Genomic DNA, 274,921 nt, shown 5'->3' on the forward strand with positions numbered 1-274,921 from the left:
CCACATAAATTCCCTTACACTTACTCTTAATTTTTTTTTATTAAATTATACCTGTGTACATTAATGCAATTATGGGGACTCTTATTTTAAATAATAATCTACACAACTCTATGACAATCTATTACAACATTTCCAATTCAAAAGTTAATTTCCTGGCTCAGCGCCTGTGGCTCAAGTGGCTAAGGCGCCAGCCACATACACCTGAGCTGGCAGGTTCGAATCCAGCCCGGGCCTGCCAAACAACAGTGATGGCTGCAACCAAGAAATAGCCGGGCGTTGTGGCGGGCGCCTGTAGTCCCAGCTACTTGGGAGGCAGAGGCAGAAGAATCGCTTGAGCCCAGGAGTTGGAGGTTGCTGTGAGCTGTGATGCCATAGCACTCTACCCAGGGTGACAGCTTGAGCCTCTGTCTCAAAAAAAAAAAAAAAAAGTTAATTTCCTAAATCAATCTTCCTAAACTATTCAAGATAGGCATCTATAGGGTGGGAACTAAATTTATAAAACAGTAAGAATGGGTGAAGGGCCTAGAAGGACCAGGCCAGCTGTGTGCTGTCCACCTGGCCTGCCTGACCTGCCTTATTCTCTCTTATTCTCACTGCGTGTGGCTTTCAGCCCTGCTCTCCTGAAAGCACTGAACTCCCACCAGCTGTCGTGTGGTGAGATACGTTACTTACCAGTCATACACCTGGTTTTCCTATCTGTGGGCTGCAGTTGAGCAGATAGTAAAAGATCATTGTCCTTTCCAAATTTAAGATTAGTGAGAGAAGGCAGCGCCTGTGGCTCAGTGTGGAGGGGGCTGGCCCCATATACTGAGAGTGGCAGGTTCAAACCCGGCCCCAGCCAAACTGCAACAAAAAAATAGCCCAGCCTGTGGCTCAAGCGGCTAAGGCACCAACCACATACACCTGAGCTGGCGGGTTCGAATCCAGCTCAGGCCCACCAAACAACAATGACAGCTACAACCAAAAAATAGCCAGGCATTGTGGTGGGTGCCTGTAGTCCCAGCTACTTGAGAGGTTGAGGCAGGAGAATCGCTTAAGCCCAGGAGTTGGAGGTTGCTGTGGATGTGCTGCCACGGCACTCTACCCAGGGCAACAGCTTGAGGCTCTGTCTCCAAAAAAAAAAAAAGCTGGGCATTGTGGCGAGTGCATGTAGTCCCATCTACCATCTATTCAGGAGGCTGAGGCAAGAGAATTGTGTAAGCCCAAGAGCTGGAGGTTGCTGTGAGCTGTGATGTGACAGCACTCTACCAAGGGCGACAAAATAAGTAAAATAAAATAAGATTAGTGAGAAAAAGGTTTTTGTTTTTTTTGGTAGAGACAGTCTCACTGTACCACCCTTGGGTAGAGTGCCATGATGTCACACGGCTCACAGCAACCTCTAACTCTTGGGCTTACACAATTCTCTTGCCTCAGCCTCCCAAGCAGCTGGGACTACAGGTGCCCACCACAACGTCCGGCTATTTTTTTGTTGCAAGTTTGGCCGGGGCTGGGTTTGAACCCACCACCCTGGGCATATGGGGCCGACGCCATACTCACTGAGCCACAGGTGCCGCCCGAGAAAAAGGTTTTTATAGGTGACTAGGTCACTAGTCTTGTGAGTGACTCTGGTATTAATATATTTTTTGGTACAGTGTGGTGTATGAACATTAATATTGTTTGATTCCATCTCTTCTCGGAAATGTCTTTTTTCTTTTTTTTTTTTGAGACAGAGTCTCAGTATGTCACTCTCGGTAGAGTACCTAGGCGTCACTGCTCACAGCAATCTCAAATTCTTGGGCTTAAGTGATTCTCTTGACTCAGCCTCCTAAGTAGCTGGGACTACAGGCACCTGCCACAATGCCAGGCTAGTTTTTGTTGTTGTTGCAGTTGTCATTGTTTTAGCTGGCCTGGGCCCAGTTTGAATCAGCCAGCCTTGGTGTATGTGGCCAGCGCCCTACTTACTGAGCTATGGGTGCCCCAGAAATGGCGTTTTTCTGTTTGTTGTTCTTTCTTTTGTCAATTGTCTTTCTGTGTGGTTGTCCTCATAAAGAGGTTACCAGGGGGAGGAACTAGCACTCCCTAAAACTGACATTCCAGCAGGCCTTGCAGACCTAACCAGTTATGTGGTTCTTTTTGGCTCAGTGCCTGTTAAAGACAAACGCTGCTGCATGTCCCTGAAAAAAGCCATATAGGGGCGGCACCTGTGGCTCAAAGGAGTAGGGCACCGGCCCCATATGCTAACCCTGGCCAAAAACCGCAAAAACTGCAAGAAAAAACAAAAAAAGAAAGAAAGAAAGCCATAGAAGGTCTTCCTCTCACCCTGTTTTTATGTCTTTGAGCTTGCCTGATGACTGAGTGAGGCTGAAAGGCTCTCCACAGGCTCTGCCATCACAGGGCAGGTTTTGTCCAGAACAGGTCAGGTAGCCAATTTGGAAAGATGGGGAATCTGAGACACGTAAGATGCTGGGCAGCACATGATGTGCCAGATGTGATGAGCTCTAAGGAAGTCTTCGTCATACAGTGTTCTGGCTTGTTCTTTGTTTCTTTGTTTCTTTTTTTTTTTTTGTAGAGACAGAGTCTCACTTTATTGCCCTCGGTAGAGTGCCGTGGCCTCACACAGCTCACAGCAACCTCCAACTCCTGGGCTTAAGCGATTCTCTTGCCTCAGCCTCCCAAGTAGCTGGGACTACAGGCGCCCGCCACAACGCCCAGCTGTTTTTTTTGGTTGCAGTTTGGCCGGGGCCAGGCCTGAACCCTCCACCCTCGGTATATGGGGCCGGCGCCCTACCAACTGAGCCACAGGCACCGCCCTACTTTCTTTTTTTCTTTTTTTAGAGACAGAGTCTCACTTTGTCACCCTTGGTAGAGTGCCATGGCATCACACTGCTCACAGCAACCTCCAACTCCTGGGCTTAGGCAATTCTCTTGCCTCAGCCTTTCGAGTAGCTGGGACTACAGGTGCCCGCCACAATGCCTAGCTATTTTTTTATTGTTGTAATTCGGCCGGGGACGGGCTTGAACCCACCACCCTCTATATATAGGGCTGGCGCCCTACCCACTGAGCCACAGGTTTGTCTATTTCTGAGAGTGAATTGTGGGGAATCTCAGAAACTGCCTTCTCTATAAAGAGGCATTGGATTGAGTCACTTCTGGAATAAAATATGCCATTGAGATTAATGATCAAAGAATGGATCCTTTAAATTAAAAAAAAGTTCCTTTTAGAGATCCCTTATTCAAAACAATTGCTTTATTTGCATTAATAGAGAAATTAGAATTTTAAAAAAGACATATAATCAAAAGGCACCTGTGGCTCAAAGGAGTCGGGCACCGGCCCCATATGCCGGAGGTGGTAGGTTCAAACCCAGCCCCAGCCAAAGAAAAGAAAAAGACATATAATCTTGTGACTAGCTTTTAAAATTCTCTTGATAAAATTGAATGAATATCTGATCTAAAACAAAGATAAAAATCCTTTGAACACTGCCTTTGTGGGTATGATGGCGGAGGCCAATTACCCCGTGGCCCCTGTTGAAGCTCTTCCATCTCAGCAGTCAGGTTTAACTCTCCTGCAGGGAATGGGTTTGTTCTGGTTTGGTGTTTATGCAGCTTGTGCAGCTTTGTTGATTCTCTCTCTTTAAGTGAACAATTTTTGGTTTCTTATACTTATGGGGGACATATGGGGCTTTCAGATATTTCTGTATAAATGTTAATTCCCTTTTTTTTTTTTGAGACAGAGCCTCAAGCCGTCGCCCTGGGTAGAGTGCTATGGCATCACAGCTCACAGCAATCTCCAACTCCTGGGCTCAAGCGATTCTCCTGCCTCCTCCTCCTAAGTAGCTGGGACTACAGGCACCCACCACAATGCCTGTCTATTTTTTGGTTGCAGCCGTCATTGTTGTTTGGTGGGCCTGGGCTGGATTCAAACCCGCCAGCTCGGATGTATGTGGCTGGCGCCTTAGCCGCTTGAGGCACAGGCACAGAGCCTCTTATTTTTATTTATTATTTTTTGAGACAGACTCTCAAACTGTCACCCGGATAGAGTGTTGTCACATCATAGCTGACAGCAACCCCCAACCCTTGGGCTCAAGCAATCCTCTTGCCTCCATTTTTCTATTTTTAGTAGAGACGGGGTCTTGCTCTTGCTCAGGCTGGACCCACCTTAATTCTTATTATTTTTTTATTTTTTTTGTAGAGACAGAGTCTCACTGTACCGCCCTTGGTAGAGTGCCGTGGCGTCACATGGCTCACAGCAACCTCTAACTATTGGGCTTACGCGATTCTCTTGCCTCAGCCTCCCGAGCAGCTGGGACTACAGGCACCCTCCGCAATGCCTGGCTATTTTTTTGTTGCAGTTTGGCCGGGGCTGGGTTTGAACCTGCTACCCTCAGCGTATGGGGCCGGCGCCCTACTCACTGAGCCACAGGCGCCGCCCCCTCTTTTTTTTTTTTTTTTTTCCTGTAGAGACAGAGTTTCACTTTATGGCCCTCGGTAGAGTGCCATGGCATCACACGGCTCACAGCAACCTCCAACTCTTGGGCTTAAGCGATTCTCTTGCCTCAGCTTCCCGAGTAGCTGGGACTATAGGCGCCCGCCACAACGCCCAGATATTTTTTTGGTTGCGGTTCAGCCGGGGCTGGGTTTGAACCCGCCACCCTCGGTATATGGAGCCAGCGCCTTACCGACTGAGCCACAGGCACCGCCCTCCCACCTTAATTCTCGAAAGGTCATTGGGGAGTACACAGAGACAAGACCAGAAAATGGAGAGGTTTATGCCAGGTTCAATGAAAACAAAAGAAACCCACTTGGGCAGAGCTAAAGACAGCATCTGCACTGAGCACAATTTGAGACAGCTTTTATGTTGGCCACAGGGAGTGGGAAACTCCACTGCTGGCCTGAGGATTCTGGTGGGCTGTGTCGCCCTCGGTAGAGTGCTGTGGTGTCATAACTCTCAGCAATCTCAAACTCTTGGGCTTAGGCGATTCTCTTGCCTCTGCCTCCCAAGTACCTGGGACTACAGGTGCCCACCATAAAACACAGCTATTTGTTGTTGTCATTGTTGTTTGCCAGGCCAGGGCTGGATTCAAACCTGCCAGCTCTGGTGTATGTGGCTGGCACGCTAGCCGCTGAGATATAGGTGCTAGCCAGCACTGTTTTTTGTTTGTTTGTTTGTTTTTTGCAGTTTTTGGCCAGGGCTGGGTTTGAACCCGCCACCTCCAGCATATGGGGCCAGCGCCTTACTCTGTTGAGCCACAGGCGCCACCCTGTTTGTTTTTTAGAGACACAGTCTCACTTTGTCACCCTTGATAGAGTGCCATGGCATTACAGCTCATAGCAACCTCCAGCTCTCGGGCTTAGCCGTTTTCTTGCCTCAGCCTCCCGAGTAGCTGGGACTACAGGCGCCTGCCACAACGCCCGGCTATTTTTTGTTGCAGTTTGTCTGGGGCCAGGTTCGAACCCTCCACCCTCACTATATGGGACCTGCGCCCTACTCACTGAGCCACAGGCACCGCCCAGCCAGCACTGGCTTTAATAATGTGCTTTTCTTCCTGATTTGATGGGATGCTGCTTCCTGCCCATGCTGGGCTAATCCATGTCTCCCCCGCAGTCTTTGTTGCCAGGTTGCTCCCATGTGGGGCACAGTGAGTGCAGCAGAGCCTTGGTGGTGACCACCTCTGAATCTTGATCAGCTTGTTGTAGTGCCTTGGGTGGTCAGCTTTCAGAGGCCACTGCACTTGGAGCCATGGCTTTACTGGGTCTGGACCTTTCTCCTCCACCTGTAAGCTGGTTTTTTGCTCCATTTCAGGAAGTGCCTCCTTACTGTGGCCGCCAACTGCTGGTGCTGGGGCCAGTGCTGATACAGACCACCAGGTGCTAATACTGGTGACACCCTTGTCCTCGTGCTGCCTTAGAAAACACACACACACAAACAAAATAAACCCAAGAGGTTCTCAGATTTGAGGGGTTATGCACAACCTCTCTTCCCTGAATTGGAAAGGACATGTTTGGACCAATCAGTCCTTCCTTTCCTCACAACCCAGTTTTGCTGAGTGTCGGAAGCCATATAAGGTACAGCTCGGCCTTACTTCCTTTTTAAGTAAAAAACAGTTTTACCTTTTCCCGGTAACTTTACCTGGCAACTAGCCAACCAATCACCTTATGCCCCATCTTACTTACTCTAGCCAATCCCCAGTTAAAAACTCCTCTGAACCTCCCAACAAGACCCACCCACCTTCCCCGTAATGCTTATAAGGTACAAGTTTTTTCAATAAAATTTGAGACTTGATCAGAAAACTGTCTTGTCTCCCTTTCTCGCGCCCCTTGTTTGTTTTTCTCCTTTAGGTGGTTCCTGCGCCCCCCCCCCCCCATTGCTGTCCCGCGGGTCGGGACAGCTGAGGACGTTGACCACAGGAGACCAGTCCCCTGGTGGACTAAAGAAACAAGTGGCCCCACTCTGGGCACAGTGAGACAGCATCAGGCATCAGCCAGGGGCAGCTGTTAGCCTAGAAAGACCAGTTCTTCACTTCCTCACCCCTTGATCCACTTTCTACTTGGAGCGTTTAGCACGGACGTCCTCAAACTGTTTTTTTTTTTTTTTTGTAGAGACAGAGTCTCACTTTATGGCCCTCAGTAGAGTGCCGTGGCCTCACACAGCTCACAGCAATCTCCAACTCCTGGGCTTAAGGGATTCTCTTGCCTCAGCCTCCCGAGTAGCTGGGACTTACAGGCGCCCGCCACAACGCCTGGCTATGTCCTCAAACTTTTTAAACAGGGGGCCAAATCACTGTCCCTCAGATCATTGGAGGGCCGGACTATAGTAAAAAAAAAAACAAAAAATATGAACAAATTCTTAATTCTAATTTTTTTTTTTTTTTTGGCCGGGGCTAGGTTTGAACCCGCCACCTCCGGCATATGGGACCGGCGCCCTACTCCTTGAGCCACAGGCACCGCCCAACAAATTCTTATGCACACTGCACATATCTTATTTTGAAGTAAAAAACAAAATGGGAACAAATACAATTCACACCGCTGCATGTGGCCCGTGGGCTGTAGTTTGAGGACCCCTGATTTAGCAGCCCGGAGAGCTGAATACATGGCACGAAATTCCAGAGACAAGATCGTCATGCCATGGTGAATCAGCCCCTGTCCTACCAGCCAACGTCGAGTTTACCCAACTTCCTCCAGAGCGAGGATGTGCGGGGTGTGGCCCTGGGTGCACAGATGCTGTGCCTTGTGCATCCAGACATCTAAACTGCCCAGGATCAAGCTGCCTGGCCCTTCCCATTGGACAGCTGGGGCTACCCACACACACGGGCACATCCCCTAGCCCGCTTTTTGGCCCCGCTCCCTTTTTTTGAGACAGAGTCTCACTATGTTGCCCTTGGTAGAGTGCCATGGCAACATAGTTCACAGCAACCTCAAACTCTTGGGCTTAAGCAATTCTCTTGCCTCAGCCTCCCAACTAGCTGGGACTACAGTCGCCCACCACAACACCCAGCTATTTTTGGTTGGAGTTGTCATTGTTGTTTAGCTGGCTTGGACTGGGTTCAAACCCACCAGCCTCAGTGCATGTGGCCAGTGCCACAACCACTGTGCTACGGGTGCTGAGCCTTTATTTATTTATTTATTTATTTATTTGAGACTGAGTCTCAAGCTATTGCCCTGAGTAGAGTGCCATGGCATCATACCTCACAGCAACCTCCAACTCAGGCTCAAGCGATTCTCTTGCCTCAGTTTTTCTATTTTTAGTAGAGACGGGATCTCACTCTTGCTCAGGCTGATCTCAAAACCGTGAGCTCAGGCAATCCACCTGCTTTGGCCTCCCTGAGTGCTGGGATCACAGGTGTGAGCCACGGCACCTGGCTGCTTTTTGCCTTTATAGGAACAGCCAGCTGCTGCTTAATAGCCACCGGGGGCACCACCCTGGCCCAAGTAGACAGATTCCCTGGCCTGCTGGGAGATCAAGGGTTGCCTTACAGAACGGCCTGAGGCCCCGATCTTCCAGTTGCAGCAGAAGGGGCAGCTGTGTCTGTGTCACAGGACGGAACAGGTTGGGACAGCAGCAGTGCCATCCTGAAGTCTGTCTCCAACCTCCAGTTGAGAGATCGCTAGGCCTTGCGGATGTCTGTAGTAATTCCTTTGGTCACCCCATTACTTTGCATCCTGGCAATCCTTATATTGGGACTGATCTTCATAAATTCTCTAACCAAATCATTTATTTTAACAAAAAACATACCATCATACTTCATACCTGATCTTTTGTTAACCAACAATATACCTTATTTTTTTTTTGTATACTTTACATATAGAGTTATTTCTCTTATATCTCTAGTGATTTCAATTATCAGTATAGGGATGAGGGGAAACTTGCCCTTTCCTCCAAAAGATCACTTAAAGATCAACTTGCAATTAAGACAGATTAATAAGAGAAAGCATTTATGCACAGGGAGAAATCAGAGTAATAGTCCAATTTTCCAGTGAAGTTCAGATGTTTTATACACACCTTTCAGAAAGGAGAGGGAACTCAGGAGTACAGGGTGACAAGTGGTTGCTAAGGAGGACAAAATGCAAAGTAGTTTCTGGTACCCCCCACCCCCCAAAGCCAAAGAGATCAAGCAACACAATACAAAAGATAAAAGTTTTAGATCTGTGAGGACTTCTCTACACATAACTCTTGGGGTTCTAGGAGGCAAAACAGAAGTTTCTCCCAGAAGAAAGGCATCTGTAGAATTTTTCTGTTTTCCTTAAGGGACACCAGACTGTAGGTTAATGTAACCATATTTAAACTTAGGCTGTCATAACTTTATACTTGGTGGGAAGCTGTCTTACGGTCTACAGGAAGGGATATTCCTTTGAAGACCCTCCAAAGTAATTAGCAAACTAGTCTTATAGGAAGCAGGCAATGCAAACAGGGCCTGCTTTGGTCTGGAATTTCCTAGAAGGGACCTGAGGAGTGGAAAATCAAGTTAAGGTTAATGTAAAGCTAAGTTAAATGTTACATTTGTTTTTTAGATGAATGCTTTGTTCTTTGTGGCTATAGTTAGCTTAGATTTATGATTTCTTTGAATTGTAATCTTTAGAACCATCTGGGCTAGGTGATGCCAGCTGGTTTAGGCATGAGTTGGTGATGTATGTGCAGAATGTTAAATTGTTAAGAGTATGTAAGTGAGTAGAAAATAAAGTGAGGCTGCTACATGCCTGAGAGAGCGGTGGCCCTCCGATCCTTTGAAACATTCTGACTGCTGGGCTTCTCTCTGTGACACCGATCAAAGAACTTCATGTAACACCAGGCTATTTTTTTGTTGTTGTTGTTATTTGCTCACCACTATACAAATCAAGACCAGGCTGTTTCAAATATACCTCTCAAGAATCACTTAAGCTCGGGCAGCACCTGTGGCTGAAAGGGGTAGGGTGCCAGCCCCATATGCCGGAGGTGGCGGGTTCAAACCCAGCCCCACCCCCCCAACCCCCCAAAAAAGAATCACTTAAGCCCAAGAGCTGGAGGTTGCTGTGAGCTGTGATGCCACAGCACTCTACCGAGGGCAACAAAGTAAGACTGTCTCGAAAAAAAAAATCCATCTTAACATCATCTGGCCATTGAAGAATAGGATTTTTAATGGTGTCTTTCATTCTAACTACTATCAAGTTCCAAAGCAAAACCAGCTCCCTACCTGGAGATGGGGCCCAAACTGAAGACCGTTATCAAAACAACAGGAAACTTGCCTTCCTTATCAGAAGCACTAGCCTCTTTTAGGACAGACCTCGGGTCTCCAACCAAAAATTTGGGGAGATCTAGGAGCCTTGGGAGACAGCTCCTGTTTAGCCTTAGTAAACCACATGCTTAGTTAGAGTAAATCTCCAGCCTGGATCTTAGTGCCAAAAGTGAAAGACTTGGGGCAGGACCCCCCACTCTGCCCTGAGCTCTGACGATCCCAATCAACGGCAAGAGACGGCGCTTGATGCAAATAGCAAGAGGATTTTATTCCAGCATGCTGGGGCTTGACTCACAACTCTTCTAGGAGCCGAGGAGTCAAGCCCTGAACAGCAGGTTTTACAAGTTTATACAGGCAAAAACCATAAAGTAGGGAGGGGCAGCAGACATAGCAGGGGCTTTAGGGAGGGGTAGCAGACATAGGGGCTTTTCCAGATAAGAAGAACTCTGGTTCATTACTCATCTGTCTTAAGACAAGATCAGCAGTTAAACATTTGCTTAGCTTTTTTCTTTCAGAACCAGTTACCGGTTATCTGCTTCAGCTCGGGGCTATTTCCTAGGACAGTTACAAAAGGTCACATTCTTATGGTAGGGGGCGAGGGGTGCTGCTACATATCTGGTCCCCCCCCCCTTTTTGGATTTGGTAGTACTTTCCTTCAAAAGCAGAGACAAAGCAAGTCAAAGGGCTCTACCCTGATGTGTCCCTTTGTGGTCCCCAATATGACCACCCAAAGTAAGCACTAGGCAAAGACCTTAGCAAAGGCTCGTGTTCAGGGGTTAGGGCTCTGGACACATACACTGGGGCTGGCGGATTAGAACCCAGCCCAGGCCTGCTAAACAACAATGACAACAACAATAACAAAAAGTACCTGGGCATTGTGGGGGGCACCTATAGTCCCAGCTACTTGGGAGGCTGAGGCAAGAGAATCACTTAAGCCTAAGAGTTTGAGGTTGCTGTGAGCTGTGACGTCACAACACTCTACCAAGGGCGACATAGTGGGGACCTCAGCTAGTGCAGGGTTGTCAAGCAAAAGGTTGAGGACATGGCCAGGAAAAACACGAAGTCACAGACCCATCTGTGATTATTTTTTGGAGAGGGATTTGGGGACTTCAGTATTTTATTATTATTATTTTTTTTTTTTTGTAGAGACAGAGTCTCAATTTACTGCCCTTGGTAGAGTGCCGTGGCGTCACACGGCTCACAGCAACCTCCAGCTCTTGGGCTTACGTGATTCTCTTGCCTCAGCCTCCCAAGCAGCTGGGACTACAGGCACCTGCCACAACGCCCAGCTATTTTTTTTGTTGCAGTTTGGCCGGGGCTGGGTTTGAACCCGCCACCCTCGGTATATGGGGCCGGCACCCTACTCACTGAGCCACAGGTGCTGCCCCGGGACTTCAGTATTTAAAGGGAGAAACAGAAATAAAGAAGAGGAGGTAGAAAGTGAGATAAATGGCTACATTCCTGGCAAGGCCCAGGACATCTACATTTGATTTGAGATAAGGTGACTGTTTGGAGAGGAAAAGGGAGTGAAGGAAGCATCAGGAGGCCCGGGGAGTGGTGGCTCATGCCTGTAGTCCCAGCACTTGGGAGGCCAAGGCGGGCAGATCTCCTGAGCTCACAAGTTTGAGACCAGGTTGAGCAAAAGCGAGACCCTTGTCTCTAAAAATAGCCAGGCGTTGTGGCAGAAACCTGTACTTGGGAGGCTGAGGGAAGAGAATCACTTAAGCCCAAGAATCTGAGGTTGCTGTGAGCTATGACTCTACCAGAAGTAACAAAGTGAGATTCTGTTTAAAAACAAAAACAAACAAAAAACAAAGAATGGTTCCATAGGAATGATCTGTGAAGCAGTGCTTTGCAGACGCTTTAAGGCCTTTTATCTTTCTGGATATTTTAATAGCTGTTGATTTGGCAGGACATGTTGCATGGTTTACATAGGAGGGGAGGTGTCCTGGGATTTTTATTTTTCTTTAAATGACATGGAGGAATCCCAGACTTCTTGGATTTGGCTAAGTTTCAAATTGCTGAGTTCTGACACCACTGCACTCTATGGAGTGCAAGGTGATTCCCCTACCTCGGCCTCCCAGAGTGCTGGAATTATAGGCAGGAACCATGTTGCCTAGGCTGGTCTCAAACTCCTGGGCTCAAGCAATCCACCTGTCTCAGCCTCCTGGTTGCTGGGACGACAGGCACCCGCCACAATGCCCAGCTAGTTTTTCTGTTTTTAGTAGAGACAGCGTGGGTCTCATTCTGGATCAGGTTGGTCTTAAATTTCTGAGCTCAAGTGATTCTCCAGTCTTGGCCTCCCAAAGGGCTGAGACTACAGGCTTGAAGCACTGCATCTGGCCTTGATGATTCTGATGGTCCAACATGTGCACCAGCAGGCTCTGGCCTCCAGCCTATGTCCCGAAGGGCAAAGAACAAACAACACTCCCTGCTCCTTACAGACCACCACCCAAGTAGGGATGCAGATTTCACTTTCCAAAAAGAGGGAAGTTTCAAAGAGATGAAAAGTCAGATCATTTCCTCTGTGAGAGAGGATACCCAAGAAGGGTAAGGTCCAGGAGAACAGGTCTTCTCAAGGAGACTACAAGGATGCACCTGCAGGGTCCTCTCCATGGTGACTCAGCTCTTGGGAATTTGTATACTTAACTTCCTGAAACTTGGAAATTTCCACTTCTGTGAAATCCTATAGTTCTGTAGGGGCTGGAATAGCATCTCCCTTTTGATTCAAACTGGCCAATGAGCAAGGTACCTATGGGCCGAATGCGGTGGTGTGCCTGTAGTCCCAGCTACTCGGGAGGCTGAGGCAGGAGGATCACTTGAGTCCAGGAGTTCTGGGCTGTAGTGTGCTATGCCTCCCCATCTGTCTGTCTGTCTCCCTTCTGCCCTCACTAAGCCCCAGTGCTTCTAGTGCTCTCACCTGGAGGCGAGAGGACAGGCCCTGCCATATCCGCTGCCTCCTGCATCTCTAGAGCTGCTGAGACACGGGGGAGCTTGTGGGGGATCATCCCTCCTGCAGGGAGGCCACATCCCACCCCACCTCTTGTTTCTGGATCCCTGCTCCCCTTTGGGGGTGCGTGTGTGTTTTAACTTTCTTTATGGAAAAATGGACACAAAAAATTAGAGAGGTATTTAACTGCAATAAACTGGCTCCATGTGACCCCCGCAAAAAAAAAAAAAAATGTGCCAATCAGGTGTCCGCACTAAGTTTGGCTTCAATAGGGTAACCTCCTGGGAGTGGGGGGCCACCAGGTTGCCTAAGGAGGGGTGAACTGGCCCAGGTTGAAAACAGAGCAGGTGAAAACTCCCATGCTGATCAGTAGTGGGATCGCACCTGTGAATAGCCACTGCATTCCAGCCTGGGCAACATAGCAAGACGGGTCTCAAAAAAAAAAAAAAAAAAAAAGGCTTGGTGCCTTATACCTCAAGCACCTAAGGCACCAGCCACATACACAGAGATGGCGGGTTCAAATCCAGCTCATTCCCACTAAACAACGACAACTCCAACCAAAAAATAGCCGGGCGATTGTGGCGGGCACCTGTAGTCCCAGCTACTTTGGAGGCTGAGGCAAGAGAATCGCTTAAGCCCGGAGTTGGAAGTTGCTGTGAGCTATGATGCCATGCGGCACTCTACCCAGGGCGAAAGCTTGAGGCTCTTTCTCAAAGAAAAAGAGAAAAGAAGGGGTGGCACCTGTGGCTCAAAAGAAAAGGGTGCCAGCCCCATATACCAGAGGTTGTGGGTTCAAACCTGGCCCCAGCCAAAAACTGCAAAAAAAAAAGAAAAAGAAAAGATACCTATGGGTTGGAACTTTCTGACTGGAGATAAAAAGGGAAAGACCAACTCAGTCGGGGAGTGCAGCCATTTGGAATTCTTCTAGCCGTAAGCTCCCAGCTGGTGAAAGCCCTTCCTCTTATAAAGATGGTGTTTGGGTGCGCTTCCTCTCCATTGGGCTTTGTCTTCCTGCAGTAACAGTAAGAAGCACTGTCCTGCTGTCTGTGACCCCCTTCCCCATGGGACAGAACAACAGACAATTGGGAGTCCCAGGAACTTCCCTCCGCATCTGCTAGATGGAATCTCCTCCCCAACACAAGCTCTGCACCTTCTGACCCTCAGATCCCCAGCTGTCTGCCCTGCCCAGTTATGGGCCCTATTCTTTCCTTTTTTTTTGTAGAGAGTGTCTCATTGTACTGCCCGTGGGTAGTACAGAGGTGGTGGGTTTGACTCTAGCCTGGGGCCTGCCAAACAATGACGGCTACAACCCAAACACAGTCGGGCGTTGTGGTGGGCGCCTGTAGTCCTAGCTACTTGGGAGGCAGAGGCAGGAGAATCGCTCGAGTCCAGGAGGTGAAGGTTGCTGTGAGTTATGATGCCATAGCACTCTACCCAGGGTGACAGCTTGAGGCTCTGTTTCAAAAAAAAAAAGAAAAAGAAAAAGGCTCGGCACCTGTGGCTCAAGCAGCTAAGGCACCAGCCACATACACCTGAGCTGGCAGGTTCGAATCCAGCCCGGGCCCACTGAACAACAATGACGGCTGCAACCAAAAAATAGCCGGGCGTTGTGGCAGGCGCCTGTAGTCCCAGCTACTTGGGAGGCTGAGGCAGGAGAATCTCTTGAGCCCAGGAGTTGGAGGTTGCTGTGAGCTGTAAAGCCGCTGCATGGCACTCTACCCAGGGTGACAGCTTGAGGCTGTGTCTCCAAAAAAAAAAAAAGAAAGGAAGAAAAAGAAAACTGGCTGGAAGGGAACTTCCTAGGCCAACCTTCACATCCGCTGGTTCTCTAGCAGTAAATCTGAGGTAAAACTTGGGTACCTACTCACAGTCTGACACTTTAAAAAGCCTTAACATTTTTTTATAACGTGGGTTTTTGTTTTGTGAACTAAAATAAAAACCTTTTTTTTTTTTTTTTTTTTTGCAGTTTTTGACAGGGGCCAGGTTTGAACCTGCCACCTCCAGTATATGGGACCGGCGCCCTACTCAATAAGCCACAGGTGCCGAGCCCTTTTTTTTTTGGCTGGGGCTGGGTTTGAACCTGCCACCTCCGGTATATGGGAACGGCACCCTACTCCTTTGAGCCACAGGCACAGCCCCAAAATAAAATCTTAAAGCCCTCCTCTCATCACCAGTGCTGACTGAATGGATCCCCTCTTGGCCAAGGGGATCCCTGAAACTGAGTTGCTGGCTTTGAAAAGGAGACAGGACATCCCTCATTGTGCCCATTCCCTTCTTGGAGACATCAGTTATAACTCATCACCAGGCCCAAGGCTCTGCAAGACACACCTGCGGTCCTCAGTATATACAGAAAGTCACACAGGTCTGGGTGTGTGGCTGGAGGCTGGTCTGATTAACAGACCCTACTCCCATCTATTTTAACTAAGCATTCCTTTGACTTAAACCTTTTGGACCAACTCTTCCATCCAGTTGTCAGCTAAAGAATCCCTAAACTCATCTATAACTGGGGGCCCCTGCTTTGAAATGGCATGCCTTTTCTGGCCAAACCAACATTATTTTTTTCCACGTATTGATTTACGACTTTATCTGTAATTCCTGTTTCCCTGAAATGTATAACACCAAATTCTTTGATAACCCTACCATTTTTACTCCACCTGTTTAAGGCTTCTGAGCACAGCTCTGGGGCCATGTCATGGTCTTCAAGTTTGGCTCAGAATAAACCTCTTCAAATTATTCTACAGTGTGTAGCTTCTTTTCCATTGACAGTTTTTTGTTTGTTTTTGAGACAGAGTCTCAAGCTGTGGCACTCTGGCATCACAGCTCACAGCAACCTCAAACTCCTGGGCTTAAGCGATTCTCTGGCCTCAGTCTCCCAAGTAGCTGAGCGCCCACCACAACGCCCGACTATTTCTTGGTTGTAGTTGTCATTGTTGTTTGGCAGGTCCCGGCTGGATTCAATGTGGCTGGCGCTCTAGCCACTTGAGCTACAGACATGGAGCCTCCATTGACAAGTTTAAAAAGAATCTTCCTCATAGTCTTGTGCTTGTGGGGAGGCGCCTGTGGTGGCCTATGGGGGAGGGTGTAGCCCATCCTGCTGGGTGGGCACTTGGGCCGGCACTTCCAGAGTTAAAGTAACTCTCCATAGTCTCCCTCCTTTAATAAGGTCAAAGAGTGACTGGGATGAATAAGATTTCCTTATCACGGGCGGTGCCTGTGGCTCAAGGAGTAGGGCGCAGGTCCCATATGCTGGAGGTGGTGGGTTCAAACCCAGCCCAGGCCAAAAATTACAAAAAAAAAAAAAAAAAAAAAAAAGATTTCCTTATCACTAGGCAGGGAAAATCCCTGGGGCGGGGCAGAGAGCCGCTGCAGGAGGGACAGTGCAGAGGCAGAGAAGAGAATGTCATTCCTGGGTGTGAAGCAGCACAGGCTGTCCCTCCCTCTGCCTGGGACTCGCCCTCTGCCCTGCCGCAGGCTGTGAGGTGGTAGAAAGAGGCCCTGGGTATGGCTGCTGAAGGAGGCCTGTGGGGAAGGGCCCTGCGTGTGCTCTGGTTCCTCTGCAGGGCTTTGGGACTGTCGCTGCCACTGCCTTGTGGAAGAAATGCAGCTGTTTGCCTGGCAGGCTCCGTCCGGGTACCTGTAGTCCCAGCTACTTGGGAGGCTGAGGCAAGAGAATCACCTGAGCCCAAGACTTTGAGGTTGTTGTGAGCAAGGACATCACAGCACTCTACCAAGGGGACAAAGTAAGACTATCTCAAAATAAAATATGGGAGATAGCCTCACCTAACGTGCATGATGCAATGATACATTTCAAAACTATTAAGAAAAGAGTATAGGGCGGTGCCTATGGCTCAGTTGGTAGGGCGCCGGCCCCATATACCGAGGGTGACAGGTTCAAACCCGGCCCCGGCCAAACTGCAACCAAAAAATAGCCGGGCGTTGTGGCAGGCGCCTGTAGTCCCAGCTACTTGGGAGGCTGAGGCAAGAGAATCGCTTAAGGCCAGGAGTTGGAGGTTGCTGTGAGCTGTGTGAGGCCACCGCACTCTACCGAGGGCCAAAGTGAAACTCTGTCTCTACAAAAAAAAAAAAAAAGAAAAGAGTATAATTGTGATGGATGTGTTACTCAGTTCAATGTAAGCATTTCACATTGTATACCAAATCAGTACATCGAACCCCATAAATGCATCAATGTACAAAGTTATGATTTTTTTTTGCAGTTTTTTTTTTTTTTTTTTTGGCTGGGGCTGGGTTTGAACCCACCATCTCCAGTATATGGGGCCAGCGCCCTACTCCTTGAGCCACAGGTGCCACCCACAAAGTTATGACTTAATAAAAACAAATAAAAAATGTTATGAGGCGAGATAAAGACCCCCGACTCAAATCAGAATTTCAAAAAGAAGTCTTTTATTAACCACGGGGCTGGTCTCAGCAAAGGCTAAAGCAGACTAAGTGAGAGAGCATTGAGGGGTCTGAAGTTGGGATTTTTCTAGTCTGAAAGTTGGCAAATGGTCAAACAAGTGGCCTGAAAGCAATTAGAAGCAAAAAAAAAGTTCACAAAAGAAGCTAAAAGCAAGCGCAGGAATACTATTACCCCTTTTACAGAAGGGAACCTTGCCATTTACTGGTTTAGTCATAAGGTAACATAAAGAGCAGTCAGATAATAAGGTAACCTAATGCAGATCTAGCAACTAATGGATAAGTAAAACAATCTGTCACAGCACTTAGCTTGTTATCTCTTATTATGACAGTACTTGGCCCATTAGTTGTTTTTTTTTGAGACAGCGCCTCAAGCTGTCGCCCTGGGTAGAGTGCTATGGCATCACAACTCACAGCAACCTCTAACTCCTGGGCTCAAGTGATTCTCTTGCCTCAGCCTCCCAAGTAGCTGGGACTACAGGTGCCCACAACACCCAGCTATTTTTCGGTTGCAGCCATCATTGTTGTTTGGAAGGCTGGGCTGGATTCGAACCTGCCAGCTTAGGTCTATGTGTGTGGCTGGTGCCTTAGCCGCTTGAGCCACAGGCGCCGAGCTAGAAGGGTAGAATTTAATTGTTAACCAGACCAAGAAATATATTAGCCTAGGTGTCTGGAGGATTTGTGCTCCTCTTCATATACATTTCCGTGTATTTGACTTGGGGCCTATAGTTCAGCGATGAGGGCGCCAGCCATATACACTGGAGCTGGCAGGTTCGAATCCAGTTCAGGCCTGGCAAACAATAATGACAACTACAGGCTCAGCGCCTGTAGCTCAGGCGGCTGGGGCACCAGCCACATACAGCAGAGCTGGTGGGTTTGAGCCCAGCCCAGGCCTACCAAACAACAACTACAACCAAAAAATAGCCGGGCGTTGTGGTGGGCACCTGTGGTCCCAGCTACTTGGGAGATTGAGGCAGGAGAATTGCTTGAGCCCAGGAGTTGGAGGTTGCTGTGGGCTGTGATACCACAGCACTCTACCCAGGGTGACAGCTTGAGGCTCTGTCTCAAAAAAAAAAATAAATAAATAAAAATAAATAAATAAATAATAATGGCAACTACAACCAAAAAATAGCCGGTTGGTGGTGGTGGGCACCTATAGTCTCATCTACTTGGGAAACTGAGGCAAGAGAATAGCTTGAGCCCAAGAGTTTGAGGTTGCTGTGAGCTATGACGCCACAGCACTCTACCCGGGGCAATAGCTTGAAACTCTGTCTCAAAAAAATAAAATAAAATAGGCTCAGCACCTGTAGCTCAAGTGGCTAAGGTGCCAGCCACATACACCAGAGCTGGCGGTTTCGAATCCAGTTGGGGCCTGCCAAACAACAACAACTACAACCGAAAAAAAAAAAAAATTAAAAAGTAGCCAGGCGTTGTGGCAGGTGCCTGCAGTCCCAGCTACTTGGGAGGCTGAGGTAAGAGAATTGCTTAAGCCCAGGAGTTTGAGGTTGCTGTGAGCTGTGATGCCACAGCACTCTATCCAGGGCAACAACTTGAGGCTCTGTCTCAAAAAAAAAAAAAATAATAATAATACATTTCCCTGTATTTCAAATATATGTGTGTGGGTATGAAATTATGTATGTAGTAAAAAATTGTTGTTTTTGAGAGTCTCTCCCTATCACCCAGATTAGAGTGTTATGTTATCAGCCTAGCTCATAACTACCTCAAACTATTTTCTTTTTTAGAGACACAGTCTCACTTTGTTGGCCTCAGTAGATATGGCATCACAGCTCACAGCAACCTCCAGCTCTAGGGCTTAGGCGATTCTCTTGCCTCAGCCTCCTTAGTAGCTGGGACTACAGGCGCCTGCCACAACGCCCAGCTATTTTTTGTTGCAGTTTGGCTGGGTCTGGTTCAAACCAGCTAACCTCGGTATATGGGGCCAGCGCCCTACTCACTAAGCCACAGGCACCACCTCAAACTCTTAAGCTCAAGTGATCCTCCTGCCTCAGCCTCCTGAGTAGCTGGGACTCCAGGAGCCTACCACAAGGTCCAGCTAGTTTTACTATTTTTAGTAATGATGGGGTCTCACTTTTGAACTCCTGAGCTCAAGTGATCCACCCACCTCTGCCTCCGAGAGTGCTAAGACCAATGCTCCTGGCCTAATAAATTGGTTTTTAATCACAAGGAGCAAAAATAAGTGCATTCCTGGCTGGCTGCAGTGGTTTCCACCTGTGATTCTAACACTTTAGAAGGCTAAGGTAGGAGGATTGCTTGAGCCCAGGAGTTTGAGACCAGCCTGAGCAAGAGTAAGACCCCTTCTTTTTTTTTTTTTAGACAGAGTCTCACTTTGTCACCCGCTGTAGAGTGCCCTGGTGTCTTTGTAGCTCACAGTAATCTCAAACTCCTGGGCTCAAACAATCTTCTTGCCTCAGCCTCCCCAGTAGCTGGAACTACAGGCGCCCACCACAACTCCTGGCTAGTTTTTCTATTTTTTTTTTTTTTGTAGAGACAGAGTCTCACTGTACCACCCTCGGGTAGAGTGCCGTGGCGTCACACGGCTCACAGCAACCTCTTAACTCTTGGGCTTACGCGATTCTCTTGCCTCAGCCTCCCGAGCAGCTGGGACTACAGGCGCCCGCCACAACGCCCGGCTATTTTTTTTTTTTTTGGTTGCAGTTTGGCCGGGGCTGGGTTTGAACCCGCCACCCTCGGCATATGGGGCTGGTGCCCTACTCACTGAGCCACAGGCGCCGCCCTAGTTTTTCTATTTTTAATAGAGATGGGGTCTCAGGCTTTTGCTCTTGCTCAGGCTGGTCTCAAACTCCTGAGCTAAAGCAGACTCCCACCTCAGCGTCCCAGAGAGCTGGGATTACAGGTGTGAGTCCCTGTGCCTGGTCAGACTTTTTTTTTTTTTTCTGGAGACAAAATCGCACTGTGTACTCCAGGCTGGAGTGCTGTGGCATGATCATAGGTCACAGCAGCTTCAAACTCTTGGGCTCAGGCAATCCCCCTGCCTTAGGCTCCTGAGTAGCTAATTTTCATTTCTGTACAGATGGGTCTCACTAAGTTCCCCCACTATGTTGGTCTTGAACACCTGGCCTCAAGTGATGCTCCTGCCTCAACTTCCCAAAGTGCTGAAATTGGTGCTGGGATTACAGGTGAAGGAGCTAAGGAAATTTCACCCCAAAATATGACTGCTTGGTATAAGGAATATTTTGAATTAAAGGCCATTCGTGATCAGAAAGCACTGGAAGAGGCCTTTCCTCCATCTACAAAACCCACCACTAACCTCATTGGGGATCAAAAGGGGCTGCTGACTTCCTTTCCTAAACGCTAGCAGACCTGGCCCCAAATCATTTGAAACACAACGCAATCGCTTGCTGCACCTATTATATCCACATTCTCCCGGCTCCCTTCAAAAAGGCATCTATAAAGCTCTCTGACCATCACTGAGACATTGGATAATCATTCTTGTGGTTCCCCCCATGCTCATGGCATTTGGAAACAAGCTTTTCTCTTATTAATCTAACGTAATTGTGAGCTGACCTTTCAGCGAACCCACGAAGGGAAAAGGGCAGGTTTCCCGGTGATCCTTCGAGGGGTGTGAGCCCCTGTCCCGAGCTTTTTTTTTTTTTTTTTCTTTTCTGAGACAGTCTCACTATGTTGCCCTGAGTAGAGTGCTGTAGCATCATAGCTCACAGCAACCTCAGTCTCTTTGGCTCAAGCTACCCTCTTGCCTCAGCCTCCCGAGTAGCTGGGACTGTAAGTGCTGCCATAACAACCTGCTAGTTTTTATATTTTTAGTAGAGACGGGTCTCCTTTTTGCTCAGTCTGGTCTCCAGCTCCTGAGTTCAGGCGATCCATCCGCCTGAGTGTGGAATTACAGGGTAAGCCACCGCGCCCGGCCTAACAGACCCCTTCTATTAAAAACAAACACACACCTGTAGTCCCAGCCAACTCGGGAGGCTGAGGCAAGAGAATCGCCTAAGCCCAAGAGCTGGAGTTTGCTGTGAGATGTGACGCCACGGCACTCTACCCAGGGCGACAAAGCGAGACTCTGTCTCTAAAAACAAAGAAACAAACAAACATGGCTCAACGCCTGTAGCACAGCGGCTAGGGCGCCAGCCACATACACCAGAGCTGGCGGGTTTGAATCCACCGCTGGCCTAATCCTAACCCTAACCGAGGGCCATATAGTGAGACTGTCTCGCCCCCTCCCCCCAAAAAAACATTAACTATAGTCAAATGACAAAAGTAGGCCGTCTCTTTGTGTGCATACTTACGTCCAGGAAAGATGGGCATTTTGAGACGGACAGTCTGCCATTTTTCCACCTTTGCCCGCAAAGCGATAAACTGCCCTTTCCTTCTTCTGCAAAACTTCTTGATTCTTCTTTTTGCTCCGGCCTCCAGAACAAGTACCAAGCTGAACTTTCGGTGACGCTGTTTGTGCCTGACCGCTCTTCTTCAGCAGGGCCAGAGCTCAGAAGGGCCCTAGCCCGGACACAGCTCAGCCGCCCTCGGGAAACGAAGGAAATACCTGAGGCCGGAGGTGGCGGCGGAGTCAGGACGCCGCCCGCGCGCGCGCGCGCGCGCCCACAGCCCGGGTCCCACGACACGCGAGGCTCCCGGGACCCGCTTACGGCTAGCAGCCCGGGCCTCGGAAAACGCGCAACACACCTCGGGAGCTCAGAACCCTCCTCCCGGCAGCTAGGCAAGCGCCGACCGCCTCCGGGGAGGCCCACCCTCTCCCTTCCTCACCCCGCCCCCATCCCAACCCCCACCACCCGCACCACCTTCCGCCCCCACCATCCCCACTCCCCCACCACCTCCACGCTTACTCCCACCTCAACCCCCGTCCCCACCCCACCCGGCGCGTAGGCCGGAGAGCTGCGTGGCTTTGCGAGCGGACCCCTCTGGCCCCTCGTGGGGCTGCGCCGCCCCCTGGTGGTTGTCCGGGAGAAGTGCGGCTGTAGGGGCGGGGCAAAGAGCAGCGCCGCGGGGCCTTCCGGAGTCGTTACCGCCTCCCGGGTCCCATCTGGCCTGTGGAACCCAGACGCTGATGGGGACCGTACCCCGCCTGGCCTGCGGGGTGCAGAGACCCAGGTGGGCGCGTGCTTTCACCAGGGTCGGGGCTGCAATCCTGTCCTCCTGCAGCTGACCATGAGCCCCGGGGGGCGGGGGCGGGTTCAGGGTCAGGACTACAGTTTGGGCGGCGGCCCTCAGCCCAGCCCTGGGAACAGGAGGTGGGGTAAGTGCCCCCGCAGGGTTGCGGTCCCCCTGTCAAGGAGACCAGACGTCGCCCTTGAGGAGTTTAAGGTGCAGCAGGGAAAACACAGAGACGTAAGTTAGCTACTAAGAGGACGACTGTGAGACTTCAGAGCAGAGAGGCCAGGAAGGCCACCCAGAGTGTGCAGGGGGGTGGAGGGCGCTGGGGAACCCACTGTGGGGGCGAAGAGAACTGAGCGGGAGCCAAAGGGGAGCTGCTCAGGACAACCCTGGGCCAGAGGCCTTCAAGGACGGAGCCCTGGGGCTTGGCGCCTGTAGCTCAACCGCCTAGGGCGCCAGCCACATACTCCAGAACTGGCGGGTGTGAATCCAGCCTGTTCCGGCCAAACAACGACAACTACAACCAAAATGTGGCGGACACCTGTAGTCCCAGCTACTTGGGAGGCTGAGGGAAGAGAATCGCTTAAGCCCAAGAGTTGGAGGTTGCTGTGAGCTGTGACTCCACTGCATTCTACCCTGGGTGACAGCTTGAGGCTCTTTCTAAAAAAAAAAATAGGACAGAGCCCCAGCTGTGGCAACTCAGGCGGAAGTCACTGGGCAGAGTATGGTCTACCTCATGCTGGCTGGATACCCCTGCAGGGGGCCAACTGCCTAGAATGAACCATGCCACTCCACAGGAGCAGAGAGAACCCAGCAAATGAGGCTCAGAGGACCACTGCCCATGAGGCCCAGCACCAGAGTGACGTTCACAGTGGGTTACACCACAGTGGAGAGACGGTGCTTTGGAGCATGCAGCAAGCCCACCAGTGCCTCCTCAGCAGTGGGCAGTTGACAGTGATCACTCCTGTGCCACTTGACCTGTTTAGCTGCCTACATGGGCGCTATAGAAACTGCTCGGCCTTGGCATGGTAGCCTTGTGGCCCAGCCACTCTGCAAGGACATGCAAGACTCACAGGGCTAGCCCACAGCCAACAGCCTCTCCAGACAACACCAGCCTCAGCTGAATTCAAATTGTCACAGCTCAGACATGCTGACAGGCTGGGATCAAACCCACTTATTTTGTCCCACACATGCTCAATTATTCCACTCTGCAGGGTGTAATGACCCAAGACACTGACCCAGTGATGCTCCCAGGAACCCTCTGTCAGTCCTGTAGAGGGCCACGCAGGCTGCATCTTCCTTTCTGAGATCCTGAGGGTGGCCTTTGCCCAAACGTTGCAGAAGGCGCTTGTCCCCTTGCCCAGAATGCTGAGGCCGCCTGTTATCTGCTTTACCCTGGAACTACTAACCTAAGGCTATCACACCTTGCAGGGCTGACCATGGTCCCATTGCAAGGGGGGCAGTCTTAATCTTGCTCTCAGGAGCCAAGAGTCTGTCCCTTGCCCAGAACTCTTTTTCCTGTGGGGGTCCAACAAGAGGACATGGGGAAGATCTGTGATGATAATTACAGGCAATGATGGCCAGAAGACAGCCCCCATCCCCAAGGAAGAGGCACCTGAAGCCCACCCCTACACATACCATCACATAACTCCAAGGGCATGTGATCCAGTGGGGATTTATGGGTGGGCATGCTCTAGATGCAGGAGCAGTGTCACACTGAGCATTCACAGCCTCAGTTGGCAGCTTGACTCAGGGCCACTTGGGCATGAGTCCATATTAAGTCCCAAGAGAAAAAACAATATATATATATTTTTTGAGACAGCCTCAAGCTGTCACCCTGGGTAGAGTGCTATAGCATCACAGCTCAAAGCAACCTCCAACTCCTGGGGCTCAAGTGATTTTCCTGCCTCAGCCTCCCAAGTAGCTGGGACTACAGGCATGCCGCTATTTTTTTGTTGTTGTTGCAGCCGTCGTTGTTTGGTGGGCCCAGGCTGGATTCGAATCCGCCAGCTCAGGTGTATGTGACTGGTGCCTTAGCCACTTGAGCCACAAGTACCCAGCCAAAACAAAATAATTTGAACTAAAAGAAAATGAAGGTTGGGCATAGTGCCTCGTGTCTGGAATCTCAGCACTCTGGGTGGATAGCTTGAGCTCAGCAGTTCCAGACCAGCCTGAGCAAAAGAGAGACCCTGTCTCTACTAAAAATAGAAAAATTAGCTGGGTGTGGTTGTGGGTGCCTATAGTCCCAGCTACTCCGAGGCTGAGGCAGGAGGACCATTTGAGCCTAGGAGTTTGAGGTTGCTGTGAGTTGTGATGTTCCCATAGCACTCTACCCAGGGCAACAGAGTGAGACTCTTGTCTAAGAAAAACAATAGAAAATGGAAATGGAAACACAATTTACCAAACTTCATGGAATACAGTGAAAGCAGTGCTTAGATAGAAATCTATGGCACTGGGGGCGGTACCTGTTGCTCAAGGAGTAGGGCACCGGCCCCATATGCCATGGGTAGTGGGTTCAAGGGGGGCCCTGGCCAAAACTGAAAAAAAAAAAAAAGAAATCTATGGCACTGATAGAGGTTTACTGAAAAATAAGAAAGATCTAGAATAAATAATCTAAACTTCCACCTTAGAAAACCAGAGAAAGGGTGGGCGCTGGTAGGTCAATTGTTAGGGCACTGCCATATGCTCCAGGGCTGGTGGGTTTGAACCTGGTGAGGGCCTGCTAAATAAAAAAAATAACCAGGCATTGTGGCAGGCGCCTGTTGTCCCAACTACTTGGGAGGCTGAGGCAAGAGAATTGTTTAAGCCCAGGAATTTGAGGTTGCTGTGAGCTGTGATGCCACAGCACTCTACTGAGGGTGACAAAGTGAGACTCTGTCTCAATTAAAAAAAAAAAAAAGAAAACTAGAGAAAAATTAGTCTAAAGCAAACAGAAGATGAGAAAAAATAAAAATTAGAGCAAAAATCAAATTGAAAATCAAGAGGAAAAGATCATTAAACGAAAGCTTGTTCTTTAGAAAAAATTCAATAAAATTGATAAACCTCTAGCCAACCTAACCAGAAATAGAGAAAACAAAATTTTTTGAAAACTTTTTTTTGTTTTGTTTTGTTTAGCAAGCCCTGGACAGGTTTGAATCCGTCACCCCGGATGCACTGGGCCGGCGCTCTAACCATTCAGCTATATGTGCCCAGCCAAGGTTTTTTGTTTGTTTGTTTGTTTGTTTTTAATTTTTTTTTTGAGATCATTATGTCACCCCCTGTAGAGTGCTGTGGTGTCACAGCTCACAGCAACCTCCAACTCTGGGCTTAAGTGATTCTTGCCTCCGTCTCCCAAGTAGCTGGGATTACAGGCACCCACCACAATGCCTGACTATTTTTTTGTTGCAGCTGTCATTGTTTTAGCTGGTCTGGTCCGGGCTCAAACCTGCCAGCCTGGGTGTATGTGGCCAGTACCCTACCCACTGAGCTACGGGTGATATCTTTTTGAAATTTTATTTTATTTTATTTTTTGAGACAGAGTCTCACTATGTCGCCCTGGGTAGAGTGTTGCGGCGTCACAGCTCACAGCAACCTCAAATGCCTGGGCTCAAGCAATTCTCTTGCCTCAGCCTCCTGAGTAGCTGGAATTACAGGTGCCCGCCACAACACCCAGCTATTTTTTTGTTGTAGTTGTCATTATTGTTTAGCAGGCCCAGGCCGGGTTCAAACTGGCCAGCCCCTGTGTATGTGGCTGGCACCTTAACCATTGAGCTACAGGTGCCAAGCCAGTGCAATGAAATATTATTCTGTGGTAGGTGGCGCCTGTGGCTCAGTGAGTAGGGCGCAGGCCCCATATACCCAGGGTGGCGGGTTCAAACCCAGACCTGGCTGAACTGCAACCAAAAAATAGCCAGGCGTTGTGGCGGGCGCCTGTAGTCCCAGCTGCTTGGGAGGCTGAGGCAGGAGAATCGCGGAAGCCCAAGAGCTGGAGGTTGCTGTGAGTCCTGTGACGTCATGGCACTCTACCGATGGCGGTAAAGTGAGACTCTGTCTCTACAAAAAAAAAAAAAAGAAATATTATTCTGTGGCAAAAAAGAAGAGGTATCACTGTGTCTCTAAAAATAGTCTGGCACTGTTGTGGGCACCTGTAGTCCCAGCTACTTGGGAGGCTGAGGCAAGATAATCACTTGAGCCCAAGAGTTTGAGGTTGCTGTGAGCTGTGACACTACAGCACTCTACCCAGGGTGCAGGGTGACAGAGTGAGACTTTTTCTCAAAAAAGAAAAGAAAAGAAAGAAAGACATGTGGTAGCAGATTAAGGTTACAGATAAGAAGTCATGCTTAACATAATATGGATACATGGTAAGTACCCACACACGTTTAGTCTCCTGAGAGAACTTAAAGGCAACCAACACTCCAATAGGAATGAACACACCTAGCCCCAGACCTTGGTCTCTGATATTATTTTCAACTAAAAGAAGGCATACTCCTGGGCTGTGCCTGTGGCTCAGTGAGTAGGGCGCTGGCTCCATATACCAAGGGTGGTGGGTTCAAACCCAGCCCCAGCCAAACTGCAACAACAACAACAAAAAATAATAGCTGGGCGTTGTGGTGGGCACCTGTAGTCCCAGCTACTTGGGAGGCTGAGGCAAGAGAATTGCCTAAGCCCAGGAACTGGAGGTTGCTGTGAGCTGTGACACCACAGCACTCTACCGAGGGTGATAGAGTGAGACTCTGTCTTTAAAAAAAAAAAAAAAAGAAAAGAAAAAGGAAGGTAGACTCCTTGGGAAAAGGGCTGATCCCAGGGCTGGAACAGGAGATATACAGAGGAGGCTGGAGCTTCCTCCAGCCCCAGTAAGTGAGGAAGTGCTCAGGAAAAACAACAGAAGTCCATGTACGCACTGAGGTGAGCACAGCTGACCAGGCCACTGAAAGAACTCCCAAGGGCCAAAGCTGGAACAATCTGAGCAAGAAAATAAATAAAACAGCATCATACTATAACCCAAAGCATACTATAAATATCCATGAATCTGGCTCGGCATCTGTGGCTCAAGCGGCTAAGCCAGCCACATACACCTGAGCTGGCGGGTTCAAATCCAGCCCGGGCCCGCCAAACAACAATGACGCTGCAACCAAAAAAATAGCCGAGTGTTGTGGCAGGCGCTTGTAATCCCAGCTACTTGGGAGGTGGAGGCAGGAGAATTGCTTAAGCCCTGGAGTTGAAGGTTGCTGTGAGCTGTGATGCCATTGCACTCTACCCAGGGTGACAGCTTGAGGCTCTCAAATAAATAAATAAATATCCATGAATCTATAGTTATATCAGTAAATGATCAAATAAGTTGATAATAGGGGGAGAAGAGACAAATCTCCCTCCCAGAAGAATTCTAAGGAAATTATTCAGGTACTTCACCCTCAGGGAGGAGGCACATACCTCCCAGGTGTGGGAGAGGTCGCAGTGGTAATGTCACAGCCAATAACTTCAGCCAGGTGTGCAAAGCCAACAGTCCTAACTCCCACTGATCCCACACTCCCCATACAGGACGGCTTAAAAATGGTGCTTCACCTCTGCAATTTTTCTTCAACCCTAGTCTAAACATGAGGAAAAGAGCAGAGCATCCTACAAAACACCCAACCACCCCCCAAAACCATCTAAGTCCTCAAAAAACAAAGTCTGAGAAACCATCACAGCAGAGAGGAACTTGGGGACAGGAAAGACTCCATGTTGTGTGGGGTCCTGGACCGGGTCCTGGGACAGAAACAGGACATTAGGGAGGAACGGAGGAAATCTGAATGAAGTGTGGACTTCATTTAATTAATAATAGTTTATCAATATTAGTTCATTAATTATAAGAAATGTACACTATTAATGCAAGATGTTAATAATGGGAAAACTGCTAGTGGGGTTGGGGACACAGTGTATTATCTGCTCAGTGTTTCTGTAAATCTAAACCTATTCTAAGCTGGGCATGGTGGCTCACGCCTGGGAGGCCAAGGCAGGTGGATCCCTTGAGGTAAGGAGTTAGAGACCAGCTTGAGCTCTGTGTCTAGTAAGAATAGCAAAACTAGGTGGGTGTGTGTGGGGGGCACCTGTAGTCCCAGCTACTGGGGAGGCTGAGGCAGGAAGGTGGCTTGAGCCCAGAAGTTTAAGGCTGCAGAGAGCTAGACAGATACCACAGCACCGTACTGAGGACAACAAAGTAAGACTCTCTCTAAATAAGTAAAAAAACTGGGAGGCACCTGTGGCTCAGTGGGTAGGGTGCTGGCCCCATATATCAAGGGTGGCGGGTTCAAACCCAGCCCTGGCCAAACTGCAACAAAAAAATAGCCAGGTGTTGTGGGGGATGCCTGTAGTCCCAGTTACTCAGGAGGCTGAGGCAAGAGAATCGCCTAAGCTCCAGAGTTGGAGGTTGCTGTGAGCTGTGTGATGCCATAGCACTCTACCGAGGGCCATAAAGTGAGACTCTGCCTCTACAAATAAATAAATAAACTTATTTAAAAAATAAGGCACATTCATTTGTAAGATGGTACACTGGCTGTATTTTGATGTGTGCCCCTCCTCCCTTTTGTCTCTGGGAAGATTCTGAGAAACACGGGTGGGGAGGCTCAACACCCTCTGGGAGCTCTGGGAGCCCTCTTCTGGCACTCCCTGCCCCCCTTCCCCAGCAAGGCAGGACGGAGGGGTGTGGTTACTGTGACTGACAGTGCAGCAAGGCATGACCACAACACAGAGATCCCTGGTGGTGGCTGGTTTAATTGCCATTAGGGGCAGCCTGTTATGGTTTCACTGATCTGCATGCTCAGAAAAACTCCAGGGGGCGGTGCCGGTAGCTCAGTGAGCAGGGCGCTGGCCACATACATGGAGGCTGGCTGGTTCAAACCCAGCCTGGGCCAGCTAAAACGATGACAACTGCAACAACAACAACAAAAAATCCGGGCGTAATGGCGGGTGCCTATAGTCCCAGCTACTTGGGAGGCTAAGGCAAGAGAATCGCTTCAACTCAAGAGTTGGAGGTTGCTGTGACGCCACGGCACTCTACCCAGGACACCAGCTTGAGACTCTGTCTCAAAAAAAAAAAAAAAAGTGGCACCTGTAGCTCAAGGAGTAGGGCGCCGGCCCCATATACCAAGGGTGGTGGGTTCGAACCCCAGCCTGGCCAAAACTGCAATAAAAAAAAAAAAAAGAAAAACTCTAGGTTTGGTGGGTGTTTCAGCTCAGACTGCCAGAACAAAATAATGTGAACAGAAACTTATTTCCTCACAGTGCTGGGGGCTGGAAGCCTGTCCTCACAGGGCCTTCCCTCAGTACATGCCTATAGTTGGAGGAGACAGAGAACTCCCTGTGGGGGCCCTACTCCGGACTTCACCTCACCGTAATCACTTCCCAGGGGCCACCTCCAAATACCATGGCACTGGGGGTCAGGGCCCCAACACATGGGTTTGTGGAGCAGTTCAGTCCATAACAAGACTCTGACTTGAATCACCACAATCAAGAGCTGTGACCCCTCAACCCCACCCATGGGCCCTAGGTCCCTTGAGGAAGGACCTGCCCACACCTCCAAGTTTTACTATAGATCTTCCTCCCAGACACCCACAAGGCCCTGCCACGTGCAAACACTTTTTTCCCCACGCCAGTTAGGAAAGACCATGAGAAGATTCTGCTTCCAGCAGGCAAGGCCATAAGCTCACCTTCATTTCCCTCCATCTGAGGACATCACCTCTGCAGTCCAAGGTCACCCTGCAGCCAACGGGACCCTCCATCTTCTCCCCAGTGGATGACACATGGGCCCAACCCATTGATGACACTACATTGCCTGCACTGGGTGAGTAGAAAGTAACAACTACCCTCAACCCCCTTCGGAGAACATATGTATGCCAACAAGTGGTGAATAAATTCCACAAAAGCCCAGGGCTGCCCTCTGAGACACCTGCAGACCCAGTGATCCAGAGGTGTCTGCATAACCCTTCCCAAGTGTAGGCAAGTAGTCCTTTCTACCAACAAGAGAGAGACACCAGGCATTGCACACCGGTCCTTCAACTGAGTAACCCAAACAATAAGGGCCCTGACTGGGTCCAGGCACCACACAAGTTGCTCTGCCATTTGGGCCTCGTGACCTGGCAGTTCCAACATACTTGAGTCAGGGCACAGACCTTCAGCAGTGTCTTCACTGCTATCATCTGAAGACAATTGTCCCGGTTTACTATCAGGGTCTGGAAACTGAACACTTGGCTCAGGGCCACCATCGGAACTCAGCCTGGTTGCCATTGTGAAACCACGAAGACACAGGGCTGGGTGTGCACACCAGCACACTGTCATCAAGCAAGTGGCCTATGAGTGGTCAGCTCAAGCAGGTGCTGGAGGCCCAAGAAAGAGGACCATGAATAGGCAGCTGCAGCACACTGCCTTGCCCTCCACACCTGCACCGGTGGCTTTGTAAGGACTCCCTCCGACCAGATGACTGAGAAAGAACAGACACAGCCCTGGTCAGAGGGCTCTGTGTAACATGGTACCACCACCCAGAAGTAGATGGCCAAGGCAGCAAGGGCAAGGCTTGCATAGCAGAGGCGAAGGCCACCTATGCAGGGGCAGAACAGCTGCGGTGCTCATGGGGGTGGTTTTGCCTACAGGAGACACAGATCTGCACAGATTCATGGCCAGGCCCTTGGAAGGAACATCACCAGAAAATCAGTCACAAGGAGGTCTGGGCATGCAGAGAGGACAGTGTGTCCCATGAGAATACAGACCAAAGATCTGCCTCTGCAGAGGAGCGGACAAAATTACTGATTTGTGGACATCAAACAGCCTCTTTGCCCAGCACCCCTTGTCCTCAGCAGTGGGGATGGAGGTTATGCAGAACCTGCAACCTGGGCATCCACCCTCCAGGGCAACCTGGCCTCAGCTATTACTAAGTGTCCAGCTGCCAACAGCACAGACTGACTCCAACCCTTCCCCGTGGACAGGGAAGTGCCATGTTTCTGTGAGGACAGTCAAGTACTCTGGATGAAAGTACGCCTCCTGCCCACAGACATCTCCAGAATGGCCACCTATGGGCTTACAAAAGACCTTGCCATCCTCATGGAATTCCACTCAGCATTGCTGTCCAAGGAACAGTGACAGGTCCATGCTCAGGGGTCTTGCTGGCCTTACCACATTCCTGACCGATGGTGGAATGGCCTTCTGGTGACGTGGTGTTGGTCCCAGCTACGCAGCAGCACCGAAGGGGGTAGTGTCCATTAGGGCAGAGGCTCCCAAGCAGCATCTAATCTTGGGCTTCCCTCAAGCCAGGGTTCAGGATGCAGGTGTCAGGGGTAGAGAAGGCAGTGTCTCTTGCATAGTCCTCACAATTAGCCACAACTGAAATCTGTTTCCCCTCCCTGCAACCTTGGACCCTGCTGGTCTAGAGGGCTTAGATTCCAAGCATCCAACTGGTTCCAGTTTGCTTGGGACTTTCCCAGGCTTAAAACTAAAAGTCCCATTAGGAATCCCCTCAGTCCTGGACAAACTCTAGGGTGTCTCCACCAGGGCACAGGCCACACTGGAAGTTGAGACTACCTCCTGGCCACCTGCTTGTTCACACCAAAGGATCAACAGGGTCACTGTGCAGGCTGGGGTGTAAGTTCCTACCAGGGGAACCCAGGATCTTTTTTTTTTTTTTTTGTAGAGACAGAGTCTCACTTTTATGGCCCTCGGTAGAGTGCCATGGCATCACACAGCTCACAGCAACCTCCAACTCCTGGGCTTAAGCGATTCTCTTGCCTCAGCCTCCCAAGTAGCTGGGACCACAGGCGCCCATCACAACGCCCGGCTATGAACCCAGGATCTTATACACCATGGGGTAAGGAGGGAGCCTTGGAAGGCGGACCCTCCAGGGGTCTCTTCACCCTGAGTTCTACAGAAAACTCCAGAAGAAGACTAGAAACACCCCATATAGGCTGAAGTGCTAATGGCACTGACCTCACAGGCATGAAGGTTTAAGTCACCCAACTAGGCAAAGAGCCATAGCCAGTTGAAGTACTTGCTGAGGACAAGGGGAACCAGAATAACAGGGCAGGTGTAAGGACTATAGTATGACGGATGCTTCTCATCTCATCTGGGCTACGTTTGTGCTTAATTTGTTTTCTTCCTTTCCCTTCTCCAATTCCTCTAACGCAAAATGTTACTGACCTTACATCACAGTGTTTGTGTCACTTGACTCTCTCTCTCTGGGAGTGTCTGCTTGCTCAGGGAGAGCACATAGCTGGAAAAATGAGGGTCACCCATGTGGATAAAATGATGTGAAACTCATTCAGTTTCTTCTTTTTCTTTTTTTTTGTAGAGACAGAGTTTCACTTTACGGCCCTCGGTAGAGTGCCATGGCATCACACAGCTCACAGCAACCTCCAACTCCTGGGCTTAAGCGATTCTCTTGCCCCAGCCTCCCGAGTAGCTGGGACTACAGGCGCCCGCCACAACACCCGGCTATTTTTTGGTTGCAGTTTGGCCAGGGCGGGCTTGAACCCACCACCCTCGGCATATAGGGCTGGCGCCTTACCAACTGAGCCACAGGCACCGCCCCATTCAGTTTCTTTTGAAGAGACAGCCTGGTTTTGGTTGGGATAGTTGCATCATTTTAAGCAGAAGTATGATTTTGCTTTTGCTTTTATTTGTAAGCTAAATATGGTTTGATTGTTTTATCTTTTTTTGAGAGACAGTCTTACTTTTTGCCCTGGGTAGAGTGCTGTGGTGTCATAGCTCACAGCAACCTCAAACTCTTGGGCTCAAGTGATCCTCCTGCCTCACCCTGAGACTACAGGGACCCGCCACACACCCAGCTAGAGATGGGGTCTCGCTCTTGCTCAGGCTCATTTCAAACTCCTGAGCCCAACCAATCCACATGTCTTGGCCTCCCAGAGAGCTAGGGTTACATGCATAGGCCACCCCACCCAGCCTAGCTCATATGGTTTAAAAAAGAAGTATGCATGCAAGCTGAGTTGTTAAGAAGGGCACTGCCGGGTTGTTCTAATGTCCACTTGGGAAAGCTGGGGACCCACCTCCCAGAATCGCTTTCCCTCTATGGTTGGGGTTGGATGTCACTCTCTGAAGGGTGGTTAAGTAGGTGTGAAAGGTTAGATGAACTCAGATGCTACCTAACAATGTAACCCAATAGTATGTACCCTTATATTAATCTGAAATTAAAAATAAAAAAGTAGGGCAGCGCCTGTGGCTCAAAGGGTTAGGCGCTGACCCCATATGCCGGAGGTAGTGGGTTCAAGCCCGGCCCTGGCCAAAAACTGAAAAAAAAAAAAAAAAAAAAAAAAAAAAGTAAAAAATGACAGGCTAGATTACTGGTAGGTGGAACAGAAGTACCTGGCAGGTTCCAGCTTGTCGCTCAGCCACTCTCACTGCCCTTCCAGTTGCTGGTGTCCAGATCAACAGAGACATTACCTGGCCACAGACCCATGAAGGTGACAGTGTCCCAGATGTGTCTCTCCTGATATCCTCCACATTTGCTTTCTAAAGATTCTGTTTATGTGTCAGACAGACATTACCTCCCCAGAGTTCCCACTCCAGCTGGAGGAAGCTCCCCAATCTCCCTGTCCCATCACTCCATTTGTTTTCCTCATAGACAAACCACTATCCAAATTATTCTATGTTCACATGTTTATCTCTGCCTGGTAGAACATAGCCCATGAGAGGAAGAGACCTTATCTATCCTGCTCATTGCTGTGCCCTTAAGTCCAGGGCTCTTCAGGACACCAGGCCGTGGAAACAGAGGGGGGAGGAGCGTTAGGGCACACAGACATATGTAAGAAATACAGGGTTTGGAGAAAACATGTATAAGAAACAGAACAAGGTACATAGAACAGAACTCTTACTAGAATGTTAAAAATACATAAAATTTGATATACATTTTAGTGAATATATAACACAAATGTGGAAAGTGGATTGGAAGAGGAGGGGATGAGAACAGGAGTTGATGGGTATGGTTTGCAGGACAGATATAAACAGTAAAAGGGGTGTGTGACCAACTTGATTCTATGCTTATGGTTAAAATAAAAGAGGGGACCAAGACAGGGTGTGACAGACCTGGTGGCCTGTGACAGCGGTGTGGCAGACCTGGAGTGGGGTGACTCCAGGTGCTGTGCCCTATTCACTCAGGCACAGGGCAGGCACCCTGGGTGACCGTCCCTGCTGAGCCCAGCCATTGCACAGAGAGTGCACATCCCCAGATGACTCCAGCCCAGCCACCAGTCACCTGGGCCATGTCTTCCCACGTCGTGGAGCAGAGAAAAGCTGTGCCCTGTACGCAGGATCCCGGAGCATCTGGACAGCCATTGGCTGACACTCCCGAGGCTGGGGTGGTTTGTTACTACTGTAAATAACTGTAGATAACTGACCAGGTTGAGGGAGAAAGGAAGGTTCAGGCTGGCAGATGGTCTGGGGAGGGGCTGGAGGAGAAAAAGGGAGGGCAGGGAGGGGGCTGATGTGGACCAGACAGGAATGAGAACCAAGCGCGGCCAGGTGAACAAACACATCAACCCACATCCCCGCCGCCACACAGCTCAAGTGCGAACCAGCAGCCGAGCCGGGCGCCCCCGCCTCTTCCTTCGCAACCTCTGCGCGTCGTCCTCTGGGGGCCCCGAACTCCGACCTCGCCCTCCTCAGCCGACCCAGCCCTCCAGGCCAAGGTGACTGCCCACAGCCTAAGAGCGAAGTCTTGTGCCTCCCACATCACCTCCCCTGTCCCCGGCCCTCGGGTGTCCCTGGTTCCACGCGTCCCTTCGCTTTCCTCCATTTTGTCCGAGCCTCCTCCTCCTGCTAGCCGGGATTCCAAAAGGCGTCCTCAGACCTAAGAGCAGACTGCCCGCACGCCCCGTCCTTCCTTCCCGGAGCCCTGAGCATCCCGGCCCCCGTCCAGCTCCCCCGGCCCCGCGTCCTTCGCGGGCCGATCCGCGCCCCCGCGCGCCTGCCGCGCGGCCCAGGTGGATGCGCGCGCGTCAGTGGCGCGAGAGCCCGGAGCCGGCACAGCCGGGCACGCCGCGCGCCCCGCCCCGCCCCGCGCCGCGGATTGGCTCCCCGCAGGCTGGCCCGGCCCGATTGGCGCGGCCGCGCGGCCGTCGGTCCGTTTCGCGGTGGGCAGCACCGCAGCGCGGATGCCGCTTGTCCCACCGCAGCCCCGAGGAGCGAGGAGCCGCGAGCGCCCGGGCGGGGCGAGCGGGGACACCGCGAGTAGCCGCTCCCGCCGCCCACCCTGGGCCCGCGCCCAGGGCAGCGGACAAAGGGCCATGCGGGGCCGCAGGCGCTGAGCGCGGCGGGCGGGCCGGGGATGCGGCGCGGCTGAGCGCGGCCGGGGGCGGGGGCGGCCGCGATGCCGTGGTTCCCGGTGAAGAAGGTCCGCAAACAGATGAAGCTGCTGCTGCTGCTGCTGCTGCTCACCTGCGCCGCGTGGCTCACGTACGTGCACCTGAGCCTGGCGCGCCAGGGCCGCGCGCTGCGCCAGCGGCTGGGCTACGGGCGAGGTAGGGGAGGGCGCGCGCCCGGGGGCGGGGGGCAGCGAGGGCCAGACCCGCCCGAATACCCCGCACGCCCCTCCCAGCTGGGCGATATTGGGGGAGGGGGCGCGGCAAGGCCAGGACGCCCGATGGCGTCATCAGTGACGTGCACGCCCCTCTTGGGGAGCGTCCCTGACCCTTGAGGTCTGTAGGACCTGGCCTGGATCCAGTAGTGATGGGGTTAACCGTGGGCTCTTGGGGAGATTAACTTCCCTAGTCTCTGCTGGGGTTTCCTAGTGGCCCAATGTGGCCTCGCCTAACCACTTGCCCACTTAGCAGGGCCTCAGTTTCCCCATCTGCTGGCGGGGGAGCGGGGTTGTCGCCCAGGGATCCAGCTTTGACCCAGCCCGGTCGGGGGAGTGATGGGGGGCAATTAGAAGCCTCCTAGAGGGATGCCCTAGCAAACAGCCATCAGGTTCTCAGGTGTCTGTGTGCTGAGGGGGCCTGTGCCCAACCTGGGGGCCCAAAGCTGCCTGGAGTAAACTCTTCCAGGGTCCTGGCACCACAGTGCAAAGGGGGTGGACGATTAACGCACAAAGCAGATCAAGTCCTGGTGAGCCAAGGGAGGACCTCTTGGGAACAGTGATCTTTGACACATAACTGTGGGGAACGGGCACTCTGACAGAGGAAGGCACTGGTGAAAGCATGGTGGGAGGGGGAGGGCAGAGTGCCCCTGACTTGGGGGTGCAAAGGAAAGAGGTAAACAGCAAGGCAGGAGCAGAAGCCCCACCTAGGGGAGGCAGTATCCCCCCCACCCCCCGGGCTGCCTCTGATTCATGTCAAGGAAGCCAGGATTCCAGAGGATGGGACCTGGCATGGGGACGTGTCTCTTGCAGACTAAGAAAGTCACAGGACTGAGGACCTCCACCTGAGGGCCTCACCCCTGCCTCCTATTGCTGAAGCCCCCTGTCCCCTGCACACCTGGCTCCACAGAGTGTTCACCAGACCCCAACCAAGTTTCTGGGGCTTGTCTTGACTCCCACAAGAGTCTCTGGGTTACCCCAAACTATGTGCCTCACAGCTTCCACATCCTTATGAGCTTCCCAGCACTTCTCAATCCCTAAGAGAAGACCCACCTCCAGTCCAGGTATCAGCAGACAGGGCAGGACCCAGAGCTACCCAATGACATGTGATAAAACCAGTCCCTCCTTGGCCACCTGGCTTTTTGAAGCCCCATTCTGGTTTCCTGAGCAGCTAGAAGGAAGGGGTGGAGGTAGAGAAAGCCCACTTCTGAGGAGCACTCTGTTGTCATTTGGACCAGCTTGGAGGCTAGAAGACCAGTGAGCAGCCCTGGTTACTCCCGAATGGGCCACAGCTGTTCTGAGTCCTGGACGAGCAGCCCACAGCTATTCTGGCTCCTGGTAGAGAGTGGTTCCTATCCAGCCACCCCGACCCCCACAAGCCAGGGCTTGTGAGAAGCTGAGCAGCTGAACATGCGTGAAGCTGTCCTGACTACTTTGTCTGTACTGTTCCACCTCCACCTAGAGACCAGCACTGGAGTGGTGTGCAACAGCCCATGTAGAGGTCCCCATGGATGTGTGGAGTGAGCGGCACTCTGCCTCTGTAGGACAGTGGTGGCAGCCCAGGAAGGGGCCCCACCGCAAAAGGCTCCAAATGCTTCTGGGCATCTGGACTTAGTTTGGTGGGGTGTAGGGATTTGGTGAGGACCCTGTTAGGAGCTCCCTTCCACTTGAGCAGAGGAGAGTGAAGGGGCAGGAACCTGGAAGGGGAGCAGGCCCTGCAGGGACTTGGCAGGCAGAGACAGGGGCCTCTACCCACTCAGTGTATCTCAGCCTTGCCTGCTCAGGATTTTCACTCTGAGGTCTGGCCTGGGGGACAGGTGTGGGTGTTAAGAGCCTGGGGTTGGCCCTGAAGCAGAGACTGCTCATGGCCTGAATATCCTTGGGTGAGCACCAGGAGGGGCAGAATTGGGGTAAAGTGAAGCCTCCCCACCCCATTCGTGGACCCCAGAGCATGGCAGGGATGTTCGATTCCACAGCACAGGGGAGTAGTCTAGGAGACTGGGGAGGCTTGGGGGGCAGGTGGACCTGAGAAGAGTTCCCCTGGGGACAGTCTCCTTCCAGGGCCACCTTGGCCCCAGGTTCTGTGGCAGATAGGACCGTATGCTGTCTCCCCTCTGCCCAGGTGGTGACAGGATTCCGTTGGTCCCCCATCCTGGCCTCACAGGCAGCAGGTGGTTTAGGTGCTGTGGACCAGAGCAGCACTGGGGTCTTCCTGGAGGCAGAGCCGCTCGGCGAATGTGCATACCTGTACACACCAGCATGTGTGCACACCACTCCCTCACACCAGCTGGGGGCTTGGGAAAAGGCTGGTGGAGGGCTGTGCCCTGGCTGCCCACAGAGGTGGGGTGCAGAAGGGTGGGCACCTGGTGACATGGGGGTTTCTGCTGCTGACTGACCGCAGCAGCTGACTGACCTGGGCCCCAGACATGCCTCTTATGCTGCTTGTAGACGGTGAGAAGCTGACTGGCGTGACAGACGGCCGGGGTGTCCAGGCTGCGCCATCTACCCAGAGGGTGAAGGACTCTAGCGAGAGTCGTGAGGAGGAGCAGGTGGTGAGCGGGTGTAGGAAGAGCACGTGTACACAAGCACACGAGGCTCTGCAGCCACTGTGGCCTTTGGAGCCTGTCTGCATGTGGTGGAAGGGGCACCTGCATGTGGGCCCAGCACCAGGTGCATACAGATGGGCTGGCCTGGAGTTCCGGGTCTGCAGGGCATGATCGTTCTAGCATGTCAGTGTGTGTGGTAGCTGAGCATCCGCTTGGGGAGGTATAATGAGGGGTGTCTGAGTGTGTGCCATATGCTAGGATGTATTGGGGGTGATATGAGGGTGTTGAGAGGGTTCTTTGTGAAATTGTATCCTGGTGTATTTGTGGTTGACTCCTCCTTGGCCTGTGAGCCCTAACCCTGATGCCATTTCTCTTCTGCAGTCCGAAGGGCAGGACCCAAACATGGTGTTTCCTGGGAGGGCTGGGAGGCTGCCCCCACTGAACCTCACCCATCAGCCACCCCCATGGCGGGAGGAGGTGAGCTCTGCTGGTCTTGTGGTGAGCTGGGAGGCGGGGTGGAGGCAGGGCAGGGACAGAGTCGGGAGGCATGGGGTGGGGAAATGGGCCTTTCAGCAGCTAAGGCCCCCCTCACTCCCCAGTACAAGGGACAGGTGAACCTGCATGTATTTGAGGACTGGTGTGGTGGTGCCGTGGGCCACCTGAGGAGGAACCTACACTTCCCGCTCTTTCCTCATGTGAGTGCCAGGAAGAGGGGGGTCACAGGGTGTTTGTGACCTACAGCTGGTTTTGACCCTGCTGTCACTGTCCCCCAGACTCGCACCACTGTGAAGAAGTTGGCTGTATCCCCCAAGTGGAAGAACTATGGACTCCGGATTTTTGGCTTCATCCACCCAGCACGAGATGGTGCGGAGGTGGGAGTGTTCTGGGTGAGGGTGTTCCTGAAGAGCCCTGCCCACCTGAGCCCTGTCTTGTGGACTAGGTGATGTCCAGTTCTCAGTGGCTTCGGATGACAACTCTGAGTTCTGGCTGAGCCCGGATGAGAGCCCAGTGGCTGCCCAGCTTGTGGCCTTTGTGGGCAAGGTAGCCCCCACCCTCCAGCCCCATCCCTGCAAATCTTCACCTGGCCTCCCATAGCTCAGTTACCTGTCCCCTCTAGCTTCTTGGGAATGGGGACCAGGGGGGTCTGGTGCCCCCAAGGAGAAGATGGCCCACCCTTGCTGTATCCCCCAGACTGGCTCTGAGTGGACAGCTCCTGGAGAATTCACCAAGTTCAGCTCTCAGGTGTCCAAGCCCAGGAGGTGAGTGACCTGGGTGTGTGTGCCCGCAGCATATCTGTGCGTGCATGTGGGAGAGGGAGACTGCATGATGGCGCCTCACCCTGTGCACACTTGCCCATGGTGCACACATGCCATCCCAGCAAAACCCCTGTCCTTCTGAGGGACAGTCCTTCAGGGTAAAGGCACACCCACCCCTTTCTTTGGGCTCCCCAGAGGTTTGTTTGAGGTTCCTGGGCATGGTGGGGGCACAGCCCCAACTTCTCTGTCCCCAGGCTCATGGCCTCCCGGAGGTACTACTTTGAGTTGCTACACAAGCAAGATGACCGAGGCTCAGACCACGTGGAAGTGGGTGTGAGTGTGGCTGCCCTCCTAGAAGCTTCCAGAGACTCCACCGCTGCCACCCTCCCGTGGGTCATTGCAGCATGGGCCCCCCCAGGAGCTTCCCCCCAGCTGACAAAACAGATGCCCAGGGCTGTGGGCCTGAGGTCAGGGGGCTCTGCTCTGCTTTCTCGGGGCTCGAACTTGACTGACCACTGACCCCTCAGCAGAGTCTTAAGAGAAGATATGTCCAGTGGGGAAACGTGGAGGGAGAGAACTTGGGGGATTCCAGACCAGAAGAGCAAAGGAATGTATCAGCATCTTCTGAGACCCTCAAGGGGCCTGGTGGCCAGACCAGGCGGGGCCTGAGGCCACTCTGGGCAGCTGGGGCTCTATCCTGAGAACAAAGTGGTCAGTGTTGCATTCCTGGAAGGACTAGCTGGCCACTGCAGAAAGAGACTGGGGGAAGAACTTTTATGTGTGACCATTAGTCCCTGAACCAGGGAGATGGCCCTCAGGGTGGTAGCTGGAGATGGGATGGGGGGGGTGAACCCAGCCAAAGGGCCTGGTGTCTGCTGGGGTGGGGCAACTGGACAGTCACCAAGGCTGGGTAGGGCTCTCAGTCCAGTGCTGTGGAGTGCTCCAGGTGTCTAGTATGTGCCAAGTGCTCACCTTGGCAGAGGGCCTTGGCTGGACACACAAGCTTGAAGTGGCCCTGAGGCCCGGGTGAGTTGGGAGCAAAAGGGCCCAGGGCAGCCCCCAAAGCCCAAATTTGAGAGGGATGGAAGGGGTACAAGGAAGCCTGCAGAAGGGGTACTGGATCTGGCCCTCGGAGGGTCAGCAGTGACCTCAGGAGAAAACGGGTGAGGTTGGAATCCGTGCCCAACAGGCCAGGAAGATCTTGGGAAGAGTGGGAGGCCGGTGAATGCGGAGTCTGGACCTGCCCCCAGGATCCTCAGCTTTCTGGACTACCTTCTCAGGATTAAGACCCTAGGCCCCCTCTCCACAGAACCTCCAAGCTCCCTGAATCCTTTAAGGCAGCAGTTCTCAACCTGTGGGTCGCGACCCACAGGAACTGTATTAAAGGGTTGCGGAATTAGGAAGGTTGAGAACCACTGCTTTAAGGGAATGTGCCCATGGGTCCCCCACCCACAGTCAGAGAAGACCCCCTTCCTTCCTGGACTCAGCTATGGTCCTGTTCCCAATTCCTACCCTCTCTGCCCCCTAGTGGCGAGCTTTCCTGCCTGGCCTGAAGTTTGAGGTCATCGGCTCTGCTCACATCTCCCTGTACACAGGTGTGGGCAGACACTTCTTTGGGAATGTGAGACTCTTTGGGGTAGCTTCTGGGTGTGGGTGGACAGGGTTCAGAGGGGTTCTGAGCCCTCCTGGGAACCCAGCATCCCTCTGCCCCAGACGAGTCTGCCCTGAAGATGGACCACGTGGCTCACGTCCCCCAGTCTCCGGCCAGCCACATAGGCAGGCATTTGCCGCAGGAGGAGCCCAGCGCAGACATGCTGCGGCCCGACCCCAGGGATACCTTCTTCCTCAGTGAGAGGGGGCCGTAGGGGTTGAGGGTGGGGGAGCTGTGCCCCGGGCATTCTGTGACCACCCCTCTTGTAGCTCCTCGGATGGAGCCCTCCAGCCTGGAGAATGTGCTGGAGCCCTGCACCTACGCTCCCACCTATGTCGTCAAGGATTTCCCCATTGCCAGATACCAGGGACTGCAATTCGTAAGACAGGGGTCTGGGACTCCCATCAACGCCTCCCCTGAGCCTCCCCCAGCTTCTGGGCACAACGGGACTGCCGCCCACCACAGCCCTCTGCCCTGCCCCCAGGTGTACCTTTCCTTCGTTTACCCCAATGACCACACTCGCCTTACTCACATGGAAACAGACAACAAATGTTTCTACCGGGAGTCTCCACTGTACTTGGAAAGGTAGGTGGATGAGTGGCCCAGGAACTGGTGGGGGAGGGGTGGTGGCAGGTGGGTTCTTGATACCATATCCCGCCCAGGTTTGGGTTCTATAAATACATGAAGATGGACAAAGAGGACGGAGAGGAAGATGAGGAGGAAGAGGTGCAGCGCCGAGCCTTCCTCTTCCTCAACCCTGATGGTGAGTACCCCTAGATGATCAATGCCCCCAGATGGTCAGTACCCCCAGTCCTTACCTAGTTGGGCATGGCTGTGTCAACCTGTGCTCTCTGCAGACTTTCTGGATGAGGGGGAGCTGCCTGACAGTCTGGAGCCCACCGAGCTGTCCCCACCACAGAGCAGCCACCGGTCCCCCACCCCCATGGCCCCCACTGAGGGCAGAGCCATGCCAGCACGGCCAGCACCTCCTAGCCCCCGGGATGAGCAGAATCTTCGGCACTCCCGGGCCCTGAGCTGGGCTGCCCGGGCTGCCCACACCTTGCCCCTCTTCTTGGGAAGAGCTCCACCTCCCCGTCCCGTAGCCCAGCAGCTGCCCCCTAAGGTGTATGTGACCAGGGTGCGGCCAAGACAGCAGGCATCACCCCAGGCCCCAGCCCCACGTAGCCAGCCCTGGTCACCCTTCCCTGGTGCCTTCCTGCGCCGCAGGCTTCTGCCCAGAGTACAGCTGCGGATGCCCCCACACCCACCCCGGCCCATCAGCCGCAGGACCAGTGGACCCCAGGCCAAACGGCCACGGCCCCCAGCCTGGGTACAGGTCTCCCAGGAGGGCCAGGAGGGTCAGGTGCGCACATCGGGACCCATGGCACCCACAGTGGACTTGAACTCCTCGTCTGAAGCTCAGTCTGTGACCTCCTTCCTGACCTTGTCCCAGGTGTCCAGGCCACAGCTGCCCGGGGAGGGGGAGGACGAGGAGGAAGGGGAGGACAATGGGGCCCCGGGCCAGGAAGCTGCATCTGAGGAAAGTGAGGAGGCCGCTGGCCGGCCCCTCAGCCGCTGGCGGGAGGACGCCATCAACTGGCAGCGCACGTTCAGCGTGGGTGCCATGGACTTTGAGTTGTTGCGCTCGGACTGGAACGACCTGCGCTGCAACGTGTCCGGGAATCTGCAGCTGCCGGAGGCGGAGGCTGTGGACGTGGTGGCTCAGTACATGGAGCGGCTCAATGCTCGCCATGGAGGGTATGGGGGTGCATCTGGGGAGATGAGACCCTGCCCGCCACAGAACCCTCAGACCTCCCCAGGCTCAACAGTGTACTGGGCTACTGTAGCCCCTTGGAAGCCCCAGGCCTCCTCCACTCCCAGTCTCCTTACTGCCCAGTGTCTTGTCCACCCTTGGGAACCTCCCTGGAGCCCTTCCCAGGGCTGGCTACCCCATCCCTCACCTGCAGACCCTGCTCTGCCATCCTGGACCTGGGCCCAAGGATGGAGCCAAGCCACAGAAGCCAATGTCAGTCCCATTCGGGGGCCAGACAGGGAAAGCCAAGGTGAAGCCTAGGACCCCTTGGTTATCACAGAGGGATCTGGGCCTGATTCCATGGAGGTGGAGAGCTCTTGCCCCCTGGGCTCCTCTGATCTCCCACAGGCCCTGGAATGCAGTCCTATCTCTGCCTCATGCAGATGGAGCCCATGAAGGGTGAATTTGGTGTCCCAGGAGGCCCCATAGCATCCTCTTAAGAGGCCGTATCTTGTTAGGCACCGCCTTGAAAATGGTAGCGTCTGTAGGGAGACTGATGACTTGTGACACCACCACCCTCCACCCCCCACTTGGCGGGCAGCAGACAGAGCCAGAGCCATGCTCAGGATTAAATTTCCCCGTGCATGATGGAAGCTTTTGAGCAGGGCAGGAGTTTGGCCTGTCTGGGTTGCAGACACGTGTGCTGCTTGTTCCCTTGGGGGAGAGGCCCCAGGGACAGGGGGTGCTGGCTTCTGGGTGGCTTGAGGTTACACCTGCCCTTGGCTTTAAGCTTCCTGGGAGTGAGTGGCTCATTGTCCCATGGGCATGACAGGGCCTGTCCAGCCATTGTGGTCACGGTCCACATGGGTACCAGGGTGTATACATGTGGCCCCAAGGAGCCAAGAGCAGAGAGCACTAGCAGGGTGGGGATGGGTGGGAGTTTGGGCTCCTCAGCAGCCATTCTGGGATGCCCTAGGTGAGGGGCACTGGCTACCCAGGGAGTGTAAGACAGACCTTAGCCTAGGGCAGGTTTTATCAAGATGAGGAGAGGCCTCTGCTTGGGAGCAGAGAGAAGGGAAAGTGAGGTGTTGGTCTGGGCAGGAAAAAGAGAAAGGGAGAGCTGGCCAGCCTCCACTCAGGATCGGGATGGCCCTGCTGGTGCCTGGGGACAAAGGGAGGCTACTCACACCCCAGCAGTGGACACTGCAGGGTGGGGGTTGGGGGGAGGAAAGGAGCTTCACTGGGGAAAGGGGATCTGGCACCATCATGTGAGGGAGAGGGGTAAGGCCACAGTGAGGAGCTGCTTAGGTCCTGGGATGCCCCACTAAGGACCTGGAGCCTTGTCCTGTGAGTGGTGAACTCCTGAAGTTCTCCAGGCAGGGGAATGACGCTACTGGCCAGCATGTCATAACCATCACTTCCGATGTGAGTGGTGGCCAGAGGCAAGGCCTGGGCTGGGGGATGCCTCCCAGGTCTTGTTATTGGCAGACCACACTGCCCTAAGTAGCACCGGGAGAGTGAGTGCCCTACTTAGGGTAGTGTGGTCTGCCATACTTCCTGTGCTGCCTGGGGAAGGGAGGTGAAAACTCGGATGGAGGTGTGGGGACCCAGGCATGAAGGCATCCTACCCACCTCCAGTCTGCCGAGTTTCAGGGGCTGGTGGGGGCGACTTGCAAGGAGAACCAGGGGGGAGGAGGGTGCAGGTGCTAAGCCCAGAGCCCTAGGCCAGGCCTGACTACACCACCCTGCAGGCGCTTTGCGCTTCTGCGCATCGTGAACGTGGAGAAGCGCCGGGACTCCGCACGCGGGAGCCGCTTCCTCCTGGAGCTGGAGCTGCAGGAACGCGGGGGCGGTCGCCTGCGCCTGTCCGAGTACGTCTTCCTGCGACTGCCTGGGGCCCGCGTTGGGGACGCGGACGCAGAAAGTCCAGAGCCGGTGCCTGCAGCCTCCGCGCGCCCAGACGGCCGCCCGGAGCTCTGTCGGCCGCTGCGCCTGGTGTGGCGCCAGGACGTGATGGTGCACTTCATTGTGCCAGGTGAGTGGGAGGCCCACCTGGGGGCGCTCCTGGAGTAATGGAGACTTAATGCGAGGAGAGAGCATGGGGTGGCTGGAATGAGTTTCTCTTGGCCTGCAAGGGTGGGTTGGGGTCGGCTCAGCACCTGCCGCCTTCCAGTGAAGAACCAGGCGCGCTGGGTGGCACAGTTCCTGGCGGACATGGCTGCGCTGCACACGCGCACCGGGGACTCGCACTTCAGCGTGGTCCTGGTGGATTTCGAGAGTGAGGACATGGATGTGGAGCGGGCCCTGCGCGCGGCACGGCTGCCTCGGTAACGCCATACCACCTGGGAGCATGCAGCAGTCTTTCCTCCCCTGGGAGGTGGGTTTTCCTGACCCCACCCCAATGATCAGTGCCTGTGACTCCCTCCCAGGTACCAATATCTGAGGCGAACTGGGAACTTCGAGCGCTCTGCTGGGCTGCAAGCTGGAGTAGACGCAGTGGAGGTTGGTGGGCTAGGTGGGGGTGTCAGGGAGCAAGGGGATGCTTAGGGAGAGAAGGTGGGACTCAGTCCTCCCTCCTGGCAGGACGCCAGCAGCATCGTTTTCCTCTGCGACCTGCACATCCACTTTCCACCCAACATCTTGGATGGCATCCGCAAGCACTGTGTGGAAGGCAGGCTGGCCTTTGCACCTGTGGTCATGCGCCTGGGCTGTGGGAGCTCACCCGTAGACCCCCACGGTAATGCCCTGAGAGCCCCCGCCCTATAGGACTGCTGGGGGTCCTTCCAGCCACAAGAGTAGAGTCCAGGGTCCCTTACCAATGTCTCTGTAGTGCCCAGGACACCTGCCTCCCACCAGCCCCATAGTCCTGAGGCACCCCTGGGTGGTGGCCTAGCCCTGAGCGAGATGCTGAAAGCCCAGGAGTCACAGGCCCTGCACCTGGCCCCCTCTGCAGGCCTTTTGGGGAGGAAGCCTTGCAGGACCTGGCATCTGAAGGTCACCCCATCTCCGCCCCAGGTTACTGGGAGGTGAATGGCTTCGGCCTCTTCGGGATTTACAAGTCGGACTTTGACCGGGTCGGAGGCATGAACACGGAGGAGTTCCGAGACCAGTGGGGGGGCGAGGACTGGGAGCTGCTGGACAGGTGACTGCCGCCCCTAATGGACATGGAGGAGACTCATGATGTCCTCTGAATGGGAAGAGTAGAATTACAGGCCCCTCCTGTGCTGAGGGGGCCTCTGTTCCCCCCACCTCCCCAGGATCCTGTGGGCTCAGAGAAGCCCTCCCCACCCTCAGGGGCCTACAGACGTGCAGACAGCCTAGGCCCACTTGTGCCCCATCCTACAAGCCCTGCATCCCTACCCTGACACCCCAAGCCCTGGACCAGGGTCCTAATGTGCCTTTGCTCCTGCCCCAGGGTCCTGCAGGCAGGGCTGGAGGTAGAGCGGCTCCGACTACGGAACTTCTATCACCACTACCACTCACGGAGAGGCATGTGGGGCACACGCAGCAGGGAGGGTCCCCGTGCAGCTGGGTCCTGAAGACGGGCAACCTCTCCTGACCAGCTAGATCCCTGTGGCGGCTGCTGTGGGGCTCACCAGTGGGGTACAGCCACTGCCTGTGCCTGCCCCTCTCTGGCATCTGGAGCCCTGCTCTATACCCCTCCCCAGAGAGGCAGCCTTCACAGCAAATGGGGACCTGGCATTGGTCCCCACACTCTGCGATGATTTCTGTGAAATTTTGCTGTAGCGATGACATTGTTTTCAGGATTTCCGAGAGTTCTGTCTGTTCCGTTTTTTATTCAGAATGAAATTAAATATTTTTTTTAGTTCTGACTTGTCTTTTTTTTTTTTTTGTAGAGACACAGTCTCACTTTATGGCCCTCGGTAGAGTGCCGTGGCATCACACAGCTCACAGCAACCTCCAACTCCTGGGCTTAAGCGATTCTCTTGCCTCAACCTCCCGAGTAGCTGGGACTACAGGCGCCCGCCACAACGCCCAGCTATTTTTTGGTTGCAGTTTGGCCGGGGCTGGGTTTGAACCTGCCACCCTCGGTATATGGGGCCGGCGCCTTACCGACTGAGCCACAGGCGCCGCCCCTGACTTGTCTTCTTGCCTGTTCTCTGGAACCCTGGGTGCTGCCTGGCTACTCTGGACACTCTCCTCCGGGCTGAAGACCACTCACCCCTTCCTGCCCATGGGCTTCTTCACTGGGCCCTGGGGATGGGGTTTCTTCCTCTCATCCTGTGCCGGTAGAGTCTTTGGTCCCTGGTAACACACAGCGCAGAACCTGCCCACACTGCAGCAGAGAGCAGGGGTTGCTTCCCAGTCCCCTTTGCTCTGAAAACATCTGGCCATCAGTCCCACCTCATCAGCTGGATCCACTGGGGTCCTGTGTGGGGCTGGGGGTAATCAATTACCAGAAACAGAAAACCCAACTCACACTGGTTAAACCATAATGGGGGTGGGGGCTATTTGGTTTTTGCTCACATAACTGGAAGTCCAAGGCCAGGAGGACACCAGGGAGTATTGACCCAGAGGCCGGACAGTGCACCAGGACTGTGCTGCCATTGGCTTTCCGCTTGTTAGCTGGGAAGGGAGGCCAGTACTCTGAGCTTATACGAGTCCCTTATGGCCACTGTAGCAAATTACCACACACACAGTGGCTTGAACAACACAGACTTGTTATCTTACACTTCTGGAGATCAGATGTCCTAAAATCAAGGTGTCAGCAGGGCTGTGCTCCTTCGGAGGCCTCTCCTGCTTCTCTGCCTTTCCAGCTTCTGGAGGCCCCTTGGGCAGTCCCTGGCTCAGGCCCCTTCACCCTCAAAGCCGGCAGCTGCGCTGCCTCCTCTCTCTCCCTCCTCTCTGCTTCCATCAGCACATCTCCCACCCCTCTTGTAAGGAGCCTGATGATTACTGTGGGCCACCCAGAGGATCAATCACAGCTTCCTTCACTGGATGGGTCATGTCTACAAAGCCCTTTCTCCAGATGAGGCAATAGCCACAGGTGCTGGGATTAGGGTGTGTTATGTGTCTGGGGTCATCTACCTCCCTCCTCATTCACATGCCTGGCAACCCAAGCTGTCTCAAGATTCACCTGAACAGCAGCCTTAGGTCATGCCTCATCATGGACACAGGACAGCAGAAAAGGTAGACTAGAAGGAGCCAGGTGGGCACTCTGATTTGTCCCCAAGAAAACTGGAGATAGCAACACTGGAAGGGCTGGGAAGGAGCATTTGGTTCTGTGGTTGCTGACCGGTGTGGCCAGCTGACGTCAGTAGACATTTAGTCACCTGAGTCATATGGGCTTCACAAGTTCTATCCCAGGCAACAGGTGCCCCCCAGGGTGACACCCTGCCTGGACACTGCCAGGTGCCCAGCTGGCACTGCTTGTTCTTCCTTAAGTATCTAGTTCAGGTGGAATTGTTTCCACTCACATGTGCTTCACAACAAGAAAAGAACTAGCATTGCATTTAATAATACCACCCCCAAGAAACTGAGGAACAGAGACAAGAGATAAAGATGACATTCAGAAGAAGAACCTTGGGAAGCAGGGAAAACTTCACACAAAATTTCATATAATCTGCACTTCGCTCACATTGTAATTTATTAATATGTGTTAATGACTGTTCATTGAGCATCCACTGTGTCAAGCACTGAGGGAAAGCAGTGGAGAGAACAGACAAAACCCCTGCCCTTGTAGACTGTACATTCCAGTGCAGGGTGGAGAGGGTAGGGGTCAGTGGTGATGTTTAAGGAAATTTAAAAAAAAATTTGGTGGGGGGAGGGGATACAGTCTCACTTTGTTGCCCAGGCTAGAGCGTTGTGGCATCATTGTAGCTCACTACAACCTGAAGGGCTCAAGTGATCTTCCTGCCTCAGCCTCCCAAGTAACTGGGACTACAGGTACCCGCCACAATGCCCAGCTAATTTTTCTACTTTCAGTAGAGATTGGGTCTCGCTTTTGCTCAGGCTGGTCTTGAACTCCTGAGTTCAAGCAATCCTCCCTCCTCGGCCTCTCAGAGTCCTGAGATTACAGGTGTGAGCCACCAGGCCTGGCCAGAATTATTTTTTTTAATCAATGATATAAACAAAGGAAATAAAAATTATCTGACAACACTTGGAAAAGAAATGGAAGAGAAAAATAAAATGTTTATAGAAATAAAAGCCACTTTAGCAATTTCTTTCCTTGTCTTTATTTATTTTTGAGACAGAGTCTCTCTAGGTAAAGTGCCATGGCATCATCATAGCTCACAGCAACCTCAAACTCTTGGGCTCAAGTAATCTTCTTGCCTCAGCCTCCTGAGTAGCTGGAACTATGGGCTCCCACCACAATGCCTGGCTAGTTTTTCTAATTTTAGTAGAGACGGGGTCTCGCTTTTGCTCAGGCTGGTCTTGAACTCCTGAGTTCAAGCAATCCTCCCTCCTCGGCCTCTCAGAGTCCTGGGATTACAGGTGTGAGCCACCAGGCCTGGCCAGAATTATTTTTTTTAATCAATGATATAAACAAAGGAAATAAAAATTATCTGACAACACTTGGAAAAGAAATGGAAGAGAAAAATAAAATGTTTATAGAAATAAAAGCCACTTTAGCAATTTCTTTCCTTGTCTTTATTTATTTTTGAGACAGAGTCTCTCTAGGTAAAGTGCCATGGCATCATCATAGCTCACAGCAACCTCAAACTCTTGGGCTCAAGTAATCTTCTTGCCTCAGCCTCCTGAGTAGCTGGAACTATGGGCTCCCACCACAATGCCTGGCTAGTTTTTCTAATTTTAGTAGAGACGGGGTCTCGCTCTTGCTCAGGCTGGTCTTGAACTCCTAAACTCAGGTGATCCTTGGCCTCCCAGAGTGCTGGGATAATAGGTGTGAGCCACTGCACCCAGCCTCAATTTAGCAATTTCAAAAAATAAAAATAATGGGAGTTGAAAACCCAGTGAGAAGCACAGAAGTCAAGGTTGGGAGAAAGAACTGGAATAGAGCAAGGACAAAAGCTGCTCCTGAGAAAGTATGATGTAATGTGCAGGTGACACAGCAGAAGAAGTATTTTCTGGACTACACACAAGTTAGAATCTAAGACTGAAGTGTTGATGCAAAAAAAACCATCACTGGGTTTCTGGAGAAAGACCCCCGTGGGCATCAGATGGTGGGAGTGGGTCACCTGTCTGCCTGGGAGGGCTGGGTGGCACCAGCCACTCTGCTCCTGGCTGGGTCCTTGTTCCTTTTGGGGGCTTCTATAGAGCAGCCACAATATCCCTGTAGCCCAGAGGCTTCTATTCTATCTGCCCTGACAGGCAGCATGGCAAGGAGTAGCTGAGGTTTGTCACTGTCTCTGACACCATACTCCAAGGGAGCTCCTGTAGACCCTGTCCTAGAGGAGCGCTAGGAAGAGCCCCAGACACAGCTGCTGAACTAGCAACCCATGGGTGGATGAGACAGACTGGCCAGCCGGCAGGAGGGCATGGGTGGTGTGTGGGCAGATGGAAGGCTCTGTCCCGCCCCGCCCCTCAGCTACTTCCACACCACGAGCACAGGTTGGGGGTTCAGGGGTCAGAGCCACCCAACCCAAACCCAGAGTTGCAGGATCATAGGAGCCATACGGCTGGAGCCAGGTGCAGTGCTCACAGGGGACTCCATGGAGGGCCAGGCCCTGGGCTGGACTTGGCTGGAGCCCAGAAGGGTCTCCAGCTGCCCTCACTACTGAAGGTAACATGAACACCTCCCCACCCCAGCCTTGTGGGCTCCACCACACCTCCCTCCACCCCAGGGGTCCTTCCAAGTGCACCTCAGTGGGGATGGCCCCTCCACCAGTGCTGCCCCAGGCTGCCAAGTTGCCTCATCCCAGCTCCTTTTGGGAAGGGAGCTGTTCACTCATTCTTGGAGGCCCTCAATGCGACAGCTCCCACAGGGGCTCCAGTCCCTCCCTCTCAGACAGAGTACTCCCTTCTTGGCTTCTGAAGCTCCCTGGGTGAAGCTTCATCGCTGGCCACCTCCTCCAGGAAGCCCAGTATCAAGCCCTTCTCCTGTGCTCCCTGCCTCACGGAGGGAGACACTCAGATCACAGAGCAGAAGGCCAGTCACAGGGCTGGGAGAGGCAGGGGGCCCAGCAGGCATGGCCACCTCAAGCCCCACAGTGGTTAGAGAAAGCGAGACCAGATTCCAGGCTTTCCTGGGACTTTGAGACACAGAGGCCACACAGTGTGGCTCAGGGGCCACCTGTCCTCAGAGTGGCTGCCATAGCTCTGTGCCACTCACAGCCCCCTACCAAGGGAAGGACAAAGGTCTATAGAACTTGACTCACAGGCTGCTGGGCATCTGGCGACCCCATCGTGGCTCCAGCTCAACAAAAGTCCCCCTATCCAGGGCCCCACAGATGCCCTCTCACAAGCCCCTCCAGGCTGGCTGACCCATCATGCTGCCCGGCTGGGCCTCAATAGGGCTCAGGGGAGCCCTGGAGGACCCAAGGCTGGGCGGGCCCTGGCCGGTTCCAGGCACCCGCCTCCAGGCCTGCTCTGTGCCGCACAAACTTGTCTCCCGGGATTTTTCCACACGAAACACATCTCCCAAGGAAGCAACCGGTCTGATGAGCTGGGTGTTCCCATCCTGCCCTGCGGGGTCCCCACAATTCTGTCCAGAGGACGCCCCGCACAGCCAGGTCCAGGATGCAGCCCAGGATAACTCGGCCAGCAGCAGTGGCCTCTGGGGTGAGCCAGGGGCCTAGCGGGATCCAGACCTCTTGCAGGGTAGGCTCCTGTTCCTGCCCTACCACCCACCACCTGGAGGCCCCATCCTAACCCTCCCTATGCAGGGAACCCTTCCCTTCCCCTCTAACCTGCAACACTGACCTCTGACCCCTATCCTCCAGCTCCTCCTCCTCAGCACTGACCTCAATGCTGCCTCCTGGCCCTGACCCCTTCCTATCCCCACTTCTGCCCCCATCAATTAAGACCCTGTCTTCAGGAGACCAAGGCTGGGGCAAGGGTCTGAAGGGGAGAGACCCAAGACCAGGGTCAGGGCCCAGGAAGAGGCAGAGAGAAGCCTGGGTGACTTAGTCCCTCACCCTGGCCCTCCTAGCCTGTCCCCAGCACTCCCAACCTACCAGGAGCTGGTCATGGTCACCGGGCCTCAGTGAGAAATCTCAGAGCCTGCTGTCCAGGTGGCTGGGGCTGCTTGAGGGTCATCTCGTGGAGACCCTGCTTGGCCTGGGCCTCCCCTCCATACCCCTAGACTCCTGGGCCCCAATCCCAGCCCCTGCCCCCCCAGACTCCTGGGTTCCCCATCCCAGCCCCTGCCCCCAAGACTCCTGGGTTCCCCATCTTGCCTCCTGAGCTCTGTATCCCAGCCCCCCAAATTCCTGGGCTCCCCATCCCAGCCCCAAGCCCCCAAGACTCCTGGGTTCCCCATCCAAGCCCCAAGCCCCGCAGACTCCTAAGTTCCCCATCCAAGCCCCTGGCCCCTCAGACTGATGGGCTCCCTATCCCAGACCCCCATACTTCTGGGCTCCTCACCCCAGCCCCTGGTCCCCCAAACTCCGGGGTTCCTCATCTCAGCCCCTGCCCCCCCAGACTCCTGGGTCCCTACCCCAGCTCCTGCCCCTCAAACTCCTGGGCTCCCCACCCCAGCCCCTGCCCCTCAACACTCCTGGGTCCCACCATCCCAGCCCCTGGCCCCCCAGACTCCTGGGTACCTCCCCCACACATCCTCCCCACAGCCTGGCAGGCACTGACATGAGTTGGGCCCCTCTGAGTCAACCCCCTAGGGCCGCCCCGCCTGTCGCCCTGACTCATGTGCTGGGAACGCCTCCCACCCCAAGGCCTGTGGGCAGAAGCCAGAGTGCTGGGGTCCCAGAAGCCAGGAAGGTCCAGCTGGCCTTGCCCTGGTCTCCTGGTTGGGCTACCTTGAGGGCTGCCTGGACCTTGGGCTACCTAGAGCCCTAGACCCCCAGGGAGTAAGCTACCTTCCCCTTCAAACTGGGGGATAGCAAAACTCAGGCTTCCCCAAAAGTATGCTGGGCCTTCCCTAACACTTAGGACATGGGGGCTGGTCAGCCCACTGGCACCCCAGTGAGTCCATTTGACCCACCCCACCCCACCCGACTTGGCCAGGTCTGACCTTTACAGGCTGAGAGCAAGAAGGTCCCACAGCCCTGTGGTCCTGCCTGGGATTGGAAAAAGGAGACAGGAGGCCAGGCTGGCACTTGGGGCCATGCAGGGCCTGTTCTTCCGCCCAAACTCCACCTTAAGCAGGCGCAGCCCCTCCCTCCCACCTGGCCCAGGTATCCCCGCCCCCAGCTGAGCTCAGGGCTAGGCCGGCGTCTGTCTCCAGGCTGGCTCTGGGTGCGGCTAGCAGGGAGGGGACTTTGGGAACAGGGCCTCAAGGGACAAGACTGTGAAGATAGTTTAGGTTGGAGGTGGCCGCTGAGGGCCAGGCCAGCTGGACCAGCCAGGCACCCCTGCTGCCATGCAGGACGGTAACTTCCTGCTGTCGGCCCTAAAGCCCGAGGCCGGTGTTTGCTCCTTGGCGCTGCCCTCTGACCTGCAGCTGGACCGCAGGGGCACAGAGGGGCCAGAGGCGGAGCGACTACGGATAGCTCGTGTCCAGGAGCAGGTCCGTGCCCGCCTTCTGCAGCTGGGCCAGCAGCCGCGCCACAATGGAGCCACTGAGATGGACACGGAGGTAGCCAGAGGTAGGCCAATGAAACAAGGGGCTGGGTAGAAGGGACAGCAGTAGCAGGCAGAGGTGGCCACAGCAGGATCGTGGTACAAGGGGCAGAGGCCGCAGCGGGCGGCTCCGGCTTCAGTTCCTGACTCACCTAGGCCTCGCTCTGAGTCACCTGCCCCGCCCCAAGAGGCAGGGAGAACCCATGGGTGGAGCTATCCCCCCAGGCAGGGACCCCTGGGCCGTCTGGGGACCAAGCCTTGTTGAGCCCCACCTGTTCCCTAAGCCTCAAGCCTTCCCTGTGGGGAGGACAGGGGATCAGCACATGGGCACATGGCGGGCAGGCCAGGCCTGTCTGCAAACCTGGAACATGTACACACCTAGCCCTGTGTAGCATGGCCTCATACAGTGCTGGGGACAAAACACAGACCCTCAGACACCACCCCCTGACCCCCAAATCGGGCCTCCTACTCCCTACAGGAATGAGCAGACCAGGAAGGGCAGTGGAGGGGCGGGGATGGGGGGTTTCTGGGAAATCCTGGAGGAGTGCCCAGGCCTGTCTGGATCAGGGGCTCCCTGCGGAATTGTAGGGGGAGGGCCTGGCTGGAGTGACACAGATATTCCCTCTGAGAACAGTAGATGGGGGAGTGCTCCTCAGAGCCAGCTAGATCCTCCTGAGCAGGAACCCTGGCCCCACGGGGTACTGGGTGGGTGTTTGTCCCTGGGTGTTTTGAGGGATTACATAGGCAGTTGAGTTCAGGGCAGTTCTAGAAATGTCATTTCCTCCCTTGTCAGGCTACAGCAACAGGAACTAAGGTTAGACACCAAGATGAACCTCCCAGAATGATGGGGGCCCAGACAGTTTAACATGGTCCATGTGACATTTGGGGGACCTGCCCAGGACTGGCTGTAGCCACTGGTCAAAGGGAAGAGGGGCAGGGTGGTCTGGATTGTGGGACTTCCTCCCTGGGTCTTAGCCTTGCTGGTAACTAGATCAAGTGCCCAGGGGTCATGAGGTGGAGCAGGGTGAAGGAAGGGGTTAATTACTACCCTGGCCACCCTGCCAATTAGGGGGAGGTGGATTATAATTTGGGGGTGGGGGTAAGGTCCCTAGGTGGGGGCGTGTCCCCTAGGCTGGGCCTCACTAGCGTCAGAAGCCTCATTAACCAGGGTGGGTCTGGGGAAAGCCAGGGCCCCCACTTCTATGCACACCCCTGGAACCCCTGGGGAAGGTTGCTGGTCTGTGTCTAGCTCTCCTGATACACCTGCCTGTCTGTCCATCAGTCAGCCACACCCCTCTGTCCACTCCACCTATTCATCTAGTTGTCCACTGGCCATCACCCATGTGACCCTCACTCACCACCCACTGTCCTGTCTCTCCATCCTTCCACCTTCCACCCACCTGCCTGTCTGTCTACTGCCCATGGAGAGGGGCCAGGATAGCTGCACTTGTGCTTCACAGGGTGGGTGAGTGAGGCCTCTGCCTCGGTCCCTGCCATCAGGGCAGACTGGTCCAAGGAGACAGTGTGTCCTTGGCCATCACCATGTGGCTCCCCTGTGTCTGTGGCACAGAGGGGCCTACACACAAGAGGAACTCAAAGGAGGTCAGTGTAGGCTGAGGTAGGCCAGGCTAACTTTCTGGAAGAAGGGGAAGGGTGCTGTTCCCTGGCAGGGATTGGAACACTGATGGAAGAATCTCTGACATATTCCCCAGGCAGCCCGAATCCCTAGGTCCACCTGACCTTCCTGCCCTCGATCCACGGCTGCTCCCAGGGTCGGGAGCAGAGACATCTGGTGAGAGGCAGGAGGCCAGTGCTTTGCTGTCTGGCCCAGATAGTCTATCACTGTCCCTGTTCACAGGCACGTCGAGGGGTCAGTACCACACCCTGCAGTCTGGCTTCAGCTCACGCTCTCAGGGCCTGAGTGGGGATAAGACCTCGGTGAGTGATGGACCTGGCCAGAGTGGGCGCAGTCTGTGCTCTGCCGCCCATAGAGTGGGAGGCTCTATTGGTGAGGCTGGGGGCTCCGGGAATGCTGTGGGTGAGCCCCGGGATCCTCCTCACTGTTGCTTCCTGCCCACAGACCTTCCGGCCCATCGCCAAACCAACCTATGGCCCGGCCTCCTGGTCCTCCCGCTCGGCGGTTGACTTGAGCTGCAGTCAGAGGCTGAGCTCTGCACACAACGGGGGCAGTGCCTTTGGGACTGCAGGGTACCGGGGTACCCAGCCTACCCAACCCATGCCCACCAGGCCTGCGTCCTTCCATGAGCGTGGTGGGGTTGGGAGCCGGGTTGACTATGATACCTTGTCACTGCGCTCACTGAGGCTGGGGGCCGGGGGCCTGGATGACCGCTACAGTGTGGTGTCCGAGCAACTAGAGCCTGCAGCCACTTCTACCTACAGGGCTTTTGCTTATGAGCGCCAGGCCAGCTCCGGCTCAGGTCGGGCAGGGGGGCTAGACTGGCCAGAGGCCACTGAGGGCCCACCAAGCCGGACCATCCGTGCCCCTGCCATGCGGACCTTACAGCGATTCCAGAGCAGCCATCGAAGCCGTGGCGGGGCTGGGGCAGTGCTACCAGGGACATCCCTGGAGCCTGTGGCCCGAGCACCATCTGTGCGTAGCCTCAGCCTGGCTGATTCGGGCCCCCTACCTGATGTGCGTGGGCTGGACAGCTACTGTGGCCACCGCACCCTGCAAAGGCTTAGCAGCGGGTGAGCAGCTAGGGCTAGCACAGGGAGGGGGCTTCTGCCACAGCTGTGACCTGAGCCTGTGTACCCTGACCCCTGGCTCTGCAGTTTTGATGACATCGACCTGCCCTCAGCAGTCAAGTACCTCATGGCCTCAGACCCCAACCTGCAGGTGCTAGGAGCAGCCTACATCCAGCACAAGTGCTACAGTGATGCGATGGCCAAGAAGCAGGTGACTAGCCCCTGACCACCCACTCACCACCCCTTGGTGGCCACCCTGCTGGCCCCACCACCGTTCACTGACCTCTGGCTCCTGACCACCCCTCTCTGGTCTCTGGGCAGACCCCACCCTTCTCAGCAGATGGGTAGGGGTAGAATTTGCATACACCTGCACGTGCCTGTATACATTTACACATATCTGTATACGTCTGTGCATAGCTGCATATACCTGCATGCTACTGTATGTGACTATACACATCTACGTACATGTCTCCACACACCTGGACATGTTTGCATACACCTTGGGCAGACTGGTCCAAGGAGACAGTGTGTTCTTGGCCATCACCATGTGGCTCCCCTGTGTCTGTGGCACAGAGGGGCCTACACACAAGAGGAGCTCAAAGGAGGTCAGTGTAGGCTGGGGCAGGCCAGGCTAACTTTCTGGAAGAAGGGGAGTGCCAGGCCAGCTCTGCAGTTCATAGTCCGCATCAATTCACATGTGTCTTCATACGTGTGTACATGCCCACATGCCTGTGCCCACAGGCCCGCAGCCTTCACGCCATTCCCAGGCTGGTGAAGCTCTTCAACCATGCCAACCAGGAGGTGCAGCGCCATGCTACAGGCGCTATGCGCAACCTCATCTATGACAATGCAGACAACAAATTGGCCCTGGTGGAGGAGAATGGGATATTTGAGCTACTTCGGACACTGCGGGAGCAGGACGATGAGCTGCGCAAGAACGTCACAGGTGCCACTGTCCCCCCCACCTGGACCCACTGTTCTACCCGTCATCCCTCCTCTACCTGGCCCCCTGCCCCCCCATCCCCACTGGGCCTTCCCTCCTCTGCCTATCCCTCTCTCCAGCTGTCTTCCTCCTCCTCCTCCTCCACTTGGCCTTCTCTGCCGGTCTCCTTCCACCTGCCCCTCTTTCTGGCCTTCTGCCTCCCTCACCTGTTCGTCTCCACCTGTCCTCCCCACCAACCCCATCTCCCACCTTTACCTGTCTCCTCTTCACCTGTCTCTCCCTCTGGCTGTGTCCCTCCTCCGCCTGCCTCCTCTACCCCACGGTGTTTCCTTCCTTCCCTTTGCCTTGCTGTTCCTTTCTCTGTTGGCTGTCCTCACTCTTGCTCTCCTCGGAACTTTGTCTCTGTTACAGGTCCCCAACAACTCTATTCTTGGCTGTGTCTCTTTGGAGCCACCGCCACCCCAGGGCCTCTCGTCCCCAAGTGTTGTTCTCTCTTGCTTGGGCCCATCCTGTAACTCTAGAAGTCACTCAGTGTCTCCCCAGAGGGGTTTCTGGATAAAGCATAAAACCCCAGGGAAGCCCTGGTGGGCGTAAGGATCCTCTACCACACCATCCCCAGAAAACCAAAGGGCACAGGGTGGCAGAGTCTGACAGCAGCCCCGGCCCCATCTGCCCAGGGATTCTGTGGAACCTTTCATCCAGTGACAACTTGAAGGACCGCCTGGCCCGTGACACTCTGGAGCAACTCACGGACCTGGTACTGAGCCCATTGTCAGGGGCTGGTGGTCCCCCCCTCATCCAGCAGAGTGCCTCTGAGGCTGAGATCTTCTACAACGCCACTGGCTTCCTCAGGTGCCAGAGGACAAGGTGGACCTAGCCAGAAGGGGTGGGAGAAGCCCACACAGTCAGAAGAATGCAGGGGCTGAGGAAAGACTCGGAACAGGCCAGATGTGGCCACAAGGTGTGGCTGTGTTAGGTGTCAGCGGGCACAGGTCCATGAAACCTAGGACCTGATCTGGCTTCTCAGCTGACCACACACCACAAAGAGTGCGTTGGGGAGGGGTAGGCAGCAGGACCAGGACAGGGAGGGACCTGGCCAGCTCAGGTAGGGAATGGATGGTTCAGCACCCAAGTGTGGTTGACCTGGGGCTCTGACCTGCCCTGGTCCCTAGGAACCTCAGCTCAGCCTCTCAGGCCACTCGCCAGAAGATGCGCGAGTGTCACGGGTTGGTGGATGCCCTGGTCACCTACATCAACCATGCCCTGGACGTGGGCAAGTGCGAGGACAAGGTGAGGGCTGCTGGTTGAGGGGGACTGGGCACACTCAGGGTTCCTTCTGACCTCCTGCCCCCACCCCACAGAGCGTGGAGAACTCAGTGTGTGTGCTGCGGAACCTGTCCTACCGCCTGTATGATGAGATGCCACCATCTGCCCTGCAGAGGCTTGAGGGCAGGGGCCGCAGGGACCTGGCAGGGGTGCCACCAGGCGAGGTGGTAGGCTGCTTCACACCACAGAGCCGGAGGCTGCAGGAGGTGGGCCTGGGCCTGAGTAGATGGGCATGGGTGGCTGGTCCCCAACCTGCTGACCCTCGGTGCCTCCTCACCAGCTGCCACTGACAGCCGACGCGCTCACCTTCGCGGAGGTGTCCAAGGACCCCAAGGGCCTGGAATGGCTGTGGAGCCCCCAGATTGTGGGGCTGTACAACCGGCTGCTGCAGCGCTGTGAGCTCAACCGCCACACGACAGAGGCAGCGGCAGGAGCACTGCAGAACATCACAGCGGGCGATCGTAGGGTGGGCCTCAGATGGGGTGGAGGATATGGGCAGAGCTTGCCCAGGATCACTGTCTGTGAGGAAGGGGCAGCAGGTCACAGAGCAGGGGCCTGAAGCCTGGGCGGGAGGCATCCCCTGACGTCAGTACTGGGAATGGGCCCTGTGAGGTTGGGTCCCCACTTGGAGGGGGCTCCTGAGCTGGGTCAAGTCCTCTGGGGGCCTGGCTGGGGGCAGCAGAAGTCAGAGAAGCCATTGTGCCCCAAGACCTCTGGTTGGGCACAGGGGTCAGAGGGCCTTCCCCTCACAGCCTGTCCCCACAGTGGGCCGGTGTGCTGAGCCGCTTGGCCCTGGAGCAGGAACGCATCCTGAACCCCCTGCTGGACCGTGTCCGAACTGCAGATCACCACCAGCTGCGCTCGCTGACTGGCCTCATCCGGAACCTGTCTCGCAATGCCAGAAACAAGGATGAGATGTGTGAGTCAGGCTATCGCCCCAGCTAGGCTCGCCTTTGGCCCGTGGGAGTTCCTCAGGGGAAGTAGCAGGAGTGGGGGTGAGGACTGACCCCCTGACCTCCCTGCAGCCACGAAGGTGGTGAGCCATCTGATTGAGAAGCTCCCTGGCAGTGTGGGTGAGAAATCGCCCCCAGCTGAAGTGTTGGTCAACATCATAGCTGTGCTCAACAACCTGGTGGTGGCCAGTCCCATCGCTGCCCGAGACCTGCTCTACTTTGACGGGCTCCGGAAACTCATCTTCATCAAGAAGAAGCGAGACAGGTGAGGCAACTCGACCTTGCTCTCTGTGCCATGCAACTACAGCAGCCTGGTGGGGTTTTCTAGCCCACCTAGCCTTCTGGCCCTGCATCACCTGCTGCCCCCACCCTCAGCCCCGACAGTGAGAAGTCTTCCCGGGCGGCCTCAAGCCTCTTGGCCAACCTGTGGCAGTACAACAAGCTCCACCGTGACTTCCGGGCGGTATGTTCTTCCAGCCCAGAGCGAGCAATGTGTGGGTCCTGGGTGGCCGGTATGGGACAACAGGGTGGGACATGGAAACTCATGTGGAACAAGAGACCTGAGAAGAGGACAGTGGGAGGGTGGAGACCAAAGATCCAGGAACAAAGGGTCTATGCTACGCCCAGCAGACCATGTAGGAAAATGGGCGTAGGGAGGACAGGACTGTACGGACAGGCATGTACCCTGACTCCCAGCCCCTCTCCACCACAGAAGGGCTATCGCAAGGAGGACTTCCTGGGCCCATAGGCAAGACCTCATGGAGGAGGAGAAGTGATGTGGCCCAATCTCCGAGGGACAGGCTTAGCTGTGGTCACTTGCCAGCCTGGCCTGGAAGAGAAGGCTGCTACCCAAAGGGCCTCTTATTGGGGCCCTGTGCAATTTGCAAGGCCTATGCCCCTGGGAGGAGGGCCTCACAGCTGGGGACTTGGCTTTTGCAGGGCAGGGGGTGGGGCAGAGCTTGTGGCAGCTTGGGTGCATGGGGTGGTGACCTGGGGATGTTGGCAAAGGTGGGGCTAGCTGTGGCCTGGCAATGCCCCAGGACAGCCAGCACTGGGAATAAAGATGGCAATGAACACGGCCACTGTCCCACACACTTCCACAGTTGGCCCAACCTGGGTGGCCAATCCTGGGACTTGCAGTGTCCCCAACCACACCCGCCTGCCCATAGGACACTCACTCCTGAGCTCACACACAAGCCTCCAAAGGTCTGAGGACCCAAGACAGAAAGAGAATGTCTAGCAGAGGGAGAGCTGGCACTGCAGGGCACAGGGGACAGATGGACAGCAGAGATAGCCTCAGTGCACCCCAGGCACGGATGCAGTAAAGGAACTGAGGAGGGCTGGAGGCAGGGCTGCCCTGTGCACTGTACTCATGTGGTAAAGGCACAAATACCCTCTCTGCCCACCTGGGCCTGGAGAGGCCTTGGCCAGCAACTCTCACACTGGCCACTGAGCCTTGGGGGCCAGTAGGCTTTGGGACACCTATACCCATGACACCCAGAGTCAGGCCATGTGATTATGAAGTTACTATTTTTATCTTTATAACAAAAAGCTTCTGTGAGGCTCAGAACCTGAGGTCTCTAAGGGGCCTTGTCACCCTCCAGGACGTGTCCAAACCAGAGAAGAACTGGGGATGCCACACACCCAATAAGGGGCCAGGCAAGGAGACTGCAAGAGGCTGCTGCAAGGGCCTGAGCTGGCTCAGGATGGAGGAGGTTGAGAGGGTAGATTTGAATGGATAGGCGGAAGGTGACTAGGTGGCAGAGGAGATGCGAAAGGTGTGAACAGAGGCTGGTGAGCCCAGAGGCAGGCCAAGAGGAGGCTGAGGATGCTCTGCAGAGCTGTGCAGGCCTGTCCCACCCAGGAGAGGATAACAGGGTCCAGGCAGAATCCAAGACAACTTTATTTTCTGGCACTGAGAGGCACCTCGGGCCACGCCCCTTCCTGAGAGGCCTGGCTACAGGCTGGGGTCCTGGTCCTCCCCGTCACAGACACGACCCACTTGCCTCAGCCCCCATATGTCCCTGGTGATGCTGCGCCCCAGGTGGGATGAGGGCTACACATCCTCCTCAGACACCAGGCAGTAGAAGTCTGTGCGAGCACTGTAGTTTCGGGAGCCCAGGTCTGAGACGTCCACTTCGCTGCCCCGGCCCTCTCCCAATGAGACCCCACTTGCATGTGATGGAACTGATGGCTCCCCAAAGACAGGCCCTCGGACACCTGGGGAGGGGATACGGGGACACCTGAGGCTGTGCTGTCCACAGTCTTCCTTTTCCAGGAGCCACTGGCCTGGGGGTCAGTCCCTGCTCACCCCCCTGCTGTGGGGCCAGATGAGGTTCAGAAAGCTTGCAGGCAGGCCTGTCCACCAGCCTCAAGGGTGCTCCATGCAGGAATGTGTCCCTTTCTGAGCCCTCTGACCTGTGCCTGCCCCATCCACCCCAGGCTGAGCTGCTCAGGTCAGGGGTGGGCTGGGTGGACATACCCAGGTCTCCTTCAGGGTCAGGGTCCAGTTCCGGGTCCAAGGCCCGGCCTTCCCGGACACGGCCCCGAACAATCAGCATGGGATCCTTGTCGTCCTGCAGCCGAGTCTGGGGGTCTCCCTCTACTGGCCTGTACCGCACCTTTCGCGGCAGCGCTAGTTGCAACTCTTTCCAAAAATCGGAGGAAGGCGTCTGGGGGCCAGGTTGAGCCATTTGCATGTGAACACACGGCAGGAGGTGCAAATGGAAGCCCCGAGCCACCCTGGCCCCAAAGAGCACTCTGTGCAGCGGCCCGCAGGTTCCCACACCCTCCACCACCCGCTTCCTCCCCTGGGGACAGGCCACGGGACCCCACTCGAGGCACCACTCACAAAGCCCCCATCCCCAGGGCTACCACCGCCCCCAGGCCCCCAGACTCTGAGCCTCCGCACCACGGAGCCGGGCCTCCAGAGCAGCAAAGTCACGAGGTGGCGGTGCTGGCGCAGCAGGCGGAGCGCGGGGTGCGCGGGGTCGCGCCTCTGCCCCTCGAAGGTGATGAAGATGGGTCTGCGCGTGAGCTCCAGCAGCCGGCACAGGCCCTCCCTGAGGGGCGGGACCGTCAGGAGGGGCGCGGCTGGGGGCCCCCCCGACCCCGCGCGGGACCCACCGGAAACTGTGGCTACACCAGGCCCGGCCAAGGAAGGCGTCCGACAGCACCACAATGAGGCGCCGGCAGCGGCTCAGGTTCACCAGCAGGTCAGCGGAAGGCTCTGCAGGAACCCGGGTGTCAGATGGGCGGGGCGCGCACGGAAGGGCTCGGTCCGGGCCCTGGGCGGGGCCTGCGGGAGCTGGGGCGGGGCCGAGGCCTGCAGGGAGCTGGGGCGGGGTCTGGAGGGCGGGGCCTGCGGGGAGCCGGGCGGGGCCGTACCCGCGCGCGGTAGCAGGTCGCGGTCGTCCAGGAAGAGCTTGTAGCCCCGACGCCGCTCCAGTTGCGGCTTCAGGATGAAGTTCACGAACTTGCGGTCCTCCGGGCAGTCGCTATAGGAGACGTAGGCGTCGTAGAGCTTCCCGTCTGTGGGCAGCGACCGGTCAGCGCCCCCGTTTCGGCTCCCCGCCCCAACACAGGTCCTTCTGCCGTCCCCAGTTCTGCATCCTCCTGGGCCGCACCGAGCCCCCCAGGCATGAAGCCTTCCCGCCCCCAGCCTCACACACAGACCGGAGCCCGCCCGACCCCGCCCGCCCGCGTGTGCCCTGCGCACCGTTCATTTCCACCTCCCCGTGCGTGTCCTGGTACCAGAGCAGCACGTTGAGGCGGCACTTGACATAGAGCAACGTGGCCAGCAGCAAAGTCAGCAGGACCAGGACAGAGGCCAGCACCGCTGCTACGTGGCCTGCTGGGTCTATGGGGGCCGGGAGATCGCCTGAGCCATTGCCCCTAGCACCATCCAGCATCAGATCCCTGGACCCCTAGACCCCCACCCCGCCTCCGGCACCCCCATCACCAGTTCTCCGCAGAGTAAAGGAGGCAGAGCTGACGTTCAGGATGGAACAGGCAAACGTTCCGTAGTCCTCTGTACTGGTCAAGTTGACCTCCAGAACACTGGACACGAGCGTCTCAGACAAGTTAGGCTTGACCCTGGGGATACCAAGCCCTGCTCTGTCACCTGGAGCCTGAGAACATCAGTGGACGCCCCAGAGCCCCACCTGTATGGACTCTCCCAGGGAGGCCACAGATGAGACTTCCCCAGTGGTTCTTGGGCCATAAGCTAATAGAAGTGACCAGAACCTGGAGGAAATGTGGATCTGCTTCAAAACAGTCACCCCAATCCTGGGCCTGGGGCCTGAAGGTCTCTTGATCGCTGTCTTGGCTGCTGGTCGGTGCTCAAGCTCTAGAGCTGGGCTGACACCCACAGCTCTGGGGAGTCTCTAAGGGCCATGTGAACCCCAAGATCTGTCTCTGGAGTCACCAACCCTTTGCCTGTGTCCATGGCAACAGCCCATCCATGGCATGTCTGGCCAATCACTACCTTGTCCATGCCCAGAGTATATACATCAGAGAGGCTGCTGGCCCTGGGTCTGTGCAAGGGGTCCCACTAACCCTAGGCACCTCAGTCTCTTACCAGGAGTCCCTGTGAAGGCTATAGTGGCTTCCATTGCCCAGTGGAAGCCTGTCTTTCAGCCACTGCACTGAGGGCAGGGGGCAGGGGGGTCCAGAGACCACCAAAGCCGTACAGTTCAGAACAACAGCACTGCCCAGGGCAGTCCTCAGGACTTGGTCTTCAGAGGGGGAGAGGAAGTCGGGGGCCCTGTCACAGACACCTGAAGAGAGAGGACACAGCAGGTGAGCATGCCAGGATGCCAGCCCCCACTGGTCCCAGAAGGGCTGTGGTGCAGGAAGAAGGTAGCAATTCTTGAGTGGCCTAATGGTCAGACCACGTCTGTCATGCGTCCATGGGAAGGGGCCTGCACTTGGCCCGTCTTCCCCTTCTGCTTTCCCTGCCTGTGACTGCCCTATGCTCAGAGGGTAGGCTCATGGCGGGGGGAGGACAATAGCCAGTGTCACAGTTAAGCCAACCCAGCTCCATTGTGTGGGGCCCATCTGGATGCTGGTCCACTCAAGACATGCATCCAGCTCCCCATTTCTCAAATACACCTGCTGTCCACCCCAGTGATACCATGATGTCCTGTTTACAGGAGGACCAGACCCAGCACCCTCAGCCTGCCTGCCTCTGCTGCAAGGGGTGTGGGCATGGCGGGGTTTGGGGGTTCAGGTGCTGAGTGTGCCAGCACCTTCCACTGGGGGAGAGCTGGGAGCCTGGGGCTCAGGACCCCTCTTCACCTCCCTAAAGCCAGAACACTCTCATCTTTGAATCCAGGTGGGAGCCCTGGTGGAGTAGAGTGCCCGTTTCTTCGTAGACCGTGGTCTCCTACCAGCCCCCATCCATGCCCCAGCCCCACAGTACCCACTCCTCCCCTTCCTGGGCCTTACTGACCTCCATGAACTTGGTCTGGAGACCCTGAGTAGTAGAGGGCCCACCCACACCACCAGCCCTTTGGTTCAGGACCAAAGGCCAGGAGGGAGGGCTGAGCAAAGGCTACAGTGCCCAGCACACAGCCAAGCAGAGAGCCTAGGGTAAGAGCAGGAAGTGTGATGTGAAGTGGCCTCAGGGGCAGAGGTGGGAGTGGGAACTCACACCTGTCCCCCTCTGACCTGCCTACCTGCCATGGCTCTGACCAGGGCCTCCTTCAGAAGGCTGGGCACTGGTGCCACCCCAGCTCCACAGGGCTCTTTAGCAGAGCAGACTGGTTCACCAAGGGCTGGCAGGACACCTCTCTGTCCTTGTGGTCAGTTGGACAGAGCACAGCACCTGGATGGGTCAGAGGCTGCCGCCATCCGCAGGGAACAAGTTAAACAGGAACAGGATGAGTTAACCAGTAACTGTTGGCCTCAGAGAGCACTGGCCCTTCACCAGATGCCACCCTACCAGCCTCACGGCCACCAGTGGAACTTCTAGGAACTGGCTGGGTGTTGTCTCGAGTCCCTTACACAAGATCAGAATGGGGATCACCTCATGTGGCCCAGGGGTGCAGGACAACCCTCTGTCTCAGCCTGGCCCTGTTTACCCCTCCTGCCTCCAGGACCTCAGGGCACCATGATGCCCAGGGTGCAGTGGACATGTACCAGGGGGACCCATCTCACAAGGTGGCCATTGGTCTCATTCCTTACTGTCTCCTGCAGTGGGGCTGTCACATGAGGGTGGGTGCTGCAGTGCCCACGACAGCCCCCCCCAGCAGGGCAGGTGCCTAGTTGCCTGGCTCTGGCCCACACTTGCTCCCAACTGTGGGGTTTTGTTCCCGGTTCGGTCACGAGTCCACAAATGCATGCAGATTGGGGACACCTACAGACACCCTGAGCTCAACTGTGCCCTGAGGTCCTGGAGGCTGGAGGGGTAAACAGGGCCAAACTGAGACAGAAGCCACTCTGAAGGGCCTAACAGCCATCCCTTCTTCTGGATCCCAGAGCCGTGCCCTCTTTGTGACCTGACTTGTCACTTTCAAACCCAAAGACTTTTGTCTACATTGTTTTGTCCAGTTCTTCATGGGAAGTCCATACCCCACCAAGGGGCAATGCTTCTACACAGGGCCCAGGATGATTCCCAGCCCTGATGTCTCTTGTGACGCATTGAACTCTGCAGTGATGAGGCTGCAAAAGGAGGTGCCTGAGGCCCTGGGGGTTCCTCTCCTTCCTAGGTACCCCAGGTTCACCCTGCTTCTTCTATGGGAACTTCTTATTGTCCCTGCTGGGTGGACACATTGGGAAGGGACCTCGGGGATTTGGCCCCAGGGGCTTTGGTAGGGAGTTAACCAGTAACTGTTCCTTCTGCACAGGGGGAGGCACAGTGACCTTGGCTGGGCTGACATTTCCTGGGGAACTGATAGAGCCTCAGGCATGCTCCCTGGGGCACTGATAAGGGGTCCTTCCAGAAACCCTTTGGGGAAGAAGATAGCCCCGGGAAAGTTTTTGAAGCAGGAGAACTGCCCATTGAGGGACTGTAAGAGACACTCCCCTGTGCAATGTACCCTCCCTGCAGTGGCCTCTCAAATCCCCCCACCGCCCAGCTCAGACCTGGAACCCTGCAAGAGCAGCCTCAGACTCTTCTGAAAGTTGAGGCCACAGTGTCAGGATATAAACACAGCAAGCATCAGGTACACTCCCTTGTACATGTCCCCCTGCACCTCCCCCCCACCTTCCTCTGCACCCTCTTCCCCTGCAGCCTTCCTCTGTACACCCTTCTTGCATTCTCTCCTCTGCACACACTCCCCTGAGCCCTTTTTTCACCCCTTCTCTGTACACCCTTCCTACACCCTCTCCCCTGCACCCTCCCTTGCACCCTTCCTCTGCATACCCTGGTATAAGCAACCCTGTCTCTGGCCCATGCACACCTGCACTGAGCCCCAGGCTCAGCCTGTGCGCACACTAGCAGACCCCACACAGCACACTTCCTACCACACACCCTTTTTGCCTCCTCAGCACACAGGACACTTTGAACTTCTCTCAAAAAGCATAGGGGCACAAGCATCCTGAAGCCTCCACACTGTACCTCACACCTATCCTGAGACCCCTGCCAGTGTGGCACTGGCAGCCTCCTGCTGCCCTCATTCTCACATATGTGTGCACACACATGCAGGTGTGTTCACTGTGTGCTGTAGGCCTCCTGTCACCAGGCCCAGTTGCAAGGACAGGTGCTGACGCAGGGAGGGCATCATCACCAGGTTTCAACTCTTTCCTGGTGAGGGGGAGTGATCATGGATGTGCATTTGGAAGCAAACTCTCTACTGGGCCCCAAGCAGTGTCCACAGCACCACACCTGCCAGGGATCCGCTACCAAGCACAGTGAGGACTTGGCTTTTGTTTATGTATATTTTAATCAGAACTTTCCCCTGTAGCTTCCTGGCCTTGCAGTCACATCCTCTCCTAAACTTAAACCCCACCCAGGCACCCACCCCTTCCCCTGCAGTTGGTGGTTTTCACCACGCCTGCCCCTGTTCTTCCTGTAGCTGAGTCAGGCAGCTCCTTCCTTTGGGGCCCGCCCAGCCCACCCAGGCACTGCACTTCCCTCTGTTCAGTATGTGTGGGGGTTCTGGCAAAGAGACCCCCAGAAGGACTGTCCTGCACACACAAGGACAGGGCAGTGCAACCTGCCTCCTGGACACCCCATGAGGCTAGTCAAAACTCAACTGGGGAGGAGTCATCCATGTTGCTCTACAGGTCTGTAGGGGGTGGGGAGGCCAGGTTCAGAAGTTCCCAGTCAATAGTGGGGCCTCCAGCAGGGCTCTTCTGCCCTCTGTTCATCTCCCAGGCATAGCTGTCCTTCTCTATCGGTCATTGATTACCTAGGTTGCCTCATGCCTACACTCCAAAATGAGTGAGTAGCCACAAGGAGCTACGGTATCCTATGGACCTTAGCTTCAGGCTGGGTGGGCTGGGCTGAGGGGGCAGGGTCCTTTCTAGATAAGGAAGCAAATGCAGGCAGCCATGGCCGAGGCTCTTGCCTCTGAGCAAGGCAAGGGGTAGCTGGCTTCTCCTGGCACCCCCACTGACCTGGGAGTCAGGTCCCAGGGACAAGGGGTTGGTATTACCCACTGTATAAGACAGGGGTCCCCTCCAGTCTCCCTGCCCCAGCAGAGGAGGAGCCTGGAGCAGCAACTTCTGAGCATCCTCAGCCCTGCTTAGACCCTCCTGTGGCCTGGTGCTCAACCCTCAGGTCAAGGTGCACCTTGGGCTCAGGTTGGGAAAGAGCTGAGGAGGCAGCACCCCAACCCCACAGGCCTCAGCTCCCTCTACACACTTTGGAGGTGTACCTGCCCTCCTTAAAGGTGCATGGTGGGCCCTCCTGAGTAGCAATACCCCTTCCCAAGAAGGGAGGCTGTATCCCCCACACTTCAGGCTAGGAAACTTAAGGAACATGGAGGCAGGAAGTGCAGAGGCCTGGAGGTCTGCCAGACTCTCCAGTTTGTGCCCTAGACTGTGTGACCATCTCCCAGGTCTGGCCTGACATGGCTTGATGCCTCCTCCTCCCCTCCCTTTGTTAATGTCCACTGCTCTGTCCTACTCTGCTCCCTGCCCCTAAGTCCACTCCCCAGGACGACCAGAATCGAAGTACGAGCCTGGCCCCTCGGTCACCCTGCACTGCACCCCACACTCTGTCATTCCTAGAAAGCGTCAGCTCCTCCTGCCCTCGGGCCCTGCACGCGCGGGGAAGGCCTCCCTGACCGCCTGGCGCTTCAGACCAGCGCTCGCTGCGCCATCCCCCACCCCGGCTGGCTCGCTGCTCAGCACCCGCAATCTCCGCGCGTCTCCCTCCTATCTTCGACGCGCCACCCCTGCGTCTCTCCTGAGGGATGGAACATGCGTAAAAGGCTGCAGCCCCGCGGACCAAGGGCTCGGTCTCGCTCCCCCGGCCCCCGATGACCAGCTCTCCTGCTCTCATGCTCCACCTCCCGCGCTCCGCTCCACTGGTAGGAGAGGGACCGCCTTGGTACCCCACACCCTCCGGGTGCGGCGAGCAGGCGGGTCGGGAACGCGCACGGAGGGCGGGAGTGCGCGAATCGCGCGTGGGGGCGCGCACCGAGGCGGGGACGCGGATGGCTGGTCGCAGCGCTCCGAGCGCAGCAGCGCGGATGGCGGAAGCTCCGCTGGCGTCCGGCGAGCCCTGGTCCCAGCCTGTTTCTCTGTCCGGCGCCGGCGCCTCAGGAAGCCTCGGGCCTGGGGTCCAGGCCTGCGGGGAGGAGATGGGGTCCCCGCGGGCCTCGCGGCTCCTCGCCCCTCCGCTTTTCTGCGCTGAGAGTTCACCAGGAAGCCGCGGACCAAGTCGGGCAGAGCGGAAAGGAGGCCCCCCGCCCCCTTCCCGCGAGGCCTCGAAGGGGCCGGGTCGCGGGCAAGCTCGGGCTTCCGGGCTACGGAGGAGCCTGTCTGGCTCGGAGCCGCTTCCTGCGGGACCGCGCCCGGGCCCCCCGCTAGGCCTAAAGCAGCTCCGGAACTTCCACTCACCTCCGTGGGTCTGAGTCACGACTGCCAGTCACCTGCTCCCGGGACCTGGGGGCTCGCGCGGCCGCGAGGGTGGGGTAGCTCACCTGAGCCAGGTGCGCAGCGGCGACAGCCGGGCGGCTGCAGGTGCGGCTCCGCCCCGCAGCCAGGGTGAGGGAGGCCCCAAGTGTCCGGCTTGCGCCTGAGGCTGGCGCTGGAGCCTGTCCAGCGCTTAGCCCCAGGAACCACGGCCGCCCGGGCCTGGGGCAGTGGCCAATCCGGCTCAACCAGCCCAGGAGAGTCCGCCGTCCCCAGGGGCGCCTTTGCGGTCCTGCCGCTCCTCTCCCAGCTCTTCCTCGTCCTCCAGGAAGCCTGTCTTGGCCCCCACTCGGCGCAACCAACCCTGACGCGTCTTCTTTTGCCATCTCAAACTCCAGGCGCAGAAAGGGTCGGATCTCAGTAAGGCACACCTCAGGGTGGAACCCCAAGGAAAACCAGTGGAGGGACAGGGGCCTGAGGTTACCTACCACATTTCAGGCTGGCCTCAGTTTCCCACCTAGCCCTAAGGGCAAACTAAGTCCAGTGGGGCCGGAAATCTACACAAACAAGTTTGATTTTATTACAGAAACTTCTGCTGGCCAAGGGTGTCCAGCCTCCCCACCCTACCCCACCAGGAGGGGGCCAGGGCAACTACTGGGGCTTAGAAGTCAGAGGGAGGCCCAAGAATCTTTTGCAGCGTTTCTGCATAGGGACAGCATGAGAAGCCCCCTAAGTTCTGTGGGTGATGGGACACCCCAGGGTTCAAGTCAGGCCTGAGCCCTCAGATGGAACAAGGCCCATAGACTTGCTGTGTACAGATGCCCCAAACACACATGGCACTTCTGTGATCCCTCATCCACACAGCATCCCCTCCACACCCTTCAGCATGCACACAGTCCTGAGTGGTGTGGGAGGCTCAGCTGTGGCTCTAAGTGTCAGCTCCCAGTGGCTGGTGCCTCTGGTCCCTCACACCTCTGTGCTCCTGGTGCTGCCACAGGAGGGGGGGGCCTGGCCTACCCCCACCCAGCCCATCCTCTCATTCCACATCTTTTCCCGGAGTCTCCAGTACTTCTGCTCCAAAACATCATACTTCTGCTGCAGAACCTTGTTCTTCACTGACTGGGGGACGTCAGGCACGAACCAGGCGGCAATGAGCTTGATGCACAAGGCAATGTGCTGGGGGCAGGGCAGAAGGGGCCCAGAATGGTCAGTACAGGCCTGGGATTGAGGCCAGGGAGGAGGATGGAAAGAGAGCCACCTCTCACCCCGGCTCAGGGGCCCCAGCTCTGGCTCACCTCAAAGAGGATGACAAAGGCTAGTCGGATGGCCAGGAGGAACCAGAACTTTTCAGAAAAGTTGTAGTCAGGGGGGCCATTTCGATAGTCGCGGTACCTTTGGTAGGGAAGTGCTGGAGGTCAGGGGTCGGGAGTTCAGAGGCCATTCATGGGGGATTCCAGATTCCATACCTGCACTTGGTCACATTTTCTGAGCCCTCTATCCCAACAGGGTCCTGGAAGTGCTTGGTGTCAAAGGTGGACAGGCTGTGGTTGACGTAGTCTGTGAGGCAGCTGGGGAGAGGGGAGGGCAGAGGGATGAGCATAGGCTGCAGGGTGTGGCCCCCTCAGGCCTCTGGGTGCTTTCTTGGAGCTAACTGGCCTTAGTGTAGGGATGTTTCCCCACACAAGAGAGAGCCTGTTGGCTAAGGACATTGTCACCCCAGGTGGGCCTCTGAGATACTCCTAGTCACCTTTCCAGCCACTATTCTGAAGAGCTGACTCTCTGGATACTTGTGGTAGACCCTGGCCCAGAGGAGTTGGATAAGACTGCCCTGCCCTCCCAAGCCAGAAGCAGGACACGCAGGCTGGACTTGGAAGTGGACTATTTTGGCAGTGCCAGCTCAGAAAACAGCTGGAGCTGGGACCTTCACCCCTGGCTAGGGACCCCTATCCCTTATCCCTGAACTCCAGCCAGGGTCTGCAGGTCAGTGTGGGCAGGAGGAGCAGAGCCAGCAGGGCAGGGCCACCCCCAAGCCCCAGCCTCACTTCAGCCCCAAGTGATACTGGCGGATCTAGTTTCTCCCCGACAGCTCGAGGGCTTACTCCACTGCAGGCTGGGTCCCCTGGCTGCATGGGCCATAGTGGTACTTGTAGACCACTCGGGGGATGAACTCAGATGTGAAGGCGATGACCATTCCATTGGCAATGACGGCTAACACACCGATGGTCTCCAGCACCTGCAGCCAGGTCCCTGTGCCAGAGTAGGGGGTGAGCCAGTATGACTCCTCAAGCCCCCACCTCCAAAGCTGGGAGGCTGGCTGGCCAAAGGACCTTGTCATGTGTGTCCCTAACACCCTACTGCAGCCATGGCTCAAGGCATGCGTTATTAGGACAGACAAGCACAGACAGAATATAGCCTCAGCTCTCCTGTACTCCCTTGCCCTGATGTGGACAGAGGGGATTCAGGTATCCCTGCTTCTGCCTGAACTTTTCAGCCGCTGCCTCCAAACCCATTCCATCTCCTGTGTCCCCACCCCAGGGCAGCTGAACCCCTTAACCTGGGCTCAAGATTGGGGGCCTCCCTCATACTGCTCCTCCTCTCCCCACATGCAGCAGGGGTCAGAAGCTGCCCAGCCTCAGCTGCTGGCCCTCCCAGCCTCCCATCCGTGTTGGGCTCTGACCTATGTCCTTGGCCTTTCGAGGCACCAGACGCCGCTGCAGCTGCACCATCTTGATGGCATCCAGGCGGATCTCTACAAGGTTGCTGAAGAGCGCTAGCAGTGGGGCCAGAGGGAAGGCAGCTACGAAGATGGTGGTGAAGCCGTACTGGATCACTAGAGGGTGGGGAGACCCACTCTAGGGCAGGGCAGGGCATCCTACTCTTGGACACTCCCCACCCCACCCCCGGCACCTGCTCCCTGCACCCCCAGATCCCAGCCCCTTGGCCCCTGTCCCCCCTACTCCCCACACTCAGGTCCCCACGTCCCTGTCTCCCACCCCTGAACCCTGTGCTCCCTGCCGCCGGTGCCCCATCCGGTCCCCTTCCCAGGGTGACCCCAGAACCCCAGTGCCCCCCACACCCACAGCCCCTGAGCCCCACGCACTCATCTCCATGAACTCATCGAACAAGCTGAAAGTGTTGACAGGGTTCAGGCGGTAGTTGCGCTGCCAGTTCCTGAGCTCGGGATCCTGGGTCACTCTCCCAGAGGCCAAGGAGGGCAGGGAGCGCCATCTGTGGGCCAGCCATCTGGGGAGGAGGAGGACAACTGGTGGGCGCTGAGGGGCGCGGGCAGAGGGAGATGGAGGGGAGTGGGGCAGGGCAGGCTGGCACTCACGGGCCCAGGTACTCCATGCAGTTGCTGAGCGTCTGCTTGAGACCCATGATGATGGCCATCTGCACAAACAGGTCCATCATGCAGCCGCTGACGTGGCACTGCGTGGGCGGGAGGGCAAGGCACTGAAGGGGTGCTGGGGGTTCAGGGCAGGGGCATGAGGGGAGGGTAGCTCAGGGACAGGGTAGTAAGGCCTCAGCCACTGACCTCCTCCAGCTTCCAAACACCTGCCAAGCGTGTGGACTTCCCAGGGTGACCGTTGATCCTAGGGAGAAAAGTGAGGCCTGAAGGAGGGAGGCCAGCAGGCCTCTGTCAGGGTGGGGGTAGAGCAGGACCAAAGGGGTGGGAGAGAGCCCATCACCACAAGCAGGCAAATACATGCTCAGCTATGCAGAGGGCTCGCAGGCCACACACATTCTAGGCTTGGTCTATTAGCACTGCCTGGATTTCTTTCCATAGAAACTGCACAGGGGGGTTATTTTGCATTTAAAAGTATCTGCTTTCCTTACTATGATAAAAAATATGAACTATCGGGTGGCGCCTGTGGCTCAAGGAGTAGGGCGCTGGTCCCATATGCCGGAGGTGGCGGGTTCAAACCCAGCCCCGGCCAAAAACCACAAAAAAAAAAAAAAAATATGAACTATCTTAGCTCAAAGGTCAGACTCATATTCGACGGTGAAATCCTGGAATCATTCCTATTCTGGTTCATGACAACTATCATTTAATACAGCAAATAGGCAAGAGAAATATAAATAGTATAAATTTCCAAAGAGAAAAGTTAATATTTTGGAAAACCAAAATAAAACAACTGAGAGATTTGGAGAATAAGTCAACTAATGTAACACTCAAATGGATACAAAATTTGCATCTCCCTGGACTGGCTTTTCTCTACCCAAGAAAGCCACAGTGAAAGATGGATAGAGAACATTTCAGTCACAGACAGTTATAAAGTAACTAGAATGAAATTCAGAAGAAATCTGTTAGACCTGTTTGAATAAACTACAAAAGTACCAAAGAACATAAAAGATTTGAATAGAACGTTGTTCTTCCACAGGAAAACTCATGATTGTATCTGTGGCAAGCAGAACAATGGCCCCCAAAGATGTCCATATCCCAATTCCTGGAGGCTGTGGACATGTTCTCTTACTCAGCACAGGAACTTCATCAGACACGGCAGGTGGTTATCAGGGTTGCTAATTAGCCAACTTTAATATGGAGACATGTCCTGGATCATTTGGGTGTGTCTGTGACCTGTGATCACAAGAGCCCTGAGAGGGGAAAAGGGAGGATGAGAGAGATGGCTGGATGGGAAGGAAGGGGCCACAAACCAGGGAATTCAGGTGACCTCTAACCTGAAAAAGGCAAGAAAACTATTCTTAGGCTAGGCATAGTGGCTCCTGCTTATAATCCTAGCACTCTGGCAAGCTGAGGTGGGCAGATCACTTGAGCTCAGAAGTTCAAGACCAGCCTGAGCAAAAGTGAGACCTCTTCTCTACTAAAAATAAAATTAGCTGGGTGCTGTGGAAGTTGCCTATAATCCCAGCTACTTGGGAGGGTGAAGCATGTGGATCGCCTAAGCACAAGAGTTTGAGGTTGCTGTAAGCTATGATGCCTGGGCACTCTGCATAGGGCGACAGAGTGAGACTCTGTCCCTAGAGCCTCAGAAAGGAACATGACCCTGCTACCACATTGATTTTAGCACAGTGATTCCTACTGAGACTCTTACAGAACTATAAGATTAAGTTTTTTGTTTTTTTTTTGAGACAGAGTCTCATTTTGTCACCCTCAGTAGAGTGCCATGGCGTTACAGCTCACAGCAACCTCCAGCACTTTGGGCTTAGGCGATTCTCTTGCCTCAGCCTCCTGAGTAGCTGGGACTACAGGTGCCAGCCACAATGCCCTACTATTTTTTGCAATTTGGCTGGGGCCAGGTTTGAGAACCCACCACCCTCGGTATATGAGGCTGGCACCCTACTCACTGAGCCACAGGCGCCGCCCTGTAAGACTAAGTTTGTGTTATTTGAAGCCACTAAGCTGTGGCCACTTATTATGGCAGCACTAGAAAACTAATGCAGCATCCATTCCAATTCTCTAGAAAATAATGGATAATTTTACTGCAATCTTAACCTAAATCCCACAGAATTTTGAGATTCTAAAATTCACGTAGAATAAACATATGTAAATAGCCATCTTTTTTTTTTTTTTTTGGTAGAGACAGAGTTTCACTTTATGGCCCTCGGTAGAGTGCCGTAGCATCACACAGCTCACAGCAATGTCCAACTCCTGGGCTTAGGCGATTCTCCTGCCTCAGCCTCCCGAGCAGCTGGGACTACAGGCGCCCGCCACAACGCCCAGCTATTTTTTTGTTGAAGTTTTGGCCGGGGCTGGGTTTGAACCCACCACCCTCGGTATATGGGGCCGATGCCCTGCTCACTGAGCCACAGGCGCCACCCCCATCTTTTTTTTTTTTTTTTTTTTAGAGACAAGAGTCTCACTGTATCGCCCTCGGGTAGAGTGCCGACGTCACATGGCTCACAGCAACCTCTAACTCTTGTACTTTAGCGATTCTCTTGCCTCAGCCTCCCGAGCAGCTGGGACTACAGGTGCTCGCCACAACGCCCAGCTATTTTTTTGTTGCAGTTTGGCCGGGTCTGGGTTTGAACCCGCCACCCTCGGCATATGGGGCCGGCGCCCTACTCACTGAGCCACAGGTGCTGCCCAATAACCATCTTTTAAAAAGAAGAATAACGGGTGGTGCCTGTGGCTCAAAGGAGTAGGTCACCGGCCCCATATGCTGGAGGTGGCAGGTTCAAACTCAGCCCCGGCCAAAAACTGCAAAAAATAAAAAATAAAATAAAAATAAATAAATCTTCCTAAAAAAAAAAAAAAAAAAACAGAAGAAGAATAACGAGCAGTGGCCAGCCCTATTCTGCAGGAAGGAATAATGCACTGGCACCGTGAGGCACTAACCCTAGAGTCATCAGAACCCATGAAAAGACCCAAGTGTATAAACAAATACTGGAAGGCGGTGTGTGGCAAAGAAAACATTTCAAATTAAGGATGATGGTGGTGCTGAGAGGCAATTCAATAAATGGTTTGGGGACCACTGGCTGCCATTCAGAAAACAAACAGGCTTGCCTCCTTTTTGCAGCAAAAAAAATTTCTATGAAACAAAGATTTGAATGTTTAATTTTTTTTTTGACAGAGTTTCACTCTGAACCCTGGATAGGGTGCCGTGGCATCATAGCTCACAGCAACCTCAAACTGCTGGGCTCATGTGATCCACCTGCCTCGGGCTCGCAGAGTGGGGGATTATAGGTGTGAGCCACTACACACAGCTTTGAATGAATACTTCGAAACCACAAGCATCTCACCAAAAGGAAATCACAGCTGAACACATATTTAATCTTGGGGAAAGGAAGACCTTTTTGAGCAGGGCATGAAAAACAGAAATGAAATAGAAACATATATTTTTTTCTTTTTTGAGACAGAGTCTCACTATGTTGCCCTGGGTAGAGGGCCATGGTGTTACAGCTCACAGCAACCTCAAACTCTTAGGCTTAAGCGATTCTCTTGCCTCAGCCTCCCAAGTAGCTGGGACTGCAGGCGCCTGTCACAATGCCCAGCTATATTTTTGTTGCAGTTTGGCCGGGGCCGAGTTCCAACCTGCCACACTTAGTATATGTGGCCGGTGCCTTACTCACTGAGTCACAGGCCCTGCCCTGAAATACTGAGCCACAGGCGCTGCCCTGAAATACAAATATATGACAAAAAAGACACTTTGTGTCTAATGTAACAGGGCCAACCAACTGGGTGCACCTTCACTCTCATTTTTTTTTTTTTTTGGCCAGGGCTGGGTTTGAATCCGCACCTCCGGCATATGGGGCCGGCGCCCTACCCCTTTGAGCCACAGGCACCGCACCTTCTCCCTCCTGTTTTAAGAGACCTCCCCACCTCCACACACAAAAAGGCACTGAGCAGAATAGAGGAGTTCGTTGGGGTCTGGACCTAGAGGCCTGGCTTTCATCTGTTCCACACCTACTGGCTGTGTGACCTGAAGACTGATTCTTAGCCTCTCTGGTCCTCAGACACCTCATGTGTGCCCTGTGGGGCTGTTTTGTGGACTAAATGAATTGATGAACATTGATAATTATAATTTAGGACAGGCTGTGCTATGGATGTAAACACATCTGCTAAGGAAACTCAATTCAATCCTTTGTTCTCCAATATGAGTGGATAGCTGAAAATACTCAGTCCCAAGAAGGAAATCAGCTATGTAAGAGAGAGGGATGATGGTAAATAAACAGAAAAATGGACCCTTTAGGAAACAAGAGACAATTAGGGAACAGATGAGAATGTAAGGAGAGGAAAAAACCCAATTGACATCCTCAAGAAAATACTGCATCTATAAACACAACAGAGAGATGCCGCAAACAAAAATTAGGGAACAAGAAAAGAACTTGTGGCTGGGTACAGTGGCTCATACCTGTAATCCCAGCACTCTGGGAGGCCAAGGCAAGAGGATGGCTTGAACACAGGAGTTTGAGGTTGCTATGAGCTATGATGACACCAGTGCACTATAATCTGGGTGACAGAGTGAGAATGTCTCAAAACAAACAAATAAACAAACAAAAAAAAGGCTCAGCGGTTAGGGTGCCAGCCATATACACCGGAGCTGGCGGGTTGGAAACCAGCCCAGGCCTTCCAAACAACAATGACAACTACAACCAAAAAATAGCCAGGCATTGTGGCAGGCATCTGTAGCCCCACCTACTTGGGAGGCTGAGGCAAGAGAATCACTTAAGCCCAAGAGTTTGAGGTTGCTGTGAGCTGTGACACCACACCATGGCACTCTACGGAGGGCAACAAAGTGACACTCTATCTCAAAAAAAAAAAAAAAGGGCAGAAGGAAAATATTAAAAATCAAAACTTGAGAAAAGTTGTTTTAAAAAGAACTTTAAAAAGTTGTTTTAATGAGCCTAGGCAGGATATAGGCTTTTAAATTGGAAGGGCTAGGGTGGCGCCTGCGGCTCAAAAGAGTAGAGCACCGGCCTCATATGCCAGAGGTGGTGGGTTCAAACCCAGCCCCGGCCAAAAACTGCAAAAAAAAAAAAAAAAAGGCCAACTTAAATTGGGAAGGGCTCGCCAATGGGTACACTATATAACCCAAGAACCCCACCCCCAGTTTAAAGTGAAAGTCCTAAAATTTCCAGAGGGGCTTGACACCCATTGTGCAGAGATTAGGGCATTGGCCAAATACAGCCAGGCTGGCGGGTTTGAGCCTGGCCCGGGCCTGCTAAAATAATAATGACTACAAAAACAAAAAAAATAGCCAGGTGTTGTGGCAGGAGCCTGTAGTCCCAGCTACTTAGGAGGCTGAGGCAAGACAATCACTTAAGCCCAAGAGTTTGAGGTTGCTGTGAGCTGTGATGCCATGTACTCTACCCAAGGCAACACAGTGGGACGCTGTCTCAAAAAATAATAATAGAATAAAATTTTGAGAGGGAAAAAACGTAGGTGGCCTAGGAAGGAACAAAAATCAGATTTTTGGGCAGCACCTGTGGCTCAACAGAGTAGGGGACCAGCCCCACATGCTGGAGGTGGCGGGTTCAAACCCAGCCCCGGCCAAAAAAAATGCAAAAAAAAAAAAAATCAGATTTTCCACACACTTCTTTTTTTTTGAGACAGAGTCTCACTATGTTGCCCTCAGTAAGAGTGCCATGGCGTCACAGCTCACAGCAACCTCCAACTCTTGGCCTTAAGCGATTCTCTTGCCTCAGCCTCCCAAGTAGCTGGAACTATAGGTGCCCACCGCATCGCTTATTTTTTTGTTGTAGTTGTCATTGTTTAGCAGGCCTGGGCTGAACCCCAACCCGCTAGCCTGGGTGTATGTGGCCAGCACCCTACTGTCTGAGCTACAGCACTGAGCCTTTCCACACACTTCTAAGTAGCCACTTTGCACATTAGAAGCAATAGAGGAACGTCTCTCAAGTTCTAGAAGGAAAAACTATTGTGGACCTACATTGCTATACCTAGAGATGTCCGTCCACATAGGGGCAAAATAATGACATTGTTAGACAATAAGAATTCAGAAAGTTTATGCTCAGCACTTATAGCACAGTAGTTACAGCATCAGCCACATGCACCAAACATAGAGGGTTTGAGCCCAGCCCAGGCCAGCTAACACAATGACAACTGCAAGAAGAAAATAGCCAGGTGTTGTGGTGGGTACCTGTAGTCCCAGCTACTTGGGAGGCTGAGGCAAGAGAATCACTTAAGCCCAAGAGTTTGAAGTTGCTGTGATCTGTGACATCACTGCACTCTACCCAAGGCCGACATAGTAAGACTTTGTCTCAAAGAAAAAAAAAAAAAGAATTCAGGAAGTTCACTTCCCAAATATACTTCCTTTGGTAAATGAAAACCTTCTTTAAAAAAAGAAGAAGGTGGGCAGTGCCTGTGGCTCAGTGAGTAGGCTGGTATATGCTACCCATATACCAAGGGTAGCGGGTTTGAACCCGGCCCTGGCCAAACTACAACCAAAAAATAGCCAGGCACTGTGGCAGGCACCTGTAGTCCTAGCTACTCAGGAGGCTGAGGCAAAAGAATTGCCTAAGTCCAAGAGCTGGAGGTTGCTATGTGCTATGACGCCATGGCACTCTACAGAGGGCGACAAAGTAAGACTTTGTCTCTAAAAAAAAAAAAGAAAAAGAAGAAGGCTTGACTCAGAGCCTGTAGCACAGTGGTTACAGTGCCAGCCACCTACACGGAGGCGGGTGGGTTCCAACCCAGCCCCAGCCAGCTAAGCAACAATCACATCTGCAACAAAAAATAGTCAGGTGTTGTGATGGGCACCTGTAGTCTCAGGTACTTGGGAGGTTGAGGCAAGAGAATGGCTTGAGCCCAAGAGTTTGAGGTTGCTGTGAGCTGTGATGCCCCTGCACTCTACCGAGGGTGACAGCTTGAGACTCTGTCTCAAAAAAAAAAAAAAAAAAGGTTTGAGAATCCTGCAAATGGTGGACCCAACCCAGGAAAGCAGTTGAAGCCCCAAGAAGACAGCTATGCAAGAAGCCCAGACAGCAGCTAGCCCAGTGGGGTCTCTGGGGGAACAGGGACTCTGCGCAATACATAGTATACTGTAGAGAAGCTGGAAAAATTTAAGGAAGTGGTAAAGACATGCAAGAAAAAAAGGCAATCAGAAACTCTAGGAAAAACAAAGAGCTAGACCAGGCATCCTCAAACTTTTTAAACAGGCGGCCAATTCACTGTCCCTCAGACTGTTGGAGGGCCGGACTATAGTTTAAAAAAAAAAAAAACTATGAACAAATTCCTATGCACACTGCACATATCTTATTTTGAAGTAAAAAAACAAAATGGAAACAAATGCAATCACACCTCTTCATGTGGCCTGCGGGCCACAGTTTGAGGACCCCTGAGCTAGACAATTAAGCAATGGTCCAAATACAAAGCAAAGCAAAATACGACATAATTTGAAGAAACTGACAGAGTCCAATAAAAGAGAATCCACTTGGCTTTGGTGCTACAATAATCTGACAAAAAATACTCAGATGATATGAACAATTTATAGGAAGAGAAATCTAAGGGCCAGTAAATAAATGCAAAGACACTAGACCTCAGTAATAGTTTTTTTTAAAGGATCCTTTAAGAAGTGAAAAGACAGGGCTGGGCTCGGTGGCTCATGCCTGTAATCCTAGCACTCTGGGTGGCCAAGGCAGGTGGATTGCCTGAGTTCACGGGTTCAAGATGGGTTCAAGATCAGCCTGAGCAAGAGCAAGATCCTCAACTCTAAAAATATCTGGGTGTTGTGGTTGGCACCTGTAGTCACAGATACTTGGGAGGTTGAGGCAAGAGAATCACTTAAGCCCAAGAGTTTGAGGTTGCTGTGAGGTATGATGCCACGGCACTCGACTGAGGATGAGTGAGACTCTATCTCAAAAAAAAAAAAAAAAAAGCGAAAAGACTTTGTCTATCTGCTTGACATGGAGTGGGCCATGCTCACACACTGCAGGCATCTTTGTCAGTGAGCACAATTTTTTTGGAGGTCGCTTTGGCAATATCTATATTAATTTAAATTTTCATTCCCAACTTGCAATTAAAATGGCTGGCTGTTGACCCCCACCACCAGAATCACCTTGCAGGGAAGGGAATTGGGGAGATCTGCAAACCCAAACAAGATGCCAAGCTGAACTGAACATGCAAGGGGAGGTCCAGGAAGCCTGCAGTGGCTTGGGGGCACCTGCTGGGGAATGCACACCCAGCTGAAAGGACCCTAGGCCTCCTACCTGACCCTCAAACCTTCCCCAGAGAACCAGAGCTCACTGGGGGTGTTGAACAACCAAAGACTCCGGCTGCAGAGCAGGGCTGGTGGACACTGTGGTCCCACACTGGGCAAGACTTCCAGAGCAGGAGAGATCATGGCCCAGAGCAAAGCTGTCAGCATGTGCCCTTCTCAGTCATGGACAGGTGGCCAAGAATCCAGGCCATCAAAGTCAGACCAATCGGAGAGCATAAAAGAAGCTCAGAAGAGGGCGGCACCTGTGGCTCAGTGAGCAGGGCGCCGGTCCCACATACCGCCATGGGTGGTGAGTTCGATCCTGGCCCCAGCCAAACTGCAAAACAAAAAATTAGCTGGGCGTTGTGGCGGGCGCCTGTAGTCCCAGCTCCTGGGGAGGCTGAGGCAAAAGAATCGCCTAAGCCCAAGAGCTGGAGGTTGCTGTGAGCTGTGATGCCACAGCACACTACCGAGGGCGGCAAAGTGAGACTCTGTCTCTAAAAAAAAAAAAAAAAAGAAGAAGCTCAGAAGAAACAGAGCAATGCCAGAGGAAGGGAAAAGAGAGACACCACCCTTGGACAAGGAAGCCGTGGCGTCCAGCTGGCAGAGAGGAGGCTGGGCCAGGTCTGCAAGGCCAAGGTGGCCCTTAAATTAGGGCCATTGGGGGGGGCAAGGGAGACTCCCTGAAGCTTTGAACAAAACCACAAAGGAATAGAAAATGAGAGGAAAACCACAGGAAATTTGATATCAATTCAGAAGACCTAATTTCTTTCTTTCTTTTTTTTTTTAATATAATGATGTTTTAATGCACTTTGGTCACAATGACCCAGATTTCTGTACAGAACTGGTAATTGCACAATAACCTAGGTATTTTGTGTGGTCTACTTAGGTATTTAGCTTATTAATTATATACATATTTCAATAGTAAACAGGAAAACTTATATACTACTTTAAAATGAGTATCTTCAAATTTAAAAAATGGTAATAAAATATTAATTTGGTCTTTAATATTGAACGTGGGTAAACACCCACGGTGCATCTTACAAGGGTACAGGTAAAATTTACTAGGTGTAGAATATAAATGTCTTAACACAATAAGAAAATGCTGAGAAGACTATGTTAACCAGTTTGATGAGAACATTTCAAATTGTTTATAAAGCCAGCACATTGTACCCCATGACTGCATTAATGTACACAGCTGTGATTTAATTTTAAAAAGGTAATGAAAATATTAATTCAGCTTTAATATGGGTAAACATGGGTAAACACAGAAATAACACAGATTTCTAAATTTTTTTTATTGTTAAATCATAAATTTTTTTTTATTGTTAAATCATCAGGGGGAACAATGTGCTGGTTTCATATACAATCTGAAATATTCTCATCAAACTGTTCAACGTAACCTTCATGGCATTTTCTTAGTTATTGTATGTAGACATTTGTATTCTGCCCTTAGTAAGTTCTGCCTGTACCCATTCTAAGATGCACCGCACCACCCATTACCCTCCCTCCACCCTATCCTCCCCTCTCCCTTCCCCTTCCTTGGCCCTTTCCTTATAGAGAAGACCTAATTTCTTTTCTTTCTTTCTTTTTGAGACAGAGCCTCAAGCTGTTGCCCTTGGTAGAGTACTATGGCATCACAGCTCACAGCAACCTCCAACTCCTGGGCTCAAGCGATTCTCCTGCCTTTGCCTCCCAAGTAGCTGGGAATGCAGGCACCTGCCACATGCCCAGCTATTTTTTGGTTGCAGCCATCATTGTTGTTTGGTGGGCCCAGGCTGGATTTGAACCTGTTAGCTTATGTGGCTGGCACCTTAGCTGCTTGAGCCACAGGTGCTGAACCAAGATCTAATTTCTAAACAAAATAGTGCTAGAAAAGGAAGCAGAGGAACTGAGGCAGATCACAAACCCATGATCTAGGAGAACCCAAGAACCTCAGGACCCAGGCCCAACAAATGCCCAGGAATTTCTTTGACAGATATCTGCTCCAGTTGCTGAGAACTCAGTATCACTAGATGAGCACCCGCCTTCCCTGGGAGCTGACATTCTCACATTCCCATGAGAGACAAACCAGCTGCATCTGCAAGAGGTGCAGAGAAAAATAGAGGGGGAGGCAGCGTTTGTAGCTCAGTGAGTAGGGCACCAGCCCCATATACTGAGGGTGGCAAGTCCGACCCTGGCCCCGGCCAAACTGCAACAACAACAACAACAAATAGCTGGGCATTGTGGCGGGCGCCTGTAGTCCCAGCTACTCAGGAGGCTGAGGCAAGAAAATTGCCTAAGCCCAAGAGCTGGAGGTTGCTGTAAGCTGTGAAGCCACAGCACTCTGAGGGCAACAAAGTGAGACTCGGTCTCTAAAAAAAAAAAATAGAATGGGAGGTGTCAATAGGGCCAGGCTCTGGGTCAAGCAACTTGGGTGTGGGGGCAAGGTTGGGGGGCCCAGGAATGTGGAAGAGGCAGCCAGATAACTCCAGAGAGAGGTGTGGGCTGGGGCTGGGAACCTGGGTGTTGCAGGTGTATCCAGATGGCCTTTCTGAGTGCCTGTACAGAGGTCTGGGAGAGAGGGGGAAAGACGGGCCTAGGGAAGGGCAGCACCTGGAGGGGGACAGCCAGAAACCACATGCGGAGGAGAGAGGGGAATTTTTGAGAAGGAGGTGTTGGAGCACGTTTGTGCGATGGTGAGGCAGGGGAGAGAAGCAGGATGACGGAAGCTCAGGGAAGGGGAGCTGTCAACAAAGCAGCCACCTTCAGAACCATAGTCCCTCCGGAAGCCCTGTCATCCTCTCTGGGTCTCAGGGAAAACACAGCCAAGTTAAAGTGTCATTTCCAGCAAGTGAGACCTTGGTAGGAGATGCTACGAGGAGGAATGGATGTGCTGAGCTCAAGACTCTGACTCCTGTGTAGCTTCTCAGGAAGCTGCTAGAAAACACACTCTGATAAAATAGGGGACAGATTGAGGAAGAGATAGACGTGGGGCTCAGAGACCAGCGTCCTATGTGGAGAGGATGAGGTGCTTCCAGGAGGACAGAGCCAGGCACAGCCCAACCAGGGCAGGTGTGGGAGGTCCCGAGCCTGATGGTACCAAGAGGGTCTCCAGGGACAAACCAGGTGGAGGACCCCCAGATCTGAACACACTGAGGGAATTTTTTTTTTTATTTTTAGTGCTGGTTGAGAGAGAGTTTGAGATTAACTGGCAATATGTATCTACCTTACAAAATTTAAGCAAACACACAAAATGGAGCAATGATTTTCTTTGGTGAAAACAAAAAGGCATGTTATCGATTGAGCCACAAAGACCCACTTGAAGCTGAATGGATAGCTTGAGCTCAGGAGTTTGAGACCAGCCTGAGCAAGAGGGAGACCCTGTCTCTACTAAAAATAGAAAAACTAGCCGGGCGTTGTGGCAGACACCTGTAGTCCCAGCTACTCAGGAGGCTGAGGTAAGAGGATTACTTGAGCCCAGGAGTGTGAGGTTGCTGTGAGTTATGATGCCACGGTGAATCATAGCTCACCCAGGGCAAAGTGATCCACCCAGGGCAAAAGAATGAGACTCTGTCTCAAAGAAATAATAATAATAAAATAAAAAAAAAATAAAGACAGAAAGACTCACTTCACTAATTAGGAAGGTGAGGTGAGCAGAAGTGTGTGTTACACTCACTGCAGCACAGAACTGGAAATGGCCGATGTCCACCAGCTGAAGTGGTTAAATAAATCCAAGCATATCCCACACAGGATATAGAACCATGCAGAAAACATCCATAGTACATTTTCAGGGTAAAAGTGGGTACAATTATTCACAGGATAAAATCACTTTTCTCAGTGGATACGTGTGTGCACGTAATTTGTGATTGCTGAGAAAGCCCACTGGACTGGGGTGGGATCGAGGGGCTGGGGTCACTCCAGGCTTCACTCACACATTTCTATATTCAGTTTCTACTTGTTCTGAGCATGAATTATTTAAAAAATTATAAGAATAGGTATTGCTACTTCTAAAGGCGGGGGAACACACCCACGCAGGTTGAGTCAGAGGAAGGCTGGTGCAGCACCTACCTGCCCAGGATGAAGGCGATGTATATGAGGGAGGAGAAGTGTGCGAAGAACTGCAGGGTGAAGAACCGGATGGTGAATCTGCTCTCCCGCTCAGAGAAGGTCCTGGGCTTCTCTGGAATGAGACGTGGCCTGTCCCTTGCCATCCTGTCCCCAGGCCCTCAGTTCTCTCTTGGTCTGAGCAGCCAGCCTGCTTGAGGGTGAGGTCCCAGGGATAGCAGGAAAGACCCCTCCCCAGGTCTCTGATCGTGGTTCCAAAACTCCTAGCCCAGGCAGGGCATGGTGGCTCACACCTGTAATCTCAGCACTTGGGAGGCCGAGTCTAGTAGATTGCCTGAGCTCACAGGTTTGAGACCAGCCTGAGCCAGAGTGAGACACCGGACGCTAAAAAATAGCTGGGTGTTGTGGCAGGCACCTGTAATCCCAGCTACTCAGGAGGCTGAGTCATGAGAATCACTTGAGCCCAAAAATTTGAGGTTGCTGTGAGCTGTGACACTATGGCCACTCTACTGAGGGTGACGAAGTGAGACTCTGTCTCGAGAAAAAAAAAACCCTCCCAGTCCCAGATCCTCCCACTGTGTCCCCATGGAGGGCTGAGGTCCTTCCTCTCACCGAAGTCACAGAGCTTCAGCGCCACGAACTTGTTGATCTGCAGGAGGGGAGTACTGACTGGGGCTCACCTCAGCAGATCCCCGGCCTGCCCCCACAGTCCCATCCCCAACCCCACCTTGGTCATGAAGACGATGGTCACATAGTGTACCAGGGCCCCGGTCACCACCACGGCTGTGGTCACCTGCTCCTCCAGGAAGGGCAAGGCCCAGCTGCTGAACAGGGCAGCAGCCAGCACGCGGTAGACCACCAGGACATGGGCCATGCCAATCATGAGGCAAATCTGCAGCAGGGCAGCAGCAAGGGTGAGGCTGGGGAAGGGCTGACCAGCGGGGTCCCCAGCCCCCACATGGGTCCCCCAGCAGTACCATGAGCAGAGACAAGGCAAGGATGACGCCGCTGCGCAGGTAGGAGTGCTGGTGCAACTTCAGCTTGTAGTTCTTGCAGTTAATGAGCTCGAGGGCCATTTCCTCCTAGGGAGGGCCAGGTAAACCTTAGAGGTAAGGGCACATGCCTCCTCGGAGACAGGGACACACCTCGGTCATGGGTATACATGCCTCAGACATGCAGTCATACCTCAGATGTAGGGACATGCTTCAGTGACAGGCACATACACCTCAGTCACAGGCACACACACCTCAGATATGGGACACACACCTAAGTTATGGCACACACACCTCAGTCACAGGCACAGACGCCTCAGTCACCAGCACACACACTTCAGACGTGGAACACTGACTTCAGTCACAGGCACACACACCTCAGATATGGGACACACACCTAAGTTATGGCACACACACCTCAGTCACAGGCACAGACGCCTCAGTCACAGGCACAGACGCCTCAGTCACAGGCACACACACTTCAGACGTGGAACACTGACTTCAGTCACAGGCACACACACCTCAGATATGGGACACACACCTCAGTCACAGGCACACACACCTCAAACATGGGACACACACCTCAGCCATGGCACACACACCTCAGACATGGGACACACACCTCAGCCATGGCACACACACCTCAGATATGGGACACACACCTAAGTTATGGCACACACACCTCAGTCACAGGCACACACACCTCAGTCACAGGCACAGACGCCTCAGTCACAGGCACACACACCTCAGTCACCAGCACACACACTTCAGACGTGGAACACTGACTTCAGTCACAGGCACACACACCTCAGATATGGGACACACACCTCAGTCACAGGCACACACACCTCAGACATGGGACACACACAGTCACAGGCACACACACCTCAGCCATGGCACACACACCTCAGACATGGGACACACACCTCAGCCATGGCACACACACCTCAGATATGGGACACACACCTCAGTCACAGGCACACACACCTCAGACATGGGACACACACCTCAGTCAAAGGCACACACACCTCAGTCATCAGCACACACATTTCAGATGTGGAACACACACCTCAGTCACAGGCACACATACCTCAGACATGGGACACACACCTCAGTCAAAGGCACACACACCTCAGTCATCAGCACACACACTTCAGATGTGGAACACACACCTCAGTCACAGATATACACACTTCAGATGTGGAACACACACCTCAGTCATGGAACACACACCTCAGTCATGGGCACACACACCTCAGTCACAGGTACACACATCTCAGACGTGGAACATGTGCCTCAGTCATGGACATACACGCCTCAGATGTGGGATACTGGCAGGTTGCATGGGGAGTGGAGTACACAGCCTTGCTCAGAAGGCTGTAGCTGCCCCTCACCTGGTCCTCGTCCCACCCGTACAAGTCCCAGTGCAGCACCACTCGGGCTCTCTGCCGCTTCCAGATCTCTAGGAACACTGTGGCTGCATGAACAGGTAGGGATTCAGGTGTGGTCCTTGGGGTGCTGGGGAGACTGAAGAGGTCTGGAGGAGCCCGGAGTAGACTGGGGGTTCTGGGGGGTTCTTGGCACTCAAGCCTCAACCCTGCCCAATAGAGGCGCCAGGTGACCACTCACCCCATAGAGCCATGAAGATGGCAAACAGAACTGTGCCGTCATTGTCAAAAAGATGGGTGAGCTAGAAAGAGGGGTGGGTGAGCTGGGGAGAGAAGGATGGGTGCCCTGGGTGGGCTGTCAGTCCCCATGCAGAGTGAGCCCAATTCTGGGGTCCTGGGCCTCAGCTCATCTCCAGTGGTCACACCTGCCCACCCTTCCAGATCTGGGGTGGGCCCCAGGGGTAATGAACCTTGGCAAAGGTGCAGGTGTCCGAAAGCCGCTGGAACTTGCGGCCGTGGTCGCCGAGAGGACACATGAAGATGTCATGGGCCTCACAGATCTCCTTGCTGGGGTGCGGGGTTGGGCTGTGGTCTACTTTGCAGGAGCAGGGGAACCCCCTCCCCCTCCCGCCGCCCCCAGCCCGCCCAACCCCACCCACCCCGGCTCCGCCCACGGGCCAGCTTGGCCCCGCCCACCTGATCTGGCTGGCCTCGAAGAGCGAGAACCCGCTCAGAAAGACAACGATGCCCACGAGGGCCGCGGGCACCAGCATATAGGTGTACCAGCCAAGCCAGGCGAAGTAGAGCGCCACCTTCTCACCAAAGTAGTTCCTGTGGGCACAGCTGCCCCGTCAGGGCCATCCTTCCCCCCGGGTGAGGGCCCGGGAGCATCGTAGCCACACGTGGGGGCTGAGTGTCTGGCTGCATCAGCGTCTTAACTGGGGCAGGTGTGGGGCGCAGACATGTTGGGCAGTGTACCTGATCTGGTCGATGGGCTGCTTGTGGAACATGCTTCTCCACCGGGCCCATTTCTCCAGCTCTGCCTCCCCCTGGCACAGGGGATGGACAGTGAGCGCTCCGCCCCTGGCCCTGCCCACAGGCCTCCACTCACCTTGGGCCGGCCACTCACCTTGTGCAGGGGGAACCTGGCCTCAAACACTCCCTCCTTCACCAGATCCTCAAATGTCACTGGGGATCACAGGGCGACTCCAATCAGAAGGGAGTGAAGGCAGGGGTCAGGGTTCCTCCCAGCCAGCTGCCAACCCTGCCCTTACCGCCAGCTACCACTGTTTTCCTCAGGACGAAGTCCAGGATTCGGATTCTGGAACCCAAGAGCCATGTCAGGAGGGCCCGAGTGAGCTCTGTGGCCTGGCCCTCCAGGTCCTGACCTGCCCTCTGCCCTGGCCAGGCCCAGGACACTCCCTATCCTAGAAGAACCCCCAGTCCCCCAGCCCTGTCCAGCGTCTAGAAAGTAGGACTCGCCTGGAAGTCCACTGCCCACCCTCTTTAAAGTCCTGCCAGTCTGGCCTGACCCACAGCCTCTAGGTTGGGCTCTGTCAGAGTCCCCTCAACCTGCACAACCCTCCTGGACACCAGGCCATACCCCACTCCAGTTGCACCCCTACCTGCTAGCCCTACATGTCCATGGCACACCTGAGCTCTGTGTATATGAACCCCTTCTCCCTGGTGAGGCTATGCAGAGATGGAGCCCAGGGCAGTCACATGGCCACAGCCACACAGCCACAGCCCCCAGATGCCCCAGCCACCCTCAGGAACTCACCCCATGCCTGCTACTGCTCAGACTACCTCTCACTCCCCCAGACTGCAGTGTTCAGAGGTGCCCCTGCTGCCCCCCTGCTGAGCCTAAGGGGCTGAGTGGGCTCAGTGGGGGAGGGGCTGCGAGGTGGGCAAGGGTGGAACAGAGGGGTTCCCCCCACTGGGCCTTTGGGTCTGTCCCTGCGAGGCCAGAGAGAGATGTCCAGGGAGGGGCACTTGACCTGGAGAGGAGGGGTCTTTGATGGCCTCAGAATCCAGGAGGCATGCTGGGAGGCCCTCTGGGCTTCTCCAAATCCTGCCTACCCTTCAAGGTTAGCTTGACACTGGACCTTCAGAATACTCCAGAGGTCAGAACAGTCATGGAAACTGAGGCACAGTGCTGTGAGCACATAGCCAGTGGTCTGAGCCCCTGCGGCTCCACCCTGAGACCCCAAAGGGCTGGTTGTTCTGCCTTAGGGGACACCCAGAGCCTTGGCCCAGACTGTGGGTGGGTGAGGAGCCTCCTGGTCGTGGCTCTGGTAGGGGCCACTACCAGGCATCTCACCTGGTAGTGGCTGGGATGAGGATGGGCATGGCTGGCTCCACATTGAAGCCAGGGCCCTCGGGCTCCATGAGGAGGGTGCCGTACAGGTCAAAGATGTGGTTGCCAGCTCGGATCCCAAAGAACACCTGTTTCTGGTCTTTTATCACCTGGGGCAGGAGATACATGGTACCCCTATTTCCCCTTCCTCTGCATGCACAGCCACTGGCCTGTCCCTGGCACCTGGGCATGAGGCCAAAGCGCATCCCCACCCCTCCCCTGGGTCCCTGCCCACCTTGGAATGCAAGCCCTTTTCCTTGAGCTTGTCCAGGAACTGCTGCTGCCAGTACACCTGTGTGGGGTTTCTCTGGGTGCGACAGTCAGCCACGAGGACGTAGTCCCATTGCTCAGAGGCTTCGGTCTGCAGGAAGGAGGTGCATAGCTGAGGGCTGGGTGCAGGCAGGGAGGGCACAACTAACCCTGGAGGGGCCCCCCCCACACCCACCTCACAAGCATGGATCTCCATCAGTGGGAAGCTGTCCTCTTCTGTTCCCACCAGGATCTGCAGGTTTTCCTCACCCTGAGGGTTGGGGGACAGAGAGATGGGGATACACAGGGTGGGTGAGCTGGCCCTCCCTGGATGGGCCACCCTTTGGGCCAGGTGCTTAGGTCCCAAGCGGTCAAGACATGCCACCTCTCCCTGTCTCTTCCAGGCAGCCAAAAACAAGTAAGAGGTCACTCCAGGGAAGGCAGGTCCAAATGGTAGGCAGCAGGGCTGGGGCCAGAGGGCCAGGGCTGCAGCCAACAGCCTGCAGAGGTCTGTGTGGGGCTTTACAGAGAGCTCCCACAGACCCCTGGGGAGACAGAGCCCCAAGAGCGGCCCATGGGTGAGGAGTCAGGAGAACACAGGCAGGAGACCTGGATGTGCACTGTGGCCTGCCAGAAGCCTGCACACAGCACGTGGCTGTGAGAGACACTACACCATCTTCAGAGCTGAACAACCAAGCTGGTGCCCACGGCCTGGCCATGACCCTTGGAGATGGGCACAAGAGGTGTGCATAGTGCACCATTTCATATCCCCGTGGGGCACGTGCAAAGAGACACTGAGGGTCCCGACAGGCACCATGAAGGCCACAGCTGCTTGCATTGGAGGAGCAACTGTGGGGCATACCCTGACAGGCGGGGGCTGAGTCAGGAGGGAATGGCTTCCAGGGCCTCCTAATGTCTCCCTGACCATCTGACAATGACTGGGCAGCTCGTCCCTCCTTAAGCGTGGGCTGGACCTAGACTTAGTGACTCATGAAGACAGTGTGGGAAAGGAGGATCAGTGCCTTTGCACACCTGGCAGACACCCCTCATTCACTGAGGAGGGTTAGGGTCGCCTGCAATGTCATCTGTCAGAGACCCTATGGGACAATGAGGGGACAGGACATATCCTCCCTGAGTCATTTCCTCCTGCCTTCCCAAGAGGAAACAATGGAAAGGACATCCACAGGAGCCTGGCCAGACTCTCAGATGGCAGAGCACCAAGGATAGGGAGCGACGGGAAAACCAAACGCCACATGGGATCCTGGACCAGCCAGGGACAAGAGTGTGGTGGACAGTGGACACATGCCTGCAGCTGGACGTGCCGCTTTGGCAGATGCCCAGCTGACGAGAGATGTTCTTCTTCAACAAAGCTGGTGAGGGTGCACAGGAGCCCTGTGTTACCTTCAAAACTCTTCTGCCAATCTGAAACTATTTCAAATAACAATTTTTTTGTTTTGTTTTTTGAGACAGACTCTCACTTTGTTACCCTTGGTAGAGTGCCATGGCATCACAGCTCACAGTAACCTCCAACTCTTGAGCTCAAGCGATTGTCTTGCCTCAGCCTCCCTGGTAGCTGGGACTACAGGCGCCCACCACAATGCCTGGCTATTTTTGTTGTTGTTGTTGTTGCTTGTTTAGCAGGCCCCGGGCTGGGTTTGAACCCACCAGCTAGCGTACACAACTAGCGCCCTAACCACTGAACTATGGATGCCAAGCCATAACACGTTTTTAAAAAAAGTATAAGCCCCAGATGTTTACTTGCAGCATAATCTACTTTTTATAAAAAATAAAGATGTACATTTTAGAAGACTCACAGATGGGGGGAAACTGCTTCAGGAAGGAGGAGCCGGGTGGTGGCAGCTGTGGTCACCTCCAGGGGGGCCGAGGACCCTCCTCAAGGACAAAGAAGGTACCAGAAGGACGAAACTGACTGACTGAGAGCTCCTTCCCTTGGGGGCAAGAGCTAGGCGGGTCAAAGTGGGTCATTGGGATGTGAGGAAGGAGCCCTCAGGCCTTCTTGGGTAGTGGGAAGAGGGCACTGGCTTTGGAGTCAAGAGCCCGGCCAGACACCAAGGACCTTCCTTATAAATGGTGCATGGGGCATCCTGTGTGTTGTGCCAAGCTCCTCACAGTGAGTGAGACCCCAGCTTGGCTTATGTTCCAGCTGGCAGCACCTGGTGAGGCACAGGGACCCCAGACAGAAAGGACACTGCAGCACACAGGGGTTATGTCCACTCAAGCCCCCTGCCCCGCCCCTCTCCTGAGCCCTGCAACCAAGTCAAGCTGCTGCCCCCACCGCACCATCCCGGAGACAAGAACAGGAGGGGGGTGTTGGTTCTGCCCCTGCAGGCCTCCCACTGCAATCCCTGCCCAACTCTAGATCTGCCTCCTCCAGAAAGTCTCACTGGACTGCTCTAGACAGCTGGCCCTTGAGGGCTGCCAGATAAAATAGGCCACGCAGCCATATCTGAATTTCAGATCAACAACAGATACTTTTCAGCATAAGCATATGCCAATGATTGCATGGGACATACTTACACTAAGAGAATTGTCGTTGGTCTGAAATTCCATTAACTGGGTGTCTGCTTTTCATTTTGTTGGCTAAGTCTGCAGCTCATTCTGATCCCACACATACGCCCCAGGAGCTGCTAGTCCCAGGACAGGGTCTGGTCTGCCTGCTCTCTCCCCTCTGCTTCCATGGCAGAACTCATCAAAATGCATCAAAGCCAATCAAGGAATGGCAGGTTCTCAGTCACATGGGGATGGGGTTGACATCCATGGGCTGTTCCATCTAACCCAGTCTGCCCTTCCTCAGACAATGCTCTCTTGAGTACTCCCTGACCTGCCACCAACTGCCCACAGACAGACACCTGCGCTAAGGTGTGGCATGCAGCACCTGAAACTTCTCCCCCATCTTGGGTCAGAAGAGAAACCTGCCATCCACAGACAGGTATGTAGGGAGGGGCAGGGCACTGCATCTGACTGGAAGAGGCACCTGTGTCTCAGGTCAAGGTTCCAGCAGATGGGACACTAGTGTCACCAGCACCCAGTTCTGCAGCTTGCCCAGCCATGGAATGGCAGGCTCTCAGTCACATGGGGACGGAGTTGACAGTGCCCTGTTGGAGGAACCAGTGAGTGGATGGCTCCTTGTGTGCTGATCTCAGGCCCAGGAGGAGGGCCCTCTCCACCCCTATGTCCAGTACTTCAGCTCCTCTGTCAGAAGCTGAAACTAGACACCCCCTCACATCAGCATGGGCCAAAGCTGAGAGCAGACAGGGGCAGGGGACTTGGCAGGAAGGGGCAGGAAGGGGCCCATGCTGGGCAGGACTTTGGAATGATCCAGACAGAGGAGCCTGTTGAGGGGGACTGTCCATGGGAACTCTCAAAGTGGGAGGTGGGAGGCCACCATTAGCCCCAGAAATGGGGCACAGAAAGCCCCCTCCCCACCAAAGACATAGTTCAGTGTGTGTGCTGTTACCCTAAGCCTCTCAGAACCATCTTCCCTGGGGGCTGGGGTATGATCTGGACCTGTGGACAGTGATGACACCCAAGGTATCTGGCAGAGACCCTCCACAGCACTGACATGGGCTGCTGGACAGAGAGACCCAGGCAACGCTACACACTCTTGGGGGCTGCAGGGGTCCCTGGCTGCCCTCAGCTGCCCCTGGTCTGGGCCAGAGCCACTCAAGCAGGCAGGTCAGAGGGCCTGAGCCCAGCCGCCCCCCACCCCCCAAGCCAGACAGACCAAGCTTGGAGACTCTGCTGCCCTTAAACTCTGGGCTGGGCAGCCCAGCCCCTTGGATGAGCCCCTGGCCTCAGGTTCAGACTGTCCATCTGTCCATCCAGGCCAGTGTGTGCAGAGCTATTTCCTGGCCTGACAGCCACAGTACCCCCAGCTACTCTGAATAAATGATGGGGTCCTCACAGCTCAGGGCGCACCTAAAGTCTTCCCTTTAGCCAAGTGAGATGTCCAGGACTGCTGTGTCCCCAGTCTGGGGGCCTCTCCTCCAGGAAGCCATGTGTGGGCCCACCAGGCTCCCAGATCCCCAGGGCAGGGTCAGTCTTGCTATGTGTCAACAGCTGGCCAGGCCCTGGCTCTGACATCATTAAACCTTATCTGTAGAATGGGGTGACCCTCACCCCTGTGTCAATCACCCCAGCGATGTACACATGCAGGAAAAGGGTGGATAATACCACACCCCTGGCCACTGCCCTCCCTCCTGTCCTTCCTGCCCCCACCCCAACAGGCCACAAACCTGAAGCCCCCATTGTGGGCATAGATAAGGTACCCTGGGCGAGCCCACTGGCTTCAGATGAAGAAATTTCTGGAGATCCTGCAGCTTTTGGGAGACCCTATCCCCAGGGCTGAAAGCAGAAGGGCTCAGAGCTGGGGTCCTGTCTCCTGCCTATCTGTCTTCTTCCCTATCCAGTTCCAGGTTGTGGGTGGGCAGAGAAACAGCTATGCAGATGTGACCCACCCAGCTCTGGAGCAGGGGTCCGTGGCCACACAGGTGATGCACCACCTCCTGCAAGGCCTTACCTGGTCCTTAGAGCATAAAGATCTCTGGCCCTGCGGTTTAGGGTTAGGTTTAGGCACTGAGGGGTGCTCTCCTGCCCCTACCACAGTGTACAAGCCCCAAGAGGCCCTTGTGTAAGACTGACCCTGCCCTGGGGATCTGGGAGCTGAGCCAGGGCTCCTCACTGCTACCCAGCCTGAATGCCTTCTGACCACCCTCCTCACCACCTGGCTCTGCTCCCTGAGCTCCCAAAACCTTAGTCTTACCCTCCCCCTAGCTATCCATCATCTGTCATCTGTCAGCTCATCCTTTCATGTGTCCATCCACCCATCCACCCCAGGCACTGATGAAGTGGCCGGCTCCAAGTGCAGCCCTTGTAGGCAGTGCACAGTGAGGTGGCAGGGAGGTGGTCTGGATCTGGGCCTTGTAGGGAAAATGGTTGGTAGAAGGCAAAAAAGTGGAGCAGCATTCCTGGGAGAGAGAGCATGTGTGGAAGGGCCTGAGCGGAAGGGTGCAATTGGTGCCCAGGACTCAGCACTCAGTACCTCCAGGGACTCAGCACTCAATAGCTCCAGGGACTCAATACTCAGTGCCTGTTAGGAACTCAGCACTAAACACCTCCAAGGACTTGGTAGCTACTCCTTGTGACTTGGCACTTAGCACCTCCCAGAGACTTAGCACTCTGCATCCCCAAGGACTTAGTAGCTACAACTCCACAGGACTCAGTGCCTAGCACTACGATAACTGAATCTTAATCCTCCAAGGAACTCGGTCCTTGGTGCTCTGGCTTTGCAGAAACATAAAGGGCAAGAAGGGAACTGCCAGGAGGAGGGGCTGGAGGTTGGCACAAGCCAGATTGGGAGATCTGCTCAGGCAGCTGGGGGGCTCAGACTTCAGCAAGGGAGAAGTGGGGAACCATGAAAGCATCAGAGCAGAGGAAGGGTTTGCCCAGACCACCAAGTCCTTCCAATGTCCTGCCCTTCTGAAGAACTGATGCTTTCACCTCAGACCAACCAGCTCCCAAATCACCCCCTCAACACTGAGCCTCTTCTCCACCCCCAACTTGGGGCTGGCACAGGGGAGCTGGGGTGCCAGAGCTGCATCTGGAAGAGCCAAGAGCCCTGGGCATGGGTGAAGAGAGAGGGCCACCTGCTTAGCCCACCCCTGGAAGCCCTGGGAGGTCAGAGAGAGGTTGGTCTCCCTCTGTGCCACTCTGTCCACCTCCTCTCTGGGCCATCCAGGCACTGGCCTGAGCCCCATCTGCCCTCTTCACTGGTAGAGGGGAGAAAGGACATCTTCCTAGGTGTTCCCTGCCCCCTGCCCTGAGCCCCACAAGCCTCTGTTCAGTTCCTAAAATAAGCATCCAGCACCCCCGGTGGGGGTAGGACCTCAGCTGGCCACCCCCTGCCTCCCAACCCCAGGTCTGCCCGCCTCCCAGCCCACAGCCACTCCCACTCCAGTGCCAGTGTCTTGGGTCTTCTGCGGCAGCTAAGGCCTCAGGTGGGCATGCCCTCTCACCTTGCATTGAGGACTCTGGGAGAGGACCAAGGCTCCACAGGCTTGCTAAGAGCCCAGCCAGACCCGGGGTCCCAGAACCCAGGTTGGGTGTGAGGAAAACTGCCCTCCTTACCCTGTCCCAGGGCCAGCCACCCTCACAGCCCTGGCTGGCTACAGGGAGCCCCCAGAGGTGCTCTCAGATGAGGCTGGCAGGTGGCCGGGGCCAGGGGATGAAGGGTAGATGTGGGGGGAGGGTTCAGCTGTGGACCCTGTGGGCTCTGCCTTACCTGCATGCCTGCGGCTGCTGCGTCTGGGAAACTGCCAGGGGCTGGAGGGTGGTGACCAAGTACGGGCCGCCAGTAGGCTACATATCTACCTGACTTCCGTGTGGGACTCGCCCCTCCTCCGTAGTCCCTCCTGCCTCCCTGCCTGGGCAGCCGGGGAGGAGCCAACCCAGGCAGGAAAGCCCCAACCCCAGGGGCCTCTGACAGGAGTGGTGATGGTGGGGTGGGGTTAGGGAGTCTCAAGGGGGGTACCCTGTTGTTCCCCCACAGGCCATCACCTGCCCCTGAGGAGGTAGCTTTGCTGTGAAATGGGGTGAATGGCTCCACCCACATCCTCTTTGGGGGAGCAGGTTGAGCAGGGGGCTTCAATGGGTGGGCTCTGGCCAGTACCCCCAGCTGAGGCTTTCTCTGACCCGCAGCGTGGCCCCCACACTCTCTCCGAGTACCCAACCCTTCACCCTCATCCAGGGCTTATACCCTCCGAGAGGAAATGGAGCAGGGGATTAAGGAGAGACAGGCCCCCAATCCCAGCACTCTGGGAGGCTGAGGCGGGTGGATTGCCTCAGCTCAGGAGTCCAAGACCATCTTGAGTAAGAGCGAGACCCTGTCACTAAAAAATAGCCAGGCATTGTGGTGAGAGCCTGTAGTTCCAGCTACTTGGGAGGCTGAGGCAAGAGGATTGCTTGAGCCTAAGTGTTTGAGGTTGCTGTGAGCTACGACAATACAGCACTCTACAAGGGGGTGGGAGTGGGGGAGACTATGCCTCCAAAAAAGAAACTCATCCCACTCTTGAGTCCCTACTGTGGATCCCAGCTGGGGGAACTTTGGTATCTTGGGGGTATATGGCTGGCCTGAGATGCATGGACGCTGGCCCCCACATCTCCAGGTCCCAAGGAGTTCTAGGCAGTCAGGGTGGAGGGAAACATGGGCTCGCTGGGGTGGCCTGAGAGTGACCCTCATGTAAGAGTACTCTGAGGATACTGAGCCCAGGAGAGAGCAGACTGTGCCCAACAGGGAGCTCCCCAGGCAGAGCAGCTGAATGGCAGGTGCTCCCCCATGTCATGGGGGAGTAGGGAGCACCCTGGTGTCACAGGAGAGTAGGGAACACCCCTGGTTTCATGGGGGATTAGGGAGCTCCTATAGTGTCATGAGGGATAGGGAGGATCCCTGGTGTCTCGGGGAATAGGGAGCACTCCTGGTGTCATGGGGGGAGTAGGGAACACTCCCAGTGTCATGGGGGAGTAGGGAGCATCCTGGTGTCACAGGGGAGTAGGGAACACCCCTGGTTTCATGGGGGATTAGGGAGCTCCTATAGTGTCATGAGGGATAGGAAGGATCCCTGGTGTCTCAGGGGAGTAGGGAGCACTCCCGGTGTCATGGGGGAGTAGGGAGCACCCCTGTGTCATGGGGAGTAAGGAGCAAGTAGGGAGCACCCCGGTATCATGGGGAGTAGGGTGCACCCCTGGCATCATGGGGAGTAGGGAGCACCAGCAGTGTCACGGGGGTGGGGAGCACTCATCGTGCCACTGGGTGGGAGCAGCATCACCCAGCCCAGCAGCATTCTCTTACCACTTAGGCCCAGGGTAAGGTCTGTTTGCTCCGGTTTCCCCAAGGGATAACATGGCTCCACCCACAGTTCTTGGGGGACTCACGGTGTGATAGCAGCAGGGACCAGGACTAAATAGTGAGGTGGTGAAGGCAAGGGATGAACTGGCAGCTTTGTGGGAACAAGTCCAGGTGGAAAGCATTATGATTTGGGTGACAGAAAACTCTCCATGGTGCTGGCTTCAACTATTAACTTTCTCCTATCAATGAAGTGTGGAGTTACCTAGTCCCATACTACTATTGCCCACTCATAGTCATCAAAGACCCAGAATCCCTTTAACTTGCTGCCCTTAGACACAAGGTCCTGCTACAATGTTCCCAGATAGCCACTCAAGCTCCAGGCATCACATCCACATTCCAGCCTGCTGGAAGAAGAAGGGGTGAGGGAGGGCACCCCACCCTTCACATGGTTAGTCAAAACACCTTGCTGCAAGGAAGCCTGGGAAGGGTGTACTCTTTTCCTAGGAAGAAAGTAGGGCAATGGGGAGCCCCGCAGTCTGCCAAATTGGAAGCCAGAAACAGAAGGAGCGAGGGCAGTGGAGCCTGGAGCAACCCCTGCTCAAGATCTATCTGTGTCACAGGCCAGGTGTGGGGGCTCACCCTGTAACCCCAGCACTCTGGGAGGCCGAGGTGGATGGATTGTCTGAACTCAGGAGTTCAAGTCCAGCGGGAGCAAGAGTGAGACCCCATCTCTAAAAATAGCCAGGTATTATGGGTGGCACCTGTAGTCCGAGCTAGTAGGGAGACTGAGGCAATAGAATCACTTGAGCCCAAGAGTTTGAGGTTGCTGTGAGCTTTAACACCATGGCACTCTACCGGGAGTGACAAAGTGAGACTCTGTCTCAAAAAGAAAGAAAAAGAAAAAGATTTGCATCACAGCCACTCCTGGACCCCCACAGATGTCTCCGTCCAACCCCCAATGCAACCTGCCCAGGATACTTTGTGTGGACATTTGCATTGTGTTTAAAACAATCTGTTAGCAGGTCATAGATTTTCCCAACACTTCAGCTGTCTACATGGCTGCGCTTGTCTCAATTTTGTCATTCCCTATTTTATTGCTGCTGAAGCACTGTCCTTTTTCATTCCACCTTCCATGGATGTGTGTCAGTGAGGGAACCTCAGCCGTATCCAGACCTCTTGCTGCAGGTGGACCAAAGGCAGCCTCTCCAGCCTGGGGAGAGAGCACCCAGAGGTGGCTGCCTGGACTTGGGCTTCACTCTACAGGGGAAGGGCACTCAATGGGGGTGCAGAGAAAGGGTAGTTTCTCTCTCTCTTTGGAGAGAAAACAGGTACCACCCTTTCAGAAAGCAATTCAGCAACAAATATTAAACACCTTTAAATTGTTCATACTTTGGCCCATTAGTTTAAATTTGTAAACTGTTCTAAGGAAGAAAATTCAAAATAATGAATATATGTATGAATATGTCCTTTGCAGCAAAAACTATAAATGACTTAATGTTCAACAATGAGAAAAATGAGCAAACATGCCATATTCATATTCTGATTAAGCAGCTGATAAAATTTATGCTTTTAAAGAGTTCATGAGAACACAGGAAAATGCTTAAGTGATATCGTTAAATGGGAAAAAAGACTATAAACATGTATAAAAATTTAAATTTCGACTTACCGAAAATACATTCAAATACTGAAGAATAGGTTGATATTTGATATTTATATTTGCTTAACAATGTGAGCTGAGGGTGGGGGAATTATTCTTTTCTTCCCATGTTAGCTTTCCAATTTTCTTTTCTTTTTTTTTTTTGTAGAGACAGAATCTCACTGTACCGCCCTCGGGTAGAGTGCTGTGGTGTCACACGGCTCACAGCAACCTCTAACTCTTGGGCTTACACGATTCTCCTGCCTCAGCCTCCTGAGCAGCTGGGACTACAGGCGCCCGCCACAACGCCCGGCTATTTTTTGTTGTTGTTGCAGTTTGGCCGGGGCTGGGTTTGAACCCGCCACCCTCGGCATAAGAGGCTGGCGCCCTACTCACTGAGCCACAGGCGCCACACCAGCTTTCCAATTTTCTACCACAAACACCTATCAGTTTTATAAACTTTATTACCCACATTTACTTTATTATTACACTAAAGTCTATTGTTATAAACTTCATTTCCTCAGATTCAGCTGTGACAACTGCTGGCCCTCTCTGTCTTGGCAAAGAACTTTGTTCGTAGGCCTACCCTTCCCCTGTGACCTTTGGACCCTGCTGTTCTTTCCTCCCACCTCAGACTCCAGAAGACCCTGCCCAGCAGCCCTTCTCCCCCGAAAGCCAAATGCAGCAGGAGGCAGGCCCCCCCATTAGCATCGGATGGCAAAGCCCACCAGGGCTAACAAGTGCCTGGGTGCTCCCCAGCAGGCAGAAAACGGCTGCACCCACTGCCTACACCTGCTTTCTGCCCCTCAGGACAGGGCCTCCCACTCCCTGCCCCCTGCATCCTGGGTGTGGCACTTCTCAGAGGCAGCACCCAGGGTTGGCTGGGGTTGGGCCTCTGAGAACCCGCCTCCTGTCTTTTCTAGGCCTTAAATTAACAACAGTTCCTGTTTCCTGTCTTAGGCAGCAGTCTTGCCAGCCAAGCTCCCTCCAATCCTGAGAAAACTACCCTGCACAGGAGCAGGTGGTGGGGTGAGTTTTCTGCCAAACACCAGTGGGAATAGCAGTCATTGTTTCTTTACCAATTCATAGGCTTTCCTCTCCCTTCCCTGCAAGAACATTTTAAGAAAGCATTTCTGCCTCTATTTTCACTATTTACCACCATGAGTGTGACTCCTGCAGGCCTAAGGAAATCTTGGCTCTACCGGCCACGCCCACGTGAGCTTGGGCCAGTTCTGTCCTTGGGTAAGACTGGAATTGGCCACTTCCTTTAAAGTCTCTGCCTGCCTCCCTCCAGAGCCTGGGGTTCCTGGCAAGCGTCTCGCAGCTGAGGAAGGCTTGTCCCGCGCATGGTTTTCCTGGACAGCAATGGACCACATCCTCCAAGATGCTAGGGAGCCTGCTCTTACCTGCCATGCTGCCCCTGAGCCATACCGCCCGCCTTCTGAGACGCCCACGTCCTGACGACAGACTTCACCAGTCCATGAGTGCCTGAGGAGGAGGGGGAGACGTGGGTACTTCGGCAGAAGGTGTGACGCAGGGGCAGGATGGAGGTGAGACGCAGACATCCGGCCCGGGATGCAAAGCTGCAGGTGAACTCCCTGCAGGTGCGCGGGTTCAGGGTAGAGAGGTTCTGGGGCGCGCGGGAGAGGGTCACCAACCCTTCTGTGCCTCAATTTCTCCGTCTCTAAGTGAGAGACAAAAACAGAACCAAAGGTGGTGTGAAGAGCACAATAGTTAACATTTGCATTTTGTTTTGTTTTCTTTTTTTGTTTGTTTTTTCTTTTTCTTTTTTTCACTTTATCGCCCTCAGTAGTGTGCCTTGACATCACAGCTCACAGCAACCTCCAGCTCTTGGGCCTAGGCAATTCTCTTGCCTCAGCCTCACGAGTAGCTGGGACTACAACGCCCGGCTATTTTCTATTTCCCCCCCCCCCTTTGGCCGGGGCCGGGTTTGAACCGGCCACCCTCGGTATATGGGGCCAGTGAGCCACAGGTGCCCCCAATAGTTAACATTTGTAAAGCGTTGGGAATTCTTGCCAGCAAGTGGTCAGGTCTGGGTAGTGACTGCTAAAGTGTGCTTTGCGCCCCGGAGCCCCGTCGCGGGGCAGCAAGGTGGGGTGGGGTGGTTTGGGGAGCCCTTTCAGACCACACCTCGCCACCTGTCCCGAGCCACCCCGCGCCTCCTAAAGCCACAAACCTTGCCAGGGGGGCCGGCGCGTCTCTCCGCCCCGCAGAAGTGCCACGCTGTGCTAGGGGAGAGGGGATCTCTGAGCAGTTTGGGAGAAACACCTAAACCCAGGAAATGATCCCAACAGCACCGAGGGCCCCTGTAGGAGGGCTCGCAGGGAGCCGGCCCGCGGACCTGGTCTGAGTCCAGCATCACTTCTTCCAGCACTACAAGACCTATATTAAACTGTGCAGGTCAGTGCCCTGGGGCGCCAACCTCATCATGGCACTCTCTTGCCTCAGAGACTCTCAGCAGCTCCCCATTGCCTTCAGATGGAGACCAGGGTCCAGCCCCGGCGTGCCCTGCTCATTAGCACCCTTACTCGCATGCTCGGAGGACCGCCACCGCGAGGCTGGCTGCCCCACCCAGGCGACTTCACGTGGATAAAGCCAGGGCCTGGGGGTAGGGTAATACCACGGGGCAAGGAAAGGGCAGAAGTCTGGCCTGGGGAAGCCCCAGAATGCCTCTGCCCTGCCTGCGTGTCCCTGGTGGGTTGGGAGGCTCCACGGAGCAGGCAAGGGCTGAGATGCAAGGTCCCCTCACAGTAAGCCTCCAGGGCAGACACGAGCGTCAGCTTATTGTGCTGCACTGCACGTGCCATGCAACTCGCTCGTTTTTGTGCACTCACGGGTCTGCGCAGCCAACGCTGCACCCATTCAGAGCATCCGCAGCCCGGGAACAAACCTCTCACCCTCTAGCTAGCAGTTCTCAGCCTTGGCACCGCTCATCTCATTGCTATGACCTTGGACTTTCATTCTCCGGACGTTTCACAAGTGGGTCATACGACGCGTGGCCTTTGCGGCCGGCCTCCTCCGCTGCGCAGCGCTCTCCGGGCCGCTCGCCACAGGGTCAGCGCGCCCCAGCCCTCCTGAGCTCCCCGGCACGTGTGCGGCTCGCACAGCTGTGCTGCCGAGGGGCGGGGCGGGGATCGGCTGGGTCTGGGCACACGGTTCAGGCTGGCGGCTCCGGAGGCCCGGTCTGTACCAGCGGGTTGTCAGCCAAGCCTGCCATGTTCTCACCATCTGGCTGCCCAATTCCACGCGCCCCCGGGAAAGAGCTACCCAACCAGCACGGGGGCGCCGGACGTGAGACGCGGCCGGTCCTCGCGGCCTGTCTGGCTCCGGGTTCCCACTGCCGCGGGGCGGACCCCGCTACCTAGCAACTGAGGGCGTCCTTCCCAGCAAGCACTGCAAAAATACGCTACGCAGGAACTACGAGGCCCAGCGTGCCCCGCGCGGACTACAAGGCCCACAACACACCGACCACCCGTTCCTTGCCAGCCGCAGCGCTGTCCTCCTGAGACCCCGCCGGGCGAGCGCACGACCCCTTCCCGGCGCTCCTCGCGCGGGTGACCTGGGTGTGCGTGGGGTCAAGGCGCCAGGCAGAGCGGCTCGGGCCTAAGCGCCATGCGGAGGAGCGAGCGCAGGGCCGCCGAGGGTCCGCGGTCGGGGTCCCCGGTGCCGGCGGGCAAGGCCTCGCTGGAAGAATCGCTCGATGGCCGGGCGGAGGGGCCGGCCGCTGGCCGCCGCAGCACCGAGTCCGAGGTCTACGACGACGGCACCAACACCTTTTTCTGGTGAGGGTCTGCGGCGCCCGGTCGCGCCTGGCCTGGGTCTCCTGCGGAGCTCGCCCGGGCTCGGGGCCAGGGACGGCGCCGGGCTGCGCCGGGCTGCGGGGGGCGTGGCGGACATTCACATCCGCAGGCCGCGGTGGGGTGGGGGCGGCATCGCCTCCTGCCCGCCCTCCCGCCACCCCCCTCTTTGAAGGGTCTGGCTCCAGGCACCTCGGAAATGCTCTCTGGCCTCCGTCTGAAGCCCGCCTGCCCCTCCATCGTGTTTCCTCTCCGGCTGTTTCAAGATGCATGAAACCGTCTTGATTATTTTTTCCTTGCCCCTCGCGTGACGGTCACGTCCACTAGCATGAGTGTGGCACTGTGCTTCGGAATTTTGTGTTTGCTGAAGAAAAGCTCTGCTTCTCACTTGAGTGGCCCCTCACTGGGCCAGCACTAACTCCCTGCTGCCGCTCAGCCGGGTACCCAACTCTGCCTTGGGCTGGGGGCCCCTCAGAGCCCCTTGGAGGCTGTGTCACCAGCCTGGCACCTCCTCTCAAGGCTGACCTTGGGCTGGACCTTGGTTTCCTCATTTGTGAGAGGAATAAAGCCCAGACTCCAGAAAGCTTCTTGAGAAGAAGGGCGAGCTTTTCTTTCCAGCGGTGCTCAGTTTGCCTCCTGACCCACAGCCTTGCAGTCCCATGCTGGGCCCAGGGCCCAGGTGGACAGTGGGAGACAGACAGCAGAGCCAACTGCAGGCAGAAGCTACGTGCATGCAGATTCCAAGCTCTGTGGTCAGCAAACAGCAATTTGGGGTGGGCAAGGAGAGCCTGCCAGGGGAGAGCCGGCTTCTCCAGGGAAGGCTTCATCACACAAGGGGAGACCCCAGAGGGGCCCTGACCTACCCTGGCTCACACCATTGGCTTGCAAGCTGTAGTGGCACCTGATGCTCTGCAGACAGCTCAGTGTCGGACCCTATGCCAGAGTCTTGCCTGGGGGCATAGGCAGCTGCTGCAGGGGAGGGGGCCGCTGAGCCCCCCTCTGGGGAGGTGATGGCACTCTGGTAGTTGTGTACACACTGAGAGGGAGAGGGTAGGTACCCTGCATCACTGGATGCACAGCTCCAGACCTTGTGCCACCAGACTGCTAAACCCCTGGGGCCTGCTGTCTGCAGGTGTCTTGTCCTACACCCTTCAGATAGGAGGGAGGGCATTGTTCTCTCACCACACCATCAGTGTCCAGTGGAGTCCCTGAGGTCCTGAAGTGAGGTGGCTGGACTGACTTTCCTTGTTCCTTACGCAGTCATCTGACACATTTTAGTTGCCGGTTTAGAAGATACAATAGAGAACACTACATAAGAAGCTTAGGTTCTGGTACTGTTAGAACTTCAGAAGCTCAGTGTGTGCTGGTTGAAGGGCGCTGAGTGTGACAGAACTGTCAGGAGCCCTCCCAGCTCACCCCATGCTGCTCAAAGGAAGATAGGCATCAGTGCTGACTTATTTTTTTTTTTTAGAGACGGAGTCTCACTTTGTCACCCTTGGTAGAGTGCTGTGGCACCACAGCTCACAGCATCCTCCAGCTCTTGGGCTTATGTGATTCTTTTGCCTCAACCTCCTGAGTGACTAGGACTACAGGTGCCCTCCACAACACCTGGCTATTTTTTGGTTGTTGCAATTTGGCTGGGACTGGGTTCGAACCCACCACCCTCGGTATATGGGGTTGGCGACCTACTCACTGAGCCACAGGCGCCACCCCAGTGCTGGCTTCTTTAGAAGCCAAGATCTGGGCCCCAGGTTCCTGCGCACAGGGGTGTTTGGGACACATGCCTGTCAGTAGGGCAGCCTACCTGTCAGGAGGCTGAGGGGATGAGACTGGGCTGGCCAGTTTCAGGCACTCTCTGGGTGGGTGGGTCTGGTTCCCCACAACCCGTAGTGCAGAGGAACATGACCAGGCCCTCACTGCACTTCCCTTACCTGTGCTGGGAAAGGAGCTTTGAGTTTCCTCATGGCCGGTAAACAGGTACATGCCTGCTGACCTGTGGGGCCTTGCCCTGGCCACGTGTGTCTCCCCTACTGACTTGCTGTGTTAGGATTTTAAAACTCTTATTTTGTGTTTTAGAGAATTTTAATAATTTTCAAAAAGCTGACATACATTAAAGATTAACATAAAAAGTTTATATTTGTGGAAATGACTTTAGTTCCAAAATTACCAAAAGGAAATTTTGTATGATGTAAAACCTTGTTTTTAGGGTTTTCAATTTTTTTTTTTTCCGAACTCCTGGGCTCAAGCCTTAGCCTCCCAAGTAGGTGGGACTACAGGTACCTGCCACAACACCTGGCTAGTTTTTTTTTTTTTTTTTTTATACGAAAGGTTTTTATTGGTGAGGGAGGGATGCTGCAGAGCAGCACCAAGGAGGAGAGAAAAGAAGGGGGGGGAGGAAAGAGTGGGGACGGGGAAAGAGGGGGAGAGAGAGAAGTTTTTCTTATTTATTTATTTATTTTTAGTAGAGCTGGGGTCAAGTTCTTGCTCAGGCTGGTCTGAAGCTCTGGAGGTCAAGCAGTCCACCCACTTGGCCTCCCAGAGTGCTGGGATTACAGGTGTGAGCCACTGCATCTGGCTCAGGGCTGTCATCGAAGATGGTTGGGTTCTCAGATCATGTGTGTAGATTTTGTTTCTTTGTGATTGCTTTTTTGCAGCAGGGCAAGTTGTTGGTGTTCAGAGTCTGCCAGCCTCAGAGCCTGACAGCTGCCCTCTCAGAGTAGTAAGGACATTGCCTCTTTTGCTGGTTATGGGGAACATCCAGGGGAAAATGTTTGGGGACACAGACTCAGAAGCACTGTGTGAAGACGCATCAGCAAGTGTCTAAAAATTGGGAGACCTGAAAGTCTACCCTGCAGAGGTGCCTAACTCTAAACCTAACCCTAATCCTGACTGCCATCAGGTTCCCAGACTTACTGCCTCCTGAGTAGGGAGCTGGTTGTCTGAGGATTCTCCAGGGCTTATTCCTCATGATGCTGTGCCTCTCCTGAGTCTTCTTAGTGACTCAGCCTGTTGTAGAGTACTTCTTTAACTCAGGTTTCTGAGATGCATCCTCAGTCATTGTAGGTTTGCCCAGGTCAGGATGTATGAGGGTCCTTTTGGTCATGCTGGTAGCAGGCCAGTATCATAGCCCCAGGGCCTCTCGTAGGCCGTGGATAGGCCCTCTGGTCTTGGCCTCCCCTTGGTCCTTCCTCAGTGATGCATGTGTGTTTTTCTCTAGCTGATCTGGACTTGCCTGGCTCCTGCCCACTCAGCCTTAGCTTGGCCATCTCTGGAGAGGGATTGGCAACCAGATGTCTTCCACTTGTGGTGGCAGGAAGCCCACTGTCCTCATGCCCTCATCCTTGTTGAGTGACTAAGTCCTGGGGTTTACTGCAGCTCTAGTCCTGGACCTGGCCACAGGACCCAAGCCTTCCCCAGGGTCTGCCCAGGCCCAGGGAGGTGGAGGAAGGGGCCATGCTACACAGGTCTGGTGTCCTGCGAGGGACAAGGACGTCTGCCTTTGGAGGATTTTTGTGCTGTCTGAGTGCACCTGCCACTGCTGTGCACATGTCCACATCATGCTGGTGTAAGATGGGCTGTGACTGAGTAAGGCAGCTCTTACTTCCCAGTAGAGTATTTGGTCTCAGAGGTTCTGAACTTGGTCTTGCCAGGTCACTGCTATGCCTGGTGCCTTGCTCTGGGTCCTTAGCCCTCTACCTGCCTTGGACAGGACACAGCTGGGTCCTCTTATTTCTAATTCTGCTTCCCCATGGCCAGGGTGGGGGCAGGTGCTTGGTGGCACCTGAATGACAGTACTCCCGGGAGCAGTGCTGGGTTAGGCCCGGCAGCTTCCTCTCATTGGTCTGTGTGTGGCATGGTGGCATTTTGGGTGTCCGCAAGGCCTCCTTGTTTCTGCCCTTGGCCCCCATGGAAACAAGGTGTCCCCTCTTTGTCCTGCTGGTTACCTGCAGAACATGAGATCTGCTGTGTTCTCATGCTGACTTAGCTGCTGAGCCCCTCTGCACCTGATCCGGTTGGCTGTTATCCAGGTCATTGCTGCCCCTCCCTAGGCTGAGGCACCTTCCTGTCTGTTTTCCCACAGACTCTACTGCCCCAGAGCAAGGGCCCTTCATGGGATGGCTGTTTGTTCTATGCTGGGTTCCACCAAGGGCCTGTTGACCTCCTCGGTGACAGGCTCCCATGCATACCACTTACTGTCAGCGTGAACGTTGGAGCCTGTTGACCCTGTCCCTCGTGATTGGCCTGTCATGATGAGGCTCTTCCCAGCTCCCAGCACTGCTGTCTCCAGAACATCTGGGCTTTTGAGAGGTTCCCTGCTGCTTCTCAGAACTGCTGGGGACTGAGTGGGGCCCAGAGAGTGCTTGCACCTCCTGCCCTGTCCTCTTCTGGGCTCTGGGTGGTGTGTCCAGCATGGGGTGGGGTGTCCTACCTGGAGCTCTGCAGCCCTTCAGGTCCAGCTCTTTTGAGTCCCGATCTTTTGCAGACCAGAGAGAAGAGTAAACAAATTAGAGGGTGGGAATGGTGGGAAATCGAGAAAATAAATTACAGAAGAAACGTCAATTACATGAAAGACAAAGAGATGAGATGGGCTTGGTAGGTCTGAGGCAGCTGATGACAGGAGCCTGCATGGAACTGTGTGAACAGCTTTGTTTATATATAGTACCTAAACAAGGTTGCTTATGTTAACAAAGTTGCAAATCAGCAAGGAAAGCGAGTGGGAATATTTTCATCTTTCAAGATTGAGGGGAACTAAACTGGATAAGGAACAGGAGTTTTATCATAAGCAATCTATCCCTCCCCTGCCCCCCGCTCTGGGTAGAGTGCCGTGAGGTCACAGCTCACAGCAACCTCAAACTCTTGGGCTTAAGCAATTCTCTTGTCTCAGCCTCCCAAGTAGCTGGGACTACAGGCCACAATGCCTGGCTATTTTTTGTTGCAGTTGTCATTGTTGTTCAGCTGACCTGGGCTGGGTTCAAACCACCAGACTTGGGTGCATGTGGCTGGCACCATAACCACTGTGCTATGGGCACCGAGCCGATAAGCAATATTCTTAATGACATGAATCTTAGTACATGAGGTAAAGATTAACTTTAGGGAGAGAAGGCTGTGTGCTTTTCAGCAAAAGATAGTACATATTCAGAAGCTACATGACTGTGGCAGAAGGAGCAAGGAGAAAGGACCTTTGCTGTTTTAGGAAGGGAGGAGAAGCAGTTGGGGGCCCTTCCCTGAATGCACCTCCTGGGCTGTGAGGGGTCTGCCATCTCACAGTCCGCACTCCACACCTCCTCCCTTTTTATTTCTTAGGGCCAAATAGTGCCAATTTATGAACAAATGATTTTAATTGGAGGAGTTGCTTGACTCCAACTCTGCAGAAGAAAAACAAGAAACAGTGGCTATCACAGCTGTGAAAAGCTTTTCCGGATGACTGGCTTGCCACAACGTTGCACAAGATCCATTCTTCCATGGGTCAGCTTCTTCAGTTGTCCCCATGTTGGGGGGCTTCGTCTTCTGGATGTCTTGGCTCAGTGGTAGATCACTTGGAGTGCCAATCTCAGCTTCCTCATTGGTGGCATAGAAAGGTCTTCGGGGCCCATGTCTGATCAACCATTCAGGGAGCGAACGAGGGCTGTCAGCTGCTCTAAGAAAAACACAGACATGTTCTCTCCCCCATGTTAGGACAGGGTCAGGCCCTTGCCAAATACCAGTCAGAGGGTCCTTCCATAGCACCTCAGGATGTTTAGAATTGGGTGCATTCCAAAATCACTCTGCTGCCATGTGTCCCTGGATATCAACATTTAAAATATTAGAAGTAAAGAAGACGTGAGAGAGAAGCTATAAGGTGTATTGGGGTATATCTCTCCCTTCTTTAACTTATCAAGTTGAAGTTTAAGAGTTCAGTGAGTGCATTTGACAATTCCTTGGCCTCGGTTCAGTTCCGAAGTCCCAGTGGAATTCCTTGTAGCAGCTTGTCAGCTGATGCTAGGGTTAATGTGGACGGGTGGATGTGAAGAGCAATCAGGCCCAAGACGTGGGGGCAGGTGCTAGCCCCTGGAGGCCCTCCCACTTGTGCAGGCCCTGCACCTTAGCCTCCGTGCGGCAGTGAGCAGTTCATCCTGTGGTATGGGTGGACCATGGTTTTGTCATCCGCTGAGGTTTTTGGTCTCTTTCCAATTGTAGGTTTTTTAGGTTATTATAAATAAATGTTCACATGCAGGTCTTTGCATGGACTTGTGTTTTTATTTATCTTGAGTAAATATTTTTCAGTAAATGGCCAGTTTGGATGGTAGGTGTATTTTTTTGTTGTTTTTGAGCCAGTCTCACTTTGTCACCCTTGGTACAGTGCCGTGGCATCTTAGCTCACAGTAACCTCACACAGTCTCTTGCCTCAGCCTCCCAAGTGGTTGGGACTACAGGCGCACTCAATGCCCAGCTATCTTTGGAGATGGGATTTCGCTCTTGCTCAGACTGGTCTCAAACTCCTGAGCTCAGGCAATCTACTCACCTTGGCCTCCCAGAGTGTTAGGATTACAGGTGTGAGCCACCTGGCCAGGCCAGGTATGTTTAACTTTTTAAGAAATTGCCAGACTGGTCTTCAAAGTGGCCTTCAAGGGATGTGCATTCTGGTGCTCTGTCCCCCAGATGTGCTGTAGCCCCTGCTGTGATTTTGGCGTCCAGTGGATGTGTGCCGGTGTCTCGGTGTGGTTTTCATTTGCTCTCACAGTGACCAGTGAGGCCCTACATCTCTTTCAATGCTTATTGGCCATTTGTGTACTTTCTTTGTGAAGTGTCTTGTTCAGTTTTTTGACTTTTTTCATTAGCTTGTGTATCTTCTTTGAGTTTAAAAGTTTTTCATATGTCTAGATGCGTGCGTTGTGAGTGTTCACTCCTAGTGTGTGGTTGTCCTTTTCATGTCTTTGGAGTGCAATGGAGTTCGTGACAATCTGTGTCTCCTGGAGGTGAGCCCCAGGCTGCCAGCTGTGTTGCACACTCAAATCCACGATGCTCTTGGAGGCCACAAGTGCCCCCATCTAGAGAGGAGACCAAGGTGCAAAGAGATTAACTGGCTTCTCCAAGCTCACACCACTTGTCTGGATGTCAGAGCTGGGTCTCTGGCTATTTGTAGGCAGTTAACAAGCAGAAGGGTCTCAGGTGCCGGGAATGGGGGTGTCAGGGATGGAGGCCTCAGATGTGGGGGTCAGGTCTGTGGCCTGCGGTTCTGGTGCCTGACTGCTGTGGGTTATTGCCAAGTGAGGCATCTTCGTTGGCACTGGGGTGGGACAAGCTGCAGTTGCCCCCTGCTGAGAGCCCTTTCCTCCCACCTGGGGCTCTGAAGGCCCTCTAAAGGCCCAGCTAGAGTCAGACTTGAGCCCACCCCTGCCGCCAGGCTCCAGGGAGTAAGTAGCCCCGGTAGGGCTACTCCCTTCATGCTCAGGGCAGTGTGCTCTCTGCTGTTGTTCCTCGAACTGTCATCTTGTGAGTCTCAGATGTGGTGGTTTCCCAGACCCAAAGCCTGGCCATCTCAGTGCATCTTGTAGAGTGGAAGATGCCATGTTTACTGGTGTTTGGTGGCCCTGATGACAAACACCTGCTCTGGACGCCAGCAGCACTGTAAACTGTGGCCTCTGAGCACCCCAGCTCCCTGAGAGCAGGCAGAATCGTCCTGAAGCTGCCTGCAGGGCAGCTTGCCTTCTGGGAAGTAGAAAGAGCAGTTTAGCTCTCACTTGGGCACAGAAGTGCCCAACAGGTAACGTGTGTATTTGACAGACTGTCTGACTTCAACGTGATGACTGTGTGTTTTGGATTTCAGGCGAGCCCACACCTTGACTGTGCTCTTCATCCTCACCTGTGCGCTTGGCTACGTGACACTGCTGGAAGAAACACCTCAGGACACAGCCTACAACACCAAGAGGTAACTGCAGCTGCTCTCCCCCACACCGGGTGCACTGGCCCCTGACAAGGGGCTGTGGTGTCTGTGCTGTGCCAGGCTGGTCAGGGCTCGGAGGCTCTCTCTGGCACACCTCCCCTGGGCCTGACACACCCCTTTCCTAGGCCTCCCCTCTGGTGCTATGTGGCCTTTCTTGCCCATGGATTGGTCAGCCCAAGTCCTACCTGTCACTGGGCCCCTGGAGCCTGTGTCACCTCCTGTGCACTCTGCAACTTGTGCTATACCCCGCTGCATAGGTGTGCTGGGGGACAGGAGGAACCTCACAGCCTCCAGGGCTAGAGCCTGGTGTTTGGGCTCTCGAGGTGTTGGGGTTACATGGGGCAGTGACAGGTCACCCAGTTAGCTAGCATGGTTCCTATACGCTGGGGTGTTGTGTTTTTTGCTTTTTGTTCTTTAGAGATGTGGTCTTGCACTGTGTCCCAGGCTGGAGTGAAGTAGTGTCATCATGGCTCATGGCAGCCTCACACCCCTGGGCTCAGGCAGTCTTTCTGCCTCAGCCTTCGAGTTGATGGGACTGCTAGTGTGTGCCACCACTGCTAATTTTTTTGTTTTAATTTTTTATAAAAATAGGATGCTGCTGTGTTATTCAAGCCGGTGTTGAACTTCTGACCTCAGCCTCCCAAAGTGCTGGGATTATAGGCGTGAGCCATTGTGCCCACCCAATGCTGGTGTTAATTCTAACAACTTTTAAAAAATTTAAAGCAAACCCCATAAATGCGTCAATGTACAAAGTTATGATTTAATAAAAAATAATTTTAAAAAACAAACAAAAAGAAAAATTTAATGCACTCTCTGCTCCTCTTCTCTCCCCCCATCAACTCCTTTCTCTTTTTCTCATCTCCCCTAACTCTCTTCCCTCTCTAATAAAAAATAGATTTATATTCTAAAAATAAGTGAAGCACTTGTAGCTGCCGGATGGCTGTCTGGTAAGGGGTTGTCTGGTGGGTAGCCTGTGGACCACACTTCTGCAGTCCAGAGGTGGTTGTCTCCGAAGGCAAGACCAGTCACTGTATTGGTCCTCTGCCTGAGTTCTGTGGATTCTGAGGTTAGTGTGTGGAAGAGAAGCTGGGAGTAGAGCTTGTTGCTTATCTTGAGTCCTTGCCTGACTGACTCACCTGTTGTTCTCCCAGTCCAGGCACCTATGTGTCGGTCAGGGCTGCTTTCTGCCCGGCAAGTTGTTGCCGCTGCCAGGCCCTGGGCCCCACCTGCTCTGGTAGCACAGCTGGGGAAAGCCAGAGGGGTTGGGGTCCAGCCTGGAGTAGTTGGAGGTGGAGGGAGCTCCGGGAGCCTGTCAGTGGCGGTACCCGGGCCTTGTATAACTTCCCTATTGTGACCCACTCCCTGTTGTGACATCTCTGGGTCAGCACTTGGCTTTTTGTTAGTATATGATGATTAGATTATAGGTGGGTATGGTGTGAACACCATTATCCTCTTCACAGTTGTCAGCCAGGCCTAATGTGTCCACTGTCACGGTGCCAGACGGCTTATCATCAGCACTGGTGAGGCCACCATCACAGTGCCAGGTGGCCAGGCCTGGTGGGGCCATCATCACAGTGCCAGGCGGCCACCACTGGTGGGGCCATCATCACAGTGCCAGGTGGCCAGGCCTGGTGGGGCCACCATCACAGTGCCAGGCAGCTTATCAGCACTGGTGGGGGGCTCCTGGCTGCACTGTCACAGTGCAGGTGGCTCACCATCAGCAGTGGTGGTTCCTGGCTGCGTGGGATATGTTAGAGCCACCTTGTAATAAGCTTGTCCCCTTGGGTACAGCTGGGCACTTCTGATTAGGAATTGCTGTTGGGAATACCAGGGCCCAGGGCTCTGCAGACCACTCCCCTGAGGGGCTCACACTCTGTCCTCAGCTGGACAGCACAGGTGGCCACCCCCTTGTCTCCCTACCCTGCTCCACGCTATGTGGCTTTTCCTCCCCACTTTGTTCTGAGTCATGCGTGCCAGCTTGCTCCTAGTTCTCAATGCCTCTGGCCACTGTTCTCAGCTTCAAGCCAGTGCAGTCTGCCTCTCGGCCTGAGTCATATGTGGAGTCTGCAGCATATATGTGCACGTGTGTGAGCTCCTGTGTGTGTGTGTGCTGGTGTGAGCATGTGTGTGCTTATATGAGCGTGTGTGAGCTCCTGTGTGTGTGTGTGTGTGAGCGCGTGTGTGCTGGTGTGAGTGTGAGCTTGTGTGAGTGTGTGTAATCGTGTGTGAGCTTGCGTGAGTGTGTGTAATCGTGTGTGAGCTCATGTGAGCATGTGTGTGCTCATGGGGGCTCATGCACTTGGGCACCAGGGTCAGAGTAGCAGAGGGCATCTGCTGCATCTTGGGCCCTTGCAGCAGGTCACTGGGCCTGTGGATGTGGAGATGGTGAGACTGTTAGCAGGAATCCCATGTTTGCCTAGAGCAGTGATTCTCAGCCTTCCTAATGCCGCAACCCAGTTCCCGTGGGTCACGACCCACAGGTTGAGAACTGCTGGCCTAGATGGAGCTTCCAAGTAGGATTTGGTCTTTTCTGTGAAGAATGAGCAAGGTCTGCATCGTCTCTGAGACACAGTGGGCCAGGGAGTACCTTGGAGCAGGGCGTGGTCACACCTCAAGAGTGAAATTAGGGTAGAGATGAGCAGTCCTATCGTCACTGGGCAAGAGCTGTCACAGGAAGAACCTGTTCTCCAAGCCCCTGGAGGAGCAGGCCCCAAGCCTAAGGGGAGGACGGCTGGGGCCTGAGAGGGCAGGCCCTGCTGATGGATCGCTAGTCTCCTTGAGCCACCCTCTTGCCGTGCTGCCCCTGTGTGGACATCGAGATGGAAGACAGAAATTCAGGGCTCTTGGCACTTTGTTCCTCTGAGGACCCATGTTTCAGGGACACTGGACATCTTCCTAGCTCACATTCTTTACCCCCTGCCCCCATGCTCCCTCCCCGGCCTCACTGTCTTTAAGAGCAGAAAGGAGCCACCACCGCCTCTGGGCCCCATGTCAGCACAATGCTAGAGCTCTGACCTGCCCCGGCCTTGCAGGTCTTAGGGCGGCTGCTAGGGCCAGTTTACTTACTTATTTAATTTTTCTTGAAACAGAGTCTCACTCTGTCATGGCTAGAGGGCCATGGTGTTATAGCTTACAGCAACCTCAAATTCCTGTACTCCAGCAATCCTCCTGCCTCAGTGTCCTAAGTAGCTGGGACTACAGATGTCAACCACGCCACCTGGCTAATTTTTCTGTTTTTACTAGGGACAGAGTCTTGCTCTTGGTCAGGCTGGTCTCAAACTCCTGAGCTTAAGCAGGGGTCCTCAAACTTTTTAAACAGGAGGCCAGTTCACTGTCCCTCAGACCGTTGGAGGGCCGGACTATAGTTAAAAAAAAACAAAAAACTATGAACAAATTCCTATGCACACTGCACATATCTTATTTTATTTTTTTATTTTTAGAGACAGAGTCTCACTTTACCACCCTCGGTAGAATGCCGTGGCATCACAGCTCACAGCAATCACCAACTCCTGGGCTCAGGTGATTCTCTTACCTCAGCCTCCTGAGTAGCTGAGGCTACAGGCGCCCGCCACAATGCCCGGCCATTTTTTTGTTGCAGTTTGCCTGGGGCTGGGCTTGAACCCACCACAATCGGTATAGGGGGCTGGCACCCTACCCACTGAGCTACAGGCACCGCCCCCACATATCTTATTTTGAAGTAAAAAAACAAAACAGGAACAAATACAATCACACCACTACATGTGGCCCGTGGGCCGTAGTTTGAGGACCCCTGCTTTAGAGGGTTGGTTTTGCTTTTCTTACTAAATCAACCTTATTGGCTCGGCGCCTGTAGCTCAAGTGGCTAAGGCACCAGCCGCATATATCAGAGCTGGTGGATTCGAATCCAGCCCGGACCTGCCAAACAAAAATGACAGCTATAACCAAAAAAATAGCCGGGCATTGTGGTGAGCACCTGTAGCCCCAACTACTTGGGAGGCTGAGGCAAGAGAATTGCTTGACCCCAGGAGTTGGAGGTTGCTTCTGTGTCTCAAAAAAAAAAAAAAAACCTCAACCTTATTGACATATAATTTTGTAACTAATTATAGCACACAGCCTGATGAGGTTTTTTTTTTTTTTAGACTGTCTCACTTTGTCACCCTTGGTAGAGTGCTCTGGCGTCATAGCTCACAGCAATCTCAAACTTTTGGGCTCAAGTGAGCCTCTTGCTTCAGCTTCCTAGTAGCTGGGACTATAGGCACCTGCCGAAATGCCCAACTATTTTTAGAGAGGGGTTCTCACTCTGGTCTGGAACTCATGAGCTCAGGCCAGTCCACCCACCTTGGTCTCCCAGGTTGGATTATAGGCGTGAACCACCACACTTGGCCCCTGATGAATTTTTTTTTTTTTTTTTTGAGACAGAGTTCTACCCTATGCCCTGAGCAGAGTGCAGTGGCGTCGTAGCTCACTGCATCCTCAGACACCAGCTGGGGACATCCTGCTGCCTCAGCCTTCAAAGCCACTAGGATTAGAGGCGCTTGCTACTAAGGCGCTGAGTTTTTCCTTTTTTTTTTTTTTTTGCTTGCAGTTTTTGGCTGGGGCTGGGTTTGAGCCTGCCACCTCCAGCAAATGGGACCAGCGCCCTACTCCTTTGAGCCACTGGCACTGCCCGGGTTTTTCCATTTTTTTCGTGAGTTGGGTCTCACTCTCACTCAGACAAGCCACAAACTCTTGAGTTCAAACAATCCTCCAGCCTCAGCCTCCCATAGTGCTGGGATTATAGGCCTGAGCCACTGCACCCGGCCCCTGATGATTTTTGACAAGTACTTACACCTGTGTGGCTACTGCTGCATGGAGATGTAGGAAATCTCCATTGTCTAAGTTCCTCTGAGCCGTCAGACAACCACACCCTGGGCACTAGGCAGCCACCCATCTGTCAGCACAGATTAGTTTTGTCTGTTTTGGTTTTGTGTAAACAGTGTCGCTCAGCATAAACTTCTCTGCCTGGCTTCATCCACCTGGAATGAGGGCTCGTGGCATCCTCATATCACGTCTGCTTTGGTGTTCACTCATGGCTGGGAGGGTTCTGCTGTGTGTATCTGCCGCAGCCTGTCGATCCACTTATCAGTAAGTGACCCTGGGGGAGATTCTAGTTTTTCTTGCCAACACATTTAAGGGGTCTTTAATTAATTTTTTATTCTATTTCCAAGTTTAGTAAATACAATTTTTAGTCGTATAAAATACTTATAGTACATATGAAAGTAAGTAAATACATATGATTCATTTAAAATATAAATATACTTTACATATATAATACATAAAATATATTACATACAAATATATTCACAGTACCAAGGAAGAACACAGAGAAGTGACAGTTCCCCAACTCACTCTGAAACTGCGGTCATCCCGACAAGGTGATGTCAACAGAACAGCGGCCGGACAAGAGCCCAGAACAGGCACACACAAGGGTGGGCGCCTGGGTCTGACTGTGGGACAACAGGACGCCACATGTAAAGTGAACCTGGATTTCACAACTCACACAAATTGATTCAAGGTGGGCTACAGATGAACCTAAATGTGGAGGGCAGAGCTGTAAAACCTCGCAGAGCAAGATACCTGGTGCCTCAGGTCTGGAGATGACTTCGGCAGTGTCAAGAGCACAGGCCTAAAAGAAAACCAATAGGTTGGACCGTGGCTATGTAAAAGACACTGTGACAGAATGAGAAAGGGAGCCCCAGGTTGTTCGAAAGTATTTGTAAGACTTGTGCCTGGCCAAGGACTTGTATGCAAAATGTGCAAAGAACTCTTCAAGCTCAATGGTAAAAAAAAACAAAACATATGCTTAAAAGCAGGGTGAGAGGTCTGACAGATGTGCACCAAAGAAAGGAGGCAGATGGCAGACAGCACACGGGAAGGGCCTCAGCATCCTCCATTGGCAGAAAATCAAAAAGCGAAAAGCATGAGGTAGCACAATACACCCCCTGGAATGGCTAAAATTTTTTTTTTTTTTTTCTTGTAGAGACAGAGTCTCACCCTATGGCCGTCGGTAGAGTGCCGTGGCCTCACATAGCTCACAGCAACCTCCAAATCCTGGGCTTAAGCGATTCTCTTGCCTCAGCCTCCTGAGTAGCTGGGACTACAGGCGCCCACCACAATGCCCGGCTATTTTTTTTTTTTTTTTGGTTGCAGTTTGGCCGGGGCCGGGTTTGAACCCGCCACCCTCGGTATATGGGGCCGGCGCCTCACCGACTGAGCCACGGCGCCGCCCAGGAATGGCTAAAATTTTAAAGTCAGCAGCACCAAATGCTGGCAAGGATTCCCAGCACCAGGAACTCTTGTGGCTGGAGGGAGCACAGTGGTGTAGCCACTCGGGAATGTTGTGGCAGCTTCATAGCTAAACACTCTTCACCCACTAGCCAGCTGTCCTGCTTCTAAGTGCTAATGCAGTTGAATTGAAAAGTTACCTTCAGGCTAGGCGCCTGAGGGTGGCTGGTTTGAACCTGGCCCTGGCCAGCTAAACAGCAACTGCAACAAAAAATAGCCAGGCATTGCAGCAGGCACCTATAGTCCCAGCTACTTGCGAGGCTGAGGCAAAAGAATCACCTAAGCCCAGGAGTTGGAAGTTGCTGTGAGCTGTGACACTATGGCACTATACTGAGAGCTGTGACACTATGGCACTATACTGAGGGCGATAAAGTGAGATTCTGTCTCCAAAAAAACCCTAACTAATTTGGAAGGCAGGGATGCCAGGAAGGAAGGCAGACTGTGACAAGACGCAGTTCACTGTTCCAGAAGGGGCTGAGGAGAAGGTCCTAAGGCTCCTAAGGTGCTGAGGGGTGGAGGGGAGTCTGTGAGACCAAAGGTGAGGTAGCTACACAGGGCGCTGTGGTCTGCTGATGAAGCCGTGTCTGAGCTGCACAGGACACCGTGGTCTGCTTATGAAGCTGTGTCCGAGCTACACAGGACACCGTGGTCTGCTTATGAAGCCGTGTCCGAGCTACACAGGACACCGTGGTCTGCTTATGAAGTTGTATCCCAGCTGCACAGGACACCGTGGTCTGCTTATGAAGTTGTATCCCAGCTGCACAGGACACCGTGGTCTGCTTATGAAGCTGTGTCTGAGCTGCACAGGGTGCCGTGGTCTGCTTATGAAGCCGTGTCTGAGCTGCACAGGACACCGTGGTCTGCTTATGAAGCCATGTCTGAGCTGCACAGGGTGCCGTGGTCTGCTTATGAAGCCGTGTCCGAGCTACACAGGACACCGTGGTCTGCTTATGAAGCTGTGTCCCAGCTGCACAGAACACCGTGGTCTGCTTATGAAGCCGTGTCCGAGCTGCACAGGACACCGTGGTCTGCTTATGAAGCCGTGTCTGAGCTACACAGGACACTGTGGTCTGCTTATGAAGCCGTGTCTGAGCTGCACAGGACACCGTGGTCTGCTTATGAAGCCATGTCTGAGCTGCACAGGGTGCCGTGTCTGAGCTGCACAGGGTGCCTTGGTCTGCTTATGAAGCCGTGTCTGAGCTGCACAGGACACCTTGGTCTGCTTATGAAGCCATGTCTGAGCTGCACAGGGTGCCGTGGTCTGCTTATGAAGCCATGTCTGAGCTGCACAGGACGCCGTGGTCTGCTTATGAAGCCGTGTCTGAGCTGCACAGGGTGCCGTGGTCTGCTTATGAAGCTGTGTCCCAGCTGCACAGGACGCCATGGTCTGCTTATGAAGTTGTATCCCAGCTGCACAGGACACCGTGGTCTGCTAATGAAGCTATGTCTGAGCTGCACAGGGTGCCGTGGTCTGCTTATGAAGCCGTGTCCGAGCTACACAGGACACCGTGGTCTGCTTATGAGGCTGTGTCCCAGCTGCACAGGACATCGTGGTCTGCTTATGAAGCCGTGTCCAAGCTGCACAGGACACTGTGGTCTGCTTATGAAGCCGTGTCTGAGCTGTACAGAATGCCGTGGTCTGCTTATGAAGCCGTGTCTGAGCTGCACAGGGTGCCGTGGTCTGCTTATGAAGCCGTGTCTGAGCTGCACAGGGTGCCATCATCTGCTTATGAAGCCCTGTCTGAGCTACACAGGGTGCCGTGGTCTGCTTATAAAGCCGTGTCCGAGCTACACAGGACACCGTGGTCTGCTTATGAAGCCGTGTCTGAGCTGCACAGGACGCCGTGGTCTGCTTATGAAGCTGTGTCTGAGCTGCACAGGACGCTGTGGTCTGCTTATGAAGCCGTGTCTGAGCTGCACAGGGTGCCGTGGTCTGCTTATGAAGCCGTGTCTGAGCTGCACAGGACGCCGTGGTCTGCTTATGAAGCTGTGTCTGAGCTGCACAGGGTGCCGTGGTCTGCTTATGAAGCTGTGTCCCAGCTGCACAGGACACCGTGGTCTGCTTATGAAGCTGTGTCTGAGCTGCACAGGGTGCCGTGGTCTGCTTATGAAGCCGTGTCTGAGCTGCACAGGACACCGTGGTCTGCTTATGAAGCTGTGTCTGAGCTGCACAGGACGCTGTGGTCTGCTTATGAAGCCGTGTCCGAGCTACACAGGACACCGTGGTCTGCTTATGAGGCTGTGTCCCAGCTGCACAGGACACCGTGGTCTGCTTATGAAGCCGTGTCTGAGCTACACAGGACACCGTGGTCTGCTTATGAAGCCGTGTCTGAGCTGCACAGGACACCAGGGTCTGCTTATGAAGCCCTGTCTGAGCTGCACAGGGTACTGTGGTCTGCTTATGAAGCTGTGTCCCAGCTGCACAGAACACCGTGGTCTGCTTATGAAGCCGTGTCTGAGCTGCACAGGACACCGTGGTCTGCTTATGAAGCCGTGTCTGAGCTGCACAGGGCACCGTGGTCTGCTTATGAAGTCGTGTCCCAGCTGCACAGGGCACCGTGGTCTGCTTATGAAGCTGTGTCCCAGCTGCACAGGACACCGTGGTCTGCTTATGAAGCTGTGTCCCAGCTGTACAGGCCGCCGCGGTCTGCTTATAAAGCTGTGTCCCAGCTGTACAGGCTGCTGTGGTCTGCTTATGAAGCTGTGTCCCAGCTGTACAGGCCGCCGCGGTCTGCTTATAAAGCTGTGTCCCTGCTGTACAGGCCGCCGCGGTCTGCTTATAAAGCTGTGTCCCAGCTGTACAGGCTGCCGCGGTCTGCTTATAAAGCTGTGTCCCAGCTGTACAGGCTGCTGTGGTCTGCTTATGAAGCCATGTCCCAGAAGGTTCAGGCTGACAGCTCTGTTGCTATTGCACACGTAATCATGTGGCGGAAGATGGGGGCAGGCTTTCACTGTTCGAGTAGGAATTTACAGGTAATCGGGGGAGGAGACTGGCATGATTCATGTGGTAATAGGTCATACTTGGTGGGATTAAGGACTCAGTTTAGCTCAGTAAAGATACACATGTTTAAAACATATTTAGAGTAGATGTGTATATGTGCTGGTCAATGCATACACAGGCAGTTCACTGCTTGTGAGCTGAGAGGACCTGGGACCTGCATACTAGGCCAGTCTCAGGGTCTCGTGTTCTCCACTGTGAGGACCCAGGGCTCCCAGGGCGGGGCAGAGTGCCCAGATGAGCCCGGAGCACCAGAAAGTCAGAATAAAACTCCACAGGGACGCAATTACCTCAGCAATGCCGGAGCAAGTGGCTTTCTTTTTTTTTTTCTTTTTTTTTAGAGACAGAGTCTCACTTTATGGCCCTCGGTAGAGTGCCGTGGCCTCACATAGCTCACAGCAACCTCCAACTCCTGGGCTTAAGCAATTCTCTTGCCTCAGCCTCCCGAGTAGCTGGGACTACAGGCGCCCGCCACAACGCCCAGCTATTTTTTTGGTTGCAGTTTGGCCGGGCCGGGTTTGAACCCGCCACCCTCGGTATATGGGGCCGGCGCCTTACCGACTGAGCCACAGGCGCCGCCCGCAAGTGGCTTTCAGTGGCCACAGCTGGGTCAGTGTGAGCCACAGAGTCAGTACAGTTATTAGAATAAAACTGAAGTGTGAAAATGTGACATAAGCAATTGAATGAACTAGTGAAGGAAGGAAAACGAATCTCCCTGCAGTCCCAAGTGATTGTGTAGCTGCTCTGCCCTCCAAGAGGTAGGAAGGGCTGGGCCTCCCCTGTGGCTGCTCACAGGGACTTCCTTCCAGAGGACGTGTTAGGAAGGGACAGCAGGAAGTTCAGGGTGCAGTAGAGGTGCCTGACAGATGCCCTCAGCCAGGGGCAGGGTGATGGGGTGCCCCGGTGGCGTTGACGGAAGGGGTGGTGTGCTGCTATGGTCTTCCCCCAAATCTGCAGCCCTGTTCCAGTCATGAAACAACAGACAGCCTTAGTGAGGGACCTTCTGTAAAGTTCCTGACCAGTCCTCAGCATTTCTCAGGTCCTCAGCAACAAGGAGGTCTGGGCAGCTGTCACGGCTGAGAGGAGCCTGGGGAGACGGGAGGACTGGATGTCATGTGGGGTCCCAGATGGGATCATGGGGCAGGAAGGGACATTAGGGGAAAGTTGAGGAGACCAGAGCCAAGTGTGGACAGGTGCCCTGCCCTGTACTGCTGGCAGCGTATACAGTGGGAGACGGGTGTGTGGCACCTGGGCCTCTACTATTTCTATAGTGATTCTGCAAATCTAAGATCAAAAGCGTATTTTAGAAATGTAATATATTTTCCTTTCAAAGTAATTCCTTTACCCAAATGACACATCTTTCCAAGTACTGAAGCAGTTCTTAGAAACAAGTTCAGGGGGCCACACAAAGCCACCACAAACACACATGATGCACAGCCAGGCCTGTCTGAGCTGGCCCCTGCGCCCCATGTCAAGTGCAGAAGCCACGAGGCTGACCCAGCAGCTGGGCCCCAGCACTGCACCACACAGCTGAGGGCACTGACAGCCTGGGGTGATGGCACAGGTCAGCCCTTGGATGATGCTGGCAGTGGCCTCCTTAGCCAGTGCCCGTATCTATCCTTCCTGGGGGGCAGGAGAGCACTTGCTATCTGTCTCCCTAAAGTAAAGTTACAACTCTCTTCTGTACACCATGGAAGAGCAGCTGCACTGGGGCCTGCGTCTTTTTTCCAGTGACCCCCGAGGCACTTTTGTCATGTCCCACGCTGAGTATGTGAGACCTGGAGCAGGGGCACCTGTGATGGGATGTGGGACCCACCCTACTGAGCCAAGGCACCCCACTGTCTGTCTCTGTTCCCATCCCGGGGGGCTTGGTCACACGTACCACAGGGGGCTCCATGAATGTCCTCCTAAGGGTGAGACCCTCAGAGCTCTGGGAAGAGAGCAGCTCTGCTCTCTATGGCTAGCCCTGGCCCCACTGCATGAGGGTGGCCTTCAGCCTTGTGTGGCACCTGGGTCCTGGGAGTCTCTTGCAGGCCCAGGGGCTGTGCCTCACCTGTGTCTGCTGGGGCTTCAGAACCCAGGTGCTCTGGGCAGGCAGAGAGAAAAATTTTTCTTTTTTTTTTCCTTTTTTTATTTTTATTAAATCATAGCTGTGTACATTAAAGAAAAATTTTTCATACTCAAAGTTGTTGCTAGATATTTTTCTTTTTTTTTTTTTTTTTTTTTTTTTTTGGCGGGGGCTGGGTTTGAACCCGCCACCTCTGGCATATGGGACCGGCGCCCTACTCCTTGAGCCACAGGCGCTACCCTGTTGCTAGATATTTTTCAAGAGTGCTGTTGACAGCTCTGTGACCCCATCTGTTCTTGAGGCGGGATGAATGTGCTTTTATGTGGAGTGTAGCATAAATGTGTGAATATCTAGGGTGTGACAGGGCAAGGAGGGTTGGTTGCTTGTAGCAGCCAGTGTGCATAGGACCTCCACTGAGCGAGATGGGCTGCTCTGTGCACTTGCAGAGAGGGGAACACAGGGCTGCAGCAGGTGCCTGTATGCCCAGTGGGGCTGGTATGGACACAGAGTGGGCTCCACCTGAGACTTGCCTGGCAATGTCGCCCAGCACGGGGCAGGCTCCTTCCCCCATCTCTGCCTGTTCTGTTTGGGTGGAGTTACAGCACTTACACTTCCCTCTTCTGTGGACTGCGGAAGTCCCATTAGTACTGGATGAGGTGACCCCAGAGGGACAAAGGAGCTCTAGAAAACACAGGGGTCCCCACTGTGTTGGAGCAAGAAGCCCCCAGCTCTTCATATCCTTAGAGAGTGAGCCCTGATTGCTGTGTCCAGAATGTTAGGAGGTTTTTCTCAATGTGAAGCATGGACCCCCGTGGTCCAACATGACCCTGCAGATAACCAGTGTGCTGCTGCTGCTGGGCCTCTGGCCCCAGATGAGGCCGTGGGGCTGGGGTGGTGGAGCCCTCCCTGCTGTGTGGCCTCCAGCTCTGGCCTGAGGCTGGGTCTTTCCCACACTGGGTTTCCCGGGGTCCCTGCTGCCTCCTGCCTCCCTCATGGGAGAAGCTTACACACACTGAGGGGCTGTTTGTTCTTTATTTGCAGAGGTATTGTGGCCAGTATTTTGGTTTTCTTATGTTTTGGAGTCACACAAGCTAAAGACGGGCCATTTTCCAGACCTCATCCAGGTAACTTGCCGTTTCTCCCTCTGTGTGTGGCACTTCTGTTCTGAGCAGTCCCTCTGTGTCTGTGCTGGGTGTGAGTGTCCTCCCCTTGCCTGGCCCCAGGTTGCCATGGCCACGTCCCACAGCAGGAACAGAGGGTGTAGGGCACTTCCTCTTTGGGGTCCTTTTACTGTCCCTGTCCTGGGCTCTTCCTGCAGACAGAGCATGTGGGCTCCAGCAGGCCCCCGCCTCTCACAATTACCCCCAGTCATGGTGAGGTCTAACAAACCCAGGGGCCTTGGGCAGTGCTTGTGGCTCAGTGAGTAGGGCACTGCCCCATATACTGAGGGTGGCAGGTTTGAACCTGGCCCCAGCCAAACTGAACAACAAAAAAATAGCTGGACATTGTGGTGGGCGCCTATAGTCCCAGCTACTCATATAACCCCAAGAGCTGGAGGTTGCTGTGAGCTGCGATGTCACGGCACTCTACTGAGGATGACAAAGTGAGACTCTGTCTCTGAGAAAAAAAATCCAGGGGCCTGGGGAAGAGGCCTCTGTAAGGTTGGTTGGTTTCTCTGAAGGGTCTCAAGTAGTAACTAGAAACATTTATTTTCTGTTTCAATAGGGGTATGTACTGATGAAAATTTGGAAAATACTAAAGATATTTTAACATAAAAAATCCACAAAAAATAACACTGAAATTTTGATGTGTTGTGTATGTATACATAAACATGGTGTTAAAAATATTGGACGAATAGTGTGTGTGGTTTTATATCATGCATTTAATAATTTCCTTCTTACTGGTTTTTGACTGACAGCTGAACTGTCCGTGGCTGTGTATTTAGCTGTCATTTGGACGTGCTGGGATTGGTGCATCAGTTTGCTTTAGTTCTTATGTCACGCAGGGAATTCCAGCTCTGCTGTAATAAACTATAGGCTATGGTGAATTTTGCACATTCTCCCTGGAAGCATTGGGTTAAAGGGAGTAAACACTTTAGGCTTGTGACATGGTTCACAAATCGCCCTCCAGAAGGAAGGGTTGGTAGTATGGCCAAGAGGCTGCCTGCAGGAGGCTCCCGAGCACGCTGGCCTTGTGGACCCCTTGTTTGTGCAGGGTCTCCAGAAAGGGCCCCTCAAGGTGTCTGGTGGGGCATGGGCTGAGTCTTGCCCACTCGCACAGCTGGCTGAGCGCAGCTGGACTTCACCAGAGCAGGAGTGAGGTCATATCCAACCCCCAGATCACACCATGAGGGATCCGGTTGACTGGGCAGGAGGAGGAATTGCGTGAAGCTCAGCCTGTGTCCTCCTCCTGCCACAGCCTGTGTCCTCCTCCGCACCTTGGGCCAGATTGGTCAGAGGGCAGCAGCTTGCCCTGGTGCTGGGCCTGGCCCAGGGAGAGGCCAGTCTAGAAGCTCCAAGGCCGGAAAGGTTCCAAAGCTTCTGAAAGCTCTCTCTGCGGTTCAGGTTGCTGTGTGAGGTCAGATCAGTCCCACCATGGGTTGGCTTTTCTTCTCTCTCTTGGGGTAGCGTGGGGGTCTTGTGTCTAAGCTTCTATTCAGAGCTCAGCTCCACCTTCAAATTCAGTTTGCTTTGTATAAATGCACATTTCTTTGCCAGTCTTTGGTTTGTTAAGAGGCCTAGAGCCACCTCTGTGTGTTAGCTTCATGCTCTGCAGGAACACAGACTGTCCAAGCAGAATGCACTGCAAGTGGGTCCGGGCCAGCTGTGAAGCTCTGTGTTCTGAGGGTTGGGCACAAAGGGGATCCCACTCTAGAAAGGCGGCCCAGTGGGTTCGGCCTACTGCCTCCCTCCTGCTGCACCTGGGCCCACTGCAGCACTCTCCTTACGAGGGGCAAAAATGAGACTCCAGCTGAGCTTTCCTGGGGAGCTGCTTGATTTGGAAAAATGAAGTGGCCACAGTTCCAAGTGAAACTATGTTCAAAACACGTCCTGATCCCAGGAGAAGGCCCCTCCCTGCATAGTTTTTGTTACCGTCTGTGGCTCCCTCTGGAAGCTGTGTGTGTCAGAAGAGCTAGGTACAGTGGCACTTTCCACCTGCTCCCCCATGGGCACTGTTTGGGGTGTGGCTGTCGGAATCAGGGGAACCAGCTTCAGGAGCAGCTGGAGTGGTGGATGTGGTGGGAGGCCTGCTGGGTGTGAGGTGGGCAGGCCTGGGCTCAGGGGTGAGAGATGAGTCTGGGTTGACCCACCTGCCTGTGTGTGTAATAGGAAAGACAGGGATTGTTGGCAGGGGACGAGAAGAGTTCAGGTTCAGATGTGGTGTCCAAGGGGCCCTGTCAGATATGTGCGTCTGTGGTTTTTCCGCGTGGGAAGTGGTGCTCCCAGAACCTTAACCCTAACCCTGGGACCTGCCTGGAGAGCCTCCTGTGGGTGCTGGGCGTGGGCCTAAAACCTCCAGTGCAGACACCTTGTACTGAGCTGCTCTGAGCTGAGATGGGCAGTCAGGAGTACAGGGCTTAACAGGCCCCCTGATGCGACTTCCACAGGGAAAATCTTAAATGCAGAAAAATGAAAGTCCATAGTTGTTACCTACTAGAAAAACTTAGCATACTAGAATTGAAAGATTTTCTGAACATAAAGAGGATCTGCCAGAAACCTGCAGCAGACTCACCAGTAATTGAGGGTTGGCAGCATTTCTGGTGAGCCGGAGAGCAGGGTGTTTGCATCCCTGCTTCTGTCCAGCACGTGTGGCCCTTCTGTGCCCCTGCAGCAGGACAAGAAGGAAGAAAGTTTATGTTTCAGCACATGTTTATGTTTCAGAGAGAAACTTTCCCTAATTCTGAGTTCGACCTTGCTTTACACATGGGAGGCCCAGGACAGCACTGTGTCCCAGAGCCCTGTGGGAAGCCCATGAGCCCCTCTGCTGGGAGCCAGCTTGGGGCTGGGGTGGGGCCTTGGGCAACCAGGGACGGGGGTGCGCTAACGCTACGTCTTCTTTGTCTCCGTAGCTTACTGGAGGTTTTGGCTGTGCGTTAGTGTGGTCTACGAACTGTTTCTCATCTTTATACTCTTCCAGGTAAGCAGTTCTTGGTTGGATAAACTGTGGGAACTTAGGAGACAAGGTGGCCTCAGCCAGAGTCACAGGTGACAGGAGCATTGCACACTCTGCCCTGCAGAGTGCTTGTAGGAGAGGGCCAACTCCAGCAATAGTGGGCTGAGCCTGTGTGGGAACCTCCAGAGACATCTGCTTGTGGGAGACTGACCGTCTGGATGGGTGGCTCAGATGGGGGCAGGCACGGTGATGTGTGCACCTGGGGGGTCGCTGCTTTCGGCAGGCGTGTCCTCACCTGTACAGGGACCAGACACTGCAGAGAAGATAGCACCACTGGGTCCCATCTGGGCCAGTGATCACTTGCCCTTGGGTTTGTGTGGGGTGCATGTATGTCCTACCCAGTGCACATTTTGAATCTGGAAACTCATCTCCCCTGTAAATCCTGGGTCAGGATGTTGTCTGTTGTATTAACGCATGCTCTGCTGAAATAAGAGGTACACATTTTGGTGGCTGGCTGTGGCATACACAGGACTCTACTGCTCACAGCCTCAGAGCTCCATCAATGAACAGCCAGGTTGTTTGTCATTGAGGCAGACTTGACTTTTTTGGGGGGTGGGGTACAGTCCTATGGAAACAGCCCCGCCCCTAACTGTGCAGCCCACAAGTGACCTGCCCCCATCGCTCCAGTCTTGTCTCTTCGAGATGTGGTGTGGGTGGATGTGGGCGGCAGCCTGGGCTCCCATGGTGCCCTTGAGCTTGGTCCAGCAGTGTTCTTTGTGCCCTCTGTGCTCATGGCCTTGCGTTGCCTGATGGGCCATAGCTGTCTGTCCACGACACGTGGGGAAGCATTTGGTGGTCTCCAGTGTGGACGCCCAGCAGTGGCATCTCTGGTCACCAGAGTGCCCTCTCCCAGCGGCCTCGCCCCTGTCTGTACTCAGAATTGCTGGAGTGAGGGGGAGGGGCGGTCTCCTGGTTTGGGGCACTGTTTCTGACCAACTTTGCATTTGAACATTCTCGTGTGTGAAGTGTTCAGGTGTTTCCCCTTTTTGCAAGTTGGGCTGATTGTTTCTGTAGTGTTGTGTTATCGTGCTGGTCCAGTCCTGACCTGGAAGGTCCCTTGCAGGGCAAGTGACTAATAGCTACTGTCCCGGGTCAACAGCTTGTCCTTTCACCATGAACAGTGTCACTCAGGGTTTCTCTTAGGGGTTATGATGGCATATCTAACATTTTTTTTTCTTTTTTTTTTTTTTTCAGTTTTTGGCCAGGGCTGGGTTTGAACCCACCACCTTTCGGCATATGAGGCCGGCACCCTACTCCTTTAAGCCACAGGTGCCGCCCCTAATATTTTTTTTCTAATGCCAGGTTGTCAAGATTTTCTCCTGTGTTTTTTCTTTTACTTTTTCTTTCTTTTTTTTTTGTGATAAAGTCTTACTATGTCACCCAGACTGGAATGCAGTGGTGCCAGCTAGGATTACAGGGATGTATCACCATACCCAGCTAAGTTGTTTTTTATTTTTCTTTTTTTGAGACAGAGTCTCACTTTGCTGCCCTTGGTAGAGTGCCATGGCATCCTAGTTCACAGCAACCTCAAATTCTTTTTTTTTTTTTTTAATTATTGGGGATTCATTAAGGGTACAAGAAACCAGGTTACACTGATTGCATTTGTTAGGTAAAGTCCCTCTTACAATTGTGTCTTGCCCCCAAAAGGTGTGTCTCACACCAAGGCCTCACGCCCTACCTCCTTTCCTCTTTCTGCTCTCCCCTTCCCCCACCCCCACTGTGTCATTAATTGTCATTAATTGTCCTCATATCAAAATTGAGTACATAGGATTCATGCTTCCCCATTCTTGTGATGCTTTACTAAGAATAATATGTTCCACTTCCATCCAGGTTAATACAAAGGCTGTAAAGTCTCCATTTTTTTAATGGCTGAATAGTATTCCATGGTATACATATACCACAGCTTGTTAATCCATTCCTGGGTTGGTGGGCATTTAGGCTGTTTCCACATTTTGGCGATTTTACATTGAGCTGCAATAAACAGTCTAGTGCCAGTGTCTTTATGATAAAAGGATTTTTTTTCTTCTGGGTAGATGCCCAGTAATGAGATTGCAGGATCAAATGGGAGGTCTAGCTTGAGTTCGTTGAGGGTTCTCCATACTTCCTTCCAAAAAGGTTATATTAGTTTGCAGTCCCACCAGCAGTGTAAAAGTGTTCCCTTCTCTCCACATCCACACCAGCATCTGCAGTTTTGAGATTTTGTGATGTGGGCCATTCTCGCTGAGGTTAGATGGTATCTCAGGGTGGTTATGATTTGCATTTCTCTAATAATTAGGGATGATGAGCATTTTTTCATATGTTTGCTAGGCATTCGTCTGTCTTCTTTAGAGAAGGTTCTATTTATGTCTCTTGCCCATTGATATATGGGATTGTTGGCTTTTTGTGTGTGAATTAATTTGAGTTCTCTTTAGATCCTAGTTATCAAGCTTTTGTCTGTTTCAAAATAATGCAAATATCCTTTCCCATTGGATAGGTTGTCTATTTGCTTTGGTTGTTGTCTCCTTAGCTGTACAGAAGCTTTTCAGTTTAATGAAGTCCCATTTGTTTATTTTTGTTGTTGTTTCAGTTGCCATGGCAGTCTTCTTCATGAAGTCTTTCCCCAGGTTGATATCTTCCAGTGTTTTACCTATGCTTTCTTTGAGGATTTTTATTGTTTCTGCCTTAAATTTAAGTCCTTTATCCATCTTGAATCAATTTTTATGAGTGGAGAAAGGTGTGGGTCCAGTTTCAGTCTTTTACATGTGGATATCCAGTTCTCCCAGCACCATTTATTGAATAGGGAGTCTTTCTCCCAGTGTTTATTGAAGATTTGGTGGTTGTAAGATACTAGTTTCATTGCCTGGTTTTCTGTTCAATTCCAATGTCAGTGTCTCTATTTTTTTGCCAGTACCATGCTCTCTTGACCACTATGGCTTTGTAGTACAGCCTAAAATCTGGTGTGGTGATGCCTCCAGCTTTGTTTTTGTTACTAATAAATGCCTTAGCTATATGGAGTTTTTTCTGGTTCCATTCAAAATGCAGAAGCATTTTTTTCTAAGATTGAAAGTACAATGTTGGTATTTTAATAGGGATGGCATTGAATCTGAGATTGCTTTGGGAAGTATAGACATTTTAACAATGTGGATTCTTCCCCACCATGAGCATGGTATGTTCTTCCATATATTAATATCCTCTGCTATTTCCTTTCTCAGGGTTTCATAATTTTCTTTATAGAGGTCCTTCACCGCCTTTGTTAGGTATATTCCTAGGTATTTCATTTTCTTTGAAACTATTGTGAAGGGAGTTGTGTCCTTAATTAGCCTCTCATCTCGACTGTTATTGGCATATACAAAGGCTACTGACTTGTGGACATTGATTTTATATCCTGAGACATCACTGTATTTTTTGATGACGTTCAGGAGTCTTGTGGTTGAGTCTTCTCTAAGTATAAGATCATATCGTCAGCAAAGAGGGAGAGTTTGACCTCCTCGGCTCCCATTTGGATGCCCTTTATCTCCTTGTCTTATCTAATTGTATTGGCTAGAACTTCCAGCACTATGTTGAATAGTAAAGGTGACAGAGGACAACCTTGTCTGGTTCCAGTTCTAAGAGGAAAAGCTTTCAGTTTTACTCCATTCAGTAAAATATTAGCTGTGGGTTTGTCATAGATAGCTTCGATCAGTTTAAGAAATGTGCCCAATATGCCTATACTCCTCAGTATTCTAATTAGAAAAGGATGCTGGATTTTATCGAATGCTTTTTTTGAGAGGATCATATGGTCTTTGTTTTTGCTTCTGTTCATATGGTGAATAATGTTTATGGACTTGTGTATGTTAAACCAGCCTTGCATCCCTGGGATGAAACCCATTTGATCATGATGTATGACTTTTTTGATGATATGCTGTAATCTATTGGCTAGGATTTTGTTGAGAATTTTTGCATCTATATTCATAGTGAAATTGGTCTGAAATTCTCCTTTGTAGTTGGGTCTTTTCCTGGTTTTGGTATCAGGGTGATGTTTGCTTGATAGAACATGTTGGGGAAGATTCCTTCCTCCTCAATTTTTTGGAATAATTTCTGCAGTACAGGAATAAGCTCTTCTTTGAAGGTTTGATAGAATTCTGGTGCAAAGCCATCTGGACCAGGGTAATTTTTTGTTGGGAGATTTTTTTATTGTTTCTTTGATCTCAGTGCTTGAAATTGGTCTGTTTAGGAGCTCTATTTCTTCCTGGCTAAGTCTAGGGAGAGGGTGTAATTCCAAATATTGATCCATTTCCTTCACATCGTCAAATTTCTGGGCATAAAGTTTCTGATAATATTCAGAGATGATCTCTTGTGTCTCTGTGGCATCAGTTGTTATTTCCCCTTTGTCATTTCTGATTGAGGTTACTAGAGATTTTACTTTTCTATCTCTAGTTAGTTTGGCCAAACGTTTATCTATTTTTTCAAAAAAATCAACTCCTTTTTTCATTAATTTTCTGAATGGTTCTTTTGTTTTCAATTTCATTGATCTCTGATTTAATTTTGGATATTTCTTTTCCTTTGAGCCACAGGTGCTGCCCTGGATATTTCTTTTCTTCTGCTGGGTTTAGGCTTAGATTCTTCTTTTTTCCAATTCCACAAGATGGCTTGTGAGTTTGTTGATGTGCTCTCTTTCTGTTTTTTGAATGTGGGCATCTAAAGCAATAAATTTTCCTCTCAGAACTGCTTTTGCAGTATCACACAGGTTTTGGTAGCTTGTGTCTTCATTGTTGTTATGGTCAAGGAAATTAATGATTTCCTTTTTTATTTCTTCCTGCACCCAACTGTCATTCAACAGAAGGTTGTTTAATTTCCATGCCTTTGTGTGGGGTTGAACATTTTTGCTGGGGTTGAGTTCCACCTTTAGTGCCTTGTGGTCTGAGAAGATACAAGGTAAAATTTCAATTCTTTTGATTCTGTTGAAGTTTGTTTTGTGTCCTAGGATATGATCAATTTTGGAGAATGTTCCTCCATGGAGCGATGAAAACAATGTATATTCTTTATCTTTGGGATGGAGTGTTCTATATGCGTCTATCAAGCACAGTTGTTCTAGGGTCTCATTTAAGTCCCTTATATCTTTGTTTAATTTCTGTTTGGAGGATCTGTCCAGCTCTGTAAGAGGAGTGTTGAAGTCTCCTGTTAGTATGGTGTTATAGGATATCATATTGCTCAGACTGAGTAAGGTCTCTTTCAAGAATCTGGAAGTTGGCTTAGCACCCGTAGCACAGTGGTTACGGTACCAGCCACATACATCGAAGGTGGTGGGTTCAAACCTGGCCCAGGCCAGCTAACCAACAATGACAACTGTAACAAAAAATAGCCAGGCATTGTGGCAGGTGCCTGTAGTCCCAGCTACTTGGGAGGCTGAGGCAAGAGAATCTCTTGAGCCCAAGAGTTTGAGCTTGCTGTGAGCTGTGACACCATGGCATTCCACCAAGGGCAACATAGTAAAACTCTGTCTCAAAAAAAAAAAAAAAAAAGAATCTGGGAGCATTTAAGTTGGGTGAATAAATATTTAGAATTGAAACGTCTTCTTGTTGTGTTTTTCTGTTGACCAATATAAAGTGACCATCTTTGTCTTTTTTGAGTTGAGTTGCTTTAAATCCACATGCATCTGAAAATAAGATTGCAACCTCTCTTTTCTTTTGAATTCCATTTGCCTGAAAAATTGTCTTCCAACCCTTAACTCGGAGTTTTCATTTGTCTTTTGAAACTAGGTGTGTTTCCTGCAGACAGCAAATGGATGGCTTGTGTTTTTTAATCCAGTCAGCCAATCTATGCCTCTTTAGTGGGGAATTCAAGCCATTAACATTTATTGAGATAATTGATAAGTGTGGTGGTATTCTATTCATCTTATTTTGTGAGAGTCCATTGCTTAGCTTTATCTTTTGCATCATTGTGGAAGTTAGGTTCTGTCCTTTAATTTCTCAGTTCTTACTTTGCTGTTGATCCATTGTGACGGTAAGTATGTAGAACAGGTTGAAGTATTTCCTGTAGAGCTAGTCTTGTTGTGGTGAATTTCCTTAATGTTTGCATATCAGTAAATGATTTGATTTCTGTCAATTTTATTTATTATTATCATTATTATTTTTTTTTTTTTTGTAGAGACAGTCTTACCTGATCGCCCTCGGTAGAGTGCCATGGAGTCACACAGCTCACAGCAATCTCCAAATCCTTGGGCTTAGGCAATTCTCTTGACTCAGCCTCCCAAGTAGCTGGGACTACAGGCGCCAGCCACAACACCCAGCTATTTTTTTGTTGCAGTTTGGCTGGGGCTGGGTTTGAACCCGCCACCCTCGGCATATAGGGCCGGCGCCCTACCCGCTGAGCCACAGGCGCCACCCTGATTTCTGTCAATTTTAAAGCTTAGCTTAGCAGGATATAGAATTCTGGGTTGGAAATTGTTCTGTTTAAGTAGATTAAAGCTAGATGACCATTGTCTTCTTGCTTGGAAGTTTCATTAGAAAAGTCTGCAGTCACCCTGATGGATGTGCCCCTGTGGGTCAATTGGCGCTTACTCCTGGCAGCTTGAAGAATCTTGCTCATCTCTTATTTGATTCTGTTTTTGTATTTCCTTTTGGTTATTTTCCACTTTATCAGCAGTTTTCTTCATTGTTTTCATCCTCTATGTTCTAAATTCCTTTTCTGTCATTTCTAACATTTCTTTATAGGTAGAATCCTCTGGGAGGATTTTTTTTTTTTTTTTTTTTTTTTTGAGGCAGAGCCTCAAGCTGTCACCCTGGGTAGAGTGCTGTGGCATCACAGCTCACAGCAACCTCCAATTCCTGGGCTTAAGTGATTTTCTTGCCTCAGACTCCCAAGTAGCTGGGACTACAGGCCCTGTACATTCATGTCACAACTTCAAGCAGGTGTATGTGGCTGGCTACTTGAGCTATAGGCATCGCCTTTTCTTCTTTTTCAAAGTTGTTTGAATTATCTGGGTCTCTTGAATTTCCAAATGAATACTAGGATCACCTTTTCTACTTCTGTAAAAAGAGCAGGCAAAATTTTAATAGGGTTTACACAGAATCTGTAGGTCTCTGTTAGGAGTGTTGTTGCCCAGAGAATATTAACTCTTCCTGTTTATTCAGGCCTTTGATTTCTGTAAACAATGTTTCGTAGTATTCAGAGTTTAAGTTTTGAACTTTGTTGAATTTATTTTCAAGTATTTTGTTCATTTTGATGCTTTTATAATAGAACTATTTTCTTAATTTCATTGTGCACTGCTCATGGCCAGTGTTAGGAACACAACTTACCTTTTTGTGTTGAACTGTGTCCTGCAACCTTGCTGGCCTTGCTGATCAGCACTGATAGTCTGGGGGTGGTGGTGGGAGGATTATTTTAGGATTTTCTATATTCAAGATCATGTCATCTGCATATAAAATTTTACCTCTGTTCCAACGTGGATGCCTTCTGTTTCCTCTTCTTGTCTAACTGTTTTGTCTGGAGCCTCCAGTATGTTGGGTACACCTGGCCAGGGAGGACATGCCTGCCTTGTTCCTCATCTCAGTCTTTCTTTTTTTTTTTGAGACAGAGCCTCAAGCTGTCACCTTGGGTAGAGTGTCGTAGCATCACAGCTCACAGCAACCTCCAACTCCTGGGCTCAAGCGATTCTCCTGCCTCTACCTCCCAAGTAGCTGGGACTACAGGCGCCCACCACAATGCCTGGCCATTTTTTTTTTTTCGGTTGCAGCCATCATTGTTGTTTGGCAGGCCCGGGTTGGATTTGAACCCGCCAGCTCAGGTGTATGTGGCTGGCGCCTTAGCCGCTTGAGCCAAAGGCACCGAGCAGGTGTGGGATTTTCATGGGTACCCCTCTCAGGAGGAGGAAGTTCTGTTGCATTCTTGGTTTGTTGAACGTTTTTATCATAAAAATGCTTTTCCTTCGCCAAATGAGATGATGACGGGTTTTTTCCTTGATTAATATGACATGTTACATTGATGGATTTTCTTACTTTGAACAGCCTTGCATTCCTGGGATAAATCCTACCTGGTTATGGTGTGTAACCCTTTTTATATACTGCTGGATTTGGCTTCCGAGGATTTTGTCTAGGATTTTTGCATCCATATTCATAAGAGATACTATTGTGTAATTTTCGAGGAATGTCTTTGTCTGATTTAGGCATCAGTATCAATTAGGGTTTTGGGGTGTTTTTCTCATGATTCTGGGGTCAAGGCATATCCTGTCACCATAGCTTCCCACTGGTGGTGCCAACCCTGACCCTGCTGAAGGTGTCGGTCATTTGCACTGCACCCTGACCCCTCCTGCTGCCCCTTCCCATGCTGTGTCCTCTGGAAGGAAGTCCTTGTGAGCAGCCAGAGGGGAGGGCTGGGGAGGCTGTGCTCCACTTCTTGGAAGGTGGAGTGTCTACGTATTATTTGGAGATCCTTTTTTTTCCCTGAGATAAGGTGTCACCCTATTGCTTAGGCCAGAGTGCAGAGATACAGTCACAGCTCACTGTGGCCTTGGACTCTTGGGTTCAAGCGATCCTTCTGCCTCAGCCTCCCCAGTAGCTTGGACTGCAGATGTGTGCTACAACACCTGGCTAATTGGTCTTAACTGTGCTGCCCAGCTGCTCTCGGGCACCCTACCTCCTTGGCCTCCCAAAGTGCTGGGACTATAGTGCTAAGCCACACATCTGGCATATTAGGGATTCTCATGCAGAGGAGATTTGTCTCTTCTCCATCAATTAGTTATTCAGTCATATATTTTATCAGTATGGACTCACAGATGTTTATTTTGTGCTTTGGGTTGTATTCCCATACGACTTTATTTAGTTTCCTGAATTGTGTTGTCCATCAGGCGCTCTCCTTGGGTTCTAGTGTCCCTTTGACATGCTACCTGGGAGTTCCTGATTTTTGTTCTGTCCTTCTGAGCACTTCCTGACTTTGTGGCACCATGGGTGCTCCAGGCTCATCTGGGCACTCCCACCCTGGCCCTGGAATTGCTGCTTGTCCAGGGAGCCCTGGGCCCTCATCGTGGAGAACACAGGACCCTGAGACCTGGCCTGGTGTGCATCACTCCTGTGGAGTTGTGGCTCCCAGCACTCTGGGCTCACAGAGCAGGGACACCTGTGTGCTGAGGACGAACACACACACCTCTGAATGCAGTCAGTTCTGATTGTTCCCTCTCATGCCCCGATGTCAGCACAGGGCTGGGTTAGTCTGTCCTGCCACCAACCACCTTCTCCCTGGGAGCTGCCTCAGCTAGGGAGGGCCATGGGATCAGAGGTCTCAACTGGCCTCTGCCAGAGTGGTGTGGTCATGGGCTTGACCTCTCGACCTGTGTATATGGGGCTTCCCTTGAGTTCAAAGCTGGCTGCAGGGCCTGAGCCTTTGGGGCCTGAGCTTGAAGGTGGCACTTGGTCTGGTCTCGGCTCAGGTTTCTTGCCTCAGCTGCACAGTCACTGACAGCAGCTGTCAGATCCCACCTAGCGGGGCACAGGCCAGGGCCCTGACCAGGGGGTGTGTCATGCCGCGGGGCAAGGCACAACTCCTGTGTTTAGCTTTGTTGGCCTCTATCCCCGGAGACGATGTCTTATCCACTTCAGCCACGGACTGAGCTCGGGTGTCTCCTGTCCTTGATGTGGCCAGGTCCTACCTGAGACACGCGTGTGTCCTCACTCTGCTGCCCCTCCCGGACCACTGCTTTGTCCTCTGGTCTCCACGCTGTGGAGCCTCTTCCTCTTTGTGACCCTGGGCGAGTGGCCAGAGGGGCTTAAAGGGAAAGTAAGGCCTGCTCAACGGCCAGCACTCTCCCTTAAGGGGCCGTCCCAGAGTGGTTCTGAGGCTGGGAGGAGTGTCCAGCCAACGTTGGTGTCTGTCCCACAGATATCCCACTGGTGACTCCTCTGTGAGGGCGTCTGGCCCTGCAGACCTGCTGGTGGAGACAAAGGTGGTAGGAGCACGGCCCCTCTATGGCCTGTATGAGCAGGGACTGGGTCTGCAGCCCTGTGCTGGCAGCAGGTTGGTCATGATGCAACCCCAAACCATGACCAGCTGGCCCACTAATAGGGGCACTGGCCTTGCAGACGGTGCAGGATGGCCGGCAGTTTCTGAAATACATCGACCCCAGCCTAGGGGTCCCACTGCCCGAGAGGGACTATGGGGGAAACTGCCTCATCTATGACGCGGACAACAAGACGGATCCCTTCCACAACGTCTGGGTGAGGGCCGGGCCCTGAAGCAGGTCCCTCTCCAGGTGCTGCTCCCTGGTGCCTCAAGGGCTGCTGCCCACCCATGGGGTCTCCTCCTGTCCCAGGACTTACTCAGGGCCCCATTCAGTGTAGATGGGCTCTGAGGGCACTTGCCATCCCAGCTGTCGGTCTGTCACCTGCAGGGCTCAGGCAGCCCCTGTGTGAGTCTCAGGCCTCGTCCCCAGGTCTGACATGTGCTGCTCAGAGGTCCTGGGGTCCCTGCTGACCTGCCAGCAGCAGGGTACCCAAGCAAGGGGGGCTGTACCCGAGGATCCGGCCCTGTCTTCCACAGGATAAGCTGGATGGCTTTGTTCCCGCACACTTTCTTGGCTGGTACCTGAAGGTACAGCAACCCCCTCTCCTAACCTGATCCCTTGGGCCTGCCCTGGGCTGTAGGTGGTTTCTGACCACAGGGTTGACCCTCAGTGTGCACTGGGAGTGTGGTGGGCGGGTGAGTCTTGGCAGCCAGCACTGTGCCATCCCGGAGGGCCCCAGAAGCTGCCGGGAGCCATGAATCCCTGCTGTGTCCTCAGCATTGAGGGGCCGGTTAGGGACCACAGACAGGAGGGCAGGAAGTCCCACCCCAGCCTGGGCTTGGGTTGCCCTGGTCCCACTCTGAGGGAGGTGGGCTGGCACCACGTGTGGCGGGGCCTAGGGCAGCCCTCACGTGGCAGCTGGGCACGCGGCTGGCAGAGGTCACAGGCCCTCCCCAGAGCCCGATGCGTGTGCCTGTGGCGGGTTGTATGTGCACATCCCACGGCGGGCTGAGTGCGAGGAGCCCCGCGTGCCACAGACGCTGATGATCCGGGACTGGTGGATGTGCATGATCGTGAGCGTGATGTTCGAGTGCCTGGAGTACAGCCTGGAACACCAGCTGCCCAACTTCAGCGAGTGCTGGTGGGACCACGTAGGTGTCCGTGCCCCACCTCTGGCAGGAGGGACGGTGGGGTGGCCATGGGCTCTCGGGGGCTTGTGCACCCCCAGCTGTCAGGCCGGGCGCCTTATTCTGGTGCTGGGGCCATGGGGGTCTGCTCGCCTGTCCCGTCCCCCAGTGGATCATGGATGTGCTCATCTGCAACGGGCTGGGCATCTACTGTGGCATGAAGACCCTCGAGTGGCTGTCCCTGAAGACCTATAAGTGGCAGGGCCTCTGGAACATTCCAACGTACAAGTACGTCTTGGAAGCTTCAGAGGGGCCTGGGGGGTGGAGGCTTCTGCTACCCTGCCTTGGTGGGCCCTCCCAGAGTCTCTGCCGTGTTGAATGGGCTGTCAGCCAGGACCCCTGCCCCTTGGGGGCCCCTGCACTGCCTGTCTCCTGGTCTCCTTACGAAGTAGTCATAGGTGCTCTGTTATCTCTACTTTGGGATTTGAAAGCAAGAAGCAAAAGTCCAAGTCAAGTCCTGGGGCCATACTGGGGTGGTCTCCCCTCCTGTTGGTGCCCAGCTGTACCTGGGGATCACTGCACTCTCCAGCCCTCTCTGAAGGGCTGGACCCACACTGGGGGGCTGAAAGAGGGATTCTGATCAGGGGAGGCTGGGCAGGTGGGCTGTGCTGGTGCCGCCCCATAGCTAGAGTGGCCTGGTGGGAGCCTCGAGACCAGAGTGGTCTGACGTGCAGGGTGGGGTTCGGGGGCCTCCGTTCCCAGGCTGACAGCTCTGTGGTCCCCAGGGGCAAGATGAAGAGGATTGCCTTCCAGTTCACACCCTACAGCTGGGTCCGGTTTGAGTGGAAGCCTGCCTCCAGCCTGCGCCGCTGGCTGGCCGTGTGCGGCATCATCTTGGTGGTAAGGCCATTGCCTGCGGTCGCGCAGCTGCCTGGATGGCCAGAGCTTGGGCTCACGCTCTACCATCCCCCAGTTTTTGCTGGCAGAGCTGAACACGTTCTACTTGAAGTTCGTGCTGTGGATGCCACCAGAGCACTGCCTGGTCCTCCTGCGGCTCGTCTTCTTCGTGAATGTGGGTGGCGTGGCCATGCGGGAGATCTACGACTTCATGGATGACCCGTGAGGGCCTCAGGCCTGGGGCTGGGGTGCTGGGAGGAGGCTCAGAGGGCAGGAGGCAGGGCCTTGGTGGGTGTGGCCTTCCAGAGGGCCCTTGCGTCAGCTGCTGCCCCCCTCTGCAGGAAGCCCCACAAGAAGTTGGGCCAGCAGGCCTGGCTGGTGGCAGCCATCACGGTCACGGAGCTGCTCATTGTCGTGAAGTACGACCCCCACACACTCACCCTGTCCCTGCCCTTCTACATCTCCCAGTGCTGGACGCTTGGCTCTGTCCTGGTGCTCACCTGGACTGTCTGGCGCTTCTTCCTGCGGTGAGTGAGGTGGGGGCTGTTCTTAAAGGAGGCCCCACCTGGCCAGATGCCTTCCCGGCCCCTGTGGGGGCAGTTTGTTCAGTTGGCATCTGAGTAGCTCCCAATGTGCCAGCTTCCCGGGGACGGCCTGCCTCAGCCTCTCCCTACCTACATCTCCCAGGGTGCCAGACACTCATGGAGCCTGCACTAGCATCTGGCGTGGGAGCAGGTGTGACCTGTCTCCCCACCCTCACCCAGGGACATCACCTTGAGGTACAAGGAGACCCGGCGGCAAAAGCAGCAGAGCCCGAGTAGTCAGGACAGAGCCGTCGGCAATGGGGACCAGCACCTGCCAGGGCTGGATGAAGACCTGCTGGGGCCTGGAGTGATTGAGGGGAAGCAGGTGTCCACTCCACACTGACTAGTGCGTTCACCCCCAGAGCCTCCTGGAAACTGGGCCCCCAGGAGCTGTTGCTTGGCCTCACCTCGAGGTCTTATTTTCCTTTCTCCTGGACACTCCACCCAGCAGGGATTGAGGAGGGATGAAGGAAGCCCCACCCAGCTTCATCTCCATGTGTGCACGTATGTATGTGTGCATGTAAACATGTACACATGGTGGCTACGTGTGGTGTACACATGTGTCCTTGGCTTCTGAGGCTTCTCCAGACCCATGAGCTGGTGGCAGGGCCAGGGCAGCTGGTTCCTCTGGAGGGAGGGTCTCTGCTCCCTCCTGCCTGCTCAGCCCAGTGACCTTGGGCCCACTGGCCGCCCCATCACCCAGCCCTGGCATGGCATAGTCCTGGGCATCTTGTACTCTTATCTCCCTTGGCCCAGGCGCTCTGAGGTGGTGTGTGTGTGAAGGAGGCTCAGCCATACACTCAGTGGCTGGAAGCACTGATCAGGTTTTCTCTGGTCTTCGTTTAATAGACTAACTTGGTGGTATGTGGATGGGGTCAAGGATCACTGGACTGGCTCCTCCGGTTGCACTGAGTCAGAAACTCTAGGGGCCAGAGGACTGTAACTTGGTGCTGGGATTACATAGTCTCTGTGAGTCCCTGAGTTTGGGTCATCCCCATGAACAAACAGAACAAATAAAGTGGTGACGAAGGTCCGCAGCTTCCAGCCCTCCCTTCTGTGTCTGAGAGCCCTGCAGAGCACAGAGAGCCTTAGCTTGGCCTCTGAGTGGGTGAGTGTATAGGATACAGCCCTCCTCCTGGTCTCACAGCTGCTCAGGTCTCACAGGAGGTCAGGCCTGGTGACTGCTGGGGTACTGGCCACAGGATTCCTGGGAGGGAATCTAGCTACCTTTTCAGGCTAGAATTTTTTTTTTCCTGCAGTTTTTGGCCAGGGCCGTGTCTTAACCCACCACCTCCAGTATATGAGACCAGTGCCCTACTCCTTGAGCCACCTCAGGCTAGAATTTTTAAAACCTTACCATGAAAACTTTTCTTTTTTTTTTTAGACATAGTCAGTGGAGTGCTGTGGCATCATAGCTCACAGCAACCTCAAACTCTTAGGCTTAAGAGATTCTCTTGCCACAGCCTCCCGAGTAGCTGGGACTAGAGGCGCCCACCACAATGCCCAGCTATTTTTTTTGTTATTGTAATTGTCATTGTTTAGCAGTCTGGGGCCAGGTTCGAACCCTCCAGCCCTGGTGTATGAGGCTGGTGCCCTAACTAACCACTTAGCTATGGGCATTAAGCCATACCATGAAAACTTTTAAACACATGTGAAGCAAATGTGCAGGCTGAAGATTTCAGCCCGCTACATTGTGAGGCTGAAACACATTGCCCACTGGAGAATTCCATTTGACACCTCCGGAAGAGGTCGTTCTCCTGTAACTCCCTTCCCTTCCCAAGAGCTATCAGGGTGGTTCCCTATGGACTAGACTCCTGTGTCCCTTGAGGCTCCTCTGCACAGGCTAATGTTAGAGCTGCCCTCCCGTCCCCTTCGGAGTAGCTGGAGGTACCCCTCAAGTTGCTGTCCTCGTGGTGATAGCTTTGATCCCTTGGTGATAGCAACTGTCATCTGCCCACTGCAGACACCCTCCCTGTGCCGCCTCGGCTATTGTGGACCATCTGGGTGTAGCCTAGGTAGGGGTAGTGACACCTTGCTGGGATCACTGCCTCTCATGGTCCTCACTCCGACCCAGTTCTGGTTTTGAGGTCCTGTGCATTTCTTGCCCAAGGCCTGGGGTCACCATTTCTCCAAGGAGCCCTGGTTCCTCTGCATAAGGCAGCAGTTCTCAACCTGTGGGTCATGACATTAGGAAGGTTGAGAACAATTGGCATAGGGGCTCATACTCAGAAATTGATTTTGTGGGCATTTGAATGGCTTCACAGCAATGAACCTAAGTTCCTGCCCACAGGCCACCTAGAGTAGTGACCCTCTTTTTTTTTTTTTTTTTTTTGTAGAGACAGAGTCTCACTGTACCGCCCTCGGGTAGAGTCCCGTGGCGTCACACGGCTCACAGCAACCTCCAACTCCTGGGCTTAAGCGATTCTCTTGCCTCAGCCTCCGGAGTAGCTGGGACTACAGGCGCCCGCCACAACGCCCAGCTATTTTTTGGTTGCAGTATTGGCCGGGGCTGAGGTTTGAACCCGCCACCCTCGGCATATGGGGCTGGCGCCCTACTCACTGAGCCACAGGCACCGCCCGAGTAGTGACCCTCTTAACAGTGCAGATCGTCAGATGAGGCCAACTGGGCTTGAGGGTAGGCCGCCATGCCCTGTCCACAGAGTTGCAGAGCTAATGGGGGCTCTGGGCAAGAACATGGGCTGGGCTGGACTGGACCTGGCCCAGAGGGGAGGGTGGGGGCTGGCAGTGCAGAAGCCGAGCTGCAGGCCTGGCCAGGCCAAGGGTAGCTCCCAGCATGGCCACAGAGAATCCTGCCACTGGTGGGCTGGCACACCCTAAGCCCCAGTATGGCGGGAGGTGGGCTTCAATATAGTGACAGAAGGGGCAAGAGCCCTGCTGACGCTGGGTAGTGAACTGTTTCTACCCTCAGCGGACCCCACAAGGACAGACAAGCACCCTCCAGCTATCAAGCGCTTTAATGATTATACAGTATCTAAAATTTTCTTGTTAAATAAGCTATTTTGAGCATTTCTCGTTAGTCAAAGCTAGGACCCAGAGACAGCCCTGGGGGAGCTGGTCAGCTCCAGAGGCGTGGACTGAGGCATTGTCCAGGGAGACCAGGTTTCAGGAGCCAGAAGCATCTTAGGAGATGATCCTCAAGGACGGCTTGTCCTCCTCCAGGGCACGCAGCTGGTTGTCCATCTCTTCAGACCAGTAGATGTCATATAGCCTGTGTGCAGGGAGGGGAGTGAGGTGGGTACCCCCACCTCCCGCCCTGTCTCCTGAGCCCAGGCAGAGCTGGGTAGCCAGTGCATCCACTTACACCAGCTGCTCTAGGGCACATCCCGGCTGCCGGAGGCTCCCCATCAGCTGCCGGACACCATCATCTCCCATGCGGTTGTTGCTGAGGTCCAGCTCGCGCAGGCTGTGGTTGGCCAGCAGTGTTGAGGCAAGGCTGCTGCAGCCAACATCACTCACATCACAGTCCCCCAGCCTGCGGGGGTGGGGGTGAACAGGGTGGACATCAGGACTGCAAGTGGATCTGGCATTGCACCAGCCAGCTGGGTGACCTGGGCCTATGCTGCTACTACACCACAGGATGGTGATGGAGCTCACTCTCCCACACTGTAAGGGGACCCTGAAATATGCCTGCACCCTGGGTCATTCCCAACTCCTCTTGCCTTAGTTCCTCTGCCCCAAGCACATCAAACCCCAGAATATGATGGGGGAAGAGATCTTTAAAAGCTGCCAGAAAGAAAATGCAGATTGGGTACAAGGGATGACAATGGGCTCAGAATCATAACAGCAAAGTCCTTCCCAGGGCCACTACAGATCGATCCCCTGCCAGGCCAGGGATCTGGATCTGCTAATGTGACCCAGGGCACAGCAGAGGTAGACACAGCTCAGATTCTAGTCAGTGCTAAGTGGACCCACGCACACTTGCCCCTAAACGCACCAGAGCACGCGCAAGACGGCCCCAGGCTGGCCCAGGCCCTGGCACAGCGTCTGCACGCCTGCATCACCCAGTGGGTTGCAGCTTATCTGCAGCTCCAGAAGACACTTGTTCTGGGCCAGCACCGAGCTGAAGAGGGGGCAGCATGCGGCGGTGAGGCTGCAGGTCTTCACCCTGTGGACATACCGGCTGGGCCCTGGCTGGGGCTGGCTCTGCCCCTGCTCCTGGGCCCGGCCTCCTAGACCCAAGCTGGGTTCACCAAGGTCCTTGCGCCCCCTCCCCGTACTGCACCATAGTCCCTGGCCCCACCATTCCTCTCTTCCTGGGCTAAGGGTCGGGGCTGGGCTCACCACAGCGACTCCAGCCGGCAGCCAGGCGCCAGCAAGCTCTCGCACAGCAGCTGCGCGCCCGCGTCCCCCAGCTCGTTCCCGGCCAGGCTGAGCTCCCGCAAGCTCTCCAGGGAGCACAACACGCGGCACAGCTCGCGGCAGCCCTCGGCAGTGATGCCGCACTCCCACAGCCTGCGGAAGGTGATTGTGACGCTGCGCCCCGGCCTGGGACAGTCGCCCCACCCCGCCCCGTCGGCTGGCCACTCACCACAGAGTCCGGAGCCTGGAGCTGGGGCGCAGTAGCCCCGGGCACAGCTCTGCGAGCCCCGCATCGCCCAGCCTGTTGCTGCCCAGATCCAGCTCCTGCAGCGAGGTCTTGGAGGCCACAGCGCTGCACAAGTCTCTACAGTTGGTGGCTGTGACTCCGCAGTTCTCCAGCCTGAGGACACAGGACGCGCTTCGGGAGTTGCCCCGCCCCGGCCGCCAGCCCTCGCCGTTTTCCCAGCCCCGCCCACCGCCCCGCCTACTTGAGCGCCTCCAGCGTGCAAGCAGAGTCTTTGAGGCCTTGACACAGCGTGCGGACACCGGCTTCGCCGAGGTCGTTGTTGCTCACTATGAGCTCCTTGAAGTCCGGCTTGGCCCTGAGCACGGAGGCCAGGAACTCGCAGCTGGCAGCCGTGAGGTTACAGTACTCCAACCTGGGAGTGGGCAGGCCGACCCCTCGCATCAGGGAGAGCCAGGCCCAGAGACTCACCCTCAGAGCTTCTTTCTGGTCAGGGACAACCAGCACCCGGAGCCCATGTGGACACTGGAAGCCCTCCATTAACTAAGAGACCCACCTCGAGCTCTGAGACCCAAGCGAAGCCAGGTGCTCAGCTGTGGTCAGTTTGTGGTGGCTGGGCTACCCCACACACCTAGGGTGCTGAGCCACACCTGACTCAAATGGGCTTGTTTCCCACCATCAGGTCCAGAACTGCTGCCAGCACCTTGCAGAGGCAGCTGGGTGGGGAGGTAGGGGGGCATCGCAAAGCCCTGTGGCCGGAGTCCTCTCCTGAAAGCTCCTGCAGCCAGTGTGCTGTGGATGGGGCAGCAGGGAACTAGGCGGGCAGGACACATACTCACTGCAGCTTTTCAAGGTGGCACTGGGGGTTCAGCAGTCCCTCACAGAGCAGCTTCAGGCCGGCGTCCCCCAAGGGGTTGTCACTGAGGTGCAGCTCTCGCAGGCTGGGCACCGAGCGCAGCACACTGGGCAGGACCCCACAGCCTGCCTCTGTCAGGCAGCAGTTCTGTAGGCTGGCAACATGGCCATCAGCACTTCATGAGCAGGGTGAGCAGGGTGCCCCGGGGAGCGTGCTGCAAAGCCCTCTGCAGCAGGGATGGTGGTGATACTGTGACCCCATTGGTGGAGGCACTGAAGCTGGAGTGCCTAAAGCCACCACCTGCCCACCCACAGCCACCACAAGCGAAGGTGGGTCTCTGTGTACCCCATTGCACCGCAGCAGACCCTCACCTCAGCTTCTGGATTGTGCAGGTGGGGCCCTGTAGCGCCTGCAGCACCAGCTGCACGCCAGCATCGCCCAGCTCGTTCGTGCGCAGGTCGAGCTCCGTCAGGGCAGGGTTGGCTCGCAGCGCAGAGCTCATGTCTTGACAGCGCACCTCCGTGAGGCCACAGTCATCCAGCCTGCGGGCAGGACCCTCGGAGTTACTGTCCCTCCGGCACCAGCCTCAGACTCAAAGACCACCCCACACAGCATGGTGTGGTCCATCAGTGGTCCAAGAAATCAACAACATAGGTCACATCAGGACATTTCAAAAATGAAACACAAACAAATAGGTGGAAATGTTTTTTACAAAACTGTGTAAGAGACTCAAACGTGTAGAGGAGTGTCTGGAACATAATGAATTCTCCATGTCCTACTATGGGGCACAGAGCATGAAAGCTCCTGGTCTGTCTAGGGAGAAATCAAATCTGTATGAGGTAACAGCTCCAGAGAAGTGCTAGGGATGGTCGGCACATGGTCAGACACAGGAGCCAAAGGGAGAGGCTCCTGGCAGTCAGAGCTGCAACATGTGAGCAAGAATAAACGATGCGAGATTATAAAAAAGCCAAATATCTTCAAGTCATCGAGAGTAAATGAATGAGTAATTAAGGTGGGAGAAAAGCCAGTTCTTCCTCACAAAGAAGGACAACTGATAAATATGGAAGGCATGATGAAGATGCAACACTACAGTAATAATTTCAAGCACAGCCACTGATGTTGCTGAAACCAGTAGGCAAATGTCTGGTATTAGCAGAATCCCAAAGTATCTCCTCAGGACACTGATCAAGGGAAGTCCAATTGGTGCCATCATACACGGACAGTACCACATGCCAGGCAGGACCCAATAGCATTCTGTGTATTCCTGTTGAAAATGTGACTTCACATGAAAAACATGAAACATGAAAAACCCCAGCCCAAACAGAGGGACATCCACAGGAGCCTGGCCAGACTCACAGATGTCAGATCCCCAAGGACACGGTGAGATGGGAGGACTAAATACCACATGGGATTTTGAACCAACCAGAGGCAGGGAAAGGACAAGGACATGGTGGAAAAGCCTGCAGCTGGACGTGCCACTCTGGCCCAGCTGATGTCAGACAGTCTCCTTAAAGAAAGCTGGTGAGGGTGTTCAGGAGCCCTGCACTACCTTCCAAACTCTTCTGCAAATCTGAAGCTGTTTCAAATAACATGTTAAAGGTGAGGACCACACAGCCACCTGTCTCATTGCTGAGAACTCAGAATAGGCAGCACCTCCACAGAGGCCTGAGCCTAGTCCTGCCCCCATGTTCCCAAAGAGAGGAGCTGAGTTCATAGGCCCAGAGACCCACCAGCCAGCTCAGGCACATGCTCAGAATAAGTTTTACATTTCTAAATGACTGGAAAAAGCACAGGAATAACATAACATTTCATGCCACATGAAAAGTACATGAAATTCATGTTTCATGTCCATAAATAAAGTGGACACGAAACATAAGCACATCCCCCATGTGTGCTCCAGTGGTCTGGCTGCCAAGCTAAAACCACTGCCTGAGAGCCTGCCCCACCAGCACCCACAAGGTGGCCCTGAGGGCATCTGTACCTCACCACTTGGCACTGCTGGATCAGCGGGAGGAGTTCTGTCCACCTGGTGTCACTCAGCTGCTCACACTGGATATCAAGACTCATGGTGGAGCTAAGATGTAGCCTAGGTCAGAAAGAACATCTCAGACAAATTCTCCACGTCTGGCAGGCCAGAGATTCTGCAGTGGGGAAAAAGGCCCAAACAGGACCCTAAGGGGGCTGATGCTTCTGGAGAGCCATAGCCTCTCCCTTGGCAGGTGTCTGCCCTGCCCTGTGCCTGCAGCACTTTCCTCACTCTGCCTCCACAAGCAGATATTGGGGTGGGGGTGGGGGCCAAAGGCTGTGCCACCACCTCCCTTGGCAAAGGCCATCACAGATAGCAGGGACTGGGGACATGGATGTGGGGTGCAGATGCCAGCCTCACCTCCCAGCCACCTGTCCTCAGTGGGCATCTCTTGCCCAAGAGAAGGTGGGGACAACAAGTCTGGTCCAGGAAGTCCCTGCCTCTTATTTGCTTGGGCAAGGACAGGGTGGGACCAGGGTGGTCCACAGGTCTGGAGACCCCAGAGGCGCAGGGGCTATGGAAACCTTCCTGTCTGCTTGGCATCTTGCTCTGAGGACAGAGGGATCAGGCTGGCACTTGGCCAGAGTGCTGACAAAGCCAGAGACCCCCCAGGATCCTAGACTTTAGGAGCCTGGCCTCATGACCCCCTTTTTGGGGCTGGGGACATCCTGTCCCACCCTGGCCAGCCCCAGAGAAGCCAGCTGTCAGGCAAACTGGGTCATAGACCCTTAAATCTCACCAGGGACCTGTATGATTGAAGTGGCACTGACTGCAAAGATGTCCCTAAGGCCTCTGGCCATGGGAAGGAACATCATGAGAGCCCCATGGGATGGCCCTCCGTAACCCCCCAGCACATGCTGCTTGTGGGTGAACACATTCCCCAGCAACCACCAAGCACTGGCCTGGGGTCAAGGGCTGGGCAGGACTCACTCCAGGGTGGAGGGCTGGCGGGAAACCTAGGGAGTTGCACTGGGACACCCAGGGAGAGCTCCCTGGGAAGAGCCACCCTTGACGCTGACGGAAGCAGGCAGCGGGAAGGGACATGATTTCATAGGGACGTTCTTCTGATGCTGTTTGCCTGGGCCTAGGCCTTGCGTCAGGGGCATCCCCACACCCCTCCCAGGTTTGACAGAGACAGTGGCCAGTCCACCGAAGGCAAGACCTACTCTCATGAGTCTGCAGGGGACCCTTGCCCACAAGCCCCACGGGGAGCGTCAGCCCGTCCCAAAGCACGTGAACAGAACCGGGCCTGCCCGATGGCGGCCTAGGGGGCAGGGTGTGGTCACCCAAAGTGACTCAAACTCACAGGAATTCCGTCAACTCCAGATGACGGGGAGTGGGGACAGACGAAGGGGCCCGAGGCCCCGAGGACGCTAACTCGGACCCTTCCCCACGGGAGGCCCAGCCACGTCGGGCCTGGGTTCCGCGGAGCCTGCCACGCGCGCCCCTTGCTGGGCCTGGGGACCGTAAAGGTGCCTCTTAGCGCCTCCGGTCGTCTAAGCCGAAGCGGTAGCCGCGACAACGTGTCAACAAACAGACGCGTGGGGGCGACGCCGCCGGAGGCCACAGCAGTGCGCGGTTGCAGAGCGGCCGGCGCTCCCCAGGCTCGTCCTTCCGCGCGTGCGGCCCGGCCCCCGCCACAGCGACCCCAGTCTGGGAGACAACGGTCACGCGCGTCCCTTCCGGCTCCGCGAGCCCGTCCGCGCCGCCCGACACGCACCTGCGCCGGACACGCACCCGCGCCGCACACCAACGCCGCCACCGCCGCCGCCGCGCGCGCTCCTTCCGCCCAGGCCGGGGACCAGGTCAGAGAGGCGGGCCGGGGGCGGGGTCAGAGAGGCGGGCCGGGGGCGGGGTCAGAGGGGCAGGCTGAGGGCGGGGCTCCGGGTGGGGTCAGGGTTCCAGGCAGGGACAGGCTCCCGGGCCGAGTCCCACCCTGGCCGAGGTGCCACCCTCGCCAGGAACCATAATCTGTCTTCTCTTACTAGCAGGCAGGACTCACAGAAATAAAACACACCTGAAACACCCCTTTTTGCTGCCAGACTGGAAAAGATGGAAAGGTCGTCTATAATTTGTCGTGGCTGAGGCGAAATGGGCGAAACAGTGATGAGGCTTTTTGGAGATGAATTTAGCAGGTGTAAAACATGTACACAACGCTCTGCTCCTATGTATCAGTGAAGGGAAACTTCCGTGCGCGAGCTCAGAAGACATGTTCAAAAATGTCTTGTGCAGCATTTCGTAACTATCCAAGCCTGGAAACAATCCAAACATCTATCAGTAGGAAAATTGTTTAAAACAACAACAGTAGTTAAAAATACTACCACAAAGGCTCGGCGTCCTGTCTCACTTCTGTAATCCCTGCACTCTGGGAGGCCAAGGAGAGCGTATTGCCCGAGCTCAAGAGTTCGAGACCAGCCTCCTCGTCTCTAGAAATAGCCAGGCATTGTGATGGGCGCCAGTTACTCAAGAGGCTGAGGCAAGAGAATCACTTGAGCCCGAGTTTGAGGTTACCACAGCACTCTACTGAGAGGAACAAAGTGAGACTGTCTCAAAAAAAAAAAGACTACTACTAAGGAAAGATCTCCCAGGGTAGGCTGTTAAGTTTTTTTACACATGCAGGGCAAGTCTTATATTAGACATTATGTTTGGAAGAGCTGAGGTGGGATGCAGAGTTCAGCATCTCCACCACCATGCACGTCTCAGGTGCCCAGCCCTGCTGCATGCACAGGCCCAGGCTACATATTTGTTCAAGGTGTTTTACAACATGGGTATCTACTGTATCCCCAATGCACCAGCATTCAGCCATTCAGCTGATGTTTACTGGACACCTGCTGTGTGCCAGGCACTGTAGTAGCAAAACAGGGCACAGGTGTCACCCCCAGGAGCTCATAGTCGGAATTAAAGTGGGAGTAGTAGAAATTACCACAGGGTAAAGGGAACCGGGGGTGCTGGTGTGGCAGGGTGAGGTGGGGTCCTGTGGTGGGGCAGGCCAGGAGCTAGTGGATAGGGAATGGGCTGGAGAGTTGTTGAGGACACTGCACCCAGTGCTCACTAAGCCCCAGCCTAGTCTTCACAGCTGGAGCCAGGAGCTGACCAGGGCCTGAGGGATCGGTTCTTTTGAGTTATAAGTTGAAGGGTTACTCAATATTGGGAAGAAAATTTGGCTGGTCTGGCCCTTGCTTGTTGCCCTAGTTTGGGGATAAGGGAGAGGGGATCACCAACTCAAGGTCCAGGGTTCCCTGAGAGCTGGTGACTGGGCAGGGGGAGTCCACACAGGTACAGGCAACCTAGGAAACTGCAGGCCAAGGGCTTGTCCAGCACCTGGGAAGGTGCTCAGGACAAATTGCAGAGTGAAGGCAGCATGCACTTCCTCCACCTTGATGCTGGAAAAGGGGAGGTGCCGCAGCCTGGGGAAGGGTAAGAGCATAAGAAAGCCGCAGGGGTCCTCAAACTTTTTAAACAGGGGGCCAGTTCACTGTCCCTCAGACTGTTGGAGGGCCGGACTATACCTTAAAAAAAAAAAAACAAACCTATGAACAAATTCCTATGCACACTGCACATATCTTATTTTGAAGTAAAAAAACAAAATGGGAACAAATACAATCACACTGCCTCATGTGGCCCGCGGGCCATAGTTTGAGGACCCCTGAGTAGGGGCAAGGGATGGAGGAGCCTCTGCGTGCACCAGAGCCCCTGCCAACCTTTCTTTCTTGCCCAGGCTGGAGTACAGTGGCAGGATCATAGCTCACTGTAACTTCAAACTCCTAGAGTCAAGCAATCATCCTGCCTCAGCTTCCCAAAAGTCTAGTACAGGTGTGCCCCACTTCATTCGGCCAACTTCATTTTTTTTGTTTTGTTTTTGTTTTTTGGCCAGGGCTGGGTATGAACCTGCCACTTACGGCACAGGGGACTAGTGCCCTACACCTTTGAGCCACAGGCGCCGCCTATCCGGCCAACTTCAATATGGTTTTATCATACAAGCACTATGTGCTCCTTGTACAAAAAATCAGAAGACAGAGATAAGAAAACGAAAAGCTGGTTCGGTGCCCATAGCTCAGTGAATGGGGTGTCAGTCACATATATCAAAGCTGGCAGGTTCAAGCCCTGCCCAGGCCTGCCGAACAACAATGACAACGGCAACCAAAAAACAGCCAGGTATTGTGGCAGGCGCCTATAGTTCCAGGTATGGGGGAGGCTGAGGCAAGAGAGTCACTTAAGCCCAGGAGTGTGAGGTTGCTATGAGCTGTGACAGCACCACACTCTGTCAAGGGTGACATAGTGAGACTCTGTCTCCAAAAAAAAAAAAAGTAAAGAAAAAGAAAAGAAAAGGATGAAAAGCTCTTGAATCCCCATCTTCCAGAAACAACACTCTTGACCTTTGTGTGCGTGCCACTGTAGCTGGACTTCCTGTCAAATCTTTAGTTTTAGGGATTTGAAGAATGAATCCACAGACCATGTAGATAAGCAAAAGGACAGATTTTAATTAAAGATAAGAGATAGATAAGCAAAAGAAGGGCACTGAACCTCCAGTGTGGAGAGTGAGGAGCAAGTGGGCAGCCCACTAGGGCCTTCTGTCTAGGGTTCATATCTGTTTTTCCTCTCCTGAAGGCAGGGAGTTTTGTGGAGATGGAATGTATGTCTTGCATATGTCACAACTGTTTGTCACCAGGGGCTTGGGCAGAAGTTAGTTTCAAAATTGTTATGGTGCAGAGGAATATGATCTCGCCTGAAGCACGCATCTCTGCTCTAGGAGAAGCAGCACACACAAGATGCTCCCCAGGCTGCTTTTTATGAGCTTGTTTGTCCATAGAATTCGGCCTGCAGAGAATCTGTTTGTGCTTAGAAATGGGGGTCTGGGCCTGAGATTGATGGCTAAGCTAACCCAGGCCTTAAAAAATGGGAGAGGGGTATCTCTGTCCAGCCCCAAGCAGGGAACCCTATATTGTCACTATACCTTGACTGTGCACAACACACATTTTAAGAAATAAAAATGGCACATTATATATGGTAGGCAGAAGAATGGCCCCAGAAGGTGTCCTGTCCTGGTCCTAATCTCCTAAATTACCCTCCCTATGGGAAAATAAAAATCTCAGGACCACTCCCCAAATCCTTACCCACGAGAGAATGTCAAGCCTGGAGGGTGAGTCTTACAAGCCTTCTCCCCAGGAAAAGTTGCTAATGGCACAGTCAGCCAGGTCCTGAGGAGAGAAAAGGCCTCAGGCATCTATGGAAATTCCACCACTTGAGTCTTGTCTGATTTACAGACCCTTACATTGGCATTCCGCTGACTCCTGGTGCTGAGGCTTGGCACAGGTAGGGCACCAGCCACATACACCAAGGCTGGTGGGTTCAAGCCTGGCCTGGGCCTGCTAAACAACAATGACAACAATAACAAAATACAGCCAGGCATTGTGGCGGGGCGGGTGCCTGTAGTCCCAGCTACTTGGGAGGCTGAGGCAAGAGAATCGCTTAAGCCCAGGAGTTGGAGGTTGCTGTGAGCTGTGATGCCACACACTCTACCAAGGGTGACATAGTGGACTCTGTCTCAAAAAAAAAAAATCTTCAAACCCACCTATCACCTGTAAGCCCCCTCCCCTTCCAGATGTCCCACTTTTGGCCAAAACGAGTATTATGACCTCACCTGTAATTCCTGTCTCCCTAAAATGTATAAAACCAAACTGTAACCCCACCACTGAGAGTCCATGCTCAAGGGTTCTTGAGTGTGGCTCTAGGTTATGGTCCTCAAATTTGGCTCAGACTAAACCTCTTAGGTTATTTTACAGAGTATGGCTTCTTTTTCATCAACAGTGGGATCAATGGATCTAACTAAGGGGCATCTACATAATGAATGCTTCATTTTTAGCTTGTAACATTCATCTGTTCGTATGTAAAATATGGAACCTGGGCCTCATAAGCAAGTACCCATTTGTCTCACTGCCCACTCCCCTCCTCCTGTGTGCCCTATCCCCTTTAAAAACTGAGTTCCCAAATTGCATTTCAGAAAAACTTAGTCACAGATATGTCTTTGTGTTTTTCCTGACCTTGTCCTCAAACTTTGGCATGATAAACTTCCATTGATTAAGATCTTTGCCTCACTTACTTTGCCACTTAGAGGGCAAAATGGACTTTGGAGATGTGACTAAGTGAAGGATTCTGAGATAGGGTATCTGGCAGGCCCAGTGAAATCAGAGTGTCCTTACAAGGAGGGAGGCAGACAAAGGGGTTGGAAAATGGAGGAAGGCAGCCTCCAGAAGCTGGAAAAGGCAAAGCCACAGATTCTTCCTGACAGCTTGATTTTACTGCCTACAACTCCTTTTGGAATTCTGACCTCCAGAAGTGTAAAATTAACAAATTGGTGGCAATTTTGTTATGGGGGGGATAGGAAACTAACACACTATTGCGACTGCTATAATAATTCTCACTTAAGGATATGTATTCAGTGTAGTTTTTAATGGCCACATCGTGTGCAATCACCTCTACAGGCGGACATTCAAACTGTTTACAGGCTTTCCACCAGGGCAGAAAGGGGATGAAACTGTCCTTACATTAATAAAGAGGTGTAAGGAGAGAACGGGAGTAAGGGCCCCAAAACTATATGAATGAACAAGCCTAGCTAAAAACGATGATACTTAGTTGCTGTCCATAATTGGTACTCTGGAGTCATGTAGCTGGTGGTCATAAAGAGTCTTAGCTTCTTCCATCGATAACATGACCTTCCGAAACCCCGGGAGGTAGTTTATGAGTTATCATCCAGGTCCTGGATTCCAGGGGGCTGGTGACTCACCCAAGCCTGCGGTCCAGAGCAAGGGACTGAGGGGTCCACCCTCCCAGCTGCCTTTGAAAACCATGTCTCCCAAAGTCCCTGGGAGGATTTGAAGAATTCCTCCCATCTGGCCGCTTAGCGCTCTGCGGCATTAAACGCTCTCCCGCCGCCGCAAGCCCGCCGTGGGGTGCTCTGGCTCCGTCTGGGCCGGGCAGGTTCCGAGGTCAGACCGCCCTGCGCGTTGCGGGGCTGGAGCAGCGCCCAGTGGTCAAGGTGCCCGGGCCGTTCTCCACCTCCGCCGGCACATTTTACACCTAGAGACAGGACCCAAGCCCAGGACCCCGAGGTGCTGTTGGGTCATGGCCTCCGCCCCCGCCGCAGTCCCTGCTGTCTCTGCCGTCCCCTGAGGGCCGCAGACCACCGAGGACACACGCATGCCCCGCCTCCCCCACCATTCCGGGACCGAACGCGGCTGTCGTTCCTGGGAGGTCGGTTCTCCGGGGGAACACCACAAGAAGAATAAGGCCCCACGCCTGACGCCAGCGCGGTCCTGTCCCCGCACCACACTCCCGGCGTGCCCCGGGATGGCGCGATGACGCACCGGGCGCGCCACGTCCGCTGGCGTCTCGCCCTCCCCGTCCGCCCCACACCGGGGACGCCCGTGTGGAGTCTGCAACTTGGGCCACAGTAGCACCCGGCGCACGTGCACGGGAGGCCTGACCACAGCTGGCGTCGGGGAGGGCTGGGCGCGGGCTGACGCGTCGCTTGAGGGACTGACCTCGAGGCGCCCGTCTGGCGGTCACTGGCCTGCGCGCAGAGAGCTACGAGGCCGATTCCGGGCCGGCCGAATCGAGCGGGGTCTGCAGCGGCGGGGCGGGGCCTGAGGGCGGGGCGAGGCCGCGCTGCCTCCGGGGCGGGCGGAGTCGGGGCCTTCCTGCCTCCCTCCGGCGCGGTGGCGCGGCGGAACATGAGCCTGTCACGGGGCGAGACATCCCATAAGCCCCAGAGGGAGGGTTCCGGGTTTGGGGCCGTCTCCTACGGAGAAGGAGGCACCGGGCGAATCGGGTTGGAGGTCCGAAAGGGGCACCCCGCGCAGCCTCGTTTGGGCAGTGTCACGAAAACTTACGTCCCTGGGACGCATTTATCTCGGTGTCAAACGTTTACGTTAGCAATTTTGATTAAAATGTGCTCATATATTTGTTTGTTTTGAAACAGAATCTCACTCTGTCGCCCTGGGTAGAGTGTCCTGGCGACATAGCTCACAGCAACCTCAAACTCCTGGGCTCAAGCGATCTCTCCTGCCTCAGACTCCCAGGTGCGAGCCACCGAACCAGGCCTGTTCGTATTATTTTTCAGTATCCTTTGATGAACTTTTCTAAAAATCAATTCCAACAAGAAGGCCTCTACCTAACAAAATCAAATATTTTGACCTGGTTGTACCTTCACATTAACTTGAAATAAATTTACTTTTAAATTAAAAATAAATATCTATTAAGAATAAAAAATAAAATAAAATAAATTCAGGCAACTGTCTGTGAGGGTCTCCCGCCGGCACTGGGGTCAGCCCAGGGTTGGGGTGGGCCAATCCCATGCGGTGCCAGGCTGGCTTCTGGGAGGAGGAGGACAGCAGAGAGGAAGGCCCCCACCTCTTCTGGGGTGCCATTGCTGTTTTTGTCTGTTTCTTTGTATTTAATGCACACCAAAAGTCAAGGCTTGTTGGAATTGTGACTGAAGAGCAGTTTCTAGGCTGGCATTGGTGGCCCCAGTTTGTAATTCCCAGTACTTTGGGAGGATCCCTTGAAGCCTGGAGTTAGAGATCAGTTTCTGAGGGCAAGAGCTCTCAAAATAAAATAAAATAAAATCATTTCTGAGCACAGGTTTGATCATGCAAATAAACATTGCCAAGTTCAACGTATTAACTTTGTGACTTAGGCTTTGTATGCTTATTCAACAAATGTTACATTTTTGTCTAGCTCACAATTCTCTGAATTAACATTTTGGCATATGAAATTGGAAACAAGGGGATTATATACCAGACTTGCACTTTAGCAACTTGTGAAACCTCTGTTACCATTGTCTTTAAAAAGAGAAGGTTGGGGCGGAGCCTGTGGCTCAGTGAGTAGGGCGCCAGCCCCATATGCCGAGGGTGGTGGGTTCGGACCCAGCCCTGGCCAAACTGCAACAGAAAAATAGCCGGTTGTTGTGGCGCGTGCCTGTAGTCCCAGCTGCTCGGGAGGCTGGGGCAAGAGAATCGCATAAGCCCAAGAGTTAGAGGTTGCTGTGAGCCGTGTGACGCCACTGCACTCTACCCAAGGGCGGTGCAGTGAGACTCTGTCTCTACAAAAAAAAAAAAAAGAGAATGTTGGGCCAGTTGCTGAGACTCAGGCCTGCACTCCCTCTGGGAGGCCAAGGCAGGAGGATCACATGAGTCTAGGAGTTTGAGACCAGCCTAAGCAAAAGCAAGACCCTGTCTCCACTAAAACTGGAAAAATTAGCTAAGCATGGTGGTGGACACCTGTAGTCCCAGCTACTCGGGAGCCTGAGGTAGGAGGATTGCTTGAGCCAAGGGTTTGAGGTTACTATAAGGATGATGCCACAGCACTATAACCTGGGTGATAAAGTGAGACTGTGTCAGAAAAAGAAAAAGAAAAACATGCTGTAAAACCAAAATGATTTTGATTTAGAATCTGGATATGAGGTTTAGAATTCATCCTAGGGGCTAGGCGTGGTGGCTCATGCTTGTAATCCCAGCACTTGGGAGGCCCAGACAGTGGATTGCCTGAGCTCACAGGTTTGAGACCAGCCTGAGCCAGAGTGAGACCTCATCTCTAAAAATAGCCGGGTGTTGTGATGGGCAGCTATAGTCCCAGCTATTTGGGAGGCTGAAGCATGAGAATCGCTTAAGCCCAGGAGTTTGAGCTTGCTGTAAGCTGTGATGCCTCAGCATTCTACCAAGGGCGACAAGTGAGACTGTCTCAAAAATAAATAAATAAATAAATAAGGCTCAGAGCCCATAGCTCAGTGGTTACAGCACTAGCCACATACATGGAGGCTGGTGGGTTCAAACCCAGCCCAGGCCAGCTAAACAACAATGACAACTACAACAAAAAATAGTCGGGCATTGTGGTGGGCACATGTAGTCCCAGCTACTTGGGAGGCTTAGGCAAGAGAATTACTTAAAGCCCAAGAGTTTGAGGTTGCTGTGAGCTGTGATGCCACGGTACTCTACCTAGGGTGACATAGTAAGACTGTCTCAAAAAAAAAAGTATATTGGGTATCACCTGTGGCTCAGAGGAGTAGGGTGCCAGCCCCATATACCAGAGATGGCGGATTCAAACCTGCCCCGGCCAAAAAAAAAACAACCCCCCCCCAAAAAAAAGTATATGGGTGGCGCCATTGGCCCAAAGGAGTAGGGCGCCGGCCCCATATGCTGGAGGTGGCGGGTTCAAACCCAGCCCCGGCCAAAAACTGCAAAAAAAAAAGCATATCCTTAAAAATACCTTAATTTATTTTGAGACAGAGTCTCACTTTGTCACTATAGATAGAGTGCTGTGGGGTCATAGTTCACAGCAGCCTCAAATTCTTGGGTTCAAGAGATCTTCCTGGGGCCAGGCATGGTGGCTCAGACCTGTAATCCTAGCACTCTCGGAGGCTGTGGTGGGTGGATTGCCTGAGCTCAGGAGTTTGAGACCAGAATGAGTAAGAGTGAGACGCTGTTCTAAAAAAAAAAAAAAAAAAAAGTCAGACGTTGTGGCAGGCACCTGTAGTCCCAGCTACTCGGGAGGCTGAGGCAAGAGGATCACTTAAGCTCAAGAGTTAGAGGTTGTTGTGAGCTATGATGCCATAGCACCCTATGGAGGGCAACAAAATGAGACTGACTCTGTCTCAAAAAAAAAAAAATCCTCTTGCCTCAACCTCCCAAGTAGCTGGGACTATAGGTACCCATCACAATGGCTGGCTAGTTTTTCCACATTTAGTAGAGAAGGGATCTTGCTCTTGCTCAGATTGGTCTCACACTCCTGAGCCCAACTGATCCTCCCACCTCAGCCTCCCAGAGTGCTGGAATCACTGGTGTGAACCACTTTACCTTGCCTGTTTTGAACTTTAAAAGAAATCATGAGTGCGCATTTTCTTTTGTGTCTGATTTCTTCTCAACATTATGCGATGCTCATCCACTTCACTGAGAGTAGCAGTAGTCAGTTCAGTCTCTCCAGTATACCATGATGTATTTATTTACCTGTTATATCCTAGTGGACATTTAGGTATTTCTGGCTTTTGGCTATTATAAAAAACGTTGCTTTGTGTGGACGTTCTTGTGCATGTTTTTGCCAAACGTGGTGGACATTTCTGGCTGAGGGTATACCTAGTGGAATTGCTGAGTGATAGAGTTCTTGTATGTTCAGTTTTTTTGTTTGGGTAGCAAGGTTGTGGTGACCTCATAAAATGAGTTGGGAGTTGTTTCCCCATTTTCTGGAAGAGATAATAATATTGGCATTCATTATTTCTTAAATGTTTTGTAGAACCAACTTCTTTTTTTTCTTTGTGGGAAGGTTTTATATCTTGGATTCTATTTCTTTAATAGTTCTAGAACTATTCAGATTTTTCTATTTCTTCCTGTGATGGTTTTTATAAGTTGTATTTTTAGAGATTTGTCCATTTCCACTATATTTTCAAAATGTTTGGAATAAAGTTTTTCATAATATCTTGGTTTTTAAAAAAATTATGTTGCATCTGTAGTGATTTCTGCTTTTCATACCCAATACTGTTTTTCTATTAATTTTTTTTTTTTTGAGAATCTCACTATGTCACCCCAGATAGAGTGCTGTGGTGTCACAGCTCACAGCAACCTCAAACTCTTGGGATGAGCAGTTCTCTTGCCTCAGCCTCCTGAGTAGCTGGGACTATAGGTGCCCAGCACAACACCTGGCTATTTTTAGAGACGAGGTCTTGCTCTGGCTCAGGCTGGTCTCAAACTCATGAGCTCAAGCAGTCTACCCATCTCGGCTTCCCAGAGAGCTAGGATTACAGATGGGAGCCCCCATGCCTGGCTGTTGTATCTTTAATATTTCACTAGTGTCTGCTGTTTATTTCATGTTTCCTTCTAGTTTTAGGGATTTTGCTTCTTATGTCAGTTCTTGAGATGGATGCTTAGATCACTTGATTTTCTCCTGTCTGTACATATACATTAAGATAATTAAAATTCCCTTTCTACTTCCTACGAGTATTGATTTGTGATTTACTTTCAATATTAAGTTCAAAAAAATTTTTTTTAAAGGAAGAGTCTCGATCTGTCAGTTGTACTGGAGTGCAGTGCTGAGATCAAAGCTCACTGTGATCCTGGGCTCATGGAATCCTCCTGCCTCAGTCTCCCAAGTAGGTAGGGTTACAGGCATGTGCCACCACACCTGGCTTATTTATTTATTTATTTATTTATTTATTACTATTTTTGGAGATGGGGCCTTGCCACATTCTCCAGCTTGGTCTTAAATGCCTGGCCTTGAGCAGTCCTCCTGTGTCAGCCACCCAAGGTGCTGGCACCACAGGCATGAGCCACTTGGCCTGGCCTTTGTCTATTTTAATCTCCACCATGGCATCCTGGGTTTTATTTTATGCAGCTGGTATTCATGTAGAATTTTGTTATTCTTCAGTTCTGACATCTTCAAACTTCTATCAGGCCTGTCTTTTTTCTCCTGCCTGGAGAATACCTTCTAGTATTTCTAGTATTTCATTTGGAATGAATTTACTGGTGACAAATTTTGCTAGTTTGTTTTTCCCTGAAAATTTCTTTGTATTCCCTTTATTTATTTATTTATTTTTTTGATCAAAAAGCAATTCATTGAGATAATGAGAATGGTGACTTCTAGAAAAAAATATAGATAAATCAACTCTTGTAATATTAGCCAATAAGTACTATATACTCACTATACCAGACACTATGTTTGACTGCTTATCACACACCATCACATTTCAACTTCAAAATATTCCCGGAGGAAATGTTGTGTCTATTTTACAAATGGGCAACTGAGGCATAGCAAGGCAATGTTAAATTAATGTCAGAGTCATACAACTAATAAAGAATAGAACCAGAATCAAAACCCAGGGGGACTGGATTCAAAGCCTGGACTCTCCCTGGCCAGTGGAGTATTCCCTTTATTTTTGAAGGATGTTTTTACTGGGTATAGAATTATAAATCAGCAGTTATTTCTGTGTGTGTGTTTCTGCCATGGAAAGGTTGGTTGGCGGTTATTTCTGTCAGCATTTTGAGGATGCCATTCCGTTGTCTTTTGGCTTCCATCATTTCTGTCAGTCAGAGGGCTGCAGGAGGACATTGGGGGTTAGTCAGGCCACTCTGGTCACAGGAGCAGTGTGGTGGGGGTTGAGACTGCCGTGGAGGCCAGTTAGGGGAAGGGGGTGGTGCAGATATGGCAGAGGAATTGCAGGGAGAGACAGGGCCAAGCTCCTGGGTGGGACGTTGTGGGGAGTCAGATGGGTCAAGGGTATTGCAGAGCTTCCTGGGAGTGTGAGCTGGGACCCAGCAGCCACAGGTGCAAGTCATGGGGGTGGTGATGCTATGGTGTGTGGTGATGCTCGGCTGGACAGAGAGGCTCTAGGTTCTTGGAGGCAGGAAGGAGGTGGCACATGTGCAGCAGAGCCTGTGGGGAGGGGCTTCAAGGCCCTTCACCAGGGTCAGGGCCTGGACCTGGTATGTCACTTAGGGGAACACCCAAAGGCTTGTCATCTCATTCCAGGTCAGAGGTGGCCACAGCAGAGTAGCAGCTAAGGGCATCAGGGGCGCTGCTTCTGCTGCTGTTGAGGATGCTGGACAGCCATGGCAGCCTCAGCCCTTGGTGCTGCCCAGTGGGAGAGAGGTGGGCCCCACTGGCCTCCCCGCTGGCTTTGGTGAGCCCCCAGCAAACTCCCCGTGGGGAAGAGTAGCACTCTTCAGCAACTGTGGGTCGAACCCCGCAGAGCCCACCTGGATACACGTGGACCACATTTCTTTTTAATTTGATTTTAATTTAAAGTTTTTTTATTTTTTAAGACAGTTTCTTTTTTTTTTAGAAATCATTTTTATTTATTTATTTTGCAGTTTTTGGCCGGGGCTGGGTCTGAACCCACCACCTCTGGCATATGGGGCCGGTGCCTCACTCACTGAGCCACGGGCGCCACCCCTAAGACAGTTTTGTTATGGGCTTTAAGTGATTCTCTTGCCTCAGCCTCCCAAGTAGCTGGGACTACAGGCGCCCACCATATGCCTGACTAATTTTTTTGTTGTTGTTGCAGTTGGACCAGGTTTGAACTTGCCACCCTCGGTATATGGGACTGGCCCCCTACTCACTGAGCCACAGGTTCTGCCCAGGCCTGGCTATTTTTTTATTGTAGTTGTAATTGTTTTTTGGCAGACCTGGGTTGGGTTTGAACCCACCAGCTCTGGTGTATGTGGCTAACGCCCTACCTGCTAAGCTACAGGTGCCAAGCCAGTATTTTTTTTTTTTTTTTTTTAAGGCACAGGCCTCTTTCTTGGGGCAAAGTCATTCCAGGGGTTCCTGCCCTTCACAGAAAGAAGTAGATGGACTTTTCTTTTTTTTTTTTTTTGAGACAATAGTCTCAAGCTGTTGCCCTGAATAGAGTGCCATGGCATTATAGTTCACAGTAACCTCCAGCTCTTGAGCTTGAGCGATCCTCTTGCTACAGTTTTTCTCTTTTTAGTAGAGATGGGGGTCTCGCTTTTGCTCAAGCTGGTCTCTAACTCATGAGCTCAAGCAATCCACCCACCTCAGCCTCCCAGAATGCTAGGATTACAGGTGTGAGCCCACTGAGCCCAGCCTGGATGTACTTTTTGATGGAAGAGCTCAGAGGCACCTGCAGGATGGAGGGTGAGCGGCTTTGCAGTGACGCCACCCAGATATCCAGGCAGGTCCTGCAGGGCCTGGCGAGCTAAGCCTGTCATGGAGCTTGGGTTTTTTCCCCAGAAACAGGAAACCCTTTAGGCAGTCATGGCAAGTTGGACTTCCTGCCATGGGGGAGAGGAGAAGGGTTCTTGATGTTTTGAAGAGACAGTTGATTCAACCTGGTGATGGATTGGCTGTCAGGTGGGGGAAAGGAAAAATCTCCAAATTTTAGCTTTTTTCTTTTCTTTCTTTTTTTTTTTTTTTTTGAGACAGAGTCTCAAGCTGTTGCCCTGAATAGAGTGCTATGGAGTCATAGCTCACAGCAACTTCAAATTCTTGGGCTCAAGCAATCCTCATACCTCAGTTTTTCTCTTTTTAGTAGAGATGGGGGTCTTGCTTTTGCTCAAGCTGGTCTCAAACTCATGAGCTCAAGCAATCCACCTGCCTTTGGCCTCCCAGAGTCCTAGGATTACAGATATGAGCCACCATGTCCAATCCCCCAATTTTAGCTTTAATAGCTAAGAATATAGAGGAATAAACTAAGACTTCCCTCAGCCGTTGGGGGTGGTATTTTTGGCATAATAATTTGTCTTCTTAGCTGTGAAAAAATTGCATTGGAGAACAATGTTTAAGAATACACGGCAGTTGGGTGGCGCCTGTGGCTCAGTGGGTAGGGCGCTGGCCCCATATACCAAGGATGGTGGGTTCAAACCCAGCCCCAGCTGAACTGCAACAAAAAACATAGCCAGGCATTGTAGTGGGCGCCTGTAGTCCCAGCTACTCGGGAGGCTGAGGCAAGAGAATCGCCTAAGCCCAGGATTTGGAGTTGCTGTGAGCAGAGTGATGCCAGGCAATAAAGTGAGACTCTGTCTCTACAAAAAAAAAAAAAGAAAAGAATACACGGCAGTACAGTGAGCTGGGTAGAGACAGCGCCGGGGCAAGTGAGAGCTGGACGGGCATTGGGCGACTCTGTGCCTCGCTGAGGAAAAATAACTAAACATGGGCAAAGGAGATCCTAAGAAGCCGAGAGGCAAAATGTCATCATATGTATTCTTTGTGCAAACTTGTCAGGACGAGCACAAGAAGAAGCACCCAGATGCTTCAGTCAACTTCTCAGAGTTTTCTAAGAAGTGCTCAGAGAGGCGGAAGACCATGTCTGCTAAAGAGAAAGGAAAATTTGAAGACACAACAAAGGCGGACAAGGCCTATTATGAAAGAGAAATGAAAACCTATATCCTTCCTAAAGGGGAAACAAAAAAGAAGTTCAAGGATCCCAATGCACCCAAAAGGCCTCCTTCGGCCTTTTTGTTGTTCTGTTCTGAATATCACCCAAAAATCAAAGGAGAACATCCCGGCCTATCCATTGGTGAGGTTGCAAAGAAGCTGGGAGAGATGTGGAATAACACGGCTGTGGATGACAAGCAGCCTTATGAAAAGAAGGCTGCAAAGCTGGAGGAAAATATAAAAAGGATATTGCTGCATAATGAGATAAAGTAAAGCCTGATGCAGCAAAAAAGGGAGTCGTCAAGGCTGAAAAAAGCAAGAAAAAGAAGGAGGAGGAGGGAGATGAAGAAGATGAAGAGGATGGGGAGGAAGATGATGATGATGGTAGAGATGATGAATAAGTTGGTTCTAGTGCAGTTTTTTTCTTTTTTTTTTTTTTTTCATGTGGGACCAGCACCTTACTCCTTGAGCCACAGGCGCCGCCTTTGCAGTTTTTTTCTTATCTATAAAGCATTTAACCCCCCTGTACACAACTCACTCCTTTTAAAGAAAAAAATTGAAATGTAAAAAAAAAAAAGTACACTTTTCTCCCATTTTTGCCAGCAATAGATGTTAACATTCTTGTTAACTTTTGCCAGTCTGGTGGATATGAAATATCTCATTATTACTTTAATTTGAACTTAGCCAACTACCAGGAAATTTGATCTACTTTTCATATTTTTTTTTTGTTAACACTGGAGACTTTTCATATTCTTTTTTTTTTTTTGCAGGTTTTGGGTAGGGCTGGGTTTGAACCTGCCATCTCCGGTATGTGGGGCCGGTGCCCTACTCCTTTGAGCCACAGGCCCCGCCCGACTTTTCATATTCTTTATTGCATATTTCCATTTTTTCTTTTTTTGAGACAGTCTCATTTTGTCACCCTTGGTAGAGTACCGAGGCATCATAGCTCCCAAAGTGCTGGGATTACAGGCATGAGCCACCACATCTGGCCCATAATTCCATTTTTTTCTCAGTGATTGCCTGTATTTTGACCTATTTGTTTGTCTTTACTTGTCAATTTTTTTTTTTTTTTTTTTGTAAAGACAGAGTCTCACTTTATGGCCCTCGGTAGAGTGCCGTGGCGTCACACAGCTCACAGCAACCTCTAACTCCTGGGTTTAAGAGATTCTCTTGCCTCAGCCTCCTGAGTAGCTGGGACTACAGGCGCCCGCCACAATGCCCAGCTATTTTTTGGTTGCAGTTCAGCCAGGGCCAGGTTTGAACCCGCCACCCTCGGTATATGGGGCCGGCGCCTTACCGACTGAGCCACAGGCGCCGCCCTTTACTTGTCAATTTGTAAGAGTTATTAATGTTTTATAGATATCAGAGCTAATATATGAATCCAGCAAGTTTTGAGAATATGAGATCAGTATACAAAAATCAATTGCGTTTCTGTTCACTTGCAAAAAACTATCTGAAAATAAAATTAAGAAACCAATTTTCCGTTCAATAGTTTCAAAAGAGTAAAATACTTGAGAATAAACAAGAGAAGTGCAAAACTATTACTCTTAAAAAGACAAAATACTGTTGAAAGATATTTAAAAAGATCTAAATAAATTAAGAAACATTCCATATTTAGTAGGAACTGTTTATATTCCCCCCAGCCCCCAATTTATATGTTGAATTGCTAACCCCCACTGAGGCTATATTAAGAGATGGGGCCTCCTAGGAAGAGATTACTGTTAAGTAAGATCATAAGGTTAGGCTCTCAGCTGATAGGATTAGTGTCCATATGACGAAAGGCACCAGGGCCCTCCTCGCTCTCCCCTGTGCACACAGGGAGGAAAGGCCCGAAAGGCCCATGAACACAGCGTGCAGGCTGCCACCTGCCGGTCACAGGCAGAGCCCTCTCCAGAAACTCAATCTCTGGCACCTTAGTCTTGGCTTTAGCCCCCAGAACTGTGAAAAAATAAATGTTGTTTAAGGTACCAAATCTGTGGTACTTTGTTATGGCAAATGGAGAAGCTGATAAAATGTTCAGGCCGCAGAGGACTTGGCCCTGTTAGGTGCAACACTCCCTAGGCTGATCTGCGGGCTCTGTGCAGCCTCTGAGAGGAGCAGCTGGCTTCTCTGGGGAACAGACCAGCTCATTCTGGTTTGTGCTGTGTCCCAAGGGATGTGGAACAGCCAAGATGACGTTGAAAAGAAGGGCAAAGTTGGGGGGCTCACACTTGCCAATTTTAAAACTCACTACAAAGGAGTAATTAAGGCAGTGTGGTGACTGCCTAGGGAAGACATGAAAGCCAGTGGGACAGAACACAGAGCCAGAAATAGACCCTCAGTTGTGTGACCAGTTGATTTAAACAAGGGTTCCAGCATCATTCAATAGAGAAAGAATAGTCACTCCAGCAAAGGGTGCCGGTGAACTGGACACCCTCACTCTGAGGAAGGAGTTGGAGCCCTGCTTTACACCATACCCCATACATCATAATTAATTCAATATGGATCAATAGCCTAAACTTAAGGGTCAAAACTGCCTGGGCGAGGTCTTTGCTGCCTGTAATCCCAGCACTCTGTGAGGCCAAGGCAGGAGGATCCCTTGAGCTCAGGAGTTCAAGACCAGCCTGAACAAGAGTGAGACCCTGTCTCTGCTAAAAATAGAAAAACCGGGCATCGTGGCAGGTGTCTGTACTCCCAGCTCCTCGGGAGTTCTCAGTGTGTGTTCATAGGGCCTTTCCTCGGTGTGTGGGTGGAGGAGAGCCAGGAGGGTTCCTGGTATCTCTTCTCATAAGGACAAGAGGATTGCTCAAGTCCAAGAATTTGAGGTTGTGGTGAGCTATGACACCACAGCACTCTACCCAGGGAAACAGAGTGAGACCATCTCAAAAAAGTCAAAATTATAAAACCTTTAGAACAGAGGTAAACCTCCATGACCTTGGATTTGGCATGGATTCATAGATTTGACACCAAAAGTACCAGCAACAAAAGACAAAAAGAGATACATTGGACTTCATCAAAATAAAAAATTTGTACACATCAAGTCTAGGGCGGCACCTGTGGCTCAGTTGGTAAGGCGCCGGCCGCATATACCGAGGGTGGCGGGTTCAAACCCGGCCCCGGCTGAACTGCAACCAAAAAAAAAAAAATAGCTGGGCATTGTGGCGGGCGCCTGTAGTCCCAGCTACTCGGGAGGCTGAGGCAAGAGAATCGCTAAAGCCCAGGAGTTGGAGGTTGCTGTGAGCTGTGTGATGCCAGGGCACTCTGCTGAGGGCCATAAAGTGAGACTCTGTCTCTACAAAAAAAAAAATTTGTACACATCAAGTCTAGTCACCAGGGAACACTGTTCATGAGCAACACAGAAGGGTGAAGTGCTGACTCAGGCTACCACTGAACATTATGACACAGAACGCCATGCTTAGAGAGAGGAGCAGCCGCAAAAGGCCACGTGCTACATAATCTCACATACAGGAAAATTCCAGAGTAACAAAATACAATCTGGGGCTGTGCCTGTGGCTCAAGGAGTAGTGCACTGGCCCCATATACCGGAGGTGGTGGGTTCAAGCCCAGCCCAAGGCAAAACCACAAAAAACAAAAAAGAAAGAAAATACAATCTACAGAGACCGAGGGAACCCTTGGCCTGTGAAGCAGGTGTGGCTCTGACCCCAGAACAGGCCATGCCCACACGTAAGTCACTGGGAGTGAGCCAGTTACAGGCAGGCAGCCCGGAGAAAAGGCACTGAGCACAGTGGTCCCCAAGCTTTTTGGCACCAGGGACTGGTTTCATGGGAAACAATTCTTCTATGAAGCAGGAGGGGAGGGTGGCAGGTGGCGCTCAGGTGGGCAGCTGTGAACAGGGACAAGGGTGCTTTTCTGCCCTCCCCCCCCCCCCCCACTGCCCACCTCCTGCTTTCAGGGTAGGGCAGGTAGACGTCTGTGCCAGCCTCCTAACAGGTCTGGGGATGGAGACAACAGGCCTAGGGTCCACTGCAAGTTGCCCCCACATCTGGGAAAGCTGCCTGGGACAGAATGAGTCTCATTCATACCTGCCCCACGCAAGGGCCCTGGAAAGAGGCCTGGATCATCCTGTTTCTGGAGAATGGAAAAGCCAGGCTTTTCTGCAGCCCTAGTGGGAATGCAAATTAGTACAGCCATTTATGGAGGTTCCTCAAAAACCTTCCCTTTCAAGGCATCTTGGTGATGATGATGGCCACGCACCTCATATGGTGCCTCAGCATATTCTACAGCTATTCTCTTTTTCGTTCGTTCTTTTTACTTTTTTTTTTTTTTGAGACAGTCTCACTATGTCGCTAGAGTGCAGTGGTATCACAGCTCACAGCAACCTCAAGCTCTTGGGCTTAAGCGATTCTCTTGCCTCAATCTACCAAGTAGCTGGAACTACAGGAGCCTGCCACAACACCTGGTTATTTTTAGAGACGGGGAGTCTCACTCTGGCTCAGGCTGGTCTTGAACCTGCAAGCTCAGGCAATCCACCCACCTTGGCCTCCCAAGTGCTAGGATTACAGGCGTGAGCCACCAAGCCTGGCCCTATTCTCTCTTTTTTTGAGACTGAATCTCACTATGTTGTGCCCTCAGTAGAGTGCTGTGGTGTCACAGCTCACAGTAACCTCAAACTCTTGGGCTTACATGATTCTCTTGTTTTAGCCTCCCAAGTAGCTGGGACAACAGGTACCTACCACAATGCCCAGCTATTTTTTTTGTTCTTGGTGTAGTCGTTATTGTTGTTTAGCTGGCCTGGGCCACGTTCAAACCCGCCAGCCATGGTGCATGTGAGCGGAGCCATAACCACTGTGCTACAGGCGCTGAGCCCTTTTTTTCTTTTTTATTATTTTAAATTGACACATAATAGTTGTATTTATTTGTGGGGTACAGTGCGATTTTTGTTTTTTTTTGAGACAGAATCTCACTTTGTCGCCCTCAGTAGAATGTCGTGGTGTCACAACTCACAGCAACCTCAAACTCTTGGGCTTAAGTGATCCTCCTGTCTCAGCCTCCAGAGTAGCTGGGACTACAGGTGACCACCACAACACGGGTCACTTTTTTATTTTTAGTGGAGATGGGGTCTGGCTCTTGCTCCAGCCGGTCTCAAACTCCTGAGCTCAAAGGATTCTCCTGCCTTGACCTCCCAGAGTGCTGGGATTGCAGGTGGGAGCCACTGTGCCCGGCAGCTTCCACATATTAATGAGAATGTGGTGTTCACTTTCTGTGCCTGGCTTATTTCACTTAATATAATCTCCTCCAAGCTCATCCATATGCCTTACATGACAGAACTTTGCTCTTTTTCTGGTCAAATGGGGTGTGTCTGCACCATGGCTTGGTTGCCCTGTTGGTGGATACGTCGGTCACTCCCATATTTGGCTGCTGTGACTGGTGCTGCAGTAACACGGGGTGCAGGTGTCCCTTCAGCGTGCTGATGTCCTTTCTTTTGGATAAACGCAAAGAAGTGAGGTTTGGGGTCATATGGTAGTTTTGTATTTAGTTTTTTGAGGAACCTCCATAAATGGCTGTACTAATTTGCGTTCCCACCAGCAATGCACAAGCATTCCCCTTTCTGCACACCCTCCCCTCTCCAGCATCTGTCATTATTATTTTTTATCTTTTTAATAGCCATTCCAACTGGATGAGATGATATCTCATTGTGGTTTGATTTGCATGTCCCTCATGATTACTGAGGTTGAGCATTTTTTCATATACCTCTTGGCCATTTATACGTCTTCTTGTGAGTAATGTCTGTTCAGCTCATTCTAAGATAGTCTTATTTATTATTATTTTTTATTTTTTGAGACAGTCTCACTTTGTCGCATTCGGTAGAGTGCCATGGCATTATAGTTCACAGCAACCTCAAACTTCTGGGCTCAAGGGATCCTCCTGCTTCAGCCTGCAGAGTAGCTAGGAATACAGGTGGCTGCCACAACCCCTGGCTAGTTTTAGAGACCAGGTCTAACTCTTGCTCAGGCTGGTCTCCCAACTCCTGAGCTCAAGCAATCCACCTGCCTTGGCCTCCCGGAGTGCTAGGATTACAGGTGTGAGCCACTGCACCCGGCTGTTCTAAAATATTTTTGAGAACTACAAGTAAGAAAGAGAGAGAATAGTTGGGCCCAAGGCCACCTGGAGCAGGTACTGCATGCAGAGAGTGGGTGAGAAAACAAGGTTTCCCTTTCAAGGTGTCTTGGTGATGGCCACGCAGCTCTGTGAACACACTAAAGAAACAAGGAACGGCCCAGGTGGGCTGCATAGTCCATGAGTCTTCCCAGCAAGGAGCAGACCCTGGGAATCAGGAGTCCGGGGCTGAGGTCAGGATGGGAGAATTGAGGGGTGTGGAAGGATCACTTCTGTGGAAAAACCACAAGGAATCAGCCCAGAAATTGTGTTGGAGAGAGTAGTGACAAGCAGAAGCCAAAATTTTTAGGAAATTGGGGTGGGGGTGGCTGGCACACCAGTCAGCACATAAGAGAAACAGCGATGGAAGGTTCTAGAGCAGCAGTTCTCAACCTGTGGGTTACGACCCACAGGAACTGTATTAAAGGGCCACGGCATCAGGAAGGTTGAGAACCACTGTTCTAGAGGCAGGGAGGGAGAACATGGTAAGGACGGACGGCATTGCCTAGTTCTGGGGCCAGTTTCCAAAATGAAGATTTGGGCTTGTCAATCATATTATTTGATTCCTTTTGTAGTCTTTTTTTCTTTTTTTTTTCAAATTTATCACTCAGAGTGTTATCTCTATTTGAGGAAATCTGCGTGTTATACTTTGAGAGTTGAAAGATGAAATGTTACATCTGTGTATCAAAATTAAAAATGAAATTAAATTTAAAAATGAAATGGTTACCAAGGTAATGCAGGTCAGAGGATCAAAGGTGAAGGGTCATACATTATTATGAAGAAGTCCAAACGGGTGTCTCAGTAGTGTCTCTCAGTAGTGTCCAGCGGGCCCTCACTTTGGTGAACTTGAATATTTTGGCAGACATTAAAGTAGCTTTGTCAGTACAAAGATGTTTCCGTGACTACTGTCACTGTTCCCACAGTCATCTCCTAGAGGTGGCTGGGAGCTGAGAGCAGTCAGTGCTGGCTCCCCAGAATATGCTTGTTTTCCACAGACATTTCCCACCCTCCTCCCCTCCTGCTCCCCTTCCTCCTCCTCTGTCTGCCAGCCTTACTTTTTTTTTTTCTAAAAATATCCCCAACTCAGAAAAATGTTAGAGCCTCCCTTGTAGTCCGTTTTCACCAAACTCTTTTCTATTGTCATTCTTTTTTTTTGTAGAGACAGAGTCTCACTATACCGCCCTTGGGTAGAGTGCCGTGGCGTCACACCGCTCACAGCAACTTCTAACTCTTGGGCTTACGCGATTCTCTTGCCTCAGGCTCCTGAGCAGCTGGGACTACAGGTGCCCGCTACAACGCCCGGCTATTTTTTTGTTGCAGTTTGGCCGGGGCTGGGTTTGAACCCGCCACCCTAGGCATATGGGGCCGGCGCCCTACTCTCTGAGCCACAGGCGCCACCCTCTTTTGTCATTCTTACATATCAATGTAGGTGCCGTAGCCCTTGGTGCACACAGCCTGATGCCTGTCACAGCTTTTGCAGAATGTGCCTTTCAGCACTACTCCCCCTCCAGCTCATTGGTGCCTGTAACTCTGGACCCACCATCACTAGCTTCGTTGGGATTTCTTTTTCCACCTTTGTCTCATCACTTCCCTGTCATGACCTGCATGTCCCTGCGTGTTCAGGGAGTTTCTCTCTCCACAGCAGAGTTCTGTCCCCTCGGGAAGACTCTGCTCTGCACCATGGCTGCTGTGCGGCGTCTTCCCCATGAGACGTATTCCTGTCCCTTCTGCCTGGAAGCTCACAGGAGCCGGTGTTCTCCATCAATTCCACCTGAAACTTAGGCCACACTCGCAACAGGCAGATGCTGCTCTTCCTTTAGCTTTAGGACATTTTCTTCACAGGATCAGTTCTCCCTCTGCCCATCTATCTCTTGCCTCCAAGTGGCCCCTGTCCACCGGCATGCTGCACTCTGAGTCTGTCCCCAGCTTTGTGCTCTCATGTCATCAGGGTTGTGGAATCCATGTGAATGGATTCTTCTCTGTGAATTGAGGTCTTCCACTCCATCCTTCAGACCACTAATTTGGGTCTTCGCAGTCACCATCTCTCCTTCATTTCGTCCACAACGGTGCTTTAATAGGCTTTATTTTTCACAGCAAAAGCAGAAAGTACTAACAGTTCCCACATCATCTTCTCCCCAACACACGCACAGCCCCAGCGCCACTACTGCCCACATCCCCACCAGAGTGGACCCTTTGTTACTGTCGGCCACCTGAAGCCCACAGCACACGTTCAGCTCACTCTCGGTGTCACGCGCTCTGGGGTTTGATAAACACAGGATGTGAGGACAGGTGCTGAATCCCACTCTGTCCCGTGGCTCTCTGTGGTCTAATCCTTCCGTAGACCAGGGGCTCCCGCTGCCAACTTCTCATCAAACCCAGAGTTAGGAGTTAGAGAGCAGAGGCTGGACTGGGCTGAAGTCAGAGTTAGTGGAGAGGAGAGGGATGTGTATTTAAGCTACAACACCATTATCCAAGAATCCCTCCAAATTTAACTCAGAAAAGAGATGCAAAAATTTCTAAATATTGGGCGGCGCCTGTGGCTCAGTTGGGAAGGCACCGGCCCCATATACCGAGGGTGCCGGGTTCAAACCCGGCCCCGGCCAAACTGCAACCAAAAAATAGCTGGGCGTTGTGGCGGGTGCCTGTAGTCCCAGCTACTCGGGAGGCTGAGGCAAGAGAATCGCTTAAGCCCAGGAGTTGGAGGTTTCTGTGAGCTGTGTGAGGCCACAGCACTCTACCGAGGGCCATAAAGTGAGACTCTGTCTCTACAAAAAAAAAAAAAAAAAAAAAATTTCTAAATATTAATCAATGGAATCAACCAGTGTATCCACATAAAAATACACCGTAGCCAGGTTGGGTTCATTCCAGGCACGAAAGGGTGATTCAGTATCAGCAAAATTAGTCAAAGGAACAGTTAGAAGTATAGATGAGGCCAGGCACAGAGGCACATGCCTGTGGTCCGAGCAACCAGGGAGGCCCAAGTGGGAAGGTCGCTTGAGGTCAGGAGTTCCAGATCAGGCTGGGCAACATAGAGAGACCCCATCTCTACAAAATACACAAAAAAATGATTTGGGCATGGTCATGGGTACCTATAGTTCCAGCTACTCCGGAGGCTGAGACCAGGAGTTTGAGGCTGCAGTGAGCTGTGATGATCCCATGGTGCTCCTGGGCAACGGAGTGAGACCCCTGTCTCAAAAACAAGACAAAAGAAAGCAAACAAAAAAAATCAGACAAAGGCATAGCAGGAAAGAAAACCTGTATGCCAAAAATATCTCATGCACAAATGCAAAAATGTAACAAAATATCAGCAACATATCATGATCAGAAAGGACTGAAAAAGTCCAATCAATGCAATTCACCACATTCTTAGAATAAAAGAGGAAAAACACAATTGTCTCACTAAATGTAGGAAAGGTATTTCATAAAACTTAACACCCATTCATGAATCAAAACAAACTCACCACCTCAGCACAAAAACAGAATCAGAGGGAACAAGGTAAGCTTAAGCTCACCAGTGAATGCTGCCTTGCAGTGGGCGCTCCACACATGGTCACAGGGGTGAGTTCAGTTTGTGGTTAGAGGCTGAGTGATGGGAGTTTGGGCCAGGACAAGCTGGCCAAGCGGAGCCAGGCTGCTGTTCACTCTCGTACAGGACAGGGGACTTGGAGAGCCCCCCAACCCCATGGAGAAAGCGCAGCTGTGCTCCGTGCTGATAGCCCCCCGTGCAGAGGGCTGAGACGCTGTCTATCTTGCCAAACCCACTACTGGAGTCACCCCAGGAGCTGTGACAGGGCGTGCCCACTGAGGACAGTCTCAAGCTCTCCAGAAGTGGGGCGGGTCAGACTCCCACGAAGAAACCCAGCTGCCAGGTGTCTGCCCACAGCATGCGCAGGGAACTTGCATAGATCGTGAGAGAAGGGGCGTCCCACCCAGGTGCATGGGGCAGGCTTATCTGAGTGGGGCCAGCATCCACCTGCTCTGTGACATGTTTGCTCCTGGTGTTTCTGGCAACAACCTCAGTCAGTGCTGGGGAAGATCAAGGCTGCCGACAATCATGTGGCTGGCCGGGTCCCACGGTGGTCAGGCTATGTGGATGTTGACCTGGATCAACAGAGTAAGGGCAGAAGTCTGGGTGCCAAGGGAACATCAGAGTCATTCTCCTACGCACGCATGGTGGCCCCAGCTGGGTGGCTCCCACACAGCTCTGTGTGCTCTGCAGCCTTGTGTCTGGACTCATGTGCAGGACTGCAATATGGCAAGACCCAGTGGGTGGGTGACTGTCATGGGAGAGCTGTTCCTGCCGGAGGGCAGGCCCCTTACCCAAGAAGGGCAGGTCATCTGCATGGTCTGCGTCTGTAAAGTGAAGGAGTCCACCTTCCTTATCGATGCCAGAGGCCTCGTGCAGGAGGCTGGATTGGTTTGAGGCTTACAGATGCCCTAGGTGAAGGCAGATCCCCAAAGTCTGCAACACCAGATACAGCCAAGAACAGGAATGACTTATGCTCTCCAAAGGGGCCCACCACCCCTGGTGGGCGTGGCATTTGAGCCTCGCAGGCCAGGAGTTCAAGACCAGCCTGGGCAACATAGTGAGACCTATCCGTACAGAAATAAAAATAAACCAGCTTCTCCGGAGGCTAAGGCAGGGGCATTGCCGGAGTCTAGGAGTTTGAAGCTGCTGGGACCTATGATCATGCCATGGCACTCCAGCCTGGGGAACATAATGAGGCTCTGTCTCAAAAAAAAAAAATAAGTATGGCTGGGCGCACTGTCTCACACCTATAATCCCAGCTGTCTAGGATGCTGAGATGGAAGACTGCCTGACCTCAGGAGTTCAAGACCAGCCTGAGCAAAAGAGAGACCCCCATCTCTACTAAAAATGGAAAAACTAGCCAGGCGTTGTAGCAGGTTACTCCGAGCTACTGGGGAGGCTGAGGCAAGAGGCTCTCTTGAGCCCAGGAGTTTGAGGTTGCTGTGAGCTAGGATGACTCCACTGGACTCCAGCCCAGGTAACAGAGACCGTTTTCAGAAAAACAAAAAAGTTTTAGAAAAAAAGAAACATTTAAGAGGGACTTATGAACAGAAGCCATGTCTTACAGTAATATTGCAGTCCCTCGGCCACCAGCCCCAGTGCTTAGATGCCACAGAGAAGGAGCAGCAGGAGGGTCCAGGTGCCTCTGTGAAGGTGCCTAGGGCAGGGTTATGGTAACTGCGAGTGGATAAAATGGAGTTCTGGACACATTCCTGGGGCACTCAGAAGCCAGGATGGAGCTGTATTGGCCTCCACAGGCTTAGAACAAAGCCCTCCCTGGGCACTTCCACTGCCCATTGTCCCATGGGTGCTGATTTGATGGCTTTAAGGAAAAGGGGTATTAGTGTGAATCTGGGATTTGACACCTCAGTGAGGGGAGTGTGGGGCTGTGAGCCTTCATGCCTATGTGACATGATGCCTGGATGACAGCTTTGGGGCACGTGGGGAGCACCTGGTTCATCCTGGGATGCTACAGAATACTCCCTCGGAATTCTAGGGTCTGGTTTGCTGTCCCCTCTGGTCTCCCCACACCTCTGCTTGGTCCTGCCTGCTCACCCTCAGCCCAGGGAGGGCAGGCTTTGTTTGACCTCATGATCCCTGGAAGCTTCTGCACCTGGTCCAACTTCACTGGCCTTCCCAGGGGGTGCCCAGAGGGGCAGGGACCTTAACTCCCCCTGAAGTGAACTTTGACCTATGAAAGGAGACTGGAAGGAGATTGCAGCTGAAATGCTCTCCCTCCTCCTCGGAGAGTGTTCTGAGATGCAGTGCCTTCAGCGCCTCCCTGGAGGTGACTAGAGGTGACCGTGGCCAGCTGGGTAAGAGCCACCTTGCCTTTGCCCCCTGCCCCCTGCACCTTTCCTGAGAAAACACTTGCATTAGCATTTGCCTCTGGCTGCTTTTGAGGAGCCACACACTACCATGCATTTTATCTTATAATGGAGATCCTGGACAACAGTGTGACAAGGAAAAGAGACAGATAAGGGTTAGAAAGAAACAGATGATAGGACCATCTCCCTGGAAAACCCAAGGGATTCTGTAGGCAATCTGCCAGGATGAAGAACCAACAGCCTGCAGACAAATAACAACAAATCAGAAACTGATTTTTTAGGAAGCGCCTGTCACTGTAGCAACACAAATTGTAAGGTAAGTAGAAATATACCTAATACAGGTGATATCAGACCTTTCCAGGGAAAGTTATAAAGAAGGACATTCAAAAAAATAAATAAATGTGCCTGGGTGACAAGACCTTTTTTTTTTGTTTGTTTTAGAGACAGTGTCTCACTGTGCCGCCCTCAGTAGAGTGCCGTGGCGTTACAGTTCACAGCAACCTCAAACTCTCAGGCTTAAGTGATTCTCTTGCCTAAGCCTTCCAAGTAGCTGGGACTACAGGCGCCTGCCACAACGCCTGGCTATTTTTTTTAGAGATGAGGTCTCATTCTGGCTCAGGCTGGGATACTGGCTTTATTAATAATCTCCCTAAACTGAAAATGGATCAAAATCCTTCTACAAGTGATGGGTAAACTTGTGTTTTATTCACGTAATGAAATGTCACCCAGCAGTAAATGGAGTGCACTGTTGACACTCGGGGTGAATCTCCTGGGCACAGCCTTGAAAGCTGATGAAATGACATCTTCCATTCTGAAGATGTCCTCATATGGCTACGTCACAGAGATATAGAACTGATGGGCTGCTGGGCTGGCGGTGGAGGGCAAGTGTGGCTGTGGAGACTTCTAAGATGAGGCAGCTGTCCTGTGTCCTGGGTACATCGAGGTACATGGGTATACATGTGTGTTAAAATTCATAGAACTAGACACTTCCAAAATCAATTTTGGAAAGTATGTCAAAAAACTGGAGCCCCATACATTGTTGGTAGGAAGGTACAGTGGTCCAGCCACTGAGGAAAACAGTTTGGTGTTTCCATAGAAATCAAACGTACAGTTGCCCTGTGATCAAGCAGTTCTAGTCCTACGTACACACCCAAAAGAATTGAAAGCAGAGACTCAGATATGTATGCACCAATGTTCATCACAGCATTATTCCCAATAGTTAAAAAACGGAAACAACCCAAGCATCCATTGATGGATGAACCAGTGTGATCCGTCCACAACATGGAACATTATTGAGCCTTGAAAGGTAAGGAAATTCTGGCATGTTACAACATGGGCAAACCTTAAGGATGTCAGGCTCAGTGAAATAAGCCAGACACAAAAGGACAAATACTCTATGATTCATGTAAGTGGATCCCATGAGTCCCCAGAGTCATCAGATTCCTAGAGACAGAAGTGGAATGGTGGGTGACAGGGGCTGGGAGGGGGACAGAGCTTCCATTTGAGAAGATGAAAAAGTTCTGGAGACGGAGGGTGGTGATGGCTGCATGGCACTGAATGTGCTTAGTGCCACAGAAATGAACGCCTAAAAATGGTTAAACTGGGCTTGGTGCCTGTAGCTCAAGCGGCTAAGGCGCCAGCCATATACACCTGAGCTGGTGGGTTCGAGTCCAGCCCAAGCTCGCCAAACAACAATGACGGCTGGAACCAAAAAATAGCCGAGTGTTGTGGCAGGCGCCTGTGGCTACTTGGGACGCAGAGGCAGGAGAATCACTTGCGCCCAGGAGTTGGAAGTTGCTGTGAGCCTGTGATGCTACGGCACTCTACCCAGGCGACAGCTTGAGGCTCTGTCTCAAAAAAAAAAAAAAAAAGGTTAAACTGAGGGTGGCACCTTTGGCTCAGTGGTTAGGGAGCTGGCCCCATATACCAAGGGTGGCAGGTTCAAACTGCAACAAAAAATAGCCGGGCGTTGTGGCGGGTGCCTGTGGTCCCAGCTACTCGGGAGGCTGAGGCAGGAGAATTGCCTAGGCCCAGGAGTTGGAGGTTGCTGTGAGCTGTATGATGCCAAAGCACTCTACTGAGGGCAATGAAGTGAAACTCTGTCTGTACAAAAAAAAAAAAATTAAAATTAAAAAGATGGTTAAACTGATAACTCTCTCTCTCTTTTTTTTTTGTTGCAGTTTGGCCGGGGCTGGGTTTGAACCCGCCACCCTTGGCATATGGGGCTGGCGCCCTACTCACTGACCCACAGGTGCCGCCCCTTCTTTTCTTTTTTTGAGACAGAGTTTCACTTTGTCACCCTTGGTAGAGTGCTGTGGCATCATAGCTCACAGCAACCTCAAACTCTTAGGCTCAAGCGATTCTCTTGCCTCAGCCTCCCGAGTAGCTGTGACTACAGGCACCTGCCACAATGCCTGGCTATTTTTTTTTTTGTTGTTGTTGCAGGGTTTGTCTGGGGCTGGGTTTGAACCCACCACCCTCGGTATAGGGGGCCAGTGCCCTACCCATTGAACCACAGGCGCCGCTCTTTCTGGACTTCTTAAAACACAGATTCTGGGGCGGCACCTGTGGCTCAGTTGGTAAGGCGCCGGCCCCATATACTGAGGGTGGCGGGTTCAAGCCCGGCCCCGGCTGAACTGCAACCAAAAAATAGCCGGGCGTTGTGGTGGGCACCTGTAGTCCTAGCTACTCGGGAGGCTGAGGCAAGAGAATCGCTTAAGCCCAGGAGTTGGAGGTTGCTGTGAGCTGTGTGAGGCCACAGCACTCTACCGAGGGCCATAAAGTGAGACTCTGTCTCTACAAAAACAAACAAACAAAACAAAAAAAAAAACAACACAGATTCTGGACTCAGCAGGCCTGGGGTGAAGTCTGAGATTTTGCATTTTATAACACTCTCCTGTGTGATGTGGAAGTGTCTACTAGGATTTTCATTGCTGTATTGCTGCATGTACTATGATTGCCAGCTATATAATGCCATCAGGGGCTGAATAAAGAAACCTATGGAACAAGTAAACTGGATACCTAGCTCATTTGCATCCAAAGGATAAACAGGCTGGGCAGCATGGCAGTGCCCAGCGGCCGTCCCAGCTACTTGGGAAGCCGTGGTGGGAGGACTGCTTGAGGCCAGGAGTTTGAAGACTAGCCTGGGCAACATAGTAAGATCTTGTCTTGTTTGGGGGGTTTTGTTTTGTTTTATTTTTTATTTTTTTATTTTATTTTTTTTTGTAGAGACAGAGTCTCACTTTATGGCCCTCGGGGTAGAGTGCCGTGGCCTCACACAGCTCACAGCAACCTCCAACTCCTGGGCTTAAACGATTCTCTTGCCTCAGCCTCCCGAGTAGCTGGGACTACAGGCACCTGCCACAACGCCCAGCTATTTTTTGGTTGCAGTTTGGCCGGGGCCGGGCCTGAACCCGCCACCCTCGGCATATGGGGCCGGCGCCCCACTCACTGAGCCACAGGCGCCGCCCTGTTTTATTTTTTTTAAGACACTCTGCTGCCCTGGGTAGAGTGCTGTGGCATCATAACTCACAGCAACCTCAAACTCTTGAGCTCAAGTGACCCTCTTACCTCAGCCTCCCAAGTAGCTTGAACTACAGGTGCTCACTACGACACCTGGCTATTTTTAGAGATAAAGTCTCGCTTTGGCTTAGGCTGGCCTCAAACCTGTAAGCTCAGGCAATCCACCTTCCTCGGCCTCCTAAAGTGCTAGGATTACATTTGCATTTTATAACACTTTCCCATGCAATGTGGGAGTGTCTGGCACCCAGCCTGGCTCATTTTTAAAAAAAATTCTCTCGGTGCCTGTAGCTTAAGCAGCTAAGGCACCAGCCACATACACCAGAGCTGGCAGGTTTGAATCCAGCCTGGGCTTGCCAAACAATGATAACTACAACCAAAAAAAAAAAATAGCCAGGTGTTGTGGTGAGCACCTGTAGTCTCAGCTACTTGGGAGGCTGAGGCAAGAGAATCACTTAAGCCCAGGAGTTGGAGGTTGCTGTGAGCTGTGATGTTACAGCACTATACCCAGGGCAACAGCTTCAGGCTCTGTCTCAAAAAAAAAACCAAACAATTATTTTTAAAGGATACAACAGCTTGAGGCTCTGTCTCAAAAAAACCAAAAAATTATTTTTAAAGGATAAACAGGCTGGACAGTGAAAAGAAAGAAATTGAAAAAGAACAGTTATACTATGACAATACTTCTATGTGTTTGAAAGTGTAAACAGTAAAGCCATCTGTTGCACATGAAGGCTCAGATACCCAGTAAAGCAGTAAAGATGGCCCCAGGAAGACAGCCACAGACCTGGGTGGCAGCTGCCTCCTGCACCTGTAGTTTTCTAATCTGAAGGAAAAAGGCAGAAACGCTGACATTGCTGGATTTAGCAGCTAGACAGCTGTCACACTTTCTCTATATACATTTGTAAGTTATAAAATGCCAAAAAATATAGGAAATAAAATATTTTGAAACCTGTTTTAAAAGTGCATAGGACCCAGGTGTGGGGGTACATACCTGTAACCTTAGTTACCCCAGAGGCAGAGGCAGAGGGATCCCTTGAGCCCACGCATTCTAGACCAGCCTTGGCACCACAGTGATACCTTGTGTCTACAGAAGTGGGGGAGAAATGGAGAGACAGAGAGAGAAAGGGGGGAGAGGGAGAGAAAGAGAAGGAGGGAGAGAGAGAGGGGGAGAAAGGGAGGAGAGAGAGGAAGAAGGGGGAGAGAGAGAGGGAGGAGGGAGAAGGGGAGAGAGAGAGGGAGGAGGGAGAAGGGGGAGAGAGAGAGGGAGGAGGGAGAAGGGGAGAGAGAGGGAGGAGGGAGAAGGGGGAGAGAGAGAGGGAGGAGGGAGAAGGGGGAGAGAGAGAGGGAGGAGGGAGAAGGGGAGAGAGAGGGAGGAGGGAGAAGGGGAGAGAGAGGGAGGAGGGAGAAGGGGGAGAGAGGGAGGAGGGAGAAGGGGGAGAGAGAGAGGGAGGAGGGAGAAGGGGGAGAGAGAGAGGGAGGAGGGAGAAGGGGAGAGAGAGGGAGGAGGGAGAAGGGGGGAGAGAGAGGGAGGAGGGAGAAGGGGAGAGAGAGGGAGGAGGGAGAAGGGGGAGAGAGAGAGAGAGGAGGGAGAAGGGGAGAGAGAGGGAGGAGGGAGAAGGGGGAGAGAGAGAGGGAGGAGGGAGAAGGGGGAGAGAGAGAGGGAGGAGGGAGAAGGGGAGAGAGAGGGAGGAGGGAGAAGGGGAGAGAGAGAGGGAGGAGGGAGAAGGGGAGAGAGAGGGAGGAGGGAGAAGGGGAGAGAGAGAGGGAGGAGGGAGAAGGGGAGAGAGAGGGAGGAGGGAGAAGGGGGAGAAAGAGAGGGAGGAGGGAGAAGGGGAGAGAGAGAAAAGGGGGAGGGAGGGGAGAGGGAGGAGGGAGAAGGGGGAGAGAGAGAAAAGGGGGGAGAGAGAGGGAGGGAGAGGAATAGGGAGACAGAGAGGGAGAAAGAGGGAGAGAGAGAGAAAAGGGAGAGGAAAGAGAGCGTGGGAGAAAGAGGGAGGGAGAGAGAGAATTGGTTCAACTACCACTATTGACCCATAAAATACACCACCACACAGACATTTATAATCAGGCTGTAGGAAAGTAACATTGCAGATGAATCTCAAAAGTATTTCCTTCACTGAGAGAAGCCACACACACCATATGCTTCCATTTCCAAAAGTATGAAACAGGCTGGAAACACTGACTGACATGGGGAAAGGGGCAGGAGGGACTTCCCAGGCCTTGTTATGGATGGTGATAAATAATGTGATGTGCACAGCTGTCAAATCCATCTACTGGAGTGGTGGCTGCCAGGGTCTGAAAGAAGGAAAATGAGGAGTTGGTGTTTCATGGGGACAGAGTGTCAGTTGTTTTGTTTTTTCTTTTTAAAGTTTAGACAGGGTCTCCCTCTGTCACCCCAGTAGAGTGCAGTGGCCTCATTACAGCACTCTAATTCTTGGGCTCAAGTGATGCTCCTGCCTCAGCCTCCCAAATAGTTGGGACCACAGGCGGTTGTTTATAGAGACGGGATCTCACTCTTGCTCAGGCTGGTCTCACACTGCTCAGCTCAAGCAAACCACCATCACCCCACCCTGCCCTGGCCTCCCAGAGTGCTGGGATTACAGGCATTAGGCCCAAAGCCCCCGCAATGAGCTTTAGTTTTACAAGACAAAAAGTTCTGGATGTGGATGGTGGTGGCAGCTGCACAACGTGACCATGCTTAGTGCCCCTCAAGTGTATGCTTGAAAATGATTAAGATGGTAAATTCTATGTTGTATGCATTTTAGCACAATTAAAAACAATATTTTTTATAACAAATAACCAGGGGAAAAAAAACTTGAACCCCTGAGATGAGCGTTTTATTGAGTTAACTATACCTTGACTTAATGAGAAATATAATGGCACAGATGATTACTACGTAACATTACTTGAAACAAATGAATGCAAATCAATGAGGAAAGAGAACCTCACTTTTCTCTGGGTACAGAAAGGGTGCTAAGAGACTGGACATCCTCCCAGCTGTGGGACAGGCAACGACGGCCTACGGACGGCAGAGGGCGCACGCGAATCGCCTGCCGCAGCTCTGGTCCACCTGCACCCGGGAGCGCAGCTACTGGGCCCGCCCCCGCCCCCGCAGCGCCCTGGGCGCCTCCTCCGTCTCGGGACCGGTGCCAGAGCCCAGCGGCAGGCCCCTTTAGTGTAGAGGCCCCTACTTCTGTGCGGGATGGCGGTCAACTAACCTGGTGTGGGGTTGGCCCCCTACTGACCAACCACTGCAGGGATAGGGGTCCGAAAGTCATTGTCCTCTGTAGAGTGACTACTTTCCTGTCTCTCCAGACTAGTAGGTGGCAAAACTTAAGGTTTTAAGTGCTTATGTGAATGAAAAATGAATACTGCAATTACAGAACAATCACCCTGCCCAGGGCACTCCCCTAGGCAGGGACTGACCAGGCATCCAGGCAAATGTGTGCCACCCTCCCTCCCAAGGAGCTTCAGGTCACCACCTGCCTCCTACTCAGGGCCAGCTAGGGATTGCCCAGGACATAAATAGTGATCTTAAAGAACAATGTATGCTCTCAGGCCACCTGTAGACCCTGACCACATCCTGGCTGGACAGAAGAGGAGCCCCCAGCAACACCTTCTGCCTTTTTCTAGCCACTGAGCTACACATGGGCATGGCAGGGACAGGAAGCCAGGTCAGGCATCAAGCCAAGTGACATCCGCCCCCCCCCCCCCAGCTCCTCTGACAGTGATGACCTCACTCCAGGTCAGGCATCTCCTCCAGGTGAAATCCCTCAGAGGACAGCTCTTACATCTGACGGTGACAATGCCATTCCTAGGTCCAGGTGTGTTGTTGCCTCCTTAGGAATCCGCTCTGGCTGCCTGGTCCCCTTCCCAGGCCACAGCCTCTCTTACTCAGATTTACGTGACCCTTACCCATTGAGACCTGAGGCTCACCTGGTCACACATCTTGGTGTGTGGCACCTGCAGCCTCATGGTTCCCCTCTAGCCATGGCCCCCCTTCTTCTGGGCCCTCTCCTCCCAGGCCCAGGCTGGGGCAGGGAGAAAGGAAAGACTGAAACCCAGTTCCAGTGCTAAATGACCCTTGGGCTCTCAGGGCTTCCTTTGGGGGGTCCTACCCCCAGCCCACCCCATTGTTGGTCTGTGTGCTGGGCCTGACCCTGGGACACTCCACCCCTCACCACCCCACTCCATAGACACACAACCACTGGACTCTTAGGGACGGAGCAGAGCTACAAGCAATTACTAAATTGCCAACTACCTGCAGAGCTGGGATGCTGAAGGTGGCACAGCCTGGTAGGAAGACCAAGCATGGGAACTGGGAGGATGCCAGACATGTCCAGCACCTCCTCCGTCCCAGCCTGTGTGCCCACCTGGCTGGAGGGGACAGGCCAGTTGGCTGGGTGTGCCTGCTTGGCTTTCTGTGATACTTTATTCAACCAGCATTAGTTGAGGGGCACCTCCAACAACCTTCTCCAGAGCAAGGGGCAGTGACCCTCTCAGAGACACAGGGTTACCCCAAGAAGCCTGAGTTGGCTTGGAGACTTGAGGATGGAAGGTGAATTACCCTCCCTTTCCATCATGCAGTGAGGAAGGGGGCAGTCACACCCCCCAAAAACAATTACCTTCAAATTGTCCCAGGGCTCCTGGGCTGCCCTGAACTGGGTCTTTGCGCCCTTCCTCCACCTCTGTCTTCAGAGTCCAGCACCAGGGCCCAGCCCAGAAAAGATCCCGGCAAACATTCGGAGAGTCAACAGGCAGGGACTGCAGGCGCTCCGCTCCCTCACCTCGGCCCCCAGGGGAAGCCCAGGACTTCCCTGCCCGGCTTGCTGTGTTCCTCCCCCCGCACCGCCTCTACATTCGGCCACTGCTCGTGGTCACCTCCTGCGGTGGCCTGACTGCACACTCACTCCAGCATCTGTCCGGCCCCTATATGCTTCTGGCCCACACGTGCCCAGGGTGTAATTACCTGTGTCTTCTTCCTGACCCGGACTCTCGGCGTCCACGCCGCCCTGTTATGTTCCCACTGGGGTCGTCAGGCGGCGGACACCGGACAGCCCGCACAGCACTGTAAGGGTGGGCGCGGGGAGGGCTGTGCAGAGGCAGCTCTTCCGGGGAAGGGTGGAAGGCTGGCTGTCCCGGGGGCTGGCGCCAGCAGAGCCCCAGCGTTCTCAAGACCTACCCCTCGCCCGGAGTTCACAGGATGTGTGACCTGAGGCTAACCACGTCGCCTCTGAGCTTCCAACTGGGTTCCCACCTCCGAGGGTCTTGGAGCGGGGGACGAGGATGCTGCAGGGAAGGGGCCTCGCCCGGCCTGACTCCAGGCAGCGGGCTGGGAAGGCTCTCCTGGAGGCGGCCCTGCGCGGGCAAAGGCTGCGCAAAGAGGGGGAACCGGCGCCAGCCTCGGCGGGCACTCCGCGTCCAGGCCGTCGGGGCTCTGAGCGCGGCGAGGCAAAGGGGTCCTGGGTGGTGGAGAGCCCTGCGGCCAGGAAGGCTTCCTGGAGGTGGCGTCCCTGGGCACAAATCGCCGGCCCACGGGGTCGTGGGCATGGGATGGGCACCGCGTGGCTCCTTTAAGAGACTGGGGCGAGGGCGCAGGGAGGCGGCAGCGAGACCCGCACCCCGGTCCCCCCCGCCGCCGGACGCGGCCTCTCCTCTCCACCCGCAGCCGGGGCTCCGGGTGACGTCACCGGCCCCTGAGCCGCGAGCGCTGATTGGCTGCAGGTGACGTCAGGGGCTTTTTTCGCCGGGCATGACCTCATCCCCACCGGCGGCCCCGCCCTCCGCCCCAGGCCTGTCACTCGCGCCCAGCGCGGTGGCCGAGCCGGCTCCGCGGCCCCCACCCTGCCGGACGCCCGGACGCCGAGCCAGAGCCCACCCGCGCCGGAGCCGCCCGGCCGCGCCCGCCGAGCCGCGGGGCTGGGATGCGCGTGCCCGCCCGCAGTGCGCGCTCCCCGGCCCGAGCGAGCGCTCCCCGCGGCGGCGGCGACGACGGCGACGGCGACGGCGACGCGGCCCGCGCGCTCCCCCGGCCCCTGCCCCGGCCGCGAGGGCCCCCGCTGGGCCCATGGGCAGCGCGGCGCAGCGGGCGCCCTGACCGCGGCGCGGATCCCCGGAGCGCCCCGGAGGCGACTGCGAGCGTGGTAAGCGGGGCTGCCGGGGCCGGGTGGGGCCGGGGGGCGTGAGCGCGGCCGGCGGCGTTGGCTCCGGAGGTGAGTGGCCCTTGACCCCCGCTCGCAGGACGCCGGGCCGGTTAGCCCTGGCCTCGCCTCCCGCAGCGCCTCGCGGACCCGCGCGGTCTATACCCGGTGGCCGCTCTGCAGCCTTCCTGCAGTTTCTCCTTATGGAGGTTGGAGGACAAAATCAAGGACCCGGAGACCCTTTTGAGGCCCAGCGCGGATCTGTCCGAGCCCCAGGCGTCAGCACCCTCGATGGGGCCGGGACCGGAGAAGGTCGCCCCTGGCCCTGAGCCGGCGGGGACAGGCGAAGCCTGGGTCACAGAGGGACGGCCTTTGGCCCGGGAGAAAGGTCTGTCTCCGTGTCCGAGAGATGGGCTGCAGATCTGTCTTCCCAGTCTGGCCAGGCCACCCCGGCACCCCCCACCCCGAGGTGCTCAGCTGCCGCTGCGGAATAAAGACCGTCGCCTGCCTGCGGCAGAGGCGGCCGCTGTGCGGGGGGAGGGGCTGGCACAGCCAGGCTGCCAGCGACAGCCTTCCTAGGCCTCTGCCCACCTTGGGATGGGGCACAGGCGGGAGGGGGCGCCCAAAAGCAGGTCCGGCCCCCACCAGGTCACCCTCTCTGGGAGAATGTGCCTTCTGACTCCCTGCTGCAGCGAGTCCTGGCTTCTGCTGAGGGGAGATGGGCGGGTGGAGCTGTGGTGAGGGCCCAAGGGGTGCTTGGGATGGAGGAGGGGAGTGTGGTGTCTGCAGTGCTGTGTAGCTGGGGAGTGGGATGGGTGCTGAAGGCCAGGGAGCAGCGTTCTTCTCACTCTGTGTCCCTACCTCTGGGGGTCCCAGGCACCAGGCACTTTTGCTCCCAGGGCAGCCCCTGGGATGAGTGTAGCATCCAGGGCTCTGGCTCCTTACCGTGAGGACAGATCATGTGACCGCAGCTGGAAGTTCATCCTGAAGTCTCACTGAAATACCCCCTGCTGCAGTCAGCCTAGGGCTGTGGGAAAGTCAAGGGTTCCTCCCGCCCTAAGCCATAGGAGAGGCTTCTGGGCCCAGGGGCTGCCTCTGGGAAGACAGTTCCATGGACAGAGAAGCAGAAAGTTTTGATAGGGTGAGCCTGTGTCCCAGTCTGAGGCTTCATTGGGCCCAGAAGTTTCACCTGGATAGATGCCTCAAGGGGTATCGGCTGGGGCTGGGAAGGCCCAGGTTTGCCCCTCACAGAAGAAACAGGGCTAGACACTGGCCAGAAAGGCTGCACAGGCTCAGGTGATCCTTCTGGAAGCCCTGGCTGGCTTACGCATGTGGTATGAGGACAGTGACCAGTAGAATCTCTGCAGATCAGCAGGGATGGTACAGGCCAGGTGGGAACAGAGGAAAGGGGGATAGTGTCAGTTTCTGAGGCCCAGTCCAGACCTCATCCCTGGGAGCTGAGTGGGCCTCTTGTCCCCAGGCCAGGGCTGGCTTTGCTTGGCCTTGCCATGGGCCCTGCCAAACAGAGTGAAGTGGTGGAAGAAAAACCCTTCCTGCCCCACTGACCCGCCTGCCCAGGGAGAGCATGAGGACAGAGTGAGCTAGTCCATGTGAACACCTGGGCTCCTGCTTTCCGAGATGCCAACACCAGGCTCTCTCCTGACCTTCTTAGCACAGCAGCATCTCCCCAGAGGTGCCCCTGGGTGGCAGTGGCCCAGCTGCCACCCAGCCCTAGTGCTGACTCTTCCACAGCCCTTTGTCCCATTCACCTGAATGGGACATTGTGTCCTCTGACCACAGCTCTGACTGCTGCCTCTGCAGGTGGCAAGTTCCCCATCCCTAGTTGATCAGCAGAGAGTGACTTGGTGAGGATGCTGTCGTGTATGTGCTCAGGGATGTGAATGTACTTCGGGGAGGCCTTGAGTAGAAGCCCCCCTGTGTGAGGAGGCCCTGGAGCAGGCACCTGGGTTGCATGGCTCCTGGATTCTAGAGGACTTTGGCAAGCAGAGGGTGAGGTTGTGTGTGTGAGTGAGCATGTAAGTGTGTTCTGTGCTCCGCACACTTGTCTATGTACAAGTGCACACAGGAGAGGTGGATTGTGGGTAAGGAGTGAGCCCAGCCCCACGTGTGGAGTCAGTGTGCAAAGGGGTGTGTCCTGGCTGGCACAGAGAGAGGGAGAGAGCTGCATCAGTGCAGCACTAAAACCGGCATGCGTGCACCTGCCGGTGGCTCCTAGGAGAGGTATGCAGACCCTCCCTGGGATGAAGGTGAATGGGCTGAGCCTGTGGGTCCATCCCCACCTGCCCTCCTCCCCAAGCCCCAGGCCCTGGAACTCCAGTTCCCAGGAACCGGTGGGACAAAGACTGGGCAGGAGGGCTTGGGACTGTCAACATCCACATTTTGTTTCCTGTGTTCCCACCTGGCCTGTGCCAGCCCAGCTGGTTTGCTCAAGACTGTCCTAAGTTTCCTGTGGTGCCCTTAACCTGCCAGTGACAGCCCAGTCCATAGCATCTGGGGATGGCCAGAGGTGGGCGGTCTGCCCCCAGAAGCTTTGGGTTCAGGAGACCCAGTGGCTGAGGATGAGCTCTGGGAGGCCAGCACAGGCAAGAAGCCTCCTGTAAGAGGGACGCTCCTTTAGAGAGGGGAGCCCACAAGCTGTGGGGAGTGAGCCTGGTGCAATAGGTGCTGGGACCATGAGGGCGAGGATGAGTAGAAATGGGGTTCCCTGGGCCCGCTGGGGTGGTTGCAGGCCCAGCTCCTGGGCACCTGCTGGACAGCTTGGAAGGTGGGGAGAGGGAGGAGGCAACCTGCCCACTATGCTGCAGAGCCTGCTCTCACTGTGCAGAGCAGTGGTTGCCTGGCACCTCTGCTGTTGCCATGGCTACATCGGGAGCTGCTAACTTGCTAATAAGTCCCCTTTGGCTGCAGATGATAATGCTGTGGTGGTTTCTTCTATCTGAGGGTTGCCTGGGAGGCCAGGGTGGGGCTAGGTGCAGGCCCTGATGCCCACTCGACCCACCCACCCCCTTCTCTGGGCCTCAGGCCCTGCCCCAGGGGTGAGGATCTACCCAGCTGCCCTCCACAGTTGAATTTGCTTCTGTTGGTTTAGATGAGAGGTAACCCACCCCAACTGGTGAAGGGACATTGAGGCGTCTGTCCAAGACCCTCCAGCCTACAGTGCCCATGCTTCACTGTGGCCCTTGGGGTCTGGGTCTCAGAGCTGAGCTGTTTGTCCTTTGTCCAAGGGCAGGAGGCTCTGCTCTGGCCTGCAGGAACCGCTCTTCCCTGGCCCTGGGGACCTGGCGCGACCCTCTCACCACCTTGCACAAGATTCAGGTTAGGACTCAGGAAAAACTCCCCCAAACAGCTCATACGGTATTGAATTGGGGACCCCCTTTGGCATGCAGGTAGTGACCCCCTTGTGTGATGTGGCCCAGGGACAGTAGCCCTGGCCTCGCCTGCACTTCATTCCATAGTGGTGAAGATGGTGCCCAGGCCTGGAGATGGGGGGTCTGTGAGGGTCCCAAGGCCCCACTAACCAGGTGCCATTGTGGCTTCTGGTGGCTGCTATGCTGGCTTTGCTTAAGGTATATCCGAGGTGGGGTTTCCCTGGTCCCTGTGAGGCTAGGAGGAGGCACCCCCCAGAGTGGGGCAAGGGACCTACAGCAGGGTTGCTGGGAACAGTGGGCACAGATGCTGCACAGGGTGGCCAGGATTCCTGGGTGGTAGGGGCCTTAGACCTGCCCCTCAGTGTCCCTCGGATGGGGACCGAGGGAGTACGGGCCTCACCTGCCTTGCATCCACTGCTCTGGGGACTGACTGTCAGTGTCCTGCCTCCCTCAGACTGGGAGCCGACCCAGAGTGGTGGGGGTCCAGACACAGAGGCGACCACTGTCGTCCCTAGCATTGCTGTTTGTGATATGTGAGCACCCCTAGGGTGCCTTCCCAAGCACCGTCTATAGGCTGGGCACCTGCAGAGGGGCCTTTGCCCACTGTGGTCCCCTCTCCGTAAGCCCCAAGGTCTCCTCCCAGGCAGAATTGGGAAGGGAGGGGCCATGCGGGGGTGACCTGTGAGCCTGTCCAGTCTCCCTGAGTATGACTTGGGGTGGACCCCCCCACCCCAAGCCTCAGTTCCCCCATACTTAGAATAGGCTCCTCATCTTGATGAGCCTCTTCCAACTTCATGAGACCTTTAATCATCTAGACTGAGCCCAGGCCTGGGGTCCCCACTCTGCTTCTTGGGGTCTGTGAGTTTGGGGTGGGTCTAGGGGAATGCCAGTCCTGGCAGTTGACAGGGAACATGGAGCTTGACAGGTGGGGGTAGCAGAGGCTGGTCACTGAGCCACAGGAGGGGACTTCTGAGTCCCTAGACCCTAACTACACCTGTTCCCTCCATGCAGCCCTCTGCCCCAAGCCTCTGCAGGCCATGCTGAGCGTTCCAGCACCCTGAGGGTCCCAGCCACACTCACCTTCACCCTAGGGCTGCCCCCACTCCACCCATCCTGGGACCCAGAAGCTCTGGGGATCCGAGGCGTGTGCTCAGACTGGAGTACCCATCCTCACCCTACTCTGAGGGTGAGAAAGACCCCCACAGGGACTGGGCACTTGCTCCCAGACCCCTGGGCAGCAGGCTTGTAGGGTGCTATACCTCAGCCTACAGAACTAGAAACAATGGCAGGAACACAGGAGCCCCCCATGCCCAAGCCCCTGGCCTGCCGGCCCACCTGGCCCACCCACCTCTGGGAGTCCCCTAGTTGGTAGGGCACCCCTGATGCCCACATCTGCCACAGTCCGGATCACTGGTTCATGGAGTGGTCCCTAAGATTCATCTCCAAAGACTGGGCTCCCTGGGGTTGAGCCAGGAAGGGAGAGGCAAGTTCTGGAAGTTCTGGACCTTAGGCCTGATGGGGCTCTGGGGGCTGGGAAGATGTGAAGCCAGAGCTGGGAGAGGCACAGCCAGGGGCAGGACAAAGTGCTCTGGGGTGCCATCCATGCACCCTAGGGACTGAACAGGGTGCCCTGGGACAGGATGGGGTGCCCTGCGATGCCATCCACCCACCCAGTGACAGAAAAGGATACTCTGGATGCCATCCATGCACCCCAAGGCCCAGGCCAGCCCTGAGAACCTGCTCTCTGGGCCCCTGTTGGCCTCCCTGGCCTTGCTCTGTCCACTGGGAGCTGGACCCTGACATGGACGGTGCAAGGGCTGGGAAGAGTCTCTCCTGCAGGCTTTTCCAACTTCATGAGAACTTTAATCATCCAGGGGAGAAGGCCCCATGGGTACATGTGGGCTCATGTCCTGGTGGCCTTGGGTCCTGGCCACGGCCCTTCCAGGGGCCTACAGCACTGCTGACTGCCCTCCTCTCCGCAGGTCTGGCACCATGTGCTAGGTCACACCAGGAGTGTGAGGCCGCACCCCTGGCCATTGGAGCAGCCCCTCCTGACTTCAGGGGTCACCCCACTGCCCAGCTCCCCACCATGGCTGGGGACCGGCTCCCGAGGAAGGTGATGGATGCCAAGAAGCTGGCCAGCCTCCTGCGGGGCGGTCCTGGGGGGCCACTGGTCATCGACAGCCGCTCCTTCGTGGAGTACAATAGCTGGCATGTGCTCAGCTCCGTGAACATCTGCTGCTCCAAGCTGGTGAAGCGGCGGCTACAGCAGGGCAAGGTGACCATCGCGGAGCTCGTCCAGCCAGCCGTGCGCAGCCAGGTACCAGCCCACCCATCCTGTTGGGCTCCAGTCCCCGCCAGAGTCAGAGGCTGAGGAGCCCTCAGGCTGGCAGCCTCCTTCCTCTGCTCTCGAGACCCAACCGGGCTTCCTGGGGTCCCAGCTCATCTCAGTGTTATGGGGCAGTCCCTGAGCCTGTCTTCTGCACATGTGCCTCTCCCTCAGAGACCTCCCTCCCCCCACAGCAGGAGGTATCTCAGCTGTACCACGGGACAAGTGAGGTATGAGCAGGAGGGAGCTCACAGGAGAGAGGCCAGGCCAGGCCCCTCTCCTAGCTCTGCTCCACCCCTGAGAATGCCCCTCAGGATTTCTTTGTAGCCCTGGGGGGAGGGACAGCTTGTTCCTCCCAGGCCCATCAAGTCCAGCTGCTGGGGGTGGGGGGTTAGGGCGACATGCCTAGAGGCTCTTCAGGACGCCTTGGTCACCAACCTGCCTGCTTGGAGCTGGGTGGGATGGCACTTGGCTGGAGCCCCCCACCTCAAGGCCAGAACTGGCTCCCTGCAACCTCCAATGAGGGGGATCTGGTAATTAATTTCCCCCAGCGAGAACTCCTGGTTGGAGTGTGATCCCATTGGCTACTAGTGACATCACCAGCATGGGGCTGGCAGCTCAGCGGGCTTAAGGGCTGAGTGCTTGGGGGGTGGGGCACCAGTGCTGTCTGAGCAAAAGCCCCCAACATCTGGCCCCAAGGCCAGGCCCTGGGGTTGGGGAGGGCAGGAGGAACCAACCCCAGCTTCCAGCTACTGCCTCTGAAATGATACAGGGGCCAGGACGGGGGATCTCCTGCTGTAGCCCTTAGTCCCTGGGTGCTGGGGAAGGAGGAAGGGTCTGGCTCAGCAGTCAGCCCTACTGAGAACACAGACCCGAGGGTAGTTGCTTCCAACATCCCTGCACTCTTCCAAAAGGACATGTTTCCCTTTGTCTCAGCCACCCGGGAGCCAGCCCAGGCCACATCCTTGCCCCCGACCCATGCACCTGCTTGGGCAGGCAGGTGGAGAGTGTGGAGCTTTAAGGCCCCAGGACCCTGTCACTCTCACTTTGTCTCCTCCACATGGGCTTAGCCCCCAGGGACACTCACAGTGTCCATCTCTTCACCCCTGTGTGGCAGTGGATGGTAACACCTGTCTCCTTCCCTATTGTCTGGCCCCATGACCTCTTTTTAGGTCAGCAGGAGCAGACTGGAGCAGGGCAGAGCGGGGCGTCCCACAGGGCCCAGCTGCACACTGACATCTGCCCTTGCTGCCCCCAGGTGGAGGCCACGGAGCCCCAGGATGTGGTGGTCTATGACCAGAGCACCCGGGACGCCAGCGTACTGGCTGCAGACAGCTTCCTCTCCATCCTTCTCAGCAAGCTGGACGGCTGCTTCCACAGTGTGGCTATCCTCACAGGTGGGCTCCCAGCCCTCCCCACTGCCAGCCTGGCTGGGTGGAGGCATTTGGGGAGGCCAGTATCTGCCTGGGTGAGAAGGGGTTCTCAGGGACCCCACACTCAGGACCCTTCCACCACAGGAGGAAACATCCAAAGGCCAGGGATCCAGGCAAGGATGTGGTTCTGTTTGGGAGCCCCCCACCCACCAGAGCTACCTGTCAGAGGGAGGAGGCAGAGGCCCCACCCTCTGGAAACCTCAATCTGTACCAGAGGATCCCCCCAGGGAAATCCTCCTGAAGGCCCAGACGCAGGCAAGTTGCCTAGCAACAGTCTAGTGTTTGAGGCTGCAGCTGGGGTCCAGCAGAAGCCCTCCAGGACTACCTGTGCCCCCAAACTGGAGGCTGGGAAGACCCACACACACTCACACACAGTGCTCCCTGCCATGGCTTCAGGGGCAATAGCTGAGGGCCAGACCCTCCCTGGCCCAGGACAGGGGTCTTGGTTGATGCCCTTGCCATCAGGACTCTGGGGTGGGCAAGGGGAAAGCGTGGAGTATGAACCCTCAATCCCCCCACAGTGACAGAGTGCCCTGAACTCTGCCACCTGCAGACATAGGGCGGGGTTGATGGGCAGCCTGGTGGGCCCTGGGGACTAGTGTCCCATGGGAGCAGGGACCAACCAGCCTGTGAGGGAGGCCCCAGGGGGTGTCAACTGCCTTGGCCACCTGTACCCAGCTCTGGAGGGCACCTAGGAGGCTTGCGGGGGATGGTTTAGGATGGTGTGTGGGAACATGGGCTGCCCTCTCTCCATGCATGTGTGGGCATGAGCTGAGCACCCATGTTTCTGGATTGGCACAGGCAGAGGGTGTCTGGTAGCTGGCCTGTGTGCCCATGAGCATCTGGACTGGTCCTGAGCCTGTCAGATGGGATTTGGGATTTACGCACACATATGGGCACTCTTAGGACCAGAGGGCAGAGGCAGGCAGGGTTCTGATGGACATCACCCCACCCCTGACTCTAGTCAGGCCCTAGAGAGAACAGAGAGTACAGCATGAGGTCCCCTGCAGTGGACAGGGAGGAGGAAGGGAGGTGAACACCCAACCTGCTGTCAGGGGAACCTGTGGGCTGTGGCCTCAATGGTGATAACACTCACCTGCTTTTCCAAGGCTGGTGCCTGGACTTGCAGAGCCTGGAGTCTCCCCCATTTCCATGGGCCCCCAAGGTCACACTTGCTTCGGAGACCAGGAGCTAACACGGCAGAATTTTGGTCGAGGTCTGCAAAACTGGCCACTGAGCTGGGCCAGGGATGAGGGCAGAGACCAGGCTTCTCTGTCTCTGGGCATCACCCTGGTCCCTGGTGGCCTCTCCTGCAGACCAGGGCAGAAAAGAAGACCAGGTTCCCTGGGCCTGAGCCCTTGCCTGAACCTCCTCACCTCCTCCAGTGGGAGAAGGCAGGCCTGAGCTCAGGGTCTCCAGTCCAGGATGGACTGACTGGGGCTGGAAACAGCAGTCCACCTGTGGCGGGGGCTATGTCCCTAGAGGCATGCTAGGCCCTAGTGTCCCTAGTCGTTCTCTCCTGGCCTTACAAAGGTGGGGGGTGGGGTTCCCCAGTTTCCGTTCCCAGTCAGGGGTCAGCCCAGTCAGCCCACATGTGATCAGGTCCACTCTCATGTTGTATTCGTGGTCACTGTCTTTTTGGAGCCTCACAAACATGCCATGGGGGAGGCGAAACCAGGAGGCAGGCCAGAGGCGTGTTCAGCCTGCCCATAGTCATTGAGTCAGACCTGGCTGAGATTCAGCAGAGGGGATGTGCATGGAAGCCAACAGGCACACACCAGCCACGTGTGGAGTGAGCTCTGTGACAGGGCTTCCCTGTTCCTTGTCCTCCCCTGCTGGGTGGAGCAGAGCTCTGACCAACCACAAGAGCACCACAGGGCAGGCCAGTCCCCGTGGGTGATGTCAGGTTGCAGACTCACAAGCCTTTTCCACCTGGTCCTGGCACCCAGGCCTGGGGCTCCAGCCAGCAACAGGCAGGGAGAGATGCCTTGGCACAAGAGGGGAGGAGGAAGGTGTGGCCTGAGGCCAGGCCACAGGCATGGAGGGAGAGATGAAGGCCTCTTCCCTCAGGCTATGGGATCCACACTCTCAACAGGGGGTCCCTTGGTCTCTGAGCAGACCCTGCCTGGACCCAGCACGTGCTGTGCTGACCACCTCTTCCTGTCAGCTGGGCCAGCCCTTCATTCTGCATGAGGAGGACAGTGGGCATCTGTACAGGCTATGGGTGGGTGGCAGCGCACACCCCACTGTGGCATGAGCAGCATCCAGCTCGGCATGCTCCTGGCCCTGCTTGGGTCCAGGCTGGGTGTGGCTGGGCCACAGCGATAGATGGGGAGCCCTGGGCACTCTCCTGCCTGCCTGATGAGTGCCTTCCCTGCAGGGGGCTTTGCCACCTTCTCCTCCTGCTTCCCTGGCCTCTGTGAGGGCCGGCCTGGAGCTCTGCTGTCCGTGAGCCTCTCCCAGCCTTGCCTGCCTGTGCCCAGTGTAGGTCTGACGCGCATCCTGCCTCACCTCTACCTGGGCTCTCAGAAGGACGTCCTGGACAAGGTGTGTAGGGCCAGAGGTGAAAGTGGGGGGAGGTAGGATGGGGCCAGGTTTGGGAGAGCCTGGGGGAGGTCCTGGGGAGCCAGGCCTCTATCCCTAGGGCCACAGCAGGGCTTCAGGGAGGGGCCCAGCAGGGCTGGGTCAGAAGTAGTGGCCCCACATGCCAAACTGCTAGTGTCACTGGGCCCCTGGCCAGCTCTGAAAGAATCTTGTGTTTTAAAAATGGTGATGGAAAAGGGCAAAGCCACCGCCCATGCAACCTAAATTCCTGGGAGCCCAGGGCACGCTGTGGGCGGGGCTCTCAGGAGTTGCACAGTGCCCAGCCCAGCTGCAGGCTGCAGGGAGGAGGAGACTGGTGCTTCTCCTGGGAGCAGGGGGCTTCTCTTTTTTTGCCACCCTCTTCCAATGTGCCCTGCCCTCCCCTCCCTCCAGGACCTGATGACCCAGAATGGAATAAGCTACGTCCTCAACGCCAGCAGCTCCTGCCCCAAGCCCGACTTCATCTGCGAGAGCCGCTTCATGCGCATCCCCATCAACGACAACTACTGTGAAAAACTGCTGCCCTGGCTGGACAAGTCCATCGAGTTCATTGGTGAGGTGGAGGCAGTTGGGGTGGTGGCCGGGAGGGTGCAGCCCCCAGATGGGGTGTGGAGGGGCTGAGCAGTCTCAGTTCTCACCAAATCCCTGTGGTTCACCTGCCCCCAGATAAAGCCAAGCTATCCAGCTGCCAAGTCATCGTCCACTGTCTGGCTGGCATCTCGCGCTCTGCCACCATCGCCATCGCCTACATCATGAAGACCATGGGCATGTCCTCAGACGATGCTTACAGGTACCCTGCTTCCCTCTGGCGGTGTCTTTCGCCGGCCCCTCCCTTCCGTGGTCTTACCCCCTCCCCCCGCCCCCAATTCTGGCCGCAAGAGAATGGCCCAAGGTTAGGGCGCCCTGACAAGGGAGGTGAGCCCAGGCCCAGCCCCAGCACACCTCTGCATGTGCCCAGGGGAGGCAGAGCGAGTCGCGGGAGTCGGGAGGCAGCCTCCCCACCGACCGTGCTCTGTGCAGGTTTGTGAAGGACCGTCGCCCGTCTATCTCGCCCAACTTCAATTTCCTGGGGCAGCTGCTGGAGTATGAGCGCAGCCTGAAGCTGCTGGCAGCCCTGCAGGGCGATGCGGGCTCCCCCTCCAACCCTAAACCCGCGGAGGCCCCACTGCCGCAGCTGCCGCCACCTACCTCAGACGGCGCCGCCCCGGGGAGCGCCGCAGCCCCCGCAGCCAGGGAGGGCGCCCCTGGTGCCTGCGTGGAGCCCCCAGCGCCCGCCCCGGCCACCAGCGCGCTGCAGCAGGGCCTGCGCGGCCTGCACCTCTCCTCCGAGCGCCTCCAGGACACCAACCGCCTGAAGCGCTCCTTCTCCCTGGACATCAAGTCGGCCTACGCCCCGAGCCGGCGGCCCGACGGCCCCGGCCCCCCCGACCCCGGCGAGGCCCCGAAGCTCTGCAAGCTGGACAGCCCGTCCGGGGGCGCGGTGGGCCTGCCTTCGCCCGGCCCCGACAGCCCGGAAGCGGCCCCGGAGGCGCGCCCTCGGCCCCGCCGGCGGCCCCGGGCCCCCGCCAGCTCCCCCGCGCGCTCCCCAGCTCACGCTCTCGGTCTGAACTTCGGCGACGCGGCCCGGCAGACTCCGCGGCACGGCCTCTCGGCGCTGTCGGCGCCAGGGCTGCCTGGCCCGGGCCAGCCGACCGGCCCCGGAGCCTGGGCGGCGCCACTCGACTCCCCGGGCACCCCGTCACCCGACGGACCCTGGTGCTTCAGCCCCGAGGGTGCTCAGGGGGCGGGTGGCGCCCTGTTCGCGCCCTTCACCCGGGCGGGCGCGCAGGGACCCGGAGGCAACGGCGACCTGCGGCGGCGGGAGGCGGTGCGGGCCGAGCCCCGGGACGCGCGAACCGGCTGGATAGACGAGCCGGGCCCGGAGACGCAGTTCAAGCGCCGCAGCTGCCAGATGGAGTTTGAAGAGGGCATGGCAGAGGGGCGCGCTCGCGGTGAGGAGTTGGCTGCCCTGGGCAAGCAGGGGAGCTTCTCTGGCAGCGTCGAGGTCATCGAGGTGTCCTGACCCGTAGGGCCCTGGCTCCTCCGCTGCTCTTGGCTCCGCCGCCAGCAGCTGGCCGTTATAAATATATATTATATATAATGCAAAGAAAGGTAAATGGTTTTACTGCGATTTTTATCGAGAAGTAAATATTTCGATTTTTTTATTTATTTGAGCTGTTCATTCTGGCAATGATCTGGCAACATGCCGGGTGGTCCTCGGAGCTCTATTTTTACTGTCTGGTATTTAACTGAAACATGTTTCTAAGCAATATGAGGCCACCTTCAGTAGCAAGCTGGGGTGCCAGGCCTGGAGTCTCCTCCCCAACTCCGCAATCCCAGGAAACACTGCTGACCTTTGCAAAGAGACTGCCAAGCTTTCAGCTTTTGTGCACTTTTACATAAGAAAAAGGGGGAAAAAAGGAAAAAAAAATTTCTTTACCACAAACTGAGCCGCAGAACCTCTCTTCCCTCGACCCCCACCTCCCCACCACCCCCCCCTTCTCCACCCTCCCTCTTCTCTCCTCTGCACCGTTCTCTGGTTCCACACCAAAGCCGTAGGTTTGGGGATGGGCCCAGGAGCTGGTGTGCCCCTAGGAGGCGCTGCCAGCCCCTCCTCCAGCTCTGGGACCAAATCTTGGTGGCATGGAGGGTACCCTCCATATTCACCACTCTAGAACTTTTCCCTGGCAGGTGTGGACAGGCGTTTGGCCCAATGGGGCAGGGGTTTAAGAGATCCTGGAGTAGAACAGAGTGGGGCCCCGGAAGGGGGGTCTGGATGTCAGATGACACAGATCCCCGGGGCAGGGACGGGGTGAAAATGTTCCCACTCCTGCAGGAGCCAGGTTCAGTTTCCCAGACTGCTTAGCTTAGAAAGTCTGTTCCTAGGAAGCTGCTTCCCTCCCTCTCCTTTGCTACATCCCAGAGCCCCCTGCAGGGCAGGGAGCACACCTGCAGGAGAGGAGCTCAGCCTCAGGAGGTCCCAGGCAGAGGGTCTTGCTAGCCAGTGTTGGCTCCACTGAAGAGGGAGCTGCCAGCCCAGGTGTTGAGGAGCGGACTTAGGGCTTGTCTTGGGCTCTTATGTCCATCCAACCCCACCTCAAGTCCCAGGCAGGACTTGGAATTCAGGTGTCTGTACATTGATGGGCTCTGTGAGCAGGTACTGCCTTGCTTAGGGCGCTAAGGCCTGCCTTCCCACTGTGCTTCCGGGGGCTGGGGGTCCAGAACTTTGGGACAGCCATCTCAAGGCAGATAAAGACCTCTTTGTCTGCCCCAATCCCCATGGGGGCCTCTTAGGAGAGGAAACCTCCTATACCCTTTTCCCAGGGCCTCTCCTACATCTTCAAGGGGACATGCCAGCTCCCACCCCTAGGTAGATTTTTTGCCCATGTGGGCCGGCCCAGGGGTGAGGGCAGGAGAAGAACCCGGCTGCCTTGGCCCCACATCTACCTGGGTCATTGGGACCCAAACTTTTGGGGGGCATATGTCCCTCATCCTTCAGATGTCCTGGAGACTAGCAGTGGGGTCAGTCACCTTGCAGAGATGCCAGGGGCAGGAGGGGCCTGGGAAGGACCACTCCTGAAGCCAGGCAGGAGGAGCTGCCCATGCAGACTGTTTTCTTCTTTCTATTTGTTCTTCTTTTGGCCCCCAGCCCTCTGTCCCTGTCAATCCTCTTTTAAGCAAAAGTCCTGTTCCTATTCCCTTTGTCCCAGCCCTGTTCTCCAAAAAATAAGCTATCGTTGTTGTATTTGCAATCTATGGATTAGAGGTTTAAGTATTTATTATTGGTTAATTATTATTAATTATGTAAATTTGCCTTCTGTTTGTTGCGTTGGGTTTCTGAGGTGACCTGGGTGTGGAGGATGCACTGGCTCCCCCCTCCTCACCTCCCATCCCTGTGCTGTCTGGGAGACAGTTTTGGGGCCACTGGTTGGGCCCCAAAACTCAGGATGCAGGTCCCATGACCCCAAATTCTCCCCTGTCCTGTCTCCAGGGCTGCCAGTGTCACTGTGGCCCCTGTCCTGGGGCATCTAGGGCCTGTCAAATTCAGTCTGTCTCTGCGCTTGCTGGTGAGCCATTGGTCACCCCAAAGGGGATGGCTGACACAGGGAGGAAAGCCTTGTCTTAGCTGCTGCCGCCTCTGTGTGCTGGGTGAGCCGGGCAAGGGCCCTTTCCATGTTGCTTCCCCCCTCTCCTGTCCAGTATGGAGGGGCTGCTGACTCCTTCAAGCCTCTCGGGCCCCTCCTGGCCCTCTGCCTAGCCACTGCCTGGCACTGGGGTTGCCCCATAAGGGGTGCGGCCCCCTTCTGTTATTTGCTGGAAAGTCCAGCAGAGGAGAGGCAGCAGGTCCCCCAGCCAAGCCCCAGCCCACTCCCCTCTCTGCCTCAGAGCCTCCCTCCCAGTGGGCCACACTTCCAGGTCCTAGACCTGTCCCCTCCTTTTGTATTTGGAAATAATGTGTTGTAATAAATTCTGAGATGGACCTTTTCCCCTGGCCTCTGGCTGCCTGTTTCTTCAGACTGGTGGGTGGTGGGCAGAGAGGCTGGTGGTGGTGGGGGGCAGTTGTTGGGGCTCCCTGAGACCAGGAGCCTGGAAATCTGGGTCAGACTGACCAGATTAGCAGGTGAGCAGGGTGGAATGTTGGGACCCTGCAGGGGGCTAGGCAGGTAGTAGGTTATCAGCTGCACCCCTAGGATGTAAAGCTCTCTTGTTTATGTTTGTAAGTTTAAGGAACTCAAACTATGAGTGCTATACCCAGCGTTCATTTTGCTGCCACCTCCCTACCCCCCAGCCCTACTGTGAACAGCCCATTCCTCCTTGTAGGCCTGCTCTATGTGCGTGTGTACAGGAGCATGTCTGAGGTGTATCTGCAGCTAGGTTTTCAAATGTTATTTATTTAACATGTGCGTGTGGTACAGGGGTACAAGGCACACAGCATCTGTGGGAAGTACTGATGTATGCTTTCTGGGCCACCAGGCTTCTCTCCTGGAGGCAGCCCTGGCCAGCCTGCAGACCCCACCTGTCAGCGCATACCAGCTGTGAGGTGTGCTGCACACAGTCAGCAGCTGTGCAGTGGTGAGCATCCTCACCCCATTCCCACACAATAGATTTTTACACTAGGTTTTTGGGGTCACTTCAATATCTGCCTGGTTATTATTGGGACAGCACCCATGTACTGAGCGCTCACTGTGCAACAGGCACAAGTTTCTAGTTAGGCCCTACAGCTCCCTGGCTAATGTGGCTTCCTCTAGGCCTGGACTATGTCTCCAGGGACCTCCCAAACCAGTGACACTGGCCAGACGTGTGTATACCAGCTGTGCCTCAGGGGATGGGAGCAGGGAGTAATAGGGCCTGGCCAGCCCCTCTTGGGGGCTGGGAAAGAAGGTAGGTCCTTGAATCCCCAATCCTTAAGAGTCCTCACATAGGCTGGGAGCCAAAAGCATGGGCTGACGCTCCAGTAAGGCTATTTTTAGCTCAGGACTGGCTATTTATAACTCTGGCAGCTCCTAGGAGTCAATAAAGCCCAGGACTGGACAAAAGCTGATGGTTGTCTCAATCTCCCCCCCTTCCCCTCCCAGCCCACTGATGCACTTGAACACCTGCAGCTGCAGGAGTGGGTGACAGGGCCTTAACTGGGATGACCAGCTGGGCACAGGAGGCCTCAGGACCCGGGGGCAGTACAAGACTCCAAATGAGGTGGGGATCTCGTCCCCCAACTTAGCCAGGGCCCTAGAAATCAACTTGAGCAAGAGCTGGACAAACTGGGCTGAGAAGCAGGAGATGAGTACCAGTGGGCTGAATTCAGCTGCCGCACAGCCAAATACCCTTGCCCCACAAGGTCCCCTAAAGGCCTGATGCCTATTCCCATATCTGTGTCTCCCTCACCCCAGGCCAAGAGCTTTAGGCACTAGATGGGCCTTGGATGGGTGGGTAAATGGGTAAGTGGACAGGTGGAGGGTGGATGGAGGAGTGAGTGATTAGGTGACAGGTGGATGGGTAATGAGGGAGTAGATGGATGGACGGGTGGATGGATGGATGGGAAAATGGGAGGGAGGTGGGTGAGTAATACGGTTATAGTGCATCCTACACTTCTGCTAGTCTGCCTCACATTAACACTGTGTACATGCCTCCATCCTCCCACTGGACTGTACATAGGCACCTGGTCCTTGCATAAAGAAGGCATCCAGTCCTGGATTTGGGTACCACTGTAGAGATTCAGTTCAACCCTCTCCAAAGCTCAGTGAGAGGAGCAGCATGTCCAATGTTCATCAGAGAGGCAGGGACAAAGTTGGGGCTGGATTTGGTTCCTCACTGCCCAAGCACTCCTCCTCTGCCCACTGGGCAGCCCTTCAGGCCTTTTCCAGCTCAGACTATCCTTCTGTAGGTGGATTCATTGGGGTGCTTCTGAGGCTCAGGGCTTCAGGAACTTGGAGCAGAAGAAAAGGAAGAGGGCCAGTCTCAGAAAGGCTTCTAGGAAGAGAGAGGATTCAGAGGGTCTGGGGGTAAACATGGGGGGGGGGGCGCGGCACTGCGAAGGCCATGGTGTAAGAGGAGGAGTAGAGGTTGAGTGCAGAGCTGGGAGCCAGGCAGTAGCTGACAGCCCCCAGCCAAGGTGAGATTTGATGGGGGTGTGGTGTAGCTCTGAATGGAATGGGGGTGGTGGTGTCAGCTCTCCTGCAGAAGAGTGTGTAGGGGATGTTGCCACGAAGGAGAAGATATGGGGCCTCTGAGAGGTCTGGACAATGGGCATGGTCCTAGTCCTCCAGGAGGGAGCTTCACAGGTGAGTGCACAGGGGCTGAATGCTCAGCCTGGGCTCAGGGTGCCAGCCCTGCTGACAGATCTCTTTCTTCCTGGCAGAGGGGTGAGATCTAGACTAGTAAGGCAGACCACAATTCCAAGGTCTCTTCTGGCCCTTAGGTTTGGAGGTCTCCAGATGCAGGGTCCTTTATTGAAGGAGAGGCCAGGCCCTAAGGATGTGATGGCGGCCTTATGGAAGCTGTGGTCCCCTGAATGTGACCAGAGTGGTGTCCTGGCAGGGCTGGGGGGAAAGGCATGTGCCACAGAACAGAGTGACGCCAGCTAGGCCTCTCTTTGTTGAACACTAGCAGGTATCTGGGCGAGAAGCCCCCTTGGCCTTTCCAAACTGAGCAAGGGCTGGTGTTGCTTCAGAACTTCCCAATGGGGAGGAGAGGTGGTCTCAGGGACAGAAGAGGTATGGGAGCTGAACTGGAGTGAGTGAAGAGGCTTCAGTGAGGTGCAAGTTGGGAGGCGAGGACCCTGTGAAGTGAGAAGAAGGGCTGAGCCAGGCTCCTGAGAGTGGCAGAAGCCAAGGGGTGCAGGTCCTGGGAGTCTCACCCTGTCTTTCCAAACAGCCATGGTGGAAATGGAGGAGCCCAGCAAGAGGAAGTGCTGGGAACTGCAGGGGAAGGTGCCTCTCACCCCTTCCTCAAGGGCACCAGCCCTATCCCCCCTCCATCTCTGCTCATGTGGCCAGGAGGGCACCCTCCACCACACATCTGGGGCCACCTAGTAGGGCAGGTGACTGCTTGAGAAGGGGGATGTGCCGAGTGTGGGTTTGGCACTGACACAATTAGCCCACAGCGCCATAAATAGCCAGGACGGCTTGAAAGTGTAGGAAGGGCAAAGGCGAGTGGGAGGGGCAGGAGTCTGGGAGCAGGCTGGGAGGCGGTTGCACCTGAGCCCCTGACGCCAGAGGAGGAAAGCGGCCCATTCCAGGCGCCCATCTCCGACCCCATCTCACGGGTGTTTGCCCCCGAATCGTTTAGGTAGGCTGATCAAAGTCAGGAACTCTGCCCGCCACGCAGGGCAGTGACTCGATGCGGGAAGGGTGAGCTCCCAACTCTCGGTCCTCCGCTCTGGATCCTCTGCAGGGCAGCGGCCCCTCCTCCTGTTGCCCCCACGACCAACAGAAAGAAGATTCAGTGTTTCTCCCCTCTTCCCACTCCTGCCTTCGCCCGGCCTCCCTCCCTGACAAGCCCCTGCCCCAGGAGACGCTTCCACCCCCTCGCATAGTCCCTAGGGTTAGGGTTAGGGCCAGGGCCAGGCAGTGGTGTAGGGGTTCCCGGAGCACCGGTGGCTGGAGTGGGAGGAGCCGCGTCTGGGCTCCCCCGGGAGCGCCTGCTCACTCTCCAGCCCCAGGGATCCCCCCCGCAGCGCAGAGCCTTCCCAGGCCAAGCGCGCCCCCGTCCGCAGCCCGGGGCCCCAGGGCCTGGATCCTGGCGCTCGCAATGACCTCATGCCCGGCTGGGCCGAGCCCGGCCCTTCATCCTCAAAGCGCCGCTGCCCCTCCACTCGCCGTCCCGCTCGTCCCTCTCAGGCTCCGGTCCTGGTCCTGAGGCTCGGGGACGGCCTGTTCTGAGCCGCAGCCCGTGGGGGCGCGGCCCGGGGTCCTGGGCCCAGGTGAGGAAACGTCTGCCAGCGCGGGAGGGCCCACGGCCACAGCGCGCGCAGGTCTTCCGTGCCGGGCTCAGACCTGGCTCGCTCCGCACCGGCTCCCCGCGACCCAGAGCCAGGCCGCCTGGCAGCGCCCTCTGCTGTTCCGCGGGCCTCCCCGCCCCTGCTCCCGGGCCAGTCCCGGCCTCAACCCTGCACAATCCGCACCTGCTCTGGGGCTGGCGGTCCCGCTGGAAGGCCAGCTGCACCTACGGCCGCAGGGGCGTGAACACCGCATATGCAACTGCGCAGCCGCACGTCGGGCCGCTACTCCTCCTTGCCTTTCAGACCTAGAAATGACTCCCTTTCCTGCTCCTGCTGTGTGTATGTGTGCGCGCGCGCGTGGTTTTTCCAGTAACTGACTTGTATTGGAGTCCCCTATACTGGGATCCACGCGAGCAGCCCCCAGAAGCGCCCGTGTAGTGGGTCACCATGAGGCCAGTGCTTCCTGTGACAGGTGTGTGCAGGAGATGCCATGGCTCAGAGGCAGGCATATGAGAGAGGGCTTGAGGGGTAAGAGCAGGAGTTCTCCAGGAGGAGCAGTGTGAGCAAAACCCCAGAATTCAAAGGGCCTTCTGCTTCCAGCCACATTAGCCATTGCTGGCCAGGCCTGAGCCCTGGGCTGGGTGTCTCTCTGGGTGCGTGGACAGAAGCTTGAACTGTGTCCTGAGGACCCTGCCTTGGAAAGAGCAATTAATTGAGGGCTGGTCCTGCAGAAAAGAGAGGTGTTGGTAAACTCCCCTCTCACTGGGGGGCCAGGAAGGGTGGTCAGAGGGTCAGTGATATCTCTGCTTGGAGGTGTGGCCTATAGGTGACCCTAGGGGGCCTCACAGGGCTGCCCACCCTGATTTTCCCTGCTGTGCTGCACCCCCTGCAGGCAGGGCCACCTCCGCAGCCTCATGCCTGGTCTGTGTTTGCAGGTGACCGGCATTTAGCAAGGCTGTCCTGAGGATTCCTGGGGACAGGAGTGTATTTCAATGGGCAGGGAGGGATACTCAGTACTTCCTAATGGGAGCTGGAACCTCAGGTCCTGATTTTCTTGCCACCTCCTTCCTGAGTTTCAGGATCCAAGGGTGTCCCATACCCCCATGCCCGGTCTGCTCTGGTCGCTGTGCCAGCCAATAGCCAGTATCCTGCCAGGATGTGCACTGCCCTGGGTGCCCCACCAGGAAGGGAAGACATGCTTTGCCCCACTCTCCTTCCCCACTTTTGTACACACTGGGTGGGAATCTGGGGACAAGACGGCCCCTGGGGAACCCAGGTAATGCTTGGCCTGGGCAGGGCACCATCTGCAGACCTGTAGGGTCCCGCTTACCTTCCAGCTCAGCCCCTTATCCGAACTCTTGCGGAGAATGGGGATCCTGAGACCAGGGGTGGGTCTAGGATGAGGTGAGAGAGGCACTAGGTGCCCCTGGCACACCCCGTTTGAGACTCACTGTGGCTCTGCTCACAATCCACCTTTGCTGAGCTCCACCTATGCTGGCAACAGGGAGCACGTGGTCACAGAGACTCCTCTCTGTGGCCTCTGCTGGGGAAACCAAGAGAAGTCCAGAGCTGGCAGCCAGAACTGGGCTTGTTGGAAAGGTTCATCTTGTTTTGAGGAGTGGGCTGACCTGGCAACACTAAACCGAATTCTAGGTAGATACGCAGGTCCCCACTCACCTCCCTGACAGACATGAGATCATTCCCTGCTATGCTGGGCTTACTGCTGATGGGGCCAGCAGAGCCAACAATGGAACAGAAACATCTCACCCACCTAGCAGGTGCTCTCCCCACTGCAGGAGGGTGGGGAAGGGGTAAAGGCTGAGACAGAACTGGGGTTAGGAAGCTTCTGCAAGTGGTTCTGGAGACCTTTGTGAGCAGAATACCAATGGGAGGGGGGCTAGTGAGGAAGGTCACAAGCCCTCCCTAAGGACCACCTCTTGGAAGAGGCTTGACATTCGAGTTCAGTTGATGCCAAGTCACCAGAGCTTGGTAAAACTTGGCAAATCTTAGCTGAAAGTCTCTGGGGGTTTGGGAGTCCCATCTAAGCCCCAGTAAATCACATCGTGTGGGAGGGACCCAGGCACTGCTCTGCTGTGGGTGAACAGTGTGCCTCAGGACAGCACATTTCAGTCCTTGCCCTGGGTACCTGTGAATATGCCCTTATTTGGAAATAGAGTCTTTGCAGGTGTTACCAGGTAATGGTGAGGTCAGGCTAGATTAAGGTGGCTCTGATCTAATGGCCATGTCCTCATAAGGTGAAGGAAGTTTGGGTGCGGGGCCTCGAGTGGCAAAAGGCCATGTAAAGACAGAGGCAAAGACTGAGCAGTTTGTGAACAAGCCAGAAGAAGAACGAGTGGTCTCCTGAAGAACTGCCACACCTGGTTCAGGCACGCTGGCTTTCAGGACTCTGACAATCCACTGTGCTTGTTTTACACTATGTAGTTTGTGGCCCTCTGTTACAGAGACTAATACAACCTCATCCTGAAAACTCAACTTGATCTTTTCTAAAGGTTGGGTCCACAAATAAAAGCCCTGAAGTGAAAGCCAATGTCTCATGGGGCGTGGGGCAGGCACAGCGTTTGAGCCTGACACATGATGAGCCTTCAGGACAGAGACATGAATGCAGAAAGTCTGGGAAGTCAGTACTGCCACCAGAGGCAGTGGGCCACTCACATGAACAAGGCAGCTTTCTGGGCACAGGGGCCAGGGCTCTTTGTGGACCTTGGCTGGTGGAGGGTTTGAGGGGGGTGCTATAGGTCACCTGGGGGAGGAAGTGGCTGGGAGAGCCCCACATGAACGGGGCAGCCAATAGCCCCAGAGATGGATGCTGGAGCCAGGGCAGACACCTCCCAGGAGGGCAGCTCTGGCCAGGAGACTTGGCTGCACCTATAAGTCAGGGGTGCTGAGGGTGCCCACCTGAAGGGTGCTGTGAGGCTGCCTCAGGTCGCACATATGCTCCAGCCTGCAGCGGAATTTGCCTAGGCGCAACACCCACTTACCCGTTGAGCCAAAGCCCCACAAGAAGAGGCAAGACTGAAGCCTGAGTGTCTCTGGAGGCCGCTCAGCCCTTCTGCTGCTGGACAGGAAGGACCACACCCCAGCCTGCTCCCACGGTGCCCACCTCAACTGTCTCAAGACAGTGCCCTCTGGGAGGCAGGTCATGGTGGGAAGATGGTGGGCTAGAGAGTGCCCCTGGATAAGCCCCCCAGGAGCTGGGTCTCCCTGTTGGATAATCACTCTCTGGGGATGAGTAAGGGAGCAGGTGCAGGAGGGCCACCTGGTGTCAGTGAAGGCTTGGAAGAGCTGCTGCCTCAGGAGGGGAGGCAGAGGACTGGCTTCCACAGGGCCTTCCCCAAATCAGACCTTCTTGCCACTAGGAGATAAAGCAACACTGACCCTTGAGGGTAGTTGGGACAGAAGGGCTGCCATGACCAGGCCAGCCCTCTCTGCTGCCCTGGCAGCCACTAGCAGCTCCCCTCAGCCTCACTCGGGAGTGTCCCAAGCACAAGAACCAGCTCATGAGGTGAGAGGGAGCCATTGTTCTGGGCCTTTTCAGCATAGGAGGACATGTGTCATGAGGCCGAGCCTGTGCCAAGGTCATGCAATGCAGGACAAGCAGGGATGACTTACTGGCTGTGTCCTTGCTGGCTGTTGGGGGAGGGCAGTGAGTGGCCCCAAGGGAAGGACAGACTCGTAGGCAGGGCCTGCATCTGGGAGTCAGCTATGTCCCCTAAAACCTGGCTGTCTGGCTGCGCTTGTCCTCCGCCCCACCGTGGAGACAGCTGCCTGGGGCAGAGGTCCCCAATCATTCCCCGCAGTGCAGCAGCCCTGGGACCACTAAAGCTGGGCAGAAGGAAGGCGTCATCACAAAGTGCCACTGACTGAGAGGTTTCAAAGAGCAGAACTGTATTGTCCCCAGTCCTGGAGGCTGGAAGTCTGATGTCTTCATTCCCCAGAGCTGGTTCTTTCTGCGAGAGGTGAGGGAAGGACGTGTTCAGGCCTCCCTCCTTGGCTCATATTGAAATGGCTATCTTCTGGGCAGCTCCTGTGGCTCAGTGGGTAGGGCGCTGACTCCATATACCAAGGTGGTGGGTTCGAACCCGGTCCTGGCCAAACTGCAACAAAAAATAGCCGGGCGTTGTGGCAGTTGCCTGTGGTCCCAGCTACTCAGGAGGCTGAGGCAAGAGAATCGCCGAAGGCCAAGAGTTGGAGGTTGCTGCGAGCTGTGACCACGCAGCACTCTACCTACCAAGGGTGACAGGGTGAGACTCTGTCTCAAAAAAAAAAAAAATTCAAAGAAAAAAGAAATGGCTATCTTCCCTCTTCCCTCTACACATGTGTGTCTACATTTCCCCTTTTTATAGGATCACCAGTCATAATTGGATCAGGGCCCACCAGACTCCATGACCTCATCTTAATGAAGGACATCTGTGAGGCCACATACTGAGGTCCTGGGGTTAGGGCACCAACACATCTTTTTGGAGGCATGATTTGGCTCCGACATCTAGCACCCCTTGTCCCTCTTGCTGGCTTTACTTTCCTCCAGAGTGCTTATGACTTTCCAATGTGTGGCATGTTCTATTAGCTTCTCCTGACTGTCCACTCCTACCCTAGTCTGCTGGGAAGGTTTTGTCTGTCTTATCTACCTCACCAGTGCCTAGTACACAGCTGGCTCCTGACAGTCATTTAGTCAAATGAATGCATGAATGAAAAGAAGAGAAGGCTACATGGAAACTCTGGTTGTACCTCTCTGCTAAAATAGTGAAATGAACCAAAGCAAAACTTTACTCCAGGGATGTCCAGGCCCAAAAGGTGCAGAGAAGGCACCCCCTCAATGATGCCCTTTTCACTCCTGCATCTTGTCTGCACAGGATTACTGCAAGTTGAAAGACATCATGAGATCAGCTTCTGCTGTTCTTCCAGACATGGCATCCTCAGTGGAGCAACAGTTGTTATCAGCTAATGATCAGGTAACTCCCTCCTCAATCCCAATAAGCAGAGGACCACCAGAGCAGTAACTCTCATATGAGAGCAGAGCACATCTCCACCACCTGGCCTCAGGGGGCACGTCAGTTCTACTGTTCTCTGCCACAATTTAGCCCATACAGATTTTGATTGTCTCATCATGTCATCATTCCATTATATGGATGATGTCATGCTAAATAATATATGTGCTTGCCAAAGGGATTTAGCCCATGAAAATGTAGGAGCCTAGCTGCCATTTTGGCGATCCAGTGGTCTGGGAGTATCAAGATGTTCTCTTCAAAGCAAAGGATCAATTGTTGCACCTTGAGCACCTCACCACTAGAAAAAAGACAGACACTTTTTTTTTTTTTTGTAGAGACAGGGTTCTCACTTTATGGCCCTCGGTAGAGTGCCATGGCCTCACACAGGTCACAGCAACCTCCAACTCCTGGGCTTAAGCGATTCTCTTGCCTCAGCCTCCCGAGTAGCTGGGACTAAAGGCGCCTGCCACAACGCCCGGCTATTTTTTGGTTGCAGTTTGGCCGGGGCTGGGTTTGAATGCGTCACCCTCGGTATATGGGGCTGGCGCCTTACCGACTGAGCCACAGGCGCCGCCCTGACAGACACATTTTGATGGATGTGTCATTTAGACAAGTGCCTTTAGTTTCAAGTGGAGACTGGAAAAAAATCATAATTTAATCTAGATTTTTTTGAATTAAAATAAGTACAGAGGTCAGAAGTTCAGAACTGCTGTGTTCCAGAGTTTGAATTGAACCCAAGTTCTTTCCATCTTTCTATGCCATCATGACCTGCCCCATGCTCTAAGATAGCTGCAAGAGCTTCAGCCTTCATTTTCCTCTTCTTGTCAGGAAGCAAGAGAGTGGGCAATGGTTGGGGAGGAAAGACAAGAGAGATTTCCTGGAAGACACCCAATGACTTCCACTTATATCTTCTTGTTTGCCACTCTGTCTGCATGGGAAGCTGGGTAAGAGTTTTTCATCTGGTAATTTTGCTCAGCATTCCATTACTAAGGAAGAAGAACAGGAGGAGGAAGGGGGAGGAGGACGGTGAGAAGAGAAGGCAGGAAAAGAAGAACATGGATGTAGACGAAGGCAGATAACTTGTCCTCTCTGACCAGTGCTGTTCTTAACAAGAGATCCAAGCGCATACAAGCTTCAAGTGTGCCCCAGACTGAGAAAAAGGGTGTGGTACAAGCAGGTCTATCACTTGTTACTTATGACTAAACAACAGGGATGCTTGCTGTGAGTCTGTAGGGAGTCCATGGCAAGCTCTAAAGAAGGGTGAGATAGGAGGGTCCTGGTGTGTTGAAGCATAGCCATATTCTCTCTTAAGTAATAAACTATTATTTGTTTTTTTTTGAGAGAGTCTCATTTTGTTGCCCTCGGTAGAGTGCTGTGCCATCATAGCTCACAGCAACCTGCAACTCTTGGGCTCAAGCGATTCTCTTGCCTCAGCCTCCCAAGTAGCTAGGATTATAGGCGCCTGCCACAACACTGGCTATTTTTAGAGGCGGGGTCTTGTTCTTGTTCAGGCTAATCTTGAACGCCTGAGCTCAGGCAATCCACTCGCCTTGGCCTCCCAGAGTGCTAGGATTACAGGTGTGACCGAGCCACTGCACCTGCTCTAAACTATGGTTCTTTGAGATCCAAGTTTTGGCTTGCCACTGGGCTCCAGACTATATGTAGACTATGGGACGTCACATCACATGTGACCTGAACTGCCCATTCTTGTCTGGGGAAAGTAAATCCACAAGGCAGGGTGTGTGCAGCAGTACACTGTCAAGGGAAAGCAGAATGTGTGAACACAGGAAGGTACATGGCAGACAAAGCACTCCTGACATGCTCAGTCATACCTCACTGCTTCCTTATCTTCAACCTACACCAGAGACCAAAGCAGAGATTCTTTTTTTTTTATTTTTTCTTTTTATTGTTGGGGATTCATTGAGGGTACAATAAGCCAGGTTACGCTGATTGCAATTGTTAGGTAAAGTCCCTCTTGCAATCATGTCTTGCCCCCATAAAGCGTGACACACACCAAGGCCCCACCCACCTCCCTCATTCCCTCTTTCTGTTTCCCCCCCATAACTGTAATTGTCATTAATTGTCCTCATATCAAAATTGAGTACATAGGATTCATGCTTCTCCATTCTTGTGATGCTTTACTAAGAATAATGTCTTCCACGTCCATCCAGGTTGATACGAAGGATATAAAGTCTCCATTTTTTTTAATGGCTGAATAGTATTCCATGGTATACATATACCACAGCTTGTTAATCCATTCCTGGGTTGGTGGGCATTTAGGCTGTTTCCACATTTTGGCGATTGTAAATTGAGCTGCAATAAACAGTCTAGTACAAGTGTCCTTATGATAAAAGGATTTCTTTCCTTCTGGGTAGATGCCCAGTAATGGGATTGCAGGATCAAATGGGAGATCTAGCTTGAGTGCTTTGAGGTTTCTCCATACTTCCTTCCAGAAAGGTTGTACTAGTTTGCAGTCCCACCAGCAGTGTAAAAGTGTTCCCTTCTCTCCACATCCATGCCAGCATCTGCAGTTTTGAGATTTTGTGATGTGGGCCATTCTCACTGGGGTTAGATGATATCTCAGGGTTGTTTTGATTTGCATTTCTCTAATATATAGAGATGATGAACATTTTTTCATGTGTTTGTTAGCCATTCGTCTGTCGTCTTTAGAGAAAGTTCTATTCATGTCTCTTGCCCATTGATATAAGGGATTGTTGGCTTTTTTCATGTGGATTAATTTGACTTCTCTGTAGATCCTAGTTATCAAGCTTTTGTCTGATTGAAAATATGCAAATATCCTTTCCCATTGTGTAGGTTGTCTCTTTGCTTTGGTTATTGTCTCCTTAGCTGTACAGAAGCTTTTCAGTTTAATGAAGTCCCATTTGTTTATTTTTGTTGTTGTTGCAATTGCCATGGCAGTCTTCTTCATGAAGTCTTTCCCCAGGCCAATATCTTCCAGTGTTTTTCCTATGCTTTCTTGGAGGATTTTTATTGTTTCATGCCTTAAGTTTAAGTCCTTTATCCATTTTGAATCAATTTTTGTGAGTGGGGAAAGGTGTGGGTCCAGTTTCAGTCTTTTACATGTAGACATCCAGTTCTCCCAACACCATTTATTGAATAGGGAGTCTTTCCCCCAAGGTATGTTCTTGTTTGGTTTATCAAAGATTAGGTGGTTGTAAAATGTTAGTTTCATTTCTTGGTTTTCAATTCGATTCCAAGTGTCTATGTCTCTGTTTTTGTGCCAGTACCATGCTGTCTTGAGCACTATGGCTTTGTAGTACAGACTAAAATCTGGTATGCTGATGCCCCCAGCTTTATTTTTGTTACAGAGAACTGCCTTAGCTATACGGGTTTTTTTCCGGTTCCATACAAAACGCAGAATCATTTTTTCCAAATCTTGAAAGTACAATGTTGGTATTTTGATAGAAATGGCATTGAATGGGTAGATTGCTTTGGGAAGTATAGACATTTTAACAATGTTGATTCTTCCCATCCATGAGCATGGTATGTTCTTCCATTTGTTAATATCCTCTGCTATTTCCTTTCTGAGGATTTCATAGTTTTCTTTATAGAGGTCCTTCACCTCCTTCGTTAGGTATATTCCTAGGTATTTCATTTTCTTTGAGACTATGGTGAAGGGAGTTGTGTCCTTAATTAGCTTCTCATCTTGACTGTTACTGGTGTACACAAAGGCTACTGACTTGTGGACATCGATTTTATATCCTGAAACATTACTGTATTTTTTGATGACTTCTAGGAGTCTTGTGGTTGAGTCTTTGGGGTTCTGTAAGTATAAGATCATGTCGTCAGCAAAGAGGGAGAGTTTGACCTCCTCTGCTCCCATTTGGATTCCCTTTATTTCCTTGTCTTGCCTAATTGTATTGGCTAGAACTTCCAGCACTACGTTGAATAGTAAAGGTGACAGAGGACAACCTTGTCTGGTTCCAGTTCTAAGAGGAAAAGCTTTGAGTTTTACTCCATTCAGTAAAATATTGGCTGTGGGTTTGTCATAGATAGCTTCAATCAGTTTTAGAAATGTGCCACCTATGCCTATACTCTTCAGTGTTCTAATTAGAAAAGGATGCTGGATTTTATCAAATGCTTTTTCTGCATCTATTGAGAGGATCATGTGATCTTTATTTTTGCCTCTGTTAATATGGTGGATAACGTTTATAGACTTGCGTATGTTAAACCAGCCTTGCATCCCTGATTCTTTTTTTTTTTTGGTAGAGACAGAGTCTTACTTTACCGCCTTCGGTAGAGTGCCATGATGTCACAGGACTCAACAGCAACCTCTAGCTCTTGGGCTTCAGCGATTCTCCTGCCTCAGCCTCCCGAGCAGCTGGGACTACAGGCGCCTGCCACAACGCCCGGCTATTTTTTGGTTGCAGTTTAGCCGGGGCTGGGTTTGAACCCACCACCCCCGGTATATGGGGCCTGTGCCCTACTCACTGAGCCACAGGCGCCATCCAAAGCAGAGATTCTTTTTTTTTTTTTTATTGTTGGAGATTCATTGAGGGTACAATAAGCCAGGTTACACTGATTGCAATTGTTAGGTAAAGTCCCTCTTGCAATCATGTCTTGCCCCCATAAAGTGTGACACACACCAAGGCCCCACCCCCCTCCCTCCATCCCTCTTTCTGCTTTTCCTCCCCCCCATAACCTTAATTGTCATTAATTGTCCTCATATCAAAACTGAGTACATAGGATTCATCAAAGCAGAGATTCTTATGACAGGTTTGGTAATATTATTATTCTCACTACACGAAAAAGGAAACTAGTCATGGAGATGTCCAACAACTTCTCCAAGTCAACAAGCTAGTAATTGGAGGGACTTCTGGCACACTTGGGGCAGGAAGGAATGTGGGTGGGATCTGGACAGTGCCTGTATTGCCTCCTAGGATACCCATGTCCAGGGGAACTGTTAATGGAAGATTAAGGCAGCCCAAGGCAGACAAGGTCACAAAGGATCATCCTTCTCAGGAGCAACAGGTTGGGTCACTCTGTCAGGTAAAGGGATGCTACCAGTTGGTGGGTAACTAGAAGCAGTGACCATGGGGCTAGGAGAAGGAAAGTCATCAACTGTGTACACACACGGCTGTAGAAGTGAAGACCCTAGCATCTCCTGTCTTTCTGAGATGTTAAGTGAGCTCTCCTTTTCTGTCTTTTGTCTGTCTTGTTTTAGCTCAGGTAGTTGTTGGTGGTCAAGCCTGTCCTGCAGCCCCATGAGCCTCATGCTCACAAGGAGTGGGAATCTCCCAGTATCCTGGCAGTTGCTCATAAGAGTGGGCTGGTTCCTCTGTGAGAACAGTTTCAAGTATTAAGGGTCAGCTGTATCCTGGGGACAACATGAATTGTGTGGGAGGAGGAACAGGCTGTGGCGGCAGTTTTATTCTCTGCCTTCTAAGTATCTGAACTTCAGGGACCTCAGTCTAGATGTCATCCACTCTAGAAGCTGCCAGCTTGCCTTCCCCGGTCAGCAGCCCTTTCCCGGGGTAGCATTTCAGGGGAGGGGCTCCTGGTGCCTGTGGTGGCAGCAGTGACCCTTTACCATCCCAGCTCTGTGGCTCACACATCAGGTGGGAAGAGGCTATTTCCATCAGCAGAAATTCCCACAGGGGTCTATGTTTCTCTGCCCAGGGCTGTGTAACAGCTTTTTTTTTTTTTTATTTCCCGAGCAGCTGGGACTACAGGCGCCCGCCACAACGCCCGGCTATTTTTTTGTTGCAGTTTGGCCAGGGCTGGGCTTGAACCCGCCACCCTCGGCACATGGGGCCAGCACCCCACTCACTGAGCCACAGATAACTCACTGTTACCTGTGTAACAGCTTTTTGAGGTCATCCACATCTCAAGCTCTTTTGTCTTTTTGGTCTTTGTTTTAGTCATGGGACTTCCTTTAGGAAGGAGTCCCAAGATGGCTCCTGGGCTGCTAGTCTCATGGCCAGGCAGAAGCAGACAACTCCCAACACTTGTCATCCATTAGGGAAGGGAAGCTTCCACAGCTGACAACCACAACACAGGCTCCTGAGGCTGCCGGTCTTGGCTCTGGGGTAAGGCGGAACAGAAGGGGCTCATGCGAAGCCACAGTGATCATTCCCAGATGCAACGTCTCACAAGTCTTCCATTTTTCTCTGAGCTACCCAGTGTCTATTAACAAATTATTTTTCATCCTAAACCTTTTCTGTTGATGGCAACTGAGAATCCTACTTGAGCTTCAGGAGCTAGAGAGAGAGGTGGCAGGAGGGGACCTGGGTTGAGGAGGGCATTGGAGGGGCTTCTCTGAGAGAGAGGAGTGGCCGCTTCCCCTGGCTGAGGACTGGACAGCCGACAGAGCGGACTCTGGAGTGGGTAAGGTCAACTGGCCTGAAGCTGTCATCTGTCCGATGCCCAGTGGCTATGTCCCCCACCACAGGACATCTCTGTGGGTGAGGCTCGCTCCACTCTGGCTCCTGCTTCTTCAGGCAGCTTTCCGGGAGAATGGGGAATCTAGCCCTTTGACAAGCTGTCATTGAGAACCCTGCGGGCCAGGCCATGGGACAAAGTAGAACAGATGCCCAGGGGCACGTGGGAGGCGAGTCAGGATGGGGGGACAGCCTGTGGACAAAGAGGACAGTCCAGGGCGCAGAGGGTACAGTCTGGGAACGTGGTGGAGAAAATCTGGGGCTACAGTGGACAGACAGGCTGGGCGGCGAAGGGGACAGTCCGGGCGCGTGGGAAGGGACAGTGTCCAGGGCGGCGAAGGGGACAGTCTGGGCGCGTGGAAGGGACAGTGTCCAGGGGAGGGAAGAAAGAGTATGGGGTGCGGCGGACCGTCCCGGGCGCCTCCCCACAGGGTACGGCGCGAGGCGCGGGCTGGAGAGGGCTGAGGGAACCGCGGGGGCCGCCGGGACTACGCGTCCCAGCAAGCCGCGCGCTGCGCGTCACTTCCGACGGCGTCGGGCGGCGCGCGTGTGGGAGCGAGCGAGTGAGTGAGTGTTTACTTCCGGCCGCCGGGCTGAGGCCAAGCTAGTCGGGCGGCGGGCGCGGCGGCCCGGCGCAGCCATGGACTGGCTCATGGGGTGAGTCCGGCGGGTGGGGCGGGCGTTCGCTGCGGGCAGCCCGGGCCACTGGCGTCAGCGCGGGCTGCGGCCGAAGGCGCGCTGGGTTCCGGGCTCACTCCGGCTGGAGGCGGGCCGGGCCGGCGCCGCGCGTCCGGGGGTCAGGGCCCGCGACCCTGCGCCGCCCGGGCTGAGCTGCTTGCTCCAGTTGCTGCGGGGAACTTGTTTGTGGAAAAAACAACTTGCGAAGCCGGCAAAACGCAGCTCTTTTCAAAAAAAGAGAAAAGTGAAGGACCGCAACTTCTCTGAGACGTCAGCCGGGTGTCGGGGAAGGGGCAGAGCGGGGCCGGCTGGCCGGGCGTGGCAGGGCAGCGTCGCGCGAGGCGCGGGTCTCGCTGCTGAGCGACTGCCGTGGCGGCCGCGCTGGAGGGTGGAGTAGGAAGGAAGCCGGGAAACTGCTGGCGCGTCGGGAGCGGAGCCGGGCTTCTCGCTGCCGTCTGCTTTGTATGTAGCTTGCGGGGAATTAGAGGAACAAGGCAAACAGGTAAAACGTCGTCACGTTGCCTGCAGAAAGTTATTCTGGGTAAAATGATTAAAAAAAATTTTTTTTACTGTTTTCCTTTTAAGAAACAAGAGGGCAGGCACTTTTCATCCGGTGGCATGGGCCCGGTCTGTCTACACCTGCCTCTACCTGGACCCGGAGCAACCTCTGGAGTCAGGTTGCTCATTCTAGAGCCCTGGGGGTGGGAGCGGGAGCTCTGCCGCTGTTTAGATGCTGCAGTCCAGCAAGGGAGGCGAAAGGCTTTATGGACGTTGTTTCTGTCTCTCAGGTCCGTGGTGAATATACGGCAGGGCTGTGGTTGGTGCCATAAGAGAGACCGAGGCGATAGATCAAAATTTTTCTCACCTTCAGATCTCATGGAATCCAGGGAAGGGGAAGGCCAGTCAAAAGGCCGAAGAGGTGCTGAGTGCGGCAGGGGTGGGCGTGGAGCCAGGACAGCGTTTAGGGTGCAGGGGACCTGCCACGCATGGGAGGGCTCATCTGGTCTCTTTAGAGCCAGCGCTGCCATCCCAGCCCTCTGCTTCTTACCTGTGTGCCTTTGGGTGGCTACTCACCTCTAAAAATCACCTGTAAGATGGAAATTGTACCACTGGCTGTGAAAGGGTAACTGAAGTAGTCTTGGCACTGTGCTTGGCATGTGGTAAATGTTGGTTACTTTGAGTATGGACAGGTGTTTTGTAACAGGCCGCTAAAACACACGGGCCCTGAGAGTTTAGGGCACACAGCTGTGTTTGCTTTCTTTGATTCATACACACCTGTTTTGTGTATTTATTGGGAGAGACTGCATCACAAGCAACCTGACCCCCTTGTGAGCCTGTTCTGAAGAAGTAGATTTCTTGATCCCGTGAGTTGAATTCACAGGGCTTTGTGTCAGGAGGACCAGCCTGATCACCTGGGGTTTTGAAGACACAGCAGATCACATTTTGCCTCTGGTTATTACTGTATTAGCATATTCATAAGTAGTAGCAGGTACTTTGTGCTTGAAAACTGACCATCAGTCAGTCTTCATAAACCGACTGAGGCTATAGACCTTGCTATCATCATTGTGAATATTCAGACATTAACTGCAATTAGGTTTCTGAGCAACTAATTCTTGTGACCCTGGTGAGGACTTAGGGAACCAAGTAGCCCCCAGGGAAGGGGCAGTGGATCAACCGTCTCATGGGCCTCAGGCTGGGGGAACAGTCCAGGTGCTAGAGGAATGCAGATGGGACCCTTGGAGCTGCTGCCTCTTGAGGCACTGGGAAGTGGAGCTTTTGTTGCCACCTGGCTGTAAAAATACACTGTTCCAAAAGTGTGACAGAGATTTTTTTTTTTTTTTTAGAGTCTCACTTTATTGCCCGTGGTGAGTGCCATGACGTCACACAGCTCACAGCAACCTCCAGCTCTTGGGCTTGGGCGATTCTCTTGCCTCAGCCTCCCGAGTAGCTGGGACTACATGCACCCGCCACAGTGCCCGGCTATTTTTTTGTTGCAGTTTGGCTGGGGTGGAGTTTGAACCCGCTACCCTCGGTATACGGGGCTGGCGCCCTACTCACTGAGCCACAGGTGCCGCCCGTGACAGAGATTTTTAAAGAGGGCTTAGGATGGAGTGTGATTATCTTTGCATATGTGTTTTCTTTTTTCTTCTTTTTCAGTCCCATTTACCTTGACTTGAATGCATGTGTGTTTTTAAATTTAGTGGGTTGCATGTTGGATTTGTGAATCATGGATTCTTTAGCAGTTTCTTAAATATGTGCATCCTGTTTTAAGTGGCTGGTATGGCCAGGGGTTCACCTGTCCTCCTTCCCTTATGCCCATTTCACTTGTTTATTGTGCATGTGTAAAGGTGGGAAGATGTGAATGGTGCAGAGGAAGTGAGCCATACAGACCCCCACGTCTCTCCTAGTCTGGCCTACTGCTCCTGGCCTGGTGGGAGCCACACCCTGCAAAGGGGTCTGTGGTGAGGAAGGAGCCTGCCCTGCCTGAGCAACTTTCCTGTGCTCAGGACTAGGGGTTTAGTTGGCTTTTAATCCTTTTAACTAAGTTTTAGTCTGGAATTGGGGAAAATGTGTTATTTTTGACTACTAGCTGATACTTTTATTCATACCATTCAATGACAATCAGGTGGTTAGTCTGGAGTTCAGTCTTCTACATTTTAAAAGATTTTTTTTTTTTTTTTTGAGACAGAGTCTCATTATATCGCCCTTGGTAGAGTACTCTGGCATCACAGCTCACAGCAACTTCAAACTCTTGGGCTTAAGCAGTTCTCTTGCCTCAGCCTCCCAAGTAGCTGGGACTGCAGGTGCCCACCACAATGCCTGGCTATTTTTTTGGTTGTAGTTGTCATTGTTGTTTGGCAGGCTTGGGCTGGATTTGAACCCGCCAGCTCTGGTTTATGTGGCTGGCGCCCTAGCCGCTGAGGTATAGGCACTGAGCCTTAAAAGTTTTGTTTTTCATTTTTTTTTAAAAGTGTTTCTTTGAATTAGTTCATCTCAGGGGACAAAGTATGGACTCAACTGAGCAGCAAAAAGTGCTCACTGCCTTTTCTTCCAATCTTAATAGATGTGCTGGTGAAAACCCTCATCCCTGGGAGAAGAGCTGAGAGCAGGGTCTGAGCAGTCTGGCTTCTGCTCCTGACGAAGTGGGGGAGGCTCTTCAGGGCACCCTGCTGGGCAGAGCCGGCACATTGAGGGTATGGTGAGCAATGCGGGGCTTCTCTGGAGGTGGTTTGCAGGCAGGTCCAACTGCCCTCTCTTTCCTGTGTGTTCCCTCTGCCTGGTATTGTCTGAGCTTGCTATGAAGTAGTGGTAAAGTTAAATGTTTCTTTTTTTTCTTACAAAGAGCAATTTATAGTTTGAAAAGGGTTTGTACTTACAGTCAAGCTCTATTCCATTCTGGACAGCTGATGACAAGGCGTCGCCTTTTCCCACTGAGTAGTAAGCTAGCTACTGCATGAGCTATAGGAGACCTGGTGGAGTCTAGACAAGGGAGGAGCTTTACCACAGCATTTGGAAGTATGGGAGAAACTTTTGTCTTATCCACCACTGGCAGTTACAAATACCACCACTGGCAGTTACAAATACCACCACTGGGTATTTGTCAGCAGAAGATAACGAGTCTAAGTTTTTACCCAATAAAAAGCACAATCAAGAAGCTTCTGAGCATTTGGCAATGCAGGGGAGGAGACACACTCCTCCCCCTTCCAACTCCCCTTTTGGGGCCCACCAGGTGAAGTTTACAGGGACAACTGGCTGTCTACCCTCCTCTAGGCAGCCTCCCCAGCCTGTGCCCAGCCAGGGCGGAGCAGGCCCCTTCCTGGAGCCTTGTGCTCTTCTCTTGGAGGCTGCACAGTGCTTTGACACCAGCACCAAGTAGCAGGTGAGGTGTAGTTAGAGATTTCTGGCTCTGGCAAAAGAAGGTGAAAGTGCAGTGTCATGATTTTATAGAGTGCAGCAGAAGTGGAAGACAGTCTCCAGGTCAGCTGCCAAGTATGGCTAGAGTCTTTTAGGTGTCTCCCCCTCTGAAGGAGAGAGAATCCTGTGTGCACTTAGCTGTATGTTGGTGGCTTTATTTTTCTCTTTGCTTCATGAGAGGATGTCAGTGGTGTTTACAATGGGATTTGACTGGGGGGCACCCAGACTGAATTGGCTTAAGTTTCTAGGCTTTTTTTTTTTTTTTTTTTTGTAGAGACAGAGTCTCACTTTATGGCCCTCGGTAAAGTGCCGTGGCATCACAGCTCACAGCAACCTCCAACTCCTGGGCTTAAGTGATTCTCTTGCCTCAGCCTCCCAAGTAGCTGGGACTACAGGCACCCGCCACAACGCCCGGCTATTTTTTAGTTGCAGTTCAGCCAGGGCCAGGTTTGAACTCGCCACCCTTGGTATATGGGGCCGACACCTTACCGATTGAGCCACAGGCGCCACCCTAGGCTTTTATTTTATTTTATTTTATTTTATTTTATTTTGTAGAGACAGAGTCTCACTTTATGGCCCTCAGTAGAGTGCCATGGCCTCACACAGCTCACAGCAACCTCCAACTCCTGGGCTTAAGCGATTCTCTTGCCTCAGCCTCCCGAGTAGTTGGGACTACAGGCACCCGCCACAACGCCCGGCTATTTTTTTGTTGCAGTTTGGCCGGGGCTGGGTTTGAACCCGTCACCCTCAGTATATGGGGCTGGCGCCTTACCGACTGAGCCACAGGTGCCGCCCAGGCATTTATTTTTTTAACAGCCTCTTGGAGGTGTAATCTACATACCAGAAAATTAACTTGTTTTAAGTGTACAATTAAATAATTTTTAGTAAAATTATAGGGTCGTATAGCCATCACCACAGTTTAATTTTAGAACATTACCATCATTCCCCAAAGAAACCTCCTGTCCACTGGCAGTCACTTGCTGTCCCCACCCCCAGCCAGAGGCAGCCACTCACCTGCTTTCTGCCCATACAGATTTACTGATTCTTCTAAAGAGAATCCCACTCTGTGGTCTTTTGTGGCTGGTTCAAGTAGTGTAGTATTTTCGAAGTTCATCCACATTGTTGTGTGTCAGTGGTTCCATCCTTATTGCAAATGAGATTCCATTGAGTGGACATGGTCAGGTTTTGCTTATCCTTATACCAGTGATGGAATTTGGGTGTGTCCATTTTTTGATGCCGTGAACAGGCCTTTTACGGCAGTGAGCTGGACCCTTCTTCATCCAGGGCTTCAGGTCTGACTGAGCTCCTGGGCTGCCTTGTACCTGGTCCTGTGCTGGGTCCCCAGAGGGAGAAGCAACAGGTTCTCAGGCTGGTGGAGGGGCAGTGGAGGAGGCTGTGAGAGCATGGATGTGCATGTGTAGAGCTAGAGCGTGTGGGAAGGAGGACAGTGTGTGGAGGCATGAGGCGTGAGCATGAAAGCTGTCTTGTTATGTCGACACCTCCAGCCACAGCCCCCCTCCTTGCTGTGTTTTCAGGAACAGCCTTTTGGCATCAGGGCTCCATCCAGGGGAGCTCTGGGTGCTGGACTTACAGAGGTGTTTGCCTGGGGATGCCCTTGTGTCCAGATTCTCTTTAGAAAAAACAGTGGTCACGACCACAGGACCCCCTCCTGTATACCCTCTGCAACACAGTTTTTCCTGCTTGGTCTGCTGGAACCCTCCCGCAGAGTGTTCTCAGAGCTGGTGGGGACTGTCTGTTGTTCTCTCACTCTAGGTGCCTGGTCAGGGCTGGCACTTGGCAGGGCCGTCTTTGCCCTCTCCAGTGCCTGTGTACCCTCCTCAGTGGTGCTAGCTTCCATTCTTTGTCCCAAAGTTGCCCCCAGCCTGCCTTTCCTCACTAAGGCCAGGCCCAGGTCCGGGTCCTGGGAAAGCCACCCACACTGGGAACTGCCTCCCATATCCTGTTATCGAGAACTTCCAGGGGCTTGGGAGGGGCACTCTTGGGACAAGGAGGCTGTGGCCTGCTGTCAGACCTCCTCTTGGGAGGAAGCCATGGTCTCTGCTGTGGTCACACATCTCTGTGGGGGGTGTTGGGCCCACCCTGTGGATGTACCCATGCTGATGCCCCTGACATCTCAGCACTTCCTGCCTGTCTGTACAGTGGTGTGGACGCTTAGAAACACCTTGGCCCCCTTCCTTGTGTCTGTGGTAGATGTGCTCCTGGAAGGATCGTGTGTCCACTTGTCCACTGGCTCCCTAGGCCTTGGGTTAGGCACACTTGCCTGAACCCGCCCCATGCTGAGGGAGGCAGCAGCTCCCACTGCCACTTCTGTGAGCGCCACTGAGTGCTGGCTGTAGGCACAGGTGGAAGGTCTTGTTTCTGGGTGGTGATGTCTGCCTGCCCAGCCTCTTGCCTGTGCCAGACCTGTTCGGAAGGGAGGGGTGTGTGCTGTCCTGTCTGTCTTGGCAGGGCACCTCCCATTCTCTGCCTTCATTGTGTTTGCTTTCCTTTCTGCATGGGACTTCTTATGGCTGGGGACAACTGGGGTGTTCAGCGCAGCTCCACAGGACAGTGTCTGGGGGCATGGAAGTAGGAACAATTGAGACAAATATAAAATGTGCATGCCTGACGGAAAAGAATGAGATGGCTGGTGGGGCATGCAGGCTGTGTGTAGTCTGTGGTGTAGATCATGGCCACATTCGTGTTGTTTGGCCTCCCTTTGCTGTGGTGTGCAGTTGCTGGGTCGGGAGCATTCACTCAGCCATCCCTGCCGTTGTCTGAGCAGACTTCCCTGGTGTAACATGGTGATAGGGTTAGTGCCACAGCCCGTATTTTGTCTGCTGCTTGGGTGGTGGTGGTTTTGGTCACTGTTAATTGAGGTTTTTGGTGTGGTAGGGAGGCAGGAGCTCCCACACATGCACACAGCTTCTGCCCCCAAAGCAGGCCTAGCTGGAAGGCAGGAGAGTAGCCTGAGCTCCTTTCCTTTTGCCTATGACCTTTTCAGGGGCAGGATTTTTCTTTCAGGCACCCTTTCCACAGCACACCCCCCCACCTCCCCCTCTGCAAGCCCTGGTCCTGGGCAAGCCCTAGGCTGGCAGACACAGTCCCTAGGGTGCAGCTGTGGTGGCCCTCGGGCTGTTGTCTGGCTGCACCTGCTGGAGTTCTGAGCTCTGGCTTTACTGGGATTTGTCCCCAGTCCTTGGAATTCCTGACAGTGCCAGGTGACCCTGAGGATGTCTGAACCTGGGACTGGGCCTGGGTGTGAGCCCCAGAGCATAAGATGAGCTTGGGTTGAAAGTTTCTGGCGGGCGCCTGTGTTGGGCCTGTTGTGCTCAGCCCTGGTTGGGTCCGTGTTGGGTATGGTGTGGCTGCCTATGCCCTTTCTCTCCTCTGTCTGCCCTCCTGTTCTGTAGCCTGCTCTTTTGGTGCTACACGACAGGAGGCGGTTTGTCATAGCAGTGGGGTCATGAAGCACAAGGTGTGGACCAGGGGCTCTGGGTGGAGTCAGGTGCCCACTGGAGGCCCATGAAGTGGGGGCCCCCATGTGTGGCCCTGTTCTGGGCAGTCAGGGTCACAGTGTGGACAGATGTCATCGGCAGCTCCCAGCTGCTGACAGGATGAGAGTAAGGAAGCCCAGGATGTGGCGGTTGGAGGCACAGAGTTTGGAGGAGCCGTTCTAACTGGGGCTCTTGGAGAAAATGCTGTTTAGTGAGGCCTTGAGCTGGGAGGGAGGGCCACCTTGCTGGTGGCTTCTGGGCAGGAGAGCTGCTTGCTTCCTCCCTTCTCATAACTGAGGACTTCTGGGCTAAATTCAATTATTTCCCGTTTGAATTTTAGTCTTTATCAGTTTTTGTTTTAGAAAATGTTTTAGATACAGGGTCTCTTTCTGTTTCCTAGGCTGGAGTGCAGTGGCTTCATTGCAGCTTCAACCCCTGGGCTCAAGCATTCCCCCTGCTTCAGCCTCCCAAGTAGGTGGGACTAAAGGTGCCCACCACACCTGGCTAATTTTGTATTTTTTTTTGTAGAGACAGAGTCTCACTTTATCACCCTCGGTAGAGTGCTGTGGCATCATAGCTCACAGCAACCTCCAGTTCCTGGGCTTAGGTGATTCTCTTGCTTCAGGCTCCCAAGTAGCTGGGACTACAGGTGCCCGCCACAACATCCGGCTATTTTTTTTTTGTTGTTGTTGCAGTTCGGCCAGGGCCGGGTTTGAACCCGCTACCCTTGGTATATGGGACTGGCGCCCCACTCACTGAGCCACAGGCGCTGCCCTAATTTTGTATTATTATTATTATTATTATTATTTTTTTTTTTTTTTGTAGAGACAGAATCTCATTTTATTGCCCTCAATAGAGTGCCTTGGCGTCACACAGCTCACAGCAACCTCCAACTCCTGGGCTTAGGCGATTCTCTTGCCTCAGCCTCCTGAGTAGCTGGGACTACAGGCCCCCACCACAATGCCCGGCTATTTTTGTTTTGTTTTGTTTTGCAGTTTTTGGCTGCGACCCAGTTTGAACCTGCCACCTCCAGTATATGGGGCTGGTGCCCTACTCCTTTGAGCCACAGGCGCTATTCCCCGGCTATTTTTTTGTTGCAGTTTGGCCAGGGTTGGGTTTGAACCCACCACCCTCAGTATATGGGGCTGGTGCCCTACCTACTGAGCCATAGGTGCCACCCTAATTTTGTATTTTTTTAAATTAAATTCCATTTTTGTTTTGAGACAAAGTCTCACTATGTCACCCTGGGTAGAGTACTGTGGCGTCATAGCTAACAGCAACCTCATACTCCTAGGCTTAAGTGATTCACCTTCCTCATCCTCCTGTAGTGCTGGGACTGCAGGTGTGAGCCACCATGCCTGGCCATATGCCTATTGTTCTTTTATGAAAAAATCCCTTTGCCATTGAAGGTGGAGTGATGCCTTGGTTTTGCCCACGTTTCTTTGTGGGGCAGGTGCACTGGGCGTCCCATGTGCCAGGTGGGCAGCTTTCTCCGGTCAGTCACCTGTCCGCTGGTCTGAATCATGTTGGCTGTCTCTGTGCTGGCACCAGTTCTCTGTACTCTGGACATCTTGACCCTGAGTGCAGGCAGTGCTGGGCTATGAACCAGACAGGCTCTGCAGGCTGTTCGGAAGTTGGATGTGTACGTCAGTTGGAACGGGTGTGTTAACCTATTACCTGTAACACTCTCTGTTTGTAAGTGTGAATTGTACAAGTTGGATGGATGACTGTAACTTGGGGTTTGCTTGTATGTATTTAGGATTTGGAGCTTGTTCTTGAAGAGATACTGAAACTCAGACAGGAGTTAGGGAGGTGCTACAGACTGGGGGTGTCTCCACTGTGCCCCTTCCTGGGGGTAGAGGGTGTGTGCACCAGGAGCCAGGCCGGATGACAGCATTGAAGGGGAACTGGGGAGTCGGTAGGGGTCAAGTCAGGAGGCAAGAAGCAGTGGCCCTGGGGACCATGCGGCAGGGGCTGGGCTTCCTGTTCCTCCCGGTTGGTGCTTGAAGGCTGTTCTTTCCATCCTCCTGTTTCCTTTAAAAACCTTGACTCCCCTGTCCAGGCAAGTTGCTGGATCCATGTTCCTTTTAGTTTCTCCATTAGGAGGTTGTTGAGGCTGGGCACACTGGACTGTGCAGAGGCCTTCAGGGGCCCATGGCAGGAGAAGGCAGTGGGGCTGGGGGCAGGGCAGAGCAGAGGGCCCAGACAGGGCCTCTCTGGGGAATGCTGTTCTCTGAGACAGTGTGGTGGGGTTGGGGAGTTTGGGAGGCCCTGGCTGAAGTCTGGATCCCTGGTGGAACCCAGGTAGATACTTTAGTTGCAGGCTCTGCATAGCCCAGATAAGGTGACCGTGGTTAATTCTGACTGGTGGTTCCCACCCTCTATGCTACTGGCCATTCCTGGTCATTGTCCCGCTGTGCCTACTCCCATCACCCGACCAAGGGGAAGGGCCATCTCTTTCCAGCTCTGTCCTCATCCTTCTCTTCCTGCTGGAGGTGATGGTCAGACAAGAAAGTGTTTGAAGGACTTAAGAGTGAGGTCAAGGTGCTCTCCTGGAGACTGCTGCTGTTACCAGGAGGCTTAGAGACTCTTGGTAATTGAAATCTGTATTTTCAAGTACGTCTGTTGTTCCCCTGGGAAGTCCTCCTGCGTTTTGGCTGAGGAAGTGCAGGGCCAAGGTGAAATCTGTTGAGAGTTCCTGGCATTTATAATTCATGTGAAAATAAGTGTTGTGTGGCTGTGACCTTGTGGCAACAGTTTGCTGATGCTGAAGGACCTTCAGCCCCAGGTGTGCGCTGACTTCTTGGTGGGACTGACAGTGTTTTAGGGGTGGGGCACTGTACCCTCCTGGGGTGCTCTGTCCTCTGTGTTATCTTCTCATCAGACACTCCAGGTTTATGTAGAGCATTCTTGGGGTGCTGCCCACTGTGAACTCCCTTATGTGAACTCCCATGGCATTTGCCGCCCATGCAGGCCATGAGGGCTAGGCTCAGACTGGTGTCCCCCAGGTGCAAGTAAGGCTGGAGGGCCTGACAGATGGGTGGGGTGTGGTGAATGGGTCACCTCTTGCCCTGAGCTGCACCTCTGATGCTGCCACCTGGTGCTTCCTAGAAACACCAGCTTGGTGACTTGGCCTGGGGGCTGTGCCCACAGGACCGTGGTCTCTGTATCTGCTGCTTTGGGTTAGCTGGTGGTCAGAGGTGAGATGTTGCAGTCATCCGGGCCCCTCCCCAGAAGGTGTTGGGAAGCTGAGCACATCCCTCTGTCCTATGGCAAAGCCAGAGGGGTCAGTCCCCTGGGAGAGTGCAGCTCTGTTTCCTGCTCAGGGCAGCGGTGCTCTGAAGTTGGTGTGAAGGTGTGAACTGATGGTCCAGGGAATGTTCTCAACATCGGAGTTAAACTGGAAGTCAGCTAAGTGAGGTAGCTCCTTATACACGTACTCAGAAATAAGGGAGCACACCTCTAACCAGTGGGACAGGGAAGAATTTATAATGGAAATTAGGAAATATTTTTAGTGGAAAGATAACAAAAATATGTGTATCACATGTTCAGATTTGTGGGATGCAAAGGCCAGAGAGTAGTTCAGAGCCCTGGTGTGGGTCAGAGAATGGTCCAGGGAAGGCAGGTGGGGCAGGAGCAAGGAGCAGACAGTAGCAAACAGTAAGAAAGTCCTTGCTGGCTGTGCTGTCAGGCCAGAGTTCGATTCTTTGAAGGTGGAGATACAGTGAAGAGTCTCTGGGGAGACTGATCCAGATAGGGAACACAGGATGGCATCAGTAGCCGGTCTTCTCCACACGTGCGATGCCACCTGGACGTCCATGTTTAGAAAATACTTCTTGACCTGTACTTCAGCCATGGAAAGAATCGTTTAGCCAGGTAGACATGCATCTAAGTGTGGAAGCTTCTGTAACTGTTGTCCAGGGCCACCTCTAGCCATGCTGCACTCTGGAGCACTGAGGGGGGCTGAGTGTGAATATAGTGGACTTTGGAGACATAGTGTGAAGTGTCACTTTAACTGTGCTTTGTACTGATTGCATGTTGAAATGACAGTGTTTTAGATCTTTTGAGTTAAAATAATTGCACCTGTTTCTTTTACTTTTTAATGTGGCCATTAGAAAATTTAAAACTACACCTGTGGCTTGTGGTTATGGCTTGTGCTCTCTTTTTCTTGGACAGAGCTGTTCTTGAAGATAAAATAGAAGCTCCTATTCTTGACCCACAGGCTTAGAAATTTTCTTTAAACAGGACTAAAGAGATACTGATCATAAAGGAAAGATAGATACTTTGGTTTGCATTAAAATTAATCAGCTTCGGCTTGGTGCTTATAGCTCAAGTGCCTAGGGCACCAGCCATATACACTGGAGCTGGTGGGTTTGAATCCAGCCCGGCCTGCCAACCAACGACGACTACAACCAGAAAACAATACCTGGTTGTTATGTCGGGCGCCTATAGTCCCAACTACTTGGGGGGCTGAGGCAAGAGGATCGCTTAAGCCCAAGAGTTGGAGGTTGCTGTGACCTTTGACGCCATAGCACTCTACCCAGGGTGACAGCTTAAGACTCTGTCTCAAAAAAAAAAAATATTTATCAGCTCCATAGATCAAAAGGAATCCTTGAACGAGTGAAAGTGCAGCCCACACTGGGTGTGTGTTGTGTGAACACTGACGAAGGCTGCTCAAGAGCTCAGCGGAACATGCAGCAGACAGCCAGTCCGTGTGGACATGGACAGAGCACTGGACAGACACCCCAGGCAACAGGAGGTGTTTGTGGTCTCAACCACAGGAAAGTACCCTTGCAGTTAACAGGGAGGGAGGGGAAAGCTCAAGATGCTGGTGGCTCTCGTGTAGACCGGATGTCTGGTGAGGAGAGTAGCTGTGTGGCCGAGGGTTGTGGGCCAGCTAAGCGCAGGTGGACTCGTCCTTGCGCTGTGCTCGCTGTCTCCCTTTTGATTTGTTCAGAGAATCATCCTTTCTCCTAAGCCCTGCTGCTCTAGAAGTGGTGGGCCTTCTTTGTCTCAGCGGTCATCTCATGGTGCGTCTGAAACTCACCAGAGTCCAGAGTGCTTCTGTGCCCTGTCCCTTCCTGAGCTGTTGTGCTCTTGCTGGTATGCTTTCTAATTCTACACATTTTAGGCCCCACAACTGCATCACTGTTTTCTATGCTAGTATTTATGTGGATTTACTGATTGCAATGCCTCTGGCTGGGCTGCTCTCTCTGCCCTGTGTCTGTCTGAGTTTGCCCTTGTTTGGTGGCCAGTTTTCCTCTTCCTGCAGGGCGGCTGCTTGCTGGCTCTTCCTTAGTGGCTCTGCTGGTGGTGAGTGGAGGTTTCCGCTGCGTCATTGTGCTTCATTTCCGTTGGTTTTTGGTCAGCCCTGGGAGCTGCTGGCCTGCTGCCTGGTCCAGCTTTAGGTGGCACTGCCCTAACTTCAGCTGCTTCTAGCATTTAATCATTTTAGAGTTAAAAGTTGAAAAAATAGTTTAAAGAACTCCTGTATATCTTCACCCAGATGCCCTAAGTGTTAATATTTTTGTCATGATAGCTTTATTATTTTTTCCCTCTGGAGACATGCATGTGCTCTTTTCCTTAGCAGTTTGAGAGAGACCTGCCTCCACCCCAAGCCAGATAGCGCTGTGGTGTTTCAACACCAAAGCGCTGGGGGTACAGCTGCCCTAAGAGGCATAACGGGGAGTCAGATTCTTCCCTGAGCAGGGTGAGTGAGAAGTGGGCATAGAATTCTCTCTGTGAGGTAGGGTGAGTGGGGGGTAACAGACAACTTGTCCTCATGTGGAGGCAACTTGTGAGGACAGAAATGCTGTGGTTGCCTCCAAGAGGCTTGTTTGAAGGCCCACATGAGGACAGGAGGGCAGGGCAGCTCGAGGCGTGGACACGCCCCGTGATGTCCTAGAATTCAGGGAGAGCCATGCCACAAGGCTCTGCAGGCACAGGCTTGCTGCCCCCTCCTCCCTCCTTTCTTCTTCTCTCTCCTCCTCTCCCCCTCCTCCTTCTCCCTCCTCTTTCCTTCCCCTCACTCCCTCTTTCCTCTGATGTGCAGGGCAGCAAGAGGACAGACCCTCTGCTCATGTCCCAGCTGGCTCGTGGCAGGGCATTGATGCTGAAACCCCCCAGAAAGCTGAAGGGTCCGTCCCCGGCAGGCATCAAGTAAAGTCTCAGCTCACTACAGCCTCCAACTCCTGGACTCAAGAGAACCTCTTGCCTCAGTCTCTTGAGTAGCTGAAACTACAAGCGCTTGCCACAACACCTGGCTGGTTTCTCTGTTTTGAGTAAGATGAGGTCTTGCTTTTGCTCAAGCTGGTCTTGAACCCCTGAGCTCAAGCAATTCACCTGCCTTAGCCTCCCTCAGTGCTGGGATTATAGGTGTGAGTCACCACACCTGGCCTCATCTAAGCTTTTGCTTATGGAGTATCAGCAACCTGGACAGAAGGAGGGAGAAGGGCACTATGGATGGCATCATTCCTGGTTTCCAAACAGCATGGCCCCTTGCAAAAGATTTCAAGAGTATTTTGAAATTTCAGTGTTCTTTGGAAATATTTTAGTATGTATCCCTGAAAGATAAGGAATCTTTGAAAAACATTTTAATAAATTATTTTGTATGGGGGGGTGGGGCCCTGGTGTGTGCCACACCTTTTGGGGGCAAGACACGATTGCAAGAGGACTTTACCTAACAAATGCAATCCGTGTAACCTGGTTTATTGTACCCTCAATGAATCGCCAACATTAAAAAAAATTATTTTATATGTAAAACAGTAATAATTTCCTTTTGTTTTGTTTTGTTTTGTTTTGTTTAGCAGGCCCTGGCTGGTTTCAAACCTGCTACCCCTGGTGCACTGGCCCGGTGCTCTAACCATTGAGTATGGGTGCCCAGCATAATTTCTTAATATTGTCAGTATTCTTGCCATTGCTCACATTTTCCCCAAAAGGCCCCATAAATGTCTGCACCTCCCTCCCTCCTCTCTCATCATTTCATTTTCATTTCTCCTCCCCATCTCTCCGTTCCTCTGTTTTTCACATCTCTCTTTTTCTTCCTCCCTCTATCTCTCTTTCATCTTTTCTTCCCTCCCTCCCCTCAACAATGTGCTTGAGTTGCAATCCAAATACAGAGGTGCCAGAACACCCACACACAGTTAAGAAAGGGAAAGCTGTAGTAAATGGTGGTACTCATGTTTGACTTCTGCAATTACAAGAGACACAAGACACTATATCCAAGATAGGAAGTATTATTGTATACATTGAGTATTACAGTTGAGCAGTTTTTCCCTTCTTAAAAACAGTGTATATTTTTTGGCACCTCTGTGTATTCCCGATCACGGTTGATGGATGGAGTTGTGGAGTGTGTTTTGGGCTGTAGCTCCCCTTCTCTCTCTCTCCTGCAGTTTTTTGTTAAGGAAACCAGGAGATGCGTTGTCCTCTGTGGGCATTTCCACCACCTGGCTGTGTCATTGCCCAAGTCTTTCCGTGTGACTCTTAACTGCTCGGGGCAGGACCAAGCCACTCACAGGTGTGGTCTCCCCCTTGGGACACTGCCAGCCATTGTTGTCAGCAAGTTCCACATGTGCCTCAGATGCTGTCCAGTGGTGACAGGACGTTTTCATTCTGTCCTCGCTCCTTTATTAGTGGGAAGACGTCTATGAAGAGAAGCCTCCTCCCGTCAGCTCTTTGGTTACCCCAGGACATAAGACTGGTTGTGTCCCTCTGCTCACCCAACTCTCAGAATGAACAAGGTAATCCGTTAGTGCCTTCTAAAAGTGACCAGTGAGAGTCAGAAAAACAGGTATGCATATAAATAAAAACCTTTGAGAATCTGTGGGTTAAAACCATCTTGGTCTCGGCATTGTGGCATCTAGCATCCTTGCTGCCAATCACATTGCCTGTCTTTGGCTTGGGAATGTATTGGGCTGGTTGCTCTGTAGCCCTAGTAGCCTTGGACAGCTTTGCTGCTCTACTGTGACAGTGTGGTCCCCTGTGCTAGATCTCGAATTATTGCCTTTTCTCCTGGATTCTTGTCATGTGAGGTAGTGTTTGTGTTGGGAGGCAGTTTTAGAGGCCAAATTCCAGGTGCCACAGGTGCCCTTGCTCCTGGACTGTTTCAGTAGGCAGCAAACATGGGAAGACTGAAACGCATATTCAGGCCCATTCCTTTTCTTTTTTTTTTTTTGAGAAAAAGGCCCTCAGTAAAGTGATAATGACATCACAGCTCACAGCAACCTCAAACTCTTGTGCTTAAGCGATACTCTTGCCTCAGCCTCCCAAGTAGCTGGGACTACAGGCACCTGCCACAACGCCCGGCTATTTTTTAGAGACAGGGTCTTGCTCTAGTTCAGGGTGGTCTCGAACCTATGCGCTCAGGTGATCCACCCACTGTGCCCAGCCACCCCTTTGCCCGTTTCTGACTTGGGCGTCTTGGGGTTGCTCTGCTGTTGATCTGTGTGAGTTCCCAGTGTATTTTAGATGCTGTCAGATGTATGGCTTGCAAACACTTTCCCCCATCCTCTAGGCAGCATTTTCATTCTCTTGTTTCTTTTGCTGTGCCGAAACTGTTCACATTGACATAGTCCCGAGTGTCTGTTTTTTGTTTTGTCACCTGTGCTTCTGGTGTCATAGCGAAAAATCACTGCCAAGACCAAGTTGGGAAGCTTTTCCCTATGTTTTCTTTTAGGAGTTTTATGGTTTCAGATTTTATATTTAAGTGTTTATAGTTGACCCTTGAACATTGAGGAGATTAAGGGGCATCATCCCTGCCCTTGAAGTTGAAAATCCATGTATAACTTTTGCTCATGAAAAACTTTACCACTAGCTTAATATTGACTTGAATATTTGAATACAACTGACCCTTGAACAATATTGTCTGGAATGACAGTTGATAAAACAACACAGACAGTTCATGAAAGCTTATTTTGTATGTTGCATGCATTACATACTGTATTCTTACAATGAAGTGAGAGAAAGGAAAATATTATTAAGAAAATCATAAGGAAGGGGAAGTATATTTACTGATTAAGTGAAAGGGGATCATCACAGAGGTCTCCATCTCTCCTCATGGGGCAGAGGAGGAGGAAGGAGTGGGTTCTGCTGTCTCAGTAGTGTGAGAGGTGGAAGGAAATCCACATGCAGGTATACCTCGCCATTCCAGACAATATCATTCAAGTGTCAGTTGTATTCAAATTTGAGGTGATTTTTGTCTGTGGTATGAGATGAGGGGCACGGTTGTTCCTTTCCCAGAACCATTTGCCCATTTTCCCCATGTTTTCCCGAGCCTTTCACGGATGGGCTTTGGGATGTCAGCAGTGCGCAATAGTGCCTTGTCACCAAGCCTTGTGTCCAGGCTCATCGCTGCCCACAGGGCCCAGGTTGCCCCACAGATTCTGTCTTGGCTGTGTCCAGGGATGGGAATGGGCCTATTGGGAGACTCTGCCAGGTGTGGCAGCTCTTGGTGTAATAACCATTGGTCACTTGTTACCCCTTGAGTCACACAGTGCAGCTTGAAGAATCCTTGGGATCTTGCTTTGCGATGTTTCTCTTTGCCTCTGTGTCTGCAGGCTCCTTGGGGCTAGCAGGAGGCAGTGTTCTCTGTCTTGCCCAGCTCCTCACAGGGGCCTCTGCTGTCTTAGAGCAGAGAACATAAGTCTCCTCACTGTACCTGCCAGCTCATTTGTCTGCGGAAATCACATGGCCAGTTAGGACACATTGTGGGGTCCCAGCACACAGGGGTGCTGGCTGGAGGGATGGAGGGGCAGCCCCTGGAGCTCAGCCTGTGTTCCACACACCCGCCCCTCCCTGCTCACCACTGAGCTGCCTGTGATCTGTCCTATAGGAGGTGTGTGGGTGCAGGGACCAGCCTGGGGCACTGCAAGATGAGGGTGCCAGACTGCAGTCCAGCCGCACCCCACCCTGTCCCAGGTGCTTGGGTTGGATTTAGGAGGTAATGGAGGGAATTGACAGGCTTCACGTGGGGATGGAGGTGGCAGCACAGGCAGGGGTGGGGTGTAGAGTCTCCTTAGCTTTGTTTGGACCCGAGGTGCTGTGAGGGTCCAGTCAGCTTTCAGGTGGCCGTGAGTGTGCCCAGGACCTGGGGAAGGGTGAGTGGCTGCAGGACAGCAGGAGCTGGAGAGGCTGGGGAGGGCTGTAGGGGTTTGGATTTGGGAACACACTGAGCGTGCCCCATGTGTTTAGCACTGAAGGGCAGGACAGGGTGTCCCCAGCATGGGGGTGGTTTGTTGGGCACTGCTTCCTGAGGAAGGAGGGCAGGAAGGGGGCTTTGGTCCTCTGCCTCTTCTCTCACAGGCCCAGGGACCGAATTGCAGGGGCCAACTTTTGCTCTAACATAATTTTCTTCATTGTGTAAAATCATAACAGAAGTTGAGCCTCCTCTCCCTGGATATGTGTCCTGCTAAACTGTGTCTCTTCTGGATCTGGTGCAGTGGTTTTCAACCTTCCTATGCTGCGGCCCTTTAATACAGTTCCTGTGGGTCACAACCCAAAGGTTGAGAACCACTGATCTGGTGTGAATACTCAGCTGACCTCTTCCTGGGACTCATGGAGGGAACTTTCAAGAGGAGGCCATCCTAACCCATGTGGCAGGCATCCCTGCAGCCAACCCTCATGCTCCAGTCGTCCCTCTCCCTGCAGGGTGGTCAAGGGGCAGTTGCTGGTCTTGGCTCTCCTTTTGATAGTGAAGTGCGTGACTTTGCTCTGTGCCCCTACAGTCCTTAGTGAGGCTGAGGGCATTTTCATGCCTTTACCTCTGTTTGTATGTTCTAGTCTGTGATCTGCTCAAGTGGCTTGAGTCTGGGGACTGCACTGGGAGTGTCTGGGTTGGACCTGGCGAGGCTTCTGTGGGTGCAGCCACAGCTGTAGCTTGTTGGGGCCACGAGGCTGTGCTTGCTGCAGGCGGCTCTTCTCCCTATCACCGAAAGTCTCAATCCTGAATGAGCCCTCACTGGAGTGCTCAGGTTCCCAGAAGGCATAGTTGTCCTGCTGGTCCAGACTCTGTCCTCTCAAACCCTTTCCATGCCCAGGAGCAGCTAGTGGTGTCCAGGGGCTGGAGCAGGGTACTTGCATGTCCCTACCCTCTGGTGTTCCCATGGTAGCAGCCCTGGAGTGGCGGCTGCTCCCCTGAGGGACCTCCGTTTTGTCTGTTACAGTGTGTGGAGCAAAAGGGCCCCTTTGGACGTGCAGTTCGGGCGTTGTCCATGCCATCCACTAGCTCCACCTGACTGCGCAGCACAGTCTAACATGGGGACTCTGTGGCACACGTGCAGGTGTCAGTATCAGCCATTAAGGCCAGTACTGGCTCAAGGACTACGGACAGGTTTCAATGTGCACATGTGAGGTCACTTCTCTCGGGTGGATGGTGGTGGGGATTGCTGAGGGGTAAGAATGTTATTTAGCTTTTTAGGAAGCTGCCAGCTGTTCTGTGTGTGTGACTTAAATGTCTGTTAGGGTGTAGGAAGCAAGTTCCCTCCCACTCAGGGACAAGATCTCTAGAAAATGGGAGACTAGAAAACACCTCCGTTGGCACTTTCTTCCCAGGCCAGGCCAGGGTTAGCAGGGCACTGGTGTGGGGGTGCCAGCCACCCTCTGTTCACATGGGTGCCCTGTTCTGGCTTCCCTCTGGTTGTCACTCTTGGAATGCAGGGAGCTCCCACACCAGACCCCTCACTCCACGTTCAGAGTTAAAGCAGTGCTTCTGATTAGAGGGGCCTGTGCCACAATGCTGTGGCTGTCTGCCCAAAGCCCTGGCACCTAGAGGAACAGGCAGCCAGTGGGAGCTAGCCCCTTTAGCCCTCCAGGGTGACCTGCCTCCCTGGCAGCCACAGCCCACCCTATTCCCCCTTTACCGGATGGCCAGAGTCCAAGCCAGGCCTGCAGGTGGCCCTGGAGCATGTCTCTTGCCTGGTGTCCTCAGCAGGACAGTGATGACACAGGCACTACTGACAGGGCAATGTGGTTCTTGGAAGCTCTCAAATCACAGGCTTTGACTCACACCCTTTCCTGGGTTGGAGCCCAGTTCAGTGCACTGGAGGCTGCCCGCTGGCCTGGGTGCCTGGAGCAGTGTCCTGAGGGTGTGTAAGTCAGGGCTGGGAGGGTAGCTGATGGGGGCGGGGGCTGGGGGAGGAGGGTGTGACCCACCAGGGGAAAACTGGTGGGGTCCAGTTCTCCACAACTGTGCCTGCCTTGGGGCGGGGGTGGGGGTGGGGGGAGGAGTCACATCTTTTCCAGGACTTCCCCAATGACTCTCAGCTCAGAGTATAGGGCTTGCTTCCATTTCTCTCCTGTATTTTTCTAGTAAAAGGCTATTTTACTCATTTTAGTTTTTTTTTGAGGGGGGAAAAATGCCCACCAGATATACTGATTTCTAGTTTTCCTGTTTTTCCCTTTTCAGGCACATGACCTGGAAGGGGCCCCACTTCAGGAATCTGGGGAAGGGGACTGGCCTGCTCCTTACTGGGGAGTGTGGAGCCTGGCCCAGTTTTGCTACATTTTGTACCCGCTGGGCAGCGGGAAGATGGACAGGCCCTGTCCTTTTCCAGGGCAGCCTCTGTACTGCCGCCTATGCTTGGTCAGGGTTTCTGTGGCCCCCACCCCTGGCACTGACACATTTCTGTTGTTGCAGGTTAGTCCCTCTCCTGGCATTGTGTGTAGGAGGATCATACAGCATACATAGCAGTGTTGTGACCATAGGTTCATCCGGTGTCTGCATGTGTCCCCAGTCACCTTGTCTGTGGCTGAGTGCTATCCCATGGGGTGGACAGAGCACACTGTGTTTGTGTACCTGCTGGTGGGCATGTGGGTTGTTTCCCTTTTTGGCTGTTAAGAATTCAGCTGCTGGGTGGCGCCTGTGGCTCAGTGAGTAGGGCGCCGGCCCCATATACCGAGGGTGGTGGGTTCAAACCCAGCCCCGGCCAAACTGCAACAAAAAAATAGCCGGGCGTTGTGGTGGGCGCCTGTAGTCCCAGCTACTCGGGAGGCTGAGGCAGGAGAATCGCCTAAGCCAAGGAGTTGGAGGTTGCTGTGAGCTGTGTGACGCCACGGCACTCTACCGAGGGCCATAAAGTGAAACTCTGTCTCTACAAAAAAAAAAAAAAAAAAAGAATTCAGCTGCTGTGAACACTTGTGTTAGATCTTCATATAAACATGCGTTTTCTACTCTTTAATTAAATACCTGAATGGAGCATCTGGATCCTGTGAGAGGTGTGTGTTTAACATCCTGAGAAACGGCCAAATTGCCTCTGGGGTGGTGCAGCCACTGTGGGTTCCTATCAGCTGTGCACAGCAGTTCTCAGCACCCAGCACGAGTGGTCTCTGAAACTCAGCCTCTGCAACAGCATCTTGCGGTTTGATTCGGCAGCTCACAAGGACGCTGGACATCTTGTGCTGATGTTGCTGATCATATCCTCTCTCTGCTAAGGTGTCTGTTCTATCTTTTGCCCATTTTTATTGGTCTATTTGTCTTGTTACTGAGTTGAGAGGCTGTTGTATATTCCAGATACATGTCCTTTCTCAGATGTGTGTCTTATGGAACGTCTCCTGGTGCAGCTGGTCCTTATTAGGCTACTTCAGCTCACTGGTGTCTGTCCATTTTTCATTGCTTTCCGTGGTTTTATTTTGGATGGCTTCCATCTCTGTGTTCTGGTGCCCACCAGTCCCAGCTTTTGCATTGTTCAGTCTGCTGTGATCCTATACAGAGTATTTTTCATCTCAAATATTTCAGTTTCTACATTGAGAATTTTACTTTGGATTTTTTTTTTTTTTTTGTACAGGCAGTCTCACTTTATTGCCCTTGGTAGAGTGCTGTGGCATCACACAGTTCACAGCAACCTCCAACTCCTGGGCTTAGGCGATTCTCTTGCTTCAGCCTCCCGAGTAGCTGGGACTACAGGTGCCCGCCACAATGCCTGGCAATTTTTTTGTTGCAGTTTGGCCGGGGCCGGGTTTGGACCCACCACCCTCAGTATATGGAGCCAGCACCCTACCTACTGAGCCACAGGTTATGCCCTACTTTGGATTTTTTAAAAAAACTTTTCTTTCTCTTTTCATCAACTTCAGTGTTTCTCCAGCTTTCTGAGCAGATGGAGCACAGCTGTGGTGGTGTTTCAGATGTCCTGTCTGTTAATGGCTCTCATTTGGCCGTTTGGGGGCTTTCTCTTTTGACTGATATTGACTCTTAATAATGGATTATTTTCCCTTCTTCCTTGAAAACTTGGTAATTTTTTATTAGCTGCAAGACATTAATTTTTTAGAGATCCAAGCAGGATAAAAATGTTAACTGTTTTGTGATGCATATTTTCTCTATGTAAATATTCTTGAGCTTTGTTTCTTGGGCTTAGTTCTTTGGAAAGAGTTATCCTGTTCAGCTCTTTGCTGCGAACTTTGTGGGATCTTGGCAGTGTTTCATTTAGGGCCAACTTTTGTCACTGATGCAAACCCTTTCAGAGCACCCCACCTGGGGTACACGTTTGGGGAGTGTCCATCCCGCCTATAGGAGGAGCTGTTCTCAGCTGTGTGTACCTCAGGTATCCTCAGCCCTGATTCCTGGTTGTGCCCTGAGGAGGGCTTGGTGGGACCTTACAACACTCTCCTCCTGGGTGCACAGAGGATCCTGAGACCCCCAGCTGTGGGGGGTTCTCAGGAGCCCACTGGACTTCTCAGGTCATCTCTGCTGTCCAGACTTCATAGCAGGAGCCAAGCAAGCATCTCTCCTGTCTCTGCTGCTATCTTCTATGCCTGACACCCATCAGAGGGTCATGGGAGCCAGCAGGTGGCACTTTGTCCAGTGGTTTCCTCAGCAAGTTGGTGCTCCTGTGGCTGCTGCGTCTTCCACGGTTCTTGCCAGAAGCTCTGAGGAGGGACCTAGCAGTGCAGGGGTTTAACAGGTTCTGTACACACTTCTCAGATCCTGGGTGCCGACGCGTGCCCACTGATTGCCTGGCTCCCAGGGTTTTCATATGGCTGTCCATTCCCAGCTGCCTGGTTTCTTGGGCAGGAAAGGGAAATGACAGGCGTGGTTTCTGCACAGGGTGGATAGGGACAATCCGGGGTCGCCGTGAGCCTTCCCCTCCTTTAAGTTGGCTGCAGACACTCAAGGCACCTACAGAGAAAGACACCTAGGCAAACCCTTGGGGATGCTGGGGATCATGGCAGTGCACCAAGGGGGTGGCAAGGGCACAGTGCTCAGGGCAAAGCCGGTCGTGCTCGGACCAGGCTCAGTAGTCAGGAGTCTGTGTCATGGCAGTTGCTGAGGACGGCTCCTGTGCTCATGGGGTGCTGACACTGTGCTTCCGTCCAGTGGCCCCGGGCTCACCCCGTACCCTCAGTGCACGTAGATCACCACACCCGGCAGCTTGGACTGCTGAGACAACTCGCAGGACTGAGGGAAAGGATGAGGGACCTGTACTCTCTGGAGGGTTCTCTCTGCGGCCCATGCACCGTTTCTGTGCGGGGCTGTTCCTGAGCTTTTAGAGTAGCTCGGCGGGGGCGCTGTGGAGGCCGCGCGGCCAAGCTCAGGCCAGCACCGTGGTGGTTCCCTCTCACTGAGCCACGTTATTCTGAAGCAATCTCTGGACACAATCGTGTCGTTTCTGCGTGGTTCATCTGTCTATAAAGGGTAGGGATTCTTTCCCTTAAACGCAAGCTGTTTCTTCCTCTTGCCAAGGTGGTGGTTTCTTAGCAACGCGGAGGAGCTGAGAGCAGCCACATTCCTCCACGTTCTCAGCGCACTGGAATGTGCCCTCAGATGAGGTCTGTGCGTCGTGGTGGGTGACAGATGTTGAAATTCTTTTTTAACTTTATATTTTGAAATAACTATAAGCTCACATGAAGTTGCGGAGATACCACCAGGAATCCTGTGCAGCATCCTGCGTGATCGTGACGCTGTGCCTAGAAGCAGCGCCGGCTCAGCGTCACTGCTGACGTCAGACCCGGAAGTGGCGCCGGCTCAGCTGAGACTGCGCCTCTGGCAGTCCTGGGGCGTTTCTCGGGCCCCCTTCGCTGTTACTTTTTCCTTCCAGTTGTGTTGATGGCACCAAGTTGCTCCTGTGTACTGTCCCCACTGCTGCCTCCCATGCTGCCGTGGAGCACTTTCCTCTGTGCCCTGCAGGACACACTGGTAGCTGCATTTGGTCACATCCAGGCTCTTTGTATTTGGAGGTGGGATGACTCTGTGGGTGGCACTGTTCTTCCAGAGGGAGGTGTGTCGTGTCCAGCTGCCTTTCGGTGTTATTTGCCGTTACTGCTGATCACTGCCTGGACTGTTCCTCACCTTACGGTTATGAGGCCCCACCCACGCCTCGCCCCACGACCTCCTCAGGCCTCCTCTTCACACACCATCACATGGGGTGTAAGGGCTTTAGCATATGAGTTTGAGAGGGGTAAACATTTCAGCCCACAACGGTAGCCTTTTGTCGATATTGAAGTCTAATACAAATATAATTTTCTTTCCCTTATATGTTAACTAGTTTTTTTGCCAAAGGACTTTTTCACTGACGTCTAATTCCAACCATTTCACTAGAATACCTCGGTGTGGGTTATTTTGCTTTGATCTGTGCCCTTTTGATATGTAATTTCTAATCTTTTTTCCTTTAATTTTATCTGCTACTTTACTGCCTTTCTTCCTTTAGAAAAACTTATGTTTTTAAAAAATTATCATATAATTTACATGTAATGAAATGCATAGATCTCAAGGGTCCAGGTAGAGGATCTTGATGAGAATGAACCTCCTGCAGCCTACACCCCTGTCAAGATGCAGAATTTCCCCATCATCCAGAACATTGTGCCACCCTCCTTCGCAGCCAGGCCTCTCCGTTGCCACCGCCGCTCCCAAGAGCAGTCGCCATTTTGATTTATTTTCATCAAAGACTAACCCGGCCTTTTCCAGAACATTATATAAATGGAATCAGATGGTTCCTACTCTTTTGTTTCTGGCATTTTTCCCCCTAAGCACAATGCTGGGGTTTAGCCGTGTGTTGTATGTGAACATCCCATGCTTTGTTCGCCGTCCTGCCCCTGGGCTGTCCCGGCTGCGGGCAGTTGGGAATAGCCGCAGTGATCGTCTCCGGTGTGTGTTTCTGTTTCTCTTGGGTAAGGACTGGAATTCCTGGTTTTGATAATAAATGGATATATATTTAACTTTAAAAGAAACTGCAAACTATTTCCTAAAGTAGTTGCTCCACTTTGCACTCCCACCAGCAGTGTGAGAGTGTTGGGTGCTGTCAGCCGGCTTAGCTCTTCTGTGGGGTCGGTGATGGTGTCTCGTTGAGGCTCCATCTGTATTTACCTAATAACCAGTGATGCTGGGTGCTTGCTTTTATGTTTACAGTCTTGTTAAAAACTTTTCTTTTAAAGTGTCTGTTTAAGTCTTTTTCCCTTCTTAAAAACTGAGTTGTCTTTTTTTATTTTTGAGTTGCAGGACTGATTGTGGTATTTTTAAAATTTTCTCTATTCATATACGAGTGTTTATTTGGTTTCCACTTTTTGCCGTCACAAAATTAAAGAGGCTTAAAATTTAATAATAACAATGTTTAAGATAAGGACTAGAAAAAAGGCCTCTTAAAGAACGAACAAAGATAAATACATTCGGAAAAGAAATCAGATGATTGCTGCAACGAAATAATTGAGTAATAATAATAATCCAAAAAAAGTAAATTCACTTTGTCAGATAAAAGTATGTCTATTATAGAATGCTTTAACTCTGAGGTTCTCAAAAAATAGACAACTGATATTTAGAAGATAATCTCAAAAAACAGATCATGCCAAATCTTATATACAATAGAAAAAGAAGAAATACTTCAAAATCGTTCTACTTCATCAGGATATACCTGATATTAAAATTGGAAAAAATATATTATTATAAAGGGAAATTATGAACATTTCACTTATAAATGAGGATGCAGTATTCCAAACAACATATTAACAAGTTGAATTAAAAATTATTGTTCAAATAATGTACTTTGGTCGAAATTAAATTCAATTTATGTGAGAATTAGTCACTATTTTCTTTTTTTTCTTTTCCTTTCCCTCACCGTCCCTCCTTCTCTCTCTTTGCTCTCCTCTTCCCCCACCCCCCACTGTGTCATTAATTGTCATTAATTGTCCTCATATCAAAGTTGAATACATAGGATTCATGCTTCTCCATTCTGTGATGCTTCACTAAGAATAATGTGTTCCTTCATCCAGGTTAATACAAATGCTGCAAAATCTCCATTTTTTTAAATGGCTGAATAATATCCCAGGGTACACATATACCACAGCTTGCCAATCCATTCCTGGGTTGAGGGGCATTTAGGCTGTTTCTACATTTTAGCAATTGTAAATTGAGCTGCGATAAACAGTCTAGTACAAGCGCCTTTATAATAAAAGGTTGTTTTTCCTTCTGGATAGATGCCCAGTAATGGATTGCAGGATTAAACGGGAGGTCTAGGTTGAGTTCTTTGGGGTTTCTCCATACTTCCTTCCAAAAAGGGTGTATTAGTTTGCAGTTCCACCAGCAGTGTAAAAGTGTTCATTTCTCTTCATTTTGTGATGTGGGCCATTCTCGCTGGGGTTAGATGATATCTCAGGGTTGTTTTGATTTGCATTTCTCTAATAATTAGGGATGATGAACGTTTTCTCATGTTTGCTAGCCATTCATCTGTCTTCTTTAGAGAAGGTTCTGTTCATCTCTCTTCCCCGTTGATGTATGGGATTGTTGGCTTTTTTCATGTGGATTAATTTAAGTTCTCTATAGATCTTAGTTATTAAGCTTTTGTCTGTTTCAAAAAATGCAAATATCCTTTCCCATTGGGTAGGTTGTCTATTTGCTTTGGTTGTTGTCTCCTTAGCTGTGCAGACGCTTTTTAGTTTAATTAAATTCCATTCGTTTATTTTAGTTGTTGCAATTGCCATGGCAGTCTTCATGAAGTCTTTCCCCAGGCCCATGTCTACCAGTGTTTTTCCTATGCTTTCTTTGAGGATTTTTATTGTTTCATGCCTTTATCCATCTTGAATCAATTTTTGTGAGGGGAGAAAGGTGCGAGTCCAGTTTCAGTCTTTTACATGTGGATATCCAGTTCTCCCAGCACCATTTATTGAATAGGGAGTCTTACCCCCAGTGTATGTTCTTGTTTGGTTTATTGAAGATTAGGTGGTTGTTAAGTTGTTGGTTTCATTTCCTGGTTTTCTATTCGATTCCAAATGTCTGTGTCTTTATTTTTTTGGTTTCATTTCCTAGTTTTCTATTCGATTCCAAATGTCTGTGTCTTTATTTTTGTGCCAGTACCATGCTGTCTTGACCACTATGGCCTTGTAGTACAGCCTAAAATCTGGTGTGGTGATGCCCCCAACTTTGTTTTTATTATTAAGAACTGCCTTAGGGTATACAGTGTTTTTTTCTGGTTCAATACAAAACACAAGCATTTTTTCCAAGTCTTGAAAACAGGATGTTGGTATTTTAGTAAGGATGACGTTGAATCAGTAGATTACTTTGGGAAGTATAGACATTTTAACAATGTTGATTCTTCCCAGCCATAAGCATGGTATGTTCTTCCATTTGTTAAAGTCCTCTGTTATTTCCTTTTTCAGGGTTTCATAATTTTCTTTATAGAACTCCTTCACCTCTTTTGTTACGTATACTTCTAGATATTTCATTTTCTTTGGGGGTATGGTGAAGGGAGTTGTATCCTTAATTAGCCTCTCATCTGGGCTGTTTTTTGGTGTATACAAAGACAACTGACTTGTGGACATTGATTTTATATCCTGAATACAATATATATTACTGTATTTTTTGATGACTTCCAAGAGTATTGTGGTTGAGTCTTTGGAGTTCTCTAAGTATAAGATCATGTCGTCAGCAAAGAGGGAGAGTTTGACCTCCTCTGCCCCAATTTGGATGCTGTTTATTTCCTTATCTTGCCTAATTGTATTGGCTAGAACTTCCAGCAGTATGTTGAATAGTAAGGGTGACAGAGGACAACCTTGTCTGGTTCCAGTTATAAGTGGAAAAGCTTTCAGTTTAACTCCATTCAGTAAAATATTAGTTGTGGGTTTGTTTATAGATACCTTCAATCAGTTTAAGAAACGTGCCACCTGTGCCTAAACTCTTCAGTGTTGTAATTAGAAAAGGACACTGGATTTTATCAAATGCTTTTTCTGCATCTATTGAGAGGATCATATGGTCTTTGTTTTTGCTTCTGTTAATACGGTGGATAATGTTTATGGACTTGCGTATGTTAAATCAGCCTTGCATTCCTGGGATGAAACCTACTTGATCATGATGTATGACTTTTCTGATGATAAGCTGTAATCTATTGGCTAGGATTTTGTTGAGAATTTTTGCATCTATATTCATTAGTGAAATTGGTCTAAATTTCTCCTTTTTAGTTGGGTCTTTTCCTGGTTTTGGTATCAGGATGATGTTTGCTTCATAGAACAGGTTGAGGAAGATTCTTTCCTCCTCAATTTTTTGGAATAATTTCTGCAATATAGGAATAAGCTCTTCTTTGAAGGTTGGATAGAATTGTGGTGTGAAGCCATCTGGACCAGGGCTTTTTTTTTTTTGTTGGGAGATATTTTATTGTTTCTTTGATCTCAGTGCTTGAAATTGGTCTGTTCAGGAGCTCTATTTCATCCGTGCTAAGTCTAGGGAGAGGGTGTGATTCCAAATATTGATCCATTTCCTTCATATTATCAAATTTCTGGGCATAGAGTTTCTGGTGGTATTCCGAGATGATCTCTTGTATCTCTGTGGCATCAGTTGTTCCCTTTATCATTTCTGATTGAGGTTACTTAGAGATTTTACTTTTCTATTTCTAGTTAGCGTAGCCAAAGGTTTATCTATTTTTTTCCAAAAAACCAACTCCTCGTTTCATTAATTTTCTGAATGATTCTTTTGTTTTCAATTTCATTAATCTGATTTAATTTTGGATATTTCTTTTCTTCTGCAGGGTTTAGGCTTAGATTATTCTTCTTTTTCCAATTCTAGAAGATGGCTTGTGAGTTTGTTGATGTGCTTTCTTTCTCTTTTTTGAATTTAGGCATCTAAAGCAATAAATTTTCCTCTCAGAACTGCTTCTGCAGTATCCCACAGGTTTTGGTAGCTTGTGTCTTCATTGTTGTTAATACTCAAGGAAGTTAATGATTTCCTTTTTTTTTTTTTTTTTTGGCCGGGGCTGGGTTTGAACCCGCCACCTTCGGCATATGGGACTGGCGCTCTACCCCTTTGAGCCACAGGTGCTGCCCAATGATTTCCTTTTTTCTTTCTTTCTGCACCCAACTGTCATTCAGCATAAGATTGTTTAACTTCCATGCCTTTGTGTGAGGTTCAACATTTTTCTTGGAGTTGAGTTGCACATTTAGTGCCTTGTGGTCTGAAAAGATGCAAGGTAAATTTTCAATTCTTTTGATCCTGTTGAGGTTTGTTTTGTGTCCTAGGATATGATCAGTTTTGGAGAATGGGAATTGTCTCCATGGGACACATGAGAAGAATGTGTATTCTTTACCTTTGGGATGGAGTGTTCTACATATGTTTATCAAGCACAGTTATTCTAGGGTCTCATTTAAATCTCTTATATCTTTGTTTAATTTATGTTTAGAGGATCTGTCCAGCTCTGAGAGAGGGATGTTAACGTCCCGTTATCATGGTGTTACAGGATATCATATTGCTCAGACTAAGGTCTGTTTCAAGAATCTGGGTGCATTTAAATTGGGGGCATCAATATTTAGAATTGAAATGTCTTCTTGTTGTATTTTTCCCTTGACCAATATGAAATGACCATCATTGTCTTTTTTGACTTTAGTTTCTTTAAATCCACATGTATCTGAACATAAGATTGCGACCCCTCTTTTCTTCTGAATTCCGTTTGCCTGAAAAATTGACTTCCAACTCTTAACTCTGAGTTTTAATTTGTCTTTTGATGTGAGGTGTGTTTCCTGCAAATAGATGGCTTGTGTTTTTTGGGGGCTGGGGCTGGGTTTGAACCCACCACCTCTGGCATATGGGACCGGCGCCCTACTCCTTGAGCTGCAGGCGCCGCCAATGGCTTGTGTTTTTTAATCCAATCAGCCGGTCTATGCCTCTTCAGTGGAGAATTCAAGCCATTGACATTTATTTATTTATTTATTTATTTATTTATTTATTTATTTATTTTTGAGGCAGAGCCTCAAACTGTCGCCCTGGGTAGAGTGCTGTGGCATCACAGCTCACAGCAACCTCCAACTCTTGGGCTTAAGCAATTCTCCTGCTTCAGCCTCCCAAGTAGCTGGGACTATAGGCGCCCGCCACAATACCTGGCTATTTTTTGGTTGTGGTTGTCATTGTTGTTTGGCAGACCCGGGCTGGATTCTAACCTGCCAGTTCTGGTGTCTGTAGCTGGTGCCTTATTTACTTGAGCTACACACACCGAACCAGCCATCGACATTTATTGAGATAATTGATAGGTGTGGTAGCATTCTATTCATCTTATTTTGTGAAAGTCCATTGCTTAGTTTTGTCTTTTGCATCATTGTGGAAGCTAGGTTCTGTCCTTTAATTTTAGGACTGCTTATGTAGTCTAGATGGTTTTTGTCAGATATAGGCATCCCGTGGCTTACTTGCTTATTTTTCTTAACTATATTTTGAATAGAAATGTGTGTGTGTGTTTAAATTGTGATGAAATGTATTTCATCAATTTTTTCTTACTGGTTAGTGCTTTTTACGTTCAAAAAAATTGTCACCTACTTTGAGCGTGGCGTAGACACTCGCATGTTTTACTGTAGAAGCATTGTGGTTTTGCTTTAATAAGTAGGTCCCCAATCCATTTCGGTGTGAGGTGGGGCTCGAGGGTTTTTTCCTCTTGTGATAATTCAATTTTCACAACACTGTTATTAAATATGTGTTCCGGGGCGGCGCCTGTGGCTCAGTGAGTAGGGCGCTGGCCCCATATGCCAAGGGTGGCGGATTCAAACCCAGCCCCGGCCAAACTGCAATAGCAAAAAAAAAATAGCCGGGCGTTGTGGCGGGCGCCTGTAGTCCCAGCTGCTCGGGAGGCTGAGGCAAGAGAATTGCGTAAGCCCAGGAGTTGGAGGTTGCTGTGAGCCGTGTGACGCCAGGGCACTCTACCGAGGGCGGTACAGTGAGACTCTACAAAAAATAAATAAATAAATAAATAAATAAATACGTGTTCCTTTCCCTATTGAATTGATCTCACACCTTCGTTGAAGTCTAATTGACCATTAAGTGTAGGCCTATTTCTGAACTTTATCCCATTTTTTATCTGTTTATATTGATGTTAGCAACATTGTGTTCTGAATGTCATAGTTCTAAAGTAAGCCTTAAAATTAATGTATCCTTCACCCTTGTTCTTTTGGAAGAATGGTTTGATTACACTAATCCTTTTGCATTTTCATGTACATTTCAGAACCCGCTTGTTAATTTCTGGAAATAAATAAAAAGGAAATTATGCCAAGATTTTATTAGGATTGTGTTGAATCTATGTTGAATTAGGAAAATTGACATGTTAATAATATTAAAACTCAACATTGTTAAGTTGACATCTTAACAAAATGACCATGGTATGTATTTTCACTTATTTAGGGCTTTAATTTCCCTCAGCATTGTTTTGTGCCCTTTAATGAGAGGGCTCTTTTTTTTTTTTTTTTTGGAGACAAGAGTTTCATTATGTTGCCCTTGGTAGAGTGCCAGTGATGTCACAGCTCATAGCAACTGTAAACTTTCGGGCTCAAAGGATTCTCTTGCCTCAGCCTTCTAAGTAGCTGGGACTACAGGCACCCACCACAATGCTCGGCTATTTTTTTGTTGTTGTTGTCATTGTTTGGCAGGCCCTAGCCAGGTTCGAACCCAGCAGCCCTGGTGCATGTGTCTGGAGCCCTAACCACTGACCTATGGGCACTGAGCCTAGTGAGAGGTTTTATATAGTTTTTGTTAAAAGTATTAATAAATTTAAAAAATTCTATTGCAAATAGCAATTTTATCATGTATTTCATTTGTTGCCATTACATAGGAATGCATTTTTTATATTTATACTGTATCTTGTGATGTTGCTAAATTTATTCATTATTTCTGGAAGCTGCAGCTTCTTGGGCCTTTTCTGTTTAGGTGACCATTTCTGGTATGCGCCTGCTGTGTCTGCATCTGGCCTCATCATGCTGCCTGTGGAGCACCCAGTAGACGCACGAGTGAGAGGAACGCTGGGTCCTTCCTTGTCCCTGATCTCAGGGCAAGGCGTTTAGTCTTCCACTGAATGTTTGATATTAGCTTTAGATTTTATTGTAGCTGCTCTTTATTTATTTATTTTTTTCCTTTGAGACAGAGCCTCACTTGCTCACTTTCGGTAGAGTGCCCTGACGTTTTAGCTCACAGCAAGCTCAAACTCTTGGGTTCAAGTGATCCTCTTGCCTCAACTCCCCAAGTAGCTGGTATTATAGGCACCCACTACAACGCCCGGCTATTTTTAGACGGGGGGTGGGGGGAGGTTCTCCCTGTGTCTCAGGTTGGTCTCAAACCTGTGTGCTCAGGCAATCTACCCTCCTCAGCCTCCCAAGTGCTAGGATTACAGGCATGACCCACCGCGCTTGGCCTTGTTCTTTATTTGTTGAGAACATTCCCTTCTATTCCTGGTTTGCTGAGAGTTCAAATGAATGTTTTTGTCACACACTTTTCCTACAGCCGATGGAGGTGATAGGATTTTTTCCTTTATTTTGTTACTGTGGTGATTTACACTAACTGATTTAACGTTAGCTAAGCTTAGATTGTTGACATGAACCTCTCTTGTTATGATATATTACCCTTTTGGTATATTGCTGAATTCAATTTGTTAATATTTTGTTAAGGATTTTTTTATCTGTACAGGACTTTGGTCTAATTTTTCTTTTATCGTACTTGTCTTATTTTGGCAGCAAGGTTCTGCTGGTCGTCTTCTCTATTTCTGAAAGGGTTTGTGTAAGATTGGTATTATTTCTTTAAGCATTTGGTAGAATTCATCTGTAATCCACTAGCACCTACCATTTCCCGGTAGAGAGGTTTTTAATTATAAATTCATATTTTTCACTTCTTCTTATATCAGTTTTAGTAACTTTTGTTTGTGAAAGAACTTTTGTTTCATCTGCATTTTCTAAATGCTGGGTTTACGTCATTTTGATAGTCCCCGTTATCTTTGTAATGTTTGTAGGGTCTACAGGAATGCCCTTCTCACTTCTGAGGTTGGCAAGTCTCGCCCTCTCCTTCCCTTGTCTTCTTTCTTTTCTGGTTAGTCCACTGGGAAATTGAAAATTTCCAGGTTAACTTTGTGTTTAATTAATTCTTTACAATATGTCCATTTATTTTCTTCCAGTTTAATATGCACTTCTTTTTTCTAGCTTCTTTTTTAACAGATGGGGTCTCATACTGTTACCCAGGCTAGAGTGCAGTGGTGTCATCACAGCCTGCAGCTCCTGCCTTAGCTTCCTGAGTAGATGGGACTACAGGTGTGCCCCAATGGACCTGACTAATTTAAAACATTTTTTAAACATGGGAGTTTTTTTTTTTTCTTTTGAGGCATTGAGTGCTGTGACGTCATAGCTCACAGCAACCTCAAACTCTTGCTTTAGCTCAAGCAAGCTGTATTTTTGCCTCAGGTTCCTAAGTTGCTGAGACTACAGGCACCTGCCACAACACCCAGCTGTGTTTTAGAGATGGGTCTTGTTCTTGCTCAGGCTGGTCTTGAACTCCTGAGCTCAGGCAACCTTCCTGCCCTGGCCTCCCAAAGTGCTAGGATTACAGTCATGAGATACTGTGCCCTGCCTCTTCTAGCTTCTTAAGGTGGATTTTTAGATCATTGATTTTTTTTTTTTTTTTTAGAGACAGTCTCGCTTTACAAAGTCTCACTTTACCACCCTCGGTAGAATGCCATGACATCACACGGCTCACAGCAACCTCCAACTCCTGGGCTTACGCGATTCTCTTGCCTCAGCCTCCTGAGCAGCTGGGACTACAGGCGCCTGCCACAATGCCCAGCTATTTTTTTTTGGTTGCAGTTTGGCCAAGGCTGGTTTTGAACCTGCTACCCTCGTTATAGGGGGCCGGCACCCTACTCACTGAGCCATAGGCGCCACCAGATCATTGATTTTTTTATTTTTAGGCTTCTCTCCTATGTAAAGTTTTATAGTTTTAAATTTCTTTATAATCCCTGCTTTAGCTGCATTCTGTACATTTTAATAAGTTGTTGTTATTATTTTGCAGTTTTTGGCCGGGACTGGGTTTGAACCTGCCACCTCCGGTATATGAGGCTGGCACCCTATTCCTTTGAACCACAGGCACTGCCCATAAGTTATATTTTTTGTTGTAACCTCTTCAGGATTGTTTAGTCTGCTTTAATCCTATCCCATAAAATTTTATTTCAAATACTGTATTTTTTAGTTCCAAAAAAAATTTTTTTTTGGAGTTTGAGAGCCTTAATCTTTTTGCTTATTATGTCCATTATTTTCTCTAACTCTCTTTTTTTTTTTTTTTTTGCAGTTTTGGCCAGGGCTGGGTTTGAACCTTTGAACCCGCCACCTCCGGCATATGGGGCCCGCATCCTACTCCTTTGAGCCACAGGAGCCTCCTTTCTCTAACTCTTTGAATCTATTTATTGTCATTGTTTTAAAGTCTTTGTTACTTTAAGCATCTTTGTTTTCTCTGAGTCTGTTTCTACTGACTTCTTTTTTTCTGGTTGTGAGTTACCTTTTTCTGCTCCACTATTTTGTTTTTGGTATGATAGATATTGTGGGAACAATGCCATTGAAAGTCTTGATTTTGTCTTCCTCTCTTGAAAAGTGTTGTGCTTTGTTCTGGCAAGCAGTTGATTTACTTGTGATTTGGTAGGGGCCTTTGGGGGCTTATTTTTAAGCACTACCTGCAATAAGGAAAGCCCTTATTCTGGAGCACTTACAGCCCTGCTCCCATGGCAGGGCCTTAATGGATTCTCCCTCGAATTGCCCCTTTTCTCTCCTATCTAGGCTTTGGACTCTTCCATTCACCTCTGCTGCCAGTGGCGTTCTCTGCCAGGCCTTGCGGAGGTCTGTCTTGACACCTCAGCCAAGTATCTGGTCAAATGCTCACTGTCCTCTAGAGTCACTTCTCTGTGCAGCTGCACCTGTCTGTGCCCCAGCCCACCCATGTCAGCAGCCCTTGCAGACCATTCAGCCTCTGGACTGGCCTTCCTGACTCACTGTCTGGGTTGCCAGGTTGTGCTCGACTCATGTGTCTCCTGGTGCTGGTGGGCACCACCCCACATTGCCTGCCCCTGGGTCTGATCCTCTGCCATCTCCTTGAGCAGTGCCACTGCTCGGGGCAGAAGTACAGCTGTCTCCATTGCCTTTTCATTTAAAGAAATGCTTCCTTTTTATCTTCTGCTTTTGTATTGTGTTTTGTGTTCTTTCAGTTCATACTTCCTTTCAAAAATGGCTCATCCTTTCATTTCTGATTCTCATTTTGAATTCTTTTTCCTCTTCTCAGGTTTTTTCTTCAGTCACCCTGTCTGTAATTTATAGGCCAAAGTCTTCACCTGCTTGTGTGCATCTTTCTGCAGCTCTCTGTCTGGGCCATGCTCCTCTTCATTTTCTTGGGCCCTTCTTCCTCCTTCCTTTTAAGTGGCTGAGTCTGCCCTGTGAGTGATATGCAGGTGGCTTTGTATGCCGCTGCAGCCTGAGTGCCCCTTTTTGCCATCATAGGGGTGTCTTGTTGCTGGAGGGGAGGATGGGGACGGGGGTGACCACCTCTGTGTGGTTGGAGGTTGGAGATGTTGAGTGAACTTGCTTAGCATAATATGGGTCCAAATGTTTGTAAGTGGAGATTTAGGCATATGGGTGTATGTACACACACATGGGTCTCCATGCTCGTGGGGTGGCCTCCCTGAGAAGGTGCATGGTGTCGGCCGGCTCCACGTGCAGCTCTGTGTGATTGGTCACATGACCACTGCCTGTCGCTTGCCAGATGGCAGCTCTTACATCACGGAGCCAGGGTACCAGCAGCAACCCAATCTCACCCCAGGTGTGCCTCAGCTGCCCTATGGAGCCACTGTGCTTCCTCCTTGGATGAGATGAGCAGGGAGTGATGGGGGCGTGTGGGAGAGCTGCCTGTGGTGGACACTCAGGGCATGGGCACAGAAGCGTTGACCTTGATATCTCAACTGCCCGCCCCTGCTGGGTGGCCCTGCCCTTGCCCCAGGCCAAGCACAGTCACCTGCCAAGGTGATAAACATGGGAAGCTGAGAGGGAAGTGCCTCCCGCTGTTTAGGGAGCACTATTCTGTCCTTGTTCTCTTGAATAAACCTTTTTAGCAACTTTTCAAAACAGGAAAGGAAATAGCAAGGACAGGGCTGGCTGCCACACGGTGAAGGCCTCTTGTCCCCCATCTCTCAGTGTGGCCCCCCGGAATGGGGGAGAGGTGACAGGGAGCAGAGAGCTGTGTGCCAGGTTGTACTATATCCTCAGGCCAGCCCAGGAGACAGGTGCCCAGCTGTGCCTTGGTGCGAGGCCCCCCACAGTAGCTGTGGCTGGCCTTCTCAGGAGGACCCAGGAGGCTTACTGCTTCCCTTTGAGGGCTGGGGCTGAGCCCAGGGCCTTTGTTGCTCCTCTCTGGCTACCAAAGGCCTTTTGGGGCCTCAATACAGCCAAGGAAGGCGCTGTGCGAGGAGCAGAGCCTGCCCTGCCTGTGGACACTGATGTGGCAGGTTCCCACTCAGACTTGGCTGGCCCCTCTGCACCCTTGTTTGCTGTGAGTGGTCTGGGTCTGGTTGGGCTTGTGGTAACCATGCTGTCCCTCCTTTCTCTCTCGGCAGGAAGTCTAAGGCAAAGCCTAATGGCAAGAAGCCTGCAGCAGAGGAGAAGAAGGTGTATCTGGAGCCGGAGCACACCAAGTCCAGGATCACTGACTGCGAGTTCAGGGAGCTGGTGGTGCTGCCCCGTGAGATCGACCTCAACGAGTGGCTGGCCAGCAATAGTGCGTGACCCTCCCCAGCCCCATCCTTCAGGGCCCCCCAGAGCTAGTGCTCAGCAGACACTCCCCCCCCCAAACCGTCTGGGGCCTGAGAACAGATGGCCACTCCCCAGCCAAGCACATACGCTAGTAGCTCAGATGCAGGTGGCCTGGATGTGGCTTGGACGTGGCCTTCACCTCTGTTCCTTCCCTTCTCTTTCAGCAACGACGTTTTTCCACCACATCAACCTGCAGTACAGCACCATTTCTGAGTTCTGCACAGGGGAAACGTGCCAGACAATGGCCGTGTGCAACACGTGAGTAGCACCTGCTGACAGTGGGGTCCTCTTGAGAGGCTCCTGTCCTCCTGGCTCCATTCTCACCCAGAGGTGGGGTCTTGGGACAGGCTTTGCTCTGCAGTGTCCTCCAGTCCCTGGGGAGCAATGGCCTAGGCATGCGGGTTCCCTTTGGGGCACAGAAGGTGCTGGGGCTGGCAGGGCTGGCAGGCTGTGTCTCTGGGACAGAGATGTTTCCAGGGGCCCCATTGCAGTGGAAGGCACATCTGCACTGCCCCCTGTGAGGGCTCTGGCTGGACCGAGCAGCTTGCTTTGTCCCTGTAGCCACTGGCGGCTCTCTCTGGGAAACCGCTCACATTGTCTCAGAGGGGTGCCTAGGACCCACTGGCATCAAGGGCTGCCACACAGCATGGGCCTGCTGCCAGCCCTGTGGATATGAAAGCAGCTGTGGGGGCTACAGGTGGGGGCTGGCTCTGCTGGGGTTCAGCCAAGGCTGTGGGCTGAGGAGGGTCAGAAGTTCCTTTCTGATGTCTCTGTGTTAGGGCTGTGCAGGGTGGGGCAGGCAAATACTTGGCTCAAGAATCTCCGCCCTGGCAGGCGGCAGGCGTCCCGTCAGCTTCAGCCCTCATGGCTTGGATGGGTCACAGCTTTATTCTGGGTGACGTTGGGGCAAGTACAGATGACTGCCAGATCTGCATCCTTGGTCCTCCCAGGAAGGTCAGGTGTCAGCCAGGCACACAGCCCAGTGAGGGCGGGGACAGGAGAAAGCTTATGTAGGGGGTGGGGAGCAGCTTTGACCCGAGGCACAGGTGGTGCTAGATCCAGAGGCTGCAAGGGCAGTGCCTGAGGGCTGTGTGTCCGGCAGGACTTGAGGACGCTTGCTGTTCAAACACTGTCCAAGGTACTCAGTGGGGGTGGGCAGGAGCTAGCCCCCTCTTCACCCTTTGATATTCAGTTGTCCACAAAAGGGTTGAAAGATCCTAGAGGTTGAAAGCTGGAGAGAGAGAATAGGGTGTGGTGGTTGGCAGACCTGCATCTGGATGCTGGCTATGCATATGACGCTGGAGAGTGAAGGCCGCCTGGCCTGGAGAGCTTGTTTTCTCTGTAGTCCTGCTTTAATGGGTCATTGTAGATGCTTGTGAATTAACCTTGAGTGAAACGTCTTCCTACAAAGGATCATCTGAGGTCAAGGGGTAGGAACTCACTCAGATTGGTGTAAGAGCTCAGGGAGGTTCTTAAAGGGCCTCAGGGCCACCTGCTGTCCCCCCGCCAGCTGGTGTGTCTGGGACTGAAGTTGTGCTACCCTACTGGAGCCTACGGGGGAGGGGGTGTAAGGTGGGAGGGGGTGCCAGGTGGGGCAGGAGAGCTGGGCAGACCTTGCACATGGTAGCAATCTGGCCTCAGAGCTTCCTACAGAGACACAAACCTGCAGATTATAGGGCTAAGCAGAGCCAGGCAGGATCAGCCTGCAGATATGCATGTACAGATGCCTGGCGACCCCAGTGCTGAGAACTGGACGTGAAGAATAAGCCCTCAGAGCCCTAGGACAACGGCGTGTGCAGAGACACTGGTTGGAGGAGCCAAGGTTCTCGCTAGAAATCTGGGGGCCTGAAGGTGGTTCCACATGGAAGTGCTGAAAGAAAGGGTTGTTCCCCCCAGATTTCTGCATCCAGCAATAGTGTCCTTCAGGGAAGAAGGTAGAGGGCCAGGGGCCCTCTGCCAGCATACCTGCTAAAGAGGCACCACAGAGGATTCTTGTAGTAGAAGGCAACCTGGGTGGCAGGACAAAGGAAGAACCACAGAGATGGAATGGAATTGGCTGTCCTCCTTTGGAGTTGTTGAAGACACATTGACAGGTGACAGTGAGGTCTTGTCTGAGGGCATTCAGTCTGCAGGTGAGGTCAGAGGATGACAGGTAGGTGGGGCCATGAGGTGGGTGGCTGTGTGGAGGTTAGGATGCCTCTGCAGCCCTTCCAGCAGCCTCAGAAAAAGTTGTATGAAGAGATCGTTACAATCATAAATAGGTAAAAGGTAGTACTAAAAAATATTTTAAGTGGCCCAAAAGAAAGCAGGAGAGAAGAAATGCTACAAGGAATGAAAAACAGAAAACAAGTATAGCAAACCTAAATCCAAAGAGGTCAGTAACTGAATGGTATAAACATGCCAATCACATGGGAGAATTCATAAGAGCAGATTTTTCTTGAGCCAGGTGTATGGTATCTGTAAGAAACTCACTTGTCTTATTTTGTCTGGGCTTCTGTAGCAAAATGTCATAGACTACGGTGGCTGCTTAATAACAGAATCTTATTTCTTGCAATCCTAGAGTTTGAAACTTCTGAGATCAAGGTGCAGCCAGAGGCAGTATCTGGTGAGGCCTCTCCTTGGGTCCCAGGCAGGGTCTTCATAGGGCAGGAGTGGTAAGGGGGCACCAGTCCCCCTTGAGAGGCTGCACTTTCATGGCCTCAGCACCTCTGAAAGGCCCCACCTAATGCCACCGCCTGGGGAGCAGGGCTGCCAGGTGGACTTCGGGGGACACAGACGTTCCTGTGTAGCATCCCTGTGAACACAGTGATGTGGGTGATTAAAAGTTAGGGTGAAAGAGATGTACCTGGAAAACTGCTTGTGAGAGCTAGGCACAGCTGCAGCCATGCTGGAGAAGGAAGATGGCCAGGAATAAGAGACACTTATTTACAGAGGGGCCAGCTCATCAGGAGGTGCTGACCTAACTGTGCGCACACCAGCCAACAGAGCTCTCAGCACAAAGCAAGCTGGCAAGACCCTAAAGGGAGCCAACGGAGACCCCATCATTCCTCCCTTAGGGACAGACAGAACCTAGTAGGCAGGAGGTCAGCGTGAGTGTGGGGTCAGGATGACACCATCATCCCAGTCCTTAGGGTTGACGTTACCTCCTGTCTACCAAAATAGGTGACACCTCACAAAAGGGGCACGTCACACAGTTTCAGGGGTTGAAGTAACGTGGGTTCCCAACCTTAGTGCAGTCACTCTGGAAATCAGGAACAGAAAGATAACAGGAGAAAGTTTCAAATACATGGAAATTAACACACTTCTAAATAATCCATGGGTTAGAGAGGAAGTCTTGAGGGAAATTAGAAAATATTTTAAACTGTGCACAAAGGATTTGATGCTTATTTCAGAGAAAGAATATCTGAACTCTATAATCTAAGCTTCAATCATAAAAAGCTAGAAAAAGAGCAAAATAAACCGAAATCAAGCAGAAGAAAGGAAATGAGAGCAGAAATCAGTAAAATTGATTTCTGAGAACAATGGGAGAAATCCAGGGAACCAAAATATGATTACTTCAATAGATCAGTAAGACTGATGATCTTTAGTAAGATACTGAGAGGGAAGGTATAGATTATTGGTAAAGAGGCAGATCACTGTGAACCTAGTGGATGTTAGGAGTATAATAAACATTGCAAAAAAACCCCTCAATGCACACAGTTATAAATTCTACAGTTTAGCTTAAATGGACCAATTCCTTGGAAAGCATAAAGTATCAGCCAAGGCAGGCAATGTAGCAAGGCAAGAAAAAGGAATAAAATGCATCAATTTAGAAAAAACAAAACAAAACTACAGTAGTCTTTCTCCACAGTCAACCATGATCTGAAAGTAGTAAATGGAAGATTTCAGAAATAAACAATTCACAGGTTTTAAATTGTGCTCCATTCTGAATAGGGTAATAAAATCCCAATTCCAGCTCTGTCCCTGCTAGGATGTGAATCCTCCCTTTGTCTAGCTTCTCCATGTTGTGATGGTCCTGCCCATTAGTCATTAGGTGTCTCTGTTAAGTCACCTGTCCCAGGATGACTGAGCTTGTGTTCTTGTCACCTTATTTGGTTAATAATAGCCCCAAGGTGCAAGAAGAGTGATGCTGGCAATTTGGAGATGCCAAAGAGAATCCGTAAAGTGCTTCCTTTAATGAAAAGGTGAAAGTTTTCAACTTAATAAGGAAAGAAAAGATGTGTATGCTCAGGTTGCTAAGATTTACGGTTAAGAACGAGTCTTCTATTTGTGAAATTGTGAAGAGGGAGAAAGAATTCTTGCGAGTTTTGGTGTCATACCTCAAACTGCAAAAATTACAGCCACAGTGTGTGTTAAACTGCTGAGTTTAGATGGAAAAGACATTAAAGTTGTGGGTGGGAGACATGAGCAGAAATGTGCCAAGTCATTGGCAGCGTGTTGAGCCAGAAACTGTCACGCCTGTACTCAGACTCAAAGAGCCACAGAGACCAGCAACTCCAGCCGTGTACTGGGAATGAGTGTCCTGCTTCATATTACCCCGTTTCCCCGAAAATAAGACCTACTTACAGGAAAGATGTGACATCCCCTGAAAATAAGACCTAGCGCATCTTTGGGAGCAAACCTTAAAATAAGACACTGTCTTATTTTCGAGGAAACGGGGTAGTGATTGTTAACCTGTTACTATGCTTTTTAAACTTTATCATGGGTGTGTGTTGGGAGAACATAGTGTAGGTAGAGTTGCAGGCATCCACTGAGGGTCTGCAACACACCCTCATGTGTAAGGACAAATTGCTTTGACCTTGTTTGCACACAGTGTGGTTGTGAAAACTTCAGGAATTCCAGGAAAAAAACGAATAAATAAATTTAGCAAGGCTAACACACATATTAATCATAGTTCCATATACTGGCAGTGTACAATTGGAAACTAAAATTACTTTAAAAAATATTCACAGTAGCTGTAAAAGCAATGAGATACTTAGGTATAAACTTAACAAGATAATCACAAGATCTGTACCCTGTAAACTACAAAATGGCAATGCAGGAAATCAAAGATCTGCTTAAAGGGGAGAGACATGCTATGGTCATCAGTTGGAAGCCTCAACATTCTGAAAATATAAATTCTCCCCCAAGTCGATATATTGATTTAATGCATTCCCAATCAACATTGTAGCAGTTATTATAGATATAAGTCAGCTAATTCTAAAATTTAAAAAGAGCAAAGTAATTGAAATAGCTATAACAATTTTGAAAAAAGAGTGAAATCGGAGGAAACCCACAATTTTAAGATTTACTTTAAAGCGGCAATGATTAATTTGTGGATGTCAGCAGAGGAATGACACATAGGTCAATGGACCAAGGTAGAAGAGTCCAGAAGGGCCCACCCTAACTCAGCCCTCTGAGTTTGGACGGAACATGGGGACAGCAACTCAGTGGTGAAAGGGTAGTCTGTCAGACAAGTGCTGACACAGACAGCCCCGACCTGCATGTCACACCTCATGCATGGCTGCAGATTGCAGCCCTGGAAGGAGACTCCCCGACCTGCATGTCATGGGTTGACTTCACCCATGGGGAGCCTACTGAGGGAAGAATCAGTGAGTAGGGCTTGGTCGACATTTAGAGCTTTTGTTCTGAGAAAGCACTTTAAAGAAAAAGAAAAGACAAACTACAGGCTGTTAGAGAAAATACTGGTGAACCCTGTGTCACACTGAGCAATAGTGTCCAGGGTATATGAGGGACACAGAGCTTTGAGAGGCACAAAATAAAATGTATAATCATGGTGATCTCAAAATGATCGCCATGACATTTTACATACCTTTGCATTGTTATAAACCATTTTCTTTAAGTGCTGGAAGCTCACTTTTGTAGGTGTAAATGGATTCATTAGGGCTGGAAAACATCTGTGGGTGAGATTTTTACTGTAGGGAGCGGGAGACAATCACACAGGGCCAGGTGGGACTGCAGGTGCAGGGGTCACAACTTTAACCGAATGGTGGCATTGGCTGTGCTGGTGGACACATTGTCATGGTGCAAGATGGTCCCCGCAACTACCCTTGGCCACCGTTCTTGAAGCTTCCTGGAAAAGTTTGGTGGGCGCAACTATGCATGTCAGTGGTTAGTAATATTTCTTTGTTCCCCCAGAAGAACAGCTGCAACGTCACCCTTTTAGAGGAAAAAGGTACTGCCATTTTCTTTCTTTTGGGCCTCGTAAAAGAAAAGCCGTACTGTGGGCTGAGGCTTACTCTCTGGGTGACACTGGTAAGTCCCGGTGTCACCACCAGTGACATGTCAGGCGCATGTGGACCTGCTTGTGTCGGGTCCCACTGGCATTTCTCACATTGCTCAGCATGAGTGTGCCTTTGCTCCTGTCAGAGTGAGAGGTGCTGTCGGGGTGAAACTGTCCTGACTTGAAGGCAGTGATGCAGGGTTCTCGACCCTGCCTGCAACCCACCTGTGCACTGCACACTGCTTTGGTGCCCTGAAATGTTCTCCTCAGTCACTGCGGTCTCCAGATGCCCACTCCTCTCCTTGTTTCCCAGTAAAGTTTGGTCTCTTCTAAATTCTTGAAACCACTGAAAAATTGTCACACAGGAACGAGTAAGGTCCCCAAGAGCCCATTGCAAATGCTCGAGACTTTGAGATTCCTTTAACCCACTTTTAAAATCATAGAAAATTATCACACAGAAGTGCTTTCTTCCTGGTTCCATAGCTGATGCCCACTGTGTGCTGTGGACAGACAAATGAAGCCTTCCAGTGGCATCATGAGCTGAGCAGGTTGAAACTTGCTCAGGAGTGTCAGAAGGAACACCACTCTCGCCTGTATTTCCTGGAGGTGGAACAATGAACCGTAACAAAGTCTTTCTAGAAACTTTCTTAGTGACCTTCATGTGAAGAACTCTCACAACTCGTCAATAAGAAAACAAAGTCCAACTAAATGTGGGCAGAGGACGTGACTGCTCACTAAAGAGGTGTGAGAGGATGCACCCCCTATTACCAGGTGGGGATATGTGGGGTAAACCACGCTGAAGCCAGGTGCAGCAGGCAAGGGGGCAGGTGGTACAGCTCCTTGGGGCAGCACTTGGGCACTTTCTTGGGAGGTAGAACCTACTATGGTCCCTTCCAGGCATCTGCCCCCTAGAAAGGTGGCAACTTCTGTCTACATAGAATTGCAAGGTCAGTGTTGGCCTGCATCTCAGCAGTGAGGCAGTGGACACCTGAGACCCGCACCACAGCATCTCAGCACCACACCCATCTCAAGAGTGTTTTCTGTGTGTGACTCTTTCACATGTGTCTGTCCTGGGGAGAGGCTAGTGTGGCTGGCGGGGACCACATAAGTCACTCTATGCTGACTATGCCTATGGTTACATGAGTCTCCCTAGCCTGCAGTTCAGGGAACTCTGCTGCAAAAGCTCTTAGTCTTACTGTAGATAATTTATAAAGTAAAATGAAAACAGGAAAGCTGAGGGACACAATGCCGACACAGAATAGATGGGACAGCTGCAGTGTACCTGAATGCTTTTCTGCCCAGGTCTTAAATTGTGGTCTCTAGCTGTGTTTTTTGATACATATCTGGGGCCAGGTGCATTTGCAAGTGTGTCAGGCACATCTGCCAGCAGTGTATCAGCCAGCCAGCCAGTCAGCCAGCAGGTGGGTCTCCCAGCGGGTGTGTCACCCAGCAGGTGCAGGAGCAGCTGCAACCAGATGTCTGATTCCTGCCAGAGAGTGCTGGGCCCATCCTGGCTGGGGAGCCATAGGGCAGCGGTGAAGGAAGGTGCTTTGTCCCACACGTGGTTCTGGGGAGCAGATGCTGTGAAGGTCTGACACAGCCTGCAGCCCAGGGCAGGTAGTGGTACAGGGGGAGCAGTGCCTGCCAGTGGACCTGGCTGTGCCTGACCTCCTCAGTCCTGCGAGTCTACATTCTACAAGACGCCCCAGGGTGGGGAGGTAGCCTGGCCGGCCACTTCTCCTGCCAAGGTAGGGTGCTGCAGTGGAAACAGGGCTGGAAGTGGCCCCGCTGCATTCACACTGGTCTCTCAGTGGCTCCGCTAGTTCTCTGAAACGGAGTGGTGACGTCACAGCCCTGTGCCCTGGTGGGCAGTGCCCCAGGTCTCTGGAGGGAGGATATGGCTGAGCACTGTCATATCTTGGAAGACCCAGCGCCTCAGGCCACTCCTATGTCCACTGCTGCAGTCCGGCTGGCTGGCAGGAAAAGGCCCCTGCTACTGCCACCTTGATATCAGGCCTGGCCAGGTGTGGGCCTCATGCTGCCTAAAGAACAACCCCCTGGGGCAGCACCTGTGGCTCAGTGGGTAGGGTGCCGGCCCCATATACCAAGGGTGGCAGGTTCAAACACAGCCCCAGCCAAACTGCAAAAAAAAAAAAAAAAAAAAGAACGACCCCCTGACTGTGTCAGCCCCGGGAGTCTCCCCTCGGCACTGGGTGCCCTTCAGGACAAAGCATGGCTCAGACCAGGCTGAAGAACAGCCTCCCAGGGACCTGGGGACCCATCCTAGTCAGCATTTGTGCTTAGGGCATTGGAGGGAAAACCAAGTCCCAGCAGGTTCCAAGCCCAAGTAGAGCCAGTCTGGTGAGAGGGTGAGAAGGGCACTGGGTTGAGGGAGGTGGTGGCTGTGGGGGTGCATCCACCCAATGGCAGATGCTGCCCCATGCCCTGTAGCCTTTTTGTGCTCCACAGACCTGCTCTTTGCTATTTGTGGTTTCTGGGGCATAAATGCACCACAGCTCACCCCAAGCTGCCTGAGGGGGACGCAGGGGCTGTGTAGGTGTGGGGGACTGAGGTGACTACTGTGTTCACAGGCAGTACCACTGGTATGACGAGCGAGGGAAGAAGGTGAAGTGCACGGCCCCGCAGTATGTGGACTTCGTTATGAGCTCTGTGCAGAAGCTGGTGACTGATGAAGACGTGTTCCCCACTAAGTACGGTGCGTCCTCCACTCGTGGGGTATGGGCCGGGTCACTGCTGGGGTGGTGGGAAGACACGTGGGACCCTCTGGGAAGCCAGACCGGATCGAGGTCTGTCCCATCCTTGCTCTGGGCCCTGCTGCTGCACGGGCCATTCCTGGACCCACTGCCTGCCCGTGAGCCTACGTCTGGACTGTGGGCTGGGCTGCCTCTTGTTGCACCTCTGGACCCTCCCTGCCACCCCCACTCCGCTTTTGGCCTTTGGAGAGAGCCCTCATGTCCAACGTGATATGGGTCCCAGGGCCCACTCCTGGCCAGTGTGGTGCAGCAAGCACCTTCCCTCAGGTGGCCCAGAGCTGGGGCCCAGCCACTCGAGGGTACACTGGTGGGCAGAGGCCCTCGGGGAAGCCGGCGGCACATCTGAGATCCCTGGGCTGGGCCTCGGACAGGGGCATCTGCAGGCCTGTGACACTACCACCCCCCCCAGGCAGAGAATTCCCCAGCTCCTTCGAGTCCCTGGTGAAGAAGATCTGTCGGTACCTGTTCCATGTGCTGGGCCACATCTACTGGTCCCACTTCAAGGAGACCCTGGCCCTAGAGCTGCATGGACACTTGAACACGCTGTACGTCCACTTCATCCTCTTTGCCAGGGAGTTCAACCTGCTTGACCCCAAAGAGACCGCCATCATGGATGACCTCACTGAGGTGCTATGCAGTGGAGCTGGCGGTGGCAGTGGGGCTGGTGGGGGCTCAGGGGCACAGAACCACGTGAAGGAGAGGTGAGCCCTGGGCGGATGCAGCTGCACACGTGTGGAAAGACGGTCGCGTGTGCTCTGTCCACGCGTCTGCGTGTGTGCACACGTGCCTGGGCACACTCTCGGCGAGGGGCCGGGGGATCCCGGCTGTGCGGGAGCATGGCTCCACGGATGCCAGCAGGGCCGTGCCGTGTTTCTCAGCTCCCTGTTGGGTGGGTGAGTGCCGTTTGTAGAGAAGAGCCTTTGGATTCATTCACGCAACCAACATTTACTGGACTGATGCTTTGAGTTCCCTTCTGTGGGTTTTCCTTTCTCTGGTCTTCCAGGGGCCTTGCCCTTCCCTGCCCTCCGCGGGGTTCATGGCTGGTGGGGCTCCCTGTGAGGGGCTGGGTTTGCAGATGGGGCTTCTGTTCTGTTTGTGGGGTGGACCCCCTCGTTCCGGCCTCCACAGGGTTTTGGCTGTGAGTCGGTCAACTAGGGGCATCCTGGGCTGCTTGCCGGCACCCTACCACCTGCTCCTGTCATCCTGGGTGGGGCTGGGTGGGCTGCACAGAGACGCAGCTGTCGGCAGAGATCCGCTATCTTAGTTCATCTGTTCACTTGTAATAAAGAGAATTCTCTCAGGTCAGAGCCTGTGTGCGTCCTCTACGTCTCAGTGGCCCCACGATGCTGAGGGGGACTTGGCTGCCCGCTCCCTGAGGGGTGGCCCAGGGGTAGGTGTCCAGGAGGGATGGGTGAGGGAGTGCCCCCACCACAGGTTGCCACTCGTCCCCTGCCCCAGGCTGGATCACGTGCTCCTCCTAGGCAGGTGGCAGGACCCAGGGTGGGTGCAAGGCTACCCCAGCTGGGCATTGTGGCTGGGGATGGGGGATACATGGTGGGAGGCACTTTGAAGAGAATCTGGAGGAGGTGCTGGTGGAATCCTGGAACATATCCAGAACTTTCGTGGGTTAAGGAGAGGGAGGGTGCTCTGGTGGGGCGAGGCCTGATGGACTGGGGCACCTTCTCTGTGGTGGGTTCCCAGAGCGCCCGCTATGCACTCTGCCCTGCCCCGCTGGGACCTCTCCTTTGCCATCACCAGATCCTGGGGGCCAGCTGGAGGCCAGAGGCCCTTTCTCTGCACTGTCTCTGTCCAGCTCCCCAGTAGTCCCTGGCCTCTTAGGATGTCCAGAGGCACCTTGAGGTCTTAACAGCAACCTGCAAGGGTCCTGTGCTTTCTCCTTGACCCTGGTCTGCTCTGGGGGTCAACTGGAGGCAACTCTGGACCCCCAGTACCAGGAGACGGAGCCTGCCATGGGGCCCCAGGTTGCTGATGAGACTTGGTCACGGGACTGGGCTTGGGAATCTGGGACACCAGCTGGACCTCGCAGGGGATGGGAGTACAGCATGGCAGCACCTTCCATCCCAGGTGGCTCCTCTTAGGGCACAGCCAGGCCTGTGGCTTCTGGGACTCTCCATGCTGGCTAAGCTTGAGGGCAGGAGTCAGACGTCCCCTGCTACCTCCTACCTGCAGGCCATTTGGGGGGGCTCATCGTGTTCAGTTTGTTTACTTAAGAACTCAGGCTTTAATGGCACCTGGTGCCCAGCATGTCAGGCTGGCTTCCTGAAGACTGAGCAGTGGGGCTACAAGGTCACCTCCAATGAGGCTGCCAGACCCTTAATTTTTTCGTAGAAATGGTGTGAGGGCATTCCACCATTTGTGTAACACTCAGCGTAAGGCGCTCAGAACCGTGTCTGCCCGTGGTCCTTATACACTTGCTCTTACGTTTTATGTAAATACTGACAGGTTTTGGCTTAGCCAAATCTCAGCTTGACTTCTGTTCCTTATGACTAACTTGGTGTCAGAAGTAGGATAGCAAGCAAAGGCCTCGAGCCAGAGGGCAGTGAGGTGCGCAGGCAAGGAGCTGGCAGGGCCCATGAGTGTTTGCTTTCTTCTGGAACCCCAGTCACGTGCCATTAAGTGAGGCTGACTTTGCACAGTACATGTTTAGAGGGGTGGGGTTGCAGGTGGGGTATGTCCGCTTCTCTCAGTAAAGGGGGTGCAGGAGCACAGGTTGAGGGACCTTCAGCCTGTGCCCAGAAACAGTCATGTGCTTGCTGAATTGTAGCATCCAAGTTCCTTCCTTCCACCTATTTTTTAAACTAAAATTCACTGGCAGACTGTAGCCAAGCACTTGGAGCAGTCTCACTCCTTTGGCCTCGCGAATGCCTTCTGCTGTGGGCAGCCCCCTCCCTAGGGAGCACTTTGATGTGCAGGGTGGGGCAGAGAAGGCTGACCCAGCTCCCCCTCAGCAGACTTTTCCACACGGGGGCTTTGCACCTGAGTTGACAGCAGCTGCTGCTTTGCAGAGCCTAAACTAACCAAGCCAGACACTTTGGTGCTGTCCTGGCTCCTCCAGCAAGAGGGACAGAGTTAATATGCTTGAACTCGGGCAGTGGTTCTCACCCAGGTGACTGCCTGCAGAGACACATAGCGATGTCTGGCAACATTTTGGGTTGTCTGGAGAGGCATGGAGGGCAGCCACCTGCTGGGCAGACTCCAGCTAGCACCTGCAGCACATAAGAGGACCACCCAGGCTCAGAAGGCAGATGCCCTGGGAAGGAGCCTTCTTGGATGGTACAGCCAGGAGTCCTCCATGCTGAGAGTGCACGTGCATGAGAGGTCGGGGCAGCTCTATGGTCTGTGCCCGTCCTCAGGCTGGGGTGAACTCCCAGGTGCTGCCCTTGGACATAGGGCTGGACCCATCTTTTGTGCTATAGCAGAGGGCGTCCTGGGGACCCCAGCCTGGCTGCCCTCTGTGGTGGGCATGCTGGGACTGTTTCCCTTGTTTGTGAAGGCTGGGTCACGGCACCCTTTTCCCAACTCTTCAAACAGGGAGCAGGAAACAGGTTCATTCTTAAGGAAAGCCCAGGTGCTGGGCAACCCCCATGCTAGTCTTGGGGCAGCAGTGAGGCACAGTGGAGAGTTGAAGATGATGCTGCTCCTCAGCCCCACCTCTGGCTGGGGCAGCCTCTGGGTGGCCCTGGCTGCATGGACCCTTGTTTTCCTCAGCTGACCACTGGGGACAAGCACAGTCCAGGCTACCCCAGACCCCTTCCCGCCCCCACCCTGCCCGGACGGAGACCTGGCGTTAGGTGTCTTTATGGAAGGAATTTATTGTTCCAGAACTGAAGTTGCTCACAGTTATCTGACAGGGGTACACTGGATGGGGCTTGTCCATGTCCAGGACGTCTGCGTGAGTCCACGTGTGCCCGAAGTACAAAAGAGAAAGGCTGCTGGGAGGGACTGCTTTCCGTGTCCTCCGTCTCCATGGGTAAGCCCCTTCCCGCTTGTACTACGTGGCTTCTGCTGTTATAGGTGTTTAATTTTTGTCTTATGTATAGAAATCCCAGCCTGTGGTAGAGGTTTAATGTTAACAGAAGCATTAAAATCTATACATGAGGGGAGGGGAGACAACCAAAGAAAATGGACTGGTCACAGCAAAGGCATGCATCGAAACGGCCACTGCCGCCCGGCCTCACTGGCTGCACCAGGGCGGCTTGTGGCCAGAAGGGAGGGGCTGGGCCACCGGCACAAAAGGGACATAAAGGGGAGCGGAGATGGGGGCAGAGCTGCAGGCCACCACGTAGGCTGTGCCCTCACCCACTACGCACCAGGAGGGACAAGCTACGGAGCATGGGCCATTCTTTCTGTCCTTTGTTTGTTTTGTTTTTTTAACTTTTTTCCATTTTAATAAAAAAAAGCCCCACAGTGCACCTGCCATCCTGTGTGTGATGGAGGCCAGCCTGGGTCCTTCCTCTTGCCCTGTACTCACTGACACAAGCACACCCCAGCCTGGGTTTGGACAGAGGGGCCTGGGCAGTGCCGTCCCAGGGTACGGCGTCCAACCTCTGCCTGAGCCCCCCCGAATTTGAGCTGCTGCTACACGGCAATAAAACAGAACCCAGGACAGCTCGCCGCGTCATTCTTTAAATATATATGTATATGTTTACAGAAATAACCGAGCGGGAACTGCAACACAAAGGCTGGCCCTGCCCCAGCAGCCCTCCCCCACACCCTTTTCCAAAAACAACCAAGAAAAAGTTTATAAAAATATCTTGCAGGAATTCTTTAAAGTTTACAGTAGCTTGCCGGTGCTGCACCCACCGCTGGCCCCACTGCCCCCCCACCCGCACCCCCTGCGCGTCCTGGGAGGGCACCCGGCCCCTCCCTGCCCGAGACATGTGGCGGGGCCACTCTTCCCTGAACAGAGAAGTGAAGACACTCAGCAAATTAAAACAGCTAACAAGATGGCCCTCGCCTAGCCCATGGCGGTGCCGGTGCCCAGGGTCTCCATTTCCACAGGAACATCAGAGCCCATAGCCCCCAGCTTAGGTACGGGATGTGGATGCAAAGGAGACAGCAAGGCTGACAGATGAGGTGAGGGCAGGAGGTGGGCGTCAGGTGTGGCGGTGGTGGGTCAGGCGTGCCAAGGGGTCTGTCAGTGGGAGTCTGGGTCAGCCAGGCTGGAGGCGGCTTCCCCTTGGAGCCTGGTCCTCCTCCCATGGGACGCTCAGGGCTGAGACAGGGTGTGAGCTGCCGTGCAGGTGAGGATGGCGATGGACAGGGCCTCGCTGCCCGGCAGCAGCAACAGCAGGAGTGGAGGGAGGGCAGGTCCGCGGAGCCGCCTTCCGTCAGCCAGTGTCCAGCGTGGAGCACAGAGGATGGCCTCGTGGAGATGACATGTTAACTTTTCGGGATAATTCCTGGTATCAGAGTGGAAACAAGTGACGCTGTCAGAGACAGACCGCAAGAGAGAAAGAGCGAGCGCGTTGCCCAGCCCGCAGGCCGCGGCCCGCATGCCCTTCCTTTCCTCCCAGGCTCCGCGACTACAGTCCAAAGGGTTGGCGCAGGCGGCCGCTGTCAGTGCTGTGCTGGGGAAGGGGCTAGTGTGTCTAAGGCTGCTCTCGGCGGGTGGCGGGCGGCCCCATCTTGGCCGTGTCCTTGCCCGCCGGGTACTCGGCATCCCCTCCAGGGCCAGGGCCAGCGGCCGCGGAGTCGCCGAGTGGGCTCTGGGCGCTCCGCTTGGCGGGCGTGCTGGGGGCCGGGGCCGCCTGCCCGTTCTTCTCGTCTGAAAAAAGTTGTTTAATTACGTCAAAGAAGTTACTCAATGGGCTGCCTGGGTACATAGAACAGAGACAAAGAGAAAAGAAAAAAAGGGGAGAGAAAGAGGAAGGGAGAGAAAGAGAGAGAGAGAACAAACAAACAAATGAACGGAGGGGCCTTGATAGAAAGGGAAACCCAACGGGATGAGGGCTGAGATGGGGGCGGAGTGGGCACAGGCGAGCAGCAAGCAGGGGGCAGGTGGGGGTCCCTGTGTGCCAGGGGCTGTGTGGCCAGTAGCTCAGGACCTCTGCGCCTCTGAGCTGCTACCTGGAACCCAGCTCTGGAGATGGCAGCGTAAAGGGCAGCGCCTGCCAGGAACCCCGAGGCCAAGCAGGACCCAGGGGTCAGCTTCTGGCTCCCTGCATGAGGCCTGCCCTGGTGGGGTTGGCTGCAGCCAGCACCCAGTAGAAGGCAGGGAGAGGTGTACCTGCCACAGCAGCCCCAGGCCTGGAGCCCGCCCCTGGCCACATGGACAGAGCTCAGCAGCAGACAGATGGAGAGATGGACAGATGGGTTGGACAAGCATGTAGGGCATAGGAAGGCAGGGTAGGGGGCCAGCAGCCAGAGTCAGGTCCTTGGTCCCAGAGGCAGGAGAAATGGGCAGAAACCACCCGCTTATGGGGCCCTGTGCTTATCGTCCAGTGGGGCAACGGGCCCCTCGATTCCACTTCCTAACCCTGACCCTACCTGAGCCCAGAGCTCCAGGCCCTTCCTCTTTGTACCAGGTGTAGCCGTCAGGAGCTGCACAGATGGACAGGTGGCCCCCTGTCCACCCTGACCCCAGGCCAGAGTTTGCTCCTGGGACCCTGTCTGGCTTTGGCCCTGGGGAAGTGGCTGGGCTGCTTCTGGATGGTCTGGGGTGGGGCGTCTGGACAGTGGGGCCTGGATGTCACACAGGGAACCTAAGACAGCCTAGGGGCGGGGGGCAGTGGCCTGGGCTGTGGGTGATCAGTGGGCGTGGCAGGCGGAGGTGCAGGTGAGCGTGGGGGATTCTTACCACATTTGGAAAGCCGCCCCGTCATCATTTCCATACAGTTAGTGGTGTCTGGAGCACAGAACGGAGAGAGGAGGGGGGAGAGAGTGAAAAGGCTGCCCCTGGGACCATGGGCTGGACGGCTGACCACAGCCTCTGGCCTGGGCTGGGAGGGGGTAGGGCTGGGAATTGGCTGCCCCAAAGGGGGCGGAGCTGAGGCTGGGCAGACGCCAGAAGAGGATGGAGCTAGAAGGCAGTGGACTCAAGAGGGGCGGGGCTGGGACTGGGCAGCCCCAGAGAGGGTGGGGCTAGAAGTGGGCGGGCCCAGAGGGGGACAGCCAGAAATAGGTGCTCCCAGCAGGAGGGCTGGGCAGGGCCTGGACTGAGGCAGGGCTGAGTGGGGCAGACCAGAGACATCTGGGCAGTGGAGGGTTCCCTACAGCCAGAGCCTTGAGACTGGACGTGGTGGTTGCCCCATTTCTGCCAGCCCCTCCTGTGTCCTCTGGCCACATGCACCTGCACTCAGCCACTCAGCAGTGCTGGGCTGGTGGCTTCCAGTTGCCCCTCAGCTCATCCTGGCACCCCTTTTCTCATCCCTTTTTCACCCTATGCTGGAAAGGGTGTGTCAGTACTGGCAGGAAACCAGGGCTGGGTTTGTGACCTGGCGTGGAGTGGGTGCTGTTCCTTCAAGGCCCTCACATACCCATCTGACCTGCTGGGGGCCTCAGTCTCCCCGCCAACCCCGGCCAGCTGGGGTCCCCACCAGGGTGGCCACCAGATCCCCTGGGGAACTGGCAGTGCCTGAGGACCTCCTGCAGGGACTCAGAGCCGAGCTCACAGACAACAGTGTTCAGTGTGGGACTGCAGGCGCAGGGACATCCTTGGGGGCCTCAGCGGGACAGGCTGGGTCCCAGGCTGGTTGCCTCAAGTTTCAAGAAGAGCTAGATGGGCCCAGAATATGTACCCAAGAGTCAGGGCAGGGCTGGAATGGGGCCCAGCAGGAGGGTGTGTCCATCTTGCTTACTGTGGCACTTGGGATCTGTGCTGAGGAACAGGGCTATACCTTGTGATGCGGGGCTCAAGTTGAGCCCCATTAAGCCCTGCCACCCAGCCAGGAGCAGAGAGATACCTGGTGCTGGGCGGTCACTGCAGGTATAGGGACCCTGCAGCTCACCAGGACTGTCTTTGCTTGCCCCTCTGGACAAGCTATGACCCTCCCTGGCCTCCATGTTCCCAGACCTCAGTTTCCCTCCCTAAGACAGGCCTTAAGGGCTCAAGGAGCCAGAGGTCACTATGGGTTGACAGCACAGTCTCTACAGCCTCCACCGTATGACCACGCCCACTGTTGCAGGCCTGGGGACCTGCCCCATTCCGCTGCCACCACACCCACCCATTTCCAGGGCCACTCTTTGGGCCCCTGGGGCCTGGGTTAGGGCCAGGGTTCCTGGGACTCAGCCTCCACCCACCAATGGTGATGACCGTTTGGGGGGTTTATCCACAGGCGATGGGATGAGGGTGGGATGAAGATGGTGTGGTGGGGGTGGGGCCAGCTCCGGCCTCCAGGACCCCACCCAGAACCACAGGTGGTGACCCCAGCAGGCCCCACTTAATAAAGAGGACAGGCTGGGAAAAGGGCCCAGCCCACTGTAGGGGCTCAGGGAGGCTGGGGTTAGGTTAGGGTTAGCATGACTGTCAGTGATGCCCATGCTGTACAGCCATTTGGATGCATGTCTGCTCACCAGTGCTAAGACTGAGTGCATGTACCTGCCCTGCCATATACCAGCCCAGGAGAGCAGGTGGCGCCCTAGCCCCTTGCCCTGCTTTAGCTGAGCCTCAGGCCCCTCTGCCTGCCTAAGACAGGGCTCCGGGCAGTCAGGAAATGCTAGGAGGCTGCAGCCCACTGGGCAGACCGTAGCCCTCCTGGGGTGCTATGGTGGAGATACCCTCTCAGGGCCTGTGCAGCTGCCCCTATGTCTGGCTGCCCAGCAGGTGCTCTGGCTGCCGGGGACATGCTTGGCTGTCCTGGCTGGGACCTACAGGCGGGCATGGGGTGCCTTCTCAGGACCTGCCCGCAGCCCCCTCCCCGCCCCGGTGGCAGGCCGGATACCTTACCTGCCAGCGTCAGAGGCTACTCTCGTAGCTGGTGGCCACCTTCTGGCCCTTAAGCCCAGCACCCCAGCTTAGTCCTGGCGCTGGCGGGGGGGGTTCTACAGTGGACAAGAGGCACCTTTCAGTGTGGTGCAGCTGGCCCTACATCCCTGGAGTGCAGAGGTGGGCCGGGCCCACCGTGCAGGGGGCCCTGCTCCCTGAGGTCGTCATGCCTCCCGTCCTCACTGTACCAGACGAGCTTAGCCCCTCACCTGCCAGGTGCTGGGCCGCCGGCTGGTCATGTGTGCTCAGCAGCTGGGCCTGGATGGTCTCCACTACCCTCTTGAAGCGGCGGCTCGGGCCTGGGGGAGGCATATTGTTACACCCCTGGGCAGGACTGGGCCCGAGGTTGCCCCCCTGGCCACCAGCTCACCTGAGAGAAGGGTGAAGGTGACAGAGTAGATGCCATTCTCCTTCTGGGCTTCCCCGCCCTCTGTGTAGGTGATGTCCACTTGGAACTTTACAGGCTTCTGGAACACGGCCGGGCCCCCAGTCACCTTGTATTCAGCCCGGAAGCTTGTCTGGGAGATGACGCTGTGGCCAAGGCTGGGGATCTGCAGTGACAGGGTGGAGTAAGCGAGGCTTCTGTGGCTCCAGCCCTCTTATAAGCAACAGAACAGTGGGGAGGCATGTCCAGCCCCACTCTCTAGGGCCCCTGGCACCAGGAAGATGCGGGCTAGGACCTACAGGTGGGCATGGGGCGTCCTTCCAGGCAGGCTGGGGGTTTCCCACACAGACTGAACACAGGCAGGCAGAACAGGAGGCAAGCTTTGTCAGAGAGCCTTAGACATGGATGGGAGGGAGGGGTCTGAGACCCCCCTGCTTCCTGCCATGTGGGGAGACAGTGGCCTTTTGCCTTGAGAACATGCAGTAGAACTTGGTCCCCCAGCACACAGGGCTCTGATGCCCAGGACAGCACTAGGGACGTGGGTGGAGGGAAGGGTGCCAGGCCACAGTGGCGGCCCAAGGATGCCAGTAGGCTGCAGGGGGATGGATGCAGGGAACCCCAAGGGATCAGGGTGAGGCCAGCCCTGTGTTAGAGAGGCCACTACACATGTTCTGGTCTGCTCCTGCCATGTGTGCCAGCAGCCCGCTGCCCAGAGGGGGCCATCCTGGGATAGGGCAACTCCCCCAGCCAGGCAGTCTTGGGGGTTAGGCTGGGTTGGGGGCTTTAACATCCCTTTCTGTTCTTCATACGTCAAAGATCCCCAACAAAACCAAACGAAGGCCACACTGTGGGGTGCCACCAGGCTCGGCAGGCAGAGGCTGGCTCAGCTTGGGGGGGAACTCAGGCATAGGAGATAGAGCTGGGACCTGGCATCCACCCAAGGGCAGCAGGTGCCATACAGGGTCTAGTGGGTCACAGTCCTGCCTCTGCTGTCCCCTCCCTCTGAGGTGTGTGCTGCCTGCGTCACCCTGGATCTCAAGGAGGTGTTGAGGCCCCGGTGGCCCAAGGTAGGCAGGAGATTGTGCTTGGCCGGTGGAAGGAGGCACACGGACAGTGGACACCCGTGGTCCTGCAGGTCGGGCTCACCGACAGGAAGGCGTGCACGATGTCGGCTTTGATGGAGCTGAGGGGCTTGTCCTTGATGACCACGAAGATCTGCTCCTCTTTCTCCAGCGTGATGAAGTTGCCAAACCAGGACTTCTTGGCCAGCCTGGACATGGGAACAAGCTGCTGTCGGCAGCGTGTGGGGCCTGGCGCATATACCCACTACCCTGACCTGGCTGGGGCACTGAGCACCCAGGTCCACTGAGATGGGGTCAGCTCTCTCCACAGCCCCAACCAAGCCCTGCCCTGAACACTCCAACCTTATCCCAAATGCCTTAACCTTAACCTAAATGCCCAACACCCTGCCTGACCCAAAATGCCCCAAATCCAAACCCCCAAAAATCCATCAAGCATCTTAACCCTGTCCCAAAGCTCCCAACCCTACCCCAAAAGCCCTAACACAGCCAAACACTCTAACCCAAACGTGGGCACCCTATCCCCAATTCCCTGACCCCAACACAAAGGTCCTAATCCATATGCTCCACCCCAAATCCAAACACCTGAACCTATCTCTGGCTTAATCTTGGTTCTCTAACCAGCTACCAGGCCCTGCCCTGCTCTGCTGTGCCTGCTGAGCCTCAGGGTGATGTGGTCAGTGCCGTGCTAGGGGGCTGGGGAGCTGTGCCCCTCCCACCCGAGGGTCACCTCGCTCCCCAGAGCTGCACTCATGTCCTATATGGCCACCATGTCCCTGCCTGGCAGGCCACCGCCCACTCTAGACTTAAGATCTGGCGGGGGAAGAGTTGGTCTGCCCAGATCCTACCACAGCCACGTGGCCTTGAGTGCCCAGAGGCCCTTGTGATGGGCTATCCGCATCCAGGGCTGGTGTTACCTGCTACAGGACTCACCTGCCCCTGCACAGCTCCCCAGCCTGGGTTAGCCCCATCTGTTTGCCTGCCAGCCTCAGTGCTCACGCCCCCACCTGCGAGCAGCTCTCCCACTGCGTGCCATCCATCTGTCCCTAAGTCTGGGGACACCCCATGGGGGCAGGGCTGATGTTGGCATCCCGGATGCCCCCATGGCCCCCTCAAGTGAGGCCTGTGACTTGCCTCCAACCAGGAGGGTCTGAGAAGTCTGAGGGGGTGTCACTCTGAGGTCACAGGCTGTTCACTCACATCTTGCCGGCCAGCTGCCCACTGACATGGCCCTGCCCGACAGCCCACAAGGACCTGTATCCCACCCACCACCATGTAACTTGGAAGCAGCCTGGTGTTGACTGCAGTCCCCACAGCATTGTGTCCAGCAGAGCCGTGCCCAGATTCTTGACCCATAGAAGCCACGAGATGGTATGTGTTGTTTGAACTGCTAAAGCTCTGGACGGTTTGTCACGTGGCCATAGCTAACTGATACATCTGGGCAGGCTTCCCTTGAAGCTACAGCATGGACATGTGACCTGGGCTCCACTAATCTTATGTCCCACCCAGGGTGGGGGCCAAAGAGGCAGGAACCAGGAGAAGGCCACGAGACCACACCTGCATCTGGGACACCAGTTGGTGCTTGGCCATTTAGCTTTCTTGGCACTGCCATGCACCAGCCCCATACCACAGCCTGCTGCTTGAGGAACTCAGTCTCCAGGTGGTTCAGGAAACCATATGGGGGTTTCTGTATGTTCCTCCCTTGATAAAGGCGACTAAAGAAAACTGATAAAAACCTGATTTTTTTGTACTTTGGGACCTGGTAGGGTGGCATTTGTCAAACACAGTCCAGTGTCTTGAGAGAGCAGGTATGTGGTGGTGGGCCCAGTGGGTAAACACCATCCAGACGTTAGTATGAAGGCATTTTAGAAGACAACCATCACCTGGCCCAGGAGCCTCTGAGTCATGCTGGCCACTCCGATGGCCGGCAGGCTGTGTCCCATCAGTTGAAGGGCTTAAGAGGAAAAGACTGAGGATTCCCAAAAAGTAAGAATTCTCTCAAGACTGCAATGAGGAAACTGCCTGAGCTCCAGCCTGCAGAGTCCAGACTCCACGCCAGGCCTCACCTGGGTTCCCAGGCTACATATCTCAGACAACCTCAGGAACTGGCTCCTAACATGGCAACAGGCACACAGGCCGGCTGGTGTCTGAAAACCTAGGCTGGCACAGGGCTGGCATCATGTGTGGTGGATGCCAGTGATTTTGTCTTTGCGAGGAGCAGCTGTTGGCAGGACAATTGTGCTGGACCCTCAGGAGGGCCTGGGGGTAGGAGGCATGGGCCACTGGGCTGGCTCCATGCAACTGGGCATCCATCCCAACTCCTCTGAGAAGGGCGATGACACCGAGCTTATGAAAGTGCTTGGCGGTAGCAGGAACCACAGCTTCGGGCCTCTCAGATGTGATACCCTGAACCAAGGGCCTCGGGGCTCACTATGTGCCTGCCTGGGGGTGACCCGGCTGGCCCAGAAAGTTCAGCTCTGTGGGACGCCAGTCTTCAAATACAGACGATGCTCCCGGAGGGCTTGGTGCAGAACAAGCAGCTTCCTGACAGGCCCTTGACAAAGATCTCTCACTTTGGCTGTTTCCTGAGGTCACTAGTCCAAGGCCCCTGCAGCCTTGGCCTAGCCCACTGCTCCTTTGTGCTGCCCTGAGTTCACCCTGTGTGTTCACATGTGTACACTGTCAGCCACTGAGACACTGCCCCACTGGCAAGGGCCATCGTGGAGGAGCTGGACACCAGGAAGGGAAGACACCTGGGCAGGCAGCCCGGGACACGGCTACGTCCTCCACGGCTTCCTCTTGCATGTTGCTGAGCCCTGGGCTCAGAAAGGCAGGGGCCAGGCTTCCAGCCAGTCTTCAAATAGCCTGCCCTGCACCTACTCCCAGAATCCGTCCACGTCTGGATTCTGCCAAGGCCACCTGCCATCGCCCATGTGTTCCCGCCAGGCCCTGCTGTCCCATCACTGGTCCTTCCCCTTCCTGAAGACCTTACCATCCCTACGAGCCCATGTTTCTGCCCATTGGGAGCCCAGGCCTTGGGGACTCTGCCCAGTGCTCCTCACTCAGCTTCAGCCAATCCCAGTCCCCTGGGCCAGTGGCTTCCTGAGCTGGGCACCTCCCACTGGGCCCCCAGTAGCAGAACTGGAAGGGACCTGGCAGCCGGAGGAAGGCACTGCTTGCGGGAGGCAGAGGGACCCAGGAGGACATGCAGGAGCTCTGTCTGTCTCCTCCCTCCCCAGCTACCTGGTGTCAGACTCTAAGCAGAGGCCACTTACTCTGGGGACGATTCCGGGGTCAGATTGGACATCTCCTCCGGTGTTGGGACTGCACGTGGGATGGGGGGGAGGCCCAGTGAGTGTGCTGCCTGCCTGCCCCAGACCACCCTACACCGAGGCAGGGTCTTTAGGAGCCCACCTGCCCAGGGGCATGGGTTCCCCACCCCCCACCCCCGCCCTCCTCCTTCCCCCGGCTCCTGGCCACTGAAGGGCCATGGGAGCCTCTGGTACTGAAGGTGGGCTGAGTCTCCTCTGGGCTCAGGCCAGCCCCAGACTAGGCAGGCCAGTGTCTGCTGGCCCTCAGCACCATGCCACAGGGGCTGCAGTCAGCTAGCACCCACACTACGGTAGTGCCTCCCCACTGGGCCTGGCCCATGACATGCTCGGTGGGAGGCTCAGGGACACATAAATACCCAGAGTTGCTAGCTGTATCTGGTGGACAGAGCCTGCTGCCCCATGCCGTCAAGGGCACAGGTATTTGGAGGCTGTGGGGCAGGTGCTGGCTGCTCTCAAAGTTGGCAGCTGCCTCCAGTGCCCCCACCCTGCTTTGTCTGGAGCCCCCTGGGTGGGCTCACCCTGCAGTTTCCGGCGGTGGAAACGGGGTGACCCCAGGAAGCTGTTCTTGATAGAGTTGAGCCGCGTCCTCCAGGGCACTCCTCCGACACTGGGACTGGACGGCGGCGTGGGGTTGGGTGTGCCGGCTGGGCTCTCCTTTGGCGTGTGGACAGGCGTCCCCTTGGGGGTAGGGAGGGGACTGCCCCTTGGTGAGGGGTGAGGGGTCACCTGTATGGTGGGGACAGATTTGGTGTTTGGTTCAGTCCCGGTGGGTGGGAGCCGGGTAGGGCCCAGGCTGGTGGCGGGAGGCCAGGCCTGGGTGCTGGTTGGGAGTGGGTTGGACTTGGTGCCCTGCAGAGGCCTGTCGGTCAGCTTGGCCTTGCACGGCAAGGTCTGGGTCTTGGGGTTGGGCCGAGGGGCGGCCTGTGGAGGGAGGACGTTTCCAGGCCGTGAGGTGCTTCGACAAGCTTCGGGCTCCGTGGAGGTGGCTGGGGGGCAGGCCACAAAGGCCGGTGTGGGGAGTGGGGGAGGCAGAACAAACTTTCTAACAGGCTACAGGGA

General features: G+C 53.1%; 9 protein-coding genes, 4 long non-coding RNA genes and 1 pseudogene across 55 annotated transcripts in view; 6 read left to right on the forward strand and 8 right to left on the reverse strand.

Annotated features, from left to right (window-relative positions):
* Window positions 1–679, reverse strand: part of LOC128565267 (prohibitin 1-like) — a 2,847-nt pseudogene extending 2,168 nt beyond the window's left edge.
* Window positions 680–4,736: 4,057 nt separating this feature from the next.
* LOC128565884 (uncharacterized) lies at window positions 4,737–21,812 on the reverse strand. Of its 3 annotated transcripts, XR_008374350.1 has the most exons (3): window positions 21,333–21,812; window positions 20,991–21,112; window positions 4,737–5,880 (listed from the first exon to the last, which is right to left on the reverse strand). It is a non-coding gene; the product is annotated as an uncharacterized LOC128565884 (long non-coding RNA). The 3 variants fall into 3 exon arrangements; XR_008374349.1 differs by lacking the exon at window positions 20,991–21,112 and having other exon boundaries at window positions 4,737–5,876; XR_008374348.1 differs by lacking the exon at window positions 20,991–21,112.
* Window positions 21,813–35,254: 13,442 nt separating this feature from the next.
* B4GALNT4 (beta-1,4-N-acetyl-galactosaminyltransferase 4) lies at window positions 35,255–46,725 on the forward strand. Of its 8 annotated transcripts, none has more exons than XR_008374344.1 (20): window positions 35,255–35,630; window positions 38,135–38,238; window positions 38,614–38,709; window positions 38,832–38,927; window positions 39,006–39,096; window positions 39,173–39,273; window positions 39,424–39,491; window positions 39,743–39,821; window positions 41,017–41,083; window positions 41,202–41,336; window positions 41,409–41,518; window positions 41,624–41,724; window positions 41,802–41,902; window positions 41,997–42,897; window positions 44,644–44,927; window positions 45,066–45,219; window positions 45,322–45,394; window positions 45,476–45,629; window positions 45,846–46,034; window positions 46,308–46,442. XR_008374344.1 is itself a non-coding variant. In XM_053562630.1 (20 exons), the coding sequence occupies exons 1-20, from the start codon at window positions 35,480–35,482 to the stop codon at window positions 46,429–46,431; spliced, it is 3,117 nt and encodes a 1,038-aa protein (XP_053418605.1). In that variant the 5' UTR covers window positions 35,255–35,479; the 3' UTR covers window positions 46,432–46,725. The 8 variants fall into 8 exon arrangements, 6 of the variants coding, with proteins under 6 accessions (XP_053418605.1, XP_053418606.1, XP_053418608.1 ...); XM_053562630.1 differs by having other exon boundaries at window positions 45,908–46,034; window positions 46,308–46,725; XM_053562631.1 differs by having other exon boundaries at window positions 38,135–38,235; window positions 45,908–46,034; window positions 46,308–46,725.
* Window positions 46,726–51,256: 4,531 nt separating this feature from the next.
* On the forward strand, window positions 51,257–60,555 carry PKP3 (plakophilin 3). Of its 2 annotated transcripts, none has more exons than XM_053562650.1 (14): window positions 51,257–51,634; window positions 53,388–53,577; window positions 55,410–55,489; window positions 55,632–56,260; window positions 56,345–56,468; window positions 56,999–57,203; window positions 57,878–58,052; window positions 58,373–58,490; window positions 58,562–58,732; window positions 58,807–58,992; window positions 59,292–59,445; window positions 59,552–59,744; window positions 59,855–59,942; window positions 60,192–60,555. In XM_053562650.1, exons 1-14 carry the CDS (start codon window positions 51,554–51,556, stop codon window positions 60,225–60,227), a joined length of 2,430 nt encoding a protein of 809 aa, XP_053418625.1. In that variant the 5' UTR covers window positions 51,257–51,553; the 3' UTR covers window positions 60,228–60,555. The 2 variants fall into 2 exon arrangements, with proteins under 2 accessions (XP_053418625.1, XP_053418627.1); XM_053562652.1 differs by having other exon boundaries at window positions 51,260–51,595.
* An 809-nt stretch (window positions 60,556–61,364) lies between these two features.
* SIGIRR (single Ig and TIR domain containing) lies at window positions 61,365–69,927 on the reverse strand. 2 transcript variants are annotated; one of them, XM_053562656.1, is made up of 11 exons: window positions 69,491–69,927; window positions 69,069–69,218; window positions 65,158–65,322; window positions 64,059–64,257; window positions 63,441–63,574; window positions 63,198–63,338; window positions 62,867–63,010; window positions 62,606–62,708; window positions 62,391–62,541; window positions 61,962–62,151; window positions 61,365–61,699 (listed from the first exon to the last, which is right to left on the reverse strand). In XM_053562656.1, exons 3-11 carry the CDS (start codon window positions 65,162–65,164, stop codon window positions 61,536–61,538), a joined length of 1,233 nt encoding a protein of 410 aa, XP_053418631.1. In that variant the 5' UTR covers window positions 65,165–65,322; window positions 69,069–69,218; window positions 69,491–69,927; the 3' UTR covers window positions 61,365–61,535. The 2 variants fall into 2 exon arrangements, 1 of the variants encoding a protein (XP_053418631.1); XR_008374347.1 differs by lacking the exons at window positions 61,365–61,699; window positions 61,962–62,151; window positions 62,391–62,541; ... (2 more) ...; window positions 63,198–63,338; window positions 64,059–64,257 and having other exon boundaries at window positions 63,446–63,574; window positions 65,158–69,218; window positions 69,574–69,891.
* Window positions 69,928–70,061: 134 nt separating this feature from the next.
* On the reverse strand, window positions 70,062–104,207 carry ANO9 (anoctamin 9). Of its 13 annotated transcripts, none has more exons than XM_053562642.1 (24): window positions 103,666–104,207; window positions 101,062–101,339; window positions 90,352–90,426; window positions 90,142–90,267; window positions 89,871–90,016; window positions 88,825–88,871; window positions 88,680–88,738; window positions 88,529–88,599; window positions 88,247–88,381; window positions 88,021–88,117; window positions 87,792–87,852; window positions 87,557–87,639; window positions 86,148–86,252; window positions 85,898–86,062; window positions 85,783–85,819; window positions 85,174–85,285; window positions 73,041–73,098; window positions 72,837–72,934; window positions 72,606–72,748; window positions 72,183–72,335; window positions 71,605–71,752; window positions 70,972–71,073; window positions 70,801–70,897; window positions 70,062–70,681 (listed from the first exon to the last, which is right to left on the reverse strand). In XM_053562642.1, the coding sequence occupies exons 2-24, from the start codon at window positions 101,218–101,220 to the stop codon at window positions 70,472–70,474; spliced, it is 2,487 nt and encodes an 828-aa protein (XP_053418617.1). In that variant the 5' UTR covers window positions 101,221–101,339; window positions 103,666–104,207; the 3' UTR covers window positions 70,062–70,471. The 13 variants fall into 13 exon arrangements, 12 of the variants coding, with proteins under 12 accessions (XP_053418617.1, XP_053418615.1, XP_053418613.1 ...); XM_053562640.1 differs by lacking the exon at window positions 103,666–104,207 and adding an exon at window positions 102,574–102,907; XM_053562638.1 differs by lacking the exon at window positions 103,666–104,207 and having other exon boundaries at window positions 72,183–72,275; window positions 101,062–101,934.
* Window positions 100,088–140,529, forward strand: PTDSS2 (phosphatidylserine synthase 2). 3 transcript variants are annotated; one of them, XM_053562655.1, is made up of 12 exons: window positions 100,088–100,684; window positions 111,281–111,382; window positions 123,808–123,890; window positions 126,836–126,903; window positions 136,971–137,105; window positions 137,428–137,478; window positions 137,929–138,042; window positions 138,188–138,306; window positions 138,804–138,918; window positions 138,992–139,137; window positions 139,257–139,442; window positions 139,680–140,529. In XM_053562655.1, exons 7-12 carry the CDS (start codon window positions 137,935–137,937, stop codon window positions 139,840–139,842), a joined length of 837 nt encoding a protein of 278 aa, XP_053418630.1. In that variant the 5' UTR covers window positions 100,088–100,684; window positions 111,281–111,382; window positions 123,808–123,890; window positions 126,836–126,903; window positions 136,971–137,105; window positions 137,428–137,478; window positions 137,929–137,934; the 3' UTR covers window positions 139,843–140,529. The 3 variants fall into 3 exon arrangements, with proteins under 3 accessions (XP_053418630.1, XP_053418628.1, XP_053418629.1); XM_053562653.1 differs by lacking the exon at window positions 100,088–100,684 and adding an exon at window positions 103,139–103,458; XM_053562654.1 differs by lacking the exons at window positions 100,088–100,684; window positions 136,971–137,105 and adding an exon at window positions 103,140–103,458.
* Window positions 140,530–142,456: 1,927 nt separating this feature from the next.
* RNH1 (ribonuclease/angiogenin inhibitor 1) lies at window positions 142,457–154,692 on the reverse strand. Of its 3 annotated transcripts, none has more exons than XM_053562660.1 (10): window positions 154,487–154,692; window positions 146,901–147,005; window positions 145,291–145,461; window positions 144,903–145,073; window positions 144,308–144,478; window positions 144,049–144,219; window positions 143,802–143,972; window positions 143,455–143,625; window positions 142,822–142,992; window positions 142,457–142,728 (listed from the first exon to the last, which is right to left on the reverse strand). In XM_053562660.1, exons 1-10 carry the CDS (start codon window positions 154,675–154,677, stop codon window positions 142,641–142,643), a joined length of 1,581 nt encoding a protein of 526 aa, XP_053418635.1. In that variant the 5' UTR covers window positions 154,678–154,692; the 3' UTR covers window positions 142,457–142,640. The 3 variants fall into 3 exon arrangements, with proteins under 3 accessions (XP_053418635.1, XP_053418636.1, XP_053418637.1); XM_053562661.1 differs by lacking the exon at window positions 154,487–154,692 and adding an exon at window positions 148,666–148,762; XM_053562662.1 differs by lacking the exon at window positions 154,487–154,692 and adding an exon at window positions 148,252–148,642.
* LOC128565886 (uncharacterized) lies at window positions 148,644–149,273 on the forward strand. 2 transcript variants are annotated; one of them, XR_008374351.1, is made up of 2 exons: window positions 148,644–148,750; window positions 148,934–149,273. It is a non-coding gene; the product is annotated as an uncharacterized LOC128565886 (long non-coding RNA). The 2 variants fall into 2 exon arrangements; XR_008374352.1 differs by having other exon boundaries at window positions 148,937–149,273.
* Window positions 154,693–171,701: 17,009 nt separating the features above from the next.
* LOC128565195 (uncharacterized) lies at window positions 171,702–174,636 on the reverse strand. Its single transcript, XR_008374224.1, has 3 exons — window positions 174,505–174,636; window positions 172,894–173,021; window positions 171,702–172,106 (listed from the first exon to the last, which is right to left on the reverse strand). It is a non-coding gene; the product is annotated as an uncharacterized LOC128565195 (long non-coding RNA).
* A 9,374-nt stretch (window positions 174,637–184,010) lies between these two features.
* DUSP8 (dual specificity phosphatase 8) lies at window positions 184,011–196,619 on the forward strand. 5 transcript variants are annotated; one of them, XM_053561547.1, is made up of 8 exons: window positions 184,011–184,438; window positions 187,686–187,771; window positions 189,807–190,144; window positions 191,412–191,550; window positions 193,967–194,133; window positions 194,563–194,722; window positions 194,836–194,959; window positions 195,190–196,619. In XM_053561547.1, the coding sequence occupies exons 3-8, from the start codon at window positions 189,914–189,916 to the stop codon at window positions 196,229–196,231; spliced, it is 1,863 nt and encodes a 620-aa protein (XP_053417522.1). In that variant the 5' UTR covers window positions 184,011–184,438; window positions 187,686–187,771; window positions 189,807–189,913; the 3' UTR covers window positions 196,232–196,619. The 5 variants fall into 5 exon arrangements, with proteins under 5 accessions (XP_053417522.1, XP_053417519.1, XP_053417523.1 ...); XM_053561544.1 differs by having other exon boundaries at window positions 184,102–184,438; window positions 187,681–187,771; XM_053561548.1 differs by lacking the exon at window positions 187,686–187,771 and having other exon boundaries at window positions 184,306–184,438.
* A 2,462-nt stretch (window positions 196,620–199,081) lies between these two features.
* On the reverse strand, window positions 199,082–202,943 carry LOC128565237 (uncharacterized). 2 transcript variants are annotated; one of them, XR_008374230.1, is made up of 3 exons: window positions 202,829–202,943; window positions 202,461–202,617; window positions 199,082–202,115 (listed from the first exon to the last, which is right to left on the reverse strand). It is a non-coding gene; the product is annotated as an uncharacterized LOC128565237 (long non-coding RNA). The 2 variants fall into 2 exon arrangements; XR_008374231.1 differs by lacking the exon at window positions 202,829–202,943 and having other exon boundaries at window positions 199,082–201,484; window positions 201,903–202,115; window positions 202,461–202,705.
* An 11,660-nt stretch (window positions 202,944–214,603) lies between these two features.
* MOB2 (MOB kinase activator 2) lies at window positions 214,604–261,225 on the forward strand. Its single transcript, XM_053561254.1, has 5 exons — window positions 214,604–214,709; window positions 250,927–251,087; window positions 251,287–251,380; window positions 259,937–260,061; window positions 260,529–261,225. The coding sequence occupies exons 1-5, from the start codon at window positions 214,693–214,695 to the stop codon at window positions 260,822–260,824; spliced, it is 693 nt and encodes a 230-aa protein (XP_053417229.1). The 5' UTR covers window positions 214,604–214,692; the 3' UTR covers window positions 260,825–261,225.
* Window positions 261,226–263,951: 2,726 nt separating this feature from the next.
* Window positions 263,952–274,921, reverse strand: part of BRSK2 (BR serine/threonine kinase 2) — a 52,725-nt gene continuing 41,755 nt past the window's right edge. For 2 of the 10 annotated variants that reach the window (XM_053561255.1, XM_053561260.1), the window contains 7 exons: window positions 274,381–274,588; window positions 273,806–273,854; window positions 270,598–270,721; window positions 269,437–269,617; window positions 269,276–269,365; window positions 266,940–266,987; window positions 263,952–265,955 (listed from right to left, as the gene is read on the reverse strand). In XM_053561255.1, the coding sequence (XP_053417230.1) occupies window positions 265,732–265,955; window positions 266,940–266,987; window positions 269,276–269,365; window positions 269,437–269,617; window positions 270,598–270,721; window positions 273,806–273,854; window positions 274,381–274,588 (924 nt within the window). In that variant the 3' untranslated portion in view covers window positions 263,952–265,731. Of the gene's footprint in view, window positions 265,956–266,852; window positions 266,988–269,026; window positions 269,123–269,275; window positions 269,366–269,436; window positions 269,618–270,597; window positions 270,722–273,805; window positions 273,855–274,380; window positions 274,589–274,921 lie in introns of those variants that run through there. The other 8 variants (XR_008374198.1, XR_008374197.1, XR_008374199.1 and 5 more) reach the window with 8 other exon arrangements.

This window comes from Nycticebus coucang, chromosome 14 (genome assembly GCF_027406575.1).
Source record: "Nycticebus coucang isolate mNycCou1 chromosome 14, mNycCou1.pri, whole genome shotgun sequence".
NCBI lineage: Eukaryota > Metazoa > Chordata > Mammalia > Primates > Lorisidae > Nycticebus > Nycticebus coucang.

Coding starts and splice junctions, on each gene's coding strand:
- B4GALNT4 (XM_053562630.1), top strand. CDS start 35,480: ATGCCGTGGTTCCCGGTGAAGAAGGTCCGCAAACAGATGAAGCTGCTG. Junction 35,631..38,134: donor GCGGCTGGGCTACGGGCGAG/GTAGGGGAGGGC, acceptor TGCTGCTTGTAG/ACGGTGAGAAGCTGACTGGC. Junction 45,395..45,475: donor CTGGAGTAGACGCAGTGGAG/GTTGGTGGGCTA, acceptor CCCTCCTGGCAG/GACGCCAGCAGCATCGTTTT.
- PKP3 (XM_053562650.1), top strand. CDS start 51,554: ATGCAGCCCAGGATAACTCGGCCAGCAGCAGTGGCCTCTGGGGTGAGC. Junction 57,204..57,877: donor GCTGCGCAAGAACGTCACAG/GTGCCACTGTCC, acceptor CCATCTGCCCAG/GGATTCTGTGGAACCTTTCA. Junction 58,993..59,291: donor TCACAGCGGGCGATCGTAGG/GTGGGCCTCAGA, acceptor CTGTCCCCACAG/TGGGCCGGTGTGCTGAGCCG.
- SIGIRR (XM_053562656.1), bottom strand. Junction 63,575..64,058: donor AGCCTTCACAGGGACTCCTG/GTAAGAGACTGA, acceptor TGGTATCCCCAG/GGTCAAGCCTAACTTGTCTG. Junction 62,542..62,605: donor TGGTGTAGCCACAGTTTCCG/GTGGGTCCCGCG, acceptor CCCGCCCCTCAG/GGAGGGCCTGTGCCGGCTGC.
- ANO9 (XM_053562637.1), bottom strand. CDS start 101,481: ATGTCAAGGCACACTACTGAGGGCGATAAAGTGAAAAAAAGAAAAAGA. Junction 90,427..101,061: donor GCTCAGGGGCAGCATGGCAG/GTAAGAGCAGGC, acceptor CCCAACCCTCAG/GGTGAGGAAAACCTGCAGAT. Junction 72,336..72,605: donor CGATGAGTTCATGGAGATGA/GTGCGTGGGGCT, acceptor CCCACCCTCTAG/TGATCCAGTACGGCTTCACC.
- PTDSS2 (XM_053562653.1), top strand. CDS start 103,289: ATGCGGAGGAGCGAGCGCAGGGCCGCCGAGGGTCCGCGGTCGGGGTCC. Junction 123,891..126,835: donor ATTTTCCAGACCTCATCCAG/GTAACTTGCCGT, acceptor TTGTCTCCGTAG/CTTACTGGAGGTTTTGGCTG. Junction 138,043..138,187: donor GCGAGTGCTGGTGGGACCAC/GTAGGTGTCCGT, acceptor CCCGTCCCCCAG/TGGATCATGGATGTGCTCAT.
- RNH1 (XM_053562660.1), bottom strand. CDS start 154,677: ATGTTCCGCCGCGCCACCGCGCCGGAGGGAGGCAGGAAGGCCCCGACT. Junction 145,074..145,290: donor TGCACAATCCAGAAGCTGAG/GTGAGGGTCTGC, acceptor CCATGTTGCCAG/CCTACAGAACTGCTGCCTGA. Junction 143,626..143,801: donor TGCCGGCTGGAGTCGCTGTG/GTGAGCCCAGCC, acceptor GTATGTCCACAG/GGTGAAGACCTGCAGCCTCA.
- DUSP8 (XM_053561544.1), top strand. CDS start 184,220: ATGCGCGTGCCCGCCCGCAGTGCGCGCTCCCCGGCCCGAGCGAGCGCT. Junction 190,145..191,411: donor AGCCAGCCGTGCGCAGCCAG/GTACCAGCCCAC, acceptor TGCTGCCCCCAG/GTGGAGGCCACGGAGCCCCA. Junction 194,134..194,562: donor AGAAGGACGTCCTGGACAAG/GTGTGTAGGGCC, acceptor CCCTCCCTCCAG/GACCTGATGACCCAGAATGG.
- MOB2 (XM_053561254.1), top strand. Junction 251,088..251,286: donor CGAGTGGCTGGCCAGCAATA/GTGCGTGACCCT, acceptor CTTCTCTTTCAG/CAACGACGTTTTTCCACCAC. Junction 260,062..260,528: donor CGTGTTCCCCACTAAGTACG/GTGCGTCCTCCA, acceptor CACCCCCCCCAG/GCAGAGAATTCCCCAGCTCC.